The following is a 288,358-nucleotide window of genomic DNA, read 5'->3' as shown; positions in this document are numbered from 1 at the left end:
CCTTAGATTTATAGTTTTTTTTTGCTAGGGGCTGTAATTGGCCATAATTTTCCACATAGTGACAGTTGTGATATCTTCTTCTCTGGAAGAGGCATGCTAATTTCGAACTTTGGAATAGGGAAATCCACGGGGGATTTAAATATCCCCCGCGGGATTTAAATAAACATGGCCGCCGCTTTTTTTCCGGCTTGGGGAAAAGCCGGAAAAGAGCGTCTAGACTGGCGCGATCCTCCGGAATAAAGCCCTTTTCCGGAGGATCTCTTATTCCTACTTTCAATAAGAGATCCTCCAGAAAAGGGCTTTATTCCGGAGGATCGCGCCAGTCTAGATGCTCTTTTCCGGCTTTTCCCCAAGCCGGAAAAAAAGCGGCGGCCATGTTTATTTAAATCCCGCGGGGGATATTTAAATCCCCTGCGGATTTCCCTATTCCCTATTCCCCCACGGATTTTCCTATTGGTCAGATGCATGAAAAGTTCAAAATTAGCATGCCTCTTCCGGAGACGGGGCCAGTGTAGACGTAGCCCTTATGTTTTATTAGGAGGCTGTAATTTTTAGAAGTTCCCTCACTTTGCTTTCTGAGATTTGCCTTTGATGTACAGGCAGAGATTTTATTTTGAACTTTTCCTCTATGGCCTTTGCTATGGGATGTTCTGTTTTGCTTCTTTTATAAGCAATAGGCTCTACACGTATCCTTTATATTTGTATTGTTATTCTTCTTTCAAATTCTAGATCACTTTTTGGTCAAATGTGTAATGGTTGAAAGGAACAGTATTATATAATTTAATAATTATTTTGCTGATCTCAGTTAATGTTAGCGTTACTTTCCTTCCAGGATTGTCCTGGAGTCTCTGGAAATTAAAGATTAATTTTTAATTAAAGACTATGTAAAGTAATGAAACTTCCAAGAATATGTCTAGCTAAAATTGGAAACCATCATTAATGTGATTTTTTTTCCTGGAAAACAAGCAACAGAGGGAATTCTCATGTGACCGGTCACTGTCTTTGGAACATCAGTGATTGTCAGCCCCCGTCTGAGAGCCACTGACTTGGGCAATACAGTATGCTGATTACTGGGATTTGTTTGAAGCTCTGAAAGCACAAACTGGTTTCTGTATTGTCAGTATGTCCTCAGTGCAGAGTAAAGGCCTAACAATTTACTTTGCTTGTGACAATGCAGAGCTGACCACTTGAAGGTTTTTCTATGTCTTGAAGAACCTATTTGCAAGGATTTATAGGATCAAGGCCATACTGTGTAAAGCTCTTTGAAACACTTCAGGCACTAGCGCAATAAGGTTTCTTTTTTCCTCTTTACTTCAGAAGAAGTTGCTGCAGTTGCTCCAGATACTGATATAGAGTTGATAAATAGAGGTCTAGTGTTCAACTGCTGCCAAACAAATCTTAAAACAAAAGCAATATACTATATTACTGTATCAGAGGGGTAGCCGTGTTAGTCTGAATCTGCAAAAGCGGCGAGGAGTCCTGTGGCACCTTATAGACAACTGCAGTGTAGGAGCATAAGCTTTCGTAGGCAAAGACCCACTTCGTCAGATGCATGTAGTGGAAATATCCAGAGGCAGGTATAAATATGCAGGCCAGAATCTGGCTGGAGATGACGAGGTGGATCCAATCAAGGAGGATGAGGCCCACTTCTAGTAGCTGATCTGCAGGTGTGAATTCCAAGAGAGCAGAAGCTGCTTTTGTAGTTAGCGAGCCATTCACAGTCTGTGTTTAATACAGAGTTGATTGTGTCAAACTTGAAGATGAACTGTAGCTCAGCAGTTTCTCTTTGAAGTCTGGTCCTGAAGTTTTTTTGCTGCAGGATGGTTACCTTTAGATCTGCAATTGTGTGTCCAGGAAGATTGAAGTGTTCCCCTACAGGTTTTTGTATGTTGCCATTCCTAATATCAGATTTGTGTCCATTGATTCTTTTACGTAGGGACTGTCCAGTTTGGCCAATGTATATAGCAGTGGGGCATTGTTGGCACATGATGGCATATATTACGTTAGTAGATGTGCAGGAGAATGTACCAGTGACAGTATAGCTGATCTGGTTAGGTCCTGTGATGGTGTTGCTGGTGTATGTAGGCAGAGTTGGCACCGAGGTTTGTTGTAAGGATTGGTTCCTTGATTGAACTCGAACTTAGGAACCAATCCTTGCAACAAACCTCGGTGCCAATCAACTCTGTATTAAACAAAGACTGTGAATGGCTCGCTAACTACAAAAGCAGCTTCTACTCTCTTGGAATTCACACCTCCAGATTAGCTACTAGAAGTGGGCCTCATCCTCCTTGATTGGATCCACCTCGTCATCTCCAGCCTGATTCTGGCCTGCATATTTATACCTGCCTCTGGAAATTTCCACTACATGCATCTGACGAAGTGGGTCTTTGCCTATGAAAGCTTATGTTCCTACACTTCAGTTAGTCTATAAGGTGCCACAGGGCTCCTTGCCTATATTACTGTAGTGTTTCCATCTCTTCCCCCTCAGGTTAAACATCTCTTAGTGGAAGATCTAGTTTATAAGTCATAACATGTTGCAAAAATTAACTTTCTGACATTGCCATAAGGCAAACAGGATTAAGGTGGTGGTGGTGGTGTGTTTGGGGGGAGCTATTATAAATAAAGAGGTAGAGAAACTTGATGTGAATGTTGATGCTATGAAAGCATGTCCTAAGTTCTATGGGAATCTAGCAGCCAGATCAGGAGAGATAGCTAGTCTTATCAATGTAATTGCACAACTTTTCAATCTGGCTAGGAGCTGGGCAAGTAACATGATTCAAATGAAATAAAATAACCAAAACTACAGTGATTCAAATGAGCATACTTATGTGGAGTTTGAAAGGAGACCTAAATGTATGGAATTGCCTGATATTAATGTTATTTATGTAAAGGTCTCCATGAAATGTGGGCTCCATTTTACTGAGCACTATATAAATGTGTAGGATCAAATATTCAAAGGTGCTTAATACTGACAATTAGGGACCAGTTTTAAAGAGAGTTGGGTGCCTAAATAGGAACAAAACAAGTGGTCAGACTTTCCAAAGAACTCAACACATTGGGTGCTGAATGATTTGTAAAAAGTTGTTTAATCTGTGGGTACATGGCCTGCCTTGATAACCTTTTCCTAAGCTATAATTTTGTTCATATCTGGGACATCATAAATGACGTTCCCAGCCTCAGTGACCCTACAAACCTAACAAGATATCACCGAGTGGTGGTATAACAAGAGCGATGAGGTTGCTACATCTGAGAGCATATCTACACAGCATGACTAAAGCCAAAATAAGCTACACAGCTTTAGCTACGTCAATTGCGTAGCTTAAGTCAAAATAGTTTAATTTGGCTTTTGTCTCTGGGTACATAGCAGAAAGTCCAAGAAAGAGCATTCTTCCTCCAACTTCCCTTACTCCTCCTATAATGAGGGTTTCAGCAGTCAGAATAAGAAGTCCTCCAGCTTGACATTATTTCAACAATATGTCAAAGTAACAGTTTGCTGTGTAGACGCGGACTATGTTATTTCGAAATAACAGCAGTGTAGACTTAGCAGCTGTGTAGATATAGCCTGAATGTAATGCCAGGCTGATTAAGCCTGAGAGAATATGAGCAATCTGAGAAATGATAACATTGAGTTTTAAAACCAAGCTAATGTTCTTACCTTAAGAACATTTATGGAATGAAGGTGGGAATAAAACAACAGTGCAGAACAAATATGTATTATATGCTTTATACGTTCTATAAAATTACTGTTTTTGATGAATACCAATATAGATGGCAAAACTTAAATAGTCATTTCCTTAACTCACCTAAATATGTCATCCAACAGGTTCCAATTAATTAGAGAATTAATTGAGAATTGTATTTCTCATACAGAGATTAAATGAATGTGCAAGAGACAGCAAAACCTTTGGTGAATTAATAAATAGAAAGTGTTTAGAATGAGCACTCTTGCTAACTGGTGGAAATGTGTACAAGCAGTCCCCGAGTTACGCGGATCCGACTTATGTCGGATCCGCAGTTACAAAAGGGGCTTTTCTCGCCCCGGAGGACGGGGGCGGCGGGACGCCCAGATGCGCCGCGGTCCGCCGCCCCCATCCTCCGGGGCAAGAAAAGCTGCTCCCCGTCTCCCTGGTCTGCAGGGAGACGGGGAGCAAAGCCTTAGAGCACGCCTGCAGCAGGACAGCCCGGGCGCGCTTGAGCTGTCCCCCTGCGGGCGTGCTCCACGGCTTTGCTCCCCGTCTCCCGACCAGCAGACCAGGGAGACAGGGAGCAAAGCCTTGGAGCATGCCCGCAGGGGGACAGCCCAAGTGCGCCCGGTGCGGGCTGTCCCGCTGCGGGCATGCTCCAAGGCTTTGCTCCCCGTCTCCCTGCAGTGGGACAGCCCGCTGGGAGCTAGTGCCCCCCCCAGCAGACCAGGCTTTTCTTGCCTACCTCTGGGGTAGAGCAGGTGGGGGCTGCCTGGTTGGTCCCGCAGCGCCGCTCCGGACCAACCCGGCAGCACCCCAGCTGCTCTGCCCCAGGCGTCCTGATTCAGCCACTGCTGGTCAGTTTCAGCAGCGGCTGAATCAGGACTCCTGGGGCAGAGCAGCTGGGGTGCTGCTGGGTTGCTCCAGTAGCACCAAGGAGCCATGCTACTGGAGCAACCCAGCAGCACCCCAGCTGCCCTGCCCCAGGCGTCCCCAAGTCAGCTGCTGCTGAAACTGACCAGCGGCTGACTACAGGAAGCCCAAGACAGAGTTGCTCTGCCCCAGGCTTCCTGGAATCAGCAGCTGATCAGTTTCAGCAGCAGCTGACTTGGGGATGCCTGGGTTTCTTAAGTTGAATCTGTATGTAAGTCAGAACTAGCGTCCAGATTCAGCCGCGGTTGAAACTGATCAGTTTCAGCAGCGGCTGACGCCAGTTCCGACTTACATACAGATTCAACTTAAGAACAAACCTATAGTCCCTATCTTGTACGTAACCCGGGGACTGCCTGTATTTTACAAATGAGCAGTTTAAAATGGGTGCATCAGTGCTCTGTAAATGATAACATTAATTGAATAATTTTCATTTATCTCTAAACTAGTAACAGCCAGCAGCTATTCAGCTGCCCTTGAACACAGGAAATGAAATGCATTCAATAGGCTTGTGCTCTTTAGATATATTTGGGCACCTTTCAGTCTACTTACCTAGATGTGAGATCATATTACATCTCATAAGTTAAAAGGAGGGTTGGACTCAAGATAAACCCAGTGTGTTGCAGGAAGATTAAGTAAGTGGAACTCTTGCATTCAGCAGCATCTTTGTCACTGCAGATGCTAGGCTCCCTAGACCATTCTGTGATTATTCTGGAGTGCTTCAAAGTCCACTCGTTCTGTTCCTTCCAGGAATGGTACAATTACTTTTAAGTTCCATATATGAAGAGCTTCTGGAAAGCTAAGGGTTGGGGTTAGTTGTATGTTCTTTCCCTTGCATATCAAATTGTGGAATAGAGGTTGCCAGAAGGGGAAAAAACCCACTAAACCTCTTGGTTTTCCTCCACTTCTCCTGGCCCATTTAAAACATACTTCATGGCCTTCAAGAGTAAAGTGGCCTGAAAGTCAAGATATTTTTATAAAGTGTAAACCAAGGCTACTATACCTGTATTTAGGAATTTGCTTGAGTAATCTTCAAAGCAACTTCCACTGAATTCAGATCAAATTCCGATGGGAGGACTTAGGAAATCATGCCTTATATTCTGTTTTCCTGAGGCCTGTATATTCATAGTGCCAGTGTAAAATTGGATGTAAACTGCTAGTAAATGAAATTTGAATGCCCTCTCTGCTGTGGTGTCTTTGTCTAAACAAGGTACACAGGGAATTAATTAGGACCAATTTCTGATATTCACACCGTATTTGAGATGGCAAATAGACATACTTCTCATTCTCAGCCATCAAGCATGTGCATTTGAGTAATATAAATATGAACAATGGGGAACAATATAATAACTTGCAGACTTGTGTGCACAATTCTGTGTCTCTTTTGTGTGTGAAAAGCTCCCACATACTCATATTGGTGTGGTCACTTATGAGGTGGTATAAGCAGAGTGTGTGTCATCAATCAGGCACGGATTGGAGAGACACAACAAATGATACTGGGCATCCTGCAGGTTTGTATCCAAATATAAATTATTGTAAACTACCTCAGAGCACCCCACCCCAGCCCTCTGGCAACAGCTGACTTCCCTCAGAGAGGCCTGCACCTGAGACTTTAATGAGGAGGCTGGAGAGCAAGAAGTGTAATTAATGCAGTTCAGAACATCAGTGACTCACATGACTATTTCGTTGTCCATTGAATATTAGGGTGCATCTACACTGCACCCTTAGCTGGAAATAAGCTACGGAATTTGAACTACACAAATTGCATAACTTATTTTGAGTTAATTTCAAAATAGCTAAGGGTACGTCTACACTACAGCGCTAGTTCGAACTAACTTAGTTCGAATTAGTTAATTCGAACTAAGCTAGTTCGAACTAACGCGTCTAGAACTAAAAACTAGTTCGAACTAGCGTTTTGCTAGTTCGAACTAGTAAGTCCACATTGAGTGGACTCTGAACAGGGCTTAATGATGGCCGGAAGCAGTGCCGGCAGGGCATAAAAGGAGGACTTAGAGCATGGAGATACTGTCTCAGGCTAGCCGAGGGCTGCGCTTAAAGGGTCCCGACCCCCACCCCGGACAGACAGTTCTCAGGGGTGCCCCGCTTGCAAAGCAGTCCTGGCTTGGAGTGCCCGGAGTACCCACACTGGGCACATCACACCACTCGGCCATCAGCCCGGCTGCACTTACCGCAGGCTGCGATCTGGGAAGAGGGGGCGATCTGGGGGCTGCAGGAGAGCTTCCACCCCCAGAAGCCTGCAGAGCCAGCCCAGTCCTCCCCATCGGGGGCTCGTACCCCATTCCTCCCTCACCTCCTTCCACTTACCCTTCCCTAGCCCCCCTTCTTATTGATGTACAAAATAAAGATAACGTTTCTTCCAACATTGACTCTGTCTTTATTGAACAAAACTGGGGGAGACTGGGAAAAGGAGGTGGGAGAGGGGAAGAGAAAGGCTGGGAGAGGGGAGGGCAACTAACATGATCAGGGGTTGGGAACAGGTCCCAGATGAAGAGAGGCTACAGAGAGTGGGACTGTTCAGCTTAGAAAAGAGGAGACGGAGGGGGGACAGGATAGAGGTCTCTAAAAGCAGGGGTTGGGTGGAGAGGGTGCATTCAGAAAAGTTCTTCCTGAGTTCCCATAAAGAAGGACTAGAGGACACCAAAGGAAAGGAATGGGTAGCAGGCTTCAAACTAGTAAGAGAAAGTTGTTCTTCACAAAGCAAATAGTTAACCTGTGGAACTCCTTGCTGCAGGAGGCTGTGAAGGCTAGAACTAGAACAGAGTTTAAAGGGAAGTGAGATCAAGTCATGGAGGTTGGGTCCATGGAGTAGTCTTGGCCAGGGGGTAGGAGTGGTGTCCCTGCCCAAGGTTTGTGGAAAGCTGGAGAGGGATGGCACGAGACAAATGGCTTGGTCACTGTCTTTGGTCCATCCCCTCCAGGGTTCCTAGGGTTGGCCGCTGTCGGCAGACAGGCTACTGGGCTAGATGGACCTTTGGTCTGACCCAGGACGGCCATTGTAAGCTCAGGGCTCAGGGTCAGGGGTCTCAGTGGACCCCCTTGTTTTTCATGCACACCTGCTCCTGGATGGCCAGGCTGGCAGCTCTCCTGCCCTAGACGGCCACTTTCCTGTGCCTAGTGCGGAGATCGTGGACAAGGTCCACGATGTCCGCACTAGCCCAGGAAGGTGCCCGCCTCTTGCGGTCCAGGGCAAGCTCCCGGGAGCCGCCAGCCTGGTCCCGGGAAGAGGGGTGGGCTGGGGGACATCGGGTGGGTGGCTCTGTGCCGTGCCAGGTGCAGGGTCTGCTGGCTGGGTGCTGGCAGGCTTGCACCTGGCACGGGCACCGTAGCCAGCCCGTGCCCCTTTAAGGGCTCCGGGGCCGGGAGGGGGGGCATAGAGTTTCCCTGGTGTTGGCCAGAGTGTCCACCAGGGAAACCTGGGGAGGGCTAGGCTCCCACTAGTTCGAATTAAGGGGCTACACACCCCTTAATTCGAACTAGTAAGTTCGAACTAGGCTTAATCCTCGTAAAATGAGGTTTTCCTAGTTCGAACTAAGCGCTCCGCTAGTTCGATTCAAATTCGAACTAGCGGAGCGCTAGTGTAGCGGCTATGAATGTTAGTTCGAACTAACGTCTGTTAGTTCGAACTAACATTGTAGTGTAGACATACCCTTATTTAGTAATTTAATTTCAAAATATACCGCTATTCCAAAACTTCCCTTAATCCTCATGGAATGGGGGCTACAAGGACGTTAGAACAGTGAGCCCGCTATATTTTGAAATAATGGGCTTGTTTCAAAGACACAGAATAGCACTTCAGTATAGACATACCCTCAAAGAGTAATTGTTCCCAAGCATTGTCAGTTTCTTCAGGTCCTTTTTTTTTACGCTTACATAAATAGTCTGCTGAATGGAGGGGCTAATGGCAGCTTTACTGAATACTAAAAATGTGCTTGGCTTCTCAAAGCAATCTGTTTTCCTTTACATCATTTCTTTTTCCTTCATTTCACAGTACTATTCTGTGTGAATTTTACCTTTGTGCTCTCCTCTGCACAGTGCAGGGGTGGGGAGCAAATAGACCATAGATTTAGTTGTTCAAAAAATGCTTGCTGAAATGAAGATTTCAGTGCTCAGACTTTCATGCCCTCTAACAAGCTTGTGCTAGGAGATGACTGCTGAAGCATGACCTGCATGTTCCTTTTAGGTCATCATAGCGGAATGATCTCTGCATAGACTATTCAACATTCAGGTTATGCATTGGTCAAGTGAACACTGACTTTGAAACCATGTCAGTTAAAAAGGTTAAAAGTAGCCATATTTAACTAAGATTCATCAGTCCCTAGATTTAGATTTCTACCAGTACAATCAAGTATTCTAATTTAATCACAAGGAATTTAAGATTTTTAATAAAATTTGGAAACAGTCTTTCAAAAATAATCTTTTCTCTCATCATAATATAATTTTTCCTTTTTTTTTTTACTACTGCTTCTAAGGCTTTTGGTATGAAGGTTCTATGCAAACACATCATTGATAATACTGTAATGCAGTGCCAACTATTTTGATACTCATAGAAGATTAGAGTTGGAAGAGATCTCAGGAGGTAATCTAATCCAACCGCCTGCTCAAAGTGGGACACACCCCAACTAAATCACCCTAACCAGGGCTTTGTCAAGCCAGGTCTTAAAAACCTCTAAGGATGGAGATTCCACCACTTGGCTAGGTAAACTTGAACACCTTGTATTGTCATTTATATTAACTGAATACCAGTGTAAAACTCTGAGGGATAGCCATTCTTTTGTGGTAGCACTTTGCACTTGTTGCAATGACAGTACAAGGTGCAGGGCAGTGGAGAAGTAGAGTTTTAAATCGTTATTGCTAGCACACCATCTAGAAGGCTGTCTGGCTCAGTGTATGGGAGATAGGGACCTCAGGAGAACTGGATTCTGTTCCTTGCTCTGCAACTGACCTGGTGGGTGACCATGGGCAGGCAAGTCCCTGCCTTGCTCTGTACCTCAGTTTCTCCATCTGTAAAATGGGGATAATGTTATTACCCCTTCTTTGAAAAGTGATTTGACGTTACGTTAATGAAAATTGCTATATAATAGCTTTCTAGGGATACGAATGATTAAACCCTAAGCTTTAAACAAAGTTCTATTAAGGATCCAGATGAGCCCATAATGGAGGTAGATTTTTCCTCTTCTGCCTACTATGGAGTTCTACAATTTTCTTTAAAACTGCTGGGGCTGAGCACTGAAATTTTTATGTTCACTTTCAACTATCTAAAATATGCCTACACATCCCAGTTAATTTTCACAGGCTTGCACAATTCCTATCCTGATGAAACAGTGCACTTAGAGATGATAACATCAGCTGTTTTTCTACACAGTAGTTAAGAGAAGCACATAATAAAACTGAACATATTTATATATTTCACCATTTATGTGTCCACATAAAGTTCCCTTAGACTCCTTTGGTCCATTGTAGTGGTAAATGACAAATGAAATTTTATGACACCCTTTTTCCATTGGTGCATGTTAACCAGGCTAGTACTAAAGCTCTAAATTTATCTGCTACATCTCACTAAACAGTTCTTTGAAAAAAAAAAGGGAGAGAGCTAAGATACATTATTAATGTTTTATTTTATGATGGTAATAAAAATCATTAAATAATAAACTGATACTTATTTATATTTCCCCCTCCCCAGCCTATAAAACAGTTCCTTGGTTTATTTGCAATTAAAAAAAAAGTATTTTTAAGGCTGCTCTGTGTGGTAATCTTGCAGTCTCAGCATAATGTAGTATTTAGATATGTCAGTACATTTACAACTGCCTTTAAGTTGGGCATTAACAGAGCTCCATTTATGTACATTAAGATAAATAACCATAAGAAGTGGTTACAAAAATAGTAGAAGTACAGTAGATTGTGTGTTTGGCAAGAAATGGAATATACTTAAATATAATGGACTCCACTTAGTGGCTTTTATATGTCCATCAAATGGTTTTGCATCATTAGCCACTTGAGACAATATGGGGTTTAGGAAAGCTTGCTAGCATTTGTGCTTTGAGTTCAGGAAGAATGGCTACCCTAAAAGCTACCCTATAGCATTCTTTCAATATTGCACATATGTATACCTAATAGTACAAATAGTACATAAATGTTTCGCTTTAGTTGATTTCTCCAGAACTGAAAGGAGTCTTTGTGAATCATTAACAGGAAAAAAAAGGACATTTACATGTAGGTGCTTTTGTCGTCTTGTTATTGCTATAGATTTTTCAATAGTCTTGCAGATTCTAATGTCTAAAAGAAAGACAAGAGGAAGCTAGCTTGCCAGATAGATTGCTCTCCAATACTGATGATTATAAACCAAATAGGATGTGATGTTTTAATGGGATATAGCACCTTTTGTCTTCACATCATTAGTTTGAATTTAGGTGAGGATGGTAGTGACCCAAAGTAATTTTCATAAGATGATTGCCCAGTGACCTTTAAGTTGGTGTTTTCAGTCCATTTTCTTACAGGCAAGGCTCTAATTCAAGATGGTCAGTAAGTGCTGTACTTGATGGCAGTTTCAAAAAGGCTAAGATTTAAGTGGGCATGGAGTTAGAGCTGCCCTCTCACCCCTAAGGCACGTTCCTCAAGGTCACATTGAAGTGCATGGGCTAAGCAGTGATTGTGTACCTTGCACTGCCACTGTAATCTTTGTGTGTGTGGTTGGAGGATTTCAAATTATAATCTTGTCTTTCTAACACTATTCCTTCCCTTCCATCACACCACACCGCCTAAATAAATTCAGTTAAAACTTCTAAAAATTCAACTGAGCCCAATCTATATTAAATAAATTGGTTAGTTTCAGTCCAACTTGTAATGGACAGTTATCCATGTCAGAAAGTCGCTATCAAATTTGGCATTAATTATTGCTTTTTTTCAAATGACTTTGAAAATTGACTTGTGCTGTCTGTCCTGCATTTGAGCTGACACATTAATGGAGTCCTGGGAGGAAGCTTGCCCAGTAGGTAGAAATGATGAATAAGGGTCAGATTCTATTACAAGGACATCGATGGGACTACATGCAGATTAAAGTAAAACTCAGTGTAAGAACGACTGGCCAAATCTGAATGAGTAAATTGCACTTGATGTTCATTTTGTTTTATACGTACTTAATTCATTAACATACACTATATTGAGCCTTATTATTGAAACAATCAAAAGAAAAAATTCAATACAAGATTGACAAGTATCAACCTACTAAACTGAACAAATGAGACATTTATAAACCCAAGAGGCCAATTTCTGATGTCCTTATTTTGATAAATGCCTTATTTCCCTGGTAGTCCTTTTGAATTCAGCTGTATTACCAATGCACTAAGTCAATAAAGGTGTCAAAATCTCTCACTATGTACACAACAATTTCATTTTTAATGTATTTAGAAATGGTAGTGACTTTGGATTCCGTTGCTTGGAGAGAAAGGGAGATAATCTCTCAGCAAGTTTAAGAAATGTTAATAGTTAGCTCTTTGTTAGACAGCAACATGGGTTGCATATCCTTAAAATAGACCAATAGTACCAACAGCAAACATCTCCACTGCTATAATAGTGGGATATGATTTTATTAGACATACCTCTATTAGAACAGCGTACATAGAATATTTAGATGTTCAATTAGGTTTTATTAAATTTAAAACCCGTGTCTGATTCACCAAGCTGATTCAAGCAATCCCATATGGTTCTGAACCAAAACAGTATAATTTCAGACAGAACTTATAAAAATGCATGTCTTAATTATGCAGACAGGCAGAAAAATAAACACAAATAAGAAGTTTGTAAGAGAACTCATGTTGGCTGTCTACCAATTTATTTGTGCTCCTTAGAAAAGTATAATTTGAATGCTGATGAATCTCTTGAACTCACACTGGTGATTAATATACTCTTGTGAAGACCAGTGGCCCAAAATGACTTTCTACAGAAGAACAAGATTAATTCTCTACACAGGGTGGAAGACTGCATACAGTAAACATGTGGTGGTGATGAGGCACGAGTAAGGGAAGAACTGAGAGATTATCTTTCTCATCAGTGTTGACAACCCATCCATGTACGTCTTAAAAATAGATTTAAAGCTATAGCCAGCATTTAGGTAACCAAAGTTGCTGCTCAAAAGTTTGTATTATATTGAAATGGTCCCCATACACATCTTACAGCTGATTATTTTGTGGATGGTCCACATCAAAGTTTCCCCTATTCTGTGCAGCAACATGGGTCTGCAGCTGCTTAATTAGCCCCGCCCAGTCCGGCAGCTCCATGCATGGAGCTCTGAGCCCTTGGCAGGGTGGTGCTGATTAAGTAGCTATGAGGCTGCACTGTCACAGAGTTTGGAGAGAACCTTGGTCTGCATCTGTTTTTCTCTCTTATTTTTCTGCAACCCAGAATCTTTGGAAAATATGCATTAGAGCAGTGTTTGGCCTTTATATTGTTCAAGCTTAGCCAGCACTTGCGGAGATTATGCCCATTGAATCACTATAATTAGAGATGGAGAATGTAATTGATCATTTTTGCAAACTCATTTTCAGGAGAGGGAAGAATTCCTTTTGAATTATGCTCCATAGGCTGCATTGCAACAAGAGGAGCGATCAATATGTGAAAAATAACTATTACATGCAAAATGTGCTCCAAAGGCCACTATCCATTTAAATGAAATGTTGCTTTTTTAAAAAATGAAGGGCTTGATCCAGGGGCCACTGAAGCCAAAGCATGTTTTGCCATTGATTTCAGTAGGCTTTGGATCAGGCCCTTAGGAACTAAAAAAAGAGTTAAGACTCCACTCCAATTCATCTGATAAAGTGGGGTTTCCCCACAAAAGCTCATGATTCTACATATTTAGTCTGTAAAGGTACATCTACAAAGCAGAGCTAAACTCAAAATAACTAAGCTACTTAAGCTATGCAAATTGCGTAGCTTATTTTGAGTGTATTTCAAAATAGCTTATTTTGTAATTTGGTGCTGTCTACACAGAACCAAATTTCAAAATAAACCACTATTCCAAAATACTCCTTAATCCTTCCGGAACAAGGTTTACAGGGATGTCAGAACAGTGCACTGCACGGAGTCCGCACTAGCGGACATTTAAAAATGGCGGCGCCCGGCGAGATGCAAATGAAGCCCGGGAAATTCAAATCCCAGGCTTCATTTGCAACTCCGGTTGCCTACATTACCACCCTAGTTCGAACTAGGGTGGTAGTGTAGACATACCCTCAGGGACTCTCTTTTTGCTCCACCACTCCCCACAAACATGATACAGTTCTGCAGTGATCTGGAAGCCTACTTTTGCCATCTCTGACTCAAGGAATACTTTCAACACAACACTGAACAGTGTACTGACACACTGATACCCTCCCACCAACAGTACAAGAAGAAGAATTCTTCATGGACTCCTCCTGAGGGTAGAAATGACAGACTGGACCTATACATAGAATGCTTCCATCGACATGCACAGGCAGAGATTGTGGAAAAACAGCATCACTTGCCCCATAACCTCAGCTGTGCGGAACGCAATACCACCCATAGCCTCAGAAACAAGTCTGACATCATAATCAAAGATGCTGACAAGGGAGGTGCTGTTGTCATCACGAATAGGTCAGACTACCTAAAGGAGGGTGCCAGACAACTCTCCGATACCACATTCTACCAGCCACTTTCCTCAGATCCCACTGAGGAGTACACTAAAAAACTGCACCATCTGTGTACTCCCTACACAAGCACAGGAACAAATCTACACAGACACACCCCTACAGCCCTGACCAGGGTTATTCTATCTACTACGCAAGATCCATACCCCTGGACATCCTGGACCCCCATCATCTCGGGCATTGGCACTCTCACTGCAGGACTTTCTGGATATGTGGACTCTCTACTCAGACCCTACGCCACCAGTACCCCCAGCTATCTCCGAGATGCCACAGACTTCCTGAGAAAACTACAATGCATTGGTGATCTCCCAGAAAACACTATCTTAGCCACCATGGATGTAGAGGCTCTCTACATCAACACCCCACATGTAGATGGAAAACAAGCTGGCAGGAACAGTATCCCTGACGATGCCATGGCACAACTGGTGGCCAAGCTCTGTGACTTGATCCTCACACACAACTATTTCAGATTTGGGGACAATTTATACCTCCAAACCAGTGGCACTGCTATAGGAACCTGCTTGGCCCCACAATATGCCAACATTTTTATGGCCGACCTGGAACAACGCTTCCTCAGCTCTCGTCCACTAACGCCCCTCCTCAGAGTAACAGTTAATTCAAGGGAAGGCTTTTAAATCGGACTACCACATCTACACACAGCAAGTTAAATCAGGCGACCGGTATTTTAAAATGGCGACCGGCCACGAACATGCTAATTAAGTGCGGGATATTTAAATCCCATGCTTGATTTGCAACTTCGGTATGCTTCATTTTCCTGCCTAGTTTGAACTAGGGGAAAAGTGTAGACATACCCCTATCATCCCCAGCTAAAACCTCTCCAACGCATCATCAGAGATCTACAACCCATCCTGGACAATGATCCCTCACTCTCGCAGACCTTGGGAGGTAGGCCAGACCTTGCCCACAGACAACCTGCCAGCCTGAAGCAAATTCTCACCAGCAACTATACACCACACCACAGTAACTCTAACTCTGGAACCAATCCCTGCAATAAACCTTGGTGCCAACTCTGCCCACATATCTACACCAGCGACACCATCACAGGACCTAACCACATCAGCCACATCATTACGGGCTCATTCACCTGCACATCTACCAATGTAATATATGCCATCATGTGCCAGCAATGCCCCTCTGCCATATATATTGGCCAAACTGGACAGTGCATATGTAAAAGAATAAATGGACACAAATCAGATATCAGGAATGGCAATACACAAAAGCCTGTAGGAGAACACTTCAGTCTCCCTGGACACATAGTAGCAAATTTAAAAGTAGCCATCCTGAAACAAAAAAAACTTCAAGAACAGACTCCAAAGAGAAACTGCAGAGCTACAATTCATCTGCAAATTTGATACTATCAGCATAGGTTTAAACAAAGACTGTGAATGGCTAGCCAACTACAAAAGCAGTTTCTCGTCTCTTGGTGTTCATACCTCTACTTCAGCTGCCAGGGGCGGCCCGTGACCATAGGCAGATTCGGCGGTCGCCTAGGGCGCTGTTGACCTGGGGCACCCGATGATGATGTCACGGAGCGCCCAGGTGCCCGATGATTACATCACGGCCATTGACTGCCGTGCAGGTGGGGGCACCGATTGTGCCTTCCACCTGGGGCGCCAGCTGCCGCAGCCGGCCTCAAGATGCTCCTGTCAGCTGCTAGAAATGGGCCTCATCCTCCCTGACTGAATTGACCTCATTATCTCTAGCCTTACTCTTGATTGGAACTCTTTTCTTATGCCTTTATGTTTATACCTGCCTCTGGAATTTCCACTACATGCATCTGACGAAGTGGGTCTTTGCCCACGAGAGGTTCTGTGCCAATAAATCTGTTAGTCTATAAGGTGCCACAGGACTTCTCGTTGTTCATTTAGAACTTGTTTGATTTCTTTATACTGAAGTTAATGTATGTACAAATATTAATGAATGATAAAATGTACTGTGTTGGGTTATGGATTTCATTTTCTACTTTATTTTCTACTTTCATGCTTTACTTCTTGGATATGAAGCAAAATGCTGGCATAAAGATAAAATAAATATCAGTATGAGCCATGGTGTATGTTTCTCATATAGGGCTTAATCCTGTGAGGTAGTGCCCAGTTCCCTAAAGTCTGTGACACAGCAGAAGATGCTCAGTACTTTGCATATTCATTGCCATAGGGCATATCATAACATTTTCAAAGTATGGGTAAACTGATTCACGTTAAAATAATATTCAACTCAAACCTTGAGCAGAACTCAAATGGTGTCAGGAATCAGGACATGCAACAGAGCCATTCTCTAGGCAACTTAACAAGTGCCTCTGGCTAGTGGTATCTACCTGACTGGCAATTCATCACCCACAGCTGTGGGTCCTGCCTTGGACCCAGGCCTGCTCCTGCCTTGCCTCATTCTAGATAACTCTGTTTCATGCCTTTGGCTCTGACCCTTTGCTCTGTCATTTGGCCTCAAATTCTGACTATGACTCATGACTCTGATTCCCGAATCTTGGCTCCTACCCTAACCAGTGGACACAACTGCCCGTGTCCTGACAAATGGAACCTTCCATGAAGGTTCAAAATATTCAGAGTATTTTTCCATATTGTTTTCAGGCATATCCAGATTTATTCCACTTTTGGTAAAGATATTAGTCATTTCTATAGTTGTTCCACAGAAATGCTCAGGAAGCATGCTCGCTGAGAATGAGCCCCTATCCACGAGGAAGCTCTGAGATAGCTGATAACGAGATACGCACTTATCAGTCTATGGGTCCGATTTACCCTAATGGGTCCCATTTCATTTGTACCTTACTGTGAGAAACACACGGATGTCCTATGCCTTATGGCAAGAAGGAGAAATGGTACCCTGCCATCCCATACAGTTTGGCTCGAAGTTATCAAACAGGGGGTCACAGTCAAATTACTTGTCTTATAAAAAAGTGCTTCTGGCAGCCTACACAGCACTAAGAGAAACAGAGGAGCTAACCCAAGCTCAAGCCATAACACTTCACACTCCTCTCCCTATCATTAAGCCCATATTGGAAGGAAAGGAGTTGCCACCGGGAATAGCCCAAAAGAAAATGACTGTCCAAAGATGAGCACTCTATTTACACCACAGACTCTGCTGCAGCATAGATGTTATGAAAACCCTATACTGTGAAGTTTAAAATTAGTAATAGCTGACTGCAATAATAAACAGTCAGATTTACCTACTGAAAGGAATCAGGAGGTGTGTGTGGAGCTAATTGGAAAGCCCACCCTCCTCACCAAATTGATACTAGATAAATTGATACTAGATAATTGATACTGTGTCATTGAGAAAAGTCATTTAGCAGAAATCAGGATGTATCATAAGAGGAAAAAGCATGTGAAGGTAAAAAGTGAACTCCGAGGGAGTGTGGAAGGAATTAAGTGATTGTTGTAATATGTGAAGGGAAACCTGCTTTAAAAATGACACCTCGTTTCTTTGCAGCCTCTTTCTTAAGCACTGTGCAAACCATCTAGGCAAAGAAACAATCAAATGTAAACATTTGTCTACGGACACTTTGTTAAATCTGCAAAAGAAAATTAGGTATTCTACTGAAACTTAATTGGTTAACTGCATAAAAGAATGAGCTCTATATATTGTAACTTTATTTTGTGGGTTTCAAATGAACTAATTTTAATTTGTTTTGGACAATGTCCTCTTGCTTAAAGTTACAGACAAAGCACAAATTAGTTAGTGCTTCTGTTAGGCATTCAACTTTTAAAGTTAAATTTGCTCTCTAAGAAAACCAAGTTATTGTTTTAAGAATCCAAACTCTGAAACTTCACTGTGTCTCTGTTCAAGGCTGAGTTGATAACACTTTTTGCTTGCTCTCAGATCCAATGTTGTAAGTGAGTGCAGACTGCCTTTCTGTTCTGAAGAAGTGTGAAACCAACTATCCTTCATAAGTAAGCCTGTAACATTGTACATATGATTCTTTTTAGGAAAATAAAAGCTTTTTGCTTGCAGGAACAGTAACTGGCCAACCAAAACCTTGTGCTAAGGAAAAGCATTATAGCTTCACACATTAAGCCTAATCTGTGGTACAAGAGGGAAACTGAGGCATGCCTCTGTTGGGGAAGGCTAGCAACTCAGAGGTAATTCGAGGGAGTGGAAGGTCACGAGTACCGATAAAGCGCCCTTGTTCTCGTAAAGTTGTAGCTCACTCGCCCATAGAAGTGTTAAGGAACTAGCTGTAACAGGTTCCCCTAACAGATCTTAGGCAGTATTTTAAGTTATAATAGACCACCCCGATGGGGGTAGAGATGTTTTCTTGTCTTTCAGATCATCAGAAAGCGCTGGTGCCAGCTGAAGAAAAACAACAAACAACAACAACAAAAACCATGGTTCTGTGTCATGACACAATAAGTTTGTGTTCTGTCCAAGTTTGTCTTGTGTGTCTTAATTGTAATACAAATTGCAAATATTGTTGTGTGTAAGATATTGTTTTAATGAAAGGATACTTTGAGTAAAGCAGAAGCATGAATTTAAACCAACAAAATTAATAATTGGGCCCAATCAATTGGCAACTCTAAACTTAGTCAATTGGCAACTTTAAAATTCAGTGAAAGGATGATAGTTTAGTAATTGTTTAGGCTAGGAGAATGTTAACAATGTCTCCACAGGTAAATAAAGAAGAAACTGGAAAGAAGCAAGGCGTGCATCACGTGAACAGAAGGACTGGGAGTGAGGTACCAGCCCTCTCCCCCACCAGATTGGTTTTGCTTTAATAGCTCTAGAGCGCCAGAGATAATAAGAAATCTATAAGAAACAACACGGGCAAGTGGGACATCAGCATATTTAAGTAAAGATGCCCACAACAATGAGGAAACTAGTAACCTCACCATTGCAATAACAGCTACTTGACCTGCTACTCATTGGTGCCTGATGCCTTAAAAGGCCTCAAGAATTATAGAATTGCATAAGTTATTAATTAAACATTTGTGAACCATGCTTGGTCCTATAAGAAAACAGTGACTCTAGTCAATGTAACCTCCTTCAAGTCACATACATAGGAAAAATACACACTAATAGCAATAGGGAAAAATACACGGCCTTGGGCTGCTCCTCATTCACACTGCATTATTTTGTTTATTGTAATAACATGAACGCTACAAGGACAAAGAATACACAGTCCTCTGAGTTAAAGTTTGTGTGGAATATTGTGGGAAAGAAATTAAACACTAACATTAGGCCACTGAAGTTGGACCTACTGACTCCCACTGGGGCTTACCACTTAAAGCCCAGACAAAGGTAACCCCTGAGGCATGGCTGTCATTTGTTAAACAATGGCCATTGCTAACTTGCCATATTATTAACCAGGACCTTAAAGACAAAATAAAGCCTCCCAATTGTGCATCATGCCCTGAACAGACCCCTGTCCCAGAACCAGGACAATTGTCACTGGTCCTTACCTTGGTGATGTTCCACACTGGTATAGACCATCTGTGTGCTAGACTGGCTAATCAAATTGGCAAGTGCCTAATTAGGCAATGACGGGCCTTAGCAGATTCCATCGCAGATTGGTTTAGGCCTGGAAACCCTGTCAGCAACCCTTATGTCATAGGCCAGAAATTGTGTAGAATCCAGGCTGGTAGATGCAGTAATATTCAGTGCCCATGGAGGCCTAGACACCAGCCAAGCCAACTGACTGATCCTGAATAGTTTGAAGGATCTGTCCAGCTCTGTGTCCACTTCACTAGATCTAACCAGATATTTGGACCAGAGACTAATTAGATTGTTAATTAATGGAACTAAATTAAAAGAATTAGAAGGCCCACAGATGGCAAATGAGAAAACAGATTAAATACCGTGGAGCAAAGATTAAACAATCAGCAGACCCCTACAGGCAGTCCGATCAGTAAGGGATTCTTCCCTACAGGAAGAACCTCTCCAACACACTGTGCCACTCAAAGATTCTAAATATGCACCTGAAGACACTGTGATAATCAAACACCCCAGTTTGGAAATGCAAACCCGCGTACTGCACTCCTACAAGGGAAAAGGAGTCTGGACCACTGCAGACGTTGGGCTAACACCAATAACCATTACTGAGGCTTGGATTGTTTCTAAGACCGGCAAACCTTATGTTTTATTACAGGAAACTGAGGCAATGGCAATGAACAGTGCTCCAGTGGGATGGATCTCTCCCAACGCTGGTGTGGATCCGGAAAACCACCATAAACTTTTTGTATATATACCGCTTGCTGTTGCAGCGCTTGCAATCGCTGTTGTTATAGACTGAACTATAGGAAAGAAACCTAAGCTGACGCAAGACATGGTCTTCTTCCTCATCCCAACTGCTACTGCTGTACCAGAACACCTTACTTAACTCCTCTACTGGACTGGGAATTGAGTTTGTCCCTCTCAGCCCAAAACAACTGATGGAACAAGAGTGACATCTTCCAATGGGGACCGGTATGGTTCGATGACAGCGACCACCGCAATCCTCAAAATAACTTTGGGGGGAGACAAGGGAAGTGGCAACGGATGGTATGGGGTAAGACATGCTGTAACTAAGAATGTAAACATCTCGTGGCTAAATTGGTTAGCCTAAGAGCTAGAATTTTCCCTAACTCCTTTTCTACACTCTATTATAACCACTGCTCTAACCACTTTAATTTTTGTAATCATTTTCTGCATAACTCTATGTATTGTGCAATGCCTAGTTAATGAAGCTACCTTTTTTGTGCACATTCGATATACAGCACTAGGAAAGGACCTTAGCCAATTCCTAGATCCTGAACCTTCTATTCTGGCCATTGGGCACTTCTAGATTCCCCCAAGGTGGGCAAGAGGTGCTGGTATCACCGCCATCTTGTATCCTGGGACGTGGTGTGTCGTATCAGGGGGTGGAATGTAGCCAGACAGGAACCCCCCTTGTAATATCCATTTTTGCTTGCCTGGAGCATGCAGGGCACACAGAGCAGAAGGCCCAGGCTCTGTGACCGTGAATTGCTGTAAACAGAGATACGCCAATTGCTGACCAAGAGGCTGCCAAGGAGTGTCCTTGACCTAACCCATATTGATACGAACACACATCTGTCCGTGGGGGGAGGAATCTCTCGCCCAGTAAAAAAAATGTCTAGTACTCACAATTTCGTTATCTCTCTTGCAAATGTAAATTAACTTGAAACTTGCTTGTACGAACTGGCGCCACAAAACGGACCAGTAGAATTTGGCCTCTTAGATAAGAAAGAGGATACGGGCCCCCAGGGGTATACAGATGGGTCCAGCAGCACATTTTCTCTGAGTGTCAATCTACCATCTATCTGCTGTCCGGGTTAGGTGTTTGATCTTCCGAGGTTCCAAGGGGACACCCACCTCGTATTCGTCTTTCCTAGGAATTGAGAGACCGGCCCTGGCCTGACACGCTGGAGTCGAGAAGCACAGAAAGGGGTAAAAATTGTACCTGGATGTGGTCCTTTGCTTAAGTATATATATATACATAGTGTTAGCGCTCTTTAAAGATTAAGCTGTCACTTGGTACCATTATTTCTATTTTCTATCTTTACCTTTTTCCTGTAATCATTTTTAAGACCTATATATATATATATATATATATATTTGCTAGCATTTAAGAAATAGAGCAATAGCCATTGTAACCATATGATTTATAAGTTTCTTTAATAAACCTGTAACTGTTTAAGCTTTAACCTGACTCCTTCAGTTGCTGTAATAGAACCAAGCACAATTTAAAAGAACTTCAGCCCGTCATAAAGGGACAGATATAGGGAGAGCTTGGGCGTTTGGATCTGTGTCACTCCCAGGTGACAGATCCGTAGGGGCACTTTTCAGCCTTCCCTATGAAGGAACTGCTGTGTTCTAGCAGCTAAAATCTAAGGTGTAATAAGCTCTTCCTATATAACAGGGCGTCTGTTGGCCTGCTGGCCACCCTCTGCGACAGGACCCCGGTCCTAGCAGTAAAGACACGGACGTTAAACCTTTTCTCGGAAACATACACACACACACTGCCCTGACCGTCGGCTGACACCAGTGTAGACAGCTGTCAAGTTTTTCTGGAAAAGCAGCTGATTTTCTGGAAAATCATGCCAGTCTAGACGTAGCCTAAGAGTTTAATGGCATGCCTGGGATTAGTAGTAAGAAGACAATGTAGCTATCAATAACATTAAAATGAGCATGGATGGATCATTGATGAGGGCTATAATTCACCAACTAAAACTTTGTCAATGGTGATGAAAGGCAAGTCTGAAACTATTTTACTTCAGATTGTGTACCATAAAGTGTTGATAGATTTACTGGGATGAAAAAAAACTGGGATGAAAAAACAGAGAGAGAGATTCAGAATATGAGGGAAATTACTCTTAGAATAATTTGTTATATTTTCAATGAGTTATGCAGATTCAGTAGTAGACTAGGACAGATATATGCAGGCACATTGGAACAATTTTTATAGTAGGAGGTTCTGTGATCCATGGAATCAAATTGCAAATCTTATATATAAAGAGAATCACTTCAAGATGCTGCATCCCGAGTTCCAGTACTCATGGATATGTGGAATTTGGAAATACTTCATGACCTTCCTAAAAGTTTTTATTGGTTTTGGTTTGCAAAACATTTCAGTTGTGTGTAGACAAACTTTTAAAAATGAAATCCTGTTTGACCTGTACAAATGCTAAAGATCTCACTTTTGATAAGAATAGGATTTTCTTATTTTGTATTATTTCATATTATTTGTTTTATATCTCCTTAGTTAAAGTTTCCCTTCTTCTCTTGCCTTGGTGTGCAGTGTGTTGTCTGCCTTTTGGTTTACAATTACATCACTTATCATAATGGTGCTCGTATTGCAACTGGGATATAAAAGTGATCAGAAACCTTTAGATGACATGAATTACACAAATTAAATATCATATTATTTGAATGTTGCTTTAAAACTCTGTTCTCTTAATACAGAATTACTTCAAACCAAGTAAAACTGTAACATTTGTATTACTTTGATTTATGTTTGTAGCATAATATAACATTTAGAATTTTGTTGATCACAGATCCTGAATCTTAATATCTTAGCTGGCAAATACATATTTTTTGTCAGTAGTTGTGGTCTGTCTCAGGTCTGTCTCTCCGTGCGCATATTTATTTGCCTGCGTGCCTTCCACTCCACGTTGGCATGTCTTCTGTGTTGCCAGCAGCCTTCCTTGTATAAGCCCCCTTTCCTTCTGTATTTTTGTTGTTACATTCACATACATTTTTCTTCCTTGAGAATGAATTGTAATGTGAGAGCTGTCAGAGTTACATTGGACACAGAAGTTCTCTTTGATGTTTTTGAGAACAACCTGAAACAATATAAGAATTCCTACTAAGCTCAGTATATGAAGGGTACAATAATACTCCAAGTTACCTATGAATCATATCCTCTCCTCCTTAGCTCATTTGTTATACTTTATGGTACTATTGATATACAAGTGTAAGTGGATAAGCATAAAGTAGATAAGTATATACATGAGGATATGAAAGAATAAAATTGGACTATAAATAGGTTGTTCAGAATAGCATATCTTTCATCATAAAAAGATCTCTTGAACTGTAGCATAACAGAGGTATAAAGCAGTGACATTCCAACAGGAATCTGAGAGGCACTCACAAGCCATGATAATGGGTACCAGCAACAAAATCTTGGTAAGTAAGTAAAGCGGAGAAGACTTATGCATTCACCCTGTATGTGGGAGCTTTCCAGCATTCCACGTTCCATGGTAGCCTCTAAGAATCCTTACAACTAAATGGTATATGACTACAAGCCTGCCCGTCAACGCGGGGAAGGGAGCAGTTACCTTGGAACCTGGTGATTCTAAGAGGTCTCGGGCTCCTAGCAACCACTGCTGCTGCTACAGCAGTGGGCGGTGGCTGGAGCCATGGGCCATTTAAACTGTCACACTGCACGCTCTGGGTAGCTCTAAGGGCTGGGAAGGATGGCGTGATGTGCTCCAAGCATCACTGAGAGCTGGCTTCTCCTGGCCCTGTTCCTTCCCCCTGAGGCTTCATCCCTTCTGGGAGGGTGGAGGTGCCCTCCCCAACCCCACTTGGCCTACGGGCCTGTGGAGGCTGTTAGAACCCCCACCTACAAGCCTTTGAACTGAATACATAAAAGCCCTTTGCCATCTACTTGTATGTGCTGCGTACAATACACCAAACACAAAGCAAACTGGATTTGGCTTTTAAAAAGCTCAAGCATGACAGCTGCATCTTGTACAGGGATCTGTATGCTTGCAAAGACTTTACATCGGATCCTGCTTGGAAGCTGGCATTTTCAAAGGTCATGAAGCTCCTCAGCACTAGTCAATTACTGAACAAAGGGTACCACTGACAGTTTTAACAGTGTGGCTGAATTAGCTGAACATTTGCTGGGAAAATCAAACCTTTTGACCAAAAGCAGCCTGACAAACTGGATATTTTCTATGAAACGTTTCAAAAATCAGATCAACATCACCCACAAAAACTTTTTGTTGCTAAATTTGCAAAGTTTTTTTTTTTTAAGGGTTAGGTTAAAACCCTACGGTACTAGGGTCAATCAATGATGAGAAAAACAACAGAGGTTTGCCGCTTGTAAAGTTACGTACAGCTGTGTGATCATTCTGACCTGGCAGTATTTTATCAGTTCCATGCACTCTAAAGCCTGAGTCCTGATGAAAACATCCAACATTTCCAGTGCCATGCACTCAATTATGCTTTTGAAGGCTTTCCAGTTAGTCAACCTCGTGGAGCCCCTGGAGATGTCTCGCGGAGCCCTGGGGCTCCGCGGAGCACAGTTTGAGAGACACTGGCCTAGAAGATTATTATTTGTTGGCTTCTTCAGACAGTGGATGATGTAAAAACTTCAGGCTCTAGTTAGATAACCAATTTTACATATATTCCCCATTTAAGTACAGAGAATATCTCTAAAAGTAGAATGAGCTTCTGAAGTCCACCCACAATGTTCATTTATCCACTAAAAGATCTACTTGGCATTGGTTGGGTCCTTAACACAATTAATTTTTTTCATTTAAATCATTACTCTGGGATGGGGCTGGGAATGAGGGGTTCAATATGCAGGCTGGCTCAGGGAGAGAGGACTATCCCAGCCCTCTCTCACCACAACAGCTTAGAGCCAGGTAAGAAACTATTCTCCATGGCTGCTGCATCTGTAGCAGGCACAGCTGGGGGCAGGGTTGCATGTCCCCCATCTTGGGGACAGATAGACACTGAGAGACAGACAGACACAAGCTATGTGTAGACGGCAAGCTTCTTTCAGAAGAAGATTTCTGGAAGAGATCTTCTGGAAAAACTTTTTTTGAAAGAGAGCATCTAGACAGGAAAAGTGCAATGAAAAAATGATCTTTTTTTTTTTTGAAAGATAGTGTCCACATAGGTTGGATGCTATCTCACATTTCATTTGTGATTACTGTGGACAGAGTGGCCACCAGGGCACCTGTGCTTTTTCCTGGAGGCCTTTTTCGAAAGATCCTGTAAACCTCATTCAAATCCTGGCTTCATTTGCAATTTTGATCTGTCTAATTTACATCCCTCTTTTGAAAGAAGGATGTAGTTTAGACATAGCTTTATAGTAAACCAATATTTCACATTTGGTAATGCTTTTCTCCTGACTGTGTGGTTCCAGTTTCGTAGCAAATACTATAATAGTTACGCAGCAAACATTTTAATATTACTTTATAACATGGGATCAGATCTGATAAGTGGGATAAGTACTTGCAGATACTCATGAGCATTTTCATAAAATCCAAACACTAAATGCATTCACTCACACTTAACATTTATTTTAACAATGCTAATGTACTGGTGTGCCAGACTAGTTCCCAGCTCTACACTTGTCTGTGTTCAGTGAGACCTAGGGGCCTTGACATGACCTGATGCTTAGTCTGTTAGCTTCACACAAGAGTCTACCCTCCTCCCATGCAATGTTCCTGAGCCTCTTGCTCACTACTACTTGTTCTTTGGGGGCAATGGGATGAAAATAATGGACATTTTCTTACAGGTTCTGTTGTATTTTTCCCCTTGGGGGCACTCTGGGCAAGAGACAGGGGGCTGTGATTTGAGAGTACCTATAAGAAATGTAAGTGTGGGGTGGAGCACAAAGGGCAAGGGTGGGAATATAAGGGTACAGAAATCAGGACTGGGTGTGTGTGTGGGGGGGGAGGTGTACCGGTAGTTTGGAATAGGAAGCCTAGTCTGAACTACCTAGTTCGAGCCCTGTGTAGCCGCGCTGCACGGGGTTCAAACCAGCGGGGTTTTAAAAATGGCGGCTCCCCGCTTATGCAAATGAAGCCCGGAAAATTCAAATCCCGGGCTTCATTTGCAAGTGCGGTATGCCTACATTACCCTCCTAGTTCGAACTAGGAGGGTAGTGTAGACATACCCTGAGTCCTAATCTGATGCCCTGCCAGCACTGCTTCTGGCCATCCTTAACCTCAGTTCAGGGTCCACTCAGTGTGGACATGCTAGTTCGAATTAGCAAAACGCTAATTCAAACTAATTTTTAAGTCTAGATGCACTATTTTGAATTAGCTTAGTTCGAATTAACTAATTCGAACTAAGTTAGTTCGAATTAGTGCTGTAATGTAGACATACCCTCACTCCTTGACAGTGATGGAAGGGATCAGCAAGCAACAAGCAGTGCTGGTAGGGACGAGGGATCTTCGGCCCTCTCTGCCCTGCCTAAAAGGCATTCAATGGGAGAAGTTGGGGCTGGGACAGACCTGTGCTAGTGAGGGGACACAGCCCCAGACAGCCCCTTTCACTTGCCTGCTTCTTAGCTCTGCACCCTGCAGGGAATCCTGGGATCCCGGCAGCAAGCACATCCCACCTCCTCCTGCAGTAGAGCATCCCAGACAATTCTTACTAGAGTGGAGCACCAGGGCATGCCACCTTACTTTCACCTCTGAATGGGATAATATGCCTTTCAGGGTCTTTGGAAAACAACTGGTTATCTAGTATTGCTCCCAGTTCTTGCAGTATCTTTGGAAGAGGGTCACATTGTGCGCCCCTTCTACCACCAACCCTCTTACAGGGCAGCATAAAAACAGGGCATATTTCATATCATACTATTAGCTGATGATGATTGAGCCCTGACTATGGCAGAGATGCCGCATAAGCCTCAGTGCACAATTGCTAGAGAACATATCCCTTCGGAGACATTAATTGTTAAGGATAGTGGAATTCAAGATGAGAAAGAAGGCAGGAGCTGAGGTTGAAGTGGTTTTACTAGTGTTTTGAGTTCATGCATTGGCTGGGTTAACTCATTTGTTTATTGCACAAATGGATTTTGTTTATTGCAAAATGGATTTTGAATTTGGTTATTAAAATGAATAGGGATTGAAATGAGCCATTAAAAATGATATTTGAGGATTTAGTAATTTGAATCAAAACCCAAATCACTATTTTTTGGTGGTTAGGTGTGATTTTTTTCCGAACTTATTAGTGATCAGTTGTCACTTTATCTTACCTTGGCTTCTCAGTTTCTTAGGTGTCTTCTGAAGGCAATCAGCCCGATCTGCACCTCAGTTGCAGCTACCATTCCAAATGCAAAGCAGCCAATGGATTCTGCTCCCACTCAACCAAACAGCAAAATTCACATTGATGTATATGCTCTTCATTACAGTCGGAACAAAAACCTTATGCACTTATCTCATTTTGAATTGTTGGCTCTTGTATCTTGGGTCTGACTCTGCTGATCCATAAGAAATGAACTGAAACACCCTTCACTGACATTGTATGGAAACAGACATCAGGATGACATCCTAAATATCTGTCATCATATAATGACCTTTTAATGAAACCAAAAGTTATTGGCATTGCCTACAGTTCAGGATACTGACTTTAGGGTTACCGAGTGCCACAGAGTGTTCAAATTTCTGACAGCTTTCACTTCACACTTGTAATTGCAGGTTGAGTCTCTCTCATCCAGGACTCTTTGGTCTGGCAACATCTGTGGTCCATCAGGACCACAGATGTTGCTAGACCAGAGAGCCCCAGACTCAGAGGTTGAGAGTGGCTGGGAATAGAGCCGAACTGATCTGCAGCAACCTTCAGGACCCACGTGACCTATGGGTAGACAGCCCAGGGAGCAGGTACTGCTGCGTGGGGGATAGCATCAGGAAGAGCTGAGAGCAGCTGCTGCTGCATGGGGCACAGGGTCAGGGAACCCCTAGAGTATCTGTCACCACACGAGAATGGGGGCAGGGAGCAGAGCCTCAAGGGGCAGAAGAGCCAGGCAGGTGGGCTGGAGGAGGTCAGGGCAGCAGCCAGGAGGGAAGACCTGGAGATCCCGGACACCTGATCTCCCCTGGTCTGGCAAATTCCTTTGTTTGGGATCACTTGGGTCTAAAGAGTGACAGACCAAGGAGGTTCAACCTGTACAGGATAGACATACATAGCCGTTCTCCACTGACACATTTATTCAGGATCACACCAGATCAATCGACCATGTTTTATACAAATCTGTGTCTCATTACTCAGCAAGCATATGGATTTTTATTTAAATTGGTGATGAGCAAGCTATCTCACACTCAGTTGATTGTTCAATTGGCAGTTGTCACAGACACAAGTAAAAAGTACAGCGTCCATGATGGAGAAATGATCCCTGAAGCTCCATTCAGTAATCATCCAGGTGGTGTCCAGCAGGAAATATGCATTTCTACTTTGCCTTCTCAAGGGTGATGACATTCAGTATTAGGGCATTCTCATGAGTAAAGTGGAAAATTGAGTGCTTGAAACGAGTCATACTGAATAAATAACTGAGACAACAGCTCTTTGTGCACCATTATGTCAGGGCTCTAGACAATGTGGAAGATGCTTTGAAGTAGTGGATGATACATCAAAGAACAGTAGTCATGTCTAATACTGGACTTGAAGACTGGAAAACAAGTAAGGGTGAGAGATATCTCAATTCAAGTCCTTTGTTCAAAAGAAGAAAAAGAAAACAGCGTATTTTTTCCTGGCACTCTCGCAGTCTGATACGTCCATGTAAAAATGCAGTCTGTTTGGAAAGAGCAATGCATCCTAATGGCATATAACATTAAACCAGTGGCATCTGAAAAGGAATATGGGAACTGGAAGAATGGCAAATTCCAGAAAGCAAGGGTGCTGTTGCAGTGGGATAAGAAATATACCATCTCCCAACTAGTAATACACAAAGAAGCATAAAACATTAGACTCACTTGAGTGAATCATCAGTTTTTCCAGTGCAGGGAAAGATGTCAACATCTCTAGAATATCTTTAAGATCAACCTCTGTGCATGAGTGGTCAGCCACAATACGTCTTAATTCTAATGGGAGTACAACCAAAATGCAACAATAGCTCATGCCTACTATCTTAAGAGGGGTCCAAAAGCAGCTTTCTATATTTGCGGGAGTAGAGTTTGTCCAGTGCCTCTTTTCTCTGGCTAACAATAGTGTGAGAAGTTGTCTCATGCTGCTATAACCATGATGGAGTGTTTTAGCCAGTGAGAACGTATTTCCATCCACCCATCCCTTATGTCTCAGAGGGTATATCTACATTGCATGCTTATTTTGAAATAAGCTATTTTGGATTAAAAGCTCTGAAAGGGTAAGTCTATACTACAAAGTTAATTCGAACTAATGGACGTTAGTTTGAATTAACTTTGATAGGCACTACATTAGCGCTTCGCTAGTTCGAACTTAATTCGAACTAGCGGAGCGCTTAGTTCGAACTAGGTAAACCTCATTCTATGAGGACTAAGCCTAGTTTGAACTTACTAGTTCGAATTAAGGGGTGTGTAACCCCTTAATTCGAACTAGTGGGAGGCTAGCCCTCCCCAGCTTTCCCTGGTGGCCATTCTAGATAACACCAGGGAAACTCTATTGCCCCCCTCCCAGCCCCGGACCCCTTAAAGGGGCACGGGCTGGCTACGGTGCCTGTGCCAGGTGCAAGCCCGCCAGCACCCAGCCAGCAGACCCTGGACCTGGCATGGCTTGAGCCAGCCACCTGATGCCCCCCAGCCCTCCTCCTCTTCCCGGGACCAGGCTGGCGGCTCCCGGGAGCTTGCCCAGGACCGGAAGAGGCGGGCACCTGCCTGGTCCAGTGCAGACATCGTGGACCTCGTCCACAACCTCCACACTAGGCACAGGAAAGCGGCCGTCTAGGGCAGGAGAGCTGCTAGCCTGGCCACCCAGGAGCAGGTTAGCATGAAAATCAAGGTGGTAGAGACCCCCGACCCTGAGCCCTGAGCTTAGAATGGCTGTACTGGGTCAGACCAAAGGTCCATCTAGCCCAGTAGCCTGTCTGCCAACAGCGGCCAACCCTAGGGACCCTGGAGGGGATGGACCAAAGACAGTGACCAAGCCATTTGTCTCGTGCCATCCCTCTCCAGCCTTCTACAAACTTCGGGCAGGGACAACACTCCTATCCCCTGGCTAATACCACTCCATGGACCCAACCTCCATGAATTGATCTCACTTCTCTTTAAACTCTGTTCTAGTTCTAGCCTTCACAGCCTCCTGCAGCAAGAAGTTCCACAGGTTGACTATTTGCTTTTTGAAGAAGAACTTTCTGTTATTAGTTTGAAGCCTGCTACCCATTCCTTTCCTTTGGTGTCCTCTAGTCCTTCCGTTATGGGAACTAATGAAGAACTTTTCTGTATGCACCCTCTCCACCCCACTCATGCTTTTATAGACCTCTATCATATCCCCCCTCCATCTGCTCTTTTCTAAGCTGAAAAGTCCCAGTCTCTTTAGCCTCTCTTCATATGGGACCTTTTCCAAACCCCTCATCATTGTAGTTGCCCTCCCCTCTCCCACCTCCTTTTCCCAGTCTCCCCCAGTTTTGTTCAATAAAGAGAGATTCTATTTTTGACCTCACGTTTTCTTTATTTTGTACATCAGGAAGGGGGGCTAGGAAGGGGTAAATAGAAGGAGGTGAGGGAGGAATGGGGTACGAGCCCCCAATGGGGAGGACTTGGCTGGCTCTGCGGGCTTCTGGGGGTGGAAGCTCTCCTGCAGCCCCCCGATTGCCCCCTCTCCCCAGATGGCAGCCTGCGGCAAGTGCAGCCGGGCTGATGGCCGAGTGCTGTGATGTGCCCAGTGTGGGTACTCCGGACAATCCAAGCCAGGACTGCTTTGCAAGCAGGGCACCCCTGAGAACTGTCTGTCCGGGGTGGGGGTCGGGTCCCTTTAAGCACAGCCCTCGGCTAGCCTGAGGCAGCAGCTCCACGCTCTAAGTCCTCATCTGATGCCCTGCCGGCACTGCTTCCGGCCATCCTTAACCCCGGTTCAGGGTCCACTCTGTGTGGACATGCTAGTTCGAATTAGCAAAACGCTAATTCGAACTAGTTTTTTAGTCTGGATGCGTTAGTTTGAATTAGCTTAGTTCGAATTAGCGCTGTAGTGTAGACATACCCAAATAGCTTATTTCGAAATAGCCCGTCATACTACAAATGCCCATTGAAATAGCTCTCAGCTATTTTGAAATAGAGCATCTATGCTCATTGAGCATAAATAGCATTCAAAGCCCCCCAGAAGCACTTTGGGCAAGGCGTCAGGACAGCACTCACTTCCTGCTTCCTAAGGCTAGCTGAGCCTCGTGCCTAAAGGGAACCCCCTGTAAAGTAGTGTCTTGGATTCTTCTCCATTCTCTGCCTCTTGAGGGCCTGCAAATTCTTCCTTATGCCTGCTTTGGTTGCCCTTGAGGACACCACAGGACTTCAGCCATGGAGCAGGACTTGCTGGAAAACAGTCACCAGCTCTTAGTCTTGCTGCACCTCCTGGTGCAGTTTCTGCAGGCTGCCCTTGTGGCTCTGCAGAACAGGAGCTGCTGCTCCCTGTGGGGCACCTCCTCACCTCATGACATGTGCTGTTTATACAGCACAGCTCCTCCCACTCTCCCCTGCGTACTGTGCACTGTGGCTTCTGGTGACGGGACACTAGTTCTGGCTGGTGGGATCAGACCGTCATGGAGTGGTGAGATGACCTGCAGTGGCTCCAGAACTTCCGCATGCAGGAGGACACTTTTCTGGAGCTGTGTGAATGGCTCACTCCTACTCTCATGTGACAGGACACCCACATGCAACCTGCCATCCCCCTCCAGAAGCAGGTCACCATTGCTATTTGAAAACTCACCATACCACACAGCTACCGCTCCATTGGAAACCAGTTTGGCATAGGGAGCTCAACTGTTGGGGCCCTGGTCATGAAGGTATGGTTCTCTCATGCTATTGTACTAGAAGGTCAGTGAACTTCTGGAATGGGGTTCCCTGGGGGGGGGGAGGATGGGTTTAAAAGCTGCCTGGAAGGTTTTTCAGTCTCACCCTCACAGAGCCCTGCCAGGAGATGGGGTAAGTTGGGGTGTGTCTAGACTACATGGCTCCATTGACAGAGCCATGTAGATGAGTTTACTTGGCAAAGGGAAATGAAGTAGTGATTTAAATAATTGTCATTTCATTTACATCAAAATGGCTGCCATGCTGTGCTGATGAGCTATTTGTTGGCAGAGCGCATCAGTCTAGGCGGGGATCTGCCGACCCCACAACCCTTTGTCGGCAGATTCTGTATGCCTCGTGAAAATTGAATTTTATGCTTTGCAGTGGGGTGCAGCTGCAAGTGAAGTGCTCCCAAACACATACTGAGGTTCTCCTTGAGCATCTGAGGGTCTTGTTCTTGCAGGACCAGGAGGGCAGCCTGCAAACTGCTGTAGAAACTGAGGTATGGCAGTCTGGGGCCATAGAGTGCCCAGAGGCAGCTCTGGCTCCATAGCTGTTTATGCTGTCGTGTCCAGAAGCAGAGCAACCAAAGCACACAGTGGAAGTGCTTTGCTGAGATACAACTGTTCAAGGGAGGGTCTCTTTAAGCATGTGTCTCAGCTAGCCTTAGGCAGCAGCTCCAGGAAGCAACTGCTGACCTAATGCCCTGCCTGAACTGGATCCGGGTGACCTTAAATGCGAGATAGCGTCCAATCATATATCAAGAGTTTTATATCTTGAAAAATGCTAAAATGTAATGTGTTTTAATCAGGTGGGTATGTGTGATGACATTCAAATCTCAACCTGAACAAAGTGGCAAAATTTGGGACAGTTCTGTTTAGCAACCTCTCTAGTTTTAATATGTTATTTATGTAACAGACAATTAAGGAATCAAGTTTGCAACTGAATGCCTATCGTGTGTTATATCTGTAGGCACTTAACCATATAAAAATGAGATTGTGTAATGTAAAATGAAAGGAAAAAACTTCACCTAAATAAAAGTGCCATAATATAGCTCTAAGGTTTGACTTCAAAACAATCAACACATTTGATTTAATATCTATGTAATATGTCTGACTTAAAGCAAGAAAAAATACACTTTAGAATTGTAGCTGAAACCCTACATTTCTTTATTTTTGAAGCTCACTAGCTTGACTTGATGCTGAACAGTCAGCTCAGATTTTCTGTCTTTTGTGCATTTTTCAGTCTAAAGAAGCCTTTACATTTTTGAAATTCCTGGTAATTGATAAAATAACAACCATTTAAATGCAAATTAATACTATATGTAAAACCACAGGTAGAACTGTGAAGGATGAATATTTTTTCTTTGTACTTCATATCAGTAAATGCCAATGGAATATTCTTAACTGCAGAACCAAATAGTGTAACATCTAGGATTAAGGTTCAGCTGCATTTAGAGAAAAAATGTTACTTTGAACATCTTCCTCCTTTTGAAACCCTGTGTTATGGGATGGCTGACAATTCATACAGCCATACCCCACTGTTTAAGCCAATGATCATTTTACTCTAATGATCAAGGAGAGCAGGAAGGTGAATTGCCACCATATCTTCTGGGGGCATGAATATTTGTTCATTTTTTGTATTGCTATTTCATTCAAGCATAGAATTTGTCTGCTTTTGCTATTTTGTTTTTTCACCATTCCTGTCATGTAGTTGTTGACCCACATGTCATCCTGTAAAATGCGCACTCAACAAGGTCCCTTAACTACTACTGCCTTTAATCTCATGGGCTTTATCCTTTAACAATTTGATGTGTGGTAGTATTCCTGGACCTTTCTCTCCATAGTCTTTTTTTAAAACATTCATTTTTTTCTGTCTGGGTCCACTTAGAGCACTACCAACTGTAAGGTAGAAATGTTACAATGTAGTTTATTTGAATACAAATGTAAAATCTGATATAATGTTACCCTGTAAACATCTGTAAAATACAAAGGACTGTGTTATATATGTATATCAATTTTCGTAGAAAAATGCCTGTATATCTGAAATATTTGGAAATTTGCAATGTCTCAAAATGGAGTCTAAAACTCCATTTTGAATTTGGAATGCCTCTGGTACCATCCATCAAGGTCCAACATTCTGTCACATCCACAGGTGACTGTTAAAGTTTAAAACATCATTCACCTGTCGGTTGCCATTTACATAAATATATGAATATTCAGTAGTATTCCCACCACCCAATCAGTTTGTACCACGCTCAAGGTGCATCATTTGGCAGCCAATCATTTTAAACCATTGCAGTCAATGCATATTCATGAGGCCAGGCTATAAAAGTTCTGACCGAACGATGGTTCGTTCTGGTCATCGGGCTTAACCCAGGATCAGGGCGTCGCTTGTCCGTCGGGTCCTAGGCTTAGGATTAGGTTAGGAGTGAATGCCAGAATGAGAAAGGTCCTGTAAAGATCTTATCTTCAGAGAATTGGACGGAAGGTCTTTTTCTCATTTAGGGTTAAGTTAGTTAGTTTAGTGATTAGATAGGTAGATCTCGTCATCATGTCTGTACATCAGACTGCGTCGGTCCACGTATGTCGGCCGTCGTCAAGTCTGCACGTCGGGTGCGTCGAGATTAGTATAGGGTTTTATTTTAGGTTAAGGTTAGGATAGGGTTAGGATAGAGTCTAGCTTCCATCGCCTGTTCCGGTCGCTACCGAAGTGCGAGAAGAGGATCCGGAGACCAGAGGCTTCACGGAAGGTGAACCGACCGTCACCCAACTCAACCTGTACTTCAAGGGATCACCTTGATTGTTCCTCTCCTGCGGCTTCCAATTAGCCAAAGGATTGTAGGTCGCCAAGTGACAGGATCATCTGACCAGGGACGCCTGGTAGTTCCTCCCTGAAGGCTTTCAATTAGCCCGAGGGTCGTAGGTCGCCAGCATCACATCAATCGCCCCTTCTCGCCGCAGACTCTGTTGTAGGTATAGGGACCTTAAGGGACTTCCCCTTCTGGTCTATTGTTAGTGTAAAACGGGGACTGCCCCCGATGTTATCTCGAGGTATCACTGTTTGTAAATTTTATTTTTGTTTAATATAGTCTTGTGGTTGTCAGTTTTAAAACCCAGACTGAAGTTTTTATTTCAACGCGCCACACACTCTACCCAGTGATTAGATACGGGAAGAGAGGGTCCCAACCTTGATATATCATCCCTAAGTGGATCGGTCGGGATATTAAATTATCTCTTTGGGAAAAGTCCTTAAACACCCTTGACATTTCCTTATTCTGTTCGACAAACACAACAGACCAGTAAAATGTCTAGCAAAGTAATAAATAACCTAACAGTATCATTTGTGGAATTTTTTAGGAGTTCTGATATATTCATAGTTTTCTTTTTATAAGAGACTTTCTTAGCTCTTCAAAAATAAGAGTAGAGGAGATATGTTTGAACTCCTAAGATTTCCTCTGAGATAGTTTCAGCACTAATGATAAATGGCTTTGCTGCTTGCAATAATGCTAGTGAATTCAGACACCCAGATGTTTGCTTAGTTCGGAAGGAAAAAAAATCTTCTTGCTATAATTAGTACTTAATTTTAAGTGAATTTAATCTTGGTGAAAAGTTCCTGATTGATCTTTCCAGAAACTGGAGTTCTCCATTATAATATTTGTATTTATATTTATTACATTAGCACCTAAAGATGTATCAAGTTACATAAGGGCCTAATTGTACAAGGTACTTTATATACATAGTAAGAACCAGATTCTGCCAGAATAAGATTGTTATCTCACTCTTGTTTGAGGCAGAAGATCATTTAGAATTTGTTTGATTTCTTTATATTGAAGTAAATGTATGTACAAATCTTAATGAATGATAAAATATACTGTGTTGGGTTATGGATTTCATTTTCTACTTGAACACCTTTTCTAGTAGAGGATGTTAATATTTGTCCCAAAACATTATCATAAATGTTATTGCTTTACTTCTTGGATATGAAGCAAAATGCTGGCATAACGATAAAATAAATATCAGGATGAGCCATAGTCTATGTATCTTATATAGAACTTTATCCTGTGAGGTAGTGCCTAGTTCCCTAAAGTCTGTGAAACAGCAGACATAGCAGAAGTGCGGACTTGCTCTCACTTCCCTGCCAGCATGCTTCAGAACTGTGGTCTGGAGTAATATATAAGGGTAATTATAGGCCAGGTCATAAGTAATTTGATATAAGTAAGTTGCTTACTTTCCTCGTGGGCATGACTGGCAAGGTAGATAGATCAGGAGGCTAGAGTCAGGTGTCTGTATTAGCTGAGATATCCTGGTGCTATTTTCAATGGGTAAGATAAGTCTGGAATGCAAGATGAGGTAAAGAGGAGGTTGTGCAGGCACAGTGTATGGATGGGGCATGCTGTATTGGGATTGGTTTCTGCAGAGTGACCATGCCACCCTCAAGGTGTGTAATGTGGTATATAATTAAGAATGTATGTGATGGGTGTTAGTAAAATGTAGATAAGGAAAAGCTGGGCAGTGTAATTTTAGATGTGTAGTATGCCACATATACCCAACCACTGTGCTTGACTCTAATCGACTCTCTACAGCAAAGCTGTATACCAAATAAATGAATCTGATGTACAGAGACTAGAGTCAAACTGAGTTTTTTGGGAAACCAAACAGAAGAGGACTTGGGGAACCCCAGCAATAATATGTACAAATGACAACTCTAATGGAGCATACTTACTGTAAGAATGTAACTGAATTATTGTTATGGGGGTGATACAGCCGCATGGCTGGGAAGAGTTGCCAATACTGAGTTCTGGCAACTAGGAGCAGCAGCACCACATTTCTCTCCTTTGGCCACATTTCTCTCCTTTGGAGTAGATCCCTATGGATCAGCCAAAACAGATTTCTATCTATGAGTAGCCACACACACAGACAGAAATTTGTATCCATGTAGGGCTCTACAAGTGAGTGCCCTTGCCATTGGTTAATCTGTAATTTAGTCTGTTAATTTTGCATGCTTTGTTTTGTGTAAAATATTTTGAAAGGTCTCAGTTTAACCCTGATTCAAAATGGAATATTTTTCAGAAAAAAAAAAAGTTTCCTGGGTAGGAAAACTTTTTCTCATTCACCTCTACTTTTATATTATATTTATATTTCCCTATTGCAGTGCTTCGTGGAACCCCAGGGTTCTGCGAAGTGAAAGTAAGAGTTCTGCAAGAACCTGAACACTGCCTCCGCCTCCACCCCCCACCCTCCGAGCTGATCTTAGGGGCAAGCTGGTGGTTTTTTTCACTTTTTTTTTTTGGTGGACCAGTTCCCACAACGTTTTTTTTCTTTAAAAGTGTTCTGTGGCCAAACAAAATTGGGAAACAATGCCCTATAATAATGTGGGACCATTGTGCTTTTTATAGCCATTTCTAGTTCTAATTGTAGGGGCTTTTGTAAATGGAAAGATATGCACTATGACATCGAAAAATACCTATGTTTACAATGCTAATGTGTGAGCCAAGAAACAAAACTAAAATCCAAATCTACCAGCTGGTTATTCTCTTCTTTGATCTCTTAAGTCCATTTGATCTTCTTTTTTGTCTTCTGAACTCAAAGCATTCAGAACAGACTGTCTTAAATTTGTGTCTTGCACTGTGCTAAATAAATTAGCACAGCTTAACAAATAATGCAAAATAACATACGTGCAAAATATTATGACATAATTAATCAAATTATTTGATGGACATTATTCGACTAGGACTTAATGACGGGCGGCATTCATTAGTTAAGTCCTAATTATATCAAAGGTAGAAGAAGCTAAGTTTCCCATGGCAACAGTTATAAAAGTCTCTCATGATCTGGCATCTGCTACTGTTTTTGAGATTCAAGGACAAAGACAAAAACTTGTACTGACAGGTAAGAGAGGTTGCTGCTTTCCACTAATTTGGCACAGATAGAAAGATCAGACAGTTGGTTCAAATAACAGATTGTAAGCATACAAAAGCAGGTCCTCAAGCTGATCATGTATCTGTGGCAAAGAGCAATACAGTTTCTAACTTTGTATTAAGCAAAAGTAATTTCTTTAATCAAAATAAGTTTAAACAGAGAAAACAAACTGGTTCCAGCAGGCACACAGATATCTTCAAGCCCAGCATTCTGCTGATCTCGATTTAAAGCGATAGGCATTTTACAACAAAAATGCAACAGGTACTCAAGGTTTTTGTTCACATCTATTGCTTTCTGAACCAATGCAACTATGATACTTCCTCTTATACTTCCTCCAAAAATAGTACCGCATTGTGATACATTGTGTAGGCATACAAGCAGTGAGTGGGAGTGTCCTGAACAAGGAAGAGTCACAGTATTAGTATACTCAGTGGGGTGCAAACTGCCCCAAAAGGAGCAAGTAGAAAAAGCCTTAGCCACCTGTATACTGCTCAAAGAAACAGCTGAGCTAAGTGGAATGAACTAATTATACAGCCTTCCTATACACCAGCGAATTCAAGGAAGAATTCTGTTTTTCAGAAACACAAGTCCTCCTAGGGTTCCCTTTACCCCTCATCCGGGCTATGCCTTTCTGGAACAATCTAGGCAAATGACTGCTCTAACTATTGGCTGTGTACCTTGTAAACAATCTCCTTACATTTTTCTGAAGCACCTAACCTAGGAGAAAAGTATATCAGTTTGCCACAAAGGCATATTAATTTTGGTTTCCAAAGCGAAAAATATTCTTGTCCTTATGGCCCATTGATTAGGGTTAGTAGATATTTTTCATGGTATAGTTCCCCAGAGGAAAACTTGTTTTTTGATTAGATCAAAACTTTGGGGGTCATTGTCTGCTTTGATTGAATTTTTTCTGTGTTTTGCATTTTTTTGGCTATAAGTCCTTTTTCTCCTGTTTTTTTTTTTTTGTATACGATTTTTTGTCCCAGCGCCAACATTCATTCTCAAAAGCAGGCATATTGAAGCAAGCTTCAGAGCCTAAGCTAAGAAAACTCAGCCTTCCTGCATCTATGAATTCCATTCTAGTAGTAGTTTCTGTGAAAAATGAAGTAGTTACAGCAGTCCCTGGTGTCAGAGAAAAAAGGCAGTCTAAAGCAATCGCAGAAAATTGAATTTTATGCAGTATTCAGTGAATAAGCAGTGCAGTGTGCAGAGTACCAGAATGATATGCAACACATCATCTAGAGTTGCTCAGCTGAACAGATGGGCTGCTACTTTTGAACCAGTTGGAACTTTTTCACTGGTGCTGTCATTCATAGAAAAAATGCACTATAAGAGCCAAGTCTGGCTGTCACAAACCTGATCACAGTGGCCACATCATGATCCAGTGAGATGTATTGTTGTCTCCTGGCCAGTTACAGACAGAAGAAAGCCAACCCAGCAGCTGTTGCTATTTGTGAATCCAACTTCAATGTAGAGTCTAGAAGGAGCTTCTGGGCTGTGCACTACGTTGACAGGCAGGAGACAAGCTCCCTCAGCTGTAGGTGGTGACATGTTTTTCTGTCTGATGTTCAAATTGTTTGCTTCTTCCTCCTAGTGCAGTTTCCATTGTTTCTAGTTTCAGGTTCAGCTAGCAGGTTTGCATCTGAATGCATATCCCCACTGGCAGGATAACTTCTTGGGAGGTGGGGATCTTATGCAAAGGTGGGTGTTATATTCCTGTTATGCACATTTTAAAAATTAAAGCATCTTTCAGACTTTCCAAAGTGTTTTACATATTCAGTGAAGGGAGGGGGAAAGAATATTACATACATTTTGTGTTCTCCACAAATGTGGACCATGGGAGAAAAGGTGTGGGGGTCCCATTTTGACACCCTGGGATTGTCCAAACTGGGCCTCTATGTGCTTTTCATGATGAGATCTTTGAAGAGAGGGACAGGATCTGTTCTTTCCCTGATCAGTTTGAAGAAGTAATACTCTTACATAGTCCTGCATGCATTATGTCCAGCCCCTATCTATAGAAAAGTGTATACAAAACAGCTGGGAGCTAGATGTATTTTCTTAATTAATTTACATGAAGAGCCATCTGGCATTCTGGCTTTTGTAAATCCCATACTGAGTTGCCTGTCTCTCCTCATTCTTTGTGCAGGAAACCTAGATGTCTAACACAGACTTTGTGACTCTAGGGATTTGCTTGGCACTTAAAAGTTAGATATGACAATGCTCAGTGTCACTGTGCATAAGTTCCTTTGTGAATCTAGCCATTAGTATTTCCGTGCCTCAGTTCCTGATCTGTAAAATGGGAATAATGGCACTTCCTTACTTAATTAAGTGATCGTGAAACTAAATACACTGAAGATTATGAGATGCCTCAGTAATCTGGTAATGATGCCAAATAAGTATCTAAGCTAGACAGGAATCACACAGTGTCCTTTCATTAAGACTTGACTTTTATTTTTTCTTGCTATTTTTCTTACTCTAAAATAATTCATTAATACAGTTTGTATATAGAAAAGTCATAGATTATTATATGGTTGGGGTGAGGCAGAAAAAACAGGAGGATAACAAAAGATTATCCCCTTGCTTCATGTGCCCAAAATAAAATAATAGTACATGAACTTTAGGACCTAGACTGATATATTGGAATGACATCATATTATTTCCCAGTAAAACCATTAGCCTCATATCACTGCTGTAAATACTTGTAAATTTAAAAAAGCAACTTTAAACTCAAGGAAATGACAACATAAAGCACAGCCCAAGCACATTTTATTAAAAACTTTCCTATGTAGCATGTCCTATCTGGACTTACTATACTCCGGTCATCTGAAGAAATGACTTGTGCCCATGAAAGCTCATGATACCACCTACATGTTTTGTTAGTCTTTAAGGTGCTACTAGAATATTTGTTGTTTTTTAAGTTTTTCTTCTTACAGACTAACTTGAATACCCCTCTGAAGCTATGTAGCACAGTTTGGTTTACACCAAAAAAATGTTTTCAGTTGAAAAGATCACTAATATGCCACAGCACCAAATAATAGCACCAAATTACAGCACAGCTTGCTTTACATTATATTCATCTTAAGGAGTGCCTAGTCTGTTGTACTCCTTCCTTATAGCTTACTTTATCATTAATCTTCATCTTAATCTTGGATGTGGGATGATCTCAGTGCTGGTGGAGCTTTGCCTCTGCCTCCCAAGGCCTCCTGTAGGACCCAAACTCTCCCCACAGTAGGCACAGGCCCCTACCCACTCACTTGAGTGGGCGACACATGGCCCCAGCATCCCCGCCCTGGAGCATGGGGAGGGCAGGAGATGCCAGTCTCAGTTCAGCTGAAGCCCAGGTAGTCTGGGAAACCAGAGGATCTGTGCTGAAGCAAAGCAAAGCTGGGGGCAGTGTGGATGGGGCCATGATACCCCTGCCTCTGATACCCACCAACCATGACAACAACAATGTGTTATTACCCATACTTCCATAGCTGACATTGATATTTATGCATAGCGTAACAGTCTATTTTGCTTTGAAAATCTTAAATTTTTTTAAAAAATCTGCACCAACCAGTGCTTTGTAATACTTTCACTAATAAAGCCAGCATTATGGTGAAACAGAAAAGAGACTTTAATACTAAAAGGCAGACTTAAAATATCAGGGATCTGATTCTTCTGAATAGTCCCATGAGGCAATTATCACATCTGGGGCACAGTTTATATTTGACAAAAGATTTGTAAGTTATATCCAGTCACCTTTCCTTATACCAAAAAGATGTTCCTATATAGTCTGGGAGAGATAATGTCATGCACAAGGCCTAATTACTTTTTGGGTGCAGTTTGGCCAAGATCACTCCAAAAAGATGTGGCTAAGTTCAAATCCCGTACATTATCCCTTTCAAAGGCCAGCATAGTGAAAAAAATTCTGTTACAGCTTGTCAAGGCAGACTTATCTTGAAACTTAGTTATTCTGTACATAGGACTGATAATACTGCATTGTTAGACATTGTGCACAGTAGCACAGTTGTACTTTTGCATTTTGTGTGATCCTACAGTTTTGTCACAAGTCTACTTTTTTATCACAGCATTTTTTATACTATAAGTGACTGGACGTAAGCCAAGAATGACAGTTTTCTGTGAAGTATAAATAGTTACATTTTACATGCTTTAATTTGAATCAATTCATGAAAACTGAATGCTAGTTAGATAACTATTTAAATTTCTTTGGGATCAGATTTGCAGAATCACTAATTACTGGCCTTTATGCTTCCATTTTATGCCAGTATTCTTTGATTCCTCATGCAACTTCCATTACAAAACCCATTGGCAGTGACACTACCCAGAGAGGTGTCATTCATTATGGCATCAGGCTCTTGATCTCCAGTAGGCTGGAGAGTTAAAAAAGTTGACTTTGCAATGAATCTTTTAAAACCTTTGTGTTTCAGGGTCCCAGTACTTCTCAGAACTCATAAGTTCCTCTTAAAAAGTGCTGTGGCTTTGCAGTCTATTCTGCAACATGTCGAACACATGAACATCCATTGATTTTTATGAGATCTATAATTATCATAGCCATTACTGAGAGACCACTAGCCCAAGGTTTTATATTTCAGAGAATATGTCCAGTCCTGTAAGGTAAAAGCACACTTAGGGTGTGTCTAGACTACCTAGTTTTGTCAACAAAAGTGGACTTTTGTCGACAAAACAATACCAGCGTCTACACTACCGCGGAGTTCTGTCGACATAACGTCGACAGAACTCCGCGGTTTTGTCGATGCTGGTATACCTCATTTTACGAGGCATAACACTTTCTGTCGACAGAACTCTGTCGACAGAAGGTGTTATTACCTGTAACACTGCGTCCAGACTACGGAGTTCTGTCGACAAAGCGGCTTGCTTTGTCGACAGAACTCCATGTGTCTGGACGCAAATTGTCGACGGAAGTTTTGTCGACAGTATCTGTCGACAAAACTTCCGTCGACAAAACGCGGTAGTCTAGACGTACCCTGAGTTTTATTAAAATTAATGCCTTTACATTAGCTGAATGACTGACACTTTTCCCTCCCTAACTTGTAGAAGTCTGCGTGGGCTTCTATGGCCAGTGGTTGCCTGAAGGCCTCCCATTAAAAGTGACCTCCATCTTAAGGCAGATGAGGGTATGTGAAGAGAAAATACATGAATACATGAATTATACAGTTGTAAAAGGTAGAGAAGGGAAGAGCCTACTATGCTTTCTATACAATCTCACTTCCAAATCTAAATTGACCCCCAGCGTATGTATATTTTCAAGTGCTTTCTCTAACCCACTTCTTAATTAATTCTGAATATGGCATCTTCTGAGACCAAATTCTTCTCCAAATGCAGATCATTGAAAAGAAAATGCTCTTGACATTCAAACAAAGGGCGTGTCTACACAGCACAGTTATTTCGAAATAATAGCAGTTATTTCAAAATAACAACGTGAGCATCTACACAGCAATTCCGTTGTTTTGAAACGATTTCAAAATAACGGACAGCTTATTCAAAAATCTGTAAACCTCATTCCATGAGGAATAAAGCTTATTCCATAATAGTTTATTTCGAAATAAGCATGCTGTGTAGACATACCCTAAATTTACCATTGCTAAATTTCATACTGCATAATTTTCATTTGTTTTTTTAGAAATTAAGGACATGTCTAATGATCACATCCCTTTAACATCAAATTGTACTGAATGTCCATAGTGATCATTTCTAGTTTTCACTCACAAAACATCCACAGAAAAGACAGAAATAGAACTAGATGCTCTGACATGCTATTTTCTGTACTTTTTAAAAAAAAGCTGCATTTTGTTAAAGAAAAAGAGAATACCCGTGTTTCCAGCATCTGATTGGGGTTGGATCAGATGCTGTATTAAGAGCAGATTTAAAAAAAAATTGAACACAAAGGATTTTCTCCTCTATGAGCAAAGTAAGAAATGGTGCTAGTGTTATAATGAAACCTTTAGACTCTGCATAAGTCTCATTGATTTTTAGTGGGAGTTATTTCACCTATTGAGGAGAAGATAGGCACCTTTGTATGTTCAGCAACAAAAAAGAAGCCTCCATTTCTGTTACTAGTGACAAATGATCATTGGTTTCGTGGTACAAAAGAAAAGAACACTTTTAATAGAAGCTGTTTATACTCTCAATCCTGATGCTGTCAAGTTTGATGAGCTAAAATCTACCACCTCCACTTTCTCTATTGCCAGTGTCATTGCAAGATTACAGAAAATGAAGCAATGGATAAATTGTGAATCTCAGTATACAAAGGAGACAAAATCAAAGATGGACAGCAATTCAAAAGAGCACTGCAAATGTTACCATTTTGAGTCCTAAACTATTTAAGACAAATCCTAAAGAAATGAGAGATGACAAAGGGGACATCCTTTACAGTATCAGCATCAACATCCCTTGATATTACAAGCCAGCATGCACTGGAATTTCTCAAACAAATGTAAAGGGTGCAACTTTCTTCACACTGTCCATAATAAATGTTATTAAGAAATAAAAGGTAAAGAAAAGCAAAAACTGTCACCTTATGTTAAAAGACTAGTGATTTATTTGGTCTGGCATGCTGAATCCTAGAAGAACCCAAAGCATGAACTCACATATGTGACAAAAAGAACAGGCAAACGCTTCCATTACAGTTATTGGCTCTATATTGACAACAATATGCACACTCTCACATGGCATTACAAATATGGAAACACTCATCTCCTGTTATGACACAGCTCTGCTGTGAGGAGATGGCTCTAAGAAATGCCGAATGCCAACTGCAGAAGCATTCACTGTTCTGCAACAGCAACTTTCATCAGGCCTGACAAACTCACTACAATGAGCACACTGCTTTCATAGAATTTACCTATGAAAGATCATGTGAGTTATCTAATGGAAATGTACATCATACTGATTCTCAGTCAACATATGATGCACATATGGGGGATATTTAAGAAGTTATATGTACATATTGAAAATATAGTTTAGGTTCTGTGTCACAGGCAAGTTGACAAACCAATATTTTTCCAAAAGGAATGCTGATTTATATGCCTGCCAGATGAATTAAGCATTTTAAACCAGCACATTAGAAATACCATTTACAGAGGATGCCACGAATGGAATATGAACTCAGCAGAGGACAGCACAAGGGAATCTGAACTCTAGGGAGTCTTCCTGTCTGTAGTAACAAAGGAAATGATAAGCAGAAGCAAAAGGCCATTTTGGTAACTATTTGACTGAGGATCACTCTTGGCTGAAGGGGACGACTAGTGAAAATTTTGGATCCTGGTTTGACTGAAAACTAGCAAACTCTGTAGAATAAGCTTAGATGAAGCAGTTATAATGAAAAGATTGTAGTTGGTGAGTTAGGTTTTAGTCTAGTATAAGCATGTTATGCTTTTGCTTTATTTGTAACCTGTTATTCTTATTACACCTGCTCTCTTTCTTTTAAAATCTTTATCTTTATTTTCAGTATAGGTAGGTTACTGAGCTGCGTTATCTTAGAGCTAAAACTCAGTTTAATCAAACAAGGGAGTATGTGTTGCCATTCTTTTGTGAGTGGCAAACCAGGTAAATACTGTTTGCTGTACATGACAGGGATGCTTCTGAGGGATGCAGGGACTAGGGATATACCAAACATTTATCTGCAGGCAAATTGGGGGCTGGCGGATCCCACAGGAAAACGGCTGGAGGGCTGGCAGTGTTAGGGAGCTGACAATGAGTTCCCAAAAGAAAGGTAGCTAAATTTTGCTAGAGACAGGAGGCTAGCACAGTAACCTATAGTCCTGGGTACCCCAAGAGAGTGCTGGAAAATGTAAGAGCATATGGGACCTATAATCCCCTATCGTTTCCTTACCAGTTCCTTGCCACTAATTCTAGGAATTAAAGGTTTTTCCAGCTTAGTGGCTCTGGTACATCTCTGAGCTCCTGTGCTTAGCAGATAGCTGACAGATTGTATGGGGCTGGCAATGTTCCCCGACTCCTGCTGTTTCATGTTGGAGCAGTGCATCCTGTTTCTATTATTGGTAGAATTAGGGTAGGACTGAAGCTGACGGTGAGTAGTCAATTGACACTTCAGGAAAACTAGGGGAGGAAGCAGCTGAGTTAAAGGAAGAGGTGGTCCCAGGATTCATACATAGGAAGTTGATTAAAGGAAGACAGCAGCACCCATTAATGGGCGTGTCTACACTACGAGGTAAGATAAAATCTAATACAGTCTATTTTCTACCACCCAAATTTGCAAAGTTGAAGGTCCATGTCTTCACTGCAGGGAAAAATCAAATATAGGGTAAAGGGAGCTGCCAATTCAGACAGCAAGGCACCGGAGGCAGCTTTGCATTTTGGACTATGCTCACATTGTCCACTGGATCCAAAAGGCTCATGTTGATAGTGTCCCAGAATGCACCCTAACCCTCCCCTCTTTTGGTGCCCTGGTTGCCCATGCAAATGCCATAGCAGAATGAGCATGGAGCCCGGTGTGCAGAAAAGCATTGTCCTGCTCATGCGCATCATGGTGTGCCTCATGGCATTGTGCTTTGAGAACATAGAAATGTTGCTTCACCAGGAAGAGGAGGAGGATGAAACATGGTGTGACATGGAGGCAATTGCTCAGGCAAGGCCTGGTGCTCATTTTAGCACACCCACAAGTCAATTCATTTGACACAGTGGCATGCCAATGCAGGTGCAGTGAGATGAGCTCAGATTGGTGGGACAGCATTGTGATGCAGACATGAGACACTCAGCAGTGGCTGCAAAACTTCCAAATGCACAAGGCCACATTCCTGGAACTTTGTGAATGGCTTTCCCCTGCCCAGAGGCACCAGAATACTTGATGGGACCTACTCTGTATTCCCATACTCACGAGGCATACCGGCTTCCCTTGTCTACCACGCTGTGTCTAGACTGCCGTGCTGTGCTGGGTCAGCTGCCGTTTTTATTTTAATGAAGCAGGGATTATTTAAATCCCTGCTTCTTTGACTATGCCGAGTAAACTATTTTACATGGCTCTGTTGACGGAGCCATGTAGTCTAGATGTACCCCTAGTGTAGACCAGGCCATTGAAAGGACAGAAATATGGTGGATGTTTGGAAAATGATCAGTTAGTCCATTCTTGCAAATCATTCATAGGATTCAAGACCAGAAAGGATCATTATAATACTGAAATCAGCCCACCCGTATAACACAGACAACAGAACTATCCATATCTATTTTATATGAGAATACTCTTAAACTCAATAACTTGTAGTTGAAGAGGAACATATATTTGAGAAAGAGATTCAGTAATCACAATATTGCTCTAAGGGATGGAGAATGTATCCCATCTTTTGATGATGTGTTCAAATGATTAATTACTGTTTAATGATTAATTACCTCACTGTTGAGAATTTATCTTTTTTTCCAAATGGAATTAACTTTCCAAGCATTTGATTTAGTAAATACCTGATATCTTCTCCCTGTACAAATACTGATAGTTCACAATCAAGTCAACTCTTACTCTATCCCCTGATAAGCTAAATTGCCTTGGGGGAGAGTGTATTCATAATCCGGGCTGGTGTTTGCTTATACAAAATTCTTGAATCCACCTGCTTTTCAGGTGGATTTTTGGTTCTTTGAAAATGTAGTGTTACCCAGAGGCATAACTTTAGTGCTTCTAACAAGGTATTCTCGAGACACTGCAATACTGATATAATGGCTTTTAATTTTCCCCTTCAGTGAGTTTTTATCTAGTTTCTTCATTCTCCCTTTTCATGTTTAATACCACATCATCATCTCTTCACCTCCAAGAGGGTGATGGCGAAACATGAAAACATGTCATGCTCTAAACCAGTTTCACTGGTTCAAATTCATTTCACTTCATTGAAGCTGATGAAGTTACATCATGGTTGCATTAGATTTAACATAAGGTCAGATACATTGGAGAGACAGTTTTCAAACGGCCCATTATTGGGAAAATGTTACCCATAATATTTACATTCTTCCACTTTTCCATAAAGAAAGGAGGCGGGGGGAGGGTTGTAAGAAAACTTTTCATGATAGAGTGCTTCTTTTAGGCTAGGAGCAGAGTGGATAAATGTGGGACCAATAGTCCCCACACCTTAGTGGATGCTGTAGGGCAGGGGTGGGAAACCTTTTTAGGATCAGGGTCCACTGACCGCACTGAAAAATCAGCCGGTCCCAGGCTAGTAGATTTTATGTGCTCCAGCCCCACAAGGGGTATGTCTACATTACCCCGCTAGTTCAAACTAGCGGGGTAATGTATGCATACCGAATGTGCAAATGAAGCCCAGGATTTGAATTTCCCGGGCTTTATTTGCATAAGCCGGCCGGCGCCATTTTTAAACGCCAGCTTGTTCGAACCCCGTGCCGTGCGGCTACACGCGGCACGGGCTAGATAGTTCGAACTAGCAAGCCATTCCGAACTATCTCTACGCCTCGTGGAATGAGGTGTACAGATAGTTCGGAATGGCTTGTTAGTTTGAACTATCTAGCCCGTGCCGCGTGTAGCCGCACGGCACGGGGTTCGAACAAGCCGGCGTTTAAAAATGGCGCCGGCCGGCTTATGCAAATAAAGCCCGGGAAATTCAAATCCCAGGCTTCATTGGCACGTTCGGTATGCATACATTACCCCGCTAGTTCGAACTAGCGGGGTAGTGTAGACATACCCAGGGGGAAGAGCAGGGGGGCTGGAGTGCCAGAGCGAGCTTCTCAATGCTGAGGGGGAGCCTGGAGTCTCAGGTGCCAGATCCATGCAAGCCTTAGGTTCCCCACCCCTGCTGCAGGGTGTTTCTAGTGAGCTGGCACTCAGGCCTATACTCAAGGCTCTCAAATGTCTTATCTCCTCTTGGAGTTCCGGGGATTACCAAAAAACAGGATGCAGTCAGCAAATGGGGTTAAATAAAAGAAAGGTAAAGGAAAAATTGCAAACAGCTCTCTATGAGAAATGGGCCTTTCTTGTTTCAGAGGAACCCTAGAAGTATCATTCCGGTTTCAGAAACCACTGCTCTTCCAGTTCAAGCCTTTTTTGAAATCTGGGATACTACATCCTCTTTCTGTTAGGATGTTCTGAATGGAGTTCCAGCTTTTTAAAGCCCCCTGCCAGTCTAGCCTAATATGTGGTCTCAGTGGGGGCACAGCCACCCCATCTCAAATTAGCTCCTTAATCTCTTCAATACTAACACAAAGTTTATAAACCCATCATAAACCTTCTTCCTCAGGACAGAGGCAAAGGTATTGTCTTCGGGACTGGGGGCTACTGTTTCCTGTGAAAAGAAATGGTCCATCTAGTGTTTCTTCCCAGCACAGTGAAACACCTGGAAACTATAATGACAGGTCCCAGCACATTGTCTGCTGGTTATTGTCTTTCATAGACTAAAGGAATGAGATTGCCCTGTAAATAATACTGTAGTGAGTCCACTGCTCATTTAAACACTAGCTTTTCCTTCTCTATGACAGAGTATATCTGTTCTCCAGAAAATAACTTCTGGCATATATCAAGTAACCAAATGTTTTTCTCACTCAGTCTCCTGAGAGAGGACTGCCTCAAGTCCTTTATCAGTTTGAGGATAAATTATTTTGGAAGGTACAGATTTAAAAAGGCAGAATCCAGATATAAACACTCCCACAATGTGTAGAAGGCCTTATGACAGGCTTCCATCCACTGAACAGTTCTAGGACATCTATTCTTCAGTAAATGGGTTTGCATTCTTCAGTGAATGGGGGCAAATTCAGGCCAATAGAATCCTGACACTCCAGAGAAGCAGTGAACCTATTTCTTCATCATGGTCTCTGCAGGATGGTCTTGCCACATTTGGACCTTGTTGTCTAGTAATTGCAAATGGCTCCCTCCCATCATATAGTCCAAATATGAGATGTTGTGGTTCCTTATTTTACATATCACTAAAATAGCTGTTCAGCTCACATCTGCAGGTGTTCGGAAAAACACGGCAAGCTGCTTTACATGGCTGCCCCATTCTGGACTGCAGTTCTCATTGTCATCCTGATAGGCAGTTGCGGGCTGTCCAAATAGTTGTGGTCATATAGTCCATTGGCTTTTGGAAAGTTGCTGCTGCCTGATGGAGACAAAAAAAGCATAGGCTATGTCCACACTACTAAGGAAAGTCGGAAAAGGATACGTAAATTGTGAACCACAATTTGCATATCTTTTTCTACTTTTCTTCCGAAAAAGGCTTTTCCAACATTTGGCCCACCCATTAGGGGAAAAAAAACCCTTTCAGAACATCCCTTGTTCCTTATAAATGAGGTTTACAGGGATGCCAAAAATGTGTCTACTTTTCCGAAAAAAATTTCCGGTATCCCAGAAAAGCTCTGTAGTATAGACTTACCCATAGTGTCCAGCACTGTTACAAGCCAAAGGGCACTGAAAACTCTCTCTTCTCCTAGGGTTCCAAACTCAATTATATTTACCAGGATCTTTTTATGAAGTCTAAGGTGAATATATATCTGGTTACTCATAACTTCTCTAATCATTTATCCAACCCAGCATTGGTGGGCATCAAATTTTCATATTGAATTAATTTTTTCAGAAATCAATACAGAAATGGATCTTACAGTTCCACTTCAGAGCTAATGCAATAGGAATTCAGCATTCCTTTTGTAATTCTTCAAACATCTCCAGATGTAAAATGGACCAGACTCAGTCTGTCCCACATTTTGCCTGACCTGTTGTTTTGCTGCTGTTTCAATACGGCAATATATTAGGTGGGTCTGCCTGGGTGGAGGTGAGAACACAGTGGTAAGGGAGCAACCAACTGCTGCACCTGGATCGTCTGTTCTTTTTGTAGTCCTTCATGAATATGTATGGGCCCAGCCAGTGTTATTGGCATCTGGGGCCTTAATTCAGGTTTGAGGAGATACAAGATTGTAAGGATTTCCTGGTCTGACCAGGCTTTTAACATATTCAAGTGATAGATCTGGGTCTTCTTTTTCTTCTTCTTTAGGTGTCAGACCTCATAGTCAATGGGGACCATGTGCTTCATTATCCAAAAAGTTCCCTGCCATTGGGCCAGTAATTTGGACTCTGTGCCTATTTACCCTGTGCCAATGAGTACTATGGAATATCTTTCCTGTGGGCCAGCTCTTAACCCTCTGGCTGAGGCCTATCAACTGTTTTATCCCCTCTCTGGGTCTCACAGAATTGCTCACAGTCAGCAAACATAATTAGACAAAGAATAATTAAAGAAAAGCCTGTAAGCTGCTCCTTCCAGAATGTCAGCTCTCTCTTCAGAGGATCCTTGGGACATCATTGCCTCTCCTTAGAGTTTAGTGGGTTTCTATGCAAGCCTCAGTCCTTTTTGTGTTTCATCTCAAGGGTTCTACAACCTCATTCTGGAGGACAGGTGCTCTGTAAGCTATCAATCCTCTGTCCAGGGCTGGAGAAGCTCAACAGGGTTTCCTCCTCCAAGTGGTATTCTTTCTTTTTAACTCCTTGTGCGGTCCTGGCATGAGTTAAAGGTGTGTCAGCATGGGTCCATGCCAAACCAAAGTATCTTCTTAATTCCATCCATATTAGTGTGGGGATTATATGCACCATTACAAGGTCACTGTGACCCTTTTCACTTGATGAACCTTTTTGGAGGATGCACCTTACAGGATGAGAATCATTCCCATTATATCAGCCAAACATCTGTTATCCTGGTGTTAAAAGCATGGTGGGAAGTTTGAATTTAGGAATATGCATACTTTGTAATAATATTTTAATTTCTCCACATATTGCATTTCAGGATTAAATGAATCTGAATGCCTCTGTATTGCACATTACATGTGAAAGTTACTTTAAGCATTTTACACTTAAAAGTCAACCCTACCAATGGGACATGAATCTTTTTGAATATAGTCCCTAATTGGTTTTTTGTAACTAAAGGCACTTACATGTATAATTCAAATGCAAGTAGGTGGCTATATTAAGAGAGCAATTCCATCATAATTATTCTATGTTAGCATGTTAATGCCACTATCTTTTCACATTTCCCAGAATTTTCTTCATTGCTCCATCCATTAACATCTATCTAAAAGCCATAAATATTCTTCAAGAAAGCAGAATGTCATCCAGAAGCCTGTAATTGCTATCATAAAAATAAAAACAATCCATACAGCATTATCAGCTAATGTTCTTAAAATCAAAATGTTTGACATGAAGTGTACTTCCCAGTGGCAATGTATTCAAGGTGTTCTTTATTAAACAAAGGCTTATATCTGCTGATACAAGAAGTATGTGATTTCAGGAGGGTGATGCTAAGTAAAGAGACATTTGACATGGTTTTCATAATATTCTTGAAGGGATGTGAGAATGTGAGCCTTGTAAATACAAAAATTTAAAACCATTTTATATTTTAGAAACCCCTTAAAATATTACAATTTTAAAAAATATATAAAATACAGAGAGAGATTTTTAAAAGATTTGAAGACTATTTGAAACCATCATAGCCAATGTTGATTTTTTTCATATGCAGGGAAAGGAACTAAAGCAGGGAAGCAAATACATAATTTGACTTAACATGTAAATAGCAGCAAGGGAAGAATGGACCAACGTGTGTTTTCAGTTGTCCATCTCATTCATGTTGTTACTCATTTCCACATTTATTTTATTGCTAGTTGGAAAGTAGCCTGTGGGGGGCAGATGTTTAATTAAGCCACAATATCCTCAGACAAATGTACCAGCTTTAGTGCTCAGATGAATCTAATTATCATATTATAGGTGAAAGTGCTGAAAGCTTAACATTTCAATGAAGTGTGGTGGGATTATGCAGTATAAGAAGTTGATAGGTACCCATAATTTGGACTTGATTGATTGTGACATTAAAAGCAACAGCAGCACACCTCTTGCCTTTAGGCAAGAATTGTATGTGATTTTCAGGCATGTTCCAAAGGGACTTAAAAATATTGCATACAATATGTCAGAAGAGGCTCATTCAGCAGCACTTGACAGTTCAAAGTATTCCTCCAATTTGTATTAATACGAATGTGCTTCTGAATTTAAGATCCAAATATTTTTCCACTTCTTAAGCATTACCAACAAAGTTAGGGACCTTTTAACTGAGCATGTTGCCTTCTTTCATTTTGCTTTAAGGAGTGTTGTCAGATTAAATTTGTTCTAGATTTTAATTTTGATCTTTTTTTTCATAATGAATGAATAGCAATTTTCCCATACTTTAAAACAAAAACAAATTGTAAAATGAAATCTACTTTTTGTTTGGAAGAGGGTTGTGCCCATGTAAGCTCATGACACCATCTACATATGCTGCATGAAGAAAAAATTCCTCTTGTTTGTTTTAAACCTACTATCTATTAATTTCATTTGGTGACCACTAGTTCTTATGCTTCAGAGGGGTAGCCAAGTTAGTAACAGGAAAAACTTAAAACCTAACAAATAGTAAATAGCACCTTAAGGACTTAATAGTTACAAGAGGCTGATAAGAATCATTAGTTTGCATTTAGAAAGTAAGATGACCAATATCAGATTCTACACAGAATTCAAGAACCATTAGCAACTTCATTTCTGGTTGGTTGGTTAAGTCATTAATATACGGAAGATAATGTGCAAGCCATCCGACATACTGGTTTTTACCATTTGCATAAGAATTAAACTTGTGAATGAAGTTAAGTTCCAATCCTTCTCTGTTCTCCTACTAGTTCTTATGTTATGGAAACAAATAAATAACTTTTCCGTATTCACTTTCTCCATACTTGTCATGATTTTATAGACCTGTATCATATCCTTCCATAGTCTCCTCTTTTCTAAGCTGAAAAGTCCCAGTCTTTTTAATCTGTCTTCACATGGCACCTGTTTCAAATCCCTAATCATTTTTGTTGCTCTTTTCTGAAACTTTTCCCATGCCAATATGTCTTATTTGAGATGGGGCGACCACATCTGTACACAGTATTCAAGATGTGAGTGTACCATGGTTTTAATGACTCCTAACATTCTATTTGCTTTTTTGACTGCCACTGCACATTCAGTGGATATTTTTAGAGAACTATCCATAATGAATCCAAGATCTCTATTTCTCTTGAGTGGTTATAGATAAATTAGTCCCCATCATTTTATATGTGTAGTTGGGATTATTTTTTCCAAAATACATTATTTTGCATTTATCAACATTAAACTTCATTTTCCATTTTGTTGCCCAATCACCTAGTTTTGTGAGATTGTTTTGAAGCTACTCAGAGTCTGCTTCATTCTTAACTATCTTGAGCAGTTTAGTATCATCGGTAAAATTTGCCATCTCACTGTTTATCCCTTCTGTCAGAACATTTATAAATAGGCTAAATAGGATTGGTCCCAGTATGAACCCTTGGTGGGGTCACTTCTCTCCATTCTGAACACTAACCCTTTATTCCTAACATTCGTTTTCTTTCTTTTAACCTTTCAGTTATCAATCCAAGAAAGGACTTACCCTCTTATCCTATGACAACTTTATTTAAGAGCCTTTGGTGAGGCTCTTAGATTTCACTTTCTGGAAATCTAAATATACTATAGTCACTGGAACCTTCTTGTGCACATGCTTGTTGACAGCCAGTTCTCAGGTTTTCCTGCTTGCTTGTCTACCTCAATGAGGGACAGCAAAGCATTTTGTCTCTACGTGCTCTGGTTGCCCTCACTCAGGACACCACAGCACTCTGCAACATGCACTTTCTGCAAGCTGTCATTCGGGAGGTCCATCAGGGTTCTGACAGTATCCAGGAGGCCCTGCGGGAGAGCTTCCACCCTGAGGAGCACTAAGAGCCTCCCTGGTCTGCCCCACTGGGGGCTTGTGCTTCATTCCTCCCTCACATCCTTCCACTTACCCCTTCCTAACCCCCCTTTCTGATGTCAAATAAAATACATGTATTTTCATGAGCACAAACTCTCTTTATTTAACAAAATGGGGGGAGGGGCGGGGAATGAAACTCTAGTGAGACTGGGGAAAGGAGAGGGGAGGGGGAGAAGAGAGGGAAGGGGGAAACCTGAGAGAAGGGAGCTGGAAGGGGGAAGCAAGAGGAAGAAAGGGGAGGGGAAGCTCAGGGCTCAGGGTTGGGGGTCTCGCCGGACCAACTCGACTTTCATGCAAACTTGTTCTTGGGTTCGCATGTGGCCTTTGGTGGCCAGGCTGGCAGCTATCCTGCCATAAATGGTGGCATTCCTTCATGTAGTGTGGAGATCATGGACATTGGGGGCATCCCCCCAAAACCTGAATAAGGTCATGATCTCCACCCTGGACCAGGAAGGTGCCCGCCTTCTCCAGGCCCTGGCAGGCTCCTGGGAGCTGGCAGACTGCTCCTGAGGAGCAGTGGAGGGCTTCCTGCCATGGCTCAGGGGCAGTGACTGCTGGCTCTAGGCTGGCAGGCTTGGAGCTGTCACAGGCACTGTGGCCAGAGTCTACCCCTTTAAGGGCTCCAGGGAGGGGGGAGGGAGAGGAGTGTTCTTGGTTGAGGCCGGAGTGGCCTACACAGCTCTTATTTCGAAATAGCTATTTTGAATTTGGCTTTATTCCTCATAGAATAAGGTTTACCAAATTGGAAATAAGCGAAATGTCTGTGTAGACGCTAGGAAAGTTATTTCGAAATAAGGGCTGTTATTTCAAAATAACTTTGCTGTGTAGACATACCCTTAGACTTTTTGACTAGCAGTTCTTCACACTCCTTTTTGACTTTTCTTATTATATTTTTACACTTAATTTGACAGATTTTATGCTCCTTTTTATTTTTCTCACTGGGATTTCACTTCCACTTTTTAAAATAATGCTTTTTTATTACTCACTGATTCTTTTACTTGGTTCTTAAGCCACAGTGTCACTTTCTTGTTTCTTTTACTGTGTTTTTTTAATTTGGGGTATACATTTATGTTGGGCCTCTATTATGGTATCTTTGAAAAGCCTCCATGCAGCTTGCAGGGATTGTACTTTCATCACGGTATCTTTTAATTTCTGTTTAACTAACCTCCTGATTTTTGTGTTGTTCCCCTTTCTGAAATTAAATGCCACAGTGTCAGGCTGTGGCAGTGATGTATTTTCCCCATCACCAGGCATGTTAAATTGTATTACATTGTGATCACTATTTCCAAGTAGTCCAGTTATACTCACCTCTTGGATCTAATCCTGTGCTCCACTTAGGACCAAATCAAAAATTGCCTCTCCTCTTGTTGGTCCCAGAACCAACTGCTCCAATAAGCAGTCATTTAGGGTGTCAAGAGACTTTATCTCTGCATCGCATCCTGATGTGTAGCCAGTCAATCTGGGGATTGTTGAAATACCCTGTATTATTGAGGTTTTTTTATTTTGAAAGCCTCCCTAATCTCCCTTAGCATTTCATAGTCACGATCACGGGTGGTTGATAATATATCCCTACTGCTATAGTCTTATTATTAGAGCATAGAGTGACTATCCATAGAGATTCAATGGAACATTTTAGTTCATTTAAGATTTTTAGTTCATTTGATAATACATTTTTCTTTCACATATAGTGCCAGTCTCCTACCAGCACGACCTGTTGTGTCCTTCCGATATATTTTGTACATTGGTATGACTGGGTCCCATTCATTGTCCTCATTCCACCAAGTTTTTGTAATGCCTATTGCATCAATATCCTCCTTAAATATGAGGCATTCTTGTTCACCTATGTTATTTTTTAGACTTCTAGCATTTGTGTATAAGCACTTTAAAAATTTGTCACTGTTTAGCTTTTTGGCATTTCCTGATGTGTTTGAATGATACTCTTTTTCATTTGACTTTTTTTTCATCTGATCTTACCCATATTTTATCATCTTCCACACTTATTACTAGAACATAAAGAATCTCTATTAGTAGGCTCTCCCCTAAGAGATGGCTCTGTCCAACCCATCTGCTCCTCCACTCCCATCGGTCATCATATGCACAGGCTTTTAGAGTAAAGGAGTGGCACTCAGGAGTTTTGGGTTCCACTCTTGGTTCTGCTTTTAGTTATCATGGTGAGGAAGTCACATCCCTGTACCTCTGTTTCCCTTATATAATGGCATAATGATACTTTATAAAGAGTTTTGAAACTTACTGTTGTACAGCACTATATGGGTACATCTAGGCTGTGAGGCTACGTCTAGACTGGCATGATTTTCCGCCATTGCTTTTAATGGAAAGATTTTTCCATTAAAAGCATTTGCGGAAAAGAGCATCTAGATTGGCACGCAAAGAGGTTTTGTGGAAAAGCGTCCGTGCCAATCTAGACGTGGTTTTGCGCAAGAAAGCCCCGATTGCCATTTTCACGATTGGGGCTTTTTTGCACAAAACAATACCGCGTTGTCTACAGTGGCCCTCTTGTGCAAAACCATTTGCGCAAGAGGGATTTTGCCCAAACAGGAGCAGCATAGCATTTCTGCATGAGATCTTACATGAGATCGTCAGTGTTCTTGTGGAAATTCAAGTAGCCAGTGTAGACAGCTGGCAAATTTTGCGGAAAAACTTGCCAGTCTAGATGCAGCCTGAGGGTCTATTGGAAAAAGATAAGCAAACTGCACTCCACAATTTGCATATCTTTTTCTGATATTTTTGTTGGAAGAAGCTTTTCCTAAATTTGGCCCGTCTAGACTGGGCCAAATTTTGGAAAAAAGAAACCCTCTTTCAAAAGCCCCCTTCTTCCTTGTGGAATGAGGAATACAGGGCCTTCTGAAAGAGAGAGTTTGCTTTTCTGCTAAAAAGAAAAGCAGAAGAGCAAACGCATTCCCTGGTTTGGCCTTTTGTATTATGCTAAATTTAATCTTCAGTGCATCTATAGAAATAACAGATAGGTTTTCCATAATTAGGATTCAATCTATAATGACAAACAGGGACACATTGATTGAATTATTTGGAACAAATCATTTGACCAACTTTCCTGTGTCCGTTGTTTTATGTAATAAGGATTGGTGATATTTTATTCTATTTTGAAATATAGCTTTGACTATCACAAACATTGGAAGTAGGAGGATGAAAACATCCTTTTTATAAAGGATGAATTATTAAGAGAAAATAAACTATTATTTATTTATGATAGGATGATATAATACAATGAAATGATGTTAAACAATTCCATTCAGATCCTCAAAGAAGGATGATCCAGTGGTAAGGCACTGGTGTAGGAGCTGTGGAACTTATGTTCCTGCCATGAGGGCAGGCAACTGGACTTGATGACCTCTCAAGGTCCCTTCCAGTTCCAGGGTTCTATGACTCTGCAATTCTCTATAAAGCTCTTCTTCCCCCATCATATCCTATATTATCTTGGACAAATCACTTCACTTCTCTGTTTCTCAGTTTCCCATGTGTGCTATAAGGATAATAGTTATTTCCTATGATACACAGAAGATTAGGAGGTGTTCAAATTCTGCATTAATGGGGTCCAAATAAGACAGAATTAGCTGAACGTGAGGAAATACGCTGTAAGTGCCCATAGCAAAAGCAAACTCCATCTAAAGGACATGCTGCCATGACCTAGTTATTGCTATAGTTTATTATTACTATATAAGTCATATCTGGAATAGTATTGGCTACATGGTCAGCATTCATTTGATCATTGGCAATGCTTATAGATTTGCCAGTCATTGTCAGTCTATGTTAACAAAGATTAGTTATGGAAAGAAATCAGAAGTAACAAAGCATTTTACTTCTCATGTTGGCAATTTCTTCCTCAATGAAACAAATCCTCAGGAAAAGAAGTGGATAGGACAAAACAATGTATGTGCTGATAGTAATCTCTAACATCATTGTAGCACCACCCATCTCTAATGTGCAAAATAAGGCATTGTACATTACTAAAACATTGTTTTTATTGGGCAATGTATAAAACAAACTCAGAAACTCTCATGTTCATCATTTTTGTACTGGAGAGTGTTTCTTTTTCCTTATCTCTTGTGTATTTTTTTAAACAACCCCCACAAACACACATACTACTTTCATTTTCTCAACTAAGCATATGATATGTTGCACTTACCAGTGTTTTCTCAATAATATATCTTTGACTGCTTTTTGGCAAAATACATTATTAGTTCAGTTGAATGACAGTGTGACAAAAACAAATGTGTGCCAATTTAGTGGATTGAGACATAGCTGGAGATTACTTAAGAAACATAGTAACTGACAAATGTATTTATACAATATAATGGAAATATGGGTTGAGATTCATTCTTTTGTCCTGTCAGCCTTCTACAAATCGTTTTATTTAAAAGTGTATGTTATGTTGTATAGGGTGGGGTAGTGTCTTGTGGTGTGTCCTGAGTTGCATGTTGTGTCAATAAATTCTGGTTTATATTTTTCTATCACTGTGTTATAGAGTATATTGGGTATAAAAGGAGCACATAAGGACTATATCAATGTATCTGTTTCCTTACCTCTAAAATTAAAACAGCGTAATTCATTAAAACAGGACCAACTAACATCATAACATTATATATGTGCTTCATAGATTAAGCTGTTCTCTCTAATATTGATCATGATTTACCAGAAACACATCTGTAAAATTGCTGCCAGTGGGATGCTTTACAGATAGTCCGCAAAATGTGGCCCTGTTCTTAAATATATGTCTTATTAAAAATTTGGTGCCTGCATTCAGTCTTTTATCCATGGCTTCAATAGTTTGGCAGATTTTTTACTGTAATTTTTTTTATCTAACCAGTAATAATTCTAATTTAATAGAAGTCTTTATATCATGATTGACATTAAGTAAATACTAAATGCATAATTTAAGTGAGGAAAAGTAATTATGTTCTTACAATATTTGAAAGCATTCCCATGATATTTTACCAGTGATCCTGCATTTCTTATATTCTAGTGTCTTATTAAGGCTATAATGAACCTACTTGAATGTGATACCTAAGGCATGTTTTTGACATCTCAGCTTTGAACTTCTGAGGCCTTTTTGAAAGTAAATATTAAATTTTCTATGCATTAATATTTTACAACAGTATGCTAATTATAGGCTAAAATTCAAATTAGATATTCTTTAACTATCTATATTGACTCATAAATTGCCAGTATCCATTAATGTCCACATTTCTAGTGACCTAGAGTAATTTGACATCATAAAACTACTACCATCACATGACTACTATGGCAAATGTTATCATTATAATCACAGGTAAAAACCCAGTTTATACTTTTTCTTCTTTTCCAAATACTGATGATCCTCACTTCCTCTTCCATACATACAATTTGTCTTTATTGGCCAAGCATATAATGTCCTTACAGTGCATATGATTGCTTCTACTTATGATTTCTCTAATGTAGAATGACTTTTCATCCACCAACAATTTTCCTGAGGTACATCCACTGCTCCTTTCTTCTTCATTTTCCTTGCCCTGCTATGAAATTCCTTATATCCTCTAAAATAATATAATTACCTCTTCTCTTGACATCCATCACTCTCGTTGTTTTGTCCTAGCTACCCACTCTTGCTTCCTAAACATGTGGTCACCATTCTCCACCCAGCTGATTCTCTCTAGCACTCATCCAGTTCCGTAAAATCAGCTTTTCTTTATCACATACTGAAAGGGTTTTTTTCGATATTGAAACACTGTTTGGCTATACTGAAAGAAGGAAGACAGAAGACACATGATATGGATTTAATCAGGCTTCAACTTTATTATTAGATGTCTTGGACTATCTGTGGCATAAAATATACTGTGCAGGCAACACCATGTTCATTCAAAGAACTACTGCAATGACGACAACAGGTCCTAACACAGCCTGATATTCACACCTCGAGAGGAGGAAGGGTGCGTGCTCCCTTGCTTGCTTCCTGGAGAAAGGTCTTCTAACACCAGACCATGTATCTTTTAAAACTTTTGCCTTTATATTTCAAGGGGATGAATCAGAATCACCAAGCTGACCCTTATTCAGCTTTTTTTTCAGTAATTCCTGACCTTCTCCCTAGCAATAAAGAACTGTTACCCTGCTCTGGCAAGCTCATTGTCCCATCCTCCACCTAGCCCCCACTCCACTTAAGGTTTGGTACAATAAATGTTATCTTTTCCTTTCTTTTTGAAGAGAAACTAGCTATTCTAATGTGTCCAATCACTTCTCAAAAGGATATTCTTGACCTAGCTGTGTTTGGTATTTGCTGTGGCTATCATGGAAATCTCCCCAATGTGGATAATGACCTCTCACTTTTTGCTAAGGAAGACTCTTTGACCACTTTTAATTGTTTGACTCATCTTCGTGCGTTGCCTGCATAGCAATCCTGGATATCACATGAATATCTTTGGGTTTGTCTACACTACAAAGTTAATTTGAACTAACAAACGTTAGTTCGAATTAACTTTAATAGGTGCTACACATACAAACCGCTAGTTCGAACTTAATTCAAACTAGCGGAGCGCTTAATTTGAACTAGGTAAACCTCAGTCTATGAGGACTAATGCCTAGTTCGAATGAAGTAGTTCGAATTAAGGGCTGTATAGCCACTTAATTCGAACTAGTGGGAGGCTAGCCCTCCCCAGCTTGCCCTGGTGGCCACTCTGACCACCACCAGGGAAACTTGTCTGCCCCCCTCCCGGCCCCGGAGCCCTTAAAGGGGCATGATCTCGCTATGGTGCCCGTACCAGGTGCAAGCCTGCCAGCACCCAGCCAGCAGACCCTGCACCTGGCACGGCATGAGCCAGCCACCCGCTGCCACCCAGCCCTCCGCCTCTTCCCAGGACCAGGTTGGCGGCTCCCAAGAGCCTGCCCGGGGCCGCAAGAGGCGGGTGTCCACCTGGTCTAGTGTGGACATAGTGGACCTCATCCATGACCTCCGCACTAGGCACAGGAATGTGGCCGTCTAGGGCAGGATAGCTGCCAGCCTGGCCACCCAGGAGCAGGTTTGCATGAAAATCAAGGTGGTCCAGTGAGACCCCCGACCCTGAGCCCTGAGCTTAGAACATAAAAACATAAGAACGGCCGTACCTGGGTCAGGCCAAAGGTCCATCTAGCCCAGTAGCCTGTCTGCCGACAGCGGCCCACACTAGGTACCCTGGAGGGGATGGACCAAAGACAATGACCAAGCCATTTGTCTCATGCCATCCATCCCCAGCCTTCCACAAACAGAGGCCAGGGACACCATTTCTACCCCCTGGTTAATAGCACTCCATGGACCCAACCTCCATGACTTTATCTAACTTCTCTTTAAACTCTGTTGTAGTTCTAGCCTTCACTGCCTCCTGCAGCAAGGAGTTCCACAGGTTGACTATTTGCTTTGGGAAGAAGAACTTTCTGTTATTAGTTTGAAGCCTGCTACCCATTCATTTCATCTGGTGTCCTCTAGTCCTTATATTATGGGAACTAATGAAGAACTTTTCTTTATGCACCCTCTCCACACCACTCATGATTTTATAGACCTCTATTATATTCCCCCCTCAGTCTCATCTTTTCTAAGCTGAAAAATCCCAGTCTCTTTAGCCTCTCTTCATATGGGACCTGTTCCAAACCCCTGATCATTTTAGTTGCCCTCTTCTGAACCTTTTCCAAGGCCAAAACATCTTTTCTGAGGTAAGGAGAACACATCTGTACACAGTACTGAAGATATGGTGTACCATAGTTTGATACTTCCCCTCCTCCTTCTTCCCCTGGCTTCCCCCTTCCAGCTCCCTCCTACCAGGTTTCCCCTTCCCCTCTCTCACCTCCTTTTTCCAGTCTCCCCAGAGGTTAATCCCCCGCCCAGTTTTGTTAAATAAAGAGAGTTTCTAATTTTGAACATGTGTCCTTTATTTTTTACATCAGGAAGGGGGGCTAGGGAGGGGTAAGTGGAAGAAGGTGAGGGAGGAATGGGGTACGAGCCCCCAATGGAGAGGACTGGGGTGGCTCTGCGGGCTCCTTGGGGTAGAAGCACTCCTGCAGCCCCTCGATCGACCCTCCCTCCCCCCCGGGTGGCAGCCTGCGGCAAGTGCAGCCGGGCTGATGGCCGAGTGCTGTGATGTGCCGAGTGTGGGCATTCAGGGCACTCCAAGCCAGGACTGCTTTGCTGTCCCTCATCGAGTTAGACAAGTGAGCAGGGAACCCCTAAGAACTGTCTGTCTGGGGTGGGAGTCGGGTCCCTTTAAGCACAGCCCTCGGCTAGCCTGAGAAAGCAGCTCCACGCTCTAAGTCCTAATCTGATGCCCTGACGGCACTGCTTCCGGCCATCCTTAACCTCGGTTCAGGGTCCACTCAATGTGGACATGCTAGTTCGAATTAGCAAAATTCTAATTCGAAATAGTTTTTATGTCTAGATGCACTAGTTCGAATTAGCTTAGTTCGAATTAACTAATTCGAATTAAGTTAGTTCGAATTAGTGCTGTAGTGTAGACATACCCTCCGTTAGTAATCTAAGCCTTTATTCTTAATTTTGTTTTGCAATTTCCTTTTGTGCTCAGATAACTCCTCTCTGGCATAAGCAAACTTTTATTCATGTTCTTCCATGTTTCCATGTCTTTTTTCTTTTCACCATCTTTCCTCAGCTTTAAAAACTTAGAATCATAGAATCATAGAATCATAGGACTGGAAGGGACCTCGAGAGGTCATTGAGTCCAGCCCCCCTGCCCTCAAGGCAGGACCAAGCTCCGTCTACACCATCCCTGACAGATGTCTGTCTAACCTGTTCTTAAATATCTCCAGAGAGTGAGATTCCACCACCTCCCTTGGCAATTTATTCCAATATTTGACCACCCCGACAGTTAGGAATTTTTTCCTAATGTCCAATCTAAACCTCCCTTGCTGCACTTTAAGCCCATTACTCCTTGTCCTGTCCTCAGAAACCAAGAGGAACAAATTTTCTCCTTCCTCCTTGTGACACCCTTTTAGATATTTGAAAACCGCTATCATGTTCCCCCTTAATCTTCTTTTTTCCAAACTAAACAAGCCCAGTTCATGAAGCCTGGCTTCATAGGTCATGTTCTCTAGACCTTTAATCATTCTTGTCGCTCTTCTCTGTACCCTTTCCAATTTCTCCACATCTTTCTTGAAATGTGGCACCCAGAACTGGACACAGTACTCCAGCTGAGGCCTAACTAGTGTAGAGTAGAGCGGCAGAATGACTTCACGAGTTTTGCTTACAACACACCTGTTGATACAACCTAGAATCATATTTGCTTTTTTTGCAACAGCATCACACTGTTGACTCATATTCAACTTGTGGTCCGCTATGACCCCCTGCCATGCTCCTTCCTAGACAGTCGCTTCCCATCTTGTATGTATGGAACTGATTGTTCCGTCCTAAGTGGAGCACTTTGCATTTCTCTTTATTAAACTTCATCCTGTTTACCTCTGACCATTTCTCTAACTTGCTAAGGTCATTTTGAATTATGTCCCTATCCTCCAAAGAAGTTGCAACCCCACCCAGTTTGGTATCATCTGCAAACTTAATAAGAGTACTCTCTATCCCAATATCTACATCATTGATGAAGATATTGAACAGTACGGGTCCCAAAACAGACCCTTGCGGAACTCCACTTGTTATCCCTTTCCAGCAGGATTTAGCACCATTAACAACAACTCTCTGACTACAGTTATCCAGCCAATTATGCACCCACCTTATCGTGGCCCTATCTAAGTTATATTTGCCTAGTTTATCAATAAGAATATCATGCGAGACCGCCTTGTTAAGCTAAGCTGGTCTTTTGCCATATTTTCTATTTTTCCTACACAGCGGAATTGTTTGCTTTTGGGCCCTTAACAACGTCCCTTTGAAATACTTCCAACTCTCCTCAGTTGTTTTTCCCTTCAGTCTTGCTTCCCATGGGACCTTACCTACAAGTTCTCTGAGCTTATCAAAATCTGCCTTTCTGAAATCCATTACCTCAATTGTGCTGGTCTCCCTTCTACCTTTCCTTAAGATTATGAACTCTATTATTTCATGATCACTGTCCCCTATACTGTCTTCCACTTTCAAGTTCTCAACTAGTTCCTCCCTATTTGTTAAAATCAAATCCAGAACAGCTTCTCCTCTGGTAGCTTTTTCAACCTTCTGAAACAGAAAGTTGTCTCCAATGCAGTCCAGAAACTTATTGGATAGCCTGTGCTCTGCTGTGTTAGTTTCCCAACATATGTCTGGATAGTTGAAGTCCCCCATCACCACCACTTGCACATTTATATTGCTGTTACTCAATTTTATAAAACTTCACAGCTTTTAGTGACTCCTTTCCCTCTCTGTGTGGTGCACTATTATTGTGTTATAATAGCAAATCAGATAGGTAGTCATATTTTTAATGAAGAGAAAGGATGTCACAGTTATGAAATATATTGTTAAAGTAAGCGTACAAAAGGGATTAAATATCCTGGTAAGTGAGCATATAGTAGTTGTAGAGTGCTTTTTTTTTAAAATAACCATTTTGTTAAGACTGCAATAACTGCAAAAGATAGTTTTACTCTTAGCTATATGGAACTAACAGTTGTAAATGCCTACCCATATGTATTTCTTCTATATACATTATCGATGGCTACACTGATGTGCCATGGCACATACAACATATTTACTGGAAATACTGTCTCTAGAATGAACTATAGCTGAGAGTGACATTGCACTGGTTCAGAATCATTATTTTTAATGGTTTAATGAACAACCTTTGGCAGTGATTCAGCACCACCAAAAAGGATGAAAGAATTATGATCATGCCTAAAATTCTAACAAAATTACTGTTTCACAATGCAGCCTACATCCAGAGGTACCAGGATCTGTTTCATAGAATGCTTTAATTCAGATTTCTCTATGATTACTTGATATTAATATAAACATTGGCCTTTATTACATAGCATTTTAACATTGAAGAACACATGTATGAAAGAAGATTTTCAGTAACACATTTACGTTCATCTCAAATGACAGTATGAAGACTTCACAAAACACTTATTCTATAGGGTCATTTATAAAAGTCCAGGGCTGATTTTTATCTTTTATCTTCTTAAAGCGGGCCTTCCCCTTGCTGCATTCTTTAGCTGTTCCTCCTTTGCCTATGACTCCCCAAATTCATAATGTCCCTGCCTTCCATAGAGTAGGAAGGAGCAGAAAAATTTATGGCCCTGTGTTGTTTTCTGATCAGGGCAGAAAATGTTTTCCACACTGCATGAGTGGCTCGGGAGGGGAACAAGTATGGCCAGACAATCATTAGAGAAAAAAAATGAGGGCAGAATAGCACAGACATGTGGTGTCCCTTTCCTGCCACAAAAAATGGGTTCAGAGAAGACAATTTCCTGCAGTTTTCTATTCCAACCCACCTAAGGCAGAGCTCAACTGTATCCGAACCCTCCTGCTCACTCAAGAAGAGGGTTTGATCAGGCTCTGGACACACAAGTAGCATTCAGTGTAAATGTTGTCAATGCCCATGATTTTATTAGAAAACTCAGGATACTTATTTTTTTTAAAAAACTCATCTCTGTAGAGATGTGATTATGTCATAGCTTTATGTGTATGTGTTATAAAGAGAGAGTGAAAAAGAGGTTAATTTTTTGATGTTCATACAAAACCACAGTGAAACATACAGAAAGGTAATTGACTTACAGTGTGTATATATTTCCAAATACTTAGTTCATACTACAAAAAAGTGATGTTCTACCATTATAGTTCCTGCACTATAGAGAGTTGACAGAGGATATGAATCGGATACAGCTCTACTTAGAAAGCTTGACTATTTGCCTCAAGCTATGACGTTTACACTTTTAGCTCTGGAGGACCTCAATTGGGCAAGATGGCAGATGACACACTCAGCAAGCCAGGGCAGGCAAGGGTGCTAGAACCAGCCATAAGGGACAACTCTCTAATAGCTCTTTGTCTACACAGAACAAAGAACTATTTCTTCATATTATTTTTTGTTATTGTCTCAGTTTCCTGGTACAATAATAGCAATATGTAAACATTTCATTATACAGAAAAATTCAGAATGAATAAAATGAAGGTCCACCAGGGAATTCTAATAGTGACATATGTGTACATAATACATATTATGTACACTGTTGAGATTTAAATTTCTGTATCTGAAATATCAGTGATTTGTTCAATTACATCCAGAGAAACAGCACATTAAATGTATACTGTTAACAGTTGATTCATTGAAAGCTGTGTTTGATAATGGGGAATGGTAATCAAATTGTTTTTATATTTTCTTGTAATTTCCACTGCATAATGCTGAAATTAGGGCGTATGAAATACCATATTTTTATGTTTCTTGGAAATGTAGGGAAACATACAAATACCACATGCTGGGCTGATTCAAGCATTTCACGATATTAGCATAAACATTTGTTTTTGCAAACAAATGCATAAAAGGCACAGCAGGATTGTAAATCTGGCATTACTATGCGACACAAGACTTTTGCTTATGTAGTATTGGTAGTAAACTTGTGTTGTCTAAACAAAAGTTCACTGTGGCTTCATATACAGATATAAGGGCCTTGTCCCTCAATTAGCATTTCCCTAAAAGAATCTGTTTTTAGAACCATTTGGTATAATTAATATTAGTCTTTTAAAAGACCATCTGGGATCTATGTATTTCCCTCCTGCCCTATCAGAACTGTTTTGTATTATGGGGTTGCTAATGCTCTGTCCAATTTAATTTTAAGATTATTAGGGATTTCCTAATTTAATAGTAATGGGATTTCCAGCCCTCCTCCTGGGAGACTATTATACTGTCTAGATGATCTCACTGACATTTTTTCCTTTATACTCCATCCAAGTTTTCCTTTTCTTAATTTCATTGTATTCACACCTAAGCCTACATCTGTGATAATTTTGACGGGATATCTCTTGAAGACCTCTTTTATTTTAAGTCTCATTTTCTCTGATCTTTTGTAATTTTCCTAGTACACTTTAGAATACAGTTCTACTGTGAAAAGTAACTATTTAAAAATGACACTTTTCTTTACTGCTCTTAGCATTTCAGAGTCTGAATGGGGAACATGAACTAGATTATTTTCCAGTTCATACAATGATATAAGGAGCTCTATTTTTTAACTTTTTAAATACATTGAAATTTAAAAAATAATGAAACTAATTCTAATTTCAGAAATCCTACTGACAATATACAAGCAACAACAACAACAAGAAAATCAAATAATAACCCTCCCTAGCTCCCCCCCCACCAAAAAACATCGACAATACATCTCTACTTTCTGATTCCATGCTGCCTTTCCATACTGGTAAGAATAAAAATAATCTTTTTATTAATAAACTGAATGGGTTTAAACTTGAAGTTATTGACAAATAAGAAATATAAAACCACCATTAAAAAAACCAACAGGGAGTCCAGTGGCACTCTCAAAACTAACACATTTTTCAGGGTATTAGAGCAAAATTTTTCATGAGTGACAACTCGCTCCCTCAGATGCTTCAGCGTTCCAGTAGTAACAACACTATAAGAAAATCAAAATTGAAGGAGAAAGAATTATACAAAAAAATTAGCTTATTGTGATACTAATGAGGAATTTTAGAAAAACACATTAACTAGTGAAAAACAAGTGTTTCGATTCTTACATCTTGGAATGAAATAGAATAATATTTTGTCTATCGGTGATAAGATCTTACAGTTTTATGATACTTCTACCATCTTGTGAACCATTAAACCAGATTTGGAAATTTATCCCTTCCAATGTTGGTTCCCAAATGGAACCAAATCATTGGGAGAGATTCAAATACCAGAATCAGCTTTTCATATTTGGACAGACAGTTGTCTATCTTTATCCTTTCCCTCAGTCAGATCATCCTTTCTTTTCAGAAGGCCAAAATATCCCTTTACTGTTTGATAAATGTCTCATTTCTTCTATTTTTTTGTTACCATATTGTTACATTATATTTTCATCCTATTCAATATCTAGCACATTTGATCCTTCAATTTTTGTCTTGATGTATTATTCTTCATTTGTGTTTTTTTCCAGTGGTTCCTAATGTGTGGTCTACAGAGCAGTTATAAGTACTTTTTGGAGTTTTGTTAGTACTGGCATGTGATATGAATCTGATTCTTTTCTAGCTGCTTCTGCAAGTGCCTAGTTATTGTATAAAAACATTTAAAGTGATATATAGTCTTCTAATATTACTTTTATATATAATCAATTAGCAGTTGCAAGAATACTTTATTATCCAAAATAGGATTATGAAGGTTTTTAGGAACCTGAAATACATTGAACAAATCATCCAGTCAGAAACAATGCCATTTGTTTTATGGAAAGTTCCCATCGCAGCACAAAATTAAAAGTTCAAATATCAAATATTTGCAACTAAGTACTCATAAGCTATTTATTCAGGAAATGATTGCATGAAGAAATTTGCAAATCGAGTAAGAATTTTTCAATCTGCTTACGTAAATTTGGGGGGGAGAAGGAAAAAGGCAGGATGATCACTCAGATATACTGTGGTTTATCCTGCACTTTTCTATGTCTCATTTTGGGTGTTTTCCTGGCAATTCTTTCTGCTCCAAGTCTTTCTTGGCTAGGATTGATCAGCTGAGGCTATTATAATCTGTCTCAGCTCCATCCCTTCATTAGCTCTCACTCACAAACCACCACCCTTCCTTCTCCCCATCTTCCCAAGAAAACTTCTAAGCAGATTTTCACCTCCCTATTAAAATAATCAGCTCACCAAAGTGTACTTAATAGTAATTTGCCAACTGCTCAATGGTTCAGAATTTATAATTGTCTCTAAAACTGCTCTAGAAAATATTAATCATGAAATTTGCCTCTGCTGTTAGCTAATAATTAGGTTCAGACACAATCCAGAGTTAAGGAAAAGCACCCCTGAGTTCCCTTACATTTAGGTTATGTCTACGCTATGCAGAAGATCAACACTTCTGCAATCAATCTTCCTGCTAAATTGAACTCAGAGGGCACCCCTGTCAGTGCCAGTACTCCTGCTCCTCATGAGGAGTAAGGGAAGCAGATGAGAGCATTTTCTCCCGTTGGCCTCCTGCTAAATGGATGGAATAGAAACGTGATATAAGATATGTTGACTCCAGGCCATGTGGTGAGCTTGTCTCAGTAGAACTGCTTTTTTTGGTAGAAGTCACTGCAGCTTCATCCCTTCCTCCACCCCGCCCTGCGCATTAGTTCTGCTTTGTGTGTCTGTACAGAGAGCAGAGAAGGGAAATCATCCTGCTTCCTACCCAACACTTTGAGGTTGGCTAGGTCCATGTAACAGACATATAAATTTTGAACTTCCTCAAGTGTAGGGCCTGCCGTTTTGCTTGGAAATTTAGCAGGCCTTGAAAGGGAGTGTGATGGGGCTGACAAAGCCCTACCTCCCTGTTGGAGGCCTTCAGCACCCTGGCCTGCAGCAGGAGCAGCAGAGAGGTCCTCTGAGCAGGGTAGAGGGGCAGCCTTCAGTGCAGCCAATCAGGGGGCAACAGGCTGCTATATAAGGAGCTGCTAGCTAAGGCCAGACAGTTCGGGTATGTCTACACTACCCCGCTAGTTCGAACTAGCGGGGTAATGTAGGCATACCGCACTTGCAAATGAAGCCCGGGATTTGAATTTCCCAGGCTTCATTTGCATAAGTGGGGAGCCGCCATTTTTAAAACCCCGCTGGTTCGAACCTCGTGTAGCGCGGCTACACGGGGCACGAACTAGGTAGTTCGAACTAAGCTTCCTAGTTCGAACTACCGTTACTCCTCGTGAAATGAGGAGTAACGGTAGTTCGAACTAGGAAGCCTAGTTCGAACTACCTAGTTCGTGCCGTTTGTAGCCATGCGGAACGGGGTTCGAACCAGCGGGGTTTTAAAAATGGCGGCTCCCCGCTTATGCAAATGAAGCCTGGGAAATTCAAATCCCGGGCTTCATTTGCAAGTGCGGTATGCCTACATTACCCCGCTAGTTCGAACTAGCGGGGTAGTGTAGACATACCCTTCCTTCCTGGAGCTCAACCCAGGCAGACCTCTGGGCTGACTTAGGAACATCAAAACTGTGGACAGCTCCAAGTGGGAGCTGAGCCCTCAGAACTGAGCAAAGCTGGATCCTCCAGCTAAACGCTATCCAGCAACAACTCTGTGGAACCCCAGACAAGGGGAATGTAGCAAAAAGGCCGTAGAGAAGGGCTGGATGAAATGGCATCCCAGGGAAGTGGCCCAGGGATGTGACCATAAATGCTGACCTTGAAACTTGGCAGGTACCTGCTATTTATAGGGTTGCTGGACTGGGACCCAGAGGTGGGGTGGGCCTGCCCCCCCCCCCCCCCCAACCCTTTGCAAACCACACCTGAGCGAGGGGGTAAAAGAAGAGGTCAGAAACTTGGCCAAGGACTGGACTTTGACTCGCCTACAGACAGGCAAGTTAAATACTGAGAGACCCCTTCAGCCACGAAGGGGTGCTCACACACAGGACTGAACATGTTACAGGGAGATAAAAGGAAGGTGTTTCTTTCCATCTTCACAGCTTCACCTTCCATCTGCCCACATGCATATACACTGCAGTTATGCAAGGATCAGGAAGAATTTGACCCCAAGGAAATGTCCTACACACAAGTCCTGGAGCTAGTAGATAGTCCAAGCAGGCAGGTTACATACTTGCGTACTATTTTATTAGATTCCCAATAATTCCCTCCTCCGCTCATCTCATCTCATTCATATGCAATATCAACACCAATATTAACAACATTAACTTACTAATATGTTAGTGTATTCTGATTTATATATCTTCTACATAAATCAGATATACCTACTGGATTACTTTACATAAGTTTAGCAAAATCAGTGAGAGTTATGAGGTTAAAATGCACCCCGTAATTAATTTAGTAAAAGTTACCCTTTGGTTGAAACATTCACATCTCAGACCATCCAGGTAAGGGACAAAATAAAAATACACAAGAAGAAGGCATCCATATCAGGGAAAAAAAACCTGTGTTTTTTTTTCTCTAGATTTTGGGGTCAAAAGGGAAAATTAGGCCATTTTGTCTGAACTATGTTTGATTAAAGCATATCTTCCAAAATGACACACATTTTGTTTTAAAGGAAGGCTTCAACAGATAGAGAATCCATCACTTCCCTTGATAGTCCTTGAAAGTAATGAGGGAATACTGTTTACTGAGCCAACCTTTCTGCTGATACTGTAAGAGTGTATACTGTGCAAGACCTACCCTTAGTTAATCCTTTATTTTCATTAGCTTTTTATATAAAACATGCCACCTTGTTCTATTTCTTCTTCATCGTCATCATATTTAGTCTATCTTAAAATTATAAAGAAAAACTGTAAATAAAGGAAAGGAGAAGGCTTTCTAGCCCATTTTCATAGCACCAATCAATAACTAGATTCCCCAACCAGCTCCTCAACTATGCCTTTCCTGTCTAATGTTTTCTGTTCCACACACACTAATCCCTAGGCTCCTTAGACATATGAAATTCACTGGAGGGAATCCTGATCTGTTTACCTGGGAAGATAGGAGCAGTTCCACCAGCTGGAGAAAGAGCCTCCCTAGAGGAGCAAAGTGTTCTGTTTCCTGGGAACATCTGTTGCAAGACACATTGCTCTTTCCTCTTCCATGCCAGCCTTTTCTGAGCTCAGAGAAGGAAAACTAGCCCGTAAATTCCAAAAGCAAACTCTCAGTGTGTTTGAATTATAAAAATGTGGTAGTATGGATATGTATTAAAAAGTATTGGGCTTGGTACTCTTCTCACATATATTTACATGCTAGCCTGGACTTTAGTGGAGTAAAACTCTTAAAGGTTTTACAAAGAATTAAATCAGATTCAATTTCTCTTATAAGAACAGCAGCAATAAATAGGACTGTCAGGGTGTGTCTACACAGCGAAGTTATTTCGGAATAATGGTTCTTATTCCGAAATAACTATGCCAGTGGCTACACAACAACTCCTTTATTTCGAAATAATGGACAGCTTATTCCGACTTCTGTATACCTCATTCTATGAAGAATGACTCCTATTCCAAAATAACTGTGTAGCTGCTCCACTTCTGCTATTTCAAAATAGTCCCTCACCAGGGCCATTCTAAGTTATTCCTCCTGGGGCTCTAAATTGAGATAGCATGTTTACATTAGAGAAGCCTGCCTCAGATTAATTTTGAGTCTCCTTTGCAGTGTAGATGTGCTATTTCAAAATAAGCTATTTTGGAATAACTATTCTGGAATAGCTTATTCCAAAATAACTGTGCAGTGTAGACGAAGCCTTACACATCAAGGGTATGTCTACACTACCCCCTAGTTCAAACTAAGGGGGGTAATGTAGTCATACAGAGTTGCAAATGAAGCCCGGGATTTGAATTTCCCAGGCTTCATTTGCATAAAGCCGGCTGGTGCCATTTTTAAATGCTGGCTAGGTCGGACCCCGTGCCGCGCGGCTACACGCGGTACGGACTAGCTAGTTCGGATTAGGCTTCCTTTCCAAACTAGCTGTACGCCTCGTGGAATTCAAATCCTGGGCTTCATTTGCAACTCCGTATGACTACATTACCCCCCCTAGTTCGAACTAGCGGAGGTAATGTAGGCATACCGCACTTGCAAATGAAGCCCGGGATTTGAATTTCCTGGGCTTCATTTGCATAAGCGGGGCCCCGCCATTTTTAATTCCCCGCTCGTTCGAACCCTGTGCCGCGCGGCTACACAGGGCACAAACTAGGTAGATCGAACTAGGCTTCCTAGTCCAAACTACCGTTACTTCTCATTCCACGAGGAGTAACGGTAGTTCGAACTAGGAAGCCTAGTTCGAACTACCTAGTTCGTGCCGCGTGTAGCCGCGTGGCACAGGGTTCGAACGAGCGGGGATTTAAAAATGGCTGAGCCCCGCTTACGCAAATGAAGCCCGGGAAATTCAAATCCCGGGCTTCATTTGCAAGTGCGGTATGCCTACATTACCCCGCTAGTTCGAACTAGCGGGGTAGTGTAGACATACCCTTAGTGAGTACAGTGTTACCTTCTGTAGTATAATCTAATGAGATAATGTAATGATCACACAGTATCCTATGGTGATATTTTATGTAGCATAGTCTATCCTGGTTTCTAAGCAGGGCAGAAAAGTTTTGATGGCTGGAGTACGCTATTTCCATGTCAGGAAAGAAATGAGAGGACCTTTTCTTGCAGGAATAATTGCCAGCTTTGGAAGGCAGGGAGCAAAGAGGTGACGCTATTGCTCAGATGTGATAGTGTATGCTTCTTTAATACAACATAAGGTTCTTAAATGCTTTAGATACAATATCATGTTGACCTTTTCAAAATAAAATTGGATTATTTATCTTAGGTAATCATGTGGCCTCAGAGTATCTGAGCACCTTACAATTGTTAATGTATTTTTCTTCAACCAGCCCCAGTAAGGTTGTCCAGTGCTATTAACTTAACTTTACAGATGGGGAACTGAGGCAGAGAGAGGTAAAACGACTTGTCCAAAGTCTTATACAATCTCTGAGGTGGATCAGGACATTGAAAGTGGGTGTCCCAAGTGTCAGGCTAGTACCTAACCACTGGATCATCACTTAGGGTTATTATTATTATTATTATTATTATTATTATTATTATTATTATAACTAAACAGACTGTCAGGGAAATTTTGTTTGGGAAAAATCATATACATATTAGTATAGATCAGTTGTGTCTTGTAATCCTAAAGAACTATATTGCTATTGAATGCAGCTTCAGAGAGTTCTGTGATCATTATAGCAAGATTTTTTGGCATGACTGTAATTGAAATTTGACCACTCCAAAACTCCAAATATGAGCATCCATGAACTTTCAAAAAAAAAAAAAATCATGAGCCTGAATTCAGATCCAAACTTTTCTGATGGCTGGATAAAAATCCTAGGTCAATATTAAACCTATCATTGGACCTGCATAGATACAGGCTCAAACCCTGCTGTTTAGGAATTTCTATAATGATGAAAGTTGCACCTTAGTTTTGCCTTAGTGGGGATATGTTTCATCTTCTTTCCTATATCTTACTGGTTGCAGAGTGGAAGGCTCTTGCCCCCTCCCTTTCTCTTTGGATTCAGTGATGAGAGTTTCGGTGTTAAGTCCCATAGGGTATGTCTACACTACAGCACTAATTTGAACTAACTTAATTGGAATTAGTTAATTCAAAATAAGTTAATTCAAATTAGCAAATCTAGACCTAAAAAGTAATTTGAATGAGTGTTTTTCTAATTCGAAATAGCATGTCCACATTGAGTGGACCCTGAACCAAAGTTAAGGCTGGCCAGAACCAGTGCTGGCAGGGCATCAGGTAAGGACTTAGGATGTGGAGCTACTGCCTCAGGCTAGCCGAGGGCTGTGATTAAAGGGACCCGATCCCCGCCCCTGGACAGACAGTTCTCAGGGTTCCCTGCTAGCTTATGTAACTCGATGAGGGACAGCAAAGCAGTCCTGTCTTGGAGTGCCCTGACTGCCCACACTTGGCACATCACAGCACTTGGTCATCAGCCCGGCTGCACTTGCCACAGGCTGCCATCTGCGGGGGGGGGGGGGGGTCAATTGGAGGGCTGTCAGGATCCAGGAGGCCCTGCAGGAGAGCTTCCACCCCTCAGAGCCCTCAGAGCCACCCCAGTCCTCCCCATAGGGGCTCATGCCCCATTCCTCCCTCACCTCCTTCCACTTACACCTCCCTAGTCCCCCTTCCTGATGTAAAAAATAAAGGACACGTGTTCAAAAATAGAAACTCTCCTTATTTAACAAAATTGGGGGGGGGGATTAACTTCTGGGGAGACTGGAAAAAGGAGGTGGGAGAGGGGAAGAGAGGGAGTGGGACAGGGGAGGTGGAAACCTGGGAGGAGGGAACTGGAAGGGGGAAGCCAGGGAAAAAAGGAGGAGGGGAAGTATAAAACTATGGTACGCCATATCTTCAGGTCTGTGTACAGATGTGGTCTCCTCTCCTCAAAAAAGATATTTTGGCCTTGGAAAGGGTTCAGAAAAGGGAAACTAAAATGATTAGGGGTTTGGAACAGGTCCCATATGAAGAGAGACTAAAGAGACTGGGACTTTTCAGCTTAGAAAAGAGGAGACTGATGGGGGGTATGATAGAGGTATATAAAATCATGAGTGGTGTGGAGAGGGTGAATAAAGAAAAGTTCTTCATTAGTTCCCATAATAGAAGGACTAGAGGACACCAAATGAAATGAATGGACAGAGGTTTAAAACTAATAAGCAAAAGTTCTTCTTCACACAGCACATAATCAACCTGTGGAACTCCTTGCTACAGGAGGCTGTGAAGGCTAGAACTATAACAGAGTTTAAAGAGAAGTTAGATAAATTCATGGAGGTTGGGTCCATGGAGTGCTATTAGCCAGGGGGTAGGAACAGTGTCCCTGGCCTCTCTTTGTGGAAGGCTAGAGATGGATGGCATGAGACAAATCGCTTGGTCATTGTTTTCGATCCATCCCCTCCGGGGTACTTGGTGGTGGCTGCTGTCGGCAGACAGGCTACTGGGCTAGATGGATCTTTGGTCTGACCCAGTACGGCCATTCTTATGTTTTTATGTTCTAAGCTCAGGGCTCAGGGTCGGGGGTCTCACTGGACCAACTTAATTTTCATGCAAACCTGCTCCTGGGTTCGCATGTGGCCTTTGGTGGCCAGGCTGGCAGCTATCCTGCCCTAGACGGCTGCATTCCTGTGTCTAGTGCGGAAGTCGTGGACATTGGAGGCCTGCCCCCAAACCTCGATGAAGTCCACAATCTCCGCACTGGACCAGGTGGGCGCCTGCCTCTTGCGGCCCCGGGCAGGCTCCTGGGAGCTGCCAGCCTGGTCCTGGGAAGAGGTGGAGGGCTGGGTGGCAGCGTGTGGCTGGCTCATAAGAACATAAGAATGGCCGTACTGGGTCAGACCAAAGGTCCATCTAGCCCAGTATGCTATCTACCTACAGTGGCCAGCACCAGGTGCCCCAGAGAGGGTGGACCGAAGACAATGATCAAGCGATTTGTTTCCTGCCATCCCTCTCCAGCCTCTGACAAACAGAGGCCAAGGACACCATTTTATCCCCTGGCTAATAGCCTTTTATGGACCTAACCTCCATGAAATTATCTAGCTTCTCTTTAAACTCTATTATAGTCCTAGCCTTCACAGCCTCCTCTGGCAAGGAGTTCCACAGGTTGACTACATGCTGTGTGAAGAAGAACTTTCTTTTATTAGTTTTAAACCTTCTCCCCATTAATTTCATTTGGTGTCCTCTAGTTCTTCTATTTAGGGAACTAATAAATGCCATGCCATGTGGTGTATGAAGGCACGGACTCCGGCCAGTGCAAGCACGAAATCCTTTTATTGCAAGATTACAACTATCTTTTTACCCTCTCAAACATCCCAAAAGTCCACAAACTGCTTTTTTACAAACTGCTTTTTCCCAGTCCAAAACACAGCATTCTCGAAGGTCATTGACTCAGGCAGATGTTGTTATTGTTGGCTCAGGACTCTTGCTTGGTTTCGTCCTTGGGACGCTCTGTCACGTGGCCAAAGCACTATACTTGCCGATTCTCTACATTGCCATGCCTGGTGCAGGGTCTTCTGGCTGGGTGCTGGCAGGCTTGCAAGTGGCACAAGCACTGTAGCCAGACTGTGCTCCTTTAAGGGCTCCGAGGCTGGGAAGGGGGCAGAAGAGTTTGCCTGGTTTGGTCCAGAGTGGCTACCAGGGCAACCTGGGAAGGGCTAGCCTCCAACTAGTTCGAATTAAGTGGCTACACAGCACTTAATTCGAACTAGGCGTTACTCCTCGTAGAATGATGTTTACCTAGGTCGAATTAAGTGCTCCGCTAATTCGATTTAAATTAGCTAACGGCTGTTAGTTTGAATTAACTTTGTAGTGTAGACATACCCATAGTTATGCTCAAACTTACTGAGTTCACAAGATCTCCAGGTGGTGCTTCAAAGATCTGTGTGAGACTTCATTGCCACAGGCTGAGTATCACTTAATCAAATAGTGAATATGTATTTAGAATAGATATATATTTTAAGAATAATAACCATGTATTAGTCTCTCTTTGGTGTGAAATATCTTATGTTTTCATTTAGCAGTAACAACTATGATTAGATTTCATTATTTCTAATTTTGATTTGCTTTTTTGGTATATACCATCATACTTTGTTGCACCTTCTTGTCCCTGAGGGTATGTCTACACTACCCTCCTAATTCGAACTAGCGGGGTAATGTAGGCATACCGCACTTGCAAATGAAGCCCGGGATTTGAATTTCCCGGGCTTCATTTGCGTAAGCCGGGTGCCGCCATTTTTAAATCCCGGCTCATTCGAACCCCGTGCCGCGTGGCTACACGCGGCACGGACTAGGTAGTTCGGACTAGGCTTCCTAGTCCGAACTACCGTTACTCCTCGTGGACTGAGGAGTAACGGTAGTTCGAACTAGGAAGCCTAGTCCGAATTACCTAGTCCGTGCCGTGTGTAGCCGTGCGGCACGGGGTTCGAACGAGCCGCGATTTAAAAATGGCGGTGCCCGGCTTACGCCAATGAAGCCCGGGAAATTCAAATCCCGGGCTTCATTTGCAAGTGCGGTATGCCTACATTACCCTCCTAGTTTGAACTAGCGGGGTAGTGTAGACATACCCTGAGGCTTTTGAATGAGATTGGTTTAAAATCAGGAGTGTTCACTCCTAAATGTAATTTTATTCTCTGATGACTTATGTAGTAAAGATGAATGAGAAAGATACAGCTTGTAAATGAAGATTCATATCATTTTTCAGCATGTTAAATGTTTATAATATATTAGATTGTATTATTTTATATTAAATATCAAAACCTTTTGGAATTATAACAACATTTGAAACTAAAAGCACATTACATGCTGTATGAAAAATACCAAGAGTACTCTGTAGAAATGCTTTGAATTAGCTTATATAATTTAATATAGAATCCCCATACTCTGGTACAATTACTTAAAAATATAGAAAAAATCTCTTGCTTAAATTTAGAAAAAAAAATCTATAAACTACTATGATGTGGCCTGCACTGGACAGGGGGTCAGACTAGATGATTATAATGGTCCCTTCTGACCTTAAAGTCTATGGCTACGTCTACACTGGCCCCTTTTCCGGAAGGGGCATGTTAATTTCAGCTATCGTAATAGGGAAATCCACGGGGGATTTAAATATCCCCCGCGGCATTTAAATAAAAATGTCCGCCGCTTTTTTCCGGCTTTTAGAAAAGCCGGAAAAGAGCATCTACACTGGCCCCGATCCTCCGGAAAAAGCACCCTTTTCCGGAGGATATTATTCCTACTTCAAAGTAGGAATAAGATCCTCCAGAAAAGGACGCTTTTTCCGGAGGATCGGGGCCAGTGTAGACGCTCTTTTCCGACTTTTCTAAAAGCCAGAAAAAAGCGGCGGACATTTTTATTTAAATGCCGCGGGGGATATTTAAATCCCCCGCGGATTTCCCTATTACGATAGCTGAAATTAACATGCCCCTTCCGGAAAAGGGGCCAGTGTAGACGTAGCCTATGAGTCTATGAGTCTAAGGGTATGTCTACACTACCCCGCTAGTTCGAACTAGCGGGGTAATGTAGGCATACCGCACTTGCAAATGAAGCCCGGGATTTGAATTTCCCGGGCTTCATTTGCATAAGCCGGGCGCCGCCATTTTTAAATCCCCGCTTGTTCGAACCCTGTGCTGCGCGGCTACACGTGGCACGAACTAGGTAGTTCGAACTAGGCTTCCTATTTCGAACTACCGTTACTCCTCGTGGAATGCCGTATGCCTACATTACCCTCCTAGTTCGAATTAGGAGGGAAGTGTAGACATACCCTAAGAGGAGAGGGAGAAACCTGGGAGGAGGGAGCTGGAAGGAGGAAGCAAGGGGAAGAAGGGGGAGGGGAAGCTCAGGGCTCAGGGCTCAGGGTTGGGGGTCTCGCCGGACCAACTTGACTTTCATGCAAACCTGCTCCTGGGTTCGCATGTGGTCTTTGGTGGCCAGGCTGGCAGCTATCCTGCCATACACGGCCTCATTCCTCCAGCTAGTGTGGAGATCATGGACGTTGGGGACATCAAACCTGAATAAGATCCGTGATCTCCACCCTGGACCAGGAAAGTGTCCACCTTCTCCAGCCCCTGGCAGGCTCCTGGGAGCTGGCAGACTGCTCATGGGGAGAGGTGGAGGGCTGGCTGCCAGTGGCCTGCTGGCTCATGTTTTGGGGCTGCTGGGTCAGGGGCCCCGGTGGCCACTGCTGACTCTGGGCTGGCAGGCTTGTAGCTGGCACAGGCACTGTGGTCAGGGTCTACCCCTTTAATGTCTCCGGGGCTGGGGGAGAGGAGAGTAAGTTTTCCTGGTTGTGCCCAGAGTGGCCACCAGGGCTCCCTGGAAAGGGCTGGAGGCCCCCTATTTTGAATTAAGTGTCTACACAACACTTATTTTGAAATAGCTATTTCGAATTCGGTTTTACTCCTCGTAGAATGAGGTTTACCAAATTCAAAATAAGGGCTCCACTATTTCGAATTTATGTTGAAATAGCGATTTTCCTGTGTAAACACTATTAAAGTTAATTCGAAATAACTGCTGTTATTTTGAATTAACTTTGTAGTGTAGACATACCCTTAATCTATGAGGTACCACAGGACTCCTTGTTGCTTTTGCAGATCCAGACTAACACGGCTACCCCTCTGGTACTTGACATGTGAAGGAGAGTTATAGGAGAGGGGGCAAAGTCTGGGAGGGGATTGTGACCTTGGGCCAGAGGTTGGAATGCAGGGTATTGTAGGGGTTAGGGGTTCAGGAGCAGGGATGGAGAGGATTTGGGTTATGTGGGGCAGGGGTGAAGGAAGGAGAGCAGAGAGTTGGGGGGAGGAAGGAGTTAGGGTGCCAGGTGTAGGTTCTGTCTGGGAGACACTTACCCATGGACTGCGTCTAGACTGGCATGATTTTCTGGAAATGCTTTTAATGGAAAAGTTTTCCGTTAAAAGCATTTTCGGAAAAGAGCGTCTAAATTGGCACGGACGCATTTCCACAAAAGCACTTTCTATGGAAAAGCCTCTGTGGCCAATCTAGACGCGCTTTTGAGCAAAAAAGCCCCGATCGCCATTTTTGTGATTGGGGTTTTTTGCGCAAAACAAATCTCAGCTGTCTACACTGGCCAACTTGCGCAAAAATTTTGCGCAAAAGGGACTTTTACCTGAACGGGGGCAGCATAGTATTTCCGTAAGAGCACTGATAATCTTACATGAGATCGTCACTGCTTTTGCGGAAATTCAAGTGGCCAGTGTAGACAGCTGGCAAGTTTTTCCGGAAAAGTGGCTGATTTTCCGGAAAAACTGGCCAGTCTAGACACAGCCATGTGGTTCCTAACCAACACCCCAGCAGGACCCAGGCTGCCACATGCCACTCAAAGCTCTCTGTACATCATGAGTCCTTCAGTGGAGTGGGTGTCATGTACTGCATGCAGAACAAACACAGCCCAGGCAACCAACCAATAGGAGATTGTGCTGGCATTAGGAGCAGTGCACAAAGTCCTCCACAGGTACTCTTGGTGCACGGAGCACATGGCACTCTCAGCCCAGCCACTTTGAGTGGGCTGCGGAGGTACAAAAAGTAGGGTGCCTGCCTGAGGCTCCCATTGATCCCATGGTGGCAGCGGGCCAGATGCAGTGGCTTGGTGGGCCAGATGTGGTGATCTGGCAGGCTGGATGCAGTTTGTAGGCCACATTTTGCCAACTCCTGGGTTAGTTGGAAGTTGTTGTTTGTTTCCTGTAACACATTCCACTGCAAGATTTTAATTACAAAATCATGTATAATGATTTCTGTTGGTTTTATGGGCTACATCAGCAAGTCAGTGAACTTGGAAGTGAATTATTGTAGATAATTATCTCACCCATACTGGCAGTGCTACATAAAGGTTGGCTGTAAAACAGTGCAGTGCCGGCCACACACCAATGACAAATATTCTGGCACCACAGGATAGCATGGCTTAGGGCAGTCAGCCACACCATGCAGAAGAAAGTACATTGCTGTTCCTTTTGGAAGAGATCAAAGTCCCTTGTGGGTATCTTGTAGATGACAGCATATATACTAGCAGATGAAGAAGCTTGTTCTGCCAATTAGCTAGAAGCCCAGCCTAGCCCCTTCAGGACAAGCAGAGATGCCCATTCCATATTCACTCTTGTGTTTGAGTTGAGAGAGTGCCTTTTAGCTGTCTGAGAGAAGTGAGGGAGAAGCCTCTTTGGGCATGTCTACACATAGCTGAAGTCAAAATAACTTTACTTGGCTTTTGGTGCTGTCTACACAGCAGGATGTCGAAGGAAGAACACTCTTCCTTTGACTTCCCCAACTCTTCGTGAAATGGTGGGTTATAGGAGGCACAGTAAGAAGTTCTCCATCTCACCACTATTTCAGAATAAAGGCTTGTAGTTTAGATGCACACTATGTTATTTTTTAATAATGTCAGTTATTCTGAAATAACACTTCTGTGTGGACAAACTCTTGGTGCACCGTTTTCTCTCAGCCCATCCCTGCAACAGTGGCTGGAATGTAGTCCTGTAGGTTTGTTACGTAATTGCCAACCTGGCACCATTGGGAACTTGTTATTTTTTCTCCAATGAGAAGATAATTTCTGTTCTGGATGATAAATAAAAAGACAGGGAAGAAATCGTAACAAAAATGGCTGTTTATACAAGGACTGAGGACAAGATGATGTGGGGTTCCACTATCTGGTATTGTTCCACTATGTTCCCTTTCTGCCCCAATGTCATTCTCTGAAGGAGTAACTCAGCACAAAGCTGCCTCTGTGTGAGTTGCAGCACAGGGTTTCATTATTGCTGCTGAATTGCTATATTCTGTGATGTATCTGAAAAAAATATGCAGCTCTCTCTTTCTCTCTCACTCTCTGGATACGTCTAGACTGTGGGATCTATCCGGAGATGTATACCGGAGGTTTACTGAAAAAATGCTGCCGCATACAGGGAACGTGTTTGCTCTTCCACTTTTTTTTGCGGAAGAGCAGAGACACTCTTTTGGAAGCCCTGTCTTCCTCGTTCCATGAGGAAGAAGGGATCTTCTGAAAGAGCAGGTTTTTCTGAAATTTGGCCCAGTGAAGACAGGCAAAATTTCGGAAAAGCCTCTTTCAACAAAAGTATCTGAAAAAGGTATGCAAATCCCAGAACGCAATTTGCATACCTTTTTCTGAAAAACCATCCTAGTGTAGACATAGCCTCTCCTTCTGTCTCTGTATCCCTCTCTATCTGGCTGTGTCCAGACTCAGGGTTTTTTTCGAAAAAAGTAGCCTTTTTTCGAAAAAAACTTCACCTGTGTCTAGACTGCAGCCGCGTTCTTTCGAAATTAAATCGAAAGAATGCGGCTTTTCTTTCGACGGTGGTAAACCTCATTTCACGAGGAAGAACGCCTTCTTTCGAAAGTGCTCTTTCGAAAGAAGGCGTTCTTGAATGTAAATAGGGCTTCTTCGAAAGAGAGCATCCAGACTCACTGGGTGCTTTCTTTCGAAAAAGCGGCTTGCTTTTTCGAAAGTTCCGCATGCAGTCTAGACGCTCTCTTTCGAAAGAGGCTCTTTCGAAAGTATCTTCGAAAGAGCCTCTTTCGAAAGAGGCTTGCAGTCTAGATATAGCCTCTATGGGGAATTAAAAACTCCTGAAGGGGCCCAGAACACACATAAGTTCAGGTGCAAGGCTAAACTCAGAAGCATTGTTGGATTGACAATAGTGGGAGGTGTAGGTGTCGGATGTTTGAAAGCTGTTGGACAACTAGAAATTGCCTGGAAATAAAGTTAGTAGTCAGGGGAAGAAGGGATTGTACAAGGAGTGGGCATCCCCAAAGTAACATTTTCCCAGATGTACTTGGTCTTAGCAATAAGCAGTATGTGTTCTCTCTCCCAACATCTTGAATAATGTTTCATGTTTCTCAGTGACAAAAAACCTTAATATGAACCCCCATGCATTACCTTTCAATATGCATCAAATTCTACACTGCATTCTTTTCTAGTATTAAGTGCCTCGGACGCCTTTCTGCTAGCTACCAAACCCATTGACTACACTCGAACAAAAATCCTTTTAGTTCCTATTTCTCCTCTAACCTTATTTTTGGTTGTGATCCTTGACACATTTTTTTTTTAAATAATTGGATCTTGTACTTGTCAAGGACAATTCTTGTTCTACTGAAAGGGATAACTAGGGCTATGGCTACACTGCAGGCTTCTTTCAGAAGAAGCTTACCTGGAAAAGATCTTCCGAAAAAACTTCTTCTGAAAGACAGTGTGTACACAGCAAAAGTGTATTGAAAAAGCGATCTGCTTTTTCGAAAGACAGTGTCTACACTGAATGGATGCTATCTCTCATTTAAGTTGTGATTACTATGGACGGAGTGGCCATCAGGGCACCTGTGTTTTTTTCCTCTTTCCTCTTCTTTAGAAAGAACTCTCTCTTCCCCATCCACACATTCCTTTTTACAAAAGAACACTTTCAGAAAAAGGCTTCTTCCTCTGAGAAAGAGGTTTACCAATGTCAGAAAACCCCCTGTTCTTTCATTTGTTTGTTTTTTTCTGAAAGAACTCAATTGTAGTGTGGATGTAAGTGAAGTTTTTTCGGAAAAACAGCCATTTTTCTGAAAAAACGCTGCAGTGTAGACATATCCAAACTGATTCTAATGCTGTTTTAAGTGGCTGCCAGTAAATCAAATAGAAAGTTTGAAGGACAAATACCTAAGTAATGAACAATGATATTATCATTTTATACTCCCAGAAAATCTGGAAATAGGGTTTATGCAGGCTCACTTTACACAGCTTGTCCTTCTGCTAATATTAACTTCTTCCATTGATTTCAGTGGTACAGGATTTCACCATACAATCAAGTCCTGTGTTAGTTAGAACTCATCCTGAAGTTGGAGGTAAAAATAAGATAAATCTTTCTCTTCTACCAACTCCCTTTCTCTCCATTTAAATAAGTGATACTAAGATCTATAGCTACATCCATGTAGGGATGTGGGTACTAATACCTGGTTCTTCAGACCTGAGACCAGCTGTCATTTCCTGAAGCAGGAAGCACTTCCTCAGGGACCCAGAGTAACAGTACCCTGATGCCAACCATCCTATTTAATCCTTGAGGATGTCCCAGGAAGTTGTCTTGTCACAATATAGACTTTGTATCTGCTGTAATTACAAACTTCACCTCACACCCTAATTACTAAGCCCATCCTAAGCCTTTTCTTGCTCTGGACTCTTGCCTGGTGCTATATTTGACCTCCAGTTTCTGTCTCAGAACTGACTCTGGTCCTAATTCCAGCATGGTACTACCTCTTATCTTGGGTATCTGATTCTGTCTTATTTAATCCAGCAATTCCTCAGACCCCTGCTCAAAGACAACTGTTGCAGAAATTTGGACCCTTATCCAGCTGTGACTGCTAGGCCAGACTGTCCAAACCTTTATAATGTGTGAAGATCCATTTCTCATTCTCTCTTCAGGAACATCTTAACAGGGATATGGAAAAGAAATCTACCAACATTCCATCATTCATTGGATCCAATGGTGTACTAGGTCTGTAGGACTGGATTCACAACTCTAAACCAAGACCCATCTGCTGAGATCTCAACTGTCACATCTCCTAATGGTTAAACAGATATTGAGATTCAATTACTATGATCCTAGTAAGAGAATTCAAGGTTCCAGAGTTTGGTTGGGTCCCTGCCCTCTGAACAGGGCCTCACAGTACCCTAACAATCTGAATGTTTTGATGAGAACTACCTGAAGTTCAGGAGGTTCTTGAACCAATACCATTTCCTTTTTCTGTTCTGTCCTCAAATGTAGCCTACTGATCAAGCCTTATGGTGTAACTAGAGATCATTTTACTAGCTGGAGAAGAACTTGGATTTTGCTTCCCCCATGCTGGATTAGGAAAGTGCAGTAATACTTGGAATGTCTTCCTGAATGCATTTTCCACAATTTTATGGCCCTCCTTGTGGTTGTTCAGTGGAAGCCACGCTACAAAGGTTCTAGTCAGACCAGTACCAGGGCACTACCCTATGGACCTACCCACTGGGTCTGGAAAGAAATTCATCTAGGATATATAGATTCTTTCAGATTTCCAAATATGAAAAAGTTATGTTGCATGGGGCCAAGACAATTTCCCCTCAGTGGGCTCTGATCAATTCCAGGACAACAGATAACCTCATAGATGCTAAAGTTCCTCAAATACTACAAATATACCTTCATTGAAACCATTCTTCAGTTATCATGGAAACAATATGTGGACCCTCCTGATTTTTGTGGCCAGTAATGCAGGAAAGAGTACCTGAGCCATTGAAAAGTACAACGGTTCCATGCGATCCATTTGCTACCTTATCCCATAATTCTTGGCATCACCTGACTGGAGCAGCATGACTCTTTCATCTCCTACTGAAAAAAGAGGATCATCTTCCCTTCTGAACTCTGCCAGTGTGTCTGCCTATTTGCACTGGGTCCTAACTCTCTGGTGCTGGCTCCTACAGCTCATCAGAAACAACAACATGTTTGTACTGGGATATACTAGCCAAAAGGAGTCACTCTCAAGCTTGGGTTCCCATCTACCTGAAAAATATTGGAAATATGCAGACATTTTTAAAAGAAAAATGCAAACACTCTACCATGACTACGACTGTTCATAGACCAGCAACCCGGAGTGAAGGTCTGTATGGATGGATTTAGGCAGTGTCTGAGCTGTAGCTAGCAGTCCTTTATCCATGGAACTCAAAGCAATGGTTTCATTCATTGCTCCACCTCCCCATCTTAGGATCTGATCCTTTTCATTAAGGACATCTGAAAATTTCACTTTTGTGTAGACTATCAGGCATAAACCAGGTGTTGGTCCACATCAATATCATCCCACCTCAAAATTCAGCATTACTAGATTGTACACAGTCTGCCAGATGTATCGATCAAACGGGATTCATGGAAGTTACAGCTGGATCATGGAAGGGGAGGGACATAAGACAGCCATTTGAAGCTGTTAAGGGCATTTTGAATATTGAATAATGCTTTGTAGGCTGATCAAAGCTCTTTGGACCTTTCAACACTTTGTAAATAACATATTTAGAGATCCTAGACCAGTGTTTCTCAAGCTTTTTTTTTTATAAAGTACCCCTTTAAAAAAAAAAAAAGTACCTCAATGCACCCACCCTTTCCCCAGAGCCAGGCACCCCCAGCCACCCCACTCTAACCTAATCCACCTCCGCTCCCCCAGAGCCAGACACCTTCAGCCCCTCCTCTCTAACCCAATGCCCCTATCCACCCCCACAGCCAGTCACTGGACATATGGTAACCCTACCTTTGAAGTGCCCGCTCCAATTGCCCGGCCCTGCCTTGGTGGCTTGACTGTAGGGAGCAAGTGGCCCACCAGCACTGGGCTCACCATGTGGGGCTGTGCACTCCCATCCCATCCTGGAACCCTGGTATCATGGTGCTATGGGGCAATTGTGTCCCTGCCCCCACTCACTATGCCACTGATGCAGGGGGTGGGGAGAGGGAGAGGGGCGAGGTCCTTTGGAGCAAAGCTTTTTGTGCTGCTTCACTTCCTTTTAGCTCCTCTCCGCAGCGCCATGGGGAAGGGGTGATGGGGATGCCTTTTACTGAGCTGCTGGCTGGGATAGAGGTAATGCACATCTCCAGGCTTAGTTGTTCTCCTCGATGGAGCACCCCGGGGAGGCTGCCAGAGAGGAAACTAACTAGGACAGGGGGCCACGGAAGTGATTTTTTTTCTCCCCACCCAAACCCACTCCCCCAACTTGGAACTGCCATGGATATCACTGGAGCCAAAGCCGCAGCCACACGCTTTTCTCACCAGCACTAGGGCCTGTGCACAGAGCACCTGTTAATGTCTGGGCACACAGTTCTGAACATTCAATTTGACGGCCATGTGCCACCACCTCCTCCCCGATCCTCTTTGCAGGGCAAAATCCCAGACATTTTTTGCCAGATTTTACTTGTGTTGACGTACTGCCCAGACTTCTCTCTAAGAGTATGCGTACCACTGGTTGAGAAACACTGTCCTAGACCAGTGTGTAGTTATCTAACTTCATGACATACTTAAGCTTTCAGATAATTCTGGACACCATTGTTTCCACATTTTTTTATTCTGAAAAAAATAATGGAAGCATGGTGTGTTTGTGAAATTGGAAAAATGTGTCTTTGACCTGTCCTCCACAAAATTCGTATGTTCTATTCTTTCCCCATAGGTTGTCAGAAGGCACCTTTCCCAGAAAGCCATTTATAGCTGGGCAGTGCCTAGGACCGTCTGGAAGTTAGGGTATCTCTACTTCAAAGTAGGGAGGCAAATGAAGGATACCGAAGTTGCAAATAAAGCCTGGGATTTAAATATCCCGTGCTTGATTTGCTTTTCCTGGCCGATCGCCATTTTAGAAATTCACTAGCCTGGAGTAACTGCCCATGTCTACACGAGGCAGTGAAATGGGAGTCCAATTTAAAGCCCCTAATTCGAATAAGCTGGTAAACCTCATTGCAAAGCTCATCACCTAATAAACCATCATGTTAGTCTTTAAAGTGCTACATAGTTCTGTCTACTGACTATTAAATCAGTCTTTGAAGAGTGGCACCATTGTCAAGAGGGAACCTGGTACCCAAGAGCTTAAAACATGAAATATATGTAGTATGCAGACTGGCAGTGCCAGGAACTCTCATCTCTTTTGGTAGGTCAAAAGGTTTAGCTTGCAGCAAAATACCTGAATACATACGGGCTATGCTCCAAGCTAGATGACAAGTTATTTGCACCATTCCAGATTTGTCAGCAAATCAATCCTGTCATCTTTAAATTGCAGCTCCCTTGACCCCTTAATGTACATCCTGTTTTCCATGTATCCCTCCTGAAGCCTTATATAGAGGACCCCTTTTCTTAGGTGTTCCAATAGTCTCCTTTGCCAGTCCAAGGGTATAGGGTGGATATGTAGTCCTTGCTATCCCGTATTCTAAACTGCAGAGTTGGAGACTCTACTGTCTAATTGAGTGGGAAGGTTATAGACTTAAAGAAAGCTCCTGGGAACTCCTTGATAAGTTCCATGTCCATGCTCTTGATCTGGTAAAAACGTTTCATCAAGACCACCCAGATAAACAAGGCCCAACACCTTCCAGGAGAAAGGGTGTTCCTGGAGAGGCTGGCAATGTAAGAATCAGGGATTAGAAAGTTGTCTGCAGAGTTTGGAATGGTTGGCAGTCCCACAGTGCCACCAGGAGGCCACGTGGAGCCACAGTCAGGCAGAATAAGCAACATAGGAAGTTATTATCCAAGGAACCCAGACTGACGGTGCTCTGCAGCTTCCTGATTGGCCAACAATCCTATTTAACTGTGGAGGCTGCCCCTGGAAGTTGATTGGGCAACAACAGAAACTTTGCACCTATTGCCACACCAGATCTCACCTCATCCCCAGATCTCTGCTTGCCAATCCCAGCATGACACTGTCTTACCTCCTATTTCTAGCCTGTTGCTACTGGTGGTCCCTGACAGCTTATTGAACCTAGCTGTAGCAATTCCTTCAATCCCTGCACAAAGACTTCTGTTGCTGACATATGGAATCCTGTTCACTTGTGACTGCTACACAATACTGTATACGCCCCACCAAACAGATGAGCTTTCCCTCTTTTTTCCTCCCCTACTTGATCTACTTTAATCACCGGCATCATAGCACAGGTAAGATCTCCTTCAAAGACAATAGGAGCTTTCCCAGGGCAAAGTGTTCAGACTTGATACAAACACTGTTGCTACGTCTACACTGGCACGATCTTGCGCAAGAACACTTTTGCGGAAGAGTTCTTGTGCAAAAACTCTTCCAGAAGAATGTCTACACTGGCATGTGCATTTGCGCAAGAGTATCTATGCCAGTGTAGATGCTCTCTTGCGCAAGAAAGCTCTGATGGCCATTTTAACCATAGGGTTTTCTTGCGCAAGAAATTCATGTTGCCTGTCTACACTGGCCTCTAGCACAAGAACAGTTGCACAAGAGGGCTTATTCCTTCAGCAAGAGCGTCAGAGTTCTTGCGCAAGAAGCACTGATTTCATACATTAGAACGTCAGTGTACTTGCACAAGAACTCCCTGCCAGTGTAGACAGGCAGCAAGTTTTTGCACAAAAGTGGCTGCGACAATGTAGACACAGCCACCTTTGTTTAGTGACTTAAATTTGCTTTGCAATACATAATACCATCACAAAATCTTTAAAATCATGGAAATCAGAAGTTAATGGAGAAATATCTTGCATTCCTTGCAAATACCCCATTGCTTTAAAGCTTTAACATTGCTTTTCAGTAGAAAAATAATGTCTATCTCAGCTTCATCCAATTCACATTGAAACTTAATACTGGAGTCTTATGCCAACAGATCAGATTTTCTCTTATTAGTTGCTTTTGAGAAGTTATTCTGCCTTAATATTTCTGAGGTTGCCATTACAATTTTACATCTGAATGTAAGTTAGATTAATTTGGCATAAATAGTGATATTATATGCAATTATAACATTCCCTTCATATAAGTCATCAGTAGGATTGTAACACAGTAACTTCTTAACCACTGAGTCCATCTTTAGCATTGAAACTACAGGAGTAGTTTCAAAGTAGAACAGTCACTTGCATGCACTAGACACATACCCCACTAGCGTTCTTCAGTTCCTTGCTGAGTAGAGGCATAAAAATGAATATTAGAGATCCTGGATTTTATCCCTCATTTGGGAAAGGGAGGATAGACTATGCTGTAGTGGTAGAGATAAAACCAAATCACACAGATTAAGTAAATAAAATGTGGGTCAAGATTTTTTTCCCAGCTGTTTCTGAAGTCACCCTGTGCAATCTTATTGTTAACATACTTGTGCAAGAGGTTGGGAGATGCAGCAGTGGTATATACCTGAGTGCCTTGTAGGTTGGTGTTCATGGTCTTGGTCAATATAAGGGTGGCAATGTGCTTGGAAATACAGATGGGAGAAGAAAGATTTGAACTTGTGGCTTGACATCCCAGAGAACTTCCCTGAAGTGTCAGCAGTATTTGGTGAGGTTCTCTCTTATGTCAAAGTTCCAGATGTTAATCTGTGTGACACCAGCAGTTCTGTCTTCAGTACAAAATACAGTTGGTTTGTCTTGGTACTTATATTTGCAGCTATTTTCAAATGTTCAGAGTTAACTCTGTGCAAAACCTCAGTCCACCTACATCTAATATTTTAGAAACTGTTGAATGTGGAGAAAAGTTTAAAGTGCTTCATATTTCTTGCAAAAAGAAGCCCTTCCACCTCAAAAAAGAGGCAGTCCTCTGCAAATTTAAAAACACAGTGAGTTTAGAACTATTAGTACCTTCTCTTTATGTACTCACCATCAAATCTCGTGGAAAAATTCAAATGCCATATAGAGTTTATATTCTGGGAGTGTTTTGTCTTCCAATTAACTGTCCTTATTATTAAAAAAACCCCCACAATATTTAGCAATTGCCTTAAAAAGACAGAAAAAAAAAAGAGAGGAAAAGAAAGTGAAAGGACAGAAAAAATAACTTGCAGAGACTATCTTGGATTGCTGACATTGCTTTCTTATCAAAATGTAAAAAAAAATATAGCAATTCTTTTTTTCTGAATTGTATACCTACTGGAACAAACCTTCATGGTTTCTTCAATCCTCTGTAAGTCATGCATTTAATCCTTTTTATTGGCCAAATAAAAGTATATTAGAGTATAAAAAGGGGAATCAAGCCTGAAAAACTACATGTTGATGCTTTTGAATAGTCCAAAGTTTGAATCAGACTAAATTTACTTATAATTACCTAAGTTTGGATTAACAGAAAAAAATGTTCTTTATTTTTTTATACTGGATCTTTTTAGAAAAGAAAAACCCATTCATTGGGCTTTTTGTTCAGTTTACAGTAAAGCCATTATTCTGATCTAAAGATGTTATTTTGAAAAAACAATCCATACCGCATATCATTCCTCCTGTTCAGTAATTGATGAGTAGCAAAGTAAATGAACTAATGTTTTTATAAATACTAATTTATTTAATAAAATTACAAAAATATAAATATACAAATATAAAAATATCATGATGAATCAACACAGACATTCTTTAACTCAATAAATATGGCAGTAATATTAATTTCTTTTTTTAAGGTATACTTTTTCCGATTATGTTACAACACGGGTGCACAATGTCCCAGCTAGTCATAAATGTGATGCAAAGCAATTAAAAAAAAAGTAAAATTTTTCCATTTCTTTAGTATTAGAGGCACAAAAAGCCTTTTTTTTAAATGTCTCCTCATTGTCAGGGAGAATCTTCCATCAGGGATTTTTAGGCAGAGAGGGTGAAGTACAGATTTTATTTTTTATCTAAATCAATCATATTCATTTACGTTGACTTATTGAATAAGCAAACCCTTACTAAGACAACACCTATTTTTGTATTTTTTCCAAGTAAGAGAGTGTAGGCCACTTTATCTAGTAACATAGACATTACCTCCACTAACACTGACCAAGTCACAAATTACTTTCTCAGTCTCGGTCACTGTCATCTCCGCCGTACATATCTGCTAGCTTTTTGAATCGAGGTCCCCAGTCACTGAGGTAATCATAATCTTGGTTGCCATCCATAGTAAGTGATTCCAAAGAGCTGAGTGAATTTGCTATAGAATCATTCCCTTCATAAGCATACGTTGCTAGTGAATCATAAGGGGGCGCAGTTGGGTCTAAATCATTTTCCTTTAGCCTTCGTTGAATAAAATCTTGGACATCAATGTTTTCCCACAGAGGTGCAGTCCTCCTAATCTGAAATATAGTTTCTGGGATAACATCTCTTCTAATCTTACTTTCTTCCCTAGCTTCTGGATTCCTTAGTGTGCCAATGTCAAAAGCTTGGGTATCTTCTTCCCCACCTCCTTCATCGTTGTAAGTCACAATATTGTCCCGGACATCATCCTTTGAGATGATCAAGGGTTCTTTCTTTCTCTGCCTCTTCAGTGCTGCAAACAGCACAACTAAAACTGAAAATAAATAGATAATGAGCTGCAATGTAGCCTAAATATATAGATGGTCAAGGTGGTTAGAACTGAAATGAAGTTAAGACACATTTGCAATGATCAAAGAATTTTATAATGGAGACAGGATGCTTTGAAAATAGAGGAAAAAACTCTTGTGGTACAATAATAATGTAATGTATAAAAATTACACAGGTCTAATTTTAAAGTTAATTTAAAGAGAAGGAATTGTATTTATGATTAGGATTTGCATTTTCAGTATCAAGCAAAATATTTAATTTTGTGGTGTCACAATGGGGAGAAAATTTTTTTGGTCATAGTCACTATTAACATTCAGCTTCATTCATTTCAGTGCTGTGTTGCTTACCATGCAGACATTAGAGGTAACATTTGCGTAAGTGAGGTTATGAATATACCTGTGCTGCTGTAGCACTATAAAATAGACATCTGCAACAACAAAGGAAGGGGGTTTGTCTTCACTTTAGTAAATCCCCTTCTGTGAGAGGTAGAAGTTGATAGAAGAACAAATGGATGTAAACCAGCCATAAATTCAGGATGAAAATTAGTCAGTAGAATGAAGTTCTGGAGCCTCCAACAGAAGTTTTGGTTGCAAACAATCCAATTTAGTTTTAGGAGAGATATGGTCAACCATGAATTAAATTGTATAATGGATTGCTTGTGATGATAAGGGTCTAGTCACCGGTTCCCCAGTCCACCCGGTTCCACTTCCAAAGGTTTTAAAGTTATTGTAGGTATAGCCTCCTTCGTTTTAGTTTCTATCCAGATATTTTTCACACATAAAAATGATAAATTACTTAATTACTGGTGTAACTGTTCATTTGTAATTATTAGGAGCCAGATTCTGTCATCTGTATTCTTGTTGAGTGGTACATTAGCCAATGTCATTAAATGGGGGACTGCTTGTCAAGTAAGATGATGTCCTCCCTGAGTAAGGGGAGCAGTATATAATTCTATATTACTATGTGCCTCATGTCACATTTAGTAAAAGAGTGACATGCACATCCCAGTTTTCAGCTTTCTCTTGAGTAGCTGTAATAATTTATAGTTCACATTCAAACCCCTCTATTAACAGACAGTTAGTGTGGAAAATGATCAGATTAGGTGCTCTTCTCTAGTGGTCTGAATCAATGGCTTTGTGGAGTCACAGTCAATAAAGCAGTGACTAGCACATGTGTATTCAATTACATAGAGGTCACACGGATCACTTACCTAGCAGTATAATGATGCAGAGGAGAATGGCAATCAAAGCACCTGTGCTGAGGCCAGCTGAAAGGAGCAAAGCCTCAGTATTACAGGACTGCATATTCCCCCGGTTATCACAGGCACACACTCGAATCGTCAAAGTGCCGGTGCTGCTCTGGATTGGATAGTCATTGTCGAATATTATGATTGGCAGAAAATAGGTACTCATTTTACTGCGGCTATATCCATTTCTTCTAGTCAGAATCCCTGCTGTGTTATCTGAAATGAAAGAGCAGAATAACTCTGTGTGACAGAAGTGAGTGTGAGTCTGTATCTTTAAAAAAAACTAGTAGTCCCATAGCACCTTAGAGAATAACAAATATATATCTATATCTCTACTGAGCTTTTTGGGCAGTGTGATGTGATCTGTGGCATTAGGGAAAACACTAGGGTTATCAATCCTACAGAATTATCCTGGAGTTTCCTGGCACGAAAAATTATTTTTTAATTAAAGATAATATCATGTGAAGAAATCTCCTTTAATTCAACCCACCAGAGTTGGCAACCCTATGACATGCAGGAACCGAGCTGTTTACCTTTGTTATCGACAACAGAGAAGTTGGGATGAACTGCAAATTCTGGCACCAATTCAAAGAAGAATTTGTGGCCTCGAGGAGGCTCATCTTTGTCCACAGCACTAACGGTCTGAACCAGCTAAAAGGAAAACAAGATGTCATGTTCTTAAAGGGTTTTTTTGTTGTCTCCTAAGAATACAGCTTTTTCTTATAATACATTGTAAAAATCCCTATGCAATTATATTTGAAAACGACATCCAGTGCCCAAGTATTAGTGTGCTGTGTGGTGGTCTTAAGTTAACCTAAGGAGACCGTGTGTTAAACAAATTAGCTCTTTCATTTTTAATTTCACATCCACCTAACAGCATAAAAACACGGGCTGTTCCTGGCTGCAGCAGCCAGCTATCTGTTCTGATTATTTCTCAGTGCTTTGCATTGCTCTGTGAAGAGTGCTTGCCCTCCAACCAAAATAGCCTCCTCCTATGCCCTTAGATAATATTAGCAACTACTTCACACTCTGTGCTCTTCAAGAAGGAAACAGGGGTTCAGTTCCTAAACCTGTTTTTTTTTTCCTGCTGGAGATAACGTTAGAATATTACAGAGCAGAATTCTCAGCTGTTGGGAAGTAGAGGAGGAGAGGATGGAAGATGGACCCAAAATGGACACCTTTGTGGAGTGGCACTAGTGGATAATGGAAGGCAGTTGCATCCAGTTGTGAGAAAAAGACAGTAGCCCTGTCATGGGGCCATGGGAGCCAGCATGCATGAAGAGGAGGAAAACATTAAGGGTTCCCTACAGAAGACTCCCTTGTGGAGCCCATGCTAGCATACTAAAGGCACTACATAGAAATATATTGTCCCTCCCTCACAGTATTAAACAGGAAAGTTCTTATTAAAAATGAATAGGAGCCCCCTGGATGTGCAAGGGGCTCTAAGCAATTGCTTAGTGTGTTTATACCTAACATGGGCTCTGCTTCCTTGCAACATTACAAATAATTAAAAAATCCAAAACAAGTGCTCTGGTATTTTTCAGATTAATCTAAGAGGCTGATTGCATTTATATGGCTAAAGATGATGAAGTTGCCAAAGCAGAGAAAATAAATACGGTATGGAAGAATAAGTTCATTGCCCATATTACAGTGAACACTTCAGTTATAAAGTGACCATTAAATTTCCTATGCTATAAACAGTGATAATTCATATGTACAGTAGAAGGACTACTGGATTGCTCACAAAAAAAAAGCTTTCACAATCCTCTTCTTCAGAGGATATTTACTTGCTATTTTAACACCGTAGCAATGCAGCTTGCCTTGCACTGTCCTGCTGCAGCAGTTGTGGTTCTATCCAAAAGCAGCAGCTCTGGTTTTAATTAGGTGTCCATGTAGCTCAATGACATGAGTGAGTGGGTGGATTTCTCAGAGGAAGTATTTGCAGCTGGGATTCAAAGTAATATTCATCATAGAGCTTTCTTTATTGTTTACTCATGGACAGAAGCCGCTATGAAGATGGCCCTGCTCTTTGTGACACTGGGGTGTCCCGAGTGTCTCATTTTTGAGTACTAAGTGTCTCCAACATGTTGAGCTCCCACTACTTCAACTGATTTCAAAAGGGTTTCTTATCACAAGTTTAAGCGTGCAGGTTGTTTCACTGAAATTTCAAGAACACATGCGTAGTATTAACTGTCCAAGCAAAGCAGCAATCCAAATAACAATGCAATTTTAGGTTTTGTAGCAATTATGTTAGGGACAATTCCCTTAAAACACCTTTCCGGATATTAATTTAAATGAGAATTGAAGACTCTCTTTCCACTTTCTAGTATTGTTCAGCACCTCTCATATTTGGGACCCATATTAGATACTACTGACAATACAGCAACAAATATAGGAAAAATAGATAAATATTTGTCTCTGGAGTAATTAAATTATAGTCACTAGGGTAACATCTTTGTAAATCAATTGTAAATAAGAATTTGGCTGATCAGCTTCCTTGGCATTATTTCTAATTTACATCAGTATTGGGGATTTCAGAATCATGGTCTTTCTGTTTTCCTGTCATCAGAACACAATTTATGATGGAATTCATGAATCTCATCCTCCTACATGACTAGAATACAGTTAAATCTGGTTTATGCAGTATTTCTTAAATTAATGAGGCTCTTGGTACAAATTAAGATTTCTACATTCTGAAAGCAATTATGATCCTGACATTTGAGGAGCTTTACAAATGCTGTTAGACAAGTTCACACTCTGTGTAAAAGAGCTCTGTTGGCATTACACTGAACCAGTAATTCCTCTAACACTTTCTTCTCTACATAATTCCAGTGTTGCTATCCCTGCCATAGGCAGCAGCAATGGTGGAGGTGGTAGTAAAGTCATGAGTTTAGTTAGCCACACTATTTTAAGCCCCATGTTGCCTAAGCCTACCATTACAAAGCCATTATAGCAGAAATGCCTTATGGTACAAAACTAGCAGAGTAGCATAAGGCATGTCTACGCTACGTGAAAGATTGACACTGTCATGTTGATCTTCTGGGGTTTGATTTAGTATAACCAACAAGATGGAACTCAAAGGGTGCCCCCAGCCACCCCAGTACTCCTACTCTTAGGGAAGAGTAAGGGAAACCTATGGAAGTATTTGCTCCCATTTTCCTCCCACTGTGTGGACAGAGATTTAAGATATGTTGACTCCAGCTACGTAATTTACATAGATGGATCTGTATATTTTATTTGAACCTTTCCATGTAGTTTAGACCAGGCCATATTGACTGGAGAAAATTTTCCTCTTGCATTTTTAAAAGTCTGCAAGACAAAGAGTGAAAACATCAGGCAGAAGAGAGATAATTGGAATACGTGCTGGTATTTGTCCAAGTATTGTTAGGAAACACCCAGGGAGAAAATATCCAGCTAGAAAAGCTACTGAAGCACTGTAGCTGAGTGTCCCATGGCTTTTCAAGATGTACACAGTTATGTGTTTGTAAGATCCACATATGATTCCCTTCTTGTGCAAAGAGTATGAAGAGTAGACAATTGTGGCAGAATAGAGGAAATTAAAACCTCTTATAACTGATTATGAGGATAAGACTGCAGCTATGGAAAACAATCAAGCAGATACCTTATTACCTGTTAAAGACATTGGGGCTGTGTCTACACTGGGCCACTTATTCCAGAAAATCATCCGCTTTTCCGGAATAAGCTGCGAGCCGTCTACGCTGGCCCTTGAATTTCCAGAAAAGCAACGATGCTCTACTGTACAAAATCAGCCGCTATTCCAGAAAAACTATTCTGCTCCCGCGCAGGTGTAAGTCCTTATTCCGGAACACTATTCCGGAAAAGGGCCAGTGTAGACAGCCCAGTAGTCTTTTCCGGAAAAAAGCCCTGATCGCGAAAATGGCGATCGGGGCTCTTTTCTGGAAAAGCGCGTCTACATTGGCCACAGACGCTTTTACCGAAAAAGGGCTTTTCCGGAAAAGCAGCCTGCCAATGTAGACGCTCCTTTTCCGGAAAAACTGAAAACAGAATAGTATTCCGTTTTAAGCATTTCCGGAAATTCATGCCAGTATAGACACAGCCTGGCTGTGTTGAAAAGATGGAAGTACAAAAGAAAAAAAGGGGGGGAAAGATTGCAGGCAATATCTTCCAACTGGTGAATAGACCAAAACAAAAGATTAGACAGATTACGAGAATAACTTTTGTAGAGCTAAAAATCATGAATAAAACAGACTAAAGTTAGTCCTAGAAATTAAAGAGTTGGCCATTCTTATTTTTGGTATGGTAGCAATATTGTGAAAAGCTAGGGCACAGTGTTTCTCTATTTAAAGTTTTTAGTGACAGATGAAATACATGCTTTCTCATTGTGAGTTGTACTCATGCTTCACAGAGAGTTCAGAGAGATGCCTGACATTATAAGATTTATGAGAGTTTTTCTTTCAAGAAAGTGACTTTTACTTGAATCAAGTGTGATTTCAAGCATATCAGACCAATTGAAAAAGTACATTTCTTTTTGTTTTGCTGCCCATGTGAATGAACTCAGATTGAAAAATTCAGCATTGCTGTCACTGTTTCTACCTTTCTAAGAGAATCAGTATGAGACAGCTTATTGGGATTTATTCGATAATTTCCCATTCGTGGGGATCTCTCAGTTTTTCAAGTGCTGATAAACCTGCAGTGTCCATACACACACTTTACTTTTTCTATCCAGCACAGAGTAGTTTTATAGCTGTTTAAACCATGTAAATGAAGTAGAACTATCTTTCTTTGGGCTGATAAACAGTTAGGCCAAGAACCATGAAGATGCCTGTGTGGTTTCATAACTTGGTTCTTATGGTCTCCCCATGAGTGAGAGCTCAGAGACATGAGTTGGGTTCCACACCTATGTAGGTGCTGGAACTCCAGATAGTGGAGGTGTTGGTTTGAAATTGTTCCTATCCTATTCAGGGTTTATTGTTTGGGTTCAATGACTCTTAGCACCCCCACTATACACTTTCTTTCATTTGGCTCTTGTTTATATAATCTTTCACTGAGGGCTATCTCTTTTTCAGATACCGCAGATCTTTTGAATGCCAAGGTGTTTTCTCCTCATTGCTCCAGACTGCTGTAATTTTAAGTCATGTGGCATGCTTTAAAAGACTTTCTTAAAGGCAGAATTGAAAGTCTCTATAAAAATCCAAATAAGTCTTTTCTATGAATCTGTATGGAGGGAAGAGACCAGGGGGGAAGTTGGAGCGGAATGTTTGGGGAAAATTTATTTTCTGTTATAGTTTAACAAAAGTTTTAAACAATCAATATATCTGTGAGATACTTGGCTGTCTGTCCCATGCACTCCTTTTCAATACATCAGTATATATATTCTTTATCATTATTAAACATGACACACACCTTTCTATGAAAACAGTAGTTTTAATTCCCTTTATGGAAGGTAGCTATGATGTCACTCACTATAAGGTTCCTGAGGCATTCAAAGAGGCTAATTTGTTTAAATTGACTCTTCGGAGTTTACAGATTACACACTGTATTTTTAACTTGGGAATAAACTGTCATGGTTATAGAATTGTGCTCTTTTTCTGCTGCAGATTAAAAATTGTTTGGAGTGTATCATTGAATTCACCTGAATTATTTGAGCATTAGGTTCTATTCATTTATAACTTGGCTAAAACAAGCATAGTTATTGCATAACAGTAGATAGCTTCTTGAATGTCTACACTATTGTTTGTTTCTCTCATTGACTGCATTTGAGACATCAAACATCAAAAATGTTACTAATTATTGGTTATGGGATAAGCAATTTTTTTTTTACTTTAGTTTAGGTTTATGTCTATCCTTATGGAGGCCTATTAAGTACACACTCTACATTTTCTTGTAGTCTGGGTATAAATAGCACTGTAGATTGTGAGACACTGCTTAGGTGAGTAAAGATATGCCAGAACCATAGGGTATATACTCAACATGACTCTCTATTTGCCCAGGCTGGGCCTCCCACATCTACCCTGCTACTTTAGCAGTGTATGATACCAACATCTCCCTTTTGCCAAAGACTTTTCCCGCCATCCCCTCAGAGCCTTTCACTGGCATGTTGTCAATACTGACTGGAATGTGAACACAAACTGCTTGCATTGTGGCATGTAGCTACACTTATCCTGCATGCCACTAGAATAGATTGAATTTTTCAATCCTTGCTTCATGTTTCATTAAGGTCAAATTCTTGAGCTTCCATAGAAAGAATTACCTGACTCTTTTCCTAAGTCAGATCAGGATCATGCACTGCTCTTAATTAGCTCATAGAATAAGGTTGAGAATGACCCTTGCACAAGAGCTTTCCACAATCGTGGTCCTTGTGCTTCTCGAGCTCCATCCCAGAGAAAGCAATGCTTAGAAAAGGGCATGGATGAGATGGGGCCAGGACTCTGCTTCTCCAGACTTTACCCGCATACCTGTCTGAGATACATCATAATGGATGAGGCAGAAGGTGTATTTCCATTCGAAAAAAATAGAGGGTACATCTACACTTGCTCCCTAGTTCAAGCTAGGGATGCAAATGTAGGTGACCGAAATTGCTAATGAAGTGGGGATTTAAATATCTCATGCTTCATTAGCATAATCTCGCCGGCGCATTGCTCCACTCAACAGCTGATTCGAACCAGGAAGTGCATGCCGGTATGTGTTAGTTTGAACCAAACCCCTTCCTCAAAAAATGAAGAGTAACATTAGTTCAAACCAAGGGGTTTGGTTCAAACTAATGCGTCCCGGCGCACTCTTCCTGGTTCGAATCAGCTGTTGAATGGAGCAATGCGCCGGCGAGATTATGCTAATGAAGCATGGGATATTTAAATCCCCACTTCATTAGCAATTTCAGTCACCTACATTTGCATCCTTAGCTCGAACTAGGGAGCAAGTGTAGACATACCCAGAGATTATACACTTCCTCAATGGATTTTTTCATCACTGATGCCCCTGAGGTATTGCAACTCTGTTCTGCTTTCCCTCTCCCTACCTGCCCAGCTGTTTCATAAATGCCACACTTTACCCTATAATATTGGCTGACATTGAGCATAAGTATAGTATGTTGGCATTGGGGAGGAATAATTGATATTTCTGGCTGCTTCCTGATGTGAATGAGATTTAGAAAGTGGTATGATTAATAGCAAAGCTCAATGAAAAAAGTCTCTTAAAATTAACTAAGTATATTTATCTTCTCTGTCTAGGTCTCATGCTGTGATCATCAGCATAAAATTCACTGACGTGACGCATCAGGAAGCAATTATGATTTTAACAGGTTGGCTGCTTTAAGTGAGCTCTAAAATAAGGTGGAATAGTATGAAATGAATAAGTGTATATTATAATATACACAATGTACAATAATAGTATAGTACAATACATTAAAATAGCAATAAAAGCTGAAGAATAACTGAAATATAAACAGTGTGGCCAAATGTCCGTGTATGTGCATATAAATCCATAATAATATTCAGACATCTAATTAAAAGTGACTTGATTTTTAAAGTTATTGAGCACATCTGGTGCCCAATAAAACCAACTTTACTTAAGTGCTTAAATATGAATTTAGGTCACCAACTTTAAATATCCAGATATGAAATTTTTTACTTGAATCCTCTAGTTTCCTTTAGCTACGGATACCTGAAAATATCATATCTCTTCATAGTTAATGAGTATGAGACAGTACTTCAAGAATGAAATTGGATACAGATAATGCCTGTAGCATTAGTACTGGATTTGTCATTTGGGGACAGTAATTTCTGGAATTACATCAAATAATTTCATCATATAATTACATCATATAATTTGGAAGGGACGTGTACTAATAGGTCTCTGGGACAACTACTTTTTTGGAAATGCATACATTTTCTCTAAGCCTGTTCTGTTTATTTATACCAAAGTATAATTTAGTGGGGATGTGTTGGGAAGAATGCTGACAAACTAGAATCCACAAAAACCAAGCAAAATGTTTGAGCACTTAAATATGAATAACCCAGAAATTCTGAGGGCAAAAACAAAACAGAAGAAACAATAAAATGATAAAATAAAATATACACTATGGATAAAATATGTATGTAGATACACCTTTAGGCCGTGTCCAGACTCAGGGGTTTTTTCGGGAAAAGTAGCCTTTTCCCGAAAAAACTTCCCCTGCGTCCAGACTCAAGCCGCGTTCTTTCGAAATTATTTCGAAAGAACGCAGCTTTTCTTTCGATGGCGGTAAACCTCGTTTCACGAGGAAGAACGCCTTCTTTCGAAAGTTCCTCTTTCGAAAGAAGGCGTTCTACAATGTAAAGAGGCCATCTTCGAAAGAGAGCATCCAGACTCACTGGGTGCTCTCTTTCAAAAAAGCGGATTTCTCTATCGAAAGATCCGCCTGCAGTCTAGACGCGATCTTTCGAAAGAGGCTCTTTCGAAAGATGCTTTCGAAAGAGCCTCTTTCGAAAGAAGCCTTCAGTCTAGACATAGCCTTAGTGAGGCTGCTGTAGTCCTTAGTGCTTTTTGAGAATCACATTGTCTCAACATTTCTTACTATTTTCAATCATGTGATGCAGGTTAAGATTGTTTCAGTAATCTTTAATGAGTTTACCTGTACTTTCTAAAACATTGCATATATTATACTGGGGGCAAAATCAGTAGTGCCTCAGAATAGAATATCTACCTTTTTAATGTTTATGTTTGTGGACAAAACAGCAACTTGAAGCAGCCTTCTCTTTGAAGGCATAAACTTTTCGATAAATTGTGTTAAACCTTAACTTCAGATTATCAAAGATTTCTGAAGAGTTATAATCAAGTAGATAAATCAACAGCAAAATGCAAAATATTTGTTTCTAAAACATTAGGTCAGAACATGAACATGAAGAATCAAAAGGCAAATAAAATTGTAGACAGTCAATTAACTGCCATGGAAATTCAGTAGGAATTGGATACCTAACTCCCATAGGTCATTTGGAAGATCCCAGCTTTAATTTACATCCAACGTATGAGATGACGTTGTGAATTACACATAGAGAGTTAGCTGGAAAGCCAAATTGTGGTTTATGCATTATTGAGTGTTTCATATACTGAATATGTACACAGAATTTGGAAAGACATCATTTAAGAGATGACAAGTCCCCAGTCTGGGTAAAATTTGATGTTATCATCATACTCCAAACCTGAGTTCCCTAATATTGCATATGAATAATATTGCTTTGCTTTGCACAATTCTATTAAAGCTTCTGCCATGTTTTAGATTGATACCAATCACTGAATTGAGATTCTAAACATTATTTATCCACGATCTTATACTATTCAAAGACATTTCGTCACACAGATAGTAATCTGGCTATATTCCAGTCATTCAGATTTGCTGAATAGAAATATCTCAATATATTTCTTTTGAAAAAATAATTTAAAATTGTAAAATAAAACTACCAAAGTACAACAAACAGTAATTGGGTAAAATTTCTAAGCTCATTGCATAGGTCCTTAAACCTTAGTCACATATTAAAATTCATGTCACAGCGGTGAAGATACTGTATCCTAATTATGAACACATTATTTTGTGACAAGGTACATCATTAGGCCTAGAGTTTCATCTGCTTATTTCATTATCTGTTATTCCTACCATTATTTTCATTTTGTTTAGTATTGCTGTAACTGTATATATTATTTGACTATATTATGTGAATCAGAAATAATGAAAAGATTTGTATATTGGGGCAGTGAGAGCCCTTTATACAAACCAAAGCAATTCCAGACAAAGCATGTCATATTATCCTTCCAACTCATAGGCCAGATCATAAAATTGATGACAATCAAATGAACAGAATGTGACTCAGTTGAGCCATTGACTGCACATCTTCTGACTCCTTTTTTTTTTTTTTTTACTTTCCTTTTTTGAAATAACATTTGAATGTGCTTCATATTTAAATTGCATTCTATTCATACTTTCTGGAGTTCCCTATTTTGTAAAGGGAAACCTACACATACACAGCTTCCCCAAGAGGCTCTACAATTTTTCCTATCATGATTTACTGCCTCTGGTTACAATCTTTACTTTTAATTCCTTAGAAATCTATTCCACACTGAGATACTTTTAATGCAACATTTCCACCGAGTGAAAGTTTATAGTGGAGACATGACTCTGTGAACAAAGTTATTACAACTTATCCCATGATAAATAGAGAGACAAGATAGGTGAGGTAATATATTTTATTGGATCATTTTCTGTTTTGATAATTGTTTTGATTTCCTTGCATCATCATGAAATATGTTTCCTGATTTTATTTTCTTTCCAGTATGTGGAAGTATGTGATGAAATTGGTTCAATGAAAGAATATTATCCTACTCTCCGTGTCTCGTAATGTCTTGGGAGCAACACAACTACAACAACACTGAAAACTGCAATGGAAAACAACAATTTTTGCCACCTGAAACAATATCCACTACATGAGGAAAAAGCAAAACTTAGCAGTGACATCTATTTTGTGAGTAAATGCAAGAAACAAATTATTATCCTCAAAGGACTTACATGTATCACTTTTTAATAAGTACATAAACGTAGAAATTGGTTCAATAAAAGGTACATCACCCACATTGTGTCTCTAATATTTTGGGACCACCATGCCTACAACAAAACTGCAAACATCCATAATAAACAGAAGATTATAACAGTTTCAATAGTAATAGAATATTTCTGTATATTCACAATTTATGTGTTTTGTTGCAGAATCTACTTGGGATTTTTCTTCTCTTTTCTCTGAGTTTATAAATTGCTTTCACTGCAAATCTGTTTTTGTTTATCATTAACAAGCTTTTGAACCAGTTTGTATAAAGCAAGAGCCCCCATGGACCTTTGCACAAATTCAAATCAAACCAAAATTGACTCTTAACCAAGGTCTAAAAAACTTGACATTTCCATATTTAATATTATTGTTCTATATCACAACTTCTTGATTCTGGACAAGCCTAGAAAATGAGATTTCCAAAATGGGGTTTTTACATAGGTCAAGTTATCAATAGATCTTAAAATAATTTGGTAAGCATGCAAACAAGAGGAATCATCAAAACAAATGACATTTTACTGGCTTATCTGTTACTCCTTCTTTAAAATTATTCTGTGATGAAGGCTACTGAATCATTACCTAAAAAGAAAATATTGTGTATGTATTATATTATGGACAAATCCTTCACTCCTTGCCCACCTAAAACTTCTGTTGAATTAAAAAACACAGTAGGAGGATTTATTAATTATTTTCATCCATGCAAATCCAGATTGTTATGGAAGTATTAGTCTATTTTGTGCATAACTCTAGAAATGAATAAAAATAGCAAGAGAAGACCCCAGTGCTTATTTTGTGGTAGAGTAAATGTGTATTTACCTGTCCTGCTTTTGCATTTTCACAAACAAAAGTTTCATAGTATTTGGCAAATTCTGGTGCATGGTCATTTATGTCTAAAATCTTGATGAAGATAGGTATCTGACTACTTTGTTTAGGATTATCTGGAAAAAGAAAATAATTTTCTCAGGAATATAAGAATTGGAAATATTTACAATTCATGTAAGAAAATGAAAACTATATTATTAAGCGTATTTCATCTATTTCCATCCAAAACACATAAGAAATGCTCATATTTTTACAATTTATGCTCAATTTTTGACTTGAGTTAAAAACAATTTAAATTATTTAAGGTATCAGGTTTGTCAGTATATCCCAAACAGCTGTGAATGTGTGTGTACTTATTTTCTGGAATCTGTGCTTAAACGGAGTTGCACAGGGTAATCTGGAGTGTGCAGATAAATGTTCTGGATCAATTCAAAGCCCTGTCTAACTACAAAGGCAGGAAAAATATATCTGATACAAGTAGCCTCCTAGGCCAAACCATAGCCAATGGGATGAATAAACAAAAGCAAATATTGGCAGTTGTGCCAGTGTTTGGAGAAAATAGCTTGCTTAAAGAAAAAATGGTGAGTCTGTTTTTGAAAGGTGGACTGTGAATCTGCTGTACTCAGCACAGCCCATACTATGTCAGTCGCACTACTTCCAAAGGAAAAGAAAAAGTAGCAAGGAAAAGAAAAATGGTGTCATAGAGCCCATTGCTTAATTGATAGTGATGTACCCCTATGGAATGTACGAGGACAAATTTTCTGTTCTGCCCTGGGTAGGAAGGGTAATATACTAACTTTATAGGCCTCTGGTTGTGACTAGGATTAGCTTGGTCCTTGGCACAAGTTAGAGGAGCCTGAAGACCAATCTAATGTCTACCCATGGCTCCAAAGGATCATTCAAAGTCTAAAGTCCAGATTGCTAGCATGCTTTAAGCACGTCCTCACTTTCTTACAAATGTTCTCTCTCCTAAAGGTTGAGGGATGCAATGTGTAGAAGCACTATACTGGCTCTTTACGAATTTATGCAAGGCAAATCCTCAGGAAGCCGGTTATGTTGTCTTTGTGCTGCTCTACACTGCTGAAATGGACCTTGGATTTTTTTTCTCCAGGGGAAAAAATAAGTAAATCATGAAATCATTGTTTTGTTTTTCTTTTCTTTTTGTTAAAAGTTACCCCTATTGAATGTGTATGGCTTGAGGTTAGCAAATTATGTTCATGGTTGTAATTTTTTAAAGAAAGGGAAGGGTGACTCTAGCAAAAAATATCTACAACACAAATTTGTTATAGAACATGTCAATTTGAAAATTCTAACATTCTCTTCAGATAAGAACTCACTGATTTCAGTTGCTATAACAGTGATATTGTGCCAGGGGGTTTCTTCCCGATCGAGTGTCTTTGAGATGAATAGAGACCCATTTCCTGAGTGGATGTTGAATATTCTGTCGAGGTCAGTGTGTCGATCCACAGAATATCTGTCAAGATATAATATAAGTGTGTTGTATCACCCTCTTCTATTATATTTTCTAGTTTTGCTTACTAACTATCATTAAATGCTTCCAATTTTTACCTTAAGTAAAGCTACCTTAATATTTTCAGTACTACATTACCTAACCTTCCCTCTACTTACTATAGGGAATAACTAGTGCAGACTGTAAATACTGAGCCTTTTCTACACTTGAAAGTTTAAATCCTTGCCAGTGTTTTAACGCAGCAGTGTAGTCATTCAAGAGTGCTATAGAGTGCTCTCCCAACACTCAATATATAACCCCTCCCTAAGGGGAGTAGCCAGCCTGGTTAGCATTGGTGCTTTACAGCACTGTAACTTGCTGTGCTTGAGGGTGTGTATTATCACAGTGCTGAGCCAGAAAGTTGCAGCACCAGAAATTGGCAATGTTGACTTAGTCCGAATTAAAGTTATTTAAGATATTGTGCTCCATGTGCTTAGCATAGCACACAAAATGCCAGTCACTTGACATTGCTCTTAAATAAGATAGAAAGGTAAAACACTTGTATAGGTAGTTATTTAACATGAGTCATTTCAAAAAAGTGTATTTTAGCCTAGAAGTATAACAAATTGTGGAATGATAGCGAGTGAACTCAGACTGAATTATCTTTTCCAAGGTTTTCACAAATAATAGTGATTTTGGGGTGCTTCAGTCTGTTGGATGATTAACCTCAAACACCATCACAGGGACTTCATTTCAGTAACTGTTGAGCATCCACTCTTTGAAGACCAGACACCTTTGATTAGTCTCAAGATGGCCAGAAAAATCATGGGCAGAAAAATTCCACTTGAAAATATTTTGAAAGCAATGGCTTTTGGGTCTGAAACTGCAACAAGATTTTCACCCAGTATTAATGATGCATTGCATTTGTTGAGCTCTCTTTTCCTTCTGAAAAAAGTAACTTACATTCATAGGATATCTTGTGATCTAGTGACCATTAACCACAAATGATGAGCTCATACACAATTGGCTTGACATTACTTTCCCCCAAAATGTGCACTTTCAGAAAGTAGCTCATTCAGAGTTCTGCACTTCCAACTAGAAATGCAGCTGAAGCAGGTTTCACAATCAGCTGCATGACCGATGCACTAATGTACAAATGGCCAGTTTTATTCACATCACTTTAGACAATAATAGTATATGTGCTAACAGTATGGCAATAACCCAACTCCATACATTTACCTACAACACCGATATGACTTTCTTACAGTAGTTTATGTATATGCTGCACAAATGCTGGAAGAGGAAATAAATTGAGCACTCACATATTTGTGGAGAACCGGTAATGGCAAGCATCACAATATAGATTGCCAAATGGAAAAGAATGGGGGGAGGGAAGGCAAAAAGTATAAATCTTCTTGTAACAAACACATTTCGCTTTGCAGTACTGTCATTCATAGCATTGGCAAGGCAAAATACCATTTTACCTTATTCATCCTTATTGGCAAACTTCTGAGAGATATTCAAGGCAGCATATTTCTACTGGATGAATCTATAAATGCTGATCATTATATACTTAGGAAATAAAACATGGCAGACAATGGGTGTATCTCTGGGGGGTTGTTTCATGCATTGGACCTGTTGCAAATTGTGATGGAGAATGCCAACTGCCATCAACCATTGGAATGCACATTCATCTAGTGCTCAATTTATTTCTACTTAATCACTGCAGGCCTGGTTCTGTTCGGTGCCCTCAACTATCAGTAAAGTTATTTGGAATCATAAAGCTGTTATTTCTTGCTCAGGATCAGATCATATGTCATTTGTTTTGTTACATTTTAAAAGAGAGATTAAACAAGTATCTACATCTCATGCATTTTACACCACGCAGGAGCGGATATTTACTTTATTGCATTCTTGGTGGCATCTGGATCTTGAGCTGCCACCTGCCCGATGATAGTTCCCTCCTTGGCATCTTCATCTACTTCTATTATATAAGAACTCCTGCTGAACACGGGAGGTTCATCTATGTCTTCCACAAAAACCTTGACTAGAGCTGTGTCTTTAAATGGCCCCAGGTGAAAAAATCGTGGATCAGGATGAGTGTTGGCTGCCTCTACTCTTAAAGAGTACAGCATCTTGTTCTCAAAATCCAACTGCTAGGGAGCAAATAATAAAAAAGTAGGCTCAGTTTACAAGAAATATAAATGGATTTCACAGCACTAAAATAGTGGGGACAGGAATTATTTCAGATGTTATTCTGAAATAACAGTGCAAGTGTCTACATAGCAATTCCATTATTTTGAAATAAATTCAAAATAATGGACAGCTTATTCTGACTTCTATAAACATCATTTCACAAGGAATAATGTCCTATCCCTATAGATATTTTGGAATAGCAGTAGCATGGATGCTCCTCTGCTGCTATTTTGAAATAGCTCCTCCCAAGGGCCATTCAAAGTAATTACTCCTCAGTGCCTCCTGGGGATCTAAATTGAGGTAGGGCATCAACATTAGGAGAGCCTGCCTCAGACTAATTTTGAAGCTTTCCTGTGAGTAGATCTGCTATTTTGAAATAAGCTATTTCAGAGTATTTCTTCGGGAATAGCTTATTTCAAAATAAGCGCGCTGTGTAGACGTACCCTGAGAGACCTATAGGATTCCTAAACGTTCATTTGTGACTCCTCCATCAGCAATAAAGAGCCAATTTTAGATGACTAAGGTATGGGACAGTGCACTCTTCATCTTATTATGCTATTATGTAGCTTGGTAAAGTCACTTTTTTCTTTTATATAATCTTTATAAGAAATTAAAATCTGCAATACTCTGCACACACATACAATAGTGAACACATTCCATACTGAACTTTTGTAAAGAGCGCTAATATCAGTGGTAAGACAATCACAAAAGTATCATCATTTGGGATTAACTTCCCAAGGCTTGGTTGTTTAGCCTAAATTTATATAAAATTATTTTTGGAACAGTCATTCCAGAACATTAACGCTCTCTTGTGAGTTTATTTTTTAATTTCCTTATTAAGAGCAGTGTTAGGACTACCATGGGATAAAAAGCTTTTCTAATGGCATTCTGGTACACTAAATTCCAGATGAAAACTGGAAGAATTGCAGAAAAAAGAAGAAAAAAGGTTTAAATAAGAACACTGTGAGTTTCTTAAAAGATTTTGTTTCTTTTCCAAACATTAGATTGGTTTAGCTATGAGAATAACTAATGTGCCCATAAATAATTACATGATTATTGCAGTTGTTAGCTTGGTTTTCCATTTATAGTCTATGCTGAATTTCATCTTTTACAGTTAAATATATAATTGTATAGGATTGTTATTCAACTATCCTCCTTAAACAAGATTTATAAAATAGTATTTATAATGTACTGCTACATCAAAATGGAATAAAATGAACTATGTAGGTATGAGATACTTATATGTCTTAGCTATCATTTCCATCACATTATTGTATTAAATTTGAATCACATATTTATGTGATATACAAAAAATTACACTAAAATAAGTTAAAGTTGCAATGTCAAGCACTCAAAAATTTGGGAAGGCCAATATTAAGGTGCCTCAGGCAACATTCGTTCAATCCAAATTTGCATAACAAGAAGAAAAACATTTCCCCGCTTTTTTCAATGTATTTTATTTTCAAAATTAAATTGCCAGGGTTTTTTTTACAAGAACCAGTTTGCAAACGAGTCTCAGCTGATGAAGCTCTAGTGTGTTTTGATCTGCGTTCATGTTTAATTATGTATGTGTATGCAAGGTTTGCATTTTACAGTTTTATTCATATTTGCATGATTTCACATGTTCATTAGAAAATGAATTAAGGCTAATGGGTAATGAAAACTATTATGGGCTGTCCCATATGATCTGTCTCAACTGTCCAAGTACAAAGCCATAATAGTAAGAACTGTAGCCTAAAATGGATATTCAGATAACATCAAAACAGTTTTCAGTTTGCTTAGCTGGCCAATTTTAAGCCTTAAAGAGTCACAGATCATCTATGAATTCAAGTTCTATATAGTCTTTTTATTTGAGGACACCTATTGACATGTCATATAGGAGTCAAGGCATGTTGGAAACAGCAGAGATTTTAAGTAGATGTTTGAGTTGAACCCTTCTTGCAGCTCTAGATAAGAGACTCCCTGGTGGAGGAACAGGAAAACTACTAAAGGATAGGCTTTCTATGTTGGATTAGTTCTCTTTAGAAGAGTGAATTTATCAAACTCAGGCCTTCAGGCAAACCAACAACATTTTGTTCACCTCTGACCCCTGGGAACCGCACTGCAGAGTTCAGATGTCCAAGTTCTCATGGATTGACTTCAAAATTATTGTTTATGAGACTCTATCTTTGATTGACAACAGCCATTGAGAATATCGTTTTATATGAAATGACATGCCAAGAAAATTCCTCCAAGACTTGAGAATAACAATAACCGATAAAGAAAGAGGACAACAAAATTAATACAGCTTCTCGGCAGGTGACCCCATATGAAACATTCCTTTATCCTCTCTCTTGAGGAAAGAAAAAACCCACCCGGAGTGCTAAGTATAATAAAAAGAGAGGGAGGAAAAATAAACCTTTTTGATGGTTATAATCCCTTCCTGTGTGTCTTTGTCAGTGATGATATCAAACATGTCTGATCCATCCCCGTTGGAAATGCTGTATTCAATCTCTGCATTTTCACCCACATCGAGGTCATTGGCTTTTATTCTTCCGAGAGGGGTCCCAAGTGGAGCAGACTCAGGAGAGCTGAATTGGTAAGTACCTGGAAAAGTTAAATCAAATATTTTTTTTGCCTTTCATCTCTCTAAATAATAAATGCTTTTGTTTCCTCTAGATTTTTTTTAAAATTGTCTTGAAAGTTTAAACATTCTAACAAAAGTACTCTTAGTCATCAGGAATAAACTTTAAAACAAAGATAACTTGCCTGTCAATGAAAAGTTTGTATGTTTTTTTTAATGGAAGTGTGACACTTCAAAAGAATTTAGTACTGTATTCTTTATACACTTTCTCTTTTGTACTTCAGATGAAAAGAACACAGATAGAAGCACAATAATACAGCAGTGATTATGACCCTGAGTAGTTAATGGCTTTATTTATTTTGTCTATCTTCTAGAGATATTTTCAATGAGATCTAAAGTTATTATTTTCGCTCCAGCCTCCACAGTTTTCAAAACAAAATGGATCTGAGGGAGAAACTAAAATACAATAGACAAGGTTTTCTATTTTGAAATTGCCTTGAACAGTTTTAAGTGTGCTTTATGTGAGATAGAAATTTTTCATGGTAACACATATTAAAGATATATTGTAAAAAGATGTGTAATATGTAATATTCCTGCTAACTGCCTGAACTATAGAAAAGTTGTACAAATGTGTCCAGTTTTTTGAATTAATTCCCTTTGGACACATTTGTTTTCATACCTTCTTGTGCTTGATTTCTGTTAATGCTTCTAGACTCAGATATTATACTAGCATGGATGCTATTGACAAAGGAATTTTAACCTTGCACATCTTGGTACAAAAGGTAAATTTTAAATTGATCTTTCCCCAGCATTTGCTCTAAAAATCTAACTGTAACATTATGATCATAGATAATATCACACGAGCCTCTTCACCAATCGCAATCGGGAAATTTAATTTGAATGTTAACTAGCCATATATGGAGATAAATAATTATTAAAATGAGTTTTGGAAAATATTGAAAACAACAAGTAGGTGTGAGAAATTTGCAGTATGTTAGCAGACATTTTGCATGCCAGTTTGCTGAATATTATCTATCATTTGCGCAGCCCAGTTCGTTATTAGCACCCTGTCACTTGTAACTATTATAAAGTAGCAGTCACATAGGGTATTTTGTAAAGCCATGCCTGACCAAGACAAGCTCAGGGAAGGCACTGTGCCTGAAGAAGGTAAACCCCCCTATTGCGTGGCTTAATGAGCAAAGAGACTGTAAAATCTATAGCAGTCTCTAGCAGGTATAACTTTGTCACTTGATGTTTCCCTGACATATTCATCCCCCTTATCCACCTGCTCATCTTTTTTGGTTCACAATGAAAAAACAGTTTCTGAATTTTCTCAAGTATACTGATTATAGCAGATCCTTGCGTGGGCTACAGAAGGCTGAGTGAATCTCTGTCCCCAATGTCATGCACCTGAGTCACAGTCTGACTCATTGGAAGTGTCTTATCCTTAGAAATTTCTGAGTAAAAAGGGCAATGTAAGTATGATGCTAAATTGGATTTTCTGTTAGAAAGTCAACCCTGTGGTTGAAAAATTACCAGTGGGCTGCAAAACTCATGTTCCTCTCCTAGACCTAATGACAACCAACCTTCAAAAGGACAATCTTTTCCGTTCGCAGGCGTATCTAAACTTTTCATTCTGACAGTTGAGCCAGAAATTCTATAAGCACAAACTTAGTGATGATACTTCAAATTTTCCCAGTGTGGAAGGTCCAGAAATACCAAAAGAACTCCTCCTTTGGATGAGCTTGATTCTGTAAGCCGTCACTGTAACTGAGATGATGCCAGTGAATGCATATTGTTGGCATATGAGCTAACCAGGTTGGTTTTGGGTACAATTCTGATGTGTCTATTTTTTGTAATCCTTGGTTATGTCTACAATGCAGGTATTTGCTGGCAGACAGTATGCTAATGAGCACTTATTAGCATTTGATGCACTGTCATTTGCATATTCTCTGCCGATGCTTTTTGCACCAGAGGTTTTTGTGCAAAAACAAGCAATGGAGACGGTCCATTTTGCACAAATTTCCCCTTTTGCACAAGATACTTTAGGCCTCAGAAAAGAAGGTATACAGGATCTTGCACAAAATGGACCTATCTACACTACTTGTTTTTGCGCAAAAACTTCTTGTGCAAAAAGCATCGTCAGAGAATATGCAAATGACAGCGCTACAAATGTTAATGAGCGCTTCCTTAGCATACTTTCTGCCGACAAATACCTGCAGTGTAGACATAGCCATATTGTACAATTCTGCAAAGCTGTTGCATTTCCTATAATTTATATTTTGCATGGTTTAAGTGTTTTATGGGGGGGGATGTTTGGGACTGGATGACTACTGTATTTATCACCATGATACCTGAGTGCCTTACAAGTTTCCATAAATCCAGAAAGCCTGGATATTTGTACAGTCTTTGGTGTGTCTGATAAGTGTGCTGGCAAGGATCCCAATCATAGTCAAAGGTAGTAAAGATTTTATAATGTGGATATTTTCCCACCAAATACTGAACTGAAAATGTGATTCCTTTTCATATTACCTACCAAGTAGTCATCACATGCTGATTTAAACAACTTTTCATTGTCAATCAGCTTGGGATCAAGTCTATACTAGCAGTCTTGAATTAAAGGTTCTATATCACATTGCACATGCCCTATCCATCTTGCTTGCTTGTCAGTTGTGCTGCAATAGTTTTCCATTAAAAAATGTAATAATCATGACAAGATTATCAAAAATACTCAGCAGGCACAACTACACACATATTTTAGACACTCAATTAAATCGTGAGATAGTCAAAGGTTTTTAACCATCTACTAATGCCCATTATAATGGGTTTAGAAAACCTGGCTACTTATTTAGGTGCCCAAGTGGTTTGAGCTATTCTGAAAAGTTCACCTTAAATTTGCTATAACTATTAAGTGTTTCAAATATACCAATCGCAATTGTCTTTGTTACTGTTGTACTTATTTTAAGGATTTGGGAAGTAAGTTTATTTTGTAAGGAACAATTAGTTTCTCTTTTTTTTAAGTGGACTCCCATGTGCTTTAAAGAAGCTGCAGTATAAGTAGAAACAGCTGCAACAGTGAAAAAGTATCCCAGATACTGATAGCTAAACAATCTGAAAGACGCTTTTTGAAACACAGCAGAACTATTAAAGGATCCATACTCTGGGGGAACCGTGGTGGATTGTCATTGACATCAGTCAGGGTGATGTTCACCAGAGTGGTCCCTGATAATCCTCCCATCTGGCCTCCCATGTCCTTGGCCTGGATGACCACTTGGTACTGCTCCCTGTTTTCTCTGCTCATGTCTGGCAAAGCAGTTTTGATTATTCCTTGGAGAAAAGAATAAAAAGGGAGGGGGGAAACACTTTAATCCCTGAGTTTTAAAATGGATTTATGTAAGATATACTGTACAGATGTTAATCCACAGCAAATAAATACAATTAAAGGTGTTTTGAAATAAGGCTTTCAATCCATGACAGTTTTAATGTGATTGCAAGAAAAGAGAAATATAGTAGTGCAATGATTCAATATTTTGACTATACTAAATCCATTTAATTATCCTTTTAATGACAAAAAATATTATGTTTGTCACATTAATGAAAGCTTTTCAGCTGGTTCCCCTGGCTATTATTTTGATAAGGTTATTAGCTCCAACCTTGGAATGGTATGCATTATAACACTTTTTCATTACAGGGGCAGAATTCAGTGTTATCGTGGATTCAATAGATTCATAGATTTTCATGTCAGAAGGGACCACTGGGGTTATCTAGCTTGACCTCCTGCATAACACAGGTCACTGGATTTCTATAAATTATTTCCCATTTTAGGTCCAACAACTGTAGCTGAACTAGAGCATAGATTCCAGAAAACATCTAATCTTGACTAAAGGATGTTTTTGAGGGAGAGACCACAATACTCAATAAATAGTTCTGTTAATCACCCTCCCTATTAATTTTGTTGTGCCATATTTCCATCTAAATTTGTTCAGCTTCAACTTTTAGCCACCTGATCCTATTATGTTATTGTCTGCTACACGGACAAGCTGCTCAGTATCAGATTTCTGATCCCATGTAGACTCTGATCAAGTCACCTCTTAATCATCACTCTGTTACTATAAATACCAGGCCTGTCAACTGCAATTTCAGGCTCCAGGGTAAAACAGTTAGTGGGCCCCCATTCACACACAAGCTGGGCCTGTATGGATCTGGTCCACCTGACATTCGGGTGGTGCTGCACCTGTACTCACTGATGCCCACTAAACTGCTGGCTGCACTGCTGGGCACACTTTTCTGACAAGGCAGATTATTCATGTGTCCTCCTAATATGGTTGCCATCAGTCTAATCAGGCAAACCCAAAGACCTTTGCCCTGCCGCCTGTCTGCCCCTTCTCTCAGGCCCCAGCCTCTGCTCACTCCATCCTTTCTCCCTCTCTTCATCCCTCACCTTTACCAGGCTATGGTAGAAGGTTGGGGTGCAGGCTATGATAGGTCATTTGATTGCAGGAGAGAGTGCAGGCTCTGAGAGGTTGTTTGAGGGTGGGAACAGATGTAGGCTCTGGGAAGGCATTTGGGTACAGGCTCTGGGCTGGAGCAGGCAGTTAGGGTACAGGAGAGGGTCAGGTGGGTGATATTTACCTTGGGTGCCTCCCAAAAGTGACTGGCACGTTCCTATGCCAGCAGCTCCCATGTGGGGGAGGGAGCAGAGGATCTTTGAGAGCCACTGCCTTCAGGCAACACCGCCACTGCTCCTACTGGCTGCAGTTCTAGGTCAGTGAAAGCTGCTAGGTCTGTGTGTGGGGCAAGGACAGCACACAGAGTCTCCCACCCAGGGGCCTCAGGCACATGCCTGCCGCTTCCAGGAGCGGTGTGGAGAGAAGTGGGAAAGAAACTCGGCTTAGCCCCTCTGCTTTGCTGGCAGCAGTGGCCAAGGCCCCCAGACCATTTTAAATAGCTCAGGCCCTAGGCAGTTGCTCTCTTTAGCCATTCCTGTTGACAGTCATGCGACATCCATTGAGCTCCTTGAGTCTTTCACTTTAAGTTATGTTTTCCAGTCTTTCAGTCATTAGCAGGGATCGTCTCTAAACTCTCAAATGTGTCACCATCCTTATATAAACATGGATCCCAGAACCAGATGTAGTATTCCTGTAGTGGCACTAGCCCAACACCAGTATAATATAACCTCCCTGGTCATACTACTTTAAGAAAATAAAACTTACATTTTATGGTGCTGCAGGTTCACTGCCTTAATAATATGGGGCCATACCATGCCATCCGTTTTCAAGCAGAAATCAAGGGGGTCTTCTGCTTAAAACCAGATAGATAGTCCATGTTCATGCTGAGGTTTGGACAAATCATAACAGTACTTGAACGATTTATATAGCATGTTTATCAAACTGAGTGTAAATACTTGAGTGAGAAGGATCTTGATCCCTGCCTGAGTATCTGTAAATATGACAAAGATAAAGAAAGTGTTGCTGACCTGTCTCTGGGTCCACTGAGAAATATGGCTGTCCCTGGAGGATGCTGTACACTACTTTGGCGCTGTTTCCATAGTTGGCATCATCAGCATCTGTAGCTGTCACTTGGATAACAGATGTTCCTGAATAGGAACACAACAAAGAATTCATCATATGAAATGAGATAATGTCGATCATGATGCTGATGTACACTTGGGGTTTTTTTTATTATAAAATATATTTAATGGCAAGATGCATAGAACAATCAAAACCTGCATAGAATATATCAAGCTGACTCAGTGGGTTTCCCACCTTTTCAGTCAGCTCTAATCAGAAGCCACAGGCAAAACATAAGCAATTGCTGTACAATACAAAGCCTACCTCCCCTCACAAAAGCAACCCTCTTTCCACCCCTCAAAAAACCTAGTGTATTCTAATAGCATACGTTTCCCACCATTAATTATGGAGGCATGCTGTGATTAGATACATGTATTTTGTAGATGTAGAGATGACACAATTCTCTTCCTTTCTACCATATGCTAGGTGTGTTCATTTTTCTTCTCTCCAAAGAGTGTTTTTTTTCCAAGTATGGTGAAATGAAATCCAATTATGGATTCCATTACTAGGACTTGTACGTAGATAGATGCAATATGACTAAACTACTGTGTATATAATCTGTCTGAAATACTGTGTGGAGGAAAATACTCCTGCTTCTAAATATAATGCATTTACAATGGTAAAATAATGCTGTGAAGTCTGAGAGAGAATGGTTAAAGCTAAATAACACGCCTAACTAACTTTTGTCTCTTGGGCTGTTTCTACACTGGGCCACTTATTCCGGAAAATCAGCCGCTTTTCCGGAATAAGCTGCGAGCTGTCTACACTGGTCCTTGAATTTCCGGAAAAGCAACGATGCTCTACTGTACAATATCAGCTGCTGTTTCGGAAAAACTATTCTGCTCCCGCTCGGGCATAAGTCCTTATTTCGGAAAAGGGCCAGTGTAGACAGCCCAGTAGTCTTTTCCGGAAAAAAGCCCCAATCGCGAAAATGGCTATCGGGGCTCTTTTCCGGAAAAGCGCGTCTACATTGGCCACAGACACTTTTCCGGAAAAAGGGCTTTTCCGGAAATGCAGCCTGCCAATGTAGACGCTCCTTTTCTGGAAAAACTGAAAATGGAATAGTATTCCGTTTTAAGCATTTCTGTAAATTCATGCCTGTGTAGACACAGCCCTCATGTTTAGTACTTTGGTACAATAACTTAAAGATTTGGGGGAGTGGTTGGTAATCATTGTAGATGTGATGCCAGGCTTTAGAATTTGGAAAGGATTACAAAGGGAACAAAGTACTGGAAAAGACAGAGGTATAGTTGGAAATGTTGATGTGTGTACATGTTAATTTGTTTTTATCCTTCCTGGACACTGGCTCTGCATTCTGTCCTTGGCAACATTTCTGTTGTATTTTTCTATTAGCTGAAAAGCTTCATTTTGGGGATACCTCAAACATTTTTTTCAGTGTTCTGGGAACTGCGAGCAAAATAAAAAATCTGTTCTAATTTTAACCTCTTCTCTTTCCACACCAGTATATAGAATGGAATAGATCCAATGGGGGAATTTGGGAAATAATTGTTCCTTTTTTACTATTCTTGGTGAGATGCATTTGACTGCACCATACCTAAAGTGGGAGAAATGTTGTCTGAGCTTGACAGAGGAAGGCTGCAGTACTTTATGGTGGAGGAGATCAGAAACTGCTGCAAAAGGTTAGTGTTGGTCAGCTTTGTGGCACTGACTCATTCTCCCTCCTCTCCACTCTGTGACATTGGAAGGTTATAAATGTGGCCGTTACAATCCCTTTTTTAATGCATCAGGCAAAATCTAATAAAAAAAAACCAGCCCGTGTGTGTGAAATTATTGTTTTCAAGAAAATGCTTACATCAGCAGCAGCAATTATAGCTGTGTTATTTCATGAACTCCTTTTTTGGGGGGGCATGGGGAAGGAGTCATTGGCAGAGCCCTGCGGCTTTCTCTTTTTTACATAGTTGCTTCTCTTCATCTTCAAAGCTCCACTTTGTAGCCATTTCTTCTGGCCAACAAATGATATATAGAAGCGTTTAGGGGACCCTTGCTCCTTAACTTATATCAACAAGAAAGTTCACTGAGACTATGTCTACACAGCAGCGTTATTTTGGAATAACTGACGTTATTCTGAAATAACAAAGTCCGCATCTACGCTACAAACAGTTAATTTTGACAATGTCAAAATACTGTCAAGCTGGAGGACTTCTTCCTCTGACTTCTTTAACCCTCATTTTATGAGGAGTTAGAGAAGTTCAAGGAAGAGTGCTTTACCTCGGACTTCCTGCTGTGCAGACAGCTCCAAAAGCCGAAATAAGCTATTTCGACTTAAGCTATGCAATTGACGAAGCTCAAATTACATAGTTTATTTTGGCTTTAGCCCTGCTGTGTAGACATGCCTTGAGAGACATAGGTTACAGAAAACCCCTTCCATTAGTTTGGAAAAAAGAAGATTAAGGGGGGACATGATAGCGGTTTTCAAATATCTAAAAGGGTGTCACAAGGAGGAAGGAGAAAATTTGTTCTTCTTGGTTTCTGAGGACAGGACAAGGAGTAATGGGCTTAAAGTGCAGCAGGGGAGGTTTAGATTGGACATTAGGAAAAAATTCCTAACTGTCAGGGTGGTCAAATATTGGAATAAATTGCCAAGGGAGGTGGTGGAATCTCCCTCTCTGGAGATATTTAAGAACAGGTTAGATAGACATCTGTCAGGGATGGTGTAGACGGAGCTTGGTCCTGCCTTGAGGGCGGGGGGCTAGACTCGATGACCTCTCGAGGTCCCTTCCAGTCCTATTATTCTATGATTCTATGATTCCACATTGGATGCTTAGTCCCTGAGAAGGAAGGCAGCATAGTCTAATGAATAAGGCCCTAGGCTGTGACTGTATTCTCCTCCTCACTCCACCATGATCCTGTAGCATGATGTTGGGCAAGACGATTTCCCCCTCTATGTCTGTTGTTTCTCTTATCCTTTGTCTTTTTCCTCTATTTTAACCATAAAGGCAATTTTTCTACTCTTACAATTTGTTTGAAATACATATAGTCCAATAGGTACTCAATTTCCACTGTAGCCTTTAGATCAGGAGTGGGCAATATTTTTTGATGATTTTCTATGCTATTAATGAAAGGGATGTGGGGTCTGGGATGAAGCTTGGGTTCAGAAGGAAGCTCGGCATAGGAGATTGGGGTGCAGGAGAGGTCATGGGTCTGATAGGAAGTTCAGGTGAAGGAGTGAGTTGTGACCTGGGTCAGGGGATTGTGGTGCAGGGTTTGAGTGTAGGAGAGGATTCTGACCTGGCGCGGGGGGGGGGGGGGTAGAAGGAGCTGCAGGGTCTGGTAGGGAGTTTGGATTCAGGAAGGGGTTGTAACCTGGGTCAAGGGTGCAGGAGGGCGTAAAGAGGGTTTGGGTGCAGGAGAAAACTGGGGTATGGGAAGTGAATGGGATGCCAGGTGCAGGCTCTGGTTGGGAGCAGGCTCCCTATCTGCTGTAGCCCCACATGCTACTCAAAGCGTTTGGGTGCTGAGGCCAGTATTTGTGTCTCTGTATGACTAGGCCCTTGGGGGAAAGCGGCTTCCTGTACCCACAAGCACCCTATAGTTACAATTGGTCACTTTCTGTCTAATGAAAGCAGTGTGCTAGGGCAGGGGCAGGAGAATGTGCCCTCAAGGGGCATGCCACACAGAAACACACACACTGGTGCCAGCAGCCAGCCATTTTGAGTGGCACATGGGGCATGAGAGACAGGGATCTGCCCAAGGCAGATCAGATCTAAATGTCTGGTTGCCTGAATTTAGCCTGTGAGCCATATATGCCCACTCCCGCTCCACTATAATAAGAATACTGAATGATTTCTGCTGTACCCTCAGCCTTTACCAACTGTAATCAGAAATCAGTCCCAAATATCTAACAAAATAGTAAAAATATAGTGAACTATTATTAGTACACCAGACTGACCTTATATTTGATGTGCGGCTATCTTTAGAAAGTTACAGGACCTTCTGTTTGTGTGCTGATAAAACCTGCTTCTGTAAGCATTAATATAACTATGGCAAATAGTCATTTTTCTACGTGACCACTGTTTATAAGGAGGCTATTGGTAACTAAAATTTACATTAATTTAATGTGTAATTCATGAAAGCATTCTGCTGCTGTACTGGTTAGATATTGTGGACTTTGTCTGTGGCAGAGATAACAAAGAGCTGTAATTTGAAAGAGAAATCCAAAGTCTAAAGCACAAATTCCAGGGGTTATCCTGGTCATACACATTATAAAATTATACCAGTCACATTATGGTTTGTTTTTAAGACAACAAAATAGTTAGCTGCTATTTATCCTTGAAGATTAGAATAGCATTTTTAAATAAACAATCATTCTAAGAACTCATTCTACTATTAGGTTTAGACATTCTATCATCATCATCAAAAGTCTTTACAAACTTTGGGTTCAATTCTGCCGATTGTCCACATATATAATTTTCCACTCTAAGCTACCAATTGATTGCTGCATAGTCTTTCATCTCTGTTTTCCATCCCAACATTTACTTGTCTTGTTTATTTAAGCTATGAGCTCTTTGAAGCAAAGACCATTCTCCTTTTGTGCTTTTCCAGTGTCCAGCACAATAGGGACCTAGTCTTGTTTGTGACCTCTAAACACTACCATATTATAAATAATGAAAATCTTGCTTAGGTACTAACATTTGAAAGTGTTAGTCTAAGGCTATGTATACACTACAGAGTTTTTTTGGAAAAAACGACCAAAAAAAGTCATGTCCACGCTGCAATCATGTTCTTTCGAAAAAAATTGAAAGAACAGAAGGGTTTTTCTGACATTGGTAAACCTCTTTCTCAGAGGAAGAAATCTTTTTCCAAAAGAACTTTTACAGAAAAAAGCGTGTGTAGACGAGGAAGAGAGAGTTCTTTTGAAAGATGAGGGAAGAGGAAAAAGCAGGTGACCTGGTGGCTACTCCATCCATAGCAATCACAGCTTAAATGCAAGACAGCATCGATTCAATGTGGATGCTATCTTTCGAAAAAGCAGATCGCTTTTTTTTATGGCAAGAAGAGCATAAATCTCATAGACTTTCAATGAAACTTACTGTGTGTCTACACAGGAAGTGTTGGTGAAATTTCAAATTTGGGTAGGCAGTAAGTCTTATTGAAAGTCTATGAGATTTATGTTCTTGTTGCCTTAATAACTTTGAAAATGGGACTTAGTCTCTTACATTACGTAGGCACATTTGAATTCTGTAGTTTCTGTTTTTCCAGTTCTGTGCTTAAACTATAAGGGTATGTCTACACTACCCTCCTAGTTCGAACTAGGAGGGTAATGTAGGCATACCGCACTTGCAAATGAGGTGGAATGAGGTGTACCGGTAGGTCGGAATAGGAATCCTAGTCCGAACTACCTAGTTCGAGCCCCGTGTAGCTGCGCTACACGGGGTTCAAACCAGCGGGGATTTAAAAATGGCGGCTCCCCGCTTATGCAAGTGAAGCCCGGGAAATTCAAATCCCGGGCTTCATTTGCAAGTGCGGTATGCCTACATTACCCCGCTAGTTCGAACTAGCGGGGTAGTGTAGACATAACCTCAGGCTCTTTCCTGGTGCTGCTCTGCCTCAAACAATCCAAAAAGGTTTTAAGGGTATTATAAGGGTGATTTTCACAATCATCACACATTTTGGCCCTCTGAAGCAATAACTTTCTGATTTTTTGTTGTGTATAACTCATACAGTACATTGTTCTATTTGTCATTCACTATTTAACATTTATCATTGGGACAGTCTTCTGACAAAGTCATGAAAATCTGTAAATTATTGGCAACAGTGATATTTTATGCTCTGCATTTGAATGCATCCACAAATGCATCAATGAACATGTTTTTAGGTATTTTGAGAACACTAATTAGATGTGGGCATATGTGAAGCAGGTGTTTTAATACACAGACAGCTATTGTACAAAGAGCAATATTCTTATTTCCTGAAGACACAATTTCCTCAAGACATATTAATACTTGGTCTTAATCTCAAAGCACCTTTTAAATATATAGCTAGTTGGTTAATAGAGACAGCTGTCTGAAAAGCAGTTAGAGAAATATTTTGATATGAGGTTACATAGTAAACTTAATATAAACATGGAGATTGTTATAGTTGTGGGAAAAGCCACTACTATTCTTGGATTCATAATTAGGGAGAGAAAGTAAAAGCCAGCAGTGTCACACTTCGAGTTGTATGGGAACTGGAGTTTCCATTCTGAAGGAAATTCCACAATTTTGAAATTTGTGTTCATTCTGAATTGGAACAAAATGAAAGAATTTTGAAAAATTGAAAATTTTGATTTTTCTGTGTGTTTTGTTTTGAGTCAAGTGGATAGTTAGTTTTGACACAATCAAGTTGTTCTGATTAGGATTGTTTTAAAAATTTTCAATAATAATGTATAATATATAAATAATATAATCTAAATTTTGACACAATGTATTTCAATGCAAAAGAATTAAATATTTTGTTACAATAAGTGGCTCTAAGAAGAACAAAGAATGGAACATTTAGATCTTATCAAAATAGTTTGGTTAAATTGCTTCAAATGAAGTTTAATCAAAATCAACATGTTCCATGTAATGTTTTGATTTCAATGAAGCAACCTTTTCTGACAGAGAAAAAAAATTTAATTTGAAAATTTTCACACAAACTGTCATAATAATGCTGCTCTAAATAATCTATATGCAATCTCAGTAGGAATTTGGGTCTTATAGCGCTGTTATATAATTTGAATCAGTCTGGATCTCTATTATATGAAAATATAGAAAAAAATTAAAGACAGTAAATATTCTTTCATCAAAGCAGATACAAGGATGAGACTGTAAACACTAATTATAAAAGACTTGGGATAAATTTGATACATGGTTACAAAAAGAGAAAATGTAAGGGGGAACAAGTTTGTAGAATGTAAACAATATGAATGAAAGAACACAATTTATTGAAAGCTCTAAGATCTGAGGGTATTAAACTATGCAAAGAAGAGCTTCTGGGGTCAAATCCTGAGACATTAAGAGTAGAGATCAGATTTTCCAGGTTGTTGAACTTCCCTCTCCTCCCCCCCCTTCCCAAAAAATCAATCCTCTGTTGACCTCTGAAATTTCTTTTTCAAATTTTTGGCAAACCTGGAAAAATGCATTTCAGATTGACTGAAATGATCTGTTTGACTCAAACCAAAAATGTTTTACTTTTATTTTTAAGATACTTGTGTAGCAACATTTAGAAAGAAACGTTATTTTAAGTAGGAAAATTCAATGTTTTGTTCTGAAAAGATCAAAACAAGAAGTGTAGGAGTTTTTGTTTCTTTCTTGTATTTTGGCTAGGACTTTTTTTTAATTGTAAAATTCAGCAAAAATGACTCGAATTTGCTAACTGTTCCACAAGTCTCAAAACTGGGCTTTTTGGGGAAAAATGTTTTAGAAAAAAAAATTTGTTCTGATTTATCACTGACTGCTTGACTTCCGTATAATTTTTGTTGGGAGTTTCAGATGCCCAATATCTTTGAGTCTGCTCTGTTAAATGTGAAAGCTATAGGCCTCTTGAATGAACTATCATTGGAGATGGTGGCACTCAAGAACAGAATAGATAAAATATCAAAGGGTATGTCTACACATCAAAGTTAATTCAAAATAACAGCTGTTATTTCGAATTAATTTAATAGCATCTACACAGGAAACCGCTATTTTGAATAAAATTGAAATAGAGGGGCACTTATTGAGAATTTGGTAAACCTCATTCTACGAGGAATAATGCCTAATTCGAAATAGCTACATCGAAATAAGCGCTGTTTAGACACTTATTTCGAAATAGGAGGCCTCCAGCTCTTCCCAGGGTGCCCTGGTGGCCACTCTGGGCCAAACCAGGAAAACTCTTCTCCTCCTCCTCCCCCCACCGCAGACTCAGAGCCCTTAAAGGGGTAGAGTCTGTTTGGCCATAGGGCCTGTGCCAGCTCCAGGTCTGCCAGCCCAGAGCTTGCAGGCGCTGCCCCGATCCAGTTGCAAGCATAAGCGAGCCAAACAGTGCCAGCCAGCCCCCTACTGTTCCCCAGGAGCAGGCTGGCATCTCCCAGGAGCCTGTCAAGGGCCAGAAAAGGTGTATGCCTTCCTGGTCCAATGCGGAGCTCATGGACCTCATTGAGGTTTGTGGGGAATCCTCCAAAGTCCATGATCTCCACACTATATGCAGGAACGCGGCCATCTACAGACGGATGGCTGACAGCCTGGCCACCAAAGGCCACATGCGCACCCAGGAGCATGAAGACGAAAGAGCTGAGGCAGGCCTATGTCAGGGCCACAGGGGGCAGCTCCCAACCAGGGGCAGATCCAGACCCATTTCCTACTTTGAGGCCCTGGACTGCATCTTGGGACCACAGGTGGTCATCGACCCTAGGGCAGAGGGCCCTGACCAGAGCATGGAGCAGGAGGAGGAGGAGAAGGACAATGGCCAGGAATTGCAGGAGCCTGGAGGGAGTGTGGCACTCACCTTGGACCCGTGAGGCATACCAGCAGCAATTTCACTGCTGTATTCTGATGCCAGGAAGGCCTTGACATGTGAGTGACATCACTGTCTCCTTATGCAGGGCGGGGTGGGGGGGAGGGAAAGGGGAAGGGAGCCTAGGGACTGTGCATGTGGGCCTTGCTGACCATGGATCACTCAGCAACCTGTGCATGTCACACATATATGTATGAAGGCACATGGCATGCTCCGTACCCTGGGGAGGGACACTGCATGATGCCCTCCCTCCACAAGCCCCCTCTATGCGGAGGCAGGTCACATCCTCCCCACCCATACTATATACAGCACAGGGGCATGGGTACACTCCCGGGCCAGCTCACAATCTTGGGGATAGCAGGACATGATGGTGCAGAGACCTGCTGTCCTCACCTTGCAGAGGGGGGCTGGGCTTCACCCAGGGATAACTGACCCCAGGGATAACTGACCACCACTCTGGTTTCTCCACAGCTGCACCAACTGCAAGTGCAGGGTGCACCACCCTGCTGGGGACATCCTTCCGCACCAGAGCCAGGAGGCGCACATGGAACCAGGTGGGATACCAGCTGCAGCACCTGAGGTTACTGCAAAGGCAGGTCCACAGCCAGGAGCACTGGGTGCAGGAAGACCTCCAGCTGCAGCGGGAGAGCTTGCGGGAGTTGCGTGACCAGGGCTGTGGCATCCACAACCACCTGCAGACCATGGCACAGAGATTGCTACCTGCTGCCGCTCCAGCTATCACTCCTCTTCCCATTCCTTCCTCCCCCTGTCTCCCCTCCATACCTGTTCCCCCCCCAGGGACACTGAGGCCCCTGTACCCACAGTGCTGGGAGACAGGTGGGCTGGAAAGACCCCCCAACCCTGAGCTTCTCCTCCCTCTTCCTCTCCTTGCCTTCCCCTTCCAGCTCCCTGCTCCCAGGTTTCTCCCTCCTCCTCCCACCCTCATCCCTGCCCCCCACCCCAGTTATGGTCAATAAATAGAGGTTTTTTGGCAACACATGTGTTTTTATTTGACATCAGAAAGGGGGGTTAGAGAGGGGAAAGTGGAAGGATGTGAGGGTGGAATAAGGCACAAGGCCCCAGTGGGGCATGCCATGGAGACTTTACTCTTCCTCTGTCTGGATACCAGTAGCCCCCCGATGGGCCTCTCGGCTGGCAGCCTTATGGAGCTGTACGTACAGGCCAGCCAAGTGGATGGCCTCTGCCATCTAGCCTGGCATGAAAGCTTCCCCACAAATTTTGCAGCACACAGCACACTGGCACCATTTGTGGAATATTCCTCTCGGAGCGGTCGAGGCAGGTTAGGAGGCATCGAAATTGGGCCTTCAGCTGGCCAAAGGGCCCCTCCACCACAATGTGGGCCCCGATGAGCCTGACATTAAAGGCCTGCCTGGAGGGGTTGAGGTGTCCCGTGTAGGGCTTCATGAGCCTGGGTTGTAGCGGGTAGGCCACATTGCCCACCAGGCACACAAGCATGTTGACGTCCCCAATCCTGATGTGGTGGTCAGGGAAGAAGTTTTCGGCATGCAGCCTCTGGCACATGGAGGAGTTGCAGTACACCTGTGCGTCATGTGATTTGCTGGACCATCCCACATTGATGTCCAGGAAGCGGCCCCAGTGGTCAGACACGGCCTGCAGGATGACCGAGAAGTACCCCTTCTGGTTAATGTAGAGGGAGGCCTAGTGTTCCGGGGCACAGATGGGGATGTGCGTCCCGTCTATTGTCCCTCCCTCCCCGTAGTTGGGGAAGCCCAGGGCACCAAACCCCTCAATGACCACGTCCACATCGATGAGGCGGATGACTCTGCGGAGCAGCACTCTGTTGATGGCCTTGACCACCTGCAGATGGACACACAAAACCACTGAGAGTCACTGGGGTGCCAGGGTGGCTGAGAGTGCACCTTCCCCACCACTGCCCCATGCCTCCTCCCCAGGAGCAACCCCACTGCAATCCTGGCCACTACAGGCAGTCTGTAGTGTGGCTGGGACAGAACAAACCCTCCCGGGGAGGGGACTTGCACCCCCCCTTTTCCCTAGGGCAGCCCATCCCCTCCTCGCACTCCTCCTCCCCCACCACAGTGGCTGGAGATTGCCATACCTGCATGAGGACTGCTCCGACGGTGGAACTCCCCGCGCCAAACTGGTTCGCCATGGATCGGTAGCTATCTGGTGTGGAAAGCTTCCAGAAGGCAATGGCCATACACTTGTGGAAAGGAATGATGGGCCTCATGTGCGTGTCCAATCGCCGCAGAGCAGGGGCGAGCCACTCACAGAGCTCGAGGAAAGTGTCCTTCTTCATCCTGAAGTTCTGGGTCCACTGTTGGTCTCCTCAGTGCTCCAGGACAATATGGTTCCACCAGTCGCTGCTGGTGTCCAAACGCTAGATGCGGCAGGGCATGCTGGCATCCGGCCACTGCTCCTCCATGACCTCCAGAGGGATCCATAAGAGGACCTGGGGGCTGGGCTGCCGCAGAAGCTTTCAGGAAGTCTCCAGCACTTGCTTCCAGATGTGCAGCAAGACATTCAAAATGAGCACCAGAGTGCTGAGTGCTGTGGTGTCCCAAGTGAGAGTGACCAAAGCAATCAGAGAAAAAATGCTTTGCTGTCCCTCAGTGAGATAGACAACAAAGCAGGAAAACCCAGCTGTCCAGGGGTGTCCCTTTAAGCACAAGCCTCAGATAGCCTCAGGCAGCAGCCACACAAAACAACTACTGACCTGATGCCCTGCTGGAACCAGTTTCAGCTGTCCTTAAATGCGATTCAGCAGAGTAGACGTGCTATTTCGAAATAGCAAAATGCTATTTTGAAATGCATTTTATGTGTAGATGCGTTATTTTGAAATAACTTATTTAGATTTAACTATTTTGAAACAAGATATTTCAAAATAACGGTGTAGTGTAGACATACCCTTTGAGAATAATATAGTTGGTGGTCCTTCTAATGAGCTGCGGACAAGACCAGAAGATACAAGTCACCCCCCTTTTTTTTCCTTTCTGTGTCTGATTCTGTGAAGACAGTTTTCTATACCATAGACAAGGGGGAAATATCACTGTCATATGGAACTCATGCTGAATCACTGCCACTAACAGACCAGAGATGCATATTTTTGAATAATGATTTTGCTATATCCCTAAAATGCATTTATTGCATTTACTGTAAAACACATATTATTAGTTTTGTCTCCATTTGCTTATTTGTGCTAAAGTACTATATTAACCAAACTAAACCGTGTAGTAAACTCCAGCTATTTTAAAACAAAAGCAGGTTAATCTAGCAATAGCAAACCCAGTATTGTACAGACTTTCAGATTTCTTCCCTTACTTTCAAAGTCATTTTAATGGCTGCATTAGAAAAAAAAAATAGCAGATGGACTGTGGGGGGCAGAGGTTCCATTCTGTTGCTTCCTAATGTTATATCAGCATGGCTGTGCTGCAGCAGAGCTGATGTCAGATTCTGACACAAAACGCAGAGCACTAAAACATGTAGCAACTTTACTAACTGAGTAGCAATCCATTGGACTACTAATGAAAAAAGCTTCTACGCAGCTTAAGTGAGGATGTCAGAATTTTGGCTCTTTATTTCTTTACTGTGATTAGTCTATTTGATTTGTCCTTTATCATCACTGAACACTGAAAATTGTTTTCAAAGCATATTTGTCTATGCTGCGTTGTATGTGATGCTTAATTATGTTAATATATATTGTATTAAAATAAGTTGCAGCATATTGTTTTGCTCTGCACTAAAAATGGATTTTATTTGCACACTTTCGAAACACTCGATAATTGTAGGGGAAGTCTGGTGGAAGGAGATTGTCTTTGTATTCTGCTTACAAAACAGACATATTTGATATACTTTATCTTAACATGCTGTTAGACAATAGGCCTGACATTTTGAAACTTAGATACCAAAAGTTAGTCACTGAAATTCATATTCAGCACCCAAAATAAATGGCAGTATTTTTCAAAAGGGCAAGGCAACTTTACTTTCCATTTGACTCTAGTGGAAGATTTGTCTATGAAAGGACTACCGGGTTTTCCCCAGGCTTTGAAGGATAGAGAATAAAAGGTGAAATATAATATAATTAATTAATGTATACATGTGTCAATACATAATATAAATGTGTTCTATCTTCTTTTAGAATTAGTTTTTGTATTCAAATATATTTAAAATTGTATTAGTCAATTCCAGTTTGTGCCAGAAATCTACCGCCAACTTCAGTTGAGCCAAGTTGCATGGAGTTCCATGCACAAAATAATTTTTCCATAGTAGACTCTGATGCAGGTTAGAATTTAGTTTCATAAAAATGTTTTTGTCTGCAGGAGCTATGAATTTGTGTCATGGAGCACTGGAAAAGGGGAGGATTCTGTGATCTAATACAGCACAGAGGGAGACATTATTGTTACCAGTATAATAGCTGGACAGTCCAATGAATTTGTCCCATACTATTTTCAGAGTGCCAGTGGGATTTTTAACATCCACCTGTGCATCAATCAGAAAAGGAAAGAAAGAACTTTAACTTAATATGTTATCCAAAGAACTGCATTGCTAAGAGTGCAGAACATATCCCCTAGTATTCCCCTGCAGTGTCAGCATTAGATGTGAACGAAAAGTGCTGGTGTGTGAGCTTCAAGCCCATTGTATTTTTATCCAGGGGTTAGTGCTATATTTGAACAAATACTCAAGTAAAAAAGAGGAAAATGAATACATCAAACAATTTCAGAGTATAAGTATGATAAAAGCACTTTTAACATGAATGTGAAAGTCTGCACTAGTCAGCTAACAAAACACTTTCTCTTCTATGTGCAGAAATAATGGGAAATAAAATGGACACAATAAGATATATACACATTTGCCATCAGTCATGTTTGGAAATCTGCACACTTGCTAGGATTGTATCTATCTTATGAATTTATATGTCACTTAGGGTATGTCTACACTACCACCCTAGTTCGAACTAGAGTGGTAGTGTGGACATACCCTTATTGTGAATACCTCACAGTCTTCAAATGTATTAATCTTCACAACATTCACATGAGTTTTGCTGGTGGGAAACTGAGACATGGAGAGGGTAAGTAACTTACCCAAGGTTAGAGAGAACATCTGTGGTGCAATAGGGACTTAAACTGCAGATTCTCAATTTATAATTCCTGACCTATGCAATAGATTATAAATGTAAACACACTGGAAAGGAAGGGTAAGAAAGTTAAATTTTTCCTGCAACTTTCTGGTTATATGGAGTAAGTAATTAGGGGAGTGTTTTCATCATGGTTTAAAGTGATATATTTAAGTGCCTATCACTTGTATCAGCTGGCAAATATTGATGAGTGCCTAACTCGTCCCTGGGTGCATCTTTGAAATCTACCCCCAATTTTTAGGAATGACATCTAGTTATTCATTGCCATACTTCAACTGCTGTGCCCCATATCTGTTAAGCTGTTAGCATCCCTCCTATGGAAGGATGGCTTAGAGATTCTAAGTTTCATGTCTGGATGACTTGGATTAGTTAGAACTAGTTATTTGACTCTCAGGAGTATAGACTTGGCTCTTTATCCTTCTGAGGGACATAGACTGGGTACTGAATGTATTATGTGTACCTATTCTTTCAAATAAGGCAGGATAAAAACTAATGTCCCATTCTCTGTGTGCACATTAAAGTTCCCATATTATTTTGGGGGAGACCAGGGTTTATATTAGTATTACTAGCCAAGTTCCATCCCCTGTTCTCTGCTGTACTAGTTTTCCATATGGTTGCTGTTCTTCTTCCATCAGAGATGCTTATCATTCAATGATAGGCGAAGTTTCATGTTTCCTCACTGACTCTCTCTCTTTCTATTTATTTATCCTCTTGTAGACTAGACAGATAGATAGTCAGTCAATGAGGAAAAGTGATGAGAAAACTACATACACAGTCAATTTTCCTCAAAGAAAATCGGTTTTCATACAGAAAATAAGAAACAGACTTTTTTTTTCACTTTCTAACATTCCTATCTGACTGTCTATCAATAGTAGTTGGAAATAAAGGTCAGATCTGAAATACTATAACTTTTTCTGCCAGTCAGTTGAAATCTTACAGAGAGATTTTTACTGAAATGGAGAATAGCTGGCAAAAGAGGTAGTGTCTCTTGCACAGTGGTGGAAAAGGGTAATCAAATAAAACAGCAAATATATTAAGTAAATATCAAAGATGTACACAAAAAACAAAGAAAATCAGCATTAATTATCACTGTAAGCTAAATTCTCCAGTTTCTTTTGCTGCATGTAAATACTAGTCAAAAGGGCAAGTCCAAGAAAGGGTTGCAGAAATGCATACTATATAATTCTCTACTCCTCCGCTCCCCCACTCCCACCCAACACACATCTTCAGAATTTCCTTTATGTGAAAAACGTATAGTCACTGTTTAACCAATTTGGTCTTCTCTGGCTTCTCATGCTGTGGAGATATGTCCAAAGAATTATGTGATTTGCTAGTGAATGTATATTTTATATCACTTGAGAACCATGATCTCTGGCCCTTCCATGTGTCAGTAGTTCCCTGGGTTGTGATAATTTGGTATTTTGTTGTTGTAAATCAGACTTCTCATGGCTTTCCTATATATGGCATGATCTGTCTCCTAAGGTCCCTTAATCCTCCATTTTATATGCTTTAGTATATCTAATTATTGTAACTCAGAAGCCCTTTGGGTGTTCACGAGGTGCATAAAAGGTGTGCTTAAGTGGACATAAAATCTATACAGAGAATTAAGATCTTGTCTGTACAATCAAATCCATGAAGAAGGAACTTGGTGCCTGCACAAAGTCTTACTGATTTCCATGCAAGAGAGTCTTTTCACACAGAACCTGAAGGACCAATGCCCAAGGCTACCAGCTCCTTATAGCAGAGACCTGTAATTTTTTTAGTAAAGTGCTATTCATATCAGATATCACGTTGTATAACTTACTGAAAATAATAACAATTCAGGAAGAATTAAGCTCAATTTTAGAATTCAAATGAGACTAGAAAGGTGAAGAATGTGACCTCAATGTATTTTTCCCAATGAACATAAATTTTAAAAAATGGAGATTTCCCCAACCAAAAATATCCATCAGCTATTGTTGTACACAATATTAACAAGGAATCCCCTATGAATTATTGATGAATATGAAGTATTAGGTCATTCTCTAGAAAGAGCTTCTCCTAGAGCTGTATCAATACCAAAAAGTACTCAAACCCCCTGAATAAACATATTTAAATTGTTTTGTGCATTTATGAAAATGGAAATATTTTTAAAAAATATTGAGCACTGATGTCATTTTGCTTCAGTTTTTCTGTGAAAATCTCAAAATTTCTCTCTAAAAATATTCATAGAATGGATATTAACAAATCTTTAATTAAAAACCGAAAACTGTAAATATTCATAAATTGAATACACACAATTGACAAAACTACAGATTTTGTCAATATATAGTGGATTTGGAACTCTTAATTTACAATAAATGAGTCACAGAGCTGTACAAAATATTCCAACTATGGTATCTATTCTATGCAGTGTGGGTGTCTGGATTGCCAAAGCTGTATCTGACAACAGAATGTGGCATATGACTGCATGTAAAAATAATGTTTGTCTGCACTTTGGCTGCTTTTCTTTTCATGCCAACTCAAAGCTAGGCACACTTCCCTCCCGCCCCCAATTTAACCAGAGCATATTTTATAAACTAACGCTACCTTATTCTTTATCTAATAGAACTGAGTTTTGTGTGAGGGTATGTCTACACTACAGAGTTAGTTCGAACTAACTTGCGGTCCTGGGCAAGCTCCCGGGAGCCGCCAGCCTGGTCCCGAGAAGAGGGAGAGGGCTGGGGGGCATCGGGTGGCTGGCTCGAGCCGTGCCAGGTGCAGGGTCTGCTGGCTGGGTGCTGGCAGGCTTGCACCTGGCACGGGCACCGTAGCCAGCCCGTGCCCCTTTAAGGGCTCCGGGGCTGGGAGGGGAGCATACGAGTTTCCCTGGTGTTGGCCAGAGTGGCCACCAGGGAAACCTGGGGTGGGCTAGCCTCCCACTAGTTCAAATTAAGGGTCTACACAGCCCTTAATTCGAACTAGCTAGTTCGAACTAGTCTTAATCCTTGTAAAATGAGGTTTACCTAGTTCGAACTAAGCGCTCCGCTAGTTCGAATTAAATTCGAACTAGCGGAGCGCTAGTGTAGCGCCTATTAAAGTTAGTTCGAACTAACGTCCGTTAGTTTGAACTAACTTTGTAGTGTAGACATACCCTGAGATAGCAAGGCCATGGGGATCATCATTATTCATGCTATCTTGTATCAGATACTGGGGGGAAAGTATTCTATGTAGCATAAAAATAAATATTCCTTGATTGAATTTCAAAGATGAGTTGTATTCCTTTGTTAAATTTTACACTCATCCTTAATTCTTATTGATGTTTAAGCAAACTTAGAAATAGAATATATGAGGTTTCTCAAATGCAAAGTTGATTCTCTGCAACTTTTCCCTATAAGACTTTATGGTCCCTGTATGCGTGTCAGAAGTGAAATAATCAATGTCCCCTTACTTATTGGTATCTATGATGACACAATGTAGAAAAAAGGTGATGAGAAAATTCTGAAGCAAATATTTCAGTGCAGTCTCATTTAAAGTCATTAGGATGTATGATACTTTGAGTTTCCAAGGAGTTTATGCAAGTAGTGAGCAAAATATTACTTTTAAAACAGTCACTCCTCTTTAACTGTGGGTATGTCTACACTTGCACTCTCTTTCAAGAGATGGATGCAAATGAAGACACGTGAAATTGCAAATGAAGCTGGGATTTAAACATCCCAAGCTTCATTTGCATATTCACATTCTGGTGCTATATCGAAATAGCTCTTTTTCGAAATAACAGATGATGTTAAGACAGTTATTTTGAGAGAAAACCCTCCTCTCGAAATAACCCATATTCCTCATACAAAGAGGTTTAACGGTTATTTCGAGAGAAGGGTTTTCTCTTGAAATAACAGCATCTTAACAGCGTCTGTTATTTTGAAATAGCACTATTTCGATATAGCACCAGAATGTGAATATGCAAATGAAGCATGGGATATCAAAGATGGATGAAGTAGATGAGGATTTCTTCAGACAACTGAGAGAAGTTTCCAGATTACAGGCCCTGATTCTCATGGGGGACTTTAATCGCCTTGACATCTGTTGGGAGACCAATACAGAGGTACACAGACAATCCAGGAAGTTTTGGGAGAATGTTGGGGATAACTTCTTGGTACAAGTGCTGCAGGATCCAACTAGAGGCAGTGCGCAGTTTGACCTGCTGCTCACAAACAGGGAGGCACTAATAGGGGAAGTAGGAGTGGGTGACAACCTGGGACGCAGTGATCATGAGATGGTAGATTTCAGGATCCTGACCAAAGGAAGAAAAAAGAGTAGTAAAACACACATCTTGGACTTCAGAAAGGCATGTTAGCAAGAAGAAGGTGATCAGAGGGAGTGTAGGGCCCCTACTAGATATGGGCGGTAACCTAGTGACAGATGATGTGGGGAAAGCTGAAGTACTTAATGCTTTCTTTGCCTCTGTCTTCACAGACCAGCTCCCAGACTAATGCACTAAGTGATGCAATGTGGGACGACGGTGGAAAGCCCTGGGTGGAGAAATCTAAAAGTACATAATCTATGGGTCCGGATTAATACATCCGAGGGTACTGAGGGAGTTGGCAAATGTCATTGAGGAGCCTTTGGCCATTATCTTTGAAAAGACATGGAGATCAGGAGAGATCCTGGGTGATTGGAAAAAGGCAAATGTAGTACTCATCTTTAAGAAAGGGAAGAAGGACGATCCAGGGAACTATAGGCTGGTCAGTCTTATCTCATTCCCTGGAAAAATCATGGAGGGGAGCCTCAAACAATCCATTTTGAAGCACTTGGAAGAGAGAAAAGTGATCAGGAATAGTCAATATGGATTCATGAAGAGCAAGTCATGCCTGATCAATCTGATTAGCTTCTATGATGAGGTAACTGGCTCTGTGGATATGGGGAAGTCAGTGGATGTGATATACCTTGACTTTAGCAAGGCTTTTGATAGGGTCTCCCACAATATTCTTGCCAGCAAGTTAAGGGAATATGGATTGGATAAATGGACTGTCAGATGGACAGAAAGCTGGCTGGGAGGTCGGGCCCAGCGGGTAGTGATCAACAGCTCGATGTCAGGATGGCTGTCAGTTTCTAGCAGAGTGCCCCAAGGTTTGGTTCTGGGACCTGTTTTGTTCACCATCTTTATTAATGACCTGGAGGAGAGAATGGATTGCATCCTCAGCAAGTTTGGGTATGACACTATGCTAGAGGGAGAGGTAGATACAGTAGACGGCAGGGATAGAGTCCAGAGTGACTTAGACAAGTTGGAGGATTGGGCCACAAGAAATCTGATGAGGTTCAACAAGGACAAGTGTAGAGTCCTGCACTTGGGACGGATGAATCCCAAGCATTGTTACAGGCTGGTGACCGACTGGCTAAGTAGCAATTCTGTAGAAAAGGACCTGGGGATTACAGCGGATGAGAAGCTGGATATGAGTCAACAGTGTGGCCTTGTAACCAAGAAGGCTAATGGCATATTAGGTTGCATTAAAAGTAGCATTGCCAGTCGATCCAGAGATGTGATTATTCCTCTTTATTCGGCTCTGGTGAGGCCACATCGGGAGCATTGTGTCCAGTTCTGGGCCCCCAATTACAGGAAGGATGTGGATGCTTTGGAGAGGGTCCAGCAGAGGACAACCAAAATGATTAGGGGGCTGGAGCATATGACCTATGAGGAGAGGCTGAGGGAGTTGGGTCTATTTAGTCTGCAGAAGAGAAGAGTGAGGGGGGATTTGATAGAAGCCTTAAGCTTCCTGAAGGGAGGTTCCAAAGAGGCTGGAGAAAGGCTGTTCACAGTAGAGATGGATGGCAGAACAAGGAACAATGGTCTCATGTTGTGGTGAGAGAGGTCCAGGTTGGATATTAGGAAAAACTATTTCACTAGGAGGGTGGTGAAACACTGGAATGGGTTACCTAGGGAAGTAGTGGAGTCTCCATCCCTAGAGGTGTTTAAGTCTCGGCTTGACAAAGCCCTGGCTGGGTTGATTTAATTGGGATTGGTCCTGCCTTGGGCAGGGGGCTGGACTTGATGGATTTCTAAGGTCTCTTCCAGCTCTATGGTTCTATGATTCTATGATATTTAAATCCCAGCTTCATTTGCAGTTTTGAATGTCTTCATTTGCATCCCTCTCTTGAAACAGGGTGCAAGCATAGACATACCCTCCTTGTGCGTGTGGGGTATGTGTATAAAGATAGAAAGCACACAGCCCTCAGTTTCATCAGTTCAATTTGACCTAAACAAATGGAGTTGAATGATAAATGAATAGAGCCTGACTTAATATTACACCTTTTCTTATTAGGAAAATGAAGTCAATTCAAAGGTTAAAACTATATTGCAAAGGATGTTTACCAGCTTCCTATTGGGGTTTGTTTAATAAGGAAGAATAGAAAACTTTTCCTGCTGAGATTAAGATGGCAGGTAGAGAAGTGAGTAATATTGACCATGGTCAAAACACAGTTTATTTCCAACCATTTTACTGTCTCTACTGCTAACTTGCTTTTTCACAATTTCCTTCAAATCAACACTTTTTTAAAAAAGCTCAGAAAAGTCACTTTCATTTTGACCTTTTCTTTGATAAACATAACTTATATCTGTGATCTTGAAAGGCAAGAAGACCATAGAATAGTTACAAAAACCCGTATAATCTATTTTACCTTTTCCTTTAAAGGTTGTTCTTGAAAAACCTTAGCTGAAATTATGTTGCTGAATTTATTTTCAATTTCCAGCATGTATTTAAGAAACCTTTTGATAATGCAGGTTGGAAAGTACTACATGTTTTTTTAAAAGAGAATTTTTTTCTTGTCATATTTCCGATTTCTAATGTAGTACAAATAATAATCACCTCCTTCTATGTAGGAGCAGAATAGTTTATTCATAAAAGGACAACATCAGTCTTTTGTGTCCTTTGGAATATAGAAATTGCCATTCTAGTTCTGGCAATTGTTTCTTCCAGTATGGTGTACTATGTCTGACAGCAGCTAAGTAATCAAAGGTTCAGAGTAAGATGCAAAAATCCCCAGAAAGGCAATAATGAAATACATGTCCTTAGGGGAAATTTCTTTTTAGCCCCTGTAAGCTACTGGTGCCCAGTAGAGAATTCCCAGTTTAACTGTACTCTGTTCAAATACATATGTAACTCTCTTATTCTTTAAGTTTCATCCTTTCAATTTGTTTCCTTTTGCTTTGGTATTATGAGAAAGGTTAAATACCATTACTCAACGTGTCTCCTCTGAGTCATTCATTATTTCAACTACATTCACTGTCTACTATAGAAACTGAGCTATCCTTGTGTGAAGTACTGGCCCCATTGGAGATACACTCTTTTCATTTTCTCTGCCTGTAGAATTTTCCCCAAGTCTTTGCTCATTTCCATCTCCCATCTCTGAATTCTTTTTCTGCAGTAGTCTCTAAGGAGACTGACTGACCAGAACAGAGAATTCCAGGGATGAAACAAGAGCTACATTGAAATCAATAGAAAAACTCTGTGACTTTCTAGGCGACAAAATTTAATCCTCATTGCTTTGACAACCATTGATTTATAGTGTGATTATAATAATTTTTTCAGAACTTCAGTTTTCATTTTCTGTCCCATTACTTACACATCCAAGCATTTTGTTTTGATTTGCCTTTACTAAAACTGTAAGCTTGTCCCTATTGTGTCATGTTAGTTTACGTTTTTTTTAAACCCTTCTACATTTGTATTTGAATGAGTTTGCATAGTATTGAGAGAAGACTCACTGGTTTGTAATTCCTATATTCCACCCTAATCTTATTTTATCTTACTATACCTCTAAAAAAGTTTTTCCAGTGGGACAACAGAGTGACATCACTCTGCATCCCGCAGCCCCTCCCCCCCAACCACACAGCCTCCTCCCTCTCTCCTCCAACACGGGCTCATTCACCTGCACATCTACTAATGTATTATATGCCATCATGTGCCAGCAATGCCCCTCTGCCATGTACCTTGGCCAAACTGAACAGTTCCTACGTAAAAGAATAAACTGACACAAATCAGATATCAGGAATGGTAACATACAAAAACCTGTAGGAGAACACTTCAATGTCTCAGGACAGCAGCAGATTTAAAAGTAGCCATCCTGCAACAAAAAAACTTCAAAACAGACTCCAAAGGGAAACTGCAGAGCTACAATTCATTTGTGAATTTGGCACTATCAATTTAGGGTTAAACAAAGCTAGCCAACTACAAAAGCAGTTTCTCCTCTGTTGGTGTTCACACCTCCACATCAGCTGCTAGAAGTGGGCCACATCCTCCTTGACTGAATTTACCCTGTTATCTCTGACCTTCCTCTTGATTGGTACTCCTTTCTTTTCATGTGCCTGTATATTTAGATCTGCCTCTGGAATTTCCACTACATGCATCTGACGAAGTGGGTCTTTGCCCACAAAAGCTTATGCTCCAATAAATCTGTTAGTCTATAAGGTGCCACAGGACTTCTCATTGTTTATGCAGATTCAGACTAACACGGCTACCCCTCTGACACTATGTATAAAAGGTTCCATAGAATGTAATGAGATATTTCTAAGGCTGTGTCTAGACTACACCTCTCTGTCGACTGAGAGATGTAGATTAGGCACGTTGAAATTCCTAATGAAGCAGGGGTTTAAATATCCTGCCCTTCATTAGCATAAACATGGCCACCACTTTTTTTTGAAACAGAGCTTTTTCGAAAAAAAAGGCAGTCTAGAGTTGGATCTGTCAAAAATAAACCCTGTTTCGAAAGATCCTGTATTCCTCAAAAAAGTGGTTTAAGGATCTGTTGAAAAAGGGTTTATTTTCGACAGATCTGCGTCTAGACTGACGTTTTTCAAAAAAGCTCAATTTCAAAAAAAGCACTAGCCATGTTTATGCTAATGAAGCGCAGGATATTTAAATCCCTGCTTCATTGGCAATTTCAACTTGCTTGATTTGCAACAGAGGGATGCAGTCTAGATGTAGCCTAAGTGGAAAATACAGTAGTATCTATGTGGATCTCATGTAGCAGGAATACAAGCAAAGGAGCAAGATAAAAACAGGGAGAAACCCTGACCCTTTGTTTCTGTTCAAAAAGATATTTCAGCAGAGAATTGCCAGGTATGATAATCATACTAGTTGGATATTACAGACAGCAAAGAAAGATGAGATGCCCAATACTAAAGGAGATGGAAGCATAAAAAAAGTCTAATCTGCTATCAGTAGTGGGTGATTTACAGTATTTTAACATCAGCGTGTCAAATATCATGTCAGGATATAGCATTTCTTGATACCTTAAATGCTGATTCTTGGATCAGCTAAGTCTTAAGCTCCAGACAGGAGATGTTGATTTTAACTTAGCTCTAGGTAGCAAAAGGAAGTTAACTCAAGAGGTAACCATAGCTGAACTACTAAGTAATGCTGACTATAATATACTCCCCTGCTGGCCCCGGGCTCCCTGCAGGGCTTCCCCGGGCTCCCTGCCAGGGCTCTTATACATTTCAAAGGCTCAGGCATGACAGGGAACATGGGACCAGTTCCTCACTGGTCCCGAGTTCCCTGCAGGGCTTCCACTTTTCAATTGTAGCAAGAGCCTGGCAGGACTCTTGCTACAGTTCAAAGGCAGAGGTGCCCTTATTGACTAATTGAATAGTCAATGGAAATCCCATTGACTATTTGATTAGTTAACATCCCTATAATGATAACATTAGTGTGTTCTCTAAACCTTAATATGAATAGATAAGGTCCAAGATGTCAGAGAGTATCACTCTGCACAATAAACTTTGTATATTTTCAACTGATTTTACTTAGTTCCACAAACAATTAATTAGGTGGGCTATAACCTTTACTGCCAAACTCCCCTGTGCTCATTCTGCCATAGCCATTCTTAGGGTATGTCTAGACTACATGGCTCCATCGATGGATCCATGTAGATGAGTTTACTAGACATAGCAAAATGAAGCGGCGATTTAAATAATCGCTGCTTCATTTACAACAAAATGGCCGCCGCACTGTGCCGACGATCAGCTGATCGGCACAGCGGGGCAGTCTAGACATGCCACGGTTGACAAGGGAAGCCTTTGTCCACTGCTCTGGTAAATCTCGTTTCAGCTGATTGTAGGCACACATATGTATTTGTCAGAAATGCTTATTGGTACTTTATTGTCACTCTTAGCAATGCCATTTTTCAGAGCTGATCCTACAGATCATGATTTTAAATGATGGTGATTAAGCACCAGATAAATCCACAACAATTAGTTGCCCTACTTCATATGTGTGCTTTATATCTGCCCATCTCTGTTGGAGAGATTATCTCTATCTGAGAAACAATGAGACTCTTAGGCAATTATGACAGCTTCTGATGGATGCTTATTGTAGCATGCTGTTAGATAATGGCTAAAGCATTACATTACATAAACAAAGAACAGAGAATTATTTTCTTTTGAGAATATATTCCTCACCCTGCTACTTACAAGTACTTCATGTTTTGGTTTTCAATGCTGCCATTGGAAAGAGCTGTAAAACATTTACTGCATTTAAAAAAATCTGAGACTGAAATGGTAATTTTCTCTTCTACCCCCTCTGCCATGTATCTTTACATCTAGACAGAGAGAGCCAGGTGGAATGTTTTTGTGGAGGAGAAAATGAGCAAAATGAGCTTGAGGTATTACTATGAACACTTTGATACATAAATTATTTATTTACTTACAGATTTACAGATTATTATGTGTAAAGATGCAGAGATGTCCAATTGATTGGAATATTTATTCCTGTACAACATTAGTTGAACATGTGATAGAAGTGCAAATGGAAGACCATTGTTTATACATTCCCATTTGGCTGTGATAAATTTAAAACAGATATACAGAAGCCCATGGTGTGAAAAAAGGCATAAAAAGTGGATGAAGATGAAACAAATAAGCAAAGCTAGGTTTCTGCTCAGTAATGATACATTCCTGAACACAGGAGTTATTGAATGGATAGTCACAGCATCATGTATTACTGTTTAAATACGCCATATAATAACCTTTCAGTACTCCTCAGGAGGAGTGACTTTTATCCTTGAATCCCCAAAAGCTCTTTTATATTTTATGTAAGGATAAGTTATACGTACCAACTCCAGACATTTCAGGAACACTGGCGATGTACATGTCCTTTGTAAATTTTGGTTCATTGTCATTGATATCATGGATTTTAATAATAAATTCAGATTCGGGCTCCACTTGTCTTCCAGTCTTTCTATCTATAGCCTTGGCACGTAGCACATACAGAGACTTTTCTTCTCGGTCCAATTTCTTTGCAGCATGAATATCTCCTGTATTTTCATCTATAATGAACAGACTGCCAGCCCCATCTCCTGTTAATATGTATTTTAAATTTCCATCTCCTTTATCTTGGTCAGTGTGTAGCTTCAGGGAGGTAGAAAAGAAGAATTCTATAAATATATGTATTGTTATTACAGACCAAATCATTCAGCATATATGAATAAGTCTGTACAAATCTTGACTGTAATTGGGGTCAGCAGTGGTTATCTTCTGTCTCACTGTTGGAAAAATTACAAATTTGAGACTCAATCACACACACAAAATATCTCTAAAAAAATTCATAAGGACACGAGGGGATATAGAAGATAATAGAGTAACATTTATAATAACCCAATGATAACAAAAATGATGTGTCTTTCAGCAGTCTGTCCAGAAACCCAGAAAAGTCTCTTTATTGAAGATAAGAGAAATCTAAAACTCTCAAGTTTCTTATTGTAAGATAAAACTAGTATTTGTGTGTAGAATAGAACCAGTTGCTTTATACAAGTGATAAACAGATTGGTTTTAAGGATTAGAGCTTTCTGAAAATCTTAACAGCACATGTAAAAGTTCAAACTGAAAAACCTTAGTGTTCTATTTCATTTTTTCTTGAGATTCATCTGAGTTAATGATTTCCTGCCCCACTTCCAGGTCCCCACTATATATAATACAATTTTTAAGAACAGTAGATAGTGATAAACTATTGTCTTCCTCTATGTTTTCAAAAAGCTCAACACATTGTTCACACTAAATCCATAAATCAAATAAATAGATTTGTTTGGGAATTTCCACTGGAGTGTTTTTCTTTTGGAAAAATGCCAATTTGCCAAACTGAAACTGATGAACACCTGCATGGATTCCAGTCCACTGGTCCTCTTATCTAGTGTATTGGCAGATCCTGTGGTGAGGAAGTTGGGAGCTATTGATTCTTGTGCTTCCAGGCTCCATATCTCCTCAATTACCTTCTTGAGAGGAGAAGTTGATAACCCTGGAAGTTCAAATTCCTAAGCTCCCGAGAAACCTGGAAGCCAGAGCGCATGTGTCGTTTTAGAAACATAAAAATGGTTCCACTGTGGGAAGACTTATTGTTCATAAAACAAAATATTATAGACTTACAGGTACACAAGAGATTGTATAGATTTGTACCACTTTGAAGAAAAAAATTCCAAAATTATGATTTTTTGTGGATTTGGGTGTCTTTTCCCCAGGCAGCTCTACAAATATAGTATTGCTCTGAGACTATAGGGAGATGTTTAAATAGAGATAATGCAATTACCCAATTGCAGCTTTTAATGATTTAATATTCCTCTTCTTGTAAAAAGAGTCTTAGAGCTTTTTAAATAGCCTGAAGTTATCTGAATCTCAGCCTTACACCTTGCCTAGAATACAGCAAACACAGTACTCTGCAACAGTTTTCATGGTCATTAGTTCAATACTGAGTCAGACAATCACTATCACTACATCCTGGAGCAACAAAGTGTTTTAGGTACCTTCCAGCCAACTCTTCTTAGTAGGTAAAATCTAAAGAAGGTCATAGCAGAAGGCAATATGCAGGCAAAACATTAGTTTCATGATCTTCAGGTACTTTGTAGTACTTTCAGATATATTATTGTGAAAATGCTTATAAAGAAGGAAGAGATTTAAATAGCTTGCATATACTATATATAAAAATTCATGGGCAATTGCATGATTACACTATACCTCTACTAAGAACCATTTTAAGGAATGCCCATCAATTCTTTAAACTTTTCTTATGAAGCATAGAATTTTCATGTAAAGATTCAGAAACGTATTAAAATACTTATAAGAAGCACTAAGACAGTTTTGTTTTCATTACAAAGCCCCAAAAGCAAAACAATTTTACCTGGTTGTACATTTTATTTTGTAAGATTCTTATAGCTATTATTATGAGTGGTTGTATTATTTTTATAGTTGTTCCATAATTTTCTAACAGGCTACTTTTCCATTGGAAAATGCCATTCTCTTAAAAGTTGTTTTTTTTAGAGAGGGGAGATGTGATAACTTCAATAATTTTGTCTAGAAATATCATTTGAATAAGATCAAAATGTTCACTTGGACTTTTTTGATTTTTCATTTCAAATGACATTTTTTGAAATGTTTATTGAAATGTTGCATTTCAATACAATGAAAATGTTACATTCTAATTTTTAATATTTTAAACTTTTATTAAGTGATAGCATAATATAAAATAAAAAGTATCTGAAGTTTGAATGAAACATTTTGATTTTACTAAAATAAAATGTTTTGACTTGAAACACAAAATGGAAAAATACATTTTACAGGACCTTTTTTTGATTTGTTTTTTATTCTAAATCCAAAGGAAAACAAATTTTGAATTGTCATAATTTCCCCAGAATAGAAATTTCATATTTTAACCCATTCTATTTTATGACTCAGGTATTGTAAGCATCACATGAAGCATTTACACCAAACTAAAATTTTCAATAGTCAAATATATATAATATAAGTAAAGATAAAATTACATTAACTAGTCCTTTGCATGAAACCTATGTTAAAACAACAACTGAAGCAAGCTACTTTCTCCCTTCTTAAAGTTAACTCTAAGTTTATAAAATGTGTGCCCAACCATAAGGATAAAGTCCTATATCCATTTTTTTTAAAATCGGGTACAGCATTGACAGAAACTTTTTACATTCACTCGTACTGCCTTCTCGGTGTCCTTTGACCCCCACAATAACAGAACAGTTTCCTTGCCCTTTTTCTCTGAAACCACACATATAGCTGTTAATCCGTTTCAATAGTGATTTTGGTTTTAGAACCTACCTGCACACTAAGAATTGTAAGGTGAGAAATTGCTCATTTCATGTAGACTACGAGGCAGTATTTGATGCCCAGACATTACTGATTTGGGGCTATGTTTGAACTTGCAGACTGTGATAAAAGGTTCCATATTGTATTGGCATTGGCCTGACAGTAAACCTACTAGGAAAGAAATCTGCATCACCATCACCATGTGCATCTTTGTTTTTTCACAAATATTAAACATCTTTCTACTTTCTAAATGCTGGAAAATTAATCTGCTTGTGATATAATACACAGGAAACTTGAAGTACAATACTTTTAGATATTGCCATTGTGTTGTTTTTATTGAACAGTTTTCTGGTTTCCTTACTGAGATAAAATACATATTTTGTAAAATGGAGCAGTGGAACCATTATCATCTAAATGCAAAATTTACTGCAATACTTTTTGTTATAGTGGTTGCAGTGGTGGTAGTATTGTACATCTTCATAGCCAAATGAACCTAGTTATAAATTAAATTATACCAATGTACTCTAATTTAATTTTCACTAATACACATGATTTTTGCATGAATATCAGATTATGGTGTATTTTCCACAAAAATATTTAGCTGTTTGAAAATCGAAATTGAAAATACTTCACCAACATATAAGATTCAGTTGTGCCAAAGGAAATACACACTGGGTCACATACAAATAGGGTTTGAAATATGTATCAGTTACAAACACAAGGAATTGTCAAGCTACTATTCAGACATACTTTTTTACTAAAACCAAGTAATAATAACAAGAAAATAATTAGCCAAATCCTGTTCCCTTTGATGTCAACAGGAATAGTGTTAAGCCCAATGTAAATGTCATCCCTGATATATAAGTGTATAATGCAGAAATTTTTGCAGATTTGGTGTGCTCTGTTTGTGTATGTTCACCTGTGTACATGGTTTGTGTGTGTCCATAAAAACAAACACAAAAGATTCCCAATGCATTAAAATTGGTATAATTTAGCTGAAGTAACTAAAGTTTGATTAAAATATTCAGCTCTGACATTTATCAGTAGAACAAATTCATCCCTGTAAGAATATACAGCTTTATTTTCTTCTACATTATTCTTTTTCACTAGTCAATGTTTTCAGTCATTGAAAACACCATAGGGACTAAAAGATTAATTTCCAGGTGTCTAACTTTTAATGTCATAAATTGTAGGTTTTAAAATCTCTGTGACTAACTTTAGTTCTGCAAGGCGCTTCAACATCTTCAAAAAAGAAAACAGGTAAGTAGAACTGAAGGGGAGATAGCATTCACTCCTGATACCAAATGATTTTACCAATTCATTTAACATGCAATGCACTCTCATTTGAAATATGTCTGAATATAAGACATAGCCAAGACACTACACTTTAAGGACTCTATTCTGTTTTTATTAATATTATTCTGATTATTATGCACATTTTTTCTAAAGGTCTCCTAAGTGGCTACTTAGATGCATACTCAGTGTGACTTTCTCTTAATGATTGTTAGTCAGAAAGTCATTTATGGTAGGGGGAATTAGCTGATAGTATAATTGAGCATGCTTTGAAAATATGGAAATTCCTCCTGAAACTATACCCCATCCACATTTAAATGGGAGAAGCACACATTTCAAATTATATTTTGTAGTTTGTCTCTTTCTGCAATATGGGAAATTCATATGCCACGATAATATAAAAAAGTTGCTGCTTTCGGAAAAAAATCTGTCTGTAGTTGACCCCAGTCACTATTATCTTACTAGGAATATTACTATTTCCAATATAAATGAGAGCAAAAAGTTCTCAGCAGTTGGCCTCATATTAATGTCATATTCTTTCTACATCAGCTACTGTTGCTTTAGCTATAGCTTTACCATTATCTCCATACTGATAAGCCAATAGTAGTCACATAGTTGTAAGAATCTGGACAACAGCAATATAAGTTATTTTCTCCCTATGTATTGTTACTGTGCAAGAATTTTTTAAAAGTACTTTGCTTACAATGGGTGAAGGGAAAAAAAGGTGTTGATATTGCTGAAGGAGGAAAAGTAAGTCTAGCACACTGAAGGAGAAATCAGGGTATAGAAAGAAAAAGACAGCAATATGACCACAGAAGGTTGGTGTTGAAGAAGGAGACAGACCAAATACAGAGGGGCAAGGAAGTATTCACCTGTTTTTCTTTCCTTACTCAAACTGTAAGGACCTGATTATCAGCTGATTTATGCCTGTTTACCTGAGGAGTAACTCATAGGGCTCGTCTACATTGGCCCCTTTTCCGGAAGGGGCATGTTAATTTCAGAGGTCGTAATAGGGAAATCCACGGGGGATTTAAATATCCCCCGCGGCATTTAAATAAAAATGTCCGCCGCTTTTTTCCGGCTTTTAGAAAAGCCGGAAAAGAGCGTCTACACTGGCCCCGATCCTCCAGAAAAAAAGCCCTTTTCCGGAGGATCTTATTCCTACTTTAAAGGGCCAATGTAGACGTAGCCATAGAGTTATGCTGGCATCATGCAAATGACAGGAGAACCAGTACCTAGACTTCCAGTAGACACAAATTATCTAACTAAATTTACAGATATTTACCCAAATCCAAAATGCCAAGCTTCACCTGAATCTGAACATGTCATCTGCAATTCACTTCTGTTCCACTCCTATCACAGCTGAAAAGGGAAAGAAGAACCTAACTCTTCTAGAGAAGCCACTTGTAGATAAAAAGTTGTCATGGACAAATAGAGAATCTTGATTTAGTCATGGAAGTTTAGAAGGTAGACCTGCTCTTTTGCGAAATGGGATGAAAAGCAGATATCTTGATGCTGCTGAAGGAAAGAGAAAAGGGTGCGGGGGCATTAGAGAGAATGCAAAGGGAGCATTAAACATATCCTGCATGGTGGCAGATACAACTTGGTTCTAAAAGCTTTTTACTTTGCCTGTATATACTTCAATTTCACTGTCTTCATCCCAGATCCTAATTTTGGATCCGCCAGGTCTGACTTCCTCTGACCCCACCCCATACAGCTTTCCTTCCCGCCCCTTAGACTGTCCCACTCCATTTGCCCACTGCCTCTATTCACTATTAGATGCTTTTTGAAAAGTTTTATGGTTGTCTTCACTCTCCATGTTCCTAGGCTCTGTGGGATTTCCTGAGACCATACAGTTTCATCAGAAAACAGTTGAGAGAAGACTCTGTTATGTTCGGGAGAAAAAAGAAGCCTCTTGTCAGCTATGGTTGGGGAGGAAGATGATCCCTTTTCTTTCTCTGACAGACCACAGGGAGAAGCTGCAAAAGACCTGGGAGAGGGGAAGAGAGACTGAAAATTGCCCTGATTCCTTTTCCAAAGATGCTGAATAGCGAGTGGGTTAGGGGATTTTTGCTGGCAGGAAGGGAAGAGGGCTGGCTTGCTGCATATAGGTGCTGAAACTAGGGGTTCAAGGGGTGCTGCAATACCCCCTGATCTGAAGTGGAATCCACATTATACACAGAATTTATAGTCTGGTTCAATGGCTCACAGCAGCCTCACTAAAAATTTTTCCAGCACCCCTGTTGCTGCTGCTCTTTTTCTGACAGTTCTGGGTGTGTTTCATTGTGTGCTCTCATAAAATCATTTGTGAGAAGGAGCTTGGGACTTGCAATCAGTTTATTTTATTCTCTCCCTGGTCATGGAAGCAAAGCAATAAATAATTAAAGCGTAAAAGCAGATTATTATTTTGGGTGGAAGCTATCACACATCAGTAAGGGAATAATGGATACTGAAAAAAATATTCTATGGAAAATGAAGCTAACGCCCAAACCAAGGATGGATATGGTTTTGTCTTTACATACCAAGAATACTAGTAATTAAGGTATTGCTGAACCCTCAGCTCAGTCATCTCAGCACCTCTCTGCTCATTTATACTTCATGCACAATTTATATATTTGAACAAGGTCAGTCTATTCAGATGGATTTTTTTTCCCCCAAGCACATTACATTCAGTCTCCTGGTTCACAGTACATTTAAGGTCAAGTGCTAATCCACCTTTTAGCATATACACATTTCTGCAGTGCGGTTGAGGGAGTTTTAGACTTGGCCTACTCTGAACAATTATATTGGTTTAGCCATGTCAGTAAAAACAAATGTGAAAAACAGCCTCACCACTGGTGAGTCACCAGTATAATGTCATGATTGTGACTGGCTCCCAGCAGGACTCATGAGAAACTTTGCTGGCCTGGTGGGGAGCTGGCTCTGGTGGGTCCTCAGGCAGAGGGGATAGGTGGGGGGGGGGGGACCTAGCCTTCTCCAAGTAGCCCTTCAAGTAGCCTTCTCCAAGGTATGCACCACTGAAAGCTCTGGGGATGACTTAAAGGGCCTGGGAGTCTAGCTGCTGCCAAGGTCAAGGTAGCACCAGCAGTGGCCTAGAGTCCTGGGACCTTTCAGATCACTGAACAGAGGGGTAGCTACCTCACTGATTGTCCCACGTCCTCTTCTAATCACATATTTCCTGCCTCTCTCTGTGTTACATGTAACTAATATCAACATAAGTCACAGTGTAGATGCAGCTATGTCAACTGAAGAGAGTTTCCTTTGTCATAGCTAATTTCATATTGGGAGGTGGTGATCCTGTAAACGTGGGTGGGTGGTGGGGCGGAATCATCTACAGTGGCTATGATGATATAGCAGTACAAATAGAGCTATATCAATATAGTCTCCATGGAGTAGACATACTCTTCATTTACCTTTATAATGCTGGTTTTCTCATGATTTAGGACAAAAGAGTTGTGATAGGTATACACTTCCACATTTAACACTTTAGTTAATACAGTGAAGATATAGAAATTCACTTTACATGGAATTATATTAGATCATCAGAAAGCCAAGAAATTTAGTGAAATGGATGTTGGCCAAAAATGCAGCTAAGTAGAGTGTCTTTGGTGTTCACCCATCCATGGTATCCTTAAAGCCACAGACTCCATAGAGAATTCATATTCAAACCACAAAGGGGTTATTTAGAGTTTAGTGTGGATGCTCCGTAGCATAGATTTTTCAAACAAGTTTGTATACTTTTTCACTGATAGAGAGACTAGGTGGTTACTAATCTCAGTCCTGTGACATAACCACTACCCAATACTCCCTTCTGGTTGTTCACATTCTTCTTTTCAGGGTAAATCTGCCCAGGAAAATCATAGAGGACAGAGACATGGTCTACAAATGATGAGAAATTAATTAAAATCCCAACACAAATAAAGATAACAAACAATTTAAATAACAGTTTATGATACAATAGCTAATCCAGAAGCCTCACAGAAAATATCTTGACATCTAGTGACAGGTAGGAAATAAGCAAATATTCCTACTGTAAGATTTTATATCTGTCCTTGAAATTTAAAGCAGGCAATGATACTGTAACAGCAGCCAATATTCCACTGCATTAACATTTTAACTAATTTAAAAGTCTAAAGACAGCTTAATAAGTGCAGTATGTCTTCAGTCTGGATAGCAGTGGCAGTATCTGGTTTGCTTTAATTTCCTATTCCTATGTATTTAAGCCAAAGTTTTATGTATGCAGTAAATAGTAATATATTTACTTGACCTGATTTGTGACATCAGTACTAACTTTTTAATTAAATACCTCCAATCCATGTGTGATGGTAACCTAAGTGACTGTATATTAAAGAAAGGAAATGACATTTACTTTTCTTATCTTCTGTTTTCCAGCATATGGTTCTTGTGTACAGCATACCAATGTTATAAATTCTCTAGAGTACTGTTTTGTGAAATATGCTGGTAATTCCTGCTTCAAGGTGCCTGTGGTAGTTGTGCTGCTAGGCGAGAGATAAATTTCCATTCTATTAGGAGTAGCTGAAGGGCTTCCTCAGGAATTTCTGAATTCTTCTGATGACCATAACATTTAGTGAATTCACTTGCTTATGCTACTTTCTCCTTTCTACATTCTAAGGATGGGACTCTAGAGATCAGTTTTCTCCTTGGCTTCCAGCTTCCTCATTCAGCTGGCTCTCTTTTTCACCTGCACTCAAAATTGTAGGATCTCTAGGACAAGCCTGGTGATGTGGCTGGTTCATTTCTTTTCCCTACTCTCTGGCTGTGTCTACACTGGCATGAATTTCCAGAACTGCTTAAAACGGAATACTATTCCGTTTTCAGTTTTTCTGGAAAAGGAGCATCTACATTGGCAGGCTGCTTTTCCGGAAAAGCCCTTTTTCCAGAAAAGCGTCTGTGGCCAATGTAGACGCGCTTTTCCAGAAAAGAGCCCCGATCGCGAAAATGGCGATCGGGGCTTTTTTCCGGAAAAGACTACTGGGCTGTCTACACTGGCCCTTTTCCGGAACAGTGTTCCGGAATAAGGACTTATGCCCGAGCGGGAGCAGAATAGTTTTTCCGGAATAGCAGCTGATTTTGTACAGTAGAGCATCGTTGCTATTCCGGAAATTCAAGGGCCAGTGTAGACAGCTCGCAGCTTATTCCGGAAAAGCGGCTGATTTTCCAGAATAAGTGGCCCAGTGTAGACACAGCCTCTGAGAATTGCATCCTAGAGCACTGGGTTTTCTCTTCTTTAACAGGTTCTATGAATATGTCCCTGAACCTACTGTACTAACACATCAGTGTTTCATAAAATGGTCTAAATTTTGATTTGACTGTCCCAAGTCTTAGAATCCAGGCTTACTAGACATTAGAACAATCCCTGCATTTCTTCACCATTTTGAAATGATCAAATCATGTCACAGTATCAAACAGTTACTTTAATCAGCGACAGGAATAAGGCACTATGGGAAGTGGTAAATTCATCATCACATAGAAATTGTAAATTTAAAGTGTCTCTCTAAAAGATTCCTTTAGTGCAGAAATTTAGTGAGTGAAATTCTACAGACTGTTATACAGGAGGCCAGACTAACAGTGCATCTATACAGCACGCTTATTCTGGAATAACGACTGTTATTCCAGAAAAGTAATACTAGCGTCCACACAGCAATTGTGTTATTTCAAAAGAAAATCAAAATAATGGAGGGCTTTTTCTCATGTTGGTAAACCTTATTCCATGAGGAATAATGCCTCTTCCAAAAAAGCTATTTCAGAAGAGGGTGTGTGTGGATGCTCTGCTGCTGCTATATTTAATAGCCCCTCTCCAGGGCCATTCCAAGTTATTTCTTCCCAGAGCCTCCTGTGGCTCTAAATTGAGATATCCTTAATGTGGATGCTCTATATCTCCACTAAAGAGTTTTTTCAGAAAAAAAGACAGTTTTTCTAAACATAGTTCAATTACGTCCACACTACAATTGTGTACTTTCAAAAGAAAATTGAAAGAACAGAGGGGTTTTTCCGGCATTGGTAATCCTCTTTCTATAAGGAAGAAGCCTTTTTCCCAAAGAGCTCTTTTGGAAAAAGGTGTGTGTGGATGGGAAAGAGGGAGTTCTTTCAGAAGAAGAGGAAAGAGGAAAAAGCACAGATGCTCTGGTGCCCATTCCATCCATAATAATCACAGCTTAAATGCGAGATAGCATCCATTCAGTGTGGGTGCTATCTTTTGAAAAAGCAGATAGGTTTTTTGATGTGCTTTGGCAGTGTGGACACGCTCTTTTGGAAGAAGTTTTTTTGGAAGATCTCTTCTGGAAAAGCTTCTTCTGAAAGAAGCCTACAGTCTAGATGTAGCCTAAGGGAGCCTGCCTCAGACTAATTTTGAGGCTTCCCTATAGTGTGGATGCTCTACTTTGAAATAAGCTATTCTGGAAAATAACTTTTGGAATAGTTTTTTTCCAAAATAAGCTTGCAGTGTAGACGTACCCTAAATGTTCATAGGTGCCCTTAGTGGCATTCTAATACATGAATCATAAGGGTTCTATGACGGACTTCCTTCCTGAGGGCAAACTGTGAATGTGAGTATGAGGGGGTAACTTTAAGTCTACAAAGCAACAGTAGATATCTTTCTGGAAGACTGGGTTAGTCTGGAGAGGGTCAGGGTTGGCGCTTACTTTGGGAGGCTCCCAAAAGTAATTGGCAGCAGCTCTTAGGTAGGGGGCCTGGAGAACTCTGAGAGCCACTGCTCACAGGCACTGCCCCTGCAGCTCCCATTGGATGAAATTCCTGGACAATGGGATCTGTAGAATCAGTACGTGGGCCTGGAACAGCATGTGGAGCCCCTTCTCCCATCCTGTGGGGCACAAGGGCATGCCTGACACTTCCGGACGTGGCACAGAGTGAAGGCGGCAGGAAGCCTGTCTTAGTTGCACTGTGCTGCTCTGTTGTGGTGGCCAGGTACTGCCAGGCCCTTTTACTCTACTTGGGCCCATGGGAAATATCCCTCTTTGCTCTTCACAGTCCCTATGGGTTTGTCTAGACTACATGTCTCTGTCGCCAGAGCCATGTAGATTAGTTTACCAGACATGCCCAAATGAAGAGGCGATTTAAATAATCGCTGCTTCATTTAAATTAAAATGGCTGCCGCGCTGAGCCGATCAGCTGTTTGTCGGCTCAGCGTGCTAGTCTGGACTCTCCACAGTCGACATCAAAGACATTTGTCGACCACCCCGTTATGCCTCGTGGGATGAGGTTTACCAGGGCGGTTGACAAATGCCTTTGATGTCGACCGTGGAGCGTCCAGACTAGCGCGCTGAGCCGACAAACAGCTATTCAGCTCAGCGCAGCAGCCATTTTAATTTAAATTAAGCGGCGATTATTTAAATCGCCGCTTCATTTGGATATGTCCAGTAAACTAATCTACATGGCTCTGGTGACAGAGCCATGTAGTCTAGACATACCCTATCAGTGGGTCTGATTCTCAATGATTTCCATATCAAACATGCTCAATTGACAAATAAGTTCTTTTTCCTGATGAACTGTTCTCTCTGATCTGAAAATAAGTTTTTAATGTAATTTAATGCTGTTAGCCCTGCAGAGCCAAAATACCTAAGAGAATGAAATGAATTCTGTTCTTTCTTGTGCATCACCAGCATGTCTGTTTACTATATCTCAATCAGTTATACTTGTCAAACTGATTACTGACACTAAAGGCCTAACCAAAGTCAGTTATTTTCTTCCTGTACTTCATAACAAGTACAAAAGCAGGGCTGGGTAATAATTTTTGATGGAAGGCCACTCCAAGAATTTGTAAATTGTCAAGGTCTGCATTCTTCCATAATAATAATGGAGGAGGTGTGGGGTTTGGGATGGAAGTTGGCTGCAGAAGGGAGCTTAGGAGATTGTCATGCAGGACCAGGGTGTGGGGTTTGGGGTGTGACTTTGGGCAAGAGGATGTTGTGACCTGGGGCAAGGGATTGGGGTGTAGGGTATGGGAGAGGGTATAGGTACAGGAGGGGACAGGGGTTTTGCATTATGTGGGGTATAGTGGGAGGAATGAGAGGAACAGAGGGTTGGGGGAAGGAAGGGGATAGGGTACAGGGAAGGCTTTGGCTGGGAGATGCTTACTAGGGTGACTCTCATCCAGCATCCCAGCAAGTTCCCCTGTCTTCCATGCCTTGGAAGACCTTTCAGAGCAGCCAGCCATGGGGTCATGTGTGTCTGAATAGCTGCAAACCCGAGGGCTAGGGAAGAGGTATACTTTGCATACTGCCTGTTATTCCAACAAGCAGCTGGAAACTGGCCAGGGTAACTGCAAAATGGTGCTGGGGGAAGGGGCAGCATGCAAAGCTTCTCCCCCCACTCTCTCCGGGCTTGCAGGTGTTCACAGACAAACAGGGCCCCACAGCTGGCTTTTCTGAGCAGCATGAAGGGGTTGGGTAGGCATGGACCCTCACTGAGGCTCCCAATGTGCCTGCAGGCCAGATCCAGTGGCTTGGCAAACTGTATCTGACCCATGGGCCATATTTTTCTGGCCCTGTACTAAAGGTTCTGATGATCATATCTGGTCTTCAGTGACACTCATGTAAGCTGATTGCCAATAGTAGGTTTGCATCAATGTTACTGACTGGAATTTAGTAAGCAGTTCTGTCAAAGACACCCAAGCAGGAGTAGAATCTAGACTAAACTGCATTAAAATGTATTCCAATAGCAGCAGACCAGCTGGTTAAGAATGTGCCATTTTTTATGTAGTCCCAGTTAACAGAACAACATATATTGTAGAAAAGTGTCTGAATGACAAAACATCATTCCATTATAAAGTCTGAGACAGCTTAACAGTGCTCATGGAGGGGAAGAGAGAGTACTTGTTGTGTGTTTTGGATTTTTTTATTGAACCCTCTACTAATTGACTATAACGATATAATAAATAACCAATGGAAAGTAATCATTGTCCAAAAGAGACGCACGCATCAGTGAACAGGCTGTCAACTAAATGAACAAAACAGAGAAAGCATTAGTAAAAACAGTTTCCCTGTTACTCTCCATTGAGCCCAGAATAAGGGTGTCATTTTTTGCTGTTGATAAAACCTCCAAACATTTTGAAGTGTTGTTTATGAAAGATTTTTAAAATAGTGCTTTAAAAAAACCCAACATACAAGGAACAGATTTGCTCTTATGACTGCCTACTTTTTTCTCAGTGCTCTTTGCACACCAGTGAGGTAATCAGAAACTGCAGTCACACCATCTCAGATTTGGATGCTGACTTGCCCTATTCTCCTCCTAGAACTCCTCCCTGTCTGTACTATCCTTAGTAGCTTGGAAAAGACAGACCACTAAATTGAAAGCCATGAACATATCATGGAGACTGGTGTGTTGAATTTGAAGGCTTTCAAACATTTACTGTGTTCTCAGGGATTTTCCAGCTGAAGCGAGTCTCAGACTCTTTCAGTCATAACTGTGTGCTAATTATAACTTTTGCCTGGGATTCAGTTTCTTTAACATTTTATGTTAGTTGACTTTGCCTTTTGCATAGCAGTGTTAATGAATGGAACAACTGAAGAATTCTTTGACAGCCTGATATTTAGGGGTATATGGTCTCAGAGTATTTCAGAAAGATATGCTACCCAGGAGAAAATTAATGCTTTATAGGCATATCTTGCTGCCTATATTAGCAGAAATACAATATGGGCAAACTGGGGGGCCCAAATCCCCACTTGGACCCTGAGTGGAGCTAGAAATTTGGCCTAGCCAAAATGCCATCATGGACATTATGAGCCCATGTGTTTGTTTCCTCCCCATACTTTCTACACCTCTGCTGTCCTTCTGATGACCCTGGATACAGAACATCCCCAGCCTCTAGGGAGAAGCAGAGCAGGAGGGCAATGGAAAACCCCAGTCCCATGAAAATTTGGCATCAACCTTTTGATGCTTTCAATGGAAGTGGGCATGCATGAGGAAGATGGGGTTTGGGACTCCAAAAACTGCTGGACCCATGGTGGAGATGCTGCAGTTCTGCTTGGCCACCTCTCTGGATCAGAGCTTGGTGTGTGTGTGTGTGTGTGTGTGTGTGTGTGTGTGTAAAAATTATGGCAGGAATATGGAGAAAAGAGTACATCATCTTGAGACACCTAAAGCCTAATTTTTAGGGTACTTGCATTTTGTAGGTACACACATCATTACTACTCCAATGAGTTGGATAAATAAGTAGTAGTATCCTCAGTTCACTGGTAGGAAACTGAGATAGAGAGAGCATGACTTGTCTCGTGCCAGACAGAGAATCAGGAGTAGAGCTAGAACTAGAACACTGGACGTCTTGGCTCCCAAGACAGAGCACATTTATCATTGACTTACTGAGGGAATTGCTGAGCATCCATTGCTGTCATTCGCTTCAACTGCTGTTACATGTGTGCATGGCTTCTAAAACTGAAGACCCACTTGGGAATCCTGAAAATGAGTTGCACCCAATTTATGGTGAAAACGTTGGAAGCTTGTCAAGCATCCACAGGAATAGTGTGACAGAGTTAGGAATAGAGTTATCTTTGGTGGCATTCACATATCTTTTACCACCAAGACCATCCCTACTGTTGCTGCAATCTCTTGCTTTACAGAGACCTCAATTTCTAGTGTGAATAAGGAATTGATCCTCCAGATAACAGCTTCATTCACTGCACAAACTTCATTCATTTCCTGAGGATGTTATAGAAAGAGTTGTTTGTGGTCATGCATCATAAAGCATATGCACAAAGAGACGAATGTAAGGTTCACAGACACCCTTAAACACTTCATTTCCCAACTTTTGAGTGCTTAGTTTTGCAACTTGCATAATTTTTTAATACAGTTTTTGTATGTAATTTCTTAGGGTTCTTCTTTTAGAAAAAATCAAAACCAATTTGGTTAATTGGAACAATAGCACACCACTCCTTTCCAATCAATATGGGTCAAGAACAGGGTCTGAATTTTAAACCTGAAGCTACAGCATAAGTCCTTGCTTGAGCTAAAGGACTAACTTTATGAAATGCAACTCTAATAGAAAGGATGTATATAAGGCCAGCAAAAGGCACCTCTCTGACCTCATGACTATGCTGATGGAAAACTTCAAAGTCCTGCTGAAAGTCATGGATGTGTAAGAACTTTTCCAAATAAAAAGCAGGAAGAACACTGTTGCTCGTAAATAAACACAACTATTACAAAGGATGAATATAAGCAAACAATACAGATATGCAGGGGCAAGATTAGAAAGTCAAAGGCACAAAATGAGCTCAAACTAGCTACAGACATAATGAGTAACAGGAAGACTTCCTATAAATATATAAGAAGCAAGAGGAAGACCAAGGACAGGGTAGGCCCATTGCTCCTTGAGGCAGGAGAAACAATAACAGGAAACTTGGAAATGGCAGAGGTGCTTAAAGACTTCTTTGTTTTGGTCTTCACCAAGAAGTCTGATGATATAGGAAGGCCTAACATAGTGAATGCTAGGGGGAATGCGGTAGGTTTAGAAGATAAAATAAACAAAGAACAAGTTAACAATTACTTAGAAAAGTTAAATGTCTGAGTAAATGCATCCTAGAATACACAAGGAACTAATAGAAGAGGTATCTGAGACTTTAGCTATCATCTTTAAAAAATCATGGGAGACAAAAAAGATTCCAGAAGACTGGAAAAGGGCAAATGTAGTGCCCATCTATAAAAAGGGAAATAAGAAAAACCCAGGAAACTATAAACCAGTCAGTTTAACTTCTCTACCAGGAAAGATAATGGAGCAAATAATTAAGGAATTCATTTGCAAATATCTGGAAGAAAATAAGGTGATAGGTAACAGCCAGCATGGATTTGTAAAGAACAAAGCATGTCAAACTAATCTGATAACTTTCTTTGATAGGATAGAAAGTTTTATCGATAAGAGAGAAGCAATGGATGTAGTATACTTAGACTTTAGTAAGACAATTGATACGGTCTCGCATTATTCTAGGATGAATTAACAGGAGTGTTGTGAGCAAGACACGAGAAGTCATTCGTCCACTCTACTCTGTGTTGATTAAGCCTCAGTTGGAGTATTGTGTGCAGTTCTGGGCATCACATTTCAAGAAAGATGTGGAGAAATTGGAGAAGGTCCAGAGAAGAGTAACAAGAATGATTAAAGGTCTACCGAACATGAGCTGAAAGAAGACTCATTAGGGAAGACTGAAAGAATTGGGCTTGTTTAGTTTGGAAAGGAGAAGACTGAGGGGGGACATGATAGTGGTTTTCAAGTATCTAAAAGGGTGTCACAAGGTGGAGGGAGACAAATTGTTCTCCTTGGCCTCTGAGGATAGCACAAGAAGCAATGGGCTTAAACTGCAGCAAAGGAGGTTTAGGTTGGACATTAGGAAAAACTGTCAAGGTGGTTAAACACTGGAATAAATTGCATAGGGAGATTTTGGAACCTCCACTTCTGGAGCTATTGAAGAGCAGGTTGGATAGACAACTATCAGGGATGGTCTAGACCAGGGCTACTCAACTTTGGAATCCCCAGGGGGCCAGGATGATACTCATAACACATGCCGAGGGCTGCAACTTAAGTGTGGTTGTATATGCAAATATATGCAAATAGCTTCTTTCACACTGATGGGTATAATACAATGATTAAGGCAAGACTACACAATACACATGCCCCATTTAAGTCAATTCTGCTGATATTAATAAAATGCAATATTTACCCGATTTCCACCCATATGACAGCACTTTTAATGAGTAATGACAGTCGAGGAATTTTACTACTAAAATGAATATCAACAGAAGACCATTATATTGACTACTTTTTTGTTTTGGTTCCCACCCACAGGCTGTGTGTCGAGCCCTGCATAAACCCAAACCACTCCATGGGCTGCAAACAAATGCACTGTGGGGGCTGCGTGTTGAGTAGCTCTGGTCTAGGTGATGCTTGGTACTGCCGTGGGGCAGAGGACTGGACTCGATGACCTCTCAAGGTCCCTTCCAGTTCTAGTGTTCTATTATTCTGTGATTCTATGACATAGTAGGAATCACAGAGACTTGGTAAGATAATATGCATGACTAGATAATAGGTAGAGAAGGAAAGGATAGGCAGGGAAAAAGGAACGATATGTGGCTTCATATATTAAAATGTGTACACTTGGAATGATGTTGAGATGAAAATAGGAGACAGACTTTTTGAGAGTCTCTCAAGAATGATAAAAAGGGTAAGAAACAAGGGTGATGTCATGGTAAGATTCTAATACAGAACACCTTACCAGGAGATGAATGAGGCTTTTCAATTGGAAAATCCTGGACTGAAAAAATAATTCAAAACATAAGACTTGCTGGTGATGGGGGACCTCAGTTACTCAGATATCTGTTGAGAAAATAACACATCTGGGCACAGATTACCCATTTTTAAATTTATTGGAGAAAGATTTTTTTTTTAATTTCAGAAGGTGGAGAAAACTACTAGAGAGAGGCTGGTCTAGATTTAGGAGGAACTGGTTGGGAATTTGCAAGTGAAAAGCAGCTAAGGTGAAAGTGATCATGAAATGATAAAAGTTCATGATTCTAAGGAATGCTAGGAAGGAAAAAAGCAAAATGTAGACAATCGATTTCAAGAAGGCAGATGTTAGCAAACTCAGGGAGTTTATAGCTAAGATCCCATGAGAAGTAAGTCTAAGAGTAAAAACAGTTGAAGACATTTGGCAGTTTTTCAGAGAGACATTATTAAGGACACAAGAACAAACTATTCCACTAGACTGGAAAGATAGGACATATGTCAAGAGTCCTACAAAAATGGAAACTAGGTCAAATTACAAAGAAAGAATATAAACAAATAATACTAGTCATAGGGGAAAAATGGAAATGCCAACACATAAATGTGCTCAAACTAGCAGAGAAATAAAGGATAACAAGAAAACATTCTACAAATGCATTAAAAGCAAGAGCAAGATCCAGGACAAGGCAGACCCATTACTTAATGAAGAGGGAATAACAATAACAGAAAATGTGGCAATGTCAGAAGTACTTAATCATTTATTTGTTTTATTTTTCACAAAGAGGTTTAGTGGTGATTGGATGACTAACATACTGAATGCCAGGGCCGATGTGATAGGTTCAGAAGTTAAAATATGAAAATAATAATTGAATAATTACTTAGACAAGTTAGATGTCTTCAAGTCACCAGGGGCTGATGAAATGCATCTTAGAATACTCAAGGAGCTGATTGAAGAGGTATCTGAGTCATTAGCTATTATCTTTGAAAAGTAATGGAAAACAGGAGAGATTCCAGAAGACTGCAAATATAATGCCCATCTCTAAAAAGGAGTATCAGGACAATCCAGGGAATTATAGACCAATCAGTTTAACATCTGTACCAGGAAAGATAATGGAGCCAATCATCTAGAAGATAATAAGATGGTGAGCAACAGTCTGCATGGATTTGTCAATAACAAATCATGTCAAAGAAACTTAACAACTTTATTTGACTGGGTAACAAGCCTTTGGATGAGCAGATGTGTTATAGTGAGACTTTAAAAAGGGTTTAGATATAGTCTTGCAAGACCTTCTCATTAACAAACAAGGAAAATACAACTTAGATATAACAACTATAAGGTAGGTGCATAACTGGTTAGATAACAATTCTGGAAAGAGTCATTATCACTGGTTCACAGTCATGCTGGATGGGCATACTGTGTGGGATTCCATCAGGATCAGTTCTGGTCTGGTTCTGTTCAGTTTCTTCTTCAAAGATTTAGATAATGGCATAAAGATTACATGTATAAAGTTTGCAAATGATACCGAGCTGGAAGCGTTGGCCAATGCTTTTGGGGATAGGATTATAATTCAAAATGATCTGGAGAAATGATCTCTGGTAAATAGGATGAAATTCAATAATGACAAATGCAAAATATTCACTTAGGAAGGAACAGTCAAGACTTCTAGAGGTCACAGTGGACTGAAACTTAAATATGAGTAATCAGTGTAATACTGTTTCAGAAAAAGCAAACACAATTCTGGGATGTATTAGCAGCAGTATTGTAAGCAGGACACAAGAAGTATTTCTTCCGTTCTACTCCATGTTAATTAGTCCTCAACTAGGGTATTGTGTCCAGTTGTGTGTGCCACATTTCAGGAAAGATGTGGGCAAACTGGAAAGAATGCAGGGAAAAGCAATAAAAAGGATTAAAGGTCTAGAAAACATGATCTGTAAGGGAAGTTAGAAAGAATTGAATTGTTTATTCTAGAATAGGGAAGATGGAGAGCAGACATAACAGCTTTCAATTACCTAAAGGTTATTACAAGGAGGATGGAGAAAAATATTCTCCTTAACCTCTGATGATAGGATTGCAGCAAGGAAGATTTAGGTTAGACATTAGGAAAAACTTCTTGTCAAGCTGCAAGGGAGGTTGTGTAATCTCCTCCATTAGAAACTTTTATGAGCACATTAGACAAACACCTGTTATGGGTGGAGTAGATGCGGTTTGGCCCTGCCATGAGTGCAGATGATGACTAGACTTCACTTTTTAATATTACTTCCAATTCTATGATTCTATTCTGATTTAATTATCAGCTTTCTTTCTTTCTTTCTTTCTTTCTTTCTTTCTTTCTTTCTTTCTTTCTTTCTTTCTTTCTTTCTTTCTTTCTTTCTTTCTTTCTTTCTTTCTTTCTTTCTTTCTTTCTTTCATCTGAAGAAATGAATTGTAGTTCACAACATTTATGCTTTAATACCCTTTAAAGTGCCACCAGACTCCTTGTTGTTTTTATTAAAAATATAGATGTACATCAGAATTCTAAGAGTTGTCTAGCACTCTTTTGCCACTGTGTACTATGAAAACAGAAAGGAGAGACTTTAGCAGAGTTTCTTCATGTTTCTCCATATATGACAGTACAATATTGCTCACTGTAAAATTGTTTAACATTGCAATGCATATGTAGTCCCCTTACTAAAGGGGCCTCTGGTTTATTCTGAAAAGATCCTGTGTGCTACAATCCAAACTACAATTCCCGTGAGCCCTTGGGAAAAAACAGGAAGGGAGGACTCTGGGGGGAGAGAGGACTGCTCTCCCCATGTGCTTGAAGAAAGAGGCCTAGCAGTCTGGGACTCTGCCTTGCAGTTTGGAACCAAAGGGGGAGCCAGGCTGCTGCCAAGGACATTGACCCAGTGTAGAGGCTGTTGGATGCAGCTACTGGATGCCTGTTGGAACTGGGAGTTAGCAGGCTGCTTCCTATAGGCACAGCATGAGGCAGTAAGTTTGGGCCTTGCTGGAAGAGGCTGCCTGGGACAGAGCTGCTGTTTAGCCTGGACCAAATCCTCACTACAGCTGCAACATCAGCGCACCAACACAAGCAAGTGTCTGGGACTGAGTCTAAGGGTGTGCACACTCTAGGGTGGAGTAACTGTTGTCTAGCTGTATAAGCTTCAGTTATTGTTATGTGTTTTGTTAATGCTATTCCTTGCTAATCTGTTAATCCCTGTTTAGTTAGGTTAAGTAAAGATTGTTTATTTTAAAGTATTCTATTAGATGTACAGGCAGTCCCCGGGTTACGTACAAGATAGGGACTGTAGGTTTGTTCTTAAGTTGAATCTGTATGTAAGTCGGAACTGGCATCCAGATTCAGACACTGCTGAAACTGACCGCCAGTTCTGACTTACATACAGAATCAACTTAAGAACCCCAAGCGTCCCCAAGTCAGCTGCTGCTGAAACTGATCAGCAGCTGATTCCAGGAAGCCTGGGGCAGAGCAACTCTGCCTCAGGCTTCCTGTAGTCAGCGCTGGTCAGTTTCAGCTGAAGCTGACTTGGGGACGCCTGGGGCAGAGCAGCTGGGGTGCTGCTGGGTTGCTCCAGTAGCGCCGCTCCTCGGCACTACTGGAGCAACCCAGCAGTACCCCATCTGCTCTGCCCCAGGTGTCCTGATTCAGCCGCTGCTGAAACTGACCAGCAGCGGCTGAATCAGGACCAGAGCAACTGGGGTGCTGCCGGGTTGCACCAGTAGCGCCCAGAGCGGCGCTGCGGGACCAACCGGCAGCACCCCAGCTGCTCTGCCACAGGCGTCCGGAGAAAAGCCTAGTCTGAAGGGGGGGGGGGGCGTACTAGCTGTGCCCCCCCCCACCCCAGCAGACCAGGAAGACTCGGGCGGCGGACCAAGATGCACCGTGGTCCCGCCGCCTGGGTCCTCCGTGGCTTTGCTCCCAGTCTCCCTGGTCTGCAAAGCGCGGGGAAGCCGGCGGCGGGGCAGTCCAGGCGCGCCTGGGGTACCTCGCTGCCCGAAACCCCCCGCGGCTTTGCTCTGCGTCTTCCTGGTCTGCAGACCAGGGAGACGCAGAGCAAAGCTCCAGAGTACACAGGCGGCAGGACTGCGAGGTCCCGCAGTCCGTGTACTCTGGGGCAGCCCCGTTCGTAACTGCGGATCCGAAGTAAGTCGGATCCGCGTAAGTCGGGGACTGCCTGTATATGATTTGTAGTTGTTGTTTGGATCCATATTATAGCTGGAATGACTATGTTCCTGGAGGCTCTCAAGGCACACCAGTGAGTGTGTACAAGGCCAGCCAGGTGGAGGCACCACCATTTTATATTAATTGCCAGCAAGGGACTGCAGCAAGGGGGTGGATAGGGTTTTCCCCAACTAAACACCATTACCACTGGGGTGCTCAGGATTTCTTTTGGGTTAAAACACCAGGCGCCCAGGCACACCTGTGAAGTGGACCTGCTCCCCAGTAACCCGGGGAGGAAAAAGGGGGTTACACATATAACTAACCTTGGAAAGTTTAGATTTTTAGTGCTAAAAGATGGTAAATATGGATTTCTCTCTAAATAAAAAATAAAACATTTTCCATCAATGATAATCAAAATATGCAACATAAGAAAAATGCTCCTTGAAAACTTATTAGAGCTGAATTTAAGGACATTTACTTCATAGATATTTAGGAGTGTGGTGGATAGTTCATGTTCAAATTATTATAAGGCTTTAACTATTTAAATCTCAACATCAGTTATTGTTAAATAATTCTTTTCTCACCTATCCTGTTGCCTGATTCCCTCCATAATTTCCACTGTGAAAAATTAAATAAAAAGAAAAAAGAAAATGCTTAAAGTTCATAATTTTGGAAAACTGTGAAAATGTAAATTGATAAAAATTAAAAGACTAAAAATAAATATCAGTATAATCTGTTGAAATTCATAAAAAATATGAATTCTGCAAAATCCCACATCTAAAGCAAGACTTAGACTGTAGCAATGGATACCTTTAAAAACTGATTAGATATTGGTATAAAATACACTGTTAAATTGACAGATTATTCTGGCTAGACATCGTATCTCTCTTTGAGGCTCACTATATTTCAGTGTTTGGTGGGCTGATTCATGCAATGGATAGGATTTGATGGATCAGGCATGTACAGAAAGGCAAAGAAAAGATTTGATATTTTTGACAGTCACTTGTTGACAGCTTCCTTTTTTCCCATTCAAGGTGACTATACATAAAGCCTTCCTGGAACAGACAAGAAGTTGCACAATACCACCATCTGATGCAGACAGTTAAATTGCCCTTTCTAGGTAGTTACATATTGATTTGCTCTGATGGGTTTTGAACTCATTTTATCACTAGATTGTCAGATACCAGGAAACCACAATACAGTCAAAAAGCTTCCCCTTTTCAGCATCTCTACAATGATGTAATCAATATGATTAAATATAATGCAATGTGGAAAGCATCTCAGGAAATGCCTCTCCCCCTTATTTACATGTCATACGATTGCCTGATAAGAGTCCAATAATACATCTGTATATTTCTGCAGTCTACCCTTTCATTTCCAGTAGCAGAAAGCTTCAGGGCTACAGATAAAGTTCAGACAGTTTTATGGAAAGAAAATCTGGTCTAGGACATAGTGTAGACTAACCAAGGTCTCCATTTGTGTAAATTTTGTAAGGAAAAGCCATGCATGTTATTTTAGTTGAGAAGGGAAACTTTTCCGGGATTTATTGTTTTTTTTTTTCTTTAAAGGTGTCTAGGGTGCTACACTGGGACTTGGACTATTAGAATAAACCCCAGAGGAGATGAAATGGTTGGTGGAGGATAGGAGGGATATCTAAAATTGCATAATAAAATAGGTTATCACATGTGCAGTTTATATCATATATATAAATAAAGATGGTGACATCAGCCTTGCAAAATTCTTAAGAAAACTTACCAGAACAGATATGTCTTTCTTCCCTACACCACCCAGATAACTACACAATTGTGCCCATAACCTAGGTTGCTCTCATTCACAAACACTCCCTTACTTTATCATTTCTTATTTGTATTTCAATAGTACCTAGCAACCTCAATCAGGGACCAAGAACTCATTGTGCTAGGAGCTTTACGAATATGTAAGAAAAAGGTATTGTCTGCCCTCAAGCATTTACAATCTAAATAAAATATCTGTCTTGCTAGGGTATGAGCCAGTGTTTGAAAAGGAAAGTGAGTTGAGCAACAATTGATTTGCCTTCTGCTTTCCTCTTTTTTCTTCTATATTTTTTCTTGTGTCTTATTTGATAGGTTTGTTTGGGGTTTCTGTTATTTTTCATGAGTGACATAGCAAACTTTGTTCACAATCTTGCAAGCACAGCATATCTAATTACATATCTATCACCTCAACATTGCAGTAACTGATCATCTCATGCTATTTCATATATTTATCCCCACAACATCCTGTAAAGTGGGGAAGCACTATTATATCCATTGTACAGATGGGGAACCAAGGCACAGAGGGTATGTCTACACTACAGCGCTAATTCGAACTAAGCTAATTCGAACTAATGGATCCAGACTAAAAAACTAGTTCGAATTAGCATTTTGCTAATTCGAACTAGCATGTCCACATTAAGTGGACCCTGAACCGGGGTTAAGGATGGCCGGAAGCAGTGCTGGCAGGGCATCAGATGAGGACTTAGAGCGTGGAGCTGCTGCCTCAGGCTAGCCGAGGGCTGTGCTTAAAGGGACCCAACCCCCACCCCGGACAGACAGTTCTCAGAGGTGACCCGCTTGCAAAGCAGTCCTGGCTTGGAGTGCCCTGAGTGCCCACATTGGGCACATCACAGCACTCAGCCATCAAACCGGCTGCACTTGCCGCAGGCTGCCATCTGGGGAGAGGTGGCAATTGGGGGGCTGCAGGAGAGCTTCCACCCCGCAGAGCCAGCCCAGTCCTCCCCATCGGGAACTCGTACTCCATTCCTCCCTCACCTCCTTCCACTTACCCTTCCCTAGCCCCCCTTCCTGATGTACAAAATAAAGAAAACGTATGGTCAAAAATAGAGTCTCTCTTTATTGAACAAAACTGAGGGAGACTGGGAAAAGGAGGTGGGAGAGGGGAAGAGAGAGGGTGGGAGAGGGGAGGGCAACTAAAATGATCAGGGGTTTGGAACAGGTCCCATATGAAGAGAGGCTAAAGAGACTGGGACTTTTCAGTTTAGAAAAGAGGAGACTGAAGGGGGGATAGGATAGAGGTCTATAAAAGCATGAGTGGGGTGGAGAGAGTGCATCAAGAAAAGTTCTTCATTAGTTCCCATAATAGAAGGACTAGAGGACACCAAAGGAAAGGAATGGGTAGCAGGCTTCAAACTAGTAACAGAAAGTTGTTCTTCCCAAAGCAAAGAGTCAACCTGTGGAACTCCTTGCTGCAGGAGGCTGTGAAGGCTAGAACTAGAACAGAGTTTAAAGAGAAGTGAGATCAATTGATGGAGGTTGGGTCCATGGAGTGGTATTAGCCAGGGGGTAGGAGTGGTGTCCCTGCCTGAAGTTTGTGGAAGCTGGAGAGGGATGGCACGAGACAAATGGTTTGGTCACTGTCTTCGGTCCATCTCCTCCAGGGTCCCTAGGGTTGGCCACTGTCGGCAGACAGGCTACTGGGCTAGATGGACCTTTGGTCTGACCCAGTACGGCCATTGTATGCTCAGGGCTCAGGGTTGGGGGTCTCAGTGGACCACCTTGATTTTCATGCACACCTGCTCCTGGGTGGCCAGGCTGGCAGCTCTCCTGCCCTAGACGGCCACTTTCCTGTGCCTAGTGCGGAGGTCGTGGACGAGGTCCACGATGTCCGCACTAGCCCAGGCGGGTGCCCGCCTCTTGCGGTCCCGGGCAAGCTCCCGGGAGCCGCCAGCCTGGTCCCGGGAAGAGGGGGAGTGCTGGGGGGGCATCAGGTGGCTGGATCGAACCATGCCAGGTGCAGGGTCCTTTAAGGGGTCCGGGGCCGGGAGGGGGGCAGACGAGTTTCCCTGGTGTTGGCCAGAGTGGCCACCAGGGAAAGCTGGGGAGGGTTAGCCTCTCACTAGTTCGAATTAAGGGGCTACACAGCCCTTAATTCGAACTAGTAAGTTTGAACTAGGCTTAGTCCTCGTACAATGAGGTTTACCTAGTTCAAACTAAGCGCTCCATTAGTTCGAATTAAGTTTGAAATAGCGGAGCGCCAGTGTAGCGCCTATCAAAGTTAATTCGAACTAACGTCTGTTAGTTCGAATTAACTTTGTAGTGTAGACATACCCAGAGAGACTAAACTACTTGCCCAAGGTTTCCTAGGAAGTATGTGGCAGAGAGGGAAATTGAAACTTTTTATCCCTAATTCTAGTCTGATTCCCTAACCATTGGCCATGCTTAACTTTATGCAAAATTTGGTTTTAGGAAAAAAGGCTATTTTTCAATTCAAAATAATTACTTATAAAATGTTGACAACTTTTGTGTTGAAAAGATGTTATTGGATGTACCGCATATTAGGTAAAACATGAATTTTCACAAAGAAGTCTTCATGAGAATGGATTGTGTTTTAAAATATTTATACATTTTAAAATTATACGCCTGATAAATGTGCGACATTGGTGTTGGAACAAGTGAATGTGCTGGAACATTGCTAACCCAAATCAAGGATAGAAATAGACAACTTCTAGGGAACTCACATCTATAGAGAGAACTGAAGGTACATATGAGTTTAAAAACAGGCATGTTTGGAGTGAGGCTCAATCACAAAGTTTAAAGCCAGATTGCACCAGTAGATCATGAAGTTTAACCTCTTGTGTATCAGGGACCATGTACACCACACAGCACTTGCTATTCAAGGTCTCTCTCTCTCTCTCTCTCTCTCTCTCTCTCACACACACACACACACACACACACCAGTGAACAGTTTCAGCTGTAGATTGTTATCTCTTACTATACAGTGAAGCAAATTAGAGTCTGAAAATTTTCCTTTACATCAAGTCCAACAACCATTATGTGTCAGGATGAATCTACAGTTGAAGCTGTGGCCAGACTGGACTGGAGCAAACTACAGGAGCTCCAGAGCATATTTCACAGGGGGTATGTCTACACTACCCTCCTAGTTCGAACTAGGAGGGTAATGTATGCATACCGCACTTGCTAATGAAGCCCGGGATTTGAATTTCCCGGGCTTCATTAGCATAAGAGGGGAGCCGCCATTTTTAAATCCCGCTGCTTCGAACCCCGTTAGCGCGGCTACACGGGGCTCGAACTAGGTAGTTCGGACTAGGGTGCCTATTCCGAACTACCGGTACACCTCGTTTCACGAGGAGTACCGGTAGTTCGGAATAGAACCCTAGTCCGAACTACCTAGTTCGAGCCCCGTGTAGCCGCGCTACACGGGGTTCGAAGCAGCGGGGATTTAAAAATGGCGGCTCCCCGCTTATGCTAATGAAGCCCGGGAAATTCAAATCCCGGGCTTCATTAGCAAGTGCGGTATGCATACATTACCCCGCTAGTTCGAACTAGCGGGGTAGTGTAGACATACCCAGGTATCCATCCCAAGAAAGGGTGACACTGATTTTGCAGAGCTATGGTAGATACAAGGGAGAATGTACCTTATTTTAAAACTGATTCCTGAAGTGCAATCGATGGTCACTCAGGATAAACAATGTAGATATTACTGGTCAGGCTATAGATCATGAATTGAAATCCAACAATGAAGTGAAAAAGAGATCTTTAAAAAACAATGTTCTGACAAAATTGGAAAAAAAAGATTAATTTTGTTTTGGGGGTTAGGGGAAGGCATTTCAAAATTCTGTGTGACTAATTGAAGTTGCTTGTCAGTGCAGCACTTCTGGTGGTACTAGCCAGCCAGCACTATGTCCTCCCCTCACTGCCAGCAGCCTTTCTCTTCTGATCTGTCCGGGGCTCCCTGCTTCAGCTCTGTGGCTGAAATCTGATGGGAGTGATGATGCTGTCAGTGACTGTGTTCTATCTGTGTGCTGCTCAGCATATTAATAGAGAATACAGTCTGGAGAATAATAATTGTTTTCTTAATGAAACCAAAAGGAATTATGGAAATGATGTGAAGGAAAATTTCCAGACTCTAATCTGCTTTGCTGTATAGTAAGAGAAAACAATCTACAACTGAATTCAGCATGAAAAAAAGATAAAAATGCAGAAACGATTCACATGTGTGTGTGCGTGTGTGTGAGAGAGAGAGAGAGAGAGACAGACAGACAGACAGACAGACAGACCTTGAATAGCAGCAGTACTGGAGGGTTAATAACCTCATGAATGTTTTGCTTGGTTTTCTCTAGTTTTCTCTGCCTTGTCTCTCCCATTTGTCTTGTGCTGAGTATTATTTACTTGTGGATCTCTGAAAGCTAACAAGTGTAAAGACCCAAAGAACAGAATGGGTCTGTTTGAACATCTGTTGCAAAATAAAGTTCATTGTTCAGGGGGTTAAGATATTCTTTTTAACAAGGGGACACATCCAGATATCGTGAATCAAAATGACTGGCTAACTGAATTGGGGAGAAAAGGTTTCTCTTAGCCAGGGATTCAAGGTAAGTATTGGTTGGGTTGATATTTTTATTTTCAGATAAAGTGAAGCCTGATTCATCTGTTGCCATGAAAGTTGTTTAGGTCAGGTCACTCATAGTTCCTGATGGTTTTGATCAACATTTTGAATGACATTTACACCTACAACGGAAAAGAAGAAGCAATTCTGGTTTAAAAAGCTAAATATTTTTTTATTAGACTGCCCAGCTTATAATAGATTTTATGGGATGATCTTAATTGCACAGTTGATGAAGGTTCTAATAGAAATAATAAAAAATAACCTCTCCCAATATCCATTGTGAAAGTGTCTTTTATTTTACAAGCCAATGTCCTTGATCTATGTAGGTATTGTAAGTTTCTTGCCGAGACAAGATATATGTCTGCGGGGTTCTGCCGGGGTCTGTTTTACGACCGGTTCTGTTCAATACCTTCATCAACAATTTAAATATCAGCATAGAGAGTACGCTTATTAAGTTTGCAGATGATATCAAACTGGGAGGGGTTGCAACTGCTTTGGAGGATAGAATCATAATTCAAAATGATCTGGACAAATTGGAGAAATGGTCTGAGGTAAACAGGATGAAGTTTAATAAGGACAAATGCAAAGTGCTCCACTAAGGAAGGAACAATCAGTTTCACACATACAGAATGGGAAGTGACTATCTAGGAAGGAGTACAGCAGAAAGGGATCAAGGGCTATAGTGGACAACAAGCTAAATATGAGTCAACAGTGTGACGCTGTTGCAAAAAAAGCCAACATGATTCTAGGATGCATTACCAGGCGTGTTGTGAGCAAGACACAAGAAGCCATTCTTCCACTCTCGCACTGATTAGGCCTCATTTGGAGTATTGTGTCCAGTTCTGGGCACCATATTTCAAGAAAGATGTGGAGAAATTGGAGAGGGTCCAGAGAAGAGCAACAAGAATGATTAAAGGTCTAGAGAACATGGCCTATGAAGGAAGACTGAAAGAACTGGGCTTGTTTAGTTTGGAAAAAAGAAGATTAAGAGGGGACATGATAGCAGTTTTCAGGTATCTAAAAGGGTGCCACAAGGAGGTGGGAGGAAAAATTGTTCTTCCTGGCCTCTGAAGATAGAACAAGAATCAATGGGCTTAAACTGCAGCAAGGGAGGTTTAGGTTGGACATTAGGAAAAAGTTCCTAACTGTCAGGGTGTTAAACACTGGAATAAATTGCCCAGGGAAGATGTAGAATCTCCGTCTCTGGAGATATCTAAGAGCAAGTTAGATAAATGTCTATCAGGGAGGTCCAGACAGTATTGGGTCCTGCCATGGGGACAGGGGACTTGACTCAGTGACCTTTTGAGGTCCCTTCCAGTCCTAGTACTCTATGATTCTATGGTTGAGCATCAAAACAATCTGTGTTCTTAATAAGAGTACACTTATGTTATGACTTTTTAAAAGTCACAAAAATGTATTGTTGATCAGAGTAACAGGGTGGCTTGCCCCTAGACTGAGGATCCCGGAGCTAAACCATTGGAATAAGGAAAATCCCCAGGAAGGGTAACATGTGGCTGCAGTAAGGGGAGAGAGAGGGATAGAAAGGGGAAAAATGGAAATGAACATGAAAAGTCAGGATAAACTACAAATAGTCTGGTAGCACTTTAAAGACTAACAAAACAACAGACTTACTCAGCTTTCTCTCTGAAGCTTTTGAAAAGTCAGGAAATTGCAGGTATTAAGAAAGATTCCTGCAGGGATGACTGGACTACCAGAAGGTCTAGAAGGCAGCACCAGAAACCTGATACTCCAACCAGGTATGGCCTGGGAATAGCCTGGACAAGGCTAGATGGAAGAAGGCCTAGAAATAGGGTGATTTGGAGACGGCTGGAAGGGAACATGTTCCAGAAGGAAGACTTGGGTCATGCAGTTTTCCGTCAGACACCATGGAGAGGAAAACCCCAAGACTGATCTGACAAGAGGGTGAAACCAAGGCCATCCCTACCAATACGCAAATTACACAGGTGCATGGGGCCCCAGGGCATTTGGGGGTACTACGCAGATGCCAGAATGCAGGGACAGCATTCCAACCATTCCTCGGCAGCTAGCCAGTCTGAACACACCTGCCCTCCAAGTGAGTGAGTGCATGCCGGGCTTGGGCTGGGTAAGGAGTTCCTCTCCACCTCCACCAAGTGGAGGCCAGCCCCATATCCCACCTAACACTGAGTAGTAGCTCCTCCTGCAGGGAGTGGGGGTCTGCCACATCTTGGGGGAGGAAGGGAAAAAGGGTTGCTGACCCTTTTCGGCTGGCTGGCTACTGAGCGACTCACACTTGCACCTCAGCAGCCAGCCCTAGCAATGTGCTCTAAGTATTAACTCGGAAAGCAGATTCATGCCCACCACTGTGCAGCCCCCCCTCAGTGCTCCCTGCCCACCCACTTTTTCCTTGGTCTTCTCTGCTCCACCGTCACCCTGTTCCCCTGACACATCCCCTGAATGCTTTGGGGATTGTTTTAATGTTTTCTCCTAGACGTGTTCTTTTTTTCTATAAGGCAATAGTGGGTGCTGAATAAAGTTCACATGAAATGCTTTTGGTAGCAATATGTGCAGCAGGTACATTGACTCTACCCCACATCATTAAAGAGTTAGTGAATGGAAAAACAGAAACAAATCAATCATTTTATACATTTTATATTCAATATGTCTCTGGCTACTTGTGAGCTCGAAATATTGACATCTGTTGTCAACAGACCTTTTGGACAGGGGAGTTCAAGCTGCACATGTTAGAGTTAGATTTCAGAGGCTTACTGAAATGGATTAATCTATTTGATATTCCTTTGGATTGGAAAAGAAAAAAAATAATGAACAGAAGATTATCAGCCACTTTAACATATTGCAGAGGTGAGATATATTATCTTGCTGAAATCCAGAGAGTTGCAGTGGTGGTGGCGGTGGGCAAGAGGAGAATTTACTCTCTGCAGAGGCTGAACATCAGACTGAAACACAGTAGCTTACTGAGAAAACTGCATAGTTCTCAGGTTTTTCCTAGATGTTGATGCTTCACCTCACCTTCTAGTTATTTCACTCTTTTAAATGAACAAATTGTTTAGAATTCAATAGAGAATAAGATCCTTTCTGTAGGTGTTTTTGACCACACTATAAGACTTCCATCCCTGTCATGGAATTCTATAGGGTGGTTAAAAATCTACTATAGAACTGATCTGATTGTCTATTCAATTCAATAGGCGTCAGAGAAAATTCTATAGTACCCTTGTTTGATCTCCCCAAATTATATGGGACTTCATATTAGTTTCAATGTCATTTCCTGTGCCCCCGTAGAGAAGCCAGGGATTGTGTTGTATCTATACTCTTGCTTATGAGTAGGTGGGAGGATCTGAGTTTTTGGGATATTTATCCTTCCCTGTAAGGGTATGTCTACACTGCGGGCTAAAGTTGAACTAAGGTTAGCAATTTCAGCTATGTTAATTGCATAGCTAAAGTCAAAGTACCTTAATTTGGCTTTTTGGTGCTGTCTACACTTCAGGAAGTCAAAGGAAAAAGACTCTTCCTTTGACTTCCCTTACTTCTAGTGAAATAAGGGTTACAGAAGTTGGAGTAATAAGCCAGTTATTTCAAAACAATTTTGAAATAACAGGCTTTCTGTGTAGATGCATATTCTGTTATTTTGAATTAACACTGCTGTTTAGACATGCTCTAAAGCAGGGGTAGGCAAAAGGGCCTCCGTGGGCCAGATCCGGCCTGCCAAAAGGGTTGATACCGCTCGCGGAGGCCCTGCTACTTCCCCGCCCCCAGACCATTTAGGGTATTAGAGTTTCCTCCACCTTGCCAGGTGCACGTAGCTCTTTGAAGTGCCGTCCACTCCTGTCAGTACAGGCGGAGAGTTCACACGCTCTCCTATCCCCAAGTTTCCTCCGCCCTACCCCTGCGAGGAGCGCAAGGCACTTCAAAGTGCTGTGCACTCCTTGCAAGGTGGGACGAGGCTTTGCATACTGCTCTGCCCCAGGTCAATCAGAGCTTGCAGGTGGGAGAGCGCACAAAGTTTCCTCCACCCTGCTAGGAGCACACAGCACTTTTCTAAGTGCTGCACACTCCTCACAGGGTGGGGTTAGGGTGGAGGAAACTTCGTGTGCTCCTCCCACCCCCAGGCCAATCAAGGCTTGGGGGCAGGGGAGCACGTGAAGTCTCCTCCTGCCCTGCCAAGGGCACACGGCACTTCAAAGTGCTACATGTTCCCCTGGCAGGGCTGAGGAAACTTCATGTGCTTCTTTTGACCCCAGGTCCTAATAGGCCTGGGGGCAGGGGAGCATGCAATGTCTCTTCCTGCTCTGCCAGGAGCATGGGTACTTAGTGGGTAGGGGGGGCAAAAGAGCTCCCCCACCCTCAGTGGCCCCGCCGCTTCCATTTTAGGCTCCTTCCCGTCCAGGGCGGCCCAGAGCCACTCCAAAAATTTTGCTTTAAAGGACAAAAGAGATCTTGGGACCTATGGAATTTGTTAAGTGTGATTTGCAGTAAGTGCTTTTATTGTCCCCAGACTAACTCTTAAAATGATTGTCCCCCTCTTTTCTAATGGTATTTGTATTAGGGTTATTACAAGGAAATCTGTCTCAAGTATACATGTACAGGTTGAACCTCTCTAATCCGGCATTCTCTTGGTTCTGCAACATCTGTGGTCCAGCATGATTTCAGTTAGCTGGATGTCTACTTATTATGGCCAAGTTTTCTGGGGTCCCATAAAGTTAGTTTACAGCCACCAGACCTGGCTCAGGGTTCTGTGCTGTTATTTAGCTCTATTTTACCCCCAAATGTCTTCTAAGAGCCCATTAAGCAGTTCAAGGGTTGGTAATGCTGCTATTAACTTCCTGTGGTTTTGCAAATTTCACTGGTTCTGCATCAGTGCCGGACGAGGGAAGTTCAACATAGAGCAGGGTAAACAACTCGTAGTGAACAATTAATTCACTTTTTGTAGTTTAAGAATTGTCAGATTCTAAATTCTTTGGGGCAAAAGTTATCTCTATATATGTGATAGAATACTACCTGCTGCAATGTGGCCAAGATCTCAGCATCAGTCTCTAGGCACTACCATAATATAATAGAAATGAAGAGTACAGAGAAGTGTATGGTTCATGTGTCCTGCCTTTGATCCTTTCAAGAGCAAAGAATGGGAAGCTCAGAAGAGAAAGTGAGGGAGGAGTGGGTGTAGAGAATTTTAGGACATGTAAAACTTTTTTTTTTTTTTTTTTTTTTTTTTTGTACATTGACAAGCATTGCATCTGGCTCCATATGTAGATCACAGACTGAAAAAACCTTGAATCCTTTTCTGAGTAAGGGTGTGAAAAAGAGGAGAGAGAGAGAGATGACAGATATATTTGTTGTTATGCAGATTTGCATTCAATTTTCTCTTGTCACATTGATGAAAAACAATTGCAGGTGGCAGATGTGTCCTGCTTTTGAAAGATACACTAAAAACTGTGTTTTCTATGTGGTTAATTTACACAGTGCCCTGCTTTTGGCCAATTGTATTAAATATCTCATCTATGTATCCTTTTCAACAATATTTCCTGTATATGCATCATGTAAAGTGAGTGTACTCTTCTTTTTTATCACACATCACCGTTCTCCAATGTCATTGTCAAAAGAAATATAAGAAAAATAGCTGGCAGGGCATGCATGGTCTGATAGCACACTGTTATCTTATTTAATAACCTCAGCACTAAGCTTCAGGACAGGGTAATTTGGGTAACTGTTGTGTTTTTGCTTGTGTCTAACCATCAGGTGGATGGTCAAATCTCTGTAATAACTTGGGATTCCCCTTCTGTATTAATCTTAAAAGTGTTCTATTAATAAGTATATTTCCTGGTTACTAACGCGTACAATGAACGAGAGGTTCTCATAGCTTTGAAGTAGCAAGTGGTTGGCACGAACCAAGAATATATGATTAAGACTCGTGCCTTTGGTAGGAGAAAAATACTAAGATGGATTCTTTGTGCATCTCTTGTAGAGGCAAACTACAGTATTATACAGAAATACCGGAATAAGTTATGCATTTTGACTGGGGCCATTTTGAATACAGAGGATGTAGTGAATGCTCTTGATTTGTCACAGAATGGTGGATACAAGGATTCATATGCATGTGTGATGTTTTTAGGAGTGACATATATTCATTGCTGTCCAGTCAGCTTGTGTGCAGAGATGTGCGTGACTATATTTTGCTTTAGTGTAGCAGTTGAGCCAATGATTTCAGTTTTCTGTTCGTTTATTTTGAGATGTTATGATTAACCTCCATATTGGGTCAAATGTAAACGTTGTAGGCCAAGTAGAGCTAGTTTGTAGGATTATAAGCATATAAGATTGATCAGTAGTTATAAGGGATAATTGTGTATTTAGTATCTAAGTAAAGGAGGGCTGAAACAGGGCACCTATAGGTTGTCTGTGAGATATTAATGTGACGTAGTGGGGGGTACCTTGCTGGTTGCTATGCTGGGCAGTGGGTTGTGAGTGACCTCCACTGGCTGCTGTCTGCAGCACGGCCCAGCAGGGCAGGGGATGAGTCATTATGCAAAGGGGGCTTCGAACCTGTCTGACCAGTGATCTCCCAGGGAGCGGAACAATGGGAAGAAGGAGGGTGGAGCCCTGACTGGGGGTAGGGCTGGGGATGAGTTAGTTTCTGTCTGGGAGCATGGAGGAGAGAGCCTAGGGAAAGGGGCTGGGATTTAGTGGCCCAGGCTCCCCCATCTCAAGGGGGGCTGAGGCATCCTAGGCCTGCCCTGTAACCAGATTACATCTGTGCTGTGCTGTATCCTGGAGAAGCAATAAACTCCCTCCATTCTACTGGCTGGTAGAGTCTGTCCGTGCCATTACGGGGGTGCAGGAGATGGGAAAAACCCAACGCGCCGTCACAATTAATTTAGTTATTTTAGGCCTGAGAGGTAAGAAATGTGACATAAGTGAATGACTAAAGAATAACCTGATTCCATAAGATTATGGTAAAAGAAGTACCAAGGAGCAATATTGACAAAAATTAACAGTAAGAGTTGGGTTTTTTTTTCTTTTGATATGTCTAGTGTTTACATTTTTCTAACATATACCATAACTGCAGGGTGCACTATGTGTGCAAACGCTAATGAGGTCTAGTAAGAATCACATTATAAAAAGAAGGTGCCCAGATTAGGGAAACTGAATTTCCTTGGGGATACTCCCGCAGAAACCGTCTCTTTACTGATGATCAAGGTCATTATCCTTGGAGTTTATGTTCTCAGAGACTCAGATGACTTACATTCCATGGAATTGAAACTATAGCTGAACCCATGGTGGTATAACACCACATTACAAAATACACTTTTAAAAAAGGCTACACAGTGAACAATAGAGAAGAGTCCATATGCACATGTGCGTACACAGACACACTGAGGAGAGAGCCTGGGAAATGGTGCTATCCTGTGAATGCTGCAACTGCCACTGGGGTTAGGGCATGATCAGAACAACTACCACCAGCTCTTCCATGTGCTCATGGATATTGCTGCTTTTATTTTATTATTCTTCCTGCCTCACTGTAAAATTCTCCCTCCTTGCCTTTCCAACGCTAAAGTCACAGATGGTTTTTAGGAGATGGCCGTGGAAGCACTTCTAATGTGACTACTTGGCAAACACACCATTATTCATAGCACATTTTCTCTTTGCAAGCCTTTATGTGAACACTGTATCATCACTTTAAAAAAAGAAGTGGCATGAGAATCTGGGCCTGACCTATGAGTTTCAAGGGAATCCCAATAATTGAGATTCCATGAGCTACATATAAGTTACTGTAGAACACGATGCAAGTGTGTTAGGAAGTGATGACACAAAACTGGTGTTGGTGCTTTATTAAAAGAAGATGAGGATCCGCAGGTATAAGTCAATTTGAATGTTAGGTGAAACAAAAGCATAATGCCCAGCTACGTGTATTGTGACCATGCATATTAAATATCAATATCTTCTATATAGGCAGGCCAGCAGAAGGAGGGGAAACAAAGGGGGGAAAATGCCCTTTGTGGCAATTCTCAAGGGCTCTCGTCTCCCAAGTTCAAAGCCCTGGGTCCTTTAAATTGCTGTCTGAGCACTGCGGAGCATGCTTCAGGCAGCTCTCAGGGCTATGGGGAGCTGAGTGATGTGCTCTGGGTGGCGTTGAGAACTGGCTTTCACCAGTTCCACCCCTTCTGTCAGAGGCCTCGCCCCTTTTGGGAGTGTGGAGCCCAGAGGCCCACCATGGTGTTGGCTCCCCTGTTCATATGCAAGCAAGTAGCTCAGACCAGTTATCCCGTTCCTAATAACACATTGTATGGCATAGACACAATACACTAATGTATTTCTACGTTACTCTGAATCCACTATAGAAAAAAAATAAATGTTAATTTTTGTCAACCATCTGATATTTTAACTACACTTGCAAAAGTAAGAGCTTCTAAATTAATTTCATTCTCTTTCTAGTACAACATTATTTTGTCACTCTAAGAGTCTTTCACTCTGCATCTGCCCATATTACAGAAGGGCAGGGTAGGAATTCTTGTTCCCCCCACTAGTTTCCCTGAGTCGCAGAAAAAGTGTTCTCTTCTGACATGTAATACCAATATACCACCAGTTTCAGTTAAAAAACACTATAGTGAGACTTAGGGTTTCCTCAAAAAAAAAAAAAATCTTGCTGTAAGAATCATTTAAAAAAATCCCTTAGCTGAATTTCTGGTTTGTCACACTTTGGGCCTGCTACCATTGTTATGATAATATAACTGACATGGAATTTGTTCTGGTTTATACTGGTGTGGGGGCAGAAATTGTTGTTATTATGTACATGAACAGATCATGAAACAATCTCCGCTCTTAAGACTAAGGCATAACATGGTTGGTGAGTGTCTTTATTGGTCCAATACTGCATTCCTGGAAGTCAGTGGGAATTTTGGGCATTTCAAGAATGTGCAACAGGAAAAGGTGGATATACTATGTGCTGTAGAGTCAACAAAATTGTCCATTCCTTCTTCTTCTTCTTCTTCTTTTTTTTGAAAGAAAGAGAAAGCATGAAAGAGAGAGTGAGTAAGAAAGAATTAGGATACATCTACACATTGCACGGCTATTTTGGGACACCAGAGATATCCTGAAATACCTATCCTGTGTTTACACAAGCCGCCCGTTATTTCAAAATATTTTTCGAAATAATGGGCATGCTATTTCGAAATCCCGGTAAACCTCGTTGCACAAGGATTAATGGAAGGCTTGAAATAGCATGTTACTTTGAAATTTGGTGGTATGTAGATGTGCCAAATTTCAAAATAATTTCAAAATAAGCTATTTTGAAATAGATTCATAGTGCAAATTGTGTATCGTATTTAGCATGTAGGGTGCTGTAGACACACCCTTAGAGATAAAGAGAGAGAGAGGAAGATCTAGATTCTGATCTCAGTTATTCCAAATGTATACTGGCATAAGTCTTCTGAAGTCAAACTACTTTACTTTTGGCTTCATACCTATGTGACTGCCGTCAGAATTTGCTGCCGTTTCCTACTTACTGATTTTCTAAATGATTTTCCAAAACAGAGATTTGCAAAAAAAAAAAAAGGAACAGCAGAGCAGCTGCTGAAGTTCAGCAGAGGCTGCAAATCTGAGATTCGTTAATGTAAGTGTCACCAGGAAAGGCAAGAGGCCAACTTGGAGTCACAAAGATGCAGTTAGAATTCAAGGGTGCTGTGGGAGCTAACAGCTGGAAGAGGAGTTACTGTTTTTCACACCGTTAAGTAAAGATTTGTGTTTGTTTGCTGGAAAAAACCTAAAGCTCTTTTGTTTTTTCAACCGTCATTTTTAATAATGTGATGTCTCCTGTGCATGGATATAATTTTCATTATTAATTAATGAAATGTTGTGTGCATCTAGTGGAAAATACATCTCTGCATAATATCACAAAAAGATTGGTTTCTCTATAACACCCAGTCTTCCAGTTCTCTCTCGTAATATTTATTCTTGACAACTAAATACAGATTTTAAATGATACAGAGATTGAAACACTCCCACAAATGCATGCTTGTGTAACCAGAAATTAATAATATTTAGGCTGAAGTGCTCCCCTTGTCTCACGACACTACTCCATTTCTACCTCCGAGTTCCTAACCCTTTCAAACTACAGTACATTATATGTGCTTTTCTTGAATGCTAAAGAGAAAAGACTGATGTAAGACATCAACAAGAATTGTGAAAAATGCCACTTGTCAGATATGTCAACCCGATGTGGTCTTTTAAGTACAAAGCTTACCTTGCCCACATACTGTGTATCTGGACCTGTGTACTCCTCCAGCAAGAAAAACTGATTCCACATCCAGCCACGTTTGGTGCGGTGCAGGGTTTTCCCATCACTCTGTGCCAACCCCAGTATCCTTCCATTTTGTAAATACTTGGTAGTCCTTTTGGGAAGTGGTGTCATGTGAACCATATGAAACATACAGGTCCAGATCAGAAATGGAAAGCAGTAGCAAGTCCTCATTGTTTGCAGCTTTCAAACGGATGCCGCTGTGCTCAAAGTCTTTCCTCTTCCACCAGAACAAAACTCTTCAAAGGTTGTATTCCACTTTCAAAGGACCTGTGAAATGGACAAAATTTCTGGGTGAACTGTAATCATCTCTAGTTCAATATAGTCAAAGTATATTTACAGTCTAGTGATTAAAAGTACATTACTCACTTACATGTTGTATTTGACACAGCCGTGCTTGCAAATCAGAAAACTGCATACATGAGAGGCCGGCATTATAAACAGGCTGATCTATTGTAAAACTACTGGATTTTAGTTTGTTACTGAGGTAATTACACATACAAAATTAATTAATCCAATTTTAAAACCAAGCTCTTGAAGTCTTCTCCCTCCTCCTCTCTCTCCCCTTTTCCCCAGATATATGATTTCATGCACAAATAATTATTTAATCAAGGTTTCTTGATTTTAAAACTTAATCAGGCTCTGTAATTTACGTATAAAGTTTAGCTGGGTTCTAAATCACAGACCCAGTCCTTAGATGCCAGTATATGCGGTAGGAAGATCCATAGAGAGAAATATTTCAATTTACTCTATCACATGGCTCAATTTAGCTTTGCCCTTACCTGCTATTATCCCCACTTTGCCCCCTATATGGTGGTTACAGAGACACTAAGATCTGTAGTGCACAGAGTCGTATGCCTCTTCTGTAGTCACCACCTAAAACCTGCCTGTGCTTATTCAGTGGAACTGTATTAGTTCCTCTGCCAAGAGACCTACTGTGATATAGAGCTGCATATAGGATTTACTCATAGGCACCTACATGAAGCAAAGGGCTTCCTTCAGATCCCCTGAACTGGGATGAATTATAATTATTGAATGGATTCTGTAATATCACTACACATGAAAATCACAGTGGCATCATTCTGCATTTGGAGTTCTCCTTTAGATACCTCATGACCTTGTTCTCTTCTATAAGCTGGTTTTCCTGCAGCTACATGGCTTTTATTCTTGCATTATGGGAGTTCCATGGCAATGATGCATCATAGGAGAAGTGGTCTGAGGACCAGGCCCACAAAGGAGAATGAGGAATCTACACTGCAGTGAGGCACAGTGGCAGGAAATCTGAACTAAAGTTCTGGTTTTCAGACTTTTGTTTTGTTTTGTTACAGAAAGCAGTTTTCACAAAAGAGTGGATTTAGTTAAAAAACAAACTCCTGACAACAAACACTGGAAAACATGGAGAGCTTAATCATTAGACATTAGACCTGATTCTTCGCCACATCTGGTTAGTGCAGATCCTTGTATCTGTGGGGAGTCCAGTGTAAGTCAATGAGCCTCTGCATGGGCACAAGGATCCTGAAGCAGGATCAAAGACTTCATGTATTTTAGTAACTTCAGTCAGTTTTATCTGAGAAGGAAGTGAAGGCTCGAAATATTTATCACTCTCTAACATCATGTTTTAAAAACAAAAAGAAAACATTTTAATAGGTGTCTAATTTATGCAGAAAATTATAGTTATGGTGCAGGAAAATTCTAATTTTCTTCATTTCTTTTTTCACTGAAGAATCAAAGCACACAGTAAATGAACTCTGATTTGCATAAAATCATGCATGTACATAGATCTTGGCATAAATTAGAGAACATGTTTTGTTTGAATTTTGTAGGTATATTCAATATCTCATTTTTCCCCTGTTAACCTCAGTATTTTCCTGTTGAGATCAGAGAACCATGGAAGAGCTCTACTCTGGCTAATTTAGCACCTGTAAATTCCCAACTAGTTAAGTGAAGAACATGTCCCCTAAGAGATAGTATTACCTTATAATTCAGGCTCACCTGACACAAATTTATTGCAGTATTTCCTTGTTTGTTTGTTTGTTTGTATGTAAAACTTAATTTCTTTTGTTCTGAGTGACAAACTCATCTAAGTTTAGTGTTATTTAGAAGCAACTATAAATTGTCTGAATTGTTTCAATGAAACTTTCTCATCAGAAAATCCCAGGTTGTTGAAATCACAAAATTTTGCAAGAAATATTTCATTTTAACAAAACTTTGATTGGGAAAGTTTCTGAGCTCCAGGATGCACTTTTTTTTTGGAGGGGGGGGGTGATGAAAATAACATGAGCCAATGCATATGGCACTCACCATCTTAGATTCATCTATCTATTTGAAGTAGGGACTTGAACCTGAATCTCCCATGTCATAGCTGAGCTTCCCTAGGCAATTAGCTAGTCTGATGTGGGGGTCTTGTTTTTCCAAAAAAAACCCAAAACTGTTTTATTCTGCTATGAAACAAGACATTTATTGAAATCTCAAAAATGTTTTCAGGAAGGTCAAATTGTTTCCTATAAAGCTCCATGAACAATTCCAAATATTCTGCAATGAAAATATATATTTCATTATATCTTGTTTAAGCAACAAGAAAAACATACAATATTAAATTAGTTTCTGATTAGATTCCTCACAAAATCTACCGAATACATTTTACTTTATGTTATGTTGTACTTAAAAGGCTATTTGTTTTTCATTTGCTTGCAGTGCCATTGTAGAAGTATTAATCCGTAAACTTTAGGGAGACAAGAAGGGTGACAAAATATATTTTCCTTTTGAGCTAAATGGAGTTCTTCTTTCAGCTTTCCCAGACCCAAAAGAAGAATCTGTTTAGCTTGAAAGCTGTCCCAGAAAATGTCCAATAAAATACGTTACATCATCCATCTTGTCTTCCTATTTTTTCATGTCTTTGTTAAAATACTTTATTCATTTTCATGGAATATGTGGGCTTTTCCTGTTTTAAATTGAACCCCCATACATACACATGACTGTCAATTGAATGTACCTGCTGTTTAAGCAGGTTTGTGCCTTCTCAGAATGTTATTAAATCATTCCTCCCAAATCCACCTAGTATACGCTTAAAAAACCATTAGAAACTGGACATCTTCCTACACACATGAACTGAGAGATGTGTCTAACTTGCTCACCTAGTTAGTATGTTATCAGCAAGCTCTAACCAGGAGCAATGTTAAAGGCAATTGCTCTAGGAATTCCTGCAATGAGGAATTCTATCCTGCAAATGGTAATTCTTCAACAGAGTATATACTGGAAAACTCTCTACTCTCACATTTTATTCCAGCCAGGGCAGAAGTAAATGACATACTGTAGTGAACTGTTTTTCTCACTAACGTGGATCATTGGGCTTAGTTACTGGGCAATAGGGCTTACTTGTACAGTCTGCCAAAAGTGTACTCTTTCATTTCAATGAGTAGAGGCCCCTTGTTGGGAGCTAATGACTCATTGATCTAACTCTTTTTTCCTCCCATTGTGTGATAATATAGTAAATGTATGCATTGTCTGTGGAATTAAATTTGTTACAACAATGTGATCAATCCTGTCATTTCTGAAGCCAATAGCTAAACTCTCTTTGATTTTCAGTAGGACCAACGAGGCATGGAAGTCTGAGGATGGATGGAAAGATATTGTTTGTTTTTCTTTCTAATGTGTAACATACTGGGTCAGCACATATCCAGTCTTCGATTCTTGGTCTCTCCCTACCATCTATTCCATCTATCTGTCAATCTATCATCCTTTTATACAATGGAAAACACATCCTCTCTTTACTTACATATGAGTTAAAGAGATCATTTATGACAGTCTATTCATATATTAGACACTTGAATGCACACGTTGTGACCTGCATCCTTCCCTCAGGTTGCAAACCAGTGACACCTGATGGTTTTTGAATGGTAAAAAATGAGTGCTCTTTACTGTTTGAGAGGTCTGTGAGGGTAATATAATATCATTAAAATCTTACATTGCAGTGAGTGAGTCTGATATCAAAGTCCTAAGGGAATTCCAGGTAAATGAATTATCATCATATGAAAGACACAATTCTCCTTAATACATTAGCAATTGAAAAAATGGCATTTCTTACAGCCTTTTGAATGTTAAACATTCTATTTAGATTCTTGAGCGGTAGTGTGAAATAAGGCCTGCTGGGATCAATAGCAGGGATTTGTTAGCATTGATGCCAATGTAAATGTTACTATAGCAATCACCATGGTAATGTATTTAATTAGTGCTGCACAGTCATTCACAAGCATGATATGCATCTATTCTAACCTTTGGCAACTTTACAATAGAGATTGTAGAATAGTGTGTTTCATTTGTTAACACTGAAATAAAGTTCCAATCCCAATGAAAAGATAAAAAAATAATGGAATGTAGATGCATAGACATCTCTCATTTTGGATTAAAGGACTGCATATTTATCTGCAGCAGAAACACTAGATGTTTCTCTCAAATGCTTGAATAAAAATGATGCACTTCTTATTCTTAAAAAATCCAAAGAGGCTACAAAACTGGCAGAATCATACGGCTGCCCTGCAACGTGAGCCTGTTTTTTGAAGCCTTTACTCATGTGAGTAGTCCCTCTGGCTTTGACTTCAATGAAACTACCTATGCCTGCAGAATTAGGTCTGATACCAGTATGATTTTTAGGCCTGGTTTACACTACGACTTTACATTAAATTTAGCCAGCTATGGGTGATTTTCTAAGTGATATGTCCACACTACAAAGCCTGTTGTGTTGCCCTTTGGGGATGCTGAAGTTGATTTCTGTACTACCGCTTTTCATAGAATCATAGGGTATGTCTACACTACATGGCTCCGCCGATGGAGCCATGTAGATTACTTTTGTAGACACAGGAAAATGAAGCAGCAATTTAAATAATTGCCGCTTCTTTTAAATTGAAATGGCTGCCGCGCTGTGCCGATCAGCTGTTTCTTGGCACAGCGCTGTAGTCTGGATGCTCCGCAGTCGACATCAAAGGCATTTGTCAACCTCCCCGGTATGCCTTGTGGGATGAGGTTTACCGGGGAGCTTGACAAATGCCTTTGATGTCGACCGTGGAGCGTCCAGACTACAGCGCTGTGCCAACAAACAGCTGATCGGCACAGCGCAGGCAACCATTTTAATTTAAAGGCAACCATTTTAATTTAAATTATTTAAATTGCCACTTCATTTTCCTATGTCTACAAAGGTAATCTACATGGCTCTATCGATGGAGCCATTTAGTGTGGACATACCCTTGAAATCCTAAGGCTGGAAGAGACCTCAGGAGGTCATTGAGTCTAGCCCCATGCCCAAACAAGGACCAACCCTAACTAAATCATCCCAGCCATGGCTTTGTCAAGTACGGACTTAAAAACCTCTAGGGATGGAGATTCCACCACCTCCCTAGGTAACCCATTCCAGTACTTCAGCACCTTCCTAGTGAAATAGTTTTCCGAATATCCAACCTAGACTTCCCCCACTGTAACTGGAGACCATTGCTCCTTGTTCTGCCATCCATCACTACTGGGAACAGTCTCTTTCCATCCACTTTGGAACCTCCCTTTAGGAAGCTGAAGGCTGCTCTCAAGTCCTCTCCACTCTTCTCTTCTGCAGACTAAATAAGCCCAGATGCCTCAACCTCTCCTCAGAGGTGATGTGCTCCAGCCCCCTAATAATTTTGGTTGCCCTCCGCTGTCCAGTTCTGTGCTCCCCCTTCAATGCGTCCACATCCTTTCTACAGTGGGGGGCCCAGAACTGGACACAATACTCCAGATGTGGCCTCACCAGTGCTAAATAAAGGGAAATAATAACTTCTCTAGATCTGCTAGAAATGCTCCTCTTAATGTACCCCAATATGTCATTAGCCTTCTTGGCTACAAAGGCACACTGTTCACTCATATCCAGCTTCTTATCCACTGCAATCCTCAGATCCTTTTCTGCTGAACTGCGACTTAGCCAGTCAGTTTCCAGCCTGTAACAATGCTTGGGATTCTTCCATTCCACGTGCAGGACTCTGCACTTGTCCTTGTAGAACCTCATCAAGGTTGAGATTTCTTTTGGTCCAATCCTCTAATATGTCTAGGTCACTCTGGACCCTATCCCTGTTCTCCAACACATCTACCTCTTTCCCCTAGTTTAGTGTCATCTGCAAACTTGATGAGGGTGCAATCCATCCCTTCATCCAGCTCATTAATAAAGATGTTGAACAAAACCGGCCCTAAAACTGATCTTTGGGGCACTCTATTTGAAGAGCCATTGATCACTACCCGTTGGGCCAGACAATATAGCCAGCTTTCTATCCAGTTTACAGTCCATTTATCCAATACATATTTCCTTAACTTGCTGGCAAGAATATTATGGCAGACTGTATCAAAAGCTTCGTTAACGTTAAGGTATATAAGATCCATTTTCCTTCTTCCTTTTTTTAAAGATGGACACTATACTTGCCTTTTTCCAATCAACTGGGATCTCTCAATTCCACAAGTTTTCAAAGGTAATTGCCAAAGGCCCTTTTCATCAGGAGTAATGGTATACATGACCTTTCACGGTCAAGTTTATGGTAGGGTAGATGCAGCATTGCTGGAAATTTGATGATATTGGCCTTCAAGAAGCCTCACACAGCTGTATCACTCTGGCCAGGATTTCTGCCTCTACTGCTCTTCCACTAGCTCCACAAGCTCTGGAAACAGTAGACTAGCCTGTCTCTTGTGGCCAGCATGGTGAGTCCATTCTGATCAAGCAGCACTCCACAGCACATGTGGACATTGGTGTCCCCAACATTCCCTCAGAGACTGCAATGACAGCAAGTATTTCCACTCCCATGGGCTCCACTTTCCTGGAGTGCAGAAGAGCACCAGCCTGGAGTGCCCAGGAGAGCATGGACCTCATTGAGGTGTGGGGAAATGAAGCCATCTTCCAAAGCTGAGACCCAGCAAGTGGAACATCTAGATTTATAACAGAATCACAAGGTGCCTTTGGGTGAAAGGGTATTCACAGACACCTAGCAGTACAGGGTGAAAATCAAGGAGCTGTGCCACTCATACCATAATGCAAAGGAGGAGAGCTTTGGGAAAGCACCTCACATAAATCAGTTTTACAACCAGCTGGATGCCATTTGGAGGATGGGGCAGCTGTCCCAGCATGGTTGTAGAGTCTGGCCAAGACATGCCTGGCATCAATAAGGAAGAAAATGGGGTGGCAAAGGGGCAGGAGAAAGGAGAAGAGGAGATTAGCTAGTTGCTAATGCCCAAGAGTCAGGAGCTCGTCATGATACTGGAGGCATATCTGATTGTCCAGTCGAGGAAAAAAGTCCCAGTTTTGCACATGCATCTGACGAAGTGGGTCTTTGCCCACGAAAGCTTATGCTCCTACACTTCAGTTAGTCTATAAGGTGCCACAGGTCTCCTCGTCGCTTTTGCAGATTCAGACTAACACGGCTACCTCTCTGATACAGCAAAATGCAGGACAATGTAGCACTTTAAAGACTAACAAGATGGTTTATTAGTTAATATTATTAATATTATTTAATATTATTAATAATATTAGTTAATATTATTAATAAACCATCTTGTTAGTCTTTAAAGTGCTACATTGTCCTGCATTTTGCTTCAACTACCCCAGACTAACACGGCTACATTTCTATCTCTGATACAGGACTTTCTAAAGATGCAAGCATCATGCACCTTTCTTGACAATCCCACATTGATATTGGTGAAACAGCTCTTGTGATCCGTGAGCGCCTGCAGCATCATGGAGAAGTACCCCTTCCAGTTGATACACTCCGAGGCACAGTGGCTGGGGGTCAGAATGGGGATATGTGCTCTGTCTATAACAACATTGCAGTTACAGAAACCCATTGTGTCCAAGCCCTCCACACTGTTGTCCATGTTCCTCAGAGTCAACAACCTCCCCAGCAGAAGGATATTAATGAACAAGGTTATTTGTATAAGAACAGCCCTCGCTGTTGTAGATTTCCCCACACCAAACTGATTTCCAGCTGACTGGTAGCTGGCTGGCATAGCAAGTTTTCATAGGGCAATTGCCACATGCTTTTCCATAGTCAGAGAGGGTATGTCTACACTACCCCGCTAGTTCGAACTAGCGGGGTAATGTATGCATACCGCACTTGCTAATGAAGCCCGGGATTTGAATTTCCCGGGCTTCATTAGCATAAGCGGGGAGCCGCCATTTTTAAATCCCCGCTGCTTCGAACCCCGTGTAGCGCGGCTACACGGGGCTCGAACTAGGTAGTTCGGACTAGGGTCCTATTCCGAACTACCGTTACTCCTCGTGAAACGAGGTGTACCGGTAGTTCGGAATAGGCACCCTAGTCCGAACTACCTAGTTCGAGCCCCGTGTAGCCGCGCTACACGGGGTTCGAAGCAGCGGGGATTTAAAAATGGCGGCTCCCCGCTTATGCTAATGAAGCCCGGGAAATTCAAATCCCGGGCTTCATTAGCAAGTGCGGTATGCATACATTACCCTCCTAGTTCGAACTAGGAGGGTAGTGTAGACATACCCAGAGGGTTTCATGTGGCTATGCTGGCACCTAATGGCAGGAGCAATCTATTTGCAGATTTCCAGGAATGTGGCTTTGTACCTACAGAAATTTTTCAGCCATTGCGGATCGTCCCATCACCGCATGACAATGAGGTCTGATATCATCTCCCAATGCTAGAACTGGCTTTGCACTGTGTCCAGAGGATTGACTTGTGGCTGCACTAGCATGAGCAATAGGCTTTGCCTGAACAGCGCTTCTGTGCTACACCAGGGTTGTCTTCATCCTCTTCCTGGTGGAGCAACATGTGTACGCTGTTGAAGAACACTACAGCGAGATGCACCACGACAGACATGAGCATGACGTTGCTTTCCTGCACACTAGGCTCCATGCTTCCAATGCTCTGGTGTCTGCATGGGCTACCAGGGTGCCAAAAGACATGAGCACACTGCCTCCCCTTAATGTCACGCAAGGGGGGAGGGACTAGAGGAGTGCCTTATGGGACACTACTGACATGAGCCCCTCTAACCACCTGCTGCCAAGTTTTGGACCAGCAGGCACTGGAAACATAGCCCATACTGCAAAGTTACTCCCAGTGCATCGCTCTCTAAGTCAATGGCAGGCTCCCGTATGGGGATGCACTACTTTGGACAATGCTGTGAGGACATGGATCTTCGATTTGTCAGAATCAGGTGCACAGAAATGAACCGTGTTAGATTTGACCTAGTGTAAACATGCCCTTAAACAACAAGATGTGGAATGTATGTCATATCTTTCTTTTTTTCTTTCTGAAATATAAAGGATTGGGAAAATACTAAAATGAAGGAAAAGGGGGGAAATAAGACTGGTCTGTAAATTGAAACAAAGTTTCAGTTGTTTTGATAAAAATAGGTAACAACATAATTTTGCTATACTGATTTCAAAAGTGGTATCCATTTTGCTCTATCACAAGGATTTTTCACAAATCAAAAAGAAAAAAATGGGCATTTTTCATGCTTTTTATTCCACCTTATGCATTAAGAACTTGGTAAATAGTAAGTTATAGTTCTTTTAGAAGGTCTCTTGTAAGTCCTTGTTTAAAGAACAAAGGAGCAAAGTGTGAAATTTAACAAATGAGTAATTTTAAATGATTAGATGCGACTGAAGCAATGCTTTTTTGACAACTTTTTATGTATTTCACCCTCGGTCTCTCTTTTCAGGGACCAGAAGTAATCAGCCATCATGTTGACATCCCAGCATCTTTTCTATCGTCTCGCTATCCCGATGAAATCTTTCCCCTTGCTCTTCACTGACACTTCCAAGATTTTCAGGAAAATAGTTATTTTCAAGAATTTAAAACTATATGCAGTGAAATTCATCAAAATGAATGCCATCTAGCTTAATTTTCTTGAAGAGGATCGCCAAATTATTATATTATGTATTATAGGAGTAACAAAACAGAATGGTTTCATTTTTTATGTTTTGAATGATATTTACGACTGTATTTTCTGCATTTTTCTGCATTTCTTCTGCATTTTTTGCATTTTTTTGAATTTTTCAGGTAATCCCCTAACATGGAATCTTGACATTGCCTGAATGATCCAGACATATTGTTTTACATTTGTGTCAGTTTTGTTTCAAAGTCTTGATCCCAAAGTTTTATAACAAGGTGGGTGTGATATACATTTCTAACAAAATCTGTTATGTTCTATCTATGCTTCTTTGGGTCATTCAGGCAACCTCAAGATGCCATGTTAGGGGATTACCTGAAAAATACAGAAAAATGCAAAAAATACAGTTGTAAATATAATTCAAAACATAAAACAATTAAACCATTCTGTTTTGTTATTCCTATAATATATAACATAATAATTTGGCGATGCTTTTCAACAAAATTAAGCAAGATGGCATTCATTTTGATGAATTCAATTAATTTGAGGAATTTTTGCATGAAAGTTCTTGAAAATAAGTTGCTGCATATAGTTTTAAGTTCTTGAAAATAAGTCTCAGCATATAATGTATAATACATTATAATAGCATTTTTGACAAAGTAGATTCCAGTTTTCAGAAAATCTGTTCATCATGGGCAAAAATGGATATAATTTTTGAACTCAGTACCCCAAAATTAGTTAAGAACAATTATTTATTCTCAAACAATGGAACCCATGCAGAAGGGTGTAATCAGTGAAAAACTGTGCACTAAGAAATCTAGCTTATGTGAGCTAAATTTAATGGCATTAGTAGAATACTTTGGGAGAACGGGTTAGGAAGATACAAAAGTAAAATTTAAATAGATTTACTGTGGCTTATCACTGATTGTGAGTATTAATGATCTAGTGTTATACCCTGTAGGGTGCGTCTAGACTGGCAAGATTTTGAGCAGAAGCAGCTGCTTTTGCGCAAAAACTTGCCAGCTGTCTACACTGGCCGCTTGAATTTGAGCAAGAGCACTGATGTTCTAATATAAGAATTCAGTGCTTCTTGTGAAAATACTTTGACGCTCCCACTGAGGGATAAGCCCTCTTGCACAAGAATACTTGCGCAAGAGAGCCAGTGTAGACAGGCACCTTAATTTTTTGCGCAAGAAAGCCTGATGGCTAAAATGGCAATCGGAGCTTTCTTGTGCAAAAACGCATCTATACAGGGCATGGATGCTTTCGTGCAAAAGCACTTTTTGCGCAAAAGCATCCGTGCCAATTAGACGCTCTTTTGCGGAAATACTTTTAACGGAAAAACGATTCTGTTAAAAGTATTTCTGCAAAATCATGCCAGTCTAGATGCAGCCTGTGTGGTTAGAGGAATATTGCTATTCTTCAGCTATAAAATTAATGTACAAATGATTCCAGATAATTAAGGGTCAGATTTTAAAGTGATCAGCATTTACAGTTCAGGTCAGATTTTTCAGAGGAGCTCCGATCTCTTTAGATACCTCAACAAGGGGCAGATATTTAAAAACACTTAGCATCAACATCTTCCATTCTGACGGGAGCTGGTCAGTAATTTTCTGACAAAACAGTGTTTCTTCTGAAAATTCCTACTGATTGAATACAAAGCATTTTGAAAGAGAGAGAGTGAGAGCTACCTTGATAGTTAAATGCTCAGCTGGCAGATGCAGGAACTTGAACGTGAGCTATAAAGTCAATTGGGTTCTGTGTCCCAAATGGTTATTTATTTATACACACTTAAACAACTTCAACGGGAAAGACTGAGAGAGTGCTGCCCCAGAATATCTGATAGGCTGCTGGATTGGACACTCAGCTGAGATGTGGGAGACCATGGTTCAAACTCCCTGCCCAAAGCAGATGAAGCAGGGATTTGACTCTCAATTTTATACATCCATGGCATTCTGGGGTGAGAGGAATATCTCATTCTTTAATTATGACATTTTGTGTCAGGCTTTCTAAAGAGTTTAGCACTGAGTGTGCTGCTGAATTGTTTAAAATAGATATTCCTTTACATTGGTACTTAAATGGGAAATAAACTGGTTTTGAATCATCAGCCACTTATTGTGAATGTTGTGCTGTGTTGAAATATTAGTCTATCTATTGAATTTCATATCTATAAATCTATGATGAATGAGGTTATTAAAATACATATTTATCTTATTATTGAAATGAGAGAGAGGTTCCATTATATTTAAAAATACCACAAGCCTTAGAGACATGTTGGGTGGAGATACTGGGTGAAGTTCAGCCATAGAATATACTGTCTTCTCTTTGCTTATCCAAGGGTTTAGACCCTGGAGGCTGGAAAGTCCCCCTAGAAGGAAGATGTAACAATTGAATACCTGCTCCTCAGAGCCAGTGCCGTTCCATATCTGAGTAAAGGTGGCAGGAGCATATGATGATGCATGGGCAAGGGCACTTGTGGCATCACAACTATCATTTAAACCTCTGTCCAGTGGCACAATCCCTAACAGATTATGGCAGTGAAACTACCATTTTTGTCCCCAACAGCTAATCCCTTTTGAGGAGTGGAAGGGTACAGTTTTATCCCATTAGTGAATGAAGCCCACAAAGTTAGTGGCACAGATTTCACAGATCTCTGCCTTCTAAGATGGGTTAAATTAAGTTTAAAAGAATCATTTAAAGTAACGATTCTTAAGGCAGCAGCCTGGTGAGTCACAGAAGGAAAGCCCTTATGTTTTTAAAAAAGGATCCATAACTGCCATTAACCATCCTTGTTACAAGGTCATCTTTTCATGAACATGAGAATAAATAAGGAATGCATCACTTTTAAACTCTTAAAATAAGGCTTTTTGAACATCCCTCTTTGATCTTTTGGTGTTGATTCGACTCCACAGGGAACATATTTCACACTTCCATATAATTAGACAGTTCTACATTTGTACACCATATATTCATATACAAATGCCAAAAGCTTTATGAAGTTGACAGAATAATCTTCAGAACCAAGAGGAAAAATAAATGTTTTCATTAGAGATGTTGATTAATCACATTTAATTCACATGATTAACTCAAATCTAATTGTGATTAAAAATAATTGTGATTAATCACACAAACAATAGAATACTAATTGAAATGTCTTAAATATTTTTGATGTTTTCTACATTTCAAATATATTGATTTCAATTACAACACAGAATAGAAAGTTACAGTGCTGACTTCATATCTAGTTTTGGTTACAAATGTTTGCACAATGAAACAAAAGAAATAGTATTTTTCAATTCACTTTGTATAAGTACTGTAGTGCAAACTCTCTATGGTAAAAGTATAACTTTCAAATGCAGATTTTTTTTTTCAATTCCATAACTCCACTAAAAAACAAAACAATGTAACACTTCAGAACCTATAAGTCCACTCAGTGCTTTTTCGTGTTCAGTCAATTATAAGACAAACAAGTCTGTTTACAAGAGATAATGTTGCCTGTTTCTTTTTTATAATGTCACCTGAAACTGAGAGCGGGTATTCACATGACACTTTTGTAGCTGACATTGCAAGGTATTTATATAATAGACATACTAAATGTTATTATAACCTCTCATGCTTCAGCTACCATTCCAGAGCACATGCTTCCATGCTGATGATGCTCATTAAAAGTCAATGTGTTAACTCCTTGGAGGAGAATTGTGTCTCCTGTTCTGTTTTACCCACATTTTGCCATATATTTCATGTTATCACAGTCTTGATGACCCAGAACATGTTCATTTTCAAAAACACTTTCACTGAAAATTTAACAAAATGCAAAGCAGATAGAAATGTGAGATTTCTAAAAATAGCTACAGCACTTGGCCAGTAAGAATTTGAAGTGCTTTCTAACATCTGAGAAGAAGGAGGTGTGGACTATAGTTTCAGAAATCCACTCTGCTTTTGTCCATTATTGAGCAGAACTATTCATCAGCATGTACACATGATCTCTGGAACAATGGTTCAAGCATGAAGAGACACATGAATCTTTAGCACATCAACATCTGGCACATGAATATCTTGTGAGGCCAGCTGCCCGAGTGCTTTGTGGATGCCTGTTCTCACTTTCAGATGACATTGTAAACAAAAAGTGGGCAGCATTATCTCCAGAAAACTGTAATCAAACTTGTTTGTCAGAGGCTATATCTAGACTGCATTGCTTTTCCGGGATAACAGAGGTATCCCGGAGAAGCCATGCCATGTCCAAGAAACATGTCTGCTTTTCTGAAATTTGCTTGGAAAAAGCAAATGCACTCTTTCACTGTCCCTGTAAACCTCGTTCTACAATGAAGAAGGGATGTGTCAAAAGAGCATTTATTTCTGAAATTTGGCGCTGTCTACAGGGCACCAAATTTCAAAAGTAAATCGGAAATTTGTGTACCACAAATTGTGTTTCTTTTTCCGATTTAACTTTGCAATGTAGACCTAGCATGAGAAACTGGCTGAACAAGAAGTTGGATTGTGTAGACTCAAAGCCACTAAAGATTTACATTGTTTTATTTTTGAGTGCAGTTATTTTTGCACATAGTTCCACATTTGTAAGTTCAACTTTCACGACAAAGAGATTGCACTACAGCACTTATATTAGGTGAACTGAAAAATATTTTTTCTTTTGTTTTTTACAGTGCAAATAGGTATATACCGAAATAGATATAATGTGAGTACTGTACACTTTCTATTCTGTGTTGTAACTGAAAATATTTTTTAAAAACTTAAAAAATTCTAACTATGTAAATGGTATTCTTTTATTGTTTAATATGATTAATTCTGTGATTAATCAAATTTTTAATTGCTTGACAGCCATTGTGCAAGAGCCATTCTTCCTGAAAAAAATGTGGAAGAACGACTCTTGCGCAAAAGCCTCTTGAGCAAAAACAGAGCCTCATTAATTATGCAAATGAGGTGTGGCGATAGTCCATGCTTCACCTCATTTGCATATTTTTGTGCAAAATGGGGGCAGCGTAGACATAGCCTGGAAGTATAAACAAAAGAATCTTGAATAGGAAAGGGGAAATTATATTACCTTCTTTATATGGCACAGTTGTCACCATTACTGAAATAGTGTGTCCATTTCTGACATCCACGATTAAAGAATATTTTTCATAAATTGAGGAAATTCAGAGAAGAACCATGAGAATGATTTAAAAAGATAACTTTCATTATGGTGAAAGAGGAAAGGAGCTCAATATATTTAGCTTAACAAAGAGAAGGTTAAGGCAATGATTCGCTTGGGCTCCAAGGGTGTGTCTAGACTACAGGGTTTTGTCGACAAAAGTGGACTTTTGTCGATAAAACTATACCTGTGTCTACACTGCCACTGAGTTCTGTTGACATAACATCAACAGAACTCAGCAGTTTTGTCAACGGCTGTAAATCTCATTCTACGAGGAATAACGCCTTTTGTCAACAGAATTCTGTCGACAGAAGGCGTTATTGCATCTACACTGTCTTTTGTGTCTACACTCTCATGTCGACAAAGCGGCTTGCTTTGTCGACAGAACTGGATGTAGTCTAGATGCTCTTTGTCAACAGAAGCTTGTAGTCTAGACATACCCTAAGTTCCTACATGAGGCTGCTCTAAACTGTCTGTGGGATTGACTTGGCCAGGGCAATCCCAGGGATTGGGGTAACGCAAAAAGTATTTAAAGTTACCTTTGTCCCCGATTGTTTAATCTATTCTGACAGACATCTGGCAGAGCTGAAGATTTGTCTCAATGTATTTATTGACACTTACAGCAATAGTGTAGGCAATGTCAATACAAATAAGAGATTAAGATTTTGTGTGTCATTATCTGTCTCTGGAATCATTATTCCTTTTATATTCAAATGTGAATTAAATCATCTTCCTAAGCATTGTTTTGAAGATTTATGCATTTTCTTTGCCTGGTTAAAATAAGTTACAAAGGGAAAAACATGGAAAACCTACAACTATCACTGAGAGTCATTCATAAAAGAAAATTACAGTATCTCAGCACATTCTTATCACAGACAGTGTTAATAACAGTGCTGCTTGTACTCCTGTGGTACAAGTTGGTTTAGCTTTTCTCACACTCCCTGCTGCCAGCTTTTATAATTCAACTGCACAAGTTCAGATGTTTGTTTAAGCTAGTTCCTACTAGAAGTGTCAACAATGAAGATCTCTGTTTAGCCACAGGCATAGCACTGGTCCCACTAGTGCAAGCTTCTTACACTCCCCCATCAATGCTTCAGATGCCACAATGATGAATGACCTTATAAAAATCTATATTGATAGTTATGCTCCTATTCTGGCCAGGTGGGACTAATTCTAGGTGTGAGGTAATATGTCAGTCTTCTTATCTATTTAATCCTTGACCTCTCTGCTGAGACTGCATTTAATTGTATCTTTTATGATTTGGACACTTGCTCACTAGCAATGGGAGTGAGGCAACTACCTCTTTTATCTCGACTGACAAATAGGCTTTACATGATAACTGACAACAAATTTTGGTCATTGGCACCTTGGGCCAGATTTGAAATGGTGACATATAGGAGGATGGTTCGGTATCTCATTCTGAACTCCCAGCTCAGGTTTTGAGTGCCATTACAAAATTACACAACTTCCTATCTTGTTTTATCAGTATGAATCCAGAAAATTTTCACTTACTTTGTGGTGCCACTCAAGACTTATCTGGCTCCCTGGCTTTCAGAGTCAAATACAATAAAGAGCAAAGAAAATTACTGCATTAAGCCTCATTTGTTTTCTCTGACACCTGATACGCTTGTGAATACATTGGGTCACATTGCCCAATGCAGTGCAGCTGCTTTGCTCCAGCTCATCAGCGTAACTGAGCCTCAAAGCCATCTTAATTCACCCAGAGAGGATGGAAGGAAGGTGATTCCCTAGTGATGAAGAACACTTGCACAACTCAGCATTCACCCCAGAATATGTGCAATCACATGTCCACCAGTTGGCAGCATGGCGAGTTAAAGGCAGCATGGCAGAATCCTGCTCCGTCACTCTACTACTTATGTGTGGTTTTGGCCCCTTGGCATATCTATGCTTAGCTTCTACAGTGGTACAGCTATGAGGCTACCACTGTGTCACCATAGCATAGACTATTCCTACATCGACTGAAGGGTTTTTCCATCAATGTAGTTAAGCCACTTCTCTGAGATACAGTATCTAGGTAGGCCAGGGGTTAGGTCAACCTGAGTGTGAAGTATTTTACAGCACTGACCAATGTGTCTAGGACTATTATGTTTCTTAGTGTAAACCAGATCTAAGACATCATTGGGGAATTAGCCACGTACCAAAAATAGCAGTGTCAAGGGAATGCTTAGGTAAGTACAGGAGACAATTATGTTAAATCAGATTTTCTCTTTCAGTGGGAAGGGATGTTTTTATGTCGAGTAGCCTGATGATGTCATCATCCTCTGTGACATGCTAATAATTTCTAGCGTATCAGATTATCATGTCACTATAGAGTACCATTATTCCAGGTCGGCAGTAAGCAATGACATCTATTGAAATGCTTTTACTGCAGCTGTCCCTTAAGGCTGTGTCTAGACTACATCCCTCTTTCGACAGAGGGATGTAAATTAGACACTGTGAAATTGCAAACAAAGCGGGGATTTAAATATCCTGCACTTCATTTGCATAATCGCATAATGGCGTTCTTTCGAAAATGGCAGGCTTTTTTGAAAGATCCTGTAAACTCATTTTTTGAGGAGTACAGGATCTTTTGAAAAAGCATGCCGTTTTCAAAAGAACCACATCTAAACCGCAGTTTAACTTTCAAAATGGCGCTTTTTCGTAAGAGCACCATTACATGATTATGCAAATGAAGCACGTGATATTTAAATCCTTGCTTCATTTGCACTTTCTGTCGAAAGAGGGATGTAGTCTAGACACAGCCAAAGAATGGTGAATTGCCCCTATGTAAGAGTCCCCCAGCTGAAAGCTAAAGGACTTAGGGAAACTAAATGGAGGCAGCTAGTCATGGCAAAGAAAATGTTTTAATCTGCCTGACTACAGTGGTGGATGACATGGCATTTTATTATAAATATTACTGTTGGATAAGTATTAATAAATAATAAATGATATTGAAATGTTATTGCCCTTTTGGCTAACATTTCATGAATTATTCATACAATAAAGAGAAGGTAATGATAGAGTGACATAATCATAATGATGTAATGTTGTAAAAATGTGTTAATAACATATAAATCTATAACAATATTTAAAAATGACCTTTAAAAGTTCAGTGGAGTATTATTTGGGTAATAAAGGGTGCTAAGGAAAACTATTAACATGCTGTAAAGAAAGTGGCTCTTTATGTGCATGCACACATTTTCTATAAAAATAATCAGAAAGCAGAAGAGGAAAAGTTCACAGAGAAAGTAATGCCAATGTTTTAGTTGACAATCAAGTTGGTTGAAACTTTTGATAAGAAACAAGGTCAAATTTTTCATAGAATTGTTGCCAAAAAATATATTCATACTCCGTGTTGACACATAGCAATAGAAATCAGGAAATTAGGAAAATTGAACCTAGTGAGCCATCTTAAATGTGAAACTGTGATGATATTTATTGCAGCAATCTGCTTATTGCTGTAGTGTGCTGCAAAGCCTCAGAACCTAAAATGCAAGTTAAGTATTAAATATATTTCTTTTTATTTCCATGCTTGGTGGTTCATGTCACAGATGAAGACTAGAAGTAAATGGGAGTTTGGATACTTACTTCACTAGACCAGAAATTGGTCCTTCGTTAAAATGATTAGGATCTAACTTCATTTTGATGGGGTTTTTTTCTCTTTAAATGGCCATTTATTTTAAAATCATGAATATTCATGCTAAGTAGCAAGCAGTTTTTAATGTAATTCTTCTGGGGACTGATCCAATACTCTTTGAAGCCAATGGTAATCTTTCAGAGAATTTTGATCTGGTTACAGTATATCAAATCCATATTAGCCCCCTTCGGCTCCCCCTAAAAAATCTACTTTTGATTTATATTTTAATGGTATAGCTAAAGACAAAATATTATGAAATGGAGAAAATTTGTCTTTTTAATGGATTTATATATATATTCATCTGGAGGTTGTCAGTTTAAAATATTTTCCAAAATATATTTTCTTGATACTATTATTTTGAAATATTACACATACCTTGTTGCAAAAATAAAAGTTACTTGTCAGTTTTTCTCATGTACTAATATTTTAAAAAGTGATGGAAAATTTAGTCTAAATACTAAGTGGCAAAAGCATATCTATTTTTATGCATTGCATAAATTCTGTATGCATTATAATTATTTTTTAAAATAAACTGTTATGAAAACACATGTTTTATTCACTCTGCTTTCTAACATCATTAAATAGTAGCTCAGGAAATCTTAGATAAGTGTACAATTTTTTGATGATGAGAATACATGTAGTTTTCTTACAATTAAATACTAGATAAGTGCTATCCAAAAGAGGGAGCCATAGCATTATGGGTTTTTTTTTTTCAATTTTATGTGCAGTAGGCTTGCATACATTTTTCATTGTGTTTTCAGTGTAAACATATATTTTACTTTTGATATTTTTGTTTTTATGTATTTATATACACAACCAACACAGTATTAATAATTTAACAGTTAATTGATATAGTATTTTAAACTACAATTCTGTGGAAAAAGTAACATTGGATGTCAAACACACTAGAGTGAGAGGAAAAAATAATATATTTTTATAAGATAGAGGACTTTGAGCTGGACTTCTGGTTTTCTTGACTGTACCAGACTCCTCTATGTGTTTTTGGACAATTCACTTTGCCTCTTTCTGCCTCAGTTTCCTTCTGTGAAATAGAGAAATATAATGTTATTCTACCAAACAATACAGGGGATAGGGAGGGGCAAAAAATATTTGCAGAGTGCTGTTAGATTGAAGGTGCTACAGAAGCATAAGTATTTTTTTATTTGTAAGCCTTTACTTCAAGGCAAATTGTATTCACAAACCTCTGTCCACACTCCCTGCTGTTACTAAACATGGGCTGGGATTGTTCTGTCAGCTGGGATGCCAGTAAATTAACAAGTATGACTTTTAGGAATAGAGAAGTAGTAGAAAGATAGATGGTACTTCTTCACGTTATTACAGTGGTTTCCTCCCAAAGGCTACTCCTACTTTCATTGAGCTCTAGAATATTCCTATAGATAAGAAGAGGATTTCTGCAGCTTTTGGCAGAAGAAGGGTTGGTGACAGGATAGAATTGTGAGTTGTCAAATTGAACATTCATGTGAACTTAGTTTGGTTGCAGACCTGCAAGTAGCTGTCTTGTCACAAATCAGCTCCATAAGCCAGATCCACAGACAGGTCCTGGAATCACAGTTCATCCACAAATTCAATTTACATGCTAATGGACTCTATCATGATATGGACTGGTGGGGACTCTACCTACTTAATAACCACTGAAGGTACTAACAGCTCTCTGAGTGGTATCCTTCCTGTCTTAGTAATCTATCTATTGACTTTGATTTTTATCTGCTTAAGTTTAAGTACCCATTTTCCAGATATTTAATGATGCTCTGTCTCCTACCCCCTCCCTTCTTCTTTCTCTCCCCCCTCCCCGTCCCCTCTCCTATTTATTTCGAGTTTTCAGGTCCCCAACTCATAACTCCAGTCATCTGAAAAAGTGGGCTGTGCCCACGAAAGCTCATGATACCATCTACATGTTTTGTTAGTCTATAAAGTGCTACCAGACCATTTGTTGTTTTTTTCTGTAACAGACTAACTCAGCTACCCCCTGAAACTGAGGAGATATAGTGTAGGTTTGAGTTGAAATTTCCATGAGAAGCATGGGTGGTTTGTGCCTCTCCCATGATCATACATTATTTTTGCATATTATTTCCAAGCTCTTCTGTGGTGCTGCACTGTGTGTTTGGAGGAGTACTCAAACAGGATAATTTGATAGCCGTGTTAAAGGGAAAAATAGGTCCAAATGAAAACCTCAGTTTATAAACCCCTATGTCTAGGGAATAATTTCATATAGATGCAGATCTATATCTGGGTACAAATCCAAATTCTACACCTAAAGTCAAACTTTCTATAGTTAAAAAACTACATACATCACAAACATATGAAATGGGCTTTTAAAAATATTTTATTGTCCTGTCTTCTTATTAATTCCAGCAATACATATTGAAATGAAAAATTACTGCATGATGAGAAAGACACCATATAGTACCAATCCTGTCCTTTTCCCCTCTAATACGAATTCAAAGTTTCTCAGCTCAGTCAGATAAAAGCAGTCTGTTGGACTGTACATGCAATACTAACCCTGACAGGGTTACCAAGGGTCTGAGAAGTTAATGAGGTTACCCAGTGTTACCTGACAGAGGAGAGAGCAAGGGTTAATTGAGAATGGAGCCCAGTTAGGGAAGGACTGGGACAGTACTATAAAGCCAAGAAACTGAAAGGAGAAAGGGGGCTTTGGAGGAAGGAATCTGCTCTCTGTCCCTGGGATGAGCAAGTCATCATGAACAAGAAGGAAGTCCAGGAAGAGAACAAACTAAGAGATCCTGCTCTGGAGTAAAGATTTTAGCAAGAGTCTAGGAGAAGTTGAAGTAGCCATCAGCAATAAAGTAAGCTGCTCTGGTAAACCCAGAAAATAAGGAAAAGGTAAGAGATGCTGGATAAGGCAGAGGCCAGGGACACATCAAGAGAGACAGGCAATGAACAGAACAGGACTGCTGGTTCATAAAGGTCTTTAGGCAGAATCAAGTATAGTAGGTGATCCTAGTTTCCCTTGGCAACCTCTGACATACTGCGCAGAATTTGGCTGACCACTATTTTGAGATGGCATTTGAATCATGGTTGTATTGAACTCTGTAACCCCAGAAGGAATGGACTAAATGGGGACCTGTCCAGAAGGCCAACTTACCCTCAGAAGAACAAATATTTTAAAAAAACTGAAAAGCAACAAGGTGCACGCAATGCAGCGAGACTTACATTCCCAGATCTAGATGTGGGAAGGCACTCTAGTGGGGAGTGGGAACTCCATTACAAGGCAGAAGAAGCAAATAGAAGTTGAGGTTAAGGGAAGATTTTAAAGGGGACAATACAGAGACCAGAGGTATAGAAATTTCAGGAAAGGAGGACAGAAGAGGGGAAGGATGTATTTATAATGAATAAATATAACACCTACACCATGCATTTGTGGTTAGAGAATCTGGCTGGCATCTTCAAAAGCAACCAGTGATGCGGGGAGACTCAGTTTTCAGCTGCTCATTCTAAGACAAGTGGGATCTGATATTGAGCAATGCTGAACACTTGTCATTTCCATGATTTCAGCTGGACTCCTTGAGTCTTGTCTCCTATGAAATCTGAAAAAATTAAATAAAGCCTAGTGGGTGAACTTCATTTCACTGTCTTAAAAACTGGACCAAAGAATTTAGATAAACAAAGTTTCTCACATTCTCAATATGGGAAACCATCTGCAAATAACTTGTACTGAACCTACTTAATTATGTTATATAGCTTCAGCCAGTCAATAGACTAGTACAAATATCTTGTGACTTGTCTTCTTATGTACTTTCCAAGCAAAGAAATTGAACTTGGACTGCATGAGAAAAAGAAGATTGAAAATGTCCATGAATGTTAAAATGGAACAAAATAATTTGTGTCCAAACTTGGCAATGGTAGTGCTGTGAGCCAAATGATAGCAAGGTCTTATGTTCCATGGACAAGTATAAAACCAAGAGAGGAGAATGAGACAGCAACAGAAAAAGTAGAACTATGGTAAAAGCGCTTTCCATATTTACAATAGTTTACATCAGAAAGAATGCCATTTTAAACAAAGGTTTTAAAAAAAGCAAATGCCAGACTCTTCAGAAATGGTTTTTCTGACTGATGGGAAAGGTTCTGATTAGATCAGAAGGATTAGAAACCTAATCTTGAGAACATTTTATCTAAGATCCTGATCCTGCAGACATTCATGGAGTTTCCTTCAGGCAATCACCCAAGCAGAAAAAGAAGCAGGATTGGGGTTTCGGCCTCATTAACAGAGTCTATCAAAAATCAAGCTTCTCCTGGAAAATACTACTAAATAAGTATATTTAAAACATTTCATAAATTGTTTTCAGTTAACTCTTTAGAGTTTGCATATACCCTGGAACCTGTAGCCATACTGGGTCCTTTATTCTGCAACATAACAAGTTGAATTTTATGTGGCAAACACTTTAGTATTAGCACAACGCAATATTGAATGTCCCCTTAAAAATCAGAACAGAAAGTTAATCACATCCATCAGTGTCATCCATTAGTTGGGACTGTTCCTGCTTTGGGCAGGGGGCTGGAATTGATGACTTCCTGAGGTCTCTTCCACCTCTATGATTCTATGACTATTCTATGTCTATACTATGATTCCCTTGAGGAAGAGGAAATGCAAATGGAGCATTCATTTGCATATGCCACGCTCTCATTTGCACTTCTTCTTTCTTTTTCTTTTGTGCAAGAGGATTTTGTGCAAAAAAGTGCTGTGTAGATGGTGCCTTTTTGTGCAAAAACCCCCTTTTGCGCAAGAGTCGTTCTTCCTCAAAAATGAGGACAGGGCAGAAGCAGAGAACAAGGAGACAATTTTGGTCTGCATGATAAGCTGTAGTCACTTTGCTGTAGCCAAAGTTGTAAAGTTTTTGTAGGAATCATGGCAAAGGAGAATTTTAAGGAGGGATTTGAAGAGTGTTAATGAAGTAGCTTTGTGGATGTCGATGAGGGCCATTGTCCAAACTTGAAAGAGCTCACGGGAAAAGAATCAAGGTGCTTATTTGAAAATTTAACAATTGGGCAATGGAGGCTGACACGATGGGTACACTCATAGGGTGTGTCTAGACTACATGCCTCCTTCGACGGAGGCATGTAGATTAGCCAGATCGGAAGAGGGAAATGAAGCCGCGATTAAAATAATCGCGGCTTCATTTAAATTTAAATGGCTGCCCCGATCTGCCGATCAGCTGTTTGTCGGCAGATCGGGGGAGTCTGGACGCGATGCCCCGACAAAGAAGCCTTTCTTCATTGACACAGGTAAGCCTCGTGAAACCAGGCTTACCTGTGTCGATGAAGAAAGGCTTCTTTGTCGGGGCATCGCATCCAGACTCCCCCGATCTGCCGACAAACAGCTGATCGGCAGATCGGGGCAGCCATTTAAATTTAAATGAAGCCGCGATTATTTTAATCGCGGCTTCATTTCCCTCTTCCGATCTGGCTAATCTACATGCCTCCGTCGAAGGAGGCATGTAGTCTAGACACACCCATAGAGGCATCCATTAGAAACTTGACAGAGAATGAGAGGTGTTTGGGGAATGGCAGTAGTATGGGGATTGACAGTGAAGGTCCTTGCAAGTGAAAACAAGTAGTTGAAGTAGAGAAGGAGCCAATGAAGGATTTTAAAGAGAGGAGTAAAATTGTCAAAATAGATTGTGTGTCCTTTAGGTGGCTGTATCTCCATGCTGAATATTCTTTCAGCAGAACTTGTGAAGATTCTTGTTTGTCTCTTTGTCACACTGTACCTGGGTTATTCATTTCCCAAGAAGGGAATGGCTTTGCTGTCCAGTGGTAATAGCTTTTCTGCATCATCTTCTTGAGAGTCATGATCTAAAAAAAACTTGATCAGAAATTTTGTGTCACAAAGATAAATTTCATATGATGGATCATTGTTTCACCAAGGAAATCTCAACACAAAAGCTGGTATAATATTTGCTGAAGATGAAACAATCCTGTAAGCTGCTGGGATCAATGTGTGCGACATACTGAAAGTTTCATAGACATATCTGCAATCTGTGCATTCAAATGAGCTCATTAACCTATAACTCTCCTTTTTTTTTTTTTTTTTGCATAAGCCCACACTGAGATGGTCATCATGAAAGAGCTGTGCATATCTTTCCTTATACTGAATGGAAGTTAATTTAATAATTAATTTTAAAATTACACCTATCAGCCACCATTCGATCAATATTAAATTATGATGATCATTAGATTTTTTTCTTTCTTTTGCTTCTAGCAATACCTCTTCCTTTTGAGACCTTGTGTTTCTGCACATTTTGGGGGGAGGAACTAAGAAAGTACATTTTGAACAAGGGCATATAAGTGTAAATGTTCACATTGCAACCCATAGTGCATAGTAAATGAGCTTTACCTGAACTTTCCTCTCTTGGATTCTTCCTTCTATTGAAAGCTGAAAATGCTTTTTAGTGGTATTTTGCTTCTTTGTATGTTGACAGTATTAATCTGTTACCCACTATTACATGATCCCAATCATTTCTTTAATGGACAGATTTCATAACTTTAAATGCACCATATGTATTTACTCCTGAAGAACTTAGTCTTTTATTGTAATCAGATATTTTCCCCCTCTCAAGGAAAAATACCTGCTCTGTGTCTTTGGTGCAAATGATTTAGTAAAACAAAAATTTAAATTATTCACATTTAATATTTGTATTTTGATTATATGAAATGAGATCTGCATGATACTTTTAATCATTCATAATCTGTCAAAGGTTGTAATCCCTGATGAAGGCTAACACCCTACTCACCGTAGTAAACCGAGTGGTCTCATGGTGCATTTTTAAATTCACTTTACTCAAGAAAGATAATTCCAATTACTATCACTTTCTCTTAATGTAAATTCCTAAAATGTTACTTTTCTCATCCTCAGATTTATTTCTCTTCCACTCTGCAAACAATGGGTAAGGCAGTCCATAAGGAAGAGGGGTTGGTTCCTTGCCATGCCAGAGAAGCCCCAAATCCCCATTCAGCTCCTTTAACAAACACTTGCTTTCAGAATCCTTTACCAAATCACATTTCCAGTCACTGTATCCCTCCCCTGTGGAGTACCTGCACTGAACATCTTTCCCACACTTGCATAATGAGTTGTGACATGCAGCTTTCCATAATTACCAAAACAAGCCCCTCCCTGAACCTGCTTGTGTGGAAGGCAAAAAAAGTCCCCACTCCTCTTGGCCAATCTGGTGGTGAGGGGGAAAAACTCTTTTCTAGCCCTACAGAAAGGAGAGGCACACCTGATATTTTGCAAGTCCCAAAGGGATGGTGGGTGAGGTTCTGCCTGGTTTTGGAAAAAGGGGCTGATCCCCCTGGGCTTGCCCCTTTTTCAATTCCACAACCCTTTCAGTCCCAGGGAATGAGTTAGCTTTACCAGGTGTCCTATTCCACTATGACCCTCTCTTTCACACTTTGCCTATAAAGAGTTATTGCCCTTCCTCTGGCAAGCTGAAACATGCCTCCATCCCTGCTTAAGGTGTGATGAAGTAATTTTCTTCTTCATCAATGTTTTTATCTGTGATATATAAGCCCCTTCCAAATTCATGGCCATGAAAAACTCATTCCAGACAGTGAAATTGGCTCTTGAGTGAGCCTTAACCCTATACTATACAAATGTAATGGGAGAACATTAAAGGGGTTTATAAATACTGTTCTGTAGGCTGCATCAGGTTTGTCAGAGTTAGTCCATGGTGGGCTACTGCCACTATATTTACCTGAGTCTCCGCAGGTATGCCGTTTCTGGCCAATGGGAACAATGAAAAACAGTGTCCCAGGATGTGCTGTTTCCTGCAATTCCCATTGGCTGGGAACACTGGTCCACAACCAATGGGAGCAGCAATCACTGGTACCTGTGGAGGCACAGGTAAATAGAGCAGTGGTGGCTTGCCATGGGCTAACTCTGGTGAACCACAGCCATTTTATTGCCCACCCCTAAGTTTGGATGCCCAGCTCTGAGAACGGTGTCTCACTAGCAGCAGAGCAGCAGCAGAGAAGTAAGAGTAGCAATACTATCCCATGTCATCTTTACTTCTACCCTGCTGCTGATGGCTGCCCAGTCTTCAGACCAGGGCTCCTGACCTACATAACTGCTCTCTAGATGCCCAGTTATGAAAGCAGCACTGCAGCAGTAAGAGTAGCCATACCACAGCCCCTCCAATAATCTTGTGGACCCCCCCCCCCAACTCTTTTTTGCTAAGGACTCCACTCCATTTGCATGTCACCTTAAGGCTACTTCATTGACATCAACACCAGCCCTTTGCTCCATGGGTGCCCTTTAGCCACTTTACCCTCTATGCCTCATTGTGGGCTTTAGCCAAAGTCCAGGAAAATCAATTGGAGTCTTCAGTTGATTTCAGTAGGCTGTGAATCCAGTCCTATCTTCATTAATAAAAGGGCTGAAAATGTGTACCTATAGTAAACAGGTCTGATCCAAAGTTTATTGAATTCCATGGAAAGAACTGACTAGAAATCACCCCACTTTGGCCTACAATTTCTCCCTCCAAATATGATTTCAGTGTGCTTATTAAGTGCAACAAGAATGATTAAAGGTCTACAGAACATGATCTATGAAGGAAGGATGAAAGAATTGGGTTTGTTTAGTTTAGAAAAGAGAAGACTGGGGGGGGGGCATGATAGGTGTTTTCAGGTTTCTAAAAGGGTGTCATAAGGAGGAGGGAGAAAACTTGTTCATCTTGGCCTCTGAGGATAGAACAAGAAGCAATGGGCTTAAACTGCAGCAAGGGAGGTTTAGGTTGGACATTAGGAAAAAGTTCCTAACTGTCAGGATAGTCAAACACTGGAATAAATTGCCCAGGGAGGTTGTGGAATCTCCATCTCTGGAGATATTTAAGAGTAGGTTAGATAACTGTCTATCAGGGATTGTCTAGACAGTATTTGGTCCTGCCATAGGGGCAGGGGACTGGACTCGCTGACCTCTCGAGGTCCCTTCCAGTCCTAGTATTCTATGATTCTGTGCTTATTCAGGCAAACTTCCCATTGAATTAAAAGGATATTTTTCCTGGATAAAGCAGGACAACTGAAGGATTTGACTTTGTGTATTTCTGCTGTAATAATGAGTGACAACAACTGTTAAAATGTGATAGCCGATGTCTATATGTCAGTTACATATAATGGGGATTGATCTTGTGCCAACTGAAGCCATTGTCTAAACTTCATTGGGCTTCAATGCTGCAGAATGATGCCATACAGACTAATAGTGCTATTAATTTTGTATTTCATCCCACCATATAAATCTAGGAGTTAGTTGCATAGGCTGTATTTGTGCTTTCCCCCAACAGTAAGCTAGATATATCAAAACCATTTTTGACAATTCTATTTTGAATGATAGCACCCCCCTTCCCTGATTTGATGTTGCTTGTTTTCCTAGTAATCAAATGCAAGTGCACTTAGCTCCATGTGTCAGATACTAGAAGATGTTACTTCAAATAAGTGAAAATACTAACGGCCTAACTCTGATCTCATTAGCATCAATTTTGCTTTCACTGATGTATTTTCTGTTTGTTGTCTGGAGTTGCACCTGATTTGGCATTCCAGCAGAAATAGGATCTCTAGTTTTATTTCCCAATGTATAAAAATCAATGTCTTTTGATGAGAAGAACAATGCTTTTGATATTCAAGGATTAGAGTAATATTATTTTTACCAGCCATCCAATTATTCTCCATAGGGATAAATACCACATGATGGACACTTGCTAATCTACACTTTGGCAAACCATGTTCTTTATAACCAACACAAAATGCCTGGTGATTCCTGCTATTTCCCCATGTACACCTCCAGCTTTCACCAGAGATTCAGTGGCAGATGCTGTAATTATATTTTATATGGCAAAGGAGTCACTCTTTGTACAATATAAGCTTTTATAACCCATAGATGCCTGTTCCCACATCACATAGTATTTTGGAAATGTACTCACACAGGAGGAGCTCAGTAAAGCTTAGTTGCTGGATGTGTGTGTGGAGGAGGGCAGACTGCTCCTTGTTGTTCATGTAGCCTGCTGTGGTGGATCAGCTAGCTGAAGGGTGGGAGTTATTGTCTTTTTTGTGACTCTTCACGGATCTTCGTGTGATTTGTGCCCTCCACAGAGTATACAAAGGACTAGTTAGTCCCTGTGAGAAACTTGGCAAAGTATATGGTGTGTGTGTGTGTGTATATATATATATATAGGGAATGTGACTTTTCACTCATATGTCAACTTATTCTCCTCGTTGACATTTTCCTGTATTGATTTTTTTAATGTATGGATGCCTTTTTGTTTAACCTTTGTATATTTTTGCATTGATTTTTATTTGGATTCAAGTAGTTTTAGAGAATGTTAAGCAGATGAAAATGAACATTTGCTCATAAAAAGAGGCTGACCAAGAGAGCAATGAAACCTAAGAATTGTTGTTCACTGAATTTTGAAAGACACAAACAGAGGGCTTCAGGAGCTTTTGCCTAGACTTCATGTATATGGTAATGGATTAAATCATTTCCAATATCTGGCACAGTGATTCACGGTAACAAAATAATGAGATTCTACGTTGGAAAGAATTACAAAGTTTTATATATTCTACAATTATCCCACAGAGAAATTTTGCCATATTTATAGAATTGTCACTGTTTTTTCAAAGCTCCTTTTTATTTGTTTATAGAAATGCAATTTTCTTTTGTGTAAAAGACCGAAAAATTTACTTTCTGTGAAACCCTGAAGATGTCCCTTTCACACTGATTTTGCCACATTTGCAGGAAAGATAGATCTTTGAAGTCTTGTGAGATGGTTACATGTATGTGCAGAGCTCTAATTACAACTTATAAATGATTTGCACTTTTGGGGGGTATTTTCCATCTCTTGTATTCATTCACATTTTTTTGATTGAGGAATGAATTATTGTCTTAGTTGTACATAACAAAATAACTGTTGGTAAATACAGGTATTTTATTATTAATAATCCTCTATTTATTTGGAGAATTAAAAATAGAGTAGAATAGATAGCAGCCTTAAGAGTTTCTTACACTGTGTTAGTCTTAATCTGTATGGCCCACTTTTAGAGAGAAGAAAGAACACCTATTTGTGTCTTGACCTCAGCTGATGTTCCCACAACCTACTAGCGTGTTTTGTGATGGAAACATTTGCCAAATAGGACCACATGCAATATTACCTACCTTTTTCTTACTTCACAGAAAATTCTAATTGAAATTAAGTGGAAGAAGTCAGAGGAAAAATAAAATAAATTATTAAAAAAGCCCTGCAGCCTTTCATGGGTTACTATATTCCCTCTCTTCTTCTCCAGATCATCAAAAGTTTAGAAGTTTTCTTAGTGATTTCCTAACAATTGCATTCAAATTTAGAGGGCTATTTCAGCAGAAAACAGTACAGATATTTCTGTCTCTAGCTGCACAAAAGTGAAGTCAGTAAACTAGTCATGAACCTCTAGAAAAGACCAGATTGCCTGACTGGCCCCTTGAGGAAAAGAAATGGAGGGCATTCACTCTTTCTTCAGATATAGGTTTAGAGAGCACCTGTTGTTTGAAGGAGATTATATGAGATTGATGAATTAATGTATGCCTGTGTCTGAAACTTTTCAGGTACATCCACATTGCATCCTTGTTCTTTAGAGTGAACCAAAGTGACTGGTACTTCCTCCATGAAACAGAAGCTTCAGTATTGGTTGAAGTAGATGATATACTGGGTTTGACAAGTCTTGACAAATGGTAGATTTAATCCAGTTTTTGATCAAACAGTATGGCAGAGTCAATACAGCATTGGACTAGTAATCAGGATATCGGGGATCTAGTCCCAGCTCTAGCACTTTGTCTGCTATATACCTTTTGGGCAATTCATCTCTATGTGTCTCAGTTTCTGGTAGTGGTTCCCAGAACTGTGATCCATTTTGTTGTCTCCCCAGCAAGTGACAGGTTTACTATTACTAAGCTAACTGCTAACTCACTGGGGATAAATCTACACGGCAGCATTATGTCAGAATAACTGATGTTATTCCAAAATAACATAGCGCACATCTACACTACAAGCCTTTATTTCAAAATAATGTCACGCTGGAGGCTTCTTACTCCAACTCCTATATTCTTCATTTCATGAGGAGTAAGGGAAGTCAAAGGAAGAATGTTCTTCCTTCAACTTCCTTCTGTGTAGACAGTGCCAAAAGCTGAATTAAGCTATTTTGACTTAAGCTACACAATTGATGTAGCTCAAGTTGCATAACTTAATTCTACTTTAGCCCTGCTGCGTAGACATACCCTGATTCAGCACCATGTCTGACTTGCCAGTAAACCATGCTCTTTGGGTAACAGTCAGTGAACTCCAGTTCTTTAGACATCTGTTCGTACTACCCAGCCTCTCTGACTGTAGCAATCACAAAACTTTATCAAATCAGTGGCACCTTTAAGAGAGCGTTCCCAGCAGTTTATTAAACAGGATTGATAACCTTACATTTCAAAGAAAACACTGAGCTGGTTTATCATAAAAGTAAAATAAGTTTATAAACAAAAATGCATAGGATTAAATGATACTGGGTAGTAAGAATAAAAATAGTTACAAACAAATACAAATAAAATAGGTTTGTAAATTAACCCTTAATGAACTCAACTTCTTGTTCAAGAAGATTTCTCTACTGATAGCAACTTCTGCAGCATGGCTGGCTGTTCTATCCAGAACCCATTCTTATAGCATCAAAGTCCTGTTTTTTGGTTCCTCAAGAGGTAGCTAATTTAGGGATTTGTCCTCCCTCTCTCTTTTTAGTCTCTTAAACCTTAGAAATGTATTCTTCGGAGTTATTGGCCTCTTTCATTTGACTGGAGAAATTCTGATTATCAGCCCCCCCATCAGAAGTGCTGGGTTTAAAAATATTTTAGTCTCATATTTCATCACCTTTATATTACATCAGTAAAGATTTTTGTTGATTAACTGTACATACACCACACAAGAATATTAATGCTTTGTGAGTTATTATTTTATACATGATATATTACATATCACCTTTGGGTAAATATCATGACAACAGTGCCATTTGACATTGGGTGCTCTTAGAGGACACAGTCTACCCATCTGTGAAATGGAAATCACAATCCTTGCCTTCTCCATAAAGTGCTTTAGATCTACTGGTGATGAATATTGTATAAGAAATATCTATTATTATTGTTGTTATTATTATTATTATTAATAATAATGGATTGTTTCATTTATCTTTTCAACTTTCTCCTTTTGCAGTGATAGTGTGTGCAGAACAGCGATTCCCCTGGAATTTCCTCTTCAACATTTATTAGTCTGGGCCTGCTGCTAAAATTGAACACCTGAAATAGACAGCAGATTTTTCCCCCTTATCTCAAAATACGTAGCTATCTCTCCTTAGTCTGATAGGGCATGTCTACACTCTCCTTATTTCAAAATAGCAAGGTGAGAGTCCACACTACCATGCCAGTTATCTCAAAATAATGGGCTTGTTCTTTTGAAATAGTAACTCCTGCTTGTGAAAGGAATAAGCTTATTTTGAAATAATTATTTTGGGAGTTATTATTTTGAAATAACTTATTTCAAAATTACCTGGTAGTGTAGACTGGCTACGATATACTCCAAAGAGTCAGTGACTTGAGATATGATTACATGCATTGTTTACATGCTGTGTATACATTATAAATACATTTTTCTTCCCACTTTCACCAAAAATTCAGGATTGATTTGTTTCCTCCTAACTGCTCAGGCTGACTAGAATGAAATTTAATTTGTGCTCATCAACTTGAGGTGAAGGGAGCATAAAGTTAATGTGGCTCATCTATTTTCCATTTCTGCAGCAATATCGCCCAATTTATATCCCTTAACAGAATATGTTTTATGTAACAGTTTTCATACTTTACAAAGCAAACAGTATGTAGGCAAACAGGATAGCTGTCATGATTTTAATATTGGCTCATTTAGCTCCTGTAATAGTGCAGCATTCCATAGTATTGCACCCAAATAAGTGCTGGATTAAGGTAATTCAGGTCCATATGCACATGACAATTTGAAGCCTCCTTTGGCTGCAGATCCACTCTCATGCCCTTGGAGTGGTAGTGGGAAGGTGCCTTATTTCCTTCTCAGGAGAGAGTAGCATCATACTCCTTTGTCTCTTAAGGAGAGGCATAAGGGCCACTTCCTTCCCCTATGAATGAAAGAGGTGGGTGTCTATTTAATGATATAGCCTGAATGTGTTTGTTTGGGGAGGAGGTGTGCAAGTGCTCATTGTGCTCTTTTCCTTCTGCTCCATGTAGAGTCTCTTACAAGGACAGCACTAGTAGGGTCCTCCAGGGCAGTAGATCCTGGAGATAATACCACTGAAATATGTGGGTCATTCAGATTTCTCAGAGCTGTTCTGCAGATTAGGCAGATGTTTCTGCATTGTTTATACTTGTTTCACATTTTTCAAGTTTTTCTTCAAAACCATAAAGCCAGTAATTTACTTTTAAAAAAAGGCATGACTCACAAATTTTCATCATAAGAACAAGGACCTTGGGTTTCAGTATATAGTGTCTTTGCCTTAATTCAGTCCTAGAAACATGTAAACTGTGAGCATAAATACTGTTCTTGGCAAAGAATTAAAAAAAAAACTATGCAGATGCCTCTAGCACTTTTTAGGATCATTACAATTCACATTTTGTTTTTATAACTTGAGAACATCACTAACATGATCCTAGCATTCATCACTGTACAGCTTTGCAAGGAGTTAAAGACAGCCGATAATCTGTGATGGAGTACAATGGAACATTTGAAAAGCTATCGGGGAAATTTCATCCTAAAAGTAATTTACAAACAAATTGTTTAATAATCAGTGTTACCTAGAACTGATGTGTCCATCTAGCCACAAATAACTTGAATAGTATATATAGTATGGAGCTGCTAAGTAGTGTGTAGGCTCTTATTGGGAACATATTTGTATTAAGTTTTTGCCATAAATTTGTTTTATATAAAAGAGAAAACTAGCAATGGCTACAGAGACAATGGTGTTGGCAGGGAGTTGAGCTTATACGCCAATTTATTTCGGTCCTGATTTATAGCAACTTTGATAGTATACTGGTGAGACAGTCTTTACCTGGAGAATAATGTCCAATTGTTTGGTGATATGATAATGCGCACTTAGTTATTTGGATGTGCCATTATTTGGGCTCAGTCATTGATCTCCAGATAGCAAAGGCAAATTCACTAATGTGTGTGTGTAGATTAGTGATTATTATGTAATGTGGGATATATGGTAAGGCAAGACAGAATGTTGTTCTTCTTAGGCTTTGTAATGCTTCTTGAATGGCATATTTGCATTAATGTTAATTAATAGTTTTATTAATGGCAAAGGATGCCTAGTATCCAGAAAAGCATCTTTATTGTACTGAATTTCAAATAATGAACATATGGGTTCTGACAAGCCCCTTTCAACCCACAGGGATACTTTTTACCATTCCTGAACAAACTCACATTAAAGCAGATGTTTTCAAACTGTGGTCTCTTGGTCCTGGTGGATAATAGAGTACTAGAGATTGCGTTGCAGAAGATTGCCTGCTCACAATGTGGCTGCTGCTCTCCAAACTTATTCCCAGATTCTAAATTACATTAAAAGGTAGCTAAATGTACATTAAATACTTCTGTTAATAATCCTTTTCCGTACTGGCAGTTATGTGCTGTTAATGACACACAACAGCACACAAGGGATGTTATGACACTGTGGATAGGAAGGTGGTACTTGGGGGATTGTGAATGGAAAGGTAGGTGGTGCCAGAGGCAATTTCTCAATTAAAATGTGATCTGTGCTAAGAACATGTTTGAGAACGGCTCTTTTAAAGTTATGTGTATTCCTTGTCTTATTAGTAACAAAAATACATACTCTTTTGTTGCACACTATGCCCATAGAGCTCAAATTGTTTTATGAAAGAACTCAGTATCATTATCTCCATTTTACAAATGAGCTTATTTAACTGCAGGGATGGGGACTAATTTACCCATAGTCACACAGTAAAGCAGCAACAAGGTTGGGAATCCACTGGACCACACTGCCTTCTATAGGAAAGATATAAATGTTGTCCAAAATGTGTCTTAATCATGCAACATGAGGTGTGTCACAATAAATTTTGGGGGGCAGAGGAGCATCATTTTGCTCTGAGCCTAGCACAATAGTGTTTTGCTCCATGACTTGGGGTCCTATGCACTACCACATTATAGATTCTTGATAAAATAATAATAAAGGATCAGAAATAAACATTAACTGAAGAAAGAAAGAAAGAAAGAAAGAAAGAAAGAAAGAAAGAAAGAAAGAAAGAAAGAAAGAAAGAAAGAAAGAAAGAAAGAAAGAAAGAAAGAAAGAAAGAAAGAAAGAAAGAAAGAAAGAAAGAAAGATTCCCAGTTATATCAGATAGGATATCTGAATTATCACAATATGATAAATAGTAAGATGAATATGTAAAGAGATTCAATTTCTGACAGAAATAGCATTATACAATACTAGGGAAACCCATTTGAGTCTAGTGGTTGCTTTGACTTAAATTTGATTTTTATTTTTATCATTCCTTCCATGATGTTACCTGAACTCTGCTTGGCTCATTAAGAATGACAAATTACATCTATGAGGTGGGAATATGTTGATTCATTACATTTATATATAACCAGTTTACTAGCACCTTCTGATCATATTAGAACATGAAAATGCTGTATTTTAAAATAACCCATCTACTTTCATAATATCTAGGCATTATATTGTTCAGCTCAAATCAGATTTAATGGATGAATTATTTTCTCCTCATCAAGAGGTGAATAACATATTAAATGATAGAGGAAAGGGGAAAACTGAAGATATTAACCATTCTGATAATTTAATATGAAGATATTAGAGCCCGATACAAGGCATGGCTTTTTAATTTGCATTGATGAACACTTATACTCTCACACTCACTGATTTCTTTATTGTTAAGACACACCAAAAAGTATATTATTCATCAATAGAAAATGCAGGGTTTTGGATCACTTATTACCCGTGAAATTGATTTTCAATATCCAAAACTAATGGGATAAATGAAATATGCTTTTATAGGCTGTCAGATGGCATGGATACCGAAAGGCAATTCTCAGCTGGAGTAAATTGATGTCAACTGTCTTCAATGTAGCTTTGATGATCTGTACTGGCTGAGTATTTGCCTCTAAGAATAATAGTGAGAAGTTCTACTGATAAAGTGAATGTGACTTCATTTCCCCTAACAAACAGAGATACATTATCAATACTTTTTTCCCATTTGATTGTTGCTTTCAGTGGTGTTAGACTACTGTGTATATTGCAAGAGTGGGTCTTCCATTATGTTTAAGTAAGACAGAGAAAAATGTTCTGTGTCTGAGAGAATATTTGGTTCTCTGTATGGTTTTTTTTTTCTTGTCTTGAGTAAGATCAGTGGGGTCAGAGAAACGTGGATAACATTTAATAGCCAATAAACGTGTACTCACACATTAAAGTCTTTATGATTTGGTATTTCTGAAGTCAGTAGTTTGTAACAACAAAGCTTTGATGATGCCAGGTTAGAGACAAGGAAATTTGGGTCTAAAACAATGAGTAGTGCTGTGGCACCTCAAAGATTAACAGATTTATTTGGGCACAAGGTTTCGTGGTCAAAGACTCACTTTGTCAGATGCATTATGCAACTGACAAAGTGTGTCTTTGCCCACAAAAGCTTGTGCTCAACGGGACCTCTCGTTTTTTGCAGATACAGACTAATGTGACTATTCCTGTTATAGCTGGGTCTAAAATGTAAGTTGTCCCTTATATTCTAGATACGCAGTTAGCAATATGTATGAAATGTAAACAGGAAGCTGCATTTTGTTGTTTTCAGAATACATACTGTATCATATGCAGGCAATTGCAGTGCATCCTCATATTGCTGCTATAGAAACACTGTTTTGAAATAATAATGGGTTTCAAAAGTGACTTTAATAATTCAAGAATTAATTGTTTTTTATCATGGAAAGGCAGGGTTGAAATTAATAAAATATTGGACTAGAAATAATGCTTATATTCTTAACTCTGCCACTGACTTGCTGTGTGATCTTGAACAGGTCATTTCGGCTTCTGGAGTTACAGTCTCCATATCTGTCGCATGGGAATAGTGCTACTTATCTTATTTTGTCAGGGTGCTTGAGATGCATAGATGAAAAGTGCTAAATAAGAGCTAAGTTATTAGAATAATAGTATATTGCTTTCCACCATATATCTCAATGCACTTCACAGTCTGTAAGGGATTTATTCTTACAACACCTCTGCAAGAAAATGCTACCATACCTATTCTATTACATAGATGGGAAATTGAGGCACAGAAACTTGTTCAAACTGTCACAGGAAGTCTGTGGCAGAGCAGAGACCTGGATTTCCCAAATCCTAGGCTAGCGTCATAAACAGTGGATAATCCTTCCTCCCGATTATTATTAGTAAATGAAATGTGCCAATCCTTTTTATATACACATTACACTAAGAGGAGCTCCTGAACTGAATAATTATTTGGATCTAGCACTTTCTCACCTGAACCTATTTATGCTTATTATTTTCTGTGGGCCTTATCTTCCATCAGCTGAAGGTAGTGATAAAATTTCCATTAAATTCTATGGTATTCTAGGAATAGAGGCAAGTGTCCTAGTAATGCCATAAACAATCATCTGATCAAAATAGTACTGTGTTGTTTAGTCACTCAAGAAAAAAATTCAGTAGGCTTCTAATGGGGAGGAATTTAAGCCTCCCTACCTTTTCTCCATAATCAATCCCTGAAAAACAACCCAATAAATGTGATTTTTACTCTATAGCAAATTTTTCTAGCAATTTGAAAATTGTGTAAAATTGAAAGGAACACGTTATTATAATGTTGCTTGACTGCTTTTCCTGGTATTCTGTTTGTTCAGATTTGTGAGTCATTTCCCTTCACATTATTTCTTCCTTTTGAGGAACTCTAGATTTTAGTCTCTCAGAATTACTTTTCATAAACTTTCTCACACACACAAATTGCAATCGGCTTCCACTCAGACATCCCTATTCATGTTCAAATATTTGTACTTCTCCAGATACCATTTGCATTTATCACCTGCTGCAAGCCCTAGAAATTCAGAAGGCACTCTGATGAGAGTAAATGCATCTTTGTGTACGTTTTTGTTTTAGCAACAGCATTCTACAGTTAAATAGTACACACTGCAGAAATGGGGAATTAATACAAATGATATATTTGATACTATCCTGATTCCTTACTTGTTCATCTAATTTTCTATGAGCACAAGATTTTTTCATGAACTGTGTGAATTTGTACATAATGAATATTACAGAGTGTTCATTTCCAATAAGGACCTGCCACATGACCATGCACTTGGCAGAAGCTTGATTGAGAAGAAAAAAAGACAGGATAGGAGTTCTGTATTTGGAAACATCTGCTATATCTTTTCCATCCTCCTAAATATTGGAAATAATGTGCCCTTAAGGGTTATATTATGCCAGGTTGTTGGCAAGATGCCTCAGAACTGAAATTAGTTTACCACATTTCATCTCCTGAACAAACTGATCTTCAGAGGAAATTATGAACCATATTTTATACCACACCCACATCTGCCAGTTGAATATCTGTAACCTAGTAGCTATCTAGGCTTTCAGAAAACATTTCAATTTTCAAAGATTTTCAAACACAATCAGATGTTACTAGTAAGTGGTTTGCTTCTATTCATAGCCTTATGAATAAGGTCTTCATTAAACAATTGCTTTCTATTTGGCACCTAAATTGGGGCAGTAAATTATTCTCATTGGTTGATCTAATTATCATGGAGCATTTCTGCCAATCCTACATAACTAACAAGCTGTACAGTACCCCTGTTGACAAGCATTCAGATGAAAAGAATGTGCACACCTCTATAAATGAACAGTTTTCCTGAAGTCTGGGTAACTGAAATCTCAGTCCTTATTTATAATGGCCAAGTCACCAGACAAGTGAAAAACCTTCTACACAGAAACCATGAATGAGTCTTAACATAAGATGACCAGAGAATAAGATATGATTTCATCACTCTGTATTTTGCCTTTCAACTTATTTTTGTACTTATTTAATACATGATGCATTATAACATATCCTTATCTTCTTTATCAACATAAATAATAGTTATCTTCTTATACACCCAAAAGTATAATAGTTAATTGGGAGTATGGAAATAATACTTGTCTGGTCCAAACATATTAAAGAAAAAAGATGTTAGCTAGCTATATTGGCTTCAACTTCGATGGTACACAGTACTAAAAGAGCATACTTTCCTCTTTTAAGAATAACATTGTTAATCTTTTAAGGGAAAGATTCTGTTATGATTGTTTGATGGTATCACATATCTGTTTGTGTAAAAGTTTCATGTTATTACTAAAAACCATTATATTAGGTAACACTATATTATGTCATTCCACTTTCAATCCATAGTGCTAGTTTATAAATCAACATGGTAGTACCATATATTATAATGCCAAATCTCCATGTATAGCAGCAGTACATGCATGTTTACCCCTATGGGTTCTAAATAGTCACAACAAACTATAAGACACAAGAGCTAAATGTTTAATCTTGTATCCAGTATGTGTTTAAATTTTAATTAATATTCTTTAGAGTATAGAATATGATTGGGAGCAATTTTTTTTTTAAAAAGCGCCTTTCCTCAGCAAACTCCACTACTGTGACTAGTATCATTAATAGGGAAGATGTTTTACCCCAGTAGCTAAACTATTGTAATTGTTATACTAGAACAATAGTCGCAAATTATTAACTCCAGTGCATGGCTTACCCATGTTATAAGAAACTTGAACTACAGCACATTGCTATAGGGCAAGGTCTTGCCCCAGGATGATTAAAGTCAATTGGAGTTTTGCTACTGGAAGTTTTACTTACTTACTCCTTTAGGGGCAGGATTGGACTCCTGGTTCAAAACTTGTCTGCTGCAAAAGGAAATTACCCTAAGCGACCTCCCATTCTTTTATCCTGACTCATTATTTTAAACTGTCTGCACGAGGATAAATTGCTACAGTATGCATACTGCCATACAATTGCAAGGAATATTGATTTCCTTAACGTTGCTATTCATCATTCTTTGTTTGAGACTTGTATGCTTACTGAAACTGAATTGATGTGATTGCATGTTTCTTGTGTGTGTAAAAAATGCTGTTTATCAAATAATTGCATTCTGCAGTTTACTTTGAAACCAAAATATCAATTTTGCCTTTCATTCTTTCTGCCTTCGTTTCCACCCATTTACTGTTTCTTGATATGTTAGCTAGGTAGTTAACACTTCTGTAAAGTAGCCTTATACTTTAAGCTTGCTGCCTTTGGTTTACTGTTCAGAATATCCTAAGTAGCATTACCTTCACCTTTCCATGCACCTTAACCCTACACTAACAGTCATTTTAACAGATTTTCATTTTTCTCTGTACCAACTCTATATAAAATATGTATTTTTATTTTTTTTCTATACAGAGATAGGGTTTTTTCACTCAAATTAATGGCTAAAACTTGCTTCTTGTTTTTCTCTTTACATAGAGTAAATCTAACTAGATTCTTTCAATAAAAATAGAATTCAAAGATAGGGGAGGATTGCAGTTAACTCTTGAACAGGAGAAAGAATACCTTGCATAAAGGTGTTTGGGTATATTGTTAAAGTACAAGTAAAAATGAACTTACTGTATGTTGATACTGTCTAATATTATACAAGTTTCCTAATATATGTAAAGCAATCCCTGTGTATATATTATAATATTCAAAGAAATTAACCAGGCATTGCAAGTTTGTATTTGAATGCTAAATAGACTATTACAATTTTTTTTTATAAAACCATTTACAATTTCTCTCACTCCTCACCCACCCTCATTAACCCAAAAAAGAAAATAAACTAAATAAAAAAGAAAGGTAACAATCAACGATCACTACTGCTTTGAACAACTTCTTTTAAATAAAAGTTTCCACTTTTTGCTGACAGTAAATCCAAGGCTAAAGTAAGTTAATCCTCTTACCTTATTCACCAATGTAAAGTGAATCTAGCATTGCTCAGTGATTCACTGTTCAGTGCTGCTTCTCTGCCTGCTTTCCCTCTGCTGCCTGTTACTGTATCTCCACTGCTGGGTCTACTCGCATCTAACTGGGGCTCCCTCTCTCCCAGCATCACTTTTAACTCAGGCAGGCAGGGAGCTGAAGCCAAAGGGACTCTCTATCTGATTGGTTTCCATTCAGTGCCCATGATTAATAAGAAACGTCCCTCACACAGAGAGGTATTGCTGCTGATGGAGCCGCAGTGCTCAACGTGAGAAGGTTTGGGGCTAGGGGGAGTGCAGACTTTGCCAGGCATACAGTGATTTGCAAGTGAATGCAGTGGGAGGGTACCAAGAGGAGGGCTTTTGTCAAGGACCCCTTTACGATAAAAGAGCCTCTGGGTTTGAAGTATCAGTTAATCAGCCCAGTTTAATCTGTTTTCAATGTTAATAATAAAGGTGAAGGCATGTCTGTAACCTGTAAATCATCTGGAGAAAAGATTTACCCTCATTATCTATAGCTTTGATTCAGTGCCATTTGTGCGCTTGCAGTCTCTGAAGAATTGGATATTTCCCTGTGCCAGTGCAGCAACAAAAGGTATTAAGTTGAAAGAAGGAGAAGGTGAAAAAAATAAGACCTCTGCGCCGTGCCCCCCCTCCTCCCATGCTCCCATTTACATTATTAGATTCCTTTATAGAGATTAATAAATTAAGGGGGGCATTATTGTTCCTGAAAACATATATATTAACACATGCTTAAGAATGTTTCACTTGTCATGGATAACAATTTTAGCAGAATTAATTATACATAGTTCTGCCAGCTAAATGTTATCAAATTTCCTGCTTCATAGTGTAATCTGATTACTTCGGGGGACAGGAAGGAATCTGTTCCCCACTTCCTAACTCCCCCAATATTTAGCAGTACATGATTAACTAGATATGTTCTGATTGGTTTGCACCTACATCTGAAGCATCAGATAACGGCTTTGATGGACCACAGATCTGATGAAATAGAAATATAAACTCTATCCCTCCATCTAAACTTTTTGCTCCCTGCAATCTTAGGCAGCTTGCATCTCGTTCAACTGGGACAGCTGGGAGTTATTTCAGTCTCTGGAATAGTTATGGTGATCATAAACTTGTAATGACTTTTAGGGGCTGTTACTGGTCAGGATCATTGATGCAGAGCATGTTCCGTTTCCGTTCCAAATATATCCTACACTGGGCATGCAGGGGTGGAGTAGGGCAACAGAAGAATATCCAACTATCTATGCTGGGCACCACCAAAGTGGCACAAAGGGCAGATGTTCCCACTCTTGAGCTAATTGAGTATTTGCATTTTGAATACAGAGATGCAAAGTACTTCATAAACAAGTAATGACATCTGTTCATGTTTGTGAAAAGTATTAGGTTTGGATTTTTCAGGGTGAAAACTGCTCTTTACTGTAGAGAAACTTTACAAAAAGAAAGGACAGTTTTAAAATGACAATACAGAGGAGAACAGAATTTAATACAGGGAAAAACTGATAACCTAAAGAACTAGAATAATGGAAATTAAATTAAATAGTCCAAAGTGCAAGGTCATGCACTAAAGCTTTGTCTACACTGTGGAGAAGATCGGTGCTGCTGCAGTTGATCTTCTGGGGTTCAGATTAGCAGGTCTAGTGAAGACCTGCTAAGTTCAAGTGAAAGGGCACTCTGTTGGTGCTGGTAGTTCTGCTCTTCATGGGTATGTCTACACTACCCTCCTAATTCGAAATAGGAGGGTAATGTAGTCATACCGCAATTGCAAATGAAGCCCGGGATTTGAATTTGCATAAAGCCAGCCGGCGCCATTTTTAAATGCCGGCAGTTCGAACCCCGTGCCGCGCGGCTACACGCGGCACGGAGTAGCTAGTTCGGATTAGCTGTACTCCTCATTCCGGCTGGCTTTATGCAAATGAAGCCCGGGAAATTCAAATCCTGGGCTTCATTTGCAATTGTGGTATGACTACATTACCCTCCTATTTCGAATTAGGAGGGTAGTGTAGACATACCCTATGAGGAGCAAGGGAAGATGATGGGAGAACCTCATGCTGTGTGGACTGCACCAAAATGTGATTTAAAATACTTTGATTCCATAACTGGAGTTGCATGACTTCCCCTTTAGTGTAGACCTGGCCTAAGAAAGTAACAATTACAATTTCTGCTGTAAAGCAGGGGCTCATTGGAGCACACCAGAATGGTACTCAGTTGGACAACCGAGGAGGGGAAATCCCTGGGTGGATGGTAGAACATAGAATGACTGTGACGCACCAACTTGCAGCAGCAGATTAAAATAAATAAATAAATAAGCCAGTGCAGAATCATTGAGACTGTGTCTAAACTACATCCCTTTTCTCAAATATCCAACTATCTATGCTGACACTTTGAATTTGAAATGAAGCTGGGATTTAAATTTCCTGCACTTCATTTAAATAATGGTGGCCATGGAGTTTTTTCAAAATGGAGCTTTTCAAAAGAAAAATGGCTGCTTAGATGGGCATTGATTGAAAATATAACCCTTTTTCGAAAGATCCTGTACTCCTCATTTTTTTGAAAAAAATGCGGCTGTCATTATGCAAATGAAGCATGGGTAATTTAAATCCCAGCTTCATTTGCAATATCAAAGTGTCTAATTTACATCCCTTTTTCGTAAAGCACTTTTTGCGGAAAAGCATCCATGGCCAATCTAGACGTGGTTTTCCACAAAAAAGCCCCGATCGCCATTTTCACGATCGGGGCTTTTTTGCGGAAAACACTACTGAGCTGTTTACACTGGCCCTTTTGCGCAAAAGTCTTTTGGAAAAAGACTTTTGCCCAAACGGGAGCAGCATAGTATTTCCGGAAAACAACTGACAATCTTACATGAGATCGTCAGTGCTTTTCTGGAAATTCAAGCGGCCAGTGTAGACAGCTGGCAATGTTTTCCGCAAAATCATGCGATTTTGCGGGAAAACTTGCCAATCTAGACACAGCCATTGTGTCTGGTACCTTGCCCCCAGGTCTCTGCTTACTAGTCACCTCTGGGCTTCTAGTTTCAAACCATCAGAGGAGTATGGTTCTGGCACAGCCTCCCAGTAGTGGTAATGGGAACAAACAACATAACTTGTTGGCTGTGTCTAGACTGGCAAGTTTTTCTGCAAAAGCAGCTGCTTTTGCGGAAAAACTTGTCAGCTGTCTACACTGGCCACTTAAATTTCCGCAAGAACACTGATGATCTCATGTAAGAAATCAGTGCTTCTTGCGGAAATACTATGCTGCTCCCGTTCGGACAAAAGTCCTTTTGCACAAAAGCTTTTGCGCAAAAGGGCCAGTGTAGACAGCTCAGATTTGTTTTGCACAAAAAAGCCCTGATTGCGAAAATGGCGATCAGGACTTTTTTGCGCAAAAGCGCGTCTAGATTGGCACGGACACTTTTCCGCAAAAGCACTTTTTGCGGAAAAGCGTCCATGTCAATCTAGATGCTCTTTTCCACAAATGCTTTTAACGGAAAACTTTTCCATTAAAAGCATTCGCGGAAAATCATGGCAGTCTAGACGTAGACATTAAGTATATGAAAGGGATTATATGATGGAGTTACTCTGATAGCAGCGGGTGAATTCAGTGGCCCAGGGGATCCATTTAACTCCTGTCTTATATTTCTGTGTAGATCAACCAGCCAAACTAAGAATAGTTTCCTTCTGAGCAGATTATCTTCCTTACTACCCCTAACAACAGAAAAAGAATCATCAAGTCTGTGTTTACAACAGACTGCTTCTAATGACCCATTTCACTGCCAGACATCATATTCGAAATTCTGAAAAGGATTTGATTCAATGCATATCAAAATTAGTGACAGTCTTTCCATTGACTTTAATGGTAATTGGACTGGGCCCTACATTAGCTAATTTCTACTCTTTAATACTATGCACATGTAGAGCTCCACTGAAGTAAGTGTTCACATATGTGTAGCAGAAGGCTGATTTTGGCCTGATATTTCTAATGAAAAGGTGAAAGCAAAAACAATTGATGTGTCTTAACTAAACATGTCAAAAATAAGGAAAGTTTTAATAAGCACTTTTATCTCATGCTGTGTCTACTTTAATGAACAGTAGAAATACTGGAAAAGGTTAGACAATAGAGTTCTTGTCTTCACCAGTTATAATCAAATTGTGCATTCAATCACAGCAGAACAGGACTTCATGGCCCCAGTTTGGGGCCATATGCTATTGATGATCCACTGGCACAAGCAGCCTTAAGCTTGGTTGTGTGTACTTTCCTGAGTAGGAGGATGCTTGGAGGTTCATAACCACCATATCAGCTCCTGTATGGTACCTCTATGGGTTGCTAACATAAAAGGCTTGCCTGGCAAGAGTGGTGAGGGCTTCTTTTTGCTGCAGAATTCTTTATACCTTTTTGGGGCATGCCAGTCTCTGCTGGAGAATAGAAACATGCAGAGAAGGCCCAAGGGCCTGCCTGAACTCTCCTCTCATGCAACTCCACAAGGTGCTCCTCAGACCTGGCCAAGCCCAACTCAGTACCAGCCATGGAGTGCTCAGGTAGGAAAGGCAGGTTCTCCAATGGTGTCCTATTTAAGCTCTGAATAAAACAAAGACTACTCGGTATTACTCTGTTCCTTCTCATATATTTTTGTGATAAAAATATAGCACAGTAACTACAATAGGGAAAAAATTCTCTATATTCATAAAAATAGACAGTTCTAGTACAAACATCATACTATGATGATACGCATGCTAAATAAAATATAAAAAACCCGCATAAAATATACCATTAAGAGGATCAGCATCAATCAGGAAGACAAGAAGGAAAAGGTCTTGGAAGACTTCCGTATTGGTATAAAAGAAGAGCTAGCAAGAGCAGAATTTATGTGAGTGTTATAACTTGTTGAAGGATACCCTGTGGGGCAGAAAAAATAGGTTCCTCCATAGAAGAGTAGTCAGCAGTAATAGATATGGGAAAGTAGAATGTGTACCAAAGGGTGCAGCAGGATTTGTTTGATTTTAAGCCAGGCTGCATTTCACAGAAGTTGCTTTGTGAGGACTTTCTGGAATCAAGCCTTTTTAATTCTTCTTTTCAAATAGACAGCATACTGAGCTTTGTTTGTTGGAATCCATAGGAAATAAGCCCAGTCCTGTGAGGCTCTGAGCACCTCTTGACTTCATTGCGAGTGGACAGTATAAAGCACCATGCAGAATCAGACTGCCTGCTATGTTAAATAGGTTTGAGTTCAATTATTTATTACTCCTAATTTATTAGTCTCTTGGCATATTGGTTACATTTACTTGCTTAGGCAAATCTGAATTTAAATGAATGCACCAATTTTACATTTTACACTGACCTGCAGGATACCAGAATGCCTTATCGCATGATTTCATTCATTATTTTAATCTCGGCAGCAGAGAAGCTCTTCGGTGTTTCAGCTAAAAGGAGACCATATCCCTTTGTGATTTGCCATGATCCCATGCAAAGCAAGCCTAAGGTGAAAAACAATTCAAGAAAGTAAACAGTTTTTTCAAAGAGTCATTGTTAAGGGCTCAAGAGCAAATTGTCTTGCTGCATATGAAAGCAAGAGACTGTGCTGGCTTAACCAGGAGATCATCAATGATATGAAACTCTAAAAAGAGATCCACACAAACTGGAAACTAGGCTGAATTACAGATGATAAATAACACGTATATAAGGACCAAATTAAAAGACAAAATGAGATTAAACTACCTAAAAAGGTAAAAACTGACAGGAAAACATTCTGCATAAACATTAGAAGCAAGAGAAAAGCCAGGTAGGTCCATTACTCAATAGTGGAAGATGGAAAAACAATATCAAAAATGTGGAAATGGCAGAGGCGCTAAAGTCCTTTTACATTTCAGTTTTCACCAAAAAGATTCATAGTGATTGGACATTTAATATAGTGAAAGTCAGTGAAAATGAGGTAAAATCTAAGGCTAAAAAAAGGCGGGGGGCAAGTTAAAATTAGTTAGACAAGTCACCATATGAAATAAACATTAGAATACTGAGGAAACCTACTGAGGAGATATCTGACCCATTAGTGATTACCTCTGAAAAGTCATGGAAGACAGGAGAAATTCCAAAGGACTAAAAAAAGCATAAAGATAATACCCATCTATATAAAGGGAAATAAGGACAACACAGAGGGTTATAGACCACTCATCTTAGCTTCCATAGCTGGAAAAATACTGGAACAAATAATTAAACAGTCAATTTGCAAGCACCTAGAAGATAATAAGGAGATAACAATCAGCATAGATTAGTGAAGAACAATTGAGTCAAACCAACCTATTATCTTTTTTTGACAGAATAACCAGCTTTATAGATGGTGGGAAGCATTAGATATATGTTTTATTGTGTATCTACTATGAGGATATAACTGGTTGGAAAACCATTTTCAGAGAGTAATCATGAGTGGATCACAGTCAAGCTGGAAGGGCATGCTAACTGGGGTCCTACAAGAATCATTTCTGAGTCCAGTTCTGTTCAATATCTTCATCAATCATTTAGGGTATGTCTACTCTTGCAGCCTAATTCGAACTAGGGCTGTAAATGTAGGCATTCGGAATTGCAATTCAAGCCCGGGATTTAAATATCCCGCTCTTGATTTGCATCTTCCTGGCTGGGTGCCGTTTTTTAAATTTACAAGCCCAAAGTAACTGCCCGTGTCTACACGCGGCAGTTAAACTGGCGTTCGAAATAAAGCCCTAGTTCGAACTACCTGTTATTCCTCCTGCAATGAGGTTTAACAGGTAGTTTGAACTAGGGCTTTATTTCGAATGCCCGTTTCACTGCAACGTGTAGACATGGGCAGTTACTTTGGGCTTGTCAATTTAAAAAATGGCGCCCAGCCGGGAAGATGCAAATCAAGAGCGGGATATTTAAATCCTGGGCTTGAATTGCAATTCCGAATGCCTACATTTGCAGCCCTAGTTCAAATTAGGCTGCAAGGGGAGACATACCCTTAGATAATGGTATGGAGATTATAATTATAAAGTTTGCAGACAATATCAGTCTGGGTGGATAGGAAGTGGTTTGGAGAATAAAATTAAAATTCAGAAGGATTTAGGCAGAGTGCAGAAACGGTCAGATGTAAACAGGATGAAATTCAACAATGGCAATTGCACAGTATGTCTTAAGAAAGGAACTCTCTGTTGCACACATACAAATGGGAAATGACAGCCCAGCAAGGAGTATTAAAGAATGGGTTTTGGGGGTCATAGTGGATCATAAACTAAATTGAGTCAGCAGTGTAACGCTTTTGCACAAAATCCCGAAGCCTCATTCTGGGATGTATTAGCAAAAATGTTGTGAGTAAGACATGAGAAGTAATTTATAATATTTCCACTATACTAAACTCTGATTAGGTAAACTGGCATATTGTGTCACTTCTGGGCACCACATTTCAGGAAAGATGTGGACAAATTGAAGAAAATCCAGAGAAGAGTAACAAATAGGATTAAAGATTTAGAAAACATAATCTATGAGGGAAGATTTTTAAAAATGGGTTTGTTTGGTCTGGAGAAGAGAAGACTAAGAAAGGTCATGATAACAGTTTTCAAGTACATGAAAAGTTGCTACAAAGGAGAGGGAGAAAAAATGTTCTCATTAATCTCTGCACACAGGACAACAAGCAGTGAACTTAAATCGCATCAAGGCCAATTCAGGCTGGACAATAGGAAAAAAAAACCCTCCTGTCAGGATAGTTTAGCACTGCCTATCAAAGCTGTGGAATCACCATCACTGAATAATTATTTTTAAAAGCAGGCTAAGCAAACACCTATCAAGGGTGATCTAGAAAGATAATGCTTATTCCTGACATAAATGCAGGGGACTGGATTAGATGATCTCTTGATGTCCCTTCCAGTCCTACAATTCTATGATGATGATAAGAAACCTTTTATTTTTTAAGGAAAGCACCTATTTCAATCCATAAAGTTGCCCACAGCTGCCAGATAATTCCTTCCTGTTTAGGAAGCCACAGAGGACCACAGTGGGATACATCATGGCCTTTAGATCCCAGGCTATGTCTACACTACAATGTTCTATCGGAAAAAGGTATGCAAATTGTGTTTTTCAGATAGTTTTTTCTGAAGAGGTTTTTCTGAAATTTCGCCCATCTACACTGGGCCACATTTTGGAAAAGCATCCTCTTTCAGAAGAGCCCTTCTTCCTTGTGGGAAGAGGAAGGCAGGGTTTCCGAACGAGCACGTCTGCACTTCCACAAAAAAAAAGCAGAAGAGCAGATGCATTCCCTGGATGTGGCAGAGTTTTTCCTCGGCTACCTCTGGTAGCCCAGAAAAAACCTGTAGTATAGACCTAGCCCCCAGAGTATTTACTCCAGCAACTTCTCTTCTATGTTCAATAAGAGAAGTCATGGGAAGGCAATACCCATAGCTCTTGTTTCCCACAGTTACCCAGAAATCTGCGGCCAAAATCAGGTTGGGTTTTGCTAGTAAATTTTCCCATATGCAGGGTGCAGTTTAACAGCTTTTTAAGAAGTTCAGTTAGAGACATTGTGTGAAGTATCTATGATAAAGGAAAAAAGTTGCAGAAAAGTCTGAGACTGGAACAGTCAAGAAGGACATGAATAACACAATCTTCTTCATACTTGCAGGAACAAAACTATCTTTTTTTTTCATTTAAGCACTGTACATTTTGACTAAAGTCCATAAAACTCTGTGGAGCATAAAGAAACAAGATTGAGTTATCGCCATTAATTTAAAAATTGCATGTAAGCTCTTCCATATAGTCTTCTAGTCAATCATATCAAGGGAAAACAATTAACTCCTCTCCCAGCTTTTCTCCAAGGCTTCTGGTTAGTTTCTGTGAAAGGAATTAAATGATTTATAAATTAAAGGGAACATGATTTCTCCCTCTTTAAGACTGATGGAATGCTACTAAATCATACTTGACAAGCTCTTAATTTTGGTCTGTGTAGTCCTAGGGATAGAAAATTCCTTACCCTTTAACACACCTGTGCAAAAAGCAGCCACTATTTCAGTCTCCTAATCTTAGAAAAGTATCAAGCAACATTTAGTAGCTTAAAACAAAATGAACATTTTGGGTGCGTCTAGACTGGCAAGATTTTGTGCAAAAGCAGCCGTTTTTGCACAAAAACTTGCCAGCTGTTTACACTGGCCGCTTGAATTAGCGCAAGAGAACTGACTTTGTAATGTACAAAATCAGTGCTTCTTGCGCAAATACTTTCATGCTCCCGCTCGGGAAAAGAATACTTGATCAAGAGGGCCAGTGTAGACAGGGAAGAACTGTTTTGCGCAAAAGAACCCCGATGGCTAAAATGGCTATCAGGGCTTTCTTGCGCAAAATCGCGTCTAGACTGGCCACGGATGCTTTTGAGCAAAAGCATCCGTGCCAATCTAGACACGCTTTTGCGGAAATACTTTTAACGGAAAAACGTTTCTGTTAAAAGTATTTCCACAAAATCATGGCAGTCTAGACCCAGCCAAAGTGTAAACCAAACATAACAATAGGTCACAGGGCCAGTGGGTGTCAGGCTGGAAACTCTACAACTTTAACATGTTTGGATTATTAGAAGTATAGCAGTAACTGTAACAGCTAAATAATCTTAAAAAACAACAAGTAGTATGGTAGTACTTTAAAGACTAACAAAACATGAAGATGGTATCATGAGCTTTCGTGGGCATAGCCCACTTCTAGCTAAGACTAAGTTCTAATTTCCATTCCAACATTTGCCCACAATGTATCTCTAAGTCAAGAAACACTGGACATATTCCACAGAGATTTTAACAACCTACACCCCACCATCAATCTCAGTCTGGACTGTTCTACACGAGAGATCCATTTCTTGGACACCACAGTACAAATCACTGATGGCAAAATCAATACCACTTTCTACAGGATGTCCACTGACTGCTACAATTACCTACATGCCTCCAGCTTCTACCCAGGACACACCATACGATCCATCATCTATAGACAAGCCCGCATCTGCTCCAATCCCACTAATAGAGACCAAAAACTTCAAGATTTCTACCAAGCATTTGTAAAATTCAATTACCCACTGGGGGAAATAAAAAAACAAATTGAAAGGGCCAGAAGAATACCCAGAAACCATCTACTTCTAGATAGGCCCGAGAAAACCGACAATAGAACACCACTTGTCATCAACTACAGCCCCTAACTTAAATCCCTCCAATGCATTATCAATAACCTACAGTCTATACTGGAGCAGGATACTACACGCCGAGAGGCTCAGGGGAACAGACCTATACTCTCCTATAGACCTCTACCTAACCTCAGGAAGATTCTTACTAACAACCACAGGGCATACCACATTAAAACTAACTCTGGAACTTTCCCTTGCAACAAACCCCGTTGCCAACTTTGTCCACATATTTATTCTGCAAACACCATCACGGGACATAACCATGTCAGTTAAACGATCAAGGGCTTATATTCCTGTACGTCCAGCAATGTGAAGTATGCCATCATGTGCCAGCAATGTCCCTCTATGATGTATATTGGACAAACTGCTCAGTTACTTCGCCAAAGAATGAATGCCCTCAAACCACACATTAGACATCTCCACACAGAAAAACCTGTTAGTCAACATTTTAATCTAACTGGCCATTCCCTTAAAGACCTGAAAACATGTCTCTTACTTCAAAAAGACTTTAACAACAGATTACAGAGAAAGACTTCAGAACTTGTATTTATGCTTAAATTCGACTGGTTGCAAATAGGCATTAATAAAGTTGTTAATTACCTTATACATTACAAAGGCAGCCTCTCCACCTTTTGATATTCGTAGTAACTCTAGATAGCCACTTATTGACATACAATAAGCTATTTCCTCCTTCCTTGTCTCTTCCTTGTCCTTCGCCCCCACCTTCTGTTCTAGTAGCTGATTTGTTAGTTTATAATGTGTTCACTTTTTTCATTGTATTCTTTTGTTATATATGGTTATGTCAATTCACTTCAGAATATGATCTGAAGAAGTAGGTCTGCTCCACAACTACCTTGTTAGTCTTTAAAGTGCTACATAATTTTTTCCCTTTTGTTTTATATCACAGACTATCCAATAAGTTCTTGGACTGCATTGGTGACAACTTTTTATTTCAGAAGCTTGAAAAAGCTACCAACGAGGAAGCTGTTCTAGATTTGATTTTAACAAATAGGGAAGAATTGGTTAAGAATTTGAAAGTGGAAGGCAGCTTGGGTGAAAGTGATCATGAAATCATAGAGTTCACAATTCTAAGGAAGGGTAGAAGGGAGAACAGCAAAATAGAGATAATGGATTCCAGGAAGGCGGATTTTGGTAAGCTCAGAGAGCTGATAGGTAAGGTCCCATGGGAATCAAAACTGAGGGGAAAAACAACTGAGGAGAGTTCACAGTTTTTCAAAGGGACATTGTTAAGGGCCTAAAAGCAAGCTATTCCGCTGTGTCAGAGAGATAGAAAATATGGCAAAAGACCACCTTTTCTTAACCATGAGATCTTGAATGATCTAAAAATAAAAAAGGATTCATATAAAAATGGAAATTAGAACAAATTACAAAGGATGACTATAGGAAAACAACACAGGAATGCAGGGACAAGATTAGAAAGGCAAAGGCACAAAATAAGCTCAAACTAGTTACAGGAATAAGAAACAAGGAACTAGTTACAGGAAAAAGAAACAAGACGACGTTTTATAAATACATTAGAAGCAAGAGGAAGATCAAGGACAGGGTAGGCCCGCTGATCAGTGAGGAGGGAGAGACAGTAACAGGAAACTTGGAAATGGCAGAGATGCTTAATGACTTCTTTGTTTCTGTTGTCACTGAGCAGTCTGATGAATGAATGCCTAACATAGTGAATGCTAGTGGGAAGGGAGTAGGTTTAGAAGATAAAATAAAAAAAGAACAAGTTAAAAATCACTTAAAAAAGTTAGATGCTTGCAAGTCACCAGGGCCTGATGAAATGCATCCTAGAATACTCAAGGAGTTGATAGAGGAGGTATCTGAGCCTCTAGCTATCATCTTTGGAAAATCATGGGAGACAGGAGAGATTCCAGAAGACTGGAAAAGGGCAAACATAATGCCCATCTATAAAAAGGGAAATAAGAACGACCCAGGAAACTACAGGCCAGTTAGTTTAACTTCTGTGCCAGGGAAGATAATGGAGCGAGTAATTAAGGATATCATCTGTAAACACTTGGAAGGTGGAAAGGTGATAGGGAACAGCCAGCATGGATTTGTAAAGAACAAATCATGTCAAACCAATCTGATAGCTTTCTTTGATAAAATAATGAGTCTTGTGGATAAGGAAGAAGCGGTGGATGTGGTATACCTAGACTTTAGTAAGACATTTGATATGGTCTTGCATGATATTCTTATCAATAAACTAGGCAAATAAAACTTAGATGGGGCTACTATAAAGTGGGTGCATAACTGTCTGGATAACCATACTCAAAGAGTAGTTATTAATGGTTCTCAAACCTGCTGGAAAGGTATAACAAGTGGGGTTCCGCGGGGGTCTGTTTTGGGACTGGCTCTCTTCAATATCTTCAGCAAAGATTTAGATATTGGCATAGAAAGTATGCTTATTTAGTTTGCAGCTGATACCAAGCTGGGAAGGGTTGCAACTGCTTTGGAGGATAGGGTCATAATTCAAAATGATCTTGACAAATTGGAGAAATGGACTGAGGTAAACAGGATGAAGTTTAATAAAGACAAATGCTCCATGTAGGAAGGAACAATGAGTTTCACACATACAGAATCGGAAGTGACTGTCTAGGAAGGAGTACGGCAGAAAGGGATCTAGGGGTTATAGTGGACCACAAGTTAAATATAAGTCAACAGTGTGATGATGTTGCAAAAAAAGCAAACATGCTTCTGGGATGCATTAACAGGTGTGTTGTGAGCAAGACACAAGAAGTCATTCTTCCGCTCTACTCTGCACTGGTTAGGCCTCAGTTGGAGCATTGTGTCCAGTTCTGGGTACCGCATTTCAAGAAAGATGTGGAGAAATTGTAGAGGGTCCAGAGAAGAGTGACAACAATGATTAAATGTCTATATATGAAGGAAGGCTGAAAGAATTGGGTTTGTTTAGTTTAGAAAAGAGACGATTGAGGGGGGACATGATAGCAGTTTTCAGATATCTAAAAGGGTGTCATGAGGAGGAGAGAGAAAACTTGTTCATCTTGGCCTCTGAAAATAGAACAAGAAGCAATGGGCTTAAACTGCAGCAAGGGAGATTTAGGTGGGACATTAGGAAAAAGTTCCTAACTGTCAGGGTAGCCAAACATTGGAATAAATTGCCCAGAGAGGTTGTGGAATCTTCATCTGTGGAGATATTTAAGAGTAGGTTAGATAAATGTCTATCCGGGATGGTCTAGGCAGTATTTGGTCCTGCCATGAGAGTAGGGGACTGGACTTGATGACGTCTCAAGGTCCCTTCCAGTCCTTGTATTCTATGATTCTATGATTTCTTTTATTGCTCGTAATTTTTTTGAGATAGAGCATCTTCTTCGTTTGAAGAAGTGGGTTGTGTCCATGAAATATTATGATGCCATCTGCATGTTTTTTTAGTCTTTAAGGGTATGTCTACACATCAAAGTTATTTCAGAATAACAGTAGTTATTTGTAAATAACTTTCATAGCATCTACACAGCCATTCCATTATTTCAAAATTAATTTGAAATAGCGGAGGGCTTATTTTGAAATTGGTAAACCTCATTCCATGAGGAATAGTGCCAATTTCAAAATTGCTATTTCAAAATAAGCTCTGTGTAGACGCTTATTTCAAAATAGGGGGCCTCCAGGGTGCCCTGCTGACCTCCCTGGCCACAAGGCAACTTCTTACCTGATGGCCTGCTGGAATTGGTTCCAACCAGCCTTAAATGCGACTCAACATCCACTCAGTGTGGATGTGCTATTTCAAAATAGAAAAACACTATTTCAAAATGCATTTTGTGTGTAGACGCGTTATTTTGAAATAAGCTATTTCAAATTAGCTATTTTGAAATAGCTTATTTCGAAATAACGCTGTAGTGTAGACATACTCTAACGTGCTACTAGACTATTCATTGTTTTTTTAAGTTTTTCTTGAGATAAATGGAATCTTCTGGGGCCAAAATTTCCTTCACTGGTGCCAGTCCAGAGGCAAATGTGTGCCAACTATCTCAAAGTAATTTAATTGCCATTTTTAAGGTACCTATGTGTGGAATAAAGATCTTCCCATATATTAGCATCAGAATCTGTCTCTCTCAAACAGGGTTAGGAATAAAACCCTCACAATACATATGATAAGTACTAAGCAGCCAATTTTCAACAGTAAAGCAGCTTTAAAATTACAATTATTTACAGGAAACAATGATACAACATTTGAAGCAAACTAAACTTTAACAATTTCTGTAAATTCACAATTTTTTTCTTTCAAAACATGAGCTTGAAGAAGTAGAAAGACTATCAATATAAACATAAAGCCTAGAAGTAAATTATAATACATTGGGGTCCTATGTTATCATATTTTCAGATTACAAGTAGACCCTGTATAATATGGGAATACAATACTTTGCATGCAATGGTGTACTATATGCTATATCAAAAATAAATGTTGTTATAGCAAATATAAAGCTAAAAAAGTATTTTAATATAAAGTAATATGCATAAGTATATGGAGTTCAGACTGAATTTTCTGTTGCTTAATTCTCTATTTACTGTCTTTCTGAGAGTTTACTTTCAAAGCTGGTTATAATTAGTGCCATTTCATTCCCCTGACCTCAGACACTGTTAGAATGGAAACATGTAAAAACACTTTCTCCTGCTGTAGGGCTGAAATAATTTTATTATAATGTTATCTGGCATGTGCAACTTTGTTAATAAAATAATTTGATTTGGAGTTTCTGAATCCATTCACTACTTCAACAAGTCCCCTTTTTCCTATTGTATAGAGAAGGGTTGGGGAACCTATGGTCTGGGGGCCAGATGAGTCCCCTAGATTGCCAGGATCTGGCCACCAAGGCTCAGGACTCTCCCCCACACACATCTCATTGGGGAGCCCATGCTAGTGCTCTAGCCCCACCGCTGCCCTGCCACAGGACTGGAGCATACAAAATCTATTAGCCTGGGGCCTCGAGGCTCTGATTTGTGAAGGGAATGTGGGGAGTGCCTTTCTCCTTCTCAGTTGGGGATCATGTCAGTGAGGGTTTGCTTGGGGATTTTTTGCTTCTCACTGTATGCAGACCCCAACAGATTTTTCTGTGGGTCAGCAGCCCCTAACCCCCTCCCCCCAAAAAAAGGTTCCCCACCCTTGTTTAGAGTATAGTTGGGAAAGGCTGTGGAGATACTCAACAAAAGTCCTGGATAGCCCAGCTCAGCACGTATTGCGTATTGCTTACTGCTTCTTCATGTAGCCTTCTTTACTCATGGGAAATATGAAGCCAATTATTTGTATCCAAGGTAGATGAACTGCAGTTTTGTGTATCCCAATACAGGATCAGGTTCTCCTAAGTATTATGCAAGTATATTGAATATAGAACAGCAATACAGATTTACAAAAAGTATTTAGCAAACTAAAGATGAAGATAGATTTTAACCTAGTGGGATTTAGAAAAATGCCTAATCAGATTAGACATTGAAATGGAATAGCAATTAGTCATCCAACCTCTTTAGGTGTCTTTTATAAATTCCAATAGATGCCTGTCTGTATCTTTAGGCTCCTAAATACCTTTGAAGATCTGATTCTGAGTCCTTATGTTCAGGAATACTTGAATCTGTTCAAATTTAATTGAACCTGACAACAAGGTTTTTACAGAGACAAGGTGAGCGAGGGAATAACTTTTATTAGATTTGTTGGTGAGAGACAAACTTTCAAGCTTACCTCACCCATCCTGTTATCACTGTGCTAAGACTGACAACATTGCATAATCAGAAAAAAGGGTTTATAGATTCGGTTTAGATAGTATTTGAGTACAAGTGCAAATCTTTGTGTACCATGGCTTCATAATCTTCTTCTTGAAAGTATTCCTTTTGTGTATGTCATGTGACAATGATAAAGGACAGAAAAAATATTTTACCCTGATACTGAACAAGGAATGTCACCAGACTAAAGAAAACAGCATTATCCCTAAATCAACTTTATCTACATTTGTATCTTTGTGTCACTGCGGTGTTGCTGGGCCTCACTCTAATGTGCTTTGCACAATGTGCATGTAAAATGCTACCAATCTGAATAATACTATTTAATATCCTCTTTGCTTGGTAGAAGAATGGTGGGGAATCAGGCCCTGTCTAGGACCTGCCAAGTCCTCTTCTGTATTACTTCCAGCTAATGATCAATCAAGATTGATGTATAATCCAAGTGCACAACACTTGCAGGATAACTTGAAGGCGCATATTTAATAATGTCAGTCATTCTTTATGAATATCAGAATACTGGTTTTATAAATATTGAACTCCAAGATATTTGATACCTGAAAAATTGCCAGGAAGTTAATGGAAATTCCAGATCATTTTAAGTGTGTGTGCAAGCATACACATATAAAGCTTCCTTAAAGCAAATCACACAGTAACGTAGTTATTAAAATGCAGTTAAAAGCAGTGCTCATATTTTGTCTTAAGATAAGTACTTTGGAGAGTGGAAAGAAGAAGAAAAGAAATTTCAGAAGGGAGGGACAATTTAGCAGAGGGATAAAAATAAAAAGATAAAGAAGAAAAGTTAGAGGAATCTATATCAGCCATTCTAAATCTGAGACCAGATCATCCTGATAGCTGTATAAAATAAAACAATTGTATGGTACATAAAGTGGATATAAATGAGTGAAAGCAGCATAAACTGTACCAACAGATGCCAAATACTGAGAGCTACTGAGCACATAGAATTTCTAATAACTTTAATAGGAGTCAATAGTTGCCTTGCATCTTTTAGGAGAAGGGCCAGATGCAATAGTGTAATGTACTACTAGCATGCTTCCAAAGATGTCTAACAGGGACAAAGAAATATGGTTGCTTAGTATACAGGTTTGGAAGGATGCCAACCATGAACTTTAACATGTTCCTTAATCCCCAGTGACTATTTTTATTATTAAACAATGAGTAGTCCAGTGGGCCTTGAGGCTACGTCTACACTACTGGAGATATCCCGAAAGAGCTATTCTACATGTTTTAATTGTTCCTGTTATTTTGAAATATAATGGGATCGCTATTCCGACATTCCTGTAAACCTCATTCCACAAGGAATAAGGGACATTTTGGAATAACAATTTATTTCAAAATAAGTGCTATGTAGACAGCACCAATTTTTGAAATAAACTATTTTGAAATTGACTCAAAATAAGCTGTGCAATTTTCATAGTTAAAATTGTGTAGCTTATTTTGAGCTTTCGATGCAGTGTAAACACACTCTAGGGTATGTCTACCCTAGCCCCCTAGTTCGAAATAAGGAGGCTAATGTAGGCATTCAAAGTTGCAAATGAAGCCTGGGATTTAAATATCCCGGGCTTTATTTACATCTTCCTGTCCGGGCGCCATTTTTAAATCCCCCTAGTCCGAACTCACTGCCCGCAGCTATACATGGCAGTCAAACGTTAACTCAAACTAAGTCCTTAGTTTGAGTTAACTGCTACACCTCATTGCAGGAGCATTCCAAGCTGTCTCCCGTTGAGATAGCCAAAGGCACACTCCACAACAATGCTGCATTTTCTGAGCCTGTTGTTGAAGTCTCCTTCATGGGGTCAAGGTTTCTCCTATAGAGCTTCATCAGCCAAGGGAGTGAGGGGTAGGCTGTGTCGCCCATGATGCAGATGGGCACGTCACCTTCCCCAACCCTGATGGTGATGGACATAGGCATCATGAGCCTTCCCTGACCACCTGACATAAACATCCATGAACTGGCCTTGGTGGTTCATGAGGGCCTGCAGGATAATGGAAAATTACCCCTTCTTATTGATATAGTCCAGAGTCCGGTGGTTGGGGGCCAGGATGGGGATATGAGTGCTGTCAATGCCTCCCCTGACAGTTGGGGAAGCCTACAGCAGCAAAGCCAGTTTAAATTCATAAGACAGACAAAAGGCATGTGCGTGTGCGGGGGAGGGAGCAGAGTAACTGAGAGGTGACATTAGTCGCAAACTTTACCCAGGAGGCAAATTACAGAGCTATGTAAAGGCCCCAAGTCCCCAGATTTGCAGTCTAGTTGTTCTGTCCAGTTGACCAGGCTGCTGATCTGAGCTCAACCATTGCAAGCTGTCAGCAGCTTAATTGTAGCCACATTGCTCCTGGCACTGGAAGAAAGGAAACCACTGAGAAATGATATGTGCCTTCTGTTCTCTCATACATTAGTCAGTACTCCAGCGTTGTGCAGCCTGCCAGTTTAATGGCAATCCTTTTTCCACTGGTAGAATCCAACGGACATCTATACTTATATACACACGAATTCTTCTCAGGTGAGCACAGAGTTTAGAAAACCCTGTTGCATTGCCTATGTCAGCCATCCATGGGGGACCTCTTGACATACTTCAGTATTGTTCTCCAGCATTATTTAGAAATCCTCTGCTCTTCCCAGCATTATATGCAGAGGCCAAATTACTTTGTCTCATTATTGAAGCTGTCACAGCAATGATAATGGATCCCATCTGTTTGCATTTGAAGTACAAATTGGGCAGTTGCAAACCTAGTGCCTATAGAAGGATGCTTGGAGACTAATAGTTTCCCATTTTTTGTTTTGTTCTGATTACATATTATTATTTATATTACAACAGCACCCAGGCCCTCCCACTGATGTTAATGCCCCCATGGTCCTTCACATTATACAAAAGTACAAACCAGATCAAGCCCAAAGAAACAGCAATGTAAACAGACTGTCAAAGTAAGTAACATCATTACAGAGCATAGATGTTCTTTACATCACTTGTAAAAGACATGGAAATGTTAGGGAACAAAATAAACAAAACTGGAAATTTTAGCTGCATCTGTTGTAGCAATAGGGTGAATTGAAACAAGAAAGCACCTTGCACAAAAGCCTTAGATAGCATATAAGAATAAGTGATAGCTAACCCAAAATAATGTTACAATAGTGAAGCTGTCAGCAACGTTTTTCCCTCAATTTTTCTGCATTTTGTCAGCAATTATTCTAAATATTCCACAAATAATGGAAAAATGATTTCCTACCAGCCCATGCCATTTCTGGGTATTAAGCCTATAATATCTATGCAAAAATATATTGTGGTCAATTCAGTTGAACATAATAAGGTTTTTAAATAAGGATTATTGTTCCTAAATGTTGAATTAGGTCTTTTGTTACTAAGCTTCAGTGACAATTTTATCCAGTTCACTACCAAGAAACCATCTTCGCTATATGTATAAAAAATGTTGCATTGCCTCAGGCATAAACTCAGCCATTTAGTGCATGGGTTGTTAATACAGTGAATTCTTTTCAATTCTCTCAAGCCAAGTGAAGCATAGAGCAGAGGTTGCTGTAGAAAAGAATTCTTCATGTTAGATTCCTTTGCAACTTAGATTCCAGAAAAGAAAGAAAAATTTGTAGTAAGTATAGTGATTCCATGTGTATTAGTATAAGCTACTAAAGTCTTCTTAGGATTTCCATTACAAGACATTCTTTTGTGAGATTTCACTTATAATTGAAATATAAAAAAATTGTCTGGTAACACTTACATGCAAGATCTGAGTTTAAGAGCAGAATAAATGTATATATTTGCTTTTTGGTACATTTAACATCTCAAATATAGCATTGCATTAATGTCTGTCTTTGACCAGAATACAAAAAATGCAGTTCAAATCATTAGCCCACTTTCACACTAATTTTCTCTCACAAGTCTTTCTCTCCTCTTATTGCTTTGTTCTCTGCCTCCTTCCTCTGCAAAATACAGCTGGGCCTTTGAAGCACTTCCTAAGCAGCTGGGCCCGAAGTACCTCTTTGCTGGCCTTTAGTGTGTTGTTGGAGATTTAGTATAAGAAAAACTGTTTGTGGGCAGTTAAAGAGGACACCATATGAATAAAAAAAATTTCCAGGATGGTCTATAGTGTGTTGGACTCTGCAGGGTATGTAGTAGTGACACTTGGTAAGCTATAACAGTAAGTCAGCCAAGGGCCACTCATGTCTGGAATGATTTCATAATCATTTGTCTGTTAGACATGTTGTTAGAATCTAGTTCGCAACATAAATACTGGGAATATATTTCAAACCTGTAACAAGTTTCTCAACAGAAACAATATTTGAAGTCCTCCCACAATATGTCACAGCACTGGAATACATTGAAGAAAAACATTGCTGCTTAGTTTAACTACTCATCTGAAGAAGTGGGTTGTTCCCACAAAGCTCACAATGCCATCTACATGTTTTGTTAGTCTCTAAGAGTACGTTTATACTGCACAGCTATTTTGGGATACCGCCGAAGGTATCCTGATTAGTTACACTCTGTCTACACAAACTGACTGTTATTTTGAAATAACAGGCATGCTATTTTGCCATTTTAGTAAACCTTATTGCACAAGGGTTAAGAGATGGCTTGAAATAGTGCGTTATTTTGAAATTTGGCACTGTATAGACATACCAATTTCAAAATAAACCATTTTGAAATAGATTTGAAACAAGATATGCAATTTGTGTATTTTATTTTGAGTTTAGGGTTCTGTGTAGATGCACCCTAAAGTGTTACAGGACTATTCACTCTTTTTTAAGTTTTTTTTTTTGTTACAGACTAACATGGCTACCCTCCTGAAACTAGTTTAACTATGTCTTAAGGATGTTAAATATCGACTAAGGGTGTGTCTAGACTACAGGGATTTTTTGAAAAAAGTGGCCTTTTTTCGAAAACCTTTCCCTGCGTCTAGACTGCTGCCACGTTCTTTCAAAAGTAAATTGAAAGAATGAGACAGTTTTTTCGACCACGGAAAACCTAGTTTTATGAGGAATAACACCTTTTTTTGAAAGTGCTATTTGAAAAAAGGCTCTATGTAATAATGCAAACTGTGCTTTTTTGAAAGAGAACATCCAGCCTGCCTGGGTGCTCTCATTCAAAAAAGCGGCTTGCTTTTTCAAAAGTACTGGTTGTAGTCTAGACGCTCTTTTTCGAAAGATGCTTTTTCAAAAGTATCTTTCGAAAAACCCTCTTTCGAAAGAGGCTTGCAGTCTAGACGTAGCCTAATTTAATATTCAATGTATTTTGAATTGACTATTCGATTAGTTGGTAGGGTGACTTTGAAGTGAAGCCCTAGGACAAAAGGCAAAAGTGCAGTGTGGAGCCCAGGATCAGCTGGGGACTCCAGCTGATACTAAGCTCCACACAGCACTGCCTCTTTGAAATGCTGCAAGGAGCTTGACGTTGGGTCCCCGCATCCTTTCAAAACAGCAGCATGGCATGAAGCCCAGGAGAAAGGGGGGGAGTCATCAGCTGATCCCAGGCTCCATGCAGTGCTGCCACTTTGAAATGCTGTGGGAAGCCTGTCTCTGGGCTCCCTGCGGCATTTCAAAGTGGCAGCACTGCGTGGAGCCCCGAGTCTGGCGCCAGGCTTGAAGTGGCGCTGACACTTTCAAGTATCATCTCTTCTATCTCCCCTTGCTGCCTCTTTCTGATAGAGGCAACAAGGGGGTGGAAGCAACTAGTCAACTAGCATGTATATAGAGGTATATAAAATCATGAGTGGTGTAGAGAAAGTGAATAAGGAAATGTTATTTACTTGTTCCAATAATATAAGAACTAGGGGCCACCAAGGCTGTGTCCACACTCAGGGGTTCTTTCGAAAAAAGTAGCCTTTTTTCGAAAGAACTTCCCCTGCATCCAGACTCAAGCCGCGTTCTTTCGAAATTATTTCGAAAGAACGCGGCTTTTCTTTCGATGGCGGTAAACCTCGTTTCACGAGGAAGAACGCCTTCCTTCGAAAGTTCTTCTTTCGAAGGAAGGCGTTCTTCAATGTAAAGAGGCTGTCTTCGAAAGAGAGCATCCAGACTCGCTGGGTGCTCTCTTTCGAAAAAGCGGATTTCCGCTATCGAAAGATCCGCCTGCAGTCTAGACACGCTCTTTCGAAAGAGCCTCTTTCGAAAGATGCTTTCGAAAGAGGCTCTTTCGAAAGAAGCCTGCAGTCTAGACACACCCCAAATGAAACTAATGGGAAGCAAGTTTAAAACAAATAAAAGGAAGTTCTTCACACATCGCATAGTCAATTTGTTGAACTCCTTTCCTGAGGAGGTTGTGAAGGCTAGGACTATAACAGGGTTTAAAAGAGAACTAGTTAAATTCATGGAGGTTAAGTCCATAAATGGCTATTAGCCAGTATGGGTAAGGAATGGTGTCCCTAGCCTGTTTGTCAGAGGGTGGAGATGGATGGCAGGAGAGAGATGACTTGATCATTACCTGCTTGATTCACTCCCTCTGGGACACCTGGCATTGGCCACTGTTGGCAGACAGTGTACTGGGCTGGATGGACCTTTGGTCTGACCTACTATGGCCGTTCTTATGTTCTTATGTCGACTAGTCCTTAAAATCCCCACTATGTCTGTTAATATTTTTGGAACATTGAGTATAGTATATTTTCATCATAAAATATGCTCTGTTGTGATTGTAGAATGTAGCTATGAAATGTTAAAAAAAATAATTGGAACAATTTCTCATACTACCTCCTTCTCTTCTGTGGTGTCTTGAATTCTTCTTTTGTCTCACTTTCTCAAACTCCAGGCCAATGTAACCTCAGTCAAATCCTTTAGTTGTTCCACCAGCCCTCCATTGTCACCTCAGTTTTATCTAGATTGAATCTCAACCAACTGATGTGCACCCGTAGTCTCCCACCCTTCACTCACATCTATATATTTGAGATATGCTCATCTGTGCTCTCCAGGCTGTAGAAAATGTCAAAAGTGCTATCTGAGTGATGATCAAGTGAAGGGCTAAGTACGAGCCAGGAGATGATCTGTTGGTGCTTTTTATATTATACAGGAAGTAAGTGTGCAGATCAAATTTTGGATTAAAAAATTAAGATGCTACCACATGGACATACAGTGGAATTCTTATGAGCTCAGTTCAAGATACACCTCTAGCTAAGCTGGTCAGAGCAACACAATTGTAATTTGCCTTCATTATACCTACTGGCTGTGTCTACATTGGCACCTCTTTCCAGAAAAGGGATGCTAATGAGACCAGTCGGAATTGCAAATGCCGCGGCAGATTTAAATATCCCCCGTGGCATTTGCAAGAAAATGGCTGCTGCTTTTTTCCGGGTCGGGGTTTTGCTGGAGAAAAGCGCCAGTCTAGACGGGATCTTGTGGAAAATAAACCCTTTTCCGGAAGATCCCTCATTCCTACTTGAAAGGAATAAGGGATCTTCCGGAAAAGGGCTTATTTTCCACAAGATCCCGTCTAGACTGGCGCTTTTCTCCGGCAAAACCCCGACCCGGAAAAAAGCGGCAGCCATGTTCATGCAAATGCCACGGGGGATATTTAAATCCGCCGTGGCATTTGCAATTCCGACTGGTCTCATTAGCATCCCTTTTCCGGAAAGAGGTGCCAATGTAGACACAGCTACTGAGTATACGTAGGGTGGTATGAGAGATCACAAAATTGGCAATGGAATAGTATGGCAAGAGCACATCTTGGGAGGCAGTGTTGCTGGGCTACAGTCTGTGATGACTGGGCAATAGGCTCTAAGTCATAGCAAAACATTGGTTGAAATCAAGACTTTGATAACTGGATATTGTGGTTTCAGTTAATAAATAGTCTTTTCATAGTCGCCTAATATATGGGTATCTTCCCCTCCCTCACCCGATTCAAAAAGGGGCCTGTGAAAAAATGAAACCAGTGTTAGCTCTCAGTTCTTATTAGGTAGGTCTGTGGCTGGATAGTCAATCATAAATGTGGTTATAGTTTCTTTGACTCTGGTTCACTTGGGCCAATGGATTACTATATTCTTAAACTGGAATTTCATCCATTATCTTAATGAAAAATAATGTTTTTATTATTTTTCTTAAAAGCAATAATAATAGAATGTATAAAGGGAACATAAATCCTTGCTGTTCACTTTGCATCAAGTTACCTGAATTGGTTTGTTGTGCTACAGTCCAAATCAAGGTCTCCTGAGATATCCATTAATGTGTCATGAGAGACATGGAGATTTTGCATATTACCATTCCGCAGCCATTAAAGAACTGTTTGATAGGTTAATACAGCACAGACAGCTAGTCAGCTTCTCAAAGGTAACTCTGCCACTCTTTCCTGTGCCACAAAAGAATGTTATACTCACCAACTAAAATGCTTTTTTTTTTATAATTGACTTTTTACATTTGGAGGGTAAAAATACTATATATATAGTGTGTCCACTGTTCACATCTTTACATTTGTGTGTGTGATGGGGGACTGGTTCATCTTGAGGTCTCTTAAAAGGGGGAATGATTTTCAGAACCTACTGAGCACTTACCCTCAAGTCTTTTGTATCAGGAACCAGAATCACTTATCATGTATACATTTTCATTATTGCCAATATCACATGCCTAAGTTAGTCTAAATAATCACGATTATCTTAAAATTCTTGAGGTTAAACTAATTATAACACATCACATCATTTCTTATCTGCTGTATGGGTACGACTAGTCTGTGGGAGGGTTTTGGGATAAAAAAAACTCTGCCGTGTCCAGAGAACGTATTTGCTCTTTTTCCAGGGAAGGTGTTCCACTTTTTTTTGCAGAAGAGCAAATGCACTCTTTTGTAAGCCCCTGTATTCCTCATTTTATGAGGAAGAAGGGGGCTTCCAAAAGAGGGTTTTTTTCCTACATTTGGCCCGGTCTAGATGGGCCAAATGTCGGAAAAGCCTCTTCTGACAAAAGAATCGGAAAAAGGTACGTAAAATGTGGAGAGTATTTTGCGTACCTTTTTCCGACAAAAACTTGTAGTCTAGCCATACCCCATGAGTCTTTTGCACCTTTAAAGGAAAGCCATTTGCCCCCAGTATCTGAGTGATTATCTCAGATTCAAAATTCAAACCTGAATACATATAAAATACAGGCTTTCCTCTTAATTACACAGAGGGTGTTCCATTTATGCTTGCCAATCCCCTGGATTGTTGAGATCTACTGCTCTGTTTTTCCCATTGGTCTCTCTCTTCACAGACAGAATGTTTAACTGTCAACTCATATTCCCTTCATTCTACCCCCCTTTTTCTTTAATCTACCTGCCCACTACATTTCCTTCCCCTATATTTCCCTTCCTTTTCCATCATATCCTATCTATCACATTCTCCCTCTCTTCTATTCCATAGCTCCCTGTTACCTCCTAAGAGGTTATAATCCAAGTACAAACTTCATAATTTGGAAATAAAATATATTTGTAGATTACTGGCAATATTCAGACACCAAGAGCTGATATCAGCTGATATGAAAATGAATCAATTCCTCGCACTTTTCTTTTTCTGCCTTGTTAGACTCATAGAAAGAAGACAAGTGGAGTGTTGATTATGGATTCATAACTCTATCTCAGTGGATATTTGCTTTTGATCAGCCACCACACAAAGCCTCAACTCCAGTCAGCCACTTGGGAGAAAGGAAAACTCACCCATCTCAGCTTCTTTTCCATAGAACTGCACAACAGGACAGAGCAAGATCTCATAGCTGCCTTCCAGGAGAATTGCAAATCTTATTGGATCTCCCAGGTTTTGCAAATACTTAGAAGAAGCGCACTAGCAAATGTTAAGCCCTTTCTTCTAGAATGGCCATAACAAGGCTTTAGACAGCATCCTTGCAAAGAAATAGGAATGGGCAGTGAAAAATCAGATATTCCAATCTAAATATTTTTATTTAGAGGTCAACTACAATAGTTTGAAATATTTATTTGAGACGCTTTGGACAGAAATGTCCTCTGCACATCACATTATTCAACCACCATCCAAAATGAGCTATCTTAACCATGCTTAACTTGGAAATCTGAAAAGCTCAAGTTTATGTAGCTTCAGGCTCTACATGCCTATTGTTTGAAGTATCAGCTTGTAAGAAACAGAGTAGAATGCAATGTTTTATACAGTAGAGTGGAAAAAATCAGTGTTGGAACACAGCCCATTACTATATGTTTTTAATAAAAGTTCTCTTCAAAATTAAAAATAGCTTGTGAAGTTCACTTTGTAATAGTATCACTTATTATTCAAACCTACTGGTTATGACAAAGTAATTACAAGCATTTTCTGTATCACTGAAAGACTAGATAATTTTCCTTTTTTTAATACTACTGTTGTCAATGTGTCATTATCATCACTTTCAATCTAATTACTTGTTCAAGTAATATGAAATTGCACTCTTCTCACACAGGAATATATTATGAATTATTAGCTCTTACTACAAAGCAGCATTTTAACACAGTACGAGCTTCAAAAGAAGAAATAATGTATGCTAGTAAGAGACACTGAAGAATGTTGTATGCAATGAGATATCATATAGTTAGATCTCCCAGTGAAAAGTATTCAAGGCTTTTCTTTTATTTATTTATTTTTAATGAAAAAGAAGTATATCTATCATGCCTTAACATATCAGGTGGCATTCTTCAAACAGCAGGTGGAGATATATCTGAGGATGTCATAGTGTTATGTAGGTTGCATGATTTAACTTTTCAGATAGAGAATATCTCTCAGTGATGACACGTTTGTGAAATAAGTCAGAAGAAATACCACATTACAGATATAACAAGCAAAGTGAGGAGAAGGGTGGAAAGAAAGGTAGCTCTTTCGCATAGGTCAAAGAAAGTGGGTCATGAGTTTTGGGAAATTTTAATTTATTCATGAACCATTGAAAACTTGATATTTGCTCAAAAAGTTTTGACAAGGAAAGTGTATGCTGCAATCATGAATAAGGCATGACTGGAGATTTACATGAGCTAACTTTCATCTAGCTCATTGGATATTATAGCAGTGAAGCTATAGATGTATGCCCTTCCAAACAAGCAGTCAGGGTCCACCTCGAGCCTGGTGTAATTACTCATGTAGCTAGCCCACGGTTGAAGCATCTGCTATCATAGCTTAACTATTACCAGTATCCCAACTAGCTCGCACATTCCCAGTTTCTGGCAAACAAATGTGGAACTGCAGTGACCCAAGAGGCACTAAGGAAGCATTCTCCCACAGAAAATTGGAATGAGTTTCAGGCTCTTTGGTAAATAGAGAAACACTACACGTCTACACCACAAATCATGCACCACAACCTTAACTCCGACTCCCTAGGAATTATCAGTCTTCCATCATACTGTGTCACCATCCTAAAGCACTCCATGTTGGACCAACCAGATGCAACCAGAAACTGCAGTTGTCATCCACATACACTAGCCCTGGGGGAAAAAAACAATCTGGTAAAGGACACAGGGAATAGAATTATGATTATATTGTGTGGTTTATGATGAATGGTAAGTGTGGTAATGGGAAGGTACATGCCTGTTGATAGAGGAAAAGGAGGTATGAAATGTAATGTGATTGATTTCCTTGTTTTTGTGGGTTTGTCAATTATATTATATATATAGTGACACTAACTACGTTAGAACAGTTATATGTATTAATTATATGCATATGTATGTACATAATAGGCACATTAATTCCATTGCTTTAATTCTCCAAAAGTTTTCATTGCAAAAAGGCCATTTGTAGGATGGAGAAAGGCTGTTCATAATAGTGACGGATGGCAGGACAAGGAGCAATGGTCTCAAGTTACAAGGGGAGAGGTCTAGTTTGGATATTAGGAAAAACTATTTTATTAGGAGCATGGTGAAGCACTGGAATGGGTTACCTAGGGAAGTGGTGGAATTTCCATCCCTAGTGGTTTTTAAGTCTTGGCTTGACAAAACCCTGGCTGTATTTATATAGTTGGGATTGGTCCTGCCTTCGGCAGAAGGCTGGACCTGATGATCTCCTGAGGTCTCTTCCAGCTCTATGATTCTATTATTCTATTCTATGATTTTTCAGATGTTTATAACTTTCAGTATCTTGGGGTATGTCTACACTACAAAGTTAATTCGAACTAACAGACGTTAGTTCGAATTAACTTTGATAGGCGCTACACATACAAACCGCTAGTTCAAACTTAATTCGAACTAGCGGAGCGCTTAATACGAACTAGGTAAACCTCATTCTACGAGGACTAACGCCTAGTTCGAATTAAGCAGTTCGAATTAAGGGCTGTGTAGCCACTTAATTCGAAATAGTGGGAGGCTAGCCTCCCCAGCTTTCCCTGGTGGCCACTCTGGGCACCACCAGAGAAACTCGTCTGCCCCCCTCCCGGCCCCGGAGCCCTTAAAGGGGCACGGGCTGACTACGGTGCCCATGCCAGATGCAAGCCTGCCAGCACCCAGCCAGCAGACCCTGCACCTGGCACGGCTCGAGCCAGTCACCCGCTGCCACCCAGCCCTCCGCCTCTTCCCGGGACTAGGCTGGCGGCTCCCAGGAGCATGCCCAGTGGCGCCCACCTGGTCTAGTGCAGATATCATGGACCTCATCCATGACCTCCACACTAGGCACAGGAAAGTGGCCGTCTAGGGCAGGAGAGCTGCCAACCTGGCCACCCAGGAGAAGGTGTGCATGAAAATCAAGATGTTTCACTGAGACCCCCGACCCTGAGCTCTGAGCTTAGAATGGCCATACTGGGTCAGTCCAAAGGTCCATCTAGCCCAGTAGCCTGTCTGTCAACAGCGGCCAACACTAGGGACCCTGGAGGGGATGGATCGAAGACAATGACCAAGCCATTTGTCTCGTGCCATCCATCTCCAACCTTCCACAAACAGAGGCCAGGGACTCCATTTCTACCCCCTGGCTAATAGCACTCCATGGACCCATCCTCCATGAATTTATCTAACTTCTCTTTAAACTCTGTTAAAGTTCTAGCCTTCACAGCCTCCTGCAGCAAGGAGTTCCACAGGTTGACTATTTGCTTTGTGAAGAAGAACTTTCTGTTGTTAGTTTGAAGCCTGCTACCCATTCCTTTCCTTTGGTGTCCTCTAGTCCTTTTATTATGGGAACTAATGAAGAACTTTCCTTTATGCACCCTCTCCACACCACTCATGCTTTTATAGACCTCTATCATATCCCCCCTCCGTCTTCTCTTTTCTAAGCTGAAAAGTCCCAGTCTCTTTAGCCTCTCTTCATATGGGACCTGTTCCAAACCCCTGATAATTTTAGTTGCCCTCCCCTCTCCCACCCTCTCTCTTCCCCTCTCCCGCCTCCTTTCCCCAGTCTCCCCGAGTTTTGTTCAATAAAGAGAGTTTCTATTTTTGAACACACATGTCCTTTATTTTGTACATCAGGAAGGGGGGCTAGGGAGGGGTAAGTGGAAGGAGGTGAGGTAGGAATGGGGTACGAGCCCCCGATGGGGAAGAATGGGCTGGCTCTGTGGGCTCCTCTGGGTGGAAGCTCTCCTGCAGCCTCCCGATTGACGCCCCCCCTTCCCTGGATGGCAGCCTGCGGCAAGTGCAGCTGGTCTGATGGCCGAGTGCTGTGATGTGCCGTGCGTGGGCACTCAGGGCACTCCAAGCCAGGACTGCTTTGCTGTCCCTCATCGAGTTAGACAAGCAAGTGGGGAACCCCTGAGAACTGTCTGTCCGGGGTAGGGGTTGGGTCCCTTTAAGCACAGCCTTCGGCTAGCCTGAGACATTCCTGAGTCCTAACTTGATGCCCTGCCGGCACTGCTTCCGGCCATCCTTAACCCTGGTTCAGGGTCCACTCAATGTGGACATGCTAGTTCAAATTAGCAAAATGCTAATTCAAACTAGTTTTTAAGTATAGATGCACTAGTTCGAATTAGCTTAGTTCGAATTAACTAATTCGAATTAAGTTAGTTCAAATTAGTGCTGTAGTGTAGACATACCCTTGCTTTTTAGGCTGAAATTAAGAAGGTTTGTTCTGAGTCCATAAGTATATTTAGATCTCTATGTATATTTGAAGCCAGAAGATGATCTAGTGACCTGCTCTAGAATAAAATAAACAAAACTTCTGTCCTTTAAAAAATACTTTTTGTACATTGTGTTTTTAACACTTACTTAAAAGTAGAGATAAACAGACAATGTGTTCTGTGGAACATTGCAAAAAAAATTGTTTTCATTAAAAGAACCAAAAAGGTAATTTTGTTCTGAAATGTTTTGGTTTTTGGGGGTGGGGGGTGTTGTTTGGTTTGTAATACAAGCAAAATGAAAATCATTCTAGGAAAGTGAAAAAGATGCCATTAAAATGTCAGTTTTCCAGTGAAAAATTAAAAGGTCATTTTGGGGAATTTTTAAAAAGTTAGTTCACTGTTTGAACATTTCACAGATTGTTAAATGGATCTTGGTTGCAGGAGAAAAGTGTCTGGAAGTGATACCATCCCAAAACCAGTTTGTCTGCACATGGCTAGAATGATAGCTGTAGGTATAGCAGCTCTGGGAATAGGGGTACGTCTACACTGCATGGCTATTTTGGGATACCAGAGGTATCTATACTCTGTACTCTGTGTCTACACAAGCCACCCGTTATTTTGAAATATTTTTCAAAACAATGGGCTCACTGTTTTGCCATCCCAGTAAACCTTGTTGTACGAGGGATAAGGGATGGCTTGAAATAGTGTGATATTTCAAAATATGGCACTGTATAAATGCGCCAAAATCCAAAATAAGCTATTTTGAAATAGATTCAAAATAAGATACACAATTTGTGTAGCTCAAATATCAAGCTCCAATTACATCATTCCTGTATTTTAATTTTTTTATTATAAATCCTAATTTACTCTTTTTTTGTTTTCTTTTACCTTATCTTTACCCATATAGTGATGTATATTCTCAATCTTAACTCCATTTTAATATAGTTCTTGACTATAAATTATATACTACTGCAGGGGATATCCATAATGCTTGTAGTGTGAGTATTACAAGTTTTTATCTGTACATAACTCTTTTTTGTGAATAATTGGCTCTGTCTATGGGGATTTACTCTAGAGTCAGTTTTCCTATGAGGCCAATAGATTTTAGTGTTAAGACGTTAACGGCATCAGAGAAGTCATGCCAATGAAATATGATGATTGATTTATAAGACCAGAAACTAGGGAAAGAGGAGAGAGGACTACTGAATTTGATATGGACCTAAGTGTGTAAAATGAATTTTAGGCCTCAGTTCTGCAACTACTTATTTACAATCTCACTGTTCAAATGAGATATAGTTCCTGTGACTTCAATGAGACTACTACCCGGTGGATAATGATGTAAGTGATTGTCAGATTGGGGCCCTTTGTCTTTAAATTATGGAGGGGAAAAATACAATATGAAGGAGCATCAGTGCATATTTCTATAATTATAGTGGTAACTTGTCAGTACTGAGGTGTATTAACAAGAGGTATTTGGAGACATTTGAACAACACTCACCTGGACAATATCAGCTGTTAAACAGTTCTGGTATCTGTCACAAGATTGTGCCAACGGTCAATTTTTGTTGACCTTAACAGTTACATCTCCACTCCAATAATCTTGGATCAGATCATGTTCATTCAACAGAGCGAATCCCTGAAGCCAATGTGTGGTTTCCACTGAAAACGTGAATCTAAAATAAAATTAAATGACTGGGGGCAAGGTTTGTACACCAGCAAAATGAAATTGACACAAGTCCAAGTGGCATCTGCATTATTACATTTCTTATGAAAAGTAAAGTTGCACAAGCTAACATGTTTTTTATCCTCATTGCCACATTGAAAATAAAATCCTCCCATTGTTTTACATCTAGGGATGGCTGTCTAAACCCCTGCCCTAGTGGTTTTGAATAAAAGCCACAGTATGTTTTTGCCAAGGACTGGGGCATTAGGTATGTGACACTGCATATAACACATTCATTTTTATTGTAACAAAGAATTTCAAATGACCATTTACTTACTCAGGTGGGAGTAATCCTAACCTAGAAACTAATTAGGAGGGTTTACAGCTATTAGTTATCTCAGGTCAGATGATTAGACAAAGATTCCTATATATTTAAATAAGCATGGGACGTTATTAATATCTGTGCATCTGGGTCTTAAGATTTCACTGTCATACAGTAGACTGAATTTTTAAAAAATACTGTTCTGTCTCAAATTATTTTGCATATACTAGAAAATCTTTAACATAAATAAATGCTACTTGGTAGTGCATTTTTCTGGATTTCATTCCCTTTTGCTCACATCCCCATCACAAGGTTCACCAATTTTTATTTTAGAAATGTAGCTATGAAAATTAAATACGAGAAGTTGTATGATCATTTCTCCATCCTCACTTCTGCTCCAACTGCTGAAATGGTGTTGGGTTGCTAAAAAGAGGGGGAAAGAGCTCTGCTTGCTTGTTTCAGTACCATGGATTGTCTGGATGGTAAATAGATAAAGCAGTCAATCAGTGTGGGGATTTTTCCTCCAGTCAGGGCTGAAATGTGTACCCCTTGGTGACACTGATTGCATCTTAGAAATACTTTTTCCCAGGACTTCAACCTGGCACCCTCTAAGCACTAGTTAATAGGTCTTGTTTCCTCCCCAGTTCACTAAACTACAAATCCACCTCCTTGGAGATGAAGATGCAGAGGAAATTCAGGAAGGAGGATAAAGGAATTTTACACAGGTGTAAATGATTATACAAACTGCAAGGTAATGGAATCAGAGTCAGTGAAATTATTTAAATCTTAGAAAATATGCAATATATAATTTTGAAACTTTTTTTTTAATATTTCATGTTCTTATAAACTTAGTGAAAGGGTTAAAAAACAGTATATAGTGGTTATATGTCAGAATAATTTTTTCCTTTGAGATTCCTGCAGGACTTTTCGCTTTTCGAAGTTCTTGTCATAATACTATAGACTTTATAGTTGTATCTTGTTACAACTGCATTTAAATCCACAGCTTCCTTTTATTGATGATTAACAAAGCACATAGGTATAGATCAGGGAGGGCAATAAGCAGCCTGCAGGCCATATTTGGGTCACCAGGGTTAGTCGCTCATGGGGCACCAGCTGCATTTCCATCTGAGGGTATGTCTACACTAGAAAGTTAGTTCGAACTAACGGACGTTAGTTCGAACTAACTTTCCTATGCGCTACACTAGCGCTCCGCTAGTTCGAATTTGAATCGAACTAGCGGAGCGCTTAGTTCGAACTAGGTAAACCTCATTTTACGAGGACTAACGCCTAGTTCGAACTAGCTAGTTCGAACTAAGGGCTGTGTAGCCCTTTAGTTCGAACTAGTGGGAGGCTAGCCCTCCCCAGGTTTCCCTGGTGGCCACTCTGGCCAACACCAGGGAAACTCTATGCCCCCCTCCCGGCCCCGGACCCCTTAAAGGGGCACGGGCTGGCTACGGTGCCCGTGCCAGGTGCAAGCCTGCCAGCACCCAGCTAGCAGACCCTGCACCTGGCACGGCACAGAGCCACCCACCCGATGCCCCCCAGCCCACCCCCTCTTGCCGGGACCAGGCTGGCGGCTCCCGGGAGCTTGCCCTGGACCGCAAGAGGCGGGCACCTTCCTGGGCTAGTGCGGACATCGTGGACCTCGTCCACGATCTCCGCACTAGGCACAGGAAAGTGGCCGGCTAGGGCAGGAGAGCTGCCAGCCTGGCCACCCAGGACCAGGTGTGCATGAAAATCAAGGGGGTCCACTGAGACCCCCGACCCTGAGCCCTGAGCTTACAATGGCCGTACTGGGTCAGACCAAAGGTCCATCTAGCCCAGTAGCCTGTCTGCCAACAGCGGCCAACCCTAGGGACCCTGGAGGGGATGGACCGAAGACAATGACCAAGCCATTTGTCTCGTGCCATCCCTCTCCAGCCTTCCACAAACTTTGGGCAGGGACACCACTCCTACCCTCTGGCTAATAGGACTCCATGGACCCAACCTCCATCACTTTATCTCACTTCCCTTTAAACTCTGTTCTAGTTCTAGCCTTCACAGCCTCCTGCAGCAAGGAGTTCCACAGGTTAACTATTTGCTTTGTCAAGAACAACTTTCTCTTACTAGTTTGAAGCCTGCTACCCATTCCTTTCCTTTGCTGTCCTCTAGTCCTTCTTTATGGGAACTCATGAAGAACTTTTCTGAATGCACCCTCTCCACCCAACCCCTGCTTTTAGAGACCTCTATCCTGTCCCTCCTCCGTCTCCTCTTTTCTAAGCTGAACAGTCCCAGTCTCTGTAGCCTCTCTTCATCTGGGACCTGTTCCCAACCCCTGATCATGTTAGTTGCCCTCCCCTCTCCCAGCCTTTCTCTTCCCCTCTCCCACCTCCTTTTCCCAGTCTCCCCCAGTTTTGTTCAATAAAGACAGAGTCAATGTTGGAAGAAACGTTATCTTTATTTTGTACATCAATAAGAAGGGGGGCTAGGGAAGGGCAAGTGGAAGGAGGTGAGGGAGGAATGGGGTACGAGCCCCCGATGGGGAGGACTGGGCTGGCTCTGCGGGCTTCTGGGGGTGGAAGCTCTCCTGCAGCCCCCCAATTACTCCCTCTCCCCAGATGGCAGCCTGCGGCAAGTGCAGCCGGGCTGATGGCCGAGTGGTGTGATGTGCCCAGTGTGGGCACTCAGGGCACTCCAAGCCAGAACTTCTTTGCAAGCGGGGCACCCCTTAGAACTGTGTGTCCGGGGTGGGGGTCGGGACCCTTTAAGCGCAGCCCTCGGCTAGCCTGAGACAGTATCTCCATGCTCTAAGTCCTCCTTTTATGCCCTGCCGGCACTGCTTCCGGCCATCCTTAAGCCCTGTTCAGAGTCCACTCAATGTGGACTTACTAGTTCGAACTAGCAAAACGCTAGTTCGAACTAGTTTTTAGTTCTAGATGCGTTAGTTCGAACTAGCTTAGTTCGAATTAACTAATTCGAACTAAGTTAGTTCGAACTAGCGCTGTAGTGTAGACGTACCCTGAGTGTCCACATGTATAGCTATCACAGCTCCCAAAAGCCATGGTTTGCCATTCCTGGCCAAGGGGAAAAGGTAGATTCCTGTAGCTCCCATTGGCTGGAAATTACAAACTATAGCTATGGGTTCCTGCGGACATTCAGGTAAACAAAGTGACTGATGACACACAAGGGACAGTCCCTGGCGAACCGTGTATTGCTTACCCTGATATAGATTCTGAGCTGCAAGATGGGTGGGAAACAAACCTACACAATTGTCAAATGTGCGGTCCTCAAATTCTGGGGCCTACCAGGATGTAGTATTATCCTGATGCAAATTAGAGTAGTCAAAGGGCTGCTCTGACTTACAACTTTTTTACCCACAATCCTATGGATCATTTTGATAGACAGGAATGGCTATAGAACTCAGGCCTTGCTCTTTTCCTCTGGCCTGGTGTGTGGAAAGGAGTGTGGGGGAGGGGGAGAATGTAGCATACATCACCCATACATTTTTTTTTCTATCAGTGAAATTCACATATTCAGGGCTGGTCCTAACCAATTGGCGGCCCCAGTCAAGCAAAAAACAAAAAACAAAACAAAACAAAAAACAAAACAAAAAACACCTCCAGGGAAGATTTGTCGAGTATTCAAAAAAAAGGGGGGGTCAGGAGTAACCAGGGAAACCTGGGGGGAGGGCTCGGGAGGTCGGGCCAAAATGTGGTCATGGTCCGCTCCTAAGACTGGCTCTATCAGTGGCCCCTTCAAAATGGCAGCCCTGGGCAACCTCCCAGCTTGCCTGTCCCTAAGACCAGCTCTGCACATATTGACATTTACACCAACTTTCTAGTTTTTTAATGGAAAGGGTTTTTTAATTTTTTTTTGCTTGTATTATATTTAAATGACAATGTTGGTTAGAAAATAGTTTTTCATTTTCTTGTCACCCATTTCTCTCACATGTTCCCCCTGTTTCTGTCCCTCTCCCTTCTCCCCCTTTTTTTTTTTTTTTTTTTTTGTACCACTGGAAGAGTAGAAAATAGATGTGTTTTTTGTTTTGGATTTCTTTTTAAGAACAATCATGGGAAATGTGAAAATAATTGAAAACTTTTAAAGATTTCCCACAAAGAACAAGCGGTATTTTCTTTTCTTTTGTTTTTTGTTTTTAAAAAAAGCTCTACTTGACAAAGCAGGAAACAAGAATCTGGCATATTGTCTTTAGTTTCTCTTGAGGCTTGATTCAAATCCCCTGAACTCAATGGCAATGTTTCCATTGACATATGCAGCTGAATTACTGAGAGGCCAAATACTTGCACAGTCGCACTCTACTCCATCCCTTTAATCTTATTTTCATTTGTTTTCATTCTGCATCAGTGCCACTACGGGAAGTGATCCTATAATGTCTCATGAGCCAAAAAGGAAATGATATGAGTCAATATTTGCATGACAATCTTGAGTCTTCAGAGGAACATTTTGGAGCTGTAGGAACTCACATTGGAGATTTAGTAAGCTGTACTGCCAGCTTCAAACTCAAAAATCATGAGTCGTACTAAAATAGCATGAGATTAAAAACTAACAGTGTGGGTTTCTTTGTTGGCCTTTTGATTTTTGACCCTTTAGTGTGCCCTTGAATCATACATTTCTCGAAACCATGAGAGCTATACATTTACTTTCTTTTCTCTTTTTTTGTGATGAGAGCTTACATAATTCATTATCTTCAGGAGCTGGTGCTTTAAGTACATCTTCATATTGTTGTGAAGTTAAATTGCAGAAGTTAGTAAGTGGTAGTACTTTTTCTTCGGTACCTGTACCTCAGAAAGGTAAGAGAGTGAACATAGAGAGCACTTTACTGGCAGAGCCAATGTGGTTGGCTTAAAAAATAAGGCCATAACAAGATACGGTTATTAGAGAACTCATTCGTAATGGGTCAGTTGGCCTGACAAGCCCCTCAGATAGATGGGCCACCATCTTACAGGGTGATCTCACAGGGGAATTAGGCCTGGGGAATCGCAACACCTGGCAAGGACAATAGGGGTAGGTCAAGAGAAAAGCCAAAGCACACCTTCAGTCAGAGAAGGTGTGATGGACCAGGCTGGGTCTAGGCACTGCTGAGGGTGTCCACCCAGGGCAAAATGCTCAAACTCAGGGCTCCTTACAGCCCCTGACCGGCGACCTTCCCAAACAGGTCATAAACCAGTCACACCGAGCAAAACCCCTCAGACATCCCAGATCTTCCTATGCCACAATCAGCCTTGGGCCTAACACACAGGTCAGAGGTTATAGAACCCAATCCCACCTACCCCAAATGGGTCTTTCTGGTCCCAAAGAACCAGAAATAGTTTCCAATAAGTTTACGCTCTGGATCTTACCCACAAAATCACGCTAGGCCAATCCTTTAGAATCTAAAATCTAAAGGTTTATTAATAAAAGAAAGAAAAGCATGAGAGTAAGGTTGTTAAGGAGGATACATTACATGCATTAAATCACTAAGTTCTCAATGCAGGCTCTTAGCAGAGAAGTTACAAATTGCTATCTTAAAAGTCTCTGGTTATGTCAGGATGGGTCCACAATTCTTCCCGGCTTTCTGTCCCTCACAAGGCTGCATCTGGGATCAGTAGCAAAATTAGAGACACTATGGAGTTCACCTCATGGCATTTTTATATCACTCCTGGCATCCTCCTGGCTAGAGCAGGTCACATGGTCAAGTGACCTACCTCTGTTTCACATGCTGGCAGCCATTATGCCCTGGCTGGTTTGCAGGTATCTAGATTTCCAGTTGCATTCCTCAGGTGTGTATTGGACTCTCTGAGGGTATGTCTACACTAGCCCCCTAGTTCGAACTAGGGTGGCTAATGTAGGCATTTGAACTTGCAAATGAAGCCCAGGTTTTAAACACCTCATTTGCAGGAGGAGTAAAAGTTAATCCGAACTAAGGACTTAGTTCGGATTAACTTCTGACTGCCGTGTGTAGCCGTGGGCAGTCAGTTCGAACTAAGGGGATTTAAAAATGGTGCCCGCCCGGGAACATGCATATGAATCCTTGGATATTTAAATCCCGGGCTTTATTTGCAAGTTCGAATGCCTACATTAGCCACCGTAGTTCGAACGAGGGGGCTAGTGTAGACATACCCCGAGAGCCTTGTCCATGGAGCCTTGCTAATTAGCATAGTCACTGACTGGACATTCCTTCTCGTTGCTCTGTCTCAGACAGAGAATCTTTCAGCATAAGCACAAAGTACATATTTATAACTCCACATACAACTATCATACAAGTACATGAATAGAATATACAGAATCAGTAGAGCTTTCATTTGACACCTCACATGGCCCTCTTTGTACATATTTTGGGGCAACCCCCCACCCCCACCCCATGGGTGCAGCAGTGATATGGCTTCTCCCTTTAAAATCCAGTAATGTGACAGAAGGGCACCAGCAAGAGTCTATAATGCACCCCCAGGCAGGGAGTGGTGCTAACAAGCCATCTATAGCACCGTCCCTCAGGCAGGGGAGTGCCGCCAAACAGCGGCCTCAAGACCTAAGTGGGGAGGGCTGCCACCCAAGGGTGAGAGTAGGGTTGTAACACCAGCCCAACCAACTCCAGCCTAGCGCCCTAACAGTAGCATGGTGTCCTGCTATATGATCAGTAAGGAATCCACCTACAACATATTGAATGTCTCTTAAGCCACAAAACCATCAACCTAAACTCCCTCGGCTACTTCATAACTGTATTTGGCTTTGGCTTCTCAGGCTCAGCTGGGTATTCAGCCACCGGCAGTCCCATCAATTCCAGCACCTTCTCAGACTCAGACCTCTCCAGATCCAGGCTGGCACCTTGGGCCTCTCCAGCAGCAGGGTTGGCAGGCACCAGTGAGTAGGGCACATCTGCCTCCCTCCTTGGCCCAGTAGCAGAATTCATAGGGATCATCTAACAGCCTGGGCCTGGTTCCGCACATGGTGATGCCCAACTGAACTAGGGGCCATAGTTACCACTAAGGTGTGCACCTGCTTGGCTGCACATAAAAAATTCTTCCTCCACAGCAGGCCGCTGCTCCAGCAGGAGGGGCTGGCTGAGATGGCATGGTGAGAGAGCTGCTGGGGTGGAGAGCCAGGATCTACCATGGCTATATGGTAGGAGGTTGCTCCAGTGGCCAAGATGGGGGTGCCAAGGTCTGTTCTGGCAGCTGGAGCTGGACATGGGACTTGTTTCCTATACCATGCTAACCTGGTATAATGACCAAATCCTAACTCAAGTAAATATATATCCCCCCCCCCTACATTTTCCCGGAGCTTTTATTTTGGCTCTGCACTACTGTGTGACTTCAGCCCTAAGGTAGCTTCAAATTTAGTAATGAGATCTCTCTGGGTGAAAAGCAATAAATAATTGTAGGGCATGATTTTGAAAAACCTTGGGGCATATTCACATTTTCAACACACATATATCTAAATCTTTAAGCTCCCTAGTGATGGCTCATTATACCCTAGACTGGGGGTGGCCTGCTTGGTACTGGTGAAAAAAGAAGTTGGGTGCAGGAGTTGTAAGGCTCTGTCTTTAGGGCTGTAGCAACAGTATACTAATTCTGCCACATTTCCTTCTACTTTTTACTAAAGGAGCCTCTGACTTTTACTGGGAGGATCCTTTGCACTGAAATCTAGCCCTAGAGACTACAATTCCCAGAGCTCTTAAGGGAAAAGGGAAGAGCCGTGGCTCTTCCAGGCATGGAGAGAGAGAGTGAGGCTAGGCTCCATTTTGGAGAGAGGAGCCAGGCTGCTGGTGGGGAGCTTTTTCTAGGTCAGGAGCTGTTGATTGCAGCTAGAGCCTATTACTGAGAGCCTGCCAGGGCTTGGATGTAGCAGGCTGCTTCAGGGGCTGTTGATTGTCCCTAGAGGGCAGAGACTCTGGTTGTGCCTGTGGCTGAGAGGGGCCTACACAAACCTGCACAGGAGGTAATGGTGAATGACTGGGTTCTTTGGGAAAGTTCTGCCTAGGACAGAGCACAGAAAATAGACTGACTCTGGGTCCAAAGAGAGGCAGAGTGACCAGCCCAGTGATCCAGAGCTGCTGGCATTTGTGGGGCCTGCTCTAGTGGCAGAGGGATTTTGCAGCTGGCTGCTCAGCTTGGACTAGCACACACAAAACCTGCACAGTGTTGTCTCCATCTGCAGATCTTTAAACATACCCACACAAGTGTCTGGGACTCTGAATGCAGAGGAGTGCACATGCTAGGGTGGTATAAATGGTAGCAGGATAAATACCAGATGGATAAATTTCCTTTCTTTCTTTGTACTTTAATTGATTTTATTCACTTTTAATCTGTTAAAATCTGTTTCTTTAAGTTGTGAAGTAACTTAATGTAATGTGTGTTCATTCTAATTGAATCCATTAGACATATATTATTTATAATTGTCTTGGAGTTAAATCCAGATTATTGTTGGAATAATTTTATTCCTGGAGGCTCCCAAGGCAGACCATTAAGTGTGTACAGGGCCAGCCAGGTGGAGACACTGCGGTACTCAGGATCTCCTTTTATGTTAAAAACAACAGGGGTCTGGCACACATGTGAGTGTGACCTGCTTCCGAGTAACCCAGGAAGGAAGAGGGGGTTACATATTGATGAAATAGCTACTGGAAAGGCATAAGGGGGTGCTGGTTTTGCATTCCTAAAGGCCCTGGAGGAGAATGTGTGAGAGACATTTTCTGGTAGCAGTTACAGAAGGCATTTCTTAGCTTACACAAATAGGTCGAACTAGTGAACATTTTTCTGATAGATCAGCTTCCCAATAATACAGAAAATCTTGGCAAAAATAAAAATATTTTGTGGAAATAAGTTGATTTAAATAACCTTTAAATATAAAAAAGTTGAAAATTGTATTTAAACTTTCTTGCTTTGTTTCAGGTACTATTGAAATTTTCTCCCTCCTTCTTGTGACAACCTTTTAAATAGATTTTATTTAATCATTTTTCCACTATCTATAGAACTTTAACCTTTGTATACACTAGAAATTATGCTAATGTTCTCTTTAGATTTTACCATTTGGATTCATTCAGTTTTGGCTTTTGTATTAGACTATACAAAACTGAATGGATCAACAGTATCAGAAAGGAAAGGTATTGAAATAAAAAAGTTTTTATGTTATCTCAAGGAAATGAGAAATTTAAAACAAAATGCTTCTGAACAGCATTTTTTCCCTTGAAATGCTAGAATTTCCCGTGGTCTGGCCAGATTCTTATCCTATCTACAGATAGGTCAGTACTGCAGCTCAGTATCTGTTTGAATGAGCAACAGTGCATTCAGTCCCAGTCTCAGCAATGGCTGAACTTTTTAATAATCGGAGCCAGATTTAGCACTGTAGGGATGCCTGTCAAAATATCCCACATTTCAAAAAATAACCATTGGTTGGCCAGCATGATCTCACTTCTCTGCATCCTCGAGATTTTGGGGAAGATAAACGAGTTTTTTATTCTGGAGAGAGGAAAGGGATGGAGTGATGTGGTACAGCCCAAAAGTAAGACTTTTGTTATATAAATTTGTTATGTAAGTCTGTAAGACTCCTGCTTGAGGGAGGGAGAAAAATGGTCTGTCTCTTCCTTTCAACCTTAGCAATGGCTTCATATCAGTTTCACTGACATCACTTCACATTTATTTTTAAGTTTCACTCCTCAAAGAACCGGACTAGAAACTTACAACTTTTTTTAAATATAAAAAACCGTGCAAGCTAGGATTCTCCTTCATTGGGCACAAACTCTGGCTCTGTAGGAGCCTCTAACAGACCTTCTCTAGTTGGTCAGTGGCTGGATCTCCTTGCATATATTGCTCCATCTACTGCTTCCACCACCCTGCTACAACAGAAGCACAGTGTTTCTACTGCTAATGAGAATCTTCCACATATAATTCCCACAGTTCATACTTCAATTGCTTCCCCGTCTTCCCTTCAGAAGGCTAGATGTCAGTGAAAACTTTTTCAATGTACCCTCCTAGCTATCTTTAAAAAAAAAATACAGCCCTCTCTAAGAAACAAATGGAAGCATGCTAATAGGTGTGGTAAAATCTTTTGACTTAGGCATTTTTGTCCCTGGAGGTCTCTTTTCTTCCTGCTGGCATCAGTGATCAAAAGACTAGTGTCAGATCATGAGAACCCCTACAGTCATTCTCAGCATTGTAGTAGTGACATTTTATTGCTTTTCCTCTTCAGCTGCAATATTTTTCCATGCAGCACAAACTTGCCGCTGATTCAGTCACTAATATCAGCAAGACCTCAGATGAAACAAACATAAACCAAATGCTCAGGGCAATTTCAGCCACTCTCACAGTAGCCATCCCACAACAAAAAGAGTTCAGCTTCTGTTTTCCTAAGGGCAGCAATAATGAAGTCCACACAGGGGTTGCAATCTATTAGGAGCATTAAGGGAGAATGTGATCCTAGATCACCTACTGTATCATTTTCCTTCTCCAAATGTTTCAGATAGATTCCTTGGGCCACATTTCCAAATGCAGGTGCCTAAACTGAACCCATAAAAACATGCATGCAACTATAAAACCTTCATTTGCATAACAAATTAGGAAATTATATATGCAAACAGGAACAAAAACATGCAATCACACGCATTTTTATGCAAATGTTTATTACAGTGTCATCTCCTGGCCAAACAAAAAGAGTGTAGCTGTTGACTTCAAGAGGACCAGGATTTGGCCTTCTGCATGCAAATAGAAATGCTGCATGTAATTTACATGAATTAGATACCTACATAAGTAAATTTGGAGGTAGTTGTTGTTTACTTAATTAATCTGTATACTTTCATACTGAAGATATCCTTTCACTTACTGTTTCTTAACTAAAGTTTTGTTAAACTACATTTTAGTTTGTTAAGAAGATTGATCATGATTCACTGAATTAGCAGAATGTGTGCAAGTGACATCAGTGAATGTTCATGTCGATCGAAATGTAAATAGGAAAAATTATGGTCTCAAGACATACATATTGAATTTATCTGTGTAATGAGTTTGCATAGGAGCATGGTCAGTCAATGAGGGTAGGAGAGGTGCCCAGCCCTACCTACAGCCCTAACCCTTCTGCTGAAGCTCCACCTCCACATCACAGAGAGGAAAAAGAGTGAGTGCACTCCAGCCTCCCTGGCTGCAGAGCACTGGGGAGGGAGGGGGCATGTGACCTAAGCCTCCTTGGCCCTGGAGCACTGGGAAAGAGGGGGGGCCACACCACTCCAACCTTCCTGTTCCTGGAGCACAGGGACAGCAGGCATTCAGGAGCAGCAACTCTCCTCCCTCAGTGCACCTACAGTGGGCTTTCTGGGGGTGGAGTGTGAGTGGGCCCATGCCTGGTGGTCTGGGAAAGCTGTGCCTTTTTTATTTAATCATCTCAGAACACTCTAAACTAAATAGAAAACCAGACCCAAAGATTTCCAGATCCCCTTTTGAACACGAGCATGCATGCACTCCTTATTTGTGGCCCCACAAAGTTGTGGGACCCCTTGTAAACCTCCTCCAGCTGCTTGCTAAAGTAGCTGCCTATAAGACAGGAGAGAGGAGGTTGGCTGAGGCGGTCTTCTGTGACTATGAGGCCTGTTTCCAATCCTCCCTCCATTCATGCATCTAAGCAGAGTTCTTGTGGGCAGTGTCCACTAGCTCCATTGGTACCTTCAAGGAGCAGTGGATGCTATCCACGGTCCTTTGCTCAGTGTCCCTTTCCGTTCCCTTGTTTTTACCCTTTGACCTTCATGCTTGTCCCTGTTACATTCTTGGTTGTCCCCCAGAATTACTTGAGTTCCTGGGTGCTGTGGATCCTGCTCATGGGCTCAAGTAGGGTCCTTTAGCAGTGGGCATTCCTGATACCTGCCAACTTCCCAGAACCAAATAGGTCTAAGATATGTTTGACTAGACACTTGGGGGCAATCTCTCTCCTATGTTGCTAACAAACCCGGATCAGACAATAGGATAGTCATTGGAGGAGGGAAGGTGCAGACTGCAGGAGGAGCATTTACTGCTGTGTCAGGAAAATGACTGAGAGTCTAGGGAATAGTATGTGTTCATGATCTCTATGAGCTTTCAGTGCATGCAAGATTGGACCAGACCCCAAAGAGAAGGAGGTTTCTTAATTTGAACTAAGGAGGTGAGTGAAAAACGGCTGCAAGTCTGTCACTGTTGGAAAGAGGATACTTTGCTGGTATTTTGAACATGTGCCATACTCCCACTGTGTGTGTTTTGCAATGACAATCAGGATCTTTACATGCAAATCAAGGCATTGAGAGAGTGATGTGTGTTGGAGAGATTTCTGGAGAAATGCCTATCCCCACACAGGTGGTAACAATTCAGAGCCACTTGGCAGAGAGGAAGCCACCTCAACATATTCCCCATACTTACACACACACACACACACACACACACACACACACACACACACACACACACACACACACATCAATAGGTCAATATATAGATGTGTGTGTGTGTGTGTGTGTGTGTACATGCATGTGTGTCTCTGCGTGTGTGTCTAAGTTTTTCTGAAAAAAAAAACAGCTAAAACAGCCTAGCCATTACAAAGCTAGGAAAAAAGAAAATTGTTTTGTCGATATTAAAAATTCTGACTTTTCCTTTGAGAAGCTTTGATGGTCTCATAACTTTGGAGCAGAGACTTATAATGTGGGTGGGAAATGCTCTTTGTGCCAAGGATATGCCATTCTTTCCTTTGAAAAATCACAGTTTGTACATGCTTAGTAGAGACTTGCTAGAGTTCTGTAATGTAATACTTCAAAAACTCTATCCATTGTTAAACATGGCTAGTGAAGTATTAAGCAGGACTGTCCCTATAATCACAGTTCTTAGTTGCTGTTGGCCAACTGATAATATGAGACTCAGAGGGGTAGCAGTGTTAATCTGTAAGGGTATGTCTACACTAGCCCCCTAGTTCAAACTAGGGAGGCTAATGAGGGCGACCAAAATTGAAAATGAAGTGCGGGATTTAAATATTCCATGCTTCATTAGTATGTTCCCGGGTGGTCGCCATTTTGGAAATTGACTAGCCCGGAAGAACTGCACGTGCCTACACGCGGCAGTGAAATGGGAGTTCGAAGTAAAGCCCTAACTCAAATTAGCTGTTATTCCTCCTGGTATGAGGTTTACCAGCTAATTCAAATTAAGGGGTTTACTTCAAACTCCTGTGCTTCATTTGCAATTTTTAAATCCCGTACTTCATTTGCAATTTCGATAGCCCTCATTAGTCTCCCTAGTTCGAACTAGGGGATTATTGTAGACATACCTTAACTGAAAACAGCTTAAAAAACACCAAATAGTTTTGCAGCATAGAACATAAGAACAGCCGTACTGGGTCAGACCAAAGGTCCATCTAGCCCAGTATCCTGTCTATCGACAGTGGCCAGCACCAGATGCCTCAGAGAGGGTGGACCGAAGACAATGATCAAGCAATTTGTCTCCTGCCATCCCTCTCCAGCCTCTGACAGAGGCCAAGGACACCATTTTATCCCCTGGCTAATAGCCTTTTATGGACCTAACCTCCATGAAATTATCTAGCTTCTCTTTAAACTCTATTATAGTCCTAGCCTTCACAGCCTCCTCTGGCAAGGAGTTCCACAGGTTGACTACACACTGTGTGAAGAAGAACTTTCTTTTATTAGTTTTAAACATGCTACCCATTAATTTCATTTGGTGTCCTCTAGTTCTTCTATTTAGGGAACTAATAAATAACTTTTCTTTATCGGCCCTCTGCACACCACTCATGATTTTATAGATCTCTATCATATCCCCCCTCAGTCTCCTCTTTTCTAAACTGAAAAGTCCCAGTTGCTTTAATCTCTCCTCATATGGAACCTGTTCCAAACCCCTAACCATTTTAGTTGCCCTTTTCTGAACCCTTTCCAAAGCCAAAATATCTTTTTTGAGGTGAGGAGACCACGTCTGTACACAGTATTCAAGATGTGGGCGTACCATAGTTTTATACAGGGGCAGTAAGATATTCTGGGTCTTATTTTCTATCCCTTTCCTAATAATTCCTAGCATCCTATTTGCCATTTTGACCACCGCTGCACACTGTGTGGAAGTTTTCAGAGAACTGTCCACGATAACTCCAAGATCTCTTTCCTGATTTGTCGTAGCCAAATTTGCCCCCATCATACTGTACGTATAGTTGGGGTTATTTTTCCCGACGTGCATTACTTTACACTTATCCACATTAAATTTCATTTGCCATTTTGTTGCCCAATCACTCAGTTTGGTGAGATCTTCTTGGAGTCCCTCACAGTCTGCTTCTGTCTTGACTATCCTAAACAGTTTTGTATCATCTGCAAACTTTACTACCTCAGGGTATGTCTACACTACCCTCCTAGTTCGAACTAGCGTGGTAATGTAGGCATACCACACTTGCAAATGAAGCCTGGGATTTGAATTTCCCGGGCTTCATTTGCATAAGCGGGGAGCCACCATTTTTAAAACCCCGCTGGTTTGAACCCCGTGCAGTGTGGCTACACGGGGCTCAAACTAGGTAGTTCGGACTAGGCTTCCTATTCCGAACTATCGATACACCTCGTGGAAATTCAAATCCCGGGCTTCATTTGCAAGTGCGGTATGCCTACATTACCCTCCTAGTTCGAACTAGTAGGGTAGTGTAGACATACCCCCACTGCTTACCCCTTTCTCCAGATTATTTATGAATAAGTTGAAAAGGATTGGTCCCAGGACTGACCCTTGGGGTACACCACTAGTTACCCCTCTTCAATCTGAAAACTTACCATTTATTCCTACCCTTTGTTTCCTGTCTTTTAACCAGTTCTCAATCCAAGTAAGGACCTTCCCTCTTATCCCATGGCCATGTAATTTACACAAGAGCCTTTGGTGAGGGACCTTGTCAAGGGCTTTCTAAAAATCCAAGTATACTATATCTACTGGATCCCCCTTGTCCGCATGTTTGTTAACCCCTTCAAAGAACTCTAACAGATTAGTAAGACAGGATTTCCTTTTACAGAAACCATGTTGACTTTTGTCCAACAAATTATGTTCTTCCACATGCTTCACAATTTTATTCTTTACTATTATTACCGGTCTGTAATTGCCAGGATCGCCTCTACAGCCCTTTTTAAATATTGGTGGCATGTTGGCTACCTTCCAGTCATTAGGTACGGAAGCCGATTTAAAGGATAGGTTACAAACCACAGATAATAGCTCAGCAATTTCCCATTTGAGTTCTTTTAAATCCCTTGGATGAATGCCATCCGGTCCCGGAGATTTGTTAACATTAAGTTTTTCTATTTGTTCCAAAACCTCCTCTAATGACACTTCAATTCGGGACAGTTCCTCAGATTCATCACCCACAAAGGACGGTGCAGATTCAGGAATCTCCCCAATGTCCTCAGCCGTGAAGACTGAAGCAAAGAAATCATTTAGTTTCTCCGCAGTGGCTTTATCGTCCTTGATTGCTCCTTTTATAGCTCGATCATCTAAGCCACAGTGAATCTTTTTTAGGTCTCTTGCTATGTTATTTAATTTGGGGTATATATTTAAGTTGGGCCTCTATTATGGTGTCCTTAAAAAGTTTCCATGCAGCTTTCAGGGATTTGGCTCTAGTCAATATGCCTTTTAATTTCTGTTTAACTAAACTCCTCATTTTTGTGTAATTCCCCTTTTTGAAATTAAATGCCAGGGTGCTGGACTGCTGAGGTGTTCCCACCACAGGAATGTTGAATGTTATTATATTATGGTCACTATTCCCAAGCGGTCCTGTAATGGTCATATCCTGGACCTGATCCTGCACTCCACTCAGGACTAAATCGAAAATTGCGTCTCTCCTTATGGGTTCCTGCACCAGCTACTGCAAGAAGCAGTCATTTAAGCCATTGAGAAATTTTATCTCTGTTTCTCTTCCTGAGGTGACATGTATCAAGTCAATATGGGGATAATTAAAATCCCCCATTATTATAGAGTTCTCTGTTTTGGTAGCCTCTCTAATCTCCCTTAGCATTTCAATGTCAGTATCGCTGTCCTCGTCAGGTAGTCGGTAATATATCCCTACTGCTAATTTCTTATTATTGGAGCATGGAATTACTATCCATAGCGATTCTATTGAACATTATTGATTCACTTAATATTTTTATTTCATTTGATTCTACATTTTCTTTCACATACAGTGCCACTCCGCCACCCACCCAGCCTGCTCTATCCTTTCTATATATTTTATATCCCGGTATGATTGTGTCCCACAGATTTTCCTCATTCCACCAGGTTTCAGTGATGCCTATTATGTCAATCTCCTCATTTAACACGAGGTACTCTATTTCACCTATCTTATTAGTCAGACTCCTAGCATTTGTGTACAAGCACTTTAAAAATTTGCCACTGCTTATTTGTCTGCCCTTCCCTGATGCATTGGATTCCTTTGTATGCGGCTGTTTGTCTGCTCTGGCCCATGGTTTTCCCACTCCCCTCCTCTCTTTCTGACTACAGCTTAGAGAATCTCTATCAATGGATTCTCCTCTAAGAGAAGTCTCCCTCCGATTTACGTGCATCTCCACACCAATCGGCTTTCCCCCATCTCTTAGTTTAAAAACTGCTCTACGGCCTTTTTAATGTTTAGTGCCAGCAGTCTGGTTCCACCCTGGTTTAGGTGGAGCCCATCCTTCCTGTATAGGCTCCCCCTCTCCCAAAAGTGTCCCCAGTTCCTAATAAATCTAAACCCCTCTTCCCTACACCATCGTCTCATCCACGCATTGAGACTCTGAAGCTCTGCCTGCCTACCTGGCCCTGCGCGTGGAACTGGAAGCATTTCCGAGAATGCCACCATAGAGGTCCTGGATTTCAGTCTCTTTCATAGCAGCTTAAATTTGGCCTCCAGGACATCTCTCCTACCCTTCCCTATGTCATTGGTACCTACATGTACCACAACCACCGGCTCCTCCCCATCACTACACATAAGTCTATCTAGATGCCTCAAGAGATCTGCAACCTTCGCACCAGGCAGGCAAGTGACCATACGGTTCTCCCAGTCATCACAAACCCAACTATCTATGTTTCTAATGATCGAATCATCCACTACTAACACCTGCCTCTTCCTAACTGGCATTCCCTCCCCCTCAGCGGTCTCTTCAGTGCGAGAGGATACCGCAATATCCTCTGGGAGGAGGGTCCCAACTACGGGATGGTTTCCCTCTGCTCCCATTGAATGCTCTGTTCCCTTGAGACTTTCATCCTCCTTAAGAGCACTGGGGCTCTCAGACTGGAGGTGAGACAGTACTACAGTGTCCCGGAAAGTCTCATCAACATATCTCTCTACCTCCCTTAGCTCCTCCAGTTCAGCCACCCTAGCCTCCAAAGCCTGAACTCAGTCTCTGAGGGTCAGGAGCTCCTTGCAATGGGTGCACACATATGCCACCCGCCCACAGGGCAGATAATCATACATGTTACACTCGACACAATAAACAGGATAGCCCCCACTCTGCTGCTGGGCTTCTGTCTCCATTTTTCTAATGAATACGTTTAAGTATAAACTGGGATTCTTTTTAAACCTCTGGAATATAGATTATTATGAGAGTTATGTTTTAAACAAGGTCAGAAGTCACTAGTGCCCTCTAACCTCCCCCTCTAAACTCCCTCTCCAAACTCTCCTGTTAGCTGTTGCTGTTCGCGCTCTCCCTGGTCACTGAGTCACAGGCTTATATAGCTCTGGTAGCCCCTCCCCCGACTGAGGCTCAGCCAATTAACAAAGGCTTCTAGATTTCAAACCTTTCAGAAGCTCCTTCAAACAAACAAACCAAACAGACAAACACAAGCTCAGCACACTGCAAATAACTCCCCCACACACAAACACACACTCCAGACAGCCACTTACCACAAGGGTCCTGTTTTTACTCCTCTTTTACCTGGAGAACTCCCTCTCCAAACTCTCCTGTTAGCTGTTTCTGTTCACGCTCTTAGAGATTAACAAAAAATGTAGGTGGTATCATGAGTTTGCATGGGCAATCCATTTAAACTCATGTCACCATCTATATCTTTTGTTAGTCTCAAGAGTGTGTCTACACTACTAGCTTTTTTCGAGAAAAGTGGCTTTTTTTTAGAAAAAAAAACTTCCCATGCATCTAGACTGCCACTGAGTTCTTTCAAAATTAAATCAAAAGAACACGGCAGTTTTTTTGAACGCGGTAAACCTCATTATATGAGGAAGAACATCTTTCAAAAAAAAGGCATTCTTGAATGCAAACAGGGCTTTTTCGAAAAAGAGCATCCAGACTGCCTGGCTGCTCTCTTTCGAAAAAGCGCCTCGCTTTTTCAAAAGAAGTGGTTATAGTGTAGACACTCTTTTTCGAGAGAGGCTTTTTCAAAAGTATCTTTCAAAAAAGCCTCTTTCGAGAGAGGCTTGCAGTCTAGACGTAGTCTAAGTTGCTGCACAACTATTTGTTGTTTTTAAGGGGTGTGGGGTTTTTTTTGTATAATGTAAGAGTCTCTCCTCTGTGTTCTTAGTGCACCACTCTTGGGATACGTCTACACTAGCTCATTAGTTCGAGGTAGGTAGGGTAATGATGGCAAGTGGAGTTGCAAATGAAACCCGGGATTTAAATATCCCGGGCTTCATTTGCATGTTCCTGGGCGCTGCCATTTTTAAATCCCCCTTTGTCCAAACTCCATGCATGTGGCTACTCGCGGCACGGAGTAGGTAGTTCAAATTAAAGATCCTAACTCAAACTACCATTATTCCTCCTGGAATGAGGAGTAACGATAGTTCGAATTAAGATCTTTAATTCGAACTACCTACTCCATGCTGTGTGTAGCTGTGGGCACAGAGTTCGGACTAAAGGGGATTTTAAAATGGTGGCGCCCGGGAACATGCAAATGAAGCCCGGGATATTTAAATCCTGGGCTTCATTTGCAACTCCGCTTGCCCCCATTACCCTATCCAGCTCGAACTAATGAGCTAGTGTAGACATACCCTTATTGACCTGGCAGAGAGAGGGAAAAAGACACTTGAATTGAATGCAGAGAGTCTAATAGTGGGACTTGTGTAATAGATGGATGGTAGAAGATTGGGACATGTTACTTAGTGGAGTAAGGCAAAAGATGAAGACTGACAGCTGGCACATATCCAGTGGAAAATTAGTATGCGAGAATTTAATTAAATAATGTTTTATAATGCATACAAAGAGGCTGAATTCAGTTTGCACAGGAAACCTTCATGCTGGCATTTTTCCAACTTTTGAGTGCTTGACTCTGCAACCTTAATAAAGTTCTTCAATATGAGGGTAGTTGTTTTTTGTTGTGTGTAAAATAGTTATGTTCTCAATATTAAGTGTATGCAGGATAAGGCCATAAGTCCAGAGGTCCTTGATCCAGACCTTAGGTCCAGGCCCTAGGTCTCTAAGCTGGAGTATCACTGCATCACTCAGGTCTCATTTTCAAGCTTTGTTTCACATCCATAACATTTAGAAACTTTGTTCATTTTTTTTAAATGGCTGCTGAGATTCTGATGTAGTCACACAACTCCAGGATTTGGTCCCCTACACACATGGCTACTATGTGGGGACAATAAGGAGGTAAGCAGTCCCTCACACATCTCAAGTGTAGCCTATTGGCTGACATGGAACTATCAGAAGAAGCAATATAACCTGTTCAGACAGAAGCATGGTGCCCTGAAACTTGGCATTAGGACAAAGAAGAAAAATCGGGGCTTTCTCACTAAGGACTTTCTTGCATTCTTTCCCTTAAAATGAAAATAAGTGGAAAAAATAAAGTAAACTTTTCAGTAAAGAAAGTAATTGTATATAATTGAAATCACATTTGTGTTATGGAATTTCTTGATATAGATGCTTTAAATTCACTTGCAAATTAAATTAAGATTTAAATATCCTGGCAAAGAGGTGATCGTAAAATATATAGACAAAGAATCATGGTAAAATCAATAAAGAATATTAAAGAAGAAACTCTTTTGTATTCAATGGTAAATCTATTTGAGCTTAGTGGGGAAAATATCCTTGAAAATGTACATAAATATACTAAATATTTGGTGATTTGTTATACTTTTTTCTGCTCTTCATAGTGGTATAGACCCTGAATTTACAATAAATTCTTCACAAGTGGTGCATCATGCCAGAGACCAGGGTCCAAGATAATTCAAACATCTGTGAACCCCCAACTCTCTATAAACATCCCTCTAGAGTTCTGAAAGACCAGGATGTCAGATTGTTTTCTTCATGGCATCATCCCCGTCTCTGATGATGGGAAATAATCAAACCCTAAACTCCTTCACTATTGCCTCCCTTTGGGACAACATCCACGAAGGGTTTTAAGCAGCTCCCATTACAATGGGAATGCTTCCTCGCCCTTCAAAGCAGGGGTTCCCTGAAGGCATGTGATCAGCAGGGCTGGAAGAAGGTTCTATATTCTTCTATGTACTCTCACCACTTGGAGAGTGCCAGGAAAACTCAGTATGGCAGCACTGAATGGCTTCACAGAAATTTCTCTCTCATTTGCTTCTTTTTTTTTTTCCAATGGGAGGGACAATCTAGGCAAGTGCCAGAAAATGTCGATCTAGAACCTTAGTTGCACCGTGGGCTGGCACACTCCAGCTTAGGGGGGTGGTGTTGGTACGGTGGCCACTCCTCACCCAGACAGGCACATAAACCATTTTCACCTCCACCCCCAATGACAGCAGGGACTGGTTCCCCTTGAAAGCAGTAGGGATGGGTTCCCTTGTCCAATTTCTTCAGAGACAGTTGCCCCACCAACCAGGCTTTGTCTGTTTGGATGGGTGAGTTGGCAGTCCTAATGCATTCTCACTTTCCTGCCTCATACTCAGTTCTATGCTGGGGTGAACTTGGCAGGGTCCCCCTTAGCTGTGAGTCTTAACACCCAAGTAAGCTCCATGGAACAATTCAGAGCTCTTAGATCGCTTACTTTAGGCTGTATGCAGATGTGGGTAATCATTGCTGCATCAGTTCATTCAGATCACCATTTCAAACTTTTCTTCATAGCTGCAACGGCTAGAAGTGCACTTGATATTTGATGTGAAAGCTGAGGCTTTGTCTGCACCTACATAATGGGGCATGATTCCTGCTTTAGTAGACACAACTAGCTTGCATTGGGCTAGCATGCTAAAAATGGTAATACAACCACAATAGCTAACCTCCCCGGATACAAAGCTGCCCAAACCATCTCTTGCTAGCCCATGCCGTCTCTTGCTATGGTTTGTGCTACCATGAATATACTAGTATTGTATTGCACTAGCTTAATCAGAACTAGCATGACTATGTTTATTTGACATATCATAATCCCAGCTCCAAAAATAGATGCAGTCTTAGGTTCAGACATAGACACATCATTCCAAGATTCAAGACCATAGGCATGAATCTATTTTGCTGTGCTTTACTCCTTCTTTCAATCTAGACTATAGTCAGGAGAAGACCCTTATTAATGATTTCTTGTGTTACATCTTGCTGGGGGGCATTATGTTAGATTTTGAAAACTAGACTTTTAAATCAATGTTTAGGATATGCTTTTAATTTTTTTTTTTTACTTTTAATCCATTATAAGAAAATGTCCAGTGCTATTTTTTGACATTATTTCAAAAGCATTCACAGCAAAAATAAACCATTTTAAAGGCTCTAGATTTTAGAAGACTGTCCCACAAAATGATTCTAATCAGTGCCAAATGATTATTTCTTTTAATTTTTTCCGCATGGTAAATGATTATGACAATCATTAAAAAAACAAAACAAACATAACTCTTATGTGGCATCCTTTTACCCATTTATTAGCTCAAATTAAGTAGGTGGAAAATCATTATTATTCCATTATATATTCATTGTGATAATATTATTCATTATGTATTCTTTTGGCATTCACTTGGTTGTAGCATGCAATTCCATAGAAATTACTTTATCATTAATATGCCATTCGTTAATGTCAACTTAGTATAAAGTATTTCCAATTTGCTTCAAATATCATTACTATTAGGTATTCCTTATATTCAATAGTTGTGTCAAACCTTTTCTGCTCTACTGCAGGATTCCAAAATAACCCAAAAATCAGCATTATTCACTGGCTAATATAATATTATGGTCACCATAGTATAAAATAGCATACACGTATCCTTACAGCAGGTTAAGGAGAAGTAAACCAAAGTGCTGACCAATTGTCAGCTCAGGGCACTTTTCACAATATGAAGGATACTACATTAAGCTTTCCATCCTAGCAAAATACCAAATTCACTTTACAAATTCCAGAGTCCACATTTCTTCACCTGTGATATGCTGCACTATTAATGTAATGACATTAAAACATAATATTGTTTATTGAATGAAACCTATAAACATGGAGCCAGATTTCACTAAGCTCCTGCATGATTCTGTATGGGAGATTAAGGACTCAGGGAACCAATTACCCCATTGCACCTGCAGTACAAAGACATGGCATGCCTACCAATACTAGTCTTTGTAAACGGGGAAGAGGTGTAGCAAGGACAGGACATAAACGCTATGTCTACACTGCAGGCTTTTTGTGCAAGAGATCTTCCACAAAAACTTCTTGAGCAAAAGAGCATCCACACTACAAAAGCACATTGCAAAAGCGATGGGCTTTTGTGCAAGAGAGCACCCAGACAGCATGGATGCATTTGCGCAAGAAAGCTCTGATTGCCATTAACAGAATGGCCATCAGAGTACCTGTGTTTTCTCTGATAGGCTCTTTTTGCACAAGAAATCCCTGTTGAGCATCCACACACACCTTTTTGCGGAAGAACTCTTGTGCAAAAAAGAGATATTTCTTGCAGAAAGAGGTATACCTACACCACAAAAACCCCTCTGTTCTGCTGTTCTACTATAAATTTTCTTGTGCAAAACCACATATTTTACACAAAATCCCTATAGTGTAGACATAGCCAAAGGGAACTAAGTGCCACACTCTCATTATGATTGGTTCCGCATTGTGTTTTTGAACTCCCATTTTGATATTTTCGCAGGGGTAGCCAAATTAGGCTGTAACTTAAAAAACAATGAATAGTCTAGTAGCACCTTAAAGACTAATAAAACATGCAGATGGTATCGTGAGCTTTTGTTGGCACAAACTACTTCTTCAGATGACTGGAGTATTAAAAGTCCGGATCCTAAAATAAATAAGGGAAGGGGGGGGGGAGAAAGGAGGAGGAAAAGGGGAAAAAAGCCAGTAAATAGATTGTTCAAGTAGTTACAAGAGGCTGCTAAGAACAATTAGCACCTCCATTGTTTGGTTGGTTGGTTAAGTTATTAGCATGTGGAAGGTAGTGTGAGAGCCAGCCAATATCCCTGTTCATTCCATTCTTATAAGAATCAAACTTGTAAATGAAGTTAAGTTTCAACCATTCCCCCTGTATTTTGCTTGTGGAATTGTCCTGAAACAACACAGTGACTTGGAGATCCATTAATAAGTGTCCGGGCAGGTTAAATTGTTCTCCAACAGGTTTCTGTGTGTTGCCTTTTCGGATATCTGATTTGTGTCCATTAATTCTTTCCCATAGAGACTGTCCAGTTTGGCCAATATGCATAGCAGTGGGGCATTGCTGACATTTGATGGCATAGATCACATTAGTGCATGTGCAGTTAAATGAGCCCCTGGTATAGTGGCTGATGTTGTTGGGTCCAGTGATGAAATCGCTTGTGTAGATGTGTGGGCAGAGTTGGCACAGAAGCTGATTGCAGAGATGGGTTCCTAGATGATTATGAGGGAGGTTTGTTGCGTGGTTACTGGAAAGAATTTATTTGAGGTTAGCGGGCTGTCTGTAGGCGAGTGTGAATACATAACAGCCTCAATGACATAACTGTGACTTAATGGGCCAATCAGCCCATCTTACCTAAATTGCTTTGAGATCCTTCAAATGAAAAAGTATGAAATACATATAGGCAGAGCTTGACAAGCTGCAGCGAGCCCCACTCGCCAGCCATGCGGTTTGGCACGCTGCTCATGCGCAGACCGCGCTGCACATGCGCTGATTGCGCTTCGGCGCCATGCCAGCTTAAAATCTACTTGCCCCAGGTGAGTAGATTGACTAATTTGTCAAGCCCTGCATATAGGTATAAGTATTCCATTAAACTGATTAGTATTCTCTGGAATTTTAAGTAATTAAACTTTCCTTTTCTTAATTTCAGCCAATTAAGGCATCTTCCCCAGATTTCTTTTCTTTCCAGTTTGGACTTTGGGGACAGATTATATCTTCTTAAATATGCCCCAGTGGGATATAGGGAGACAGTGTGTGTGGGGTGGGGAGAGGGACTGCACAATTTTGGCTTTTGGTGAAAGGATGAAGTGAGTTTTAGCTGAAGTAGTTTCCTATCCTGTCCTAATTCTGCATCAGCTATGACTGTGAGTTTGGAGCTCTGTTGTTGGGAACTGAACATGGTATGACTGAAGGATGGCCATTTTCCATACCAGTAGCTCTGATAGCTCAGAGAACAATTTAAATTTCTGCTTCTATAAACTTATAACATAACATATAATGCTTGTTGCTGTTACCAGGATGGTCCTTTATGTCCCTGTAATGTGTAACAGTGCTGGGTACCCTGTACTCCAAGGCTGTGTCTAGACTGGCCAGTTTTTCCAGAAAGTCAGAAGCTTTTCCAGAAAAACTTGCCAGCTGTCTACACTGGCCACTTGAATTTCCGCAAAAGCACTGACGATCTCATGTAAGATTGTCAGTGTTCTTATGGAAATACTATACTGCTCTCGTTCGGGCAAAAGTCCTTTTGCACAAAACTTTTGCACCAAAGGGCCAGTGTAGACCGCTCAGATTTGTTTTCTGCAAAAAAGCCCTGATCTTGAAAATGGCGATCAGGGCTTTTTTGCAGAAAGCGCGTCTAGATTGGCACGGACGCTTTTCTGCAAAAAGTGCTTCAAATATCAGTTCTATTATAATGACTTAAATGCTTCACTACTCAGTCTTATAATATCCAAGTAATACGTTTATCTGACAAATGCAAACTGCCTCCCACAACTTCCCCAGATTTGGAAAGCCCCAGCTGTCCTTTCCTCCCTAATTACCAAAGCCATCAGCTTCTTCCGACAATTTCTGTTATTCCAGTATGTAGTTTCAGCACACAATTCTACAGCAACACCTTGGAAATTGAAGTTTGGAGGCAGTATAAAATAAATTGAAGGCTATGTTAAATTAAATAAAAGAGAACTACAGCTGTGATTGTATTGTTCATTTTCATATTTAATTCAATAAAATCCTCCATTCTGTAATTCATCTGTACCTGCCACAGAAAATCCACCCTGCTGCAATGGAGAACTCCAGAATATAGGGGCCTTGTGGGTCAAGCATGCTATTTGGCCTTGATCGTTATGTTATGTCTGTAGCACAATGATAGCAAGAAGAAAACTTATTAGTATATTTAATGAGATCAGTGAAAGAGTGTATACAATTTATGGTTGTATGGTTAAAAGTGAGTCTGGCACACATATACACATGCATTCATATATATTCATCTGTGTAGAAAATGTGTTCTTTAAAATTATTTTTAAACTCTTTTGGTGCCATCTGGTATTGACGTAATATATAAAATCTAATTATTTCCAGTGCTGACTCCTTACCAGAGTGAGAATTTTCTGGTTAGCTGTTATTAACAATATCTAAGACCTTACTGAATAATGGCTGTTACAAACCTCTTTTGATTTTACATTTTTCCCTTCACAGTGTGTTGCTCTCTATTTTATTTCACAGGGCAATGCTCTGTTGAAAGCTGTCACTCTAACGAATGGTATGATAGTTGTTAGGGATATCCAAGGAATATCAAGAAATATATACACATCTTACTTTTAATGTCTTTGTCACACGTGGACTTTCCTGGCTTCAGGAGATAGTAAAAGAGAATCACCATAAGGTGAAGCGAATCTCCCGCTGAGTGGCCAAACAGCATGAAATCTCATGCTTCATTAATGATGCCTCTTATACCAGCTGGCCAATGGATCATGAAAATGGAAAATGAATTGGGAGTACTACAGGGTTATTTTATTTATTTCCAGTGGCAGTATTTTAAAAAGTTATGAACGACTGGGTTCCACTTATTCAGCAGGGAGTTTGTGTGTCTGTTTACATACAGAGAAGGAACATAGTATAATGGTTAGAGCAGGGGATTAGGACTCTATCAGTCTGTCCTACATGACCTTGGGCAAATTATCTCACCTTTTGGTGCATCACTTTCCATATCTATACATTGGGTGTGATAATACCCCACAGCTAAGATTTTTTTTAAAATTGACTGGTGACTTATGATGCCTCAATTTTTGGCTTCCTAATCTGAGATGATTTAAAAGGGCCTGATTTTTTAGAAGGAGCAGGATAGGCTAACTGAGCACTTTCTGGAAATCTGACTGTTCTCACATTGGTGTCCCAACAGCAGAAGTGTCTCATCACGCAGATCAGTTTTGAAAATCTTGGCCTACGTTTGTTACATGGTTTCATATCCTTCAATAAAAGGTTCTATGTAAGCATAAATCATTACTGCTCTCTAGCAGAGCAGGTCTTTATTCTAATGAGGCATGCTCTAAATCATGTATTAGACTTTTTCTCCCCAAATCCAGTGTGCCAAAACCTTCCTGCACTGATGGAGGATGAAATACATTTCTTGTTTCTTTTTTAGTGCAGATTCAAATGCCTGTACACAGTTGTTGTTTTTCATCCTTAATATATATTCTGGCACATAGATACGTTTTTTCCATCAGCATTCTCTCTCATAGACAGGGCTACCTTTAAAATGCCGCATCAGTACATCTTTACAGATACAGCTGCTGTAGTGTATCGCATATAAGTGAAGATGCTTCTATCTAATGGGAGAGATTCTTCTGTCAGTGTAAGATTGAAACTCTCGTAACTGGGATTCTCTGGACTAGCAACATATATGGTCCACCACAGATGTTGCAGGACCAGAGAGTCCTGAAGGAAGGCCAATGGCAATGATTCCTGCAGGGGTAGCAGGCTGCCTTCAGCAATTTGATGGTGGGACCACCTGGTGTGTGGAAATGAGGCTGCCCAGTGGGGTTGCCATGAGGGTCCCCAAGCACATGGTTGCCAGGAGAGTCCCCAAGCCCCAGTGTGGTGTGCGCAGCTGCCTTGTGGGTCTGGGTGCCACAGCAGTGATCAACACAGTGGTGGGTCCAGCAGGAGGTAGGGAGCCATCTGGGAGGCCAGCGGGTTGGGCCGAGGGGGGGGGAGAGGACTGTGGCAGGGGTCCAGAAATGACCTCCCCTTGTCTGGCAAAATCCCTCCTCCAGGAGGGTCCCAAGGGTGCCAGACCAGGAAAGTCCAACATGTTAGTTAATTCCTCTCTGTGAGAGGTGGTAGCTATGTTGATGGAGAAGCTCTTCTCCTGTCATAGCACTGGCCACACTATAGGTTGCTAGACTGCTGCAGGATTTCTCATTTCATACCTCATGAGAAATACAATTATACCAATATAAGTTTGTAGTGTAGAACTGGGCACTGGAATACAGGAATTACTAAACCAAAGCAGACCTGTAACTGGTATGAGTGTCTTGGGGATGGATAAGAGTTCTGGAAATCAGATGTACAGTTCTCATAGTACAGGATGGTAGTGCATTGATATAGGGAAGAACAACAAAACAGAACCCCAGCAAAGATCCTCTACCTTAGAACACTACCCTTCCTTTGATCTTTATATGGGGTTTCTCTGCCATCAGGTGCTTCCACCACAGATTTGAGGGGGGGGGGAGTTGGAGGGAAGCTTCCTTTCAACCACAGGTTTATCTCAGCTGACTTAAGCAGGTGGGATTTAGTAGTCCTGGAGACTCTAAGAACCATTTGCAGCTTTCCCTTCTTCCGTCAAGGCCTCTTATAGACAAAATACATCTTTTGCAAAACTGCCCCAACACACCACCTATGTGATTCTCCACTAGCCTCTCCCTCAGATGCTTAGCTTCAAATGTAAAGCTGTATTCTGTTATCCCTATATAACCTTGAGCCTGTCATATCAAGAAGTGAGCCCTCAGAGGCTGAAGACAGAAAAAAAAGCAGCCATAACCTCTGTTCTTTTTATATACACATATATAGTCATCACAGCACAAAAGATAGGCAGCATTATATGGAAGAAGTGAACCAGGAACATTCAGTATATCCCATGTGCAACCCTAGTAGTTGGACTCTAATCTCACCATGACTGAATTTTAAAGCTTTCTTTCCCTGGCAAAATCACAAGTGAAAGGAGTGGATCAGAAATTCTTGTATCTATGGACTGAACCCCCTGAATGCAGCAGATAACTGTGGTTTAGGAAGATAAAAATTGTACATCATGGATGGTTTAATTCAGACACCAGATGATTGGTTTTCTTCTTCTGTGTATTGAACTTAGGACTTCTCTTTAGAGACCATGTTTCTGTTGCACTTACTCCTTTGAGACTTGGCAGAGAAGAGTTGCTACTGATTTCAGAAGTCCTGGGAACCCATAGCTCCACACAGGAGATTTAGGTGTTCAGCACTTCCAAAACTCTGCCCTCTTAAGTGGTTGCAAAGTGGTTGGTTCCAAATACAGATTTGGAAATAGTATGGTAAAGTATCTCACAGATATATTTAGATGTTCAATCTTATTTGGAGTCTATGAAAATAAGACACTATTTTTTTTCCAGAATTGTCATTGGAAAAAAAAACCAAGCAGCCAGTGGTCATCAACCATTTAGAAATGTGCATGTAAGTGGAGTGCATGAACTTATTAATGTCATATGTATAAATTATTTTCTCTCTCTCTCTTAGCAATCCATCTCCAAAAGTGATACTGCAATGTTATTTGAAAAAGTATCAGAAGACATCAATTTACTAATACTGTGATGCTATTCTTAGAAGCAACCACTTCAGAGGGTGGTACTGCAAGTGTATGGAGTGTTCTTACAACATAACCACCACAAACACCTCTTCAAATTAGCTGACAGTAGATTGGGTAGTTTGTTTATATTAGAGCTGCAAACTTTGGCTATTTAGTTGGGTTTTTTTTTTTTTTGTATGACCTTGTTACCTAAGGCATATAACATCCTGGGTTTTTCAATTGAGTCATGTTAGAGTGCTGCGCAATTCCCAATCCTGTTGTCCAAGTCATGAAACCAGGCTAAGGAAAGCAAACTGAAAGAAAAAAAAAACCCCAACATGTGTAAAATGTATGTGAAATGGTTCTCTAAAACCATTAGCTGTAGTTGGAACTAGGACACTTTTTGTTGATGAGGATGGCAGCCAGGTTTTGTTGAGGTGAGAGGGTGGAGAAGAGGCTGGTTTTTCTGTAACTTGGAGGCGAAACCTTTAAGCAGGTCTCGTGTAATCCTTTACCCCCATCATAAATAAGATGTGAGGTTAAAGAACTCTACAATTTAAATACTGATGTTATTGTCCAGGTAAAAAAATACTCATTTTTTATACCTTCTTGCAGAAGGGAGTGCTGGCTAAAGTTATGTTTAAGAGGCATACTTATCTGAACTTTTAAAAGCTTGTACAGGCAGTTCCCGGGTTACGTACAAGATAGGGACTGTAGGTTTGCTCTTAAGTTGAATTTGTATGTAAGTCGGAACTGGTACACATTGTAGGGGAAACTCTAGCCAAACATTTCTCCAGAGCTCAGTTTTATTCTCCCACACCTCACTTCCCTCAGTCCTTTATTCTCAAGCTGAGGTGTCTGCTGAGAAAAGCCACTCCCTGGTCTGCTGGGGTGGCACTAGCTTCACGTCTCCCTGGTCTGCTGGGAGGAAGCAGCTAGTGCGGGGTTGCCTCACCCCGTTAGTAAGTAGGGATCCGATGTAAGTCGGATCCATGTAACCTGGGGACTGCCTGTACTTTTCTTTCTCATCAAAGTTTCTTAACCTATAGTTTAACCAGTCTTGGAGATCAACTTCCTACAAGGATGATTTAGAGATGCAGGCCATAAATACTGTGGGACAGATTCTCAGCTGGTGTAAATTGGCACAACTCTATAGCTTTCAACAGAGTGAGGCCAATTGAGTTCAATTTTTACACTGACCGCAATTCTCCAAAAAAAACGTAAGCACATAGCTTGTATGTGCTAATTTGAATAGGCATGAACTTCTGGATCAGGCCTACTGCTGGAAGTTTAATTAAATAAAATCCCCGGAAGGATCTTTTACATATCCAGTTGATAAGGGGGGATGAAAAATCAATCACATACACAGGTCCTTGTCTGTGCTCTCTATAAGCTGAACACTTGTGTGGCCACTCAGGAGAAATTAAGATGCTGCCCTAGCTACCATAGCTAGGTTTTGTGTTACTATTAGTTGTGCACATTCACACACGGTGGCATAAAATTTATTCTGCACATGGAGGCAAAAAAAAAAAACAGATGGGGATGGAAAAGAATACAGAAAACATAGGCCTTGAGATGAATAATTTATCAAATGCATTTGTGGACTTTTCATGCCTCTTTGTGTCCACCCAACTTAGTCCTGAATTTTCATTTACGGTGAGGTCTCTTTACGTAACTGTGACAGTTAAAACTGTCTTTAAAAAGAGTATAAATATAATTTATTTCCCCTTTAAAATCATTTTATACTCCCAGTGTGGTGTCAATTGGCCCTTGAAGTTTACCCAATTGTTGAACAAATGCTGAGTTAATAACCAGTGTGCAATGTTTAGCAAATTAGTTATGGATGCCAGTGATGACCCAGAAATAACATAATGTGCAAAAAAAGCGAGTAACATTCTTAAAAGCATTTTGAGTGAACATGGTGGTTATAAAAGGATCCATATGACAGCCATAGGGTGAAAGACAATGATTTATCTATGGAGCAAGTAAAACACAGGTTTTTTGACAACCTGCTTCAATCTCATTCTGAGAAGATTATTCTGGAGGTGGAAATTGATGTTCACTCTGATTTTCTCTGCTAAGGGTATTAAGTCCCCATCTTCCCAAGATACATAGCTATGAGCTTTATTCATCACCCTGCACTGTGTGAGTGTTAGTTTATTACTGATTAAGCATTAAACTGTCCATGACTAATACAAGACCGCAGGGAAAAATATCTCCTTCATTTGTTCCAAAGTTCAGGCCAAAATTTTGGATTGGATACAATGTCGATGGTAATGTTTTTTCATGTGAATGCTTATGCAGTAGTAAATATTTGAGACCAACATGCAATTTCACAAAAGCAGCTACCATTGTCTTTTTGGTTTTGTCTACACTGCAGGGCTATGTCTACACTGGCCCCTTTTCCAAAAGGGGCATGCTAATTTTACAGGTCGTAATAGGGAAATCCACGGGGGATTTAAATATCCCCCGCGGCATTTAAATAAAAATGTCCGCCGCTTTTTTCCGGCTTTTAAAAAAGCCGGAAAAGAGCGTCTACACTGGCCCCGATCCTCCGGAAAAAAGCCCTTTTCCGGAGGATCTCTTATTCCTACTCTGAATACTTTGAATACTTTGAAGTAGGAATAAGAGATCCTCCGGAAAAGGGCTTTTTTCCGGAGGATCGGGGCCAATGTAGACGCTCTTTTCGAGCTTTTCTAAAAGCCGGAAAAAAGCGGCGGACATTTTTATTTAAATGCCGCGGGGGATATTTAAATCCCCCGCGGATTTCCCTATTACGACCTGTAAAATTAGCATGCCCGTTTCGGAAAAGGGGCCAGTGTAGACGTAGCCCAGGGTTTTTGCGCAAGAAGGTATTTGCAGAAGAGATCTTCCACAAAAACTTTTTGAACAAAAGCACTTCCACACTTCGAAAGCGCATTGCAAAAGCAATGCACTTTTGCACAAGAGAGTGTCCACACTGCATGGACACTCTTGTGAAAGAAAGTTCTGATGGCCATTCACAGAATAGCCATCAGAGCACCTGTGTTTTTTCTGATAGGCTCTTTTCGCGCAAGAAACCCCTGTTGACAATCCACATACACCTTTTTGCACAAGAACTCTTGTGCAAAAAGGAGTTATTCCTTGTGGAAGAGGGATACCTGCACCGCAAAAAGGCCTCTGTTCTGCTGTTCTACTGTCAATTTTCTTGCACAAAACATGCTTGAGGTGTGGATGCTCTGCGGGTTTTTGCACAATAAATGGCTGTTTTTGAGAAAAAAACCTTGTAGTGTAGACATAGCCTTTATTACTGATATGAGAGAGAAATTTCATCCTGTTAACCTAAAGAATGATAGTTCTGTAGGCAAATCCTAAGTGGTAGAATCCTTATAACAGTTAGAAAACAGAGCCTATTATGTTCTTGATTTTCAAAAGTAAAATAGATACAGTCTTTCAATGGATATACTTAATGGCTGCGTCTAGACTAGCATGATTTTCCGCAAATGCTTTTAACGGAAAAGCATTAAGGCATGGCGTAAGGCCATGCCATAATGGATGGCATGGGCTATGTGGGCGGTGAGGGTGGTGATGGAGTCAGCCATCCTGGTGCACTGGGCCTGGAAGGCGGCCCAGGCCTCCTGGAGCTACTGCAGGTCCGCCTCCACATGTCAAGTGATGGCTGCCTCGACGCACTTGACGGCCTGCACGTGGCACCGTAGGAGCTGGTCCCAGTGGCGGAGCCGCTGCCTCCGTGGTTGGGCAGCTGGGAGTGCCGCTGCTGCCAGACTGGAGGGTCCCCGGCTTGTGCTTGGTCCCGCTGCAGGGAAGAGAAGAAAGGACAGGTCAGTCAGGCAGCCCAGCCACTGTCCCCACACCTCATGCCCTCCACCCCTGAACCCAGGTGACACCACAGTAGTGTGGCTTGGGCCCACTCGGTTCCCTCAGTGCCCCCCATGTTGTATGTTTGCAAAGAGAACCGCCCCTGGAATAGGGTCCTCCTCCATGTATTGTAACCACCGGTCTGTGTCCTGGCCCCGTGGAGGGCAGGAGGGCGCTTGTGTTGTGTTAACCTGTGGAACTCCCTGCCGGTGGAGGCTGTGAGGCTTTGGGCTAATCACTGGTGTTTGACAGGGAGCGAGATGAATCCCCACACAGTGCCTGGGAGCACATCTGGCAGAGGTGGTCTGGGCTCTCAGATCCCCATCGTGTGGGATATCTCCTGGACAGAACCAGGAGAGTGACTGGGGGGGGGGTGTCCCATCCTTGCAGCAAAACTCAGGCCGCCCTAGGGGTGGCCCGAGTGCTTTCCCCCCCTTCTCCCTCCCACTCTCCCTCACACACGTAGCCCAGGGACTTGTGTGGCCGCAGTGGGGACTTCCCTCGGGGAGCCAGCCAAGGCACCGGGAGCAGGCGAGGGGCTCAGTGGGGGCCACATTCACAGGGCTGTGACGCTGCGGTTTACCCAAGAGCAGCTGGCTGTGCCTCACAGCCAGGCATGGGACAGTGTGCTGTTCTGCGTGCTGCACCCTTGCAGAGATGTGGACTTCCCTCGGGGAGCCTGCCAAGGCACCAGGGGAGTAGGTGAGGGGCTCAGTGGGGGCCACGGTCACAGCCCGGCATGGGACAGTGTTGCCGTTCTCCATGCTACACCCTTGCAGAGGTGTGGGCTCTGGGCTGAGTCCCTCGGGCTCTGGCTGGTTCCAGCTGGCATCCACCCTTCCCCCTGGTTCCACTGCATGTGTGTGAGCAGCACATTCCCAGGCGTGCCCTGGAGCTGCCTGTCACCAGGCTGCATGCGGTTGCACGTGCTGCTTCCTGCCTAATGCTATGCAGTGCGCAGCTCACGTGGCCTGATTGTCATGCTCTCCCCCTCCCCCTCCAACACTCACCGGTGGATCCTTCCCCAGCCTCCGAGGATGTGCGGGAGACGTCGGGGCTGCTGGAGGGGGCCTGCTGAGTGGCAGTGCCGGCCTCGTTCTCCGATGCACTGCTATCTCCTTCTCCCGCCTCGGTGGTCCTGGTGACAGGGGGGCGCACGTTGCTGTCGACGGGCACGTCCGGGGCTTGCGGGGCTGGCTGGCCCAGGATGGCTTGGAGCCGGTCGTAATGGGGACAGGTGTCTGTTCCTGCCCCCTGGCCCTCGCTGGCCCGCACATAGCCCAGGCGCAGCTCTTTCACTTTAGCCCGGACTTGCTCGAGGGTCCGGGCTGGATGGCCCTGCTGGGTGAGTGCCTGGGCCATGCGGGTGAAGATGTCGGTGTTCCGGCGCCAGGAACGGGTCTCATGGAGGGCCTCCTCCTCCTGCCACAGGTCGAGCAGGCTGTCCAGCTCCCTCGATGACCAGGATGAGACCCATTGTTTGCGGCCCCTGGGGGCCTCCTGCGCTGGGGGTGCAGGTGGCTGGTGCCCCTCTGGAGCTGCCATCCTGCTGCGGGGTGGCTGCTGAGGATGCAGGGGCCACGTGGAAGACCTCAGCCCTGAGGTCCGAATAAGGGTCCTGCCTGGTGACTTCAGCAGCCTGCATCTGCTTTAAGATGGCTCGTGTTACCAGGAAGTCTGGGAAGCTGAGCCTGGCTACGGAGCCTCAGAGCACCCATTGGGCTTTTTTCTGTTTAGCCTGCTTTTGAGCAAAATGTCTTAGCTGCCTGTCTACACTGGCCCTTTTGCGCAAAAGCATTTCCGGAAAAGGGCTTTTGCTCGAATGGGAACGTCAAAGCTTTTCCGCAAGAAGCACTGATTTCGGACAGTAGATCGTCAGTGCTTTTGCGCAAAATCAAGCGGCCAGTCTGTCTGAGGCTGTTCGAACAAGTGAATTTTAAACCACCAACACTGCAATGAAAGGGATTAGAAATAACTACACCTGACCTGTCATCTCATATTGAATGTTTGACCACACAGTATAAACTCATTTTGAGGTAACAAACATTTTAAAAAAGTCATATAGAGTCTCTGTACAAAACGCTGTATGATTTATCTGATTGTTACCTTTTCTCTCTTACATCTCATTTCTTTTTTCATTCTACACTTAAGAAAATCAGGATGCTTAAAATCTCTTTTATTCTTTGCTCATTAGTGACATTTACACCAGTTATTTTTTTTAAAGAAAAGCAGTAATGTTTTATTTGTTTTATATATTTTACTGTACCTTTGCTCTTTCTGTCATTTACATTTTAGCTAAGGTGGGCACTAATAAAAGCTTCTATTATTTATCTCTATTATTGGCAAAGTAATGGCTTTAATGAAAAAAAGATAAAAACCTGGACACTGGTAATTACTCCAATCACATTTACCATACAATGGAATATAATTCAATGCATCGTTTTACCGTGTCCTTCATGTATTCATATCACAGTGAGAAATACACAGAGCTGTCGCTAAGCATAAGTCAAGCTGAACGAATGGGTTTTTAATTTTGACTGGAAAATATAGTCAACCCACTGTTACTCATCTCATATGAAAGGGCATTGGAAAGACATATAGTTGCTGAAAGTCTTTGAACTAGGGGAGT

The 288,358-nt window shown here is 40.7% G+C and overlaps 1 protein-coding gene across 1 annotated transcript; it reads right to left on the bottom strand.

The window, feature by feature from the left end:
- Positions 1–92,252: 92,252 nt before the first annotated feature.
- Positions 92,253–221,553, bottom strand: CDH9 (cadherin 9). The gene is made up of 12 exons (XM_006115915.5): positions 221,273–221,553; positions 180,539–180,862; positions 142,248–142,542; positions 117,484–117,603; positions 115,167–115,334; positions 111,843–112,030; positions 109,151–109,404; positions 107,136–107,272; positions 105,793–105,914; positions 94,960–95,077; positions 94,391–94,642; positions 92,253–93,166 (listed from the first exon to the last, which is right to left on the bottom strand). Exons 2-12 carry the CDS (start codon positions 180,764–180,766, stop codon positions 92,679–92,681), a joined length of 2,370 nt encoding a protein of 789 aa, XP_006115977.2. The 5' UTR covers positions 180,767–180,862; positions 221,273–221,553; the 3' UTR covers positions 92,253–92,678.
- Between the last annotated feature and the right edge of the window lie 66,805 nt (positions 221,554–288,358).

This window comes from Pelodiscus sinensis, chromosome 2 (assembly GCF_052426305.1).
Source record: "Pelodiscus sinensis isolate ZL-2025 chromosome 2, ASM5242630v1, whole genome shotgun sequence".
Classification (NCBI taxonomy): Eukaryota; Metazoa; Chordata; order Testudines; family Trionychidae; genus Pelodiscus; species Pelodiscus sinensis.
This window is presented reverse-complemented; position numbering and strand designations above follow the sequence as displayed.

Excerpts from the sequence above, each read along its gene's own strand:
- CDH9 (XM_006115915.5), bottom strand. The coding sequence starts at position 180,766 with ATGAGGACTTGCTACTGCTTTCCATTTCTGATCTGGACCTGTATGTTT. Across the intron at positions 142,543-180,538 it reads ATACACAGTATGTGGGCAAG|CTACACACTGACCAAGATAA; the intron begins GTAAGCTTTGTA and ends ACCTCCCTGAAG. Across the intron at positions 93,167-94,390 it reads CTGCATCATTATACTGCTAG|TTTTAGTTGTGCTGTTTGCA; the intron begins GTAAGTGATCCG and ends ATTTATTTTCAG.